The sequence below is a fragment of the Rhinolophus sinicus genome, linkage group LG02, assembly GCF_036562045.2.
Source record: "Rhinolophus sinicus isolate RSC01 linkage group LG02, ASM3656204v1, whole genome shotgun sequence".
NCBI lineage: Eukaryota > Metazoa > Chordata > Mammalia > Chiroptera > Rhinolophidae > Rhinolophus > Rhinolophus sinicus.
In genome coordinates, this window is record NC_133752.1 from 89,321,076 (window position 1) to 89,570,663 (window position 249,588).

The window sequence follows — 249,588 nt, forward strand, 5'->3', positions numbered from 1 at the left end:
GACACTGTAAAATGGTAGGGCACTTAGATGATTGTCACGATTCCTTGCAAAAGGTAAGACCTTTCATGTTTTCTGAATGACAGAGACAAGGGAAGAATAGGGAAGATACATGAAAAGTTGCTGTCATGGGAGTGGACAGAAAATTCTATGGAGGGCCACAGGAGAGAGGCCTGATGTCTATTTCTTGGTAGAAGGAGTGTGGGATGAAAGCAAGAAAAGTGTTTCCAAGGGAGTCAAGCCTGATGTGAATTCTGGAGGATAAGCAGGGTTTTCTGCACTTGTTGAAGAGTGAGGGGAAAGACACTCCAGGCAGAAGTAGCAGAGAAATAGCAGGGAACTAACAGTCCACTATATAATTGCTTTTCAACATTGATCTTCATGATTATGTTTATTTAGTTCAATCTGATAATTAATTATGTTAGCTTTGCACATGTAGCAGCTGAGCATGAGAGAATGAGGCCTTCAGACAGGATATGTGGTGAGGTAAGTCAGACTAAAGTTAAAGTATAACTTTAGATAGATATAGATAACATAGATAACACTGTGAAAGAACAACACACAGAGATAATTGAATGATGCTTGCATTGACATTTTAGTATAAAATCTCTATTAAGTACACCTTTGCAGAGATGATTTCTGTAATGTTCCTACATGATTGCCATATGTATATATATTTTTTTCATTTTGTTTGCCCTATAGATTGTTATATGTCTACTCTATTCATTTAGATGAGATGTTGCTGATACATTTGACTATTAAAATAAGTAATAAAGATAAGGAGTGTGGGGAAGTGTGTTCAGAACAGTCTGACAAAGTTTGATCCAATGAGGAATTATAGTCCAAGACACCTCGAAGTCATTGCAAAACCAGCCTGGCCTTAAGCAGGGGCTGAGAGTTAGGAAAAGGCTGTACTGCCATTGTCTTCCAGTAACTGCTTCTGCTCTATCTCTATTAGTCATCTGACTGCAGTTAAAATAACAATTATGGTTTTCTGCTTAACCCTCTAGAACAGACGACCAGGAAGCCATGAAGCAGAGACAATGGGTAACCTTAAAATCAGTGAGATGTCCTAACCAGCCTTCCCTTTCAACTTGCTGTAATTGAGTGCAGGCAGAGGAGATAGAGCATTAAGCTACTCCATCCTCACCCTGAATATGTGAGTGGAGTTGAAGCATAAGATAAGAAGTTAAGACTCTTAAAGTGTCTCTTGTGTAGAAAGGCTTAGGAGTGGTATAAGGAGAGACTGTTGTGGGTGCTGCTATTATAGTATATCCCACAGCCTGAAACTCCAGGGAATTTGGGGGTGGGGGCAGGGTTGGGGAAGGGCAGGATTAGGATAGTACCAGACATCCTTCTTCCCCAGGCAACATTTTGGGTTTTTTTCTTTAAGGAAGGGACCCTATCACACTTTGTCTCATTGCTTTTTCCTTAGTTACCAGCGATGTTGCTGACAAGGGGACCTCAGTGTGGATATTGGGGGGGCTCTGACTCGTAGACCAAGTACACTGCATCACACTCCATTTTTATTTTAATGTATAGTCTTCACGTTTAACCCCCAGTTGTTTTCTTCTTTGCAACATATATCGTAGTCTTCAAACACTCAGACACTGCCTTTTGAGTTGACAGATTACAGATCCTACTCTACATCTACCCCCTGCAAGGAGTATTTTGAGAAAATGAGTTACACGTGGTGTCCTGCTCACAGGATCTCAGCTGACTCCTGGTGGCAGGCTATCTGGGGGCCGCCCTCCCGGGAGATTTGGGTTAGATAGTTACCAAGTCTTCTAGACTGTGGTTTTGAAACATCTATCTCATCTTTTCTTTGGAATGTTTCTCTTCTCTTTACCTCTCTATGTTTCTATAACCACCACTTTTTAATCGAGACTCATTACCCATGCTTGGATTTTGGCACTGGACTTACTAGCTAGTTGTCCTGACTCCCTGCTTAGAAACCAAGAGGTTTATTATTTTCATATTAGGAAGTGCACATATCCCTGCCTTGCTCTAATGTCCTTGGAGGACCTCACACTTGTCCTCCAAGAATGTGTCATACCAGTGTTCCTGACCACAGACCCCCTGATCTGATTGGGCCAGAGTCCTCACTGTCCCCTAAACATTTCACCTAAAACCTTGTTTGCTGTATTTTACTATTTTATTTTCAATTTTACTTTATGGAATGTCATTTTCCATCTCTTCTGTCGATTCGCATCTTACTCAGGACCCCATCTTCTAGAAAGCCTCCATGGACCTTCCTGCTCTCACTCTCCTATGAATTCCTCTTGGGCTTCATGACTATCCAAAGAGCTCATTGCAGTTTCACACTGACTTGCATGGCATTGACTCCTATTACCCACTAATTGTTTTCAAATCTTGGTTTTCTGATTTAAAAAATGCTTTTTACTGATGATAATTCCATTACATACTACTTTAGTGTGTTTAAAGTGTCCCCAACAGTCCTGGGTCTGTAATACTTCTCAATAAATACTTTTAGCTTGATTAATTCTGCATTTTCCAGCACCGAAGTAGGCTGCAGTCAGTTCCACAAATGTAGCATTTGTCCCTTGTTCACATTCCCTCTGAGATACTTTTAACATCTTTAGGGAACTGTCCGCTTTGGCATAAAAGGGGCAGAATAAAGTTGCCTAAGCTATTCATCTGGAAATCCTTTTTCATAATGCAGTCACTCTTCTGAGCAGGGTTCTTTGGTTCCCTCTAAATGCCACTGAAATATTTTTCCTCATCCCATCTCCTGCCTTCTAGGAGTGCAAAGACCTCTCATATGAAAGAATTTCCACCCGAGGTATAGTGTTGCTTTCCCTCCATTGTTCCCCATTGCTATTTCAGTCAAAACATGTATACTGAGTTTTTAAAATATTTTCCTTAAATCATTGTTACTATGCATGGATTCAAGCAGACCATGTAAATGTACAAATATCATGAACTCTGAAACACAACTATAACATTTTGGTATCATACGGGGTATCGTCCCCACAGTGAGTGAGAATTTTGGTCCCAATATCCATCACACTGAATACAGTCCCAACTTCCATTTTTCTCAGTTCACTGGAATTCAGTTATTCTCTTTTATAGAACTGGAGGTGAAAATCACTCAATTTATAGAGAGTAGGAAAATTATATTTTCGTAGAAAGAACAGTTTCATTAATCCCCTAAAGAGCACTGGTCTTTGGTTTCGCTATTATTCTGAACAAACCCAGTCAGCTGTTTTTCACATCCTCCCAGGATTTTTAATCTGCTCCAGTCTCACCCATGCTTTCAGAGGTCTGCATTGTGGATATTTTTCTGTTGGAAATAGAATTTTCCTGGATTAAAACTTCACACCTCTTATTCTACTTTTTTTCTTTCTGTGTTTCCTTCTAATTTTGTTTACTTTCCTTACTTCACATCTTCCAGCTCATTAACTAAGATCTCTACGCTCAGCTCTCACACAACCCAACTGAGTTGCATCACCAATCCCACTTCTCCAGAAAATTACATGATTTCTTTGTTTACCCATCTTACATTTAATTTCAGTTGAGATTAGAAAAAGATCGAGTCATTGAAACAATAATTTCACACTAACTAATACCACTGGGCCATCTGATTTTATTGTATTGTCCAGGTTAAAGAATTTAGCTTAACATTAATTTCTCAGGGGTGGGTAATGCCTTTATTTCACCTGTGAAACAACAAATCATTTCTGAAATAGTCTCTGGAGATGTACATGCGCAAGGTAAATGTATCTGAAGAGAGTTCTTTTGGAGGGATCATTCATAACATAAGATGTATCCCAAATCCCCAAACTTCATTAGGAGTATCTTCTTTCTCCTTTATCATTCTTTTGTTAAATTCATGACATATTCAGAGTCCCAAAAGCCTTGGTCTGTTTCATAATCCTTTAAGTCACTAACTCTATCATTTCCCCTCGCCTGACACCCACCACTTGATTTCTTCCATTTTAGGAGATTTGCAATGGAGTTTAGATTTAGAAAGAATACTCTTGGAAGGAAGGGAATTACATCCATACCAGAGGGGATAAAATTCCTTACTTCTTAGTGAGGCTATTTGTAACCTGGGATTAAAGTTGATTAACAACAAACGCTGAAGTTTCAGTCTAAGTTTACTAAGAAAACCCCAAATCTTGTCTGAAGTGTGTATGAGGAATGTGGGTATTAGCAAGAGATTTATGTTTAGAAATCGAGTTCCTCTGTTGCAAAGTGGCCTCCTCTTAGAAGGGAGGAGAGAGGGAGTCTTGTGTATTGGTAATGCATTCACGGGTGACTGGAGAAACTCAACAGCGTTCATCAGGCTGAAGAGATGGGCTCATTGGTTCCCCAGGCAGGCATCCTGCCTGCTGCCTAAAACCAATAACCTCGTGTCCCTAAGCCTCTCTGTCCAAGAGCATGTTTTGGTTGTCTGGTTGTTTGTTTTGGAAATGTCACAATAAATCACTGAAGAAAGGATATTAGAGAAAGGCTACAAATTCTTTGGGGACATAAAGCCTCATGCATGTGGCCTCTGCAAAGAGGAAATTGCTATAGATAATATTTGCTTTTTCTATATTCCCTGAGGACAATAAAATAGAAATGGAAACAAGAGGTAGAAAAAAAATCTGTTATTTGTTCGCTGAGTAAAGCGTTCTATTTTAGTCATTTTGGTCAAACAAGGGAATGGGGACACTTGATCCTGAGCTGATTCAGTGTCCTGGGACCCAGGACTTAGATGGTTATATCCGGTGGGGTGAGACCCCTCCCACGTCTCCAAGATTGGCCCAGCTCTTTTTCTGGGGAATTTGGCAGGGCTCTTCTGCATCAACTATGTCTCCATCCATCTCATCTGATGCAACCTGAGGCTTTTTGGGATAGAGTGTTTGGAGACAGTTTTGTAGTCTTGGCTGAGGGAGAGAAAGGGCAAAGTCAAAGCACCTTTCCTTGCAGAGGCATGACCTTGTCTGTGCACGTGCGGAGGTGGGGGGGTTCTCTCCTTCCTCATCTCTTTGAGCATCGCTCTGTAAGGGTTTTGGCTCAGGCATAACAATCGCCACAAGAATCCGTGAACCAGAGCCAAATCTGACATCACCCACAAGATGAAACACTCCATGTGCAAGGCCCGCAGGCAGAATCCATTGCTCAGGGGACAGAAGGGGACGCTGGTTGCATCCTAGGTGGTGACCCTCCCCAGGACCCACTGCCCCTCACCCAGAGGAGGAAATGTCTGCCAAAGAGTCCCTGAATTACTCAGAGCTCATCAAAGACAGGACTCTACTTCCCCGGAGAGCTGCTTATTTTTCCTCTTAATTACCAAAGCATAGGGGTGTCTTTTCTGAAATGTTGATTTGGAGACTCTGAATTTAAATTTGTGAGACTGCCTCATTCAGCTTGCAAAAGAGATTCTAAACAGCACAGCAGGAAGACCTTTGAATTCTAGCACCCTCCACCTGGGAGAGGTTAGCAGAAGAGACAGGTCAACCGAACTGCTGACACTTTCAAAGGAGTTATTAAGATGGACAAAGACTGACAAACAACCATGAAAGGCCACTGTATTAAAAATAGAGGATTTTAGCAAGAAACGGTCCCTTAACCATCTACAGGGGTCACACTGGGATGAAAGTGATTAATTGTACTTTAAATCTCAGAGGAAGATTCCTCTAATGTTGTAGATGACAGAAATGAAGAATGAACTTTATTATCTGATGTGAAGTAGGGAGTCAGAAGTTGCTGAAGAGATACATATGGCTGATAGGAGGAAGAACCAAGAGCAAGTTTAAAATAAACCCAGGAAAAGCTTATTGAAAAAAAAAATTTTTTTCATGGTCTACAGCAATACTACTGGTCTACAGAATATTACTCTTTTTTGACTGTAATTGACATTTGTTTTTAAAAGGAAGAAAACAACAAGACAGGAAGTATAAACCAGGTACCCCGAGGAGCTGAACCACCTGGGCTGCCTTCTGTTCAGTCTTTGTATCCACAGGTGTGGTCTGTGGATCTATAATATGCTGGGTTAGTCTGGGTCCTCTGAGAAGTAGATGACAAGATGAGATGAATGTGCAAAGATTTCTATAGAGGTAATACCTGTGTGAGAAAATGCAGAGGGAGGCAGGAAAGGATGGAGAGCCAGCAGACCACAACACAAGTCTGACACTGAGTGAAGTTGAGTGGACGGAAGGTTGGGTGGAAATGTCCGAGATCACGATGCATTTCAGGAAAGGCTCAGCAAGGCCGTTGGGGGTCCTCGAGGCAAAGCCAGGTTCCGTGTCTAAGAGGAGTCACAGGTCTCTCAGATGTGTCCTGCCGTGCTCAGTCCCTGTGCAAAGTGGGACCTGGAGGAAAATGCGACCATAGATAGCAGAGCGTGCAGTTGGACCACTTGGTCAGTTACGCTTCCTGTAGTTGGAAGTTTGCATTACACATTCTCACAGTCTCCAGAGTTACTATGAGTTTTCATAATAGCAGTACTATTTTCTGTGGAATTGGAAGGAACTTTGAAGATCATTGTTCCAGCTTTCTCATATTGCGTGTGAACAGACATGGGCATGCGGTGCTGGATGACTTTCAGTCCTGGGCAACCCCGGGCAATGGAGCTGATTTTCTCCTTAAAACAGTCCAGTGTCCCAACTCTAGTGCTCTTCTCACTGAGCCACCAACACTCATAAAGTAGTGGGTGAGGTCACAGTTCTTAAAAAATAAAGTTTATATTTCTGATGGTAAAAATGTACACATTTCAGAAAATTCGGAATATAAAGAGAAGTACAAGAAGGAAAAATTTTACTCAGAACTTGGGTAACCAAACTCTCAAATTCTTAACTTTTTGGTGCATTTCTTTACAGTTTTTTTCTATACAGTTTTTTATATATCAAAGTTTATACTCTATAAAATTTTATTCTGTTTTTTGTTTCCCATGGCATCATAATCCACGCATCGCCCATGCTATTTTATAAACAACTTAAGTGACTACATAACACATTAATCTTGATTCAGTTATTATGAACTATGTAAGAAAACAAAGGAAAATTAAAATTCTTCATGATCTTCGAAAGAAATGTTTCTGAAACTTACTGTTTCAATGTGGGATATTCGACCATGTCTTCTTACTTTAACATTTTCTGCCCCATTGCTTTATGGAAATTCTGTATGGTTTCTGCGTGGACGGAAAGATTTGGGGGCTACAGGTTAGGGAGAGAATGGTTGGGAATGCAGGGGGAGGGAAAATTTATTATGACTCATTCCCCAAAGCAGAATCTGCATGTGTAAGGATGTTACAGACCCTGAATCTGAGTCCAGAGGATGAGTTGACTGACACTCCTTTCTTTAGTCAGGTCTAGGAGATATCTGTGTTTTCATAGGAAATTACATGTGAGCAGCTCATTGTTTTCCTTAACGCAGCTCTGTGTGACTTAGTGTAAATTACTCCCAAGTTCTGGCATTCAGCTATTATCTGTCGATGTTTCTCTCTCTCTCATCTCTCTCATCTGTCTCCCCCTCCTTCACCCCTCAGATTGGGAGTGGTTATAGCTTTGCTCTCATTGGTATTGTTGTTTAGCACAGTCATTGACCACAAGATATGCCATATATTTGCTGGGTTCTGGAGATACAAATATATAAAGATATACAGTCTCTGCCTGCAAGGAGATCAGAGTCTGATGGGAAAGGTGTATAAAAACAGATGATTACCACAGCAAACAGAAATATAGCATTAGATATATATACACAGGATATCATAGGAAGAACACCTGGGGAAGATCACCTGTCCCACCCATGTGTGTGCATGTGTGTGCAAGCGCGTGCGAGAACACACACGCAGCATGCATATGTGCGCACACACATTTAATCTTGTTTTAGTTCAGGTTTCCTCTGAAAGAGAATCTTCAGTAAAATATTCTATGCCAATGTTTTACTTGGAGTTTAATCCCAGGAAGGCAGGAGTGAAGCACAAGAAAATAAATCAGAAAAGAATTGAGAGCATCATCAGGGGTGCATTGCAGAGCTGGGTATGACTTTGTATTAAGCATAAAGAACTGCTTGATTTTGCAGGCCCACCTTCAGACAGGCCACATGAAGAATTACATGTCAGAGAGGAGAAGGGTTTATCTACCATTTTCCCTCCATCACAAGTTCTCCACACGGGGCAGTCTCCTCCACATCTGCGTTGTGCACATGTGGGCATTCAGGGAGTCCTGCGGAATCTCACACACCAGAACCAACTGGGAGGTCTCTTGTCAGGAGGTGAGAGGCCCCGGTACAGGTGTTGAGGGGAGATGATGTTGGTTTGTGCCCATGGGAATATGGTTGCCATGGCAGGAGATGTGCAAAGAGTGCCCATGGGTCCTTGGTCAGATGCCTCAGGGAGAATCTCAGGTGGTGCCTTTGCAGGTCAAGGTGTTGCCCATGCAACTGATGGAGCCGTGCTTAGGAGTTGTGTCTTCAAGAGTAAGAAGGTTATATCGTCATGCGTTGTTTAACAATGGGGTACGTTCTGAGAAATGCATTGTTAGTGATTTTGTGTGGGGACAGAGGCCCAGAGAGCAGTTTCCAGGCTCTCGGCCTCATGTGGGGGGGGTTGCTGGCTCGGGTAGTAGATGGCCATCGGCTGTGGCTGGTTGGCTGTCGGCTGTGACCATTGGGCCATTGGCCACTGGTATGACTGCTGCGGCTACGGAGGAGAGTTGAGGAGAGTAGAGGAGAGTCGGTCGGTTGGCAGCAAAGTGGACAGAAGGTCGCACGTCGTGTGAACCCAGCCTCCAGTGAGACCATAGTGGTATGACTCCCCTACCTATGGCTCCGTGGGTGTTCCTTTTTGGCCTCACCATATCCTGGGTTCTTATGTGGGGAGTGGGAGCAGAGACCCAGCAGGCCGCCCCGCACGACATTTTGTCATTGTGGGAACATCCTAGAGTGCACTTACATAAACCTGGATGGTCTGCCTACCACATACCCAGGCTCTATGGTACAGCCTGTTGCTCCTAGGCTACAAGTCTGTACAGCCTGTAACTGTGCTGAATACTGGAGGCCACTGCAACACAATGGTAAGTATTTGTGTATCTAAACATATGTAAACATAGAAAAGGTACAGTAAAAATATGGTATAAAAGGTAAAAAACGGTCCACCTGTATAGGGCACTTACCGTGAATGGAGCTCGCAGGACTGGACGTTGCTCAGGGTGAGTCAGGGAGTGAGTGTGGGGAATGAACGTGAAGGCCTGGGACGTGACTGTACACGGCTGTAGGTTTGATACACGCTGTACATCAGGCTACACTATATTTATAAATAAAAATCCTTTTGTTGATAATAAATTAAACTTACTTTCCTGTTAATTTTTTTACTTTTTAAAATTTTTTTTAAAAAGTTTTGATTCTGGCAAGAACACTTAGCTTAAACCACAAACACATCATACAGCTATACAAAAAATATTTCATTTTTATCTTTATTCTATGTTGATAGCTGTGAGTAATGCATTGTGCTATGATGTTGTGATGGCCATGTAAGACTTTAGGACACCTGCTATGACTTTAAGACGTTACCATGGCTATGGCTTTAGAATGGCTACAACTTTACGTCGGCTCCTTTACCACAGCTGTGACTTTAAGACGTTACCAAGGCTCTGATGTCAGGACCACCTAGAGGTTACTATGGCCACAACAGCACCAGGCAATAGGAATTTTTAGCTCCATTATAGTTGTGGGGACAGAGACAGGAGTGCAGTTTCTAGGCTCTCACCCTCACGTGGAAAGGTGCTTACTCAGGTAGTAAATGGCCATCAGCTGTAGCCAGTGAGCCATTGGCTACTTATATAACTGCCGTGGCTACGCTAGCAGCAAATGGAGGCTAGCAAGAAGATGGTGGCTGAGCAAGCAACAGCGGATTGCAGTTAGCAAGTGAGGTTGGTTGGCAGAGGAGCGGATGGCGGGTTGTGGATCGTGTGGTTCCTGCTTCCTGTGTCTCCAACATAGCCGCTAGCAAGATTATAGTGGTATGACCCCCTATCTATGGCTCTGTGGGTGTTCCTTTTTGGCCTCACCATATCCTGGGTTCTTATGTGGGGAGAGGGACCAGAGACTCAGCATGACACCCAGCATGACAATAATCATATGGGACCACCATCGTATATGCTGTCTGTTATGCGATACATGACTGTAAAGGAAACATCTGAGTGGGAAGGCTATTCCAGATGGAGGGAACTGTGTGAGCAAAGGCTCAGTGATAAAACACGGCCTGGAGCAGGTGTTGCCAAATCCCAGCAAACTTGTTTGTATAGCTAAGGTTTCACTGTGACACGTCCACGTTCATTCCTTTATATATTACCTGGGCTTCTGTCATGCTACAATGGCAGAGTGTGTAGTTGTGACAGAATCTGTAAGGCCTGCATAGTTTAAACTATTTTCTGTCTGGACCTTTACAGGTAACGTTAGCTGACCCGTGGCCCAGAATGTACAAGGAACTGCAAACAGTTCAGTTTCCAGAACAAGGAGTGAAGGGTTGTGAGCACAGGCTGAAGAGTGAGGCAGGGGCAGATGATCAAGGCCATGTTTTCCGCGTAAGGAACCTCTGGATGATTTTAATCAGCCTCCCCAGATAAGGAACCAGAGTATGAGGCCACTTTGGGGTCTACTTCATCACTTCTGTGGAATTTTCCAGCATTAAGTACAAACTAGACAATTCAGAGTCACTCGAATATGACTCACCTAGGGCATTGCTGTGGAACACATGATATCATCTTGGGGGTCGTGCGTTTTCTTCTCTGCAGCTCTTACTGGTTTCACCTGGGCCAGGTGAGGTGCCTGTCCCATACGCACATGGTCCCTGGGAGTACAGACCTGCGGCTTCCTTGATGAACTGAAAGATGTCAGCCTCCATGCACTCAGCGTAGGGAGATTTAGAGTGAGAAGGTGTACTGGCCATTTGTGGGGACAGAGTCCCAGAGAGCAGTTTCCAGGCTCTGAGCCTTACGTGAAAAGATGCTGGCTCGGGTAGTAGATGGCCGTCAGCTGTGGCTAGTTGGACATCAGCTGTAGCCAGTTAGCTATTGGCCACTGATACAACTGCCGTGGCTAAGTTAGCAAGTGAGGATTGTAGTTAGCAAAGGGTTGGTTGGCAGAGAAGTGGATGGCAGATTGCGGATCATGTGGCTCCTGCTTCCTGTGTCTCCAACCCAGTCACCAGCGAGAATATAGTGGTATGACTCCCCTGTCTATGGCTCCATGGGTGTTCCTTTTTGGCCTCACCATATCCGGTGCTCTTGTGCGGGGAGCAGGACCAGAAACACTGCATGACACCATTCTTCCTGTGATGAGAGCCCCTTACCCTTCAGGCATGAGAGGGGCCAGCTTTTGCAGCCATTTCTGAAGAGAGAAGGGCTAGTATTCAGAATTTGAGTAAAAATGTCTCTTAAGTCCTGAGGGGCTGTCAGTATCAGGAGAAGTTAAGGGGGGCAAAAGATGGAAAGTGAGACTCTCCTATACCTCTCAGAGAGTGTCTATCCCCCAATCCCATCCCCTCCTTTGCTTCTTCTTAAAAACCTTGTGATTCTGAGAGGTAACTGATCTGGAGGACCTTGGACCCTGGGACAGAAGAGCCAGTAGCTGACGCTGACAGGTCAGGAGCACGGTGTAGAAGGAGAACTAGGCCTTAGCGGACCCCGTATAGCAATCGAGGGTCTGGGCTCCCACCAATGCCTTCTGGTCCTTTTGGACTCTCTACAAGAATAAATAAAACATATTATATGTAATGACCTGTGTGAAGAGGCTGAGGAAAGGACAAGGCCCAGTGAAATTGAAGCTGAGGGATCCTTCCCTTCATACCGCAGCTGACCAGCAGATACTGGGGAACAGAGTCTTCTCGTTCAATGCACTATTTCTTGGAGCGAGTTCATAAAATGGTACCATGGGAGGGAGATGACGCTCCTGACTTAGCCAGGAGCAGGACCTCCACAGGAGTTTCTAACTGAGCCCGAGAAACACCAGGTATAAGATTTTGGCCATTGTGGGTAGCTATCCCACCACCACAGAAAGATGCCATAACCTCTCCATAGAGTGTTTGATGAATTGCAAATAGAATAAAAAAATATAGTGGGGTTTGGAGAATGCCTCCAGGAACTCTGAAGCACTGAGAACATTAATAGGAGGTGTTGACATGGTAGTTGAACTTATTACAAAAAATTACCTTACGGACAGTGAAGAAGTCCCAAGTCTTGATAATTATTAACTGTTTATTGCAAAATTCTAACTGAGAGAAGACTGATAAGCCATTCAGTGTCTTGAGAAATTCAATCAGAGTTAAAAATTAAGCCCACTTCCTGTTGAGGAACAGTTAGAGAAGTTGCCAAAGGCTTTGAGCAGCAAGGTAAATGGTGTCTCTAAATTGTATTTGCTATTGAGAATACTCCTTTGGGTTAAATGCCAATTAGGTTACTGCTGTAGTGATGCATAAATAAATTATCCAGACATAGCTTTAGTTTCTTGTCAAATCATAGAAAATCTATGAAGTGGTTCTTGCTTTAATAAAGTGGGAAGAAGATCAATGGATTACTGCTAAAGTTGCACCAATAACTTGCAATAGTGTTGATTCCCCTGCCAAAGTGTAGTATCAAATATCTTCTGTCTGTATCGTTTTCATTATTTAAAACTAAAATTAGAATAATTCACTTCTGAAAAGTAAGATCAGCTCTGAGAAAAACAAAACATCCCTAGCTGTTTAAGTCGTCCTCATGACTCCTTTAACCTCTTTGTGTTTTTCAAGTGTGGGAGGTAAAGCAAGTGAAATGTAAATTAAACGTGTTTGGTACAAAATGTGAAAAGATATTATAATGTATTGCATGACCTTAGATGTGCGTGTTCCCTTAGTTAAAAAAAGTATCATGCACCTATTATGTGCCAGCCATACAGCACAGGTGTTCACCGCCGTGTCGGGGATGCAGTAATTTCTGCCCTCTTGAAACTTACAGGTAATAACACAACAAAGAACTCATGTACTATTTTTTTTTAAATTTATTGGGGTGACAATTGTTAGTAAAATTACATAGATTTCAGGTGTACAATTCTGTATTACATCATCTATAAATCCCATTGTGTGTCCACCACCCAGTCAGTTCTCCTTCCATCTCATGTACTATTAAATCTCACCAAAGCCAGTAGGGGTTGGTGGAGACAGCCTTGGATGGGACATTAAGAAACATATGCTTGCAAAGTAGCTGTTACCACCATAACAGCTATGTGTCTTCAGGAAAGTCAGATACTTTAGTCCCAGGCTCTGTTCTGTAACCTGAAGGGCAGCGCCAGCATCAATTGTCCAAATCTCCTAAATCATCTAACCAATTCCTGGGTCTAATAGATGTTCCACAAATGTTTGCCGAATGAGCAGACCTCATATTCTCTTACATTTCTAGCACTCTATTCAAAGAGTATGGTATTACAGATTACTTTTGTCACCGAGAGTCAAGCTTGTGTCTCTCATGGGCCAGCTTTTAGACGAACCCCTTAAGAAAGGAGTGCAGGAGAGAGATGTCCCTTCTTCCCCCCTCCACACACATGCTGAAGAGGCCAAAGGATCTCTCACCATGGCCCAGACACTCCTTGACCAGGCACCCCCCCAGCTCTTCTATTAGTGCCTCCATCTAACATGACCTTGACTGGTCATCTAGCACCTCTTCTTGTTGTCCCACTGACTAGGGTCTAATCCCAGGAGCCCTGAGGCAGATGGCCCTGAAACAACCAGTGGGTCCACTGCAAAGGTGAAATCCCATGTTAGAAGTAAGTAGAAGAAATTATCATGGATGGCAGTACGATGAAAGAGGTAGCTGATCGGTATGCTTTGAGCCAATGAAGTGATTCCCATTAGGTGGTAGCTGTGTCCTCTCACATCTGACCCCTCCTGTACTGGCTGAGGTGACCCCCAAAGTACAGGGACAGCATCTATCTTGCACACCATTGATAATTTTCTTAACAGCGACAATAATATTGTGATTATGTGAGAAAATGTTTTTATTTTTAGGACATACATGACTATATATATGGGGTAAGATGTACAGTGTCATGATTGCTGTAATTTACTTTCAAACGACTTGCAGTATCTATTTATTATCGATTTGTCTACCAGTCTATCTCGATAAAACAAATATGGCAAAATATTAACAATTTTGGATTGCAGATGGAGGGTCTACGCGTGATCATCACGTTCTTTAGTATGTTTGACGATTTTCATCAAAAGCATTGGAAGTGATACAGCAGATGTTTATGATCTTGAGGTGAAATGTGACCCCACAGGGTCGTCTGTTTCAGGCTTGCCTCCCACCAGAATCGCATTTGAACCCTGAGTGTTGGAGAATAATCTTTCCTTCAATAAAGCATTCCTCTGCCTTCTTTGGCAGCCTATGCTGTATCTGTCTTTGCTGTTAAGAAGTTCTTTCTTATGTCTGTTTCAAATGGCAACTGAAATCATTGAGGCTTTTGGCTATTTTGGTATCTTCTGGTTTCTGAGCCTAATTGGAGCAGGTGCTAGATTTTTACTTTTTCTTCAGGATTCAAATTGCCATAGGTATTCTTGACGGGCTGGTGAGACAAGCTTCTCTCCAGTGTGGTCTGATATTTATTTATCTGGAAACTCTGAAGGGAAACAGAAAGCAGTGCTATGATGCTGAGCCAGCTGTGCACATGTCCCTGCCCCTCACTTATTCACTGCTCAGAAAGGAGGCCTTTCCTTCTCTGCTGCCCTATGTGAAAAAGGACCCCGTTCTTGTCTCCCTGTGTCCTCAATTTACAATGAAAAAACAAAACCGTTGGTCATTGCCTGCCATTGTTTGTTTGTTGGTTTGTTTGTTTTATTTATTGCCTATTTTCTCCACGAGAAAGACTGCTCTGTGAGGGTGGGGCCTTGGTCTATACCAGTGGTTCTGTAACTAGAATGAGCATCAGAATTTCCAGGAAGAAATTGTGAAGAAAACATTTCTGGGGCCCCACCCCCAGAGTTTGCAGTCTAGTAGATCTGAGGTGGAGCCCAATAATTTGCATTTCTAAAAAGTTCCGAGGTAATACTGACTGTTCCTGGTCCCAGAACCACATTTTGACAACCGTAGGTCTATTATTCGCCAATGTGTCCCAGCATGTGGCATAGAAAATGCTCCATAAGTACTGGCCGAGTGGATGAAGGAATGAATGAGTGAGTGAAAGCTGGCTTGCCGGTCTGATCACTGGACTCTGGAATGGGAGAACTTTTAAAACCAAATAATACTCATAAACAGCTCAGGAAACTAATGTGTTTCCCACGCTGGAGGCTTCTGACTTGGGGCCCGTGGGTAGGCAGGCTTTGCTAAGAAGAGGTGTGAGCGAACGAAATCCTTGTTTTAAGTCGTTCTTACCCACTATTGATGAGGAATTTACCATAGGGATGTTTAGGAACATTTTAAACTTTTCAGGATACTGTCATGGAAGATAAATTCTAATTCCCCTGGTGCCCTTATCAGAAGGAGAATGTAGTCAGTCTAATGAGTGGTCTTTATCAGAACAGTCCAGTGGTCTGAATTTGTAGGATTTTCTTCTTTTTTGGCTTTGGGGTCTTCCTAGGATGCTTTTCCTTCCTTAGAGGTATTTCCTTGTTGTCAATTCCTTTCTAAAGAATGTAGCATTGTAAAAGTGAGTTCTTTGGAGTTGCATACTTAGGGTACCTGGGTGGCCACCAAGGAGCCTTTTCCAATGGTATTTGATCTCTAGAATCTCAACCAGAATAGCTTTAGCTAAGTGCCCCAAATCCTTTTCCTGAAGCTACATTTGATTGTTTCCCATTGATATAAACAAAACACACTGTCAGCCACACAGACAACTGGGTGAGTGAACTGAGTGCTGGAGAATAAGAACAGAACAATCTTAGGTGTTATTATTAGCAATGTGTTATATTTGTGTAAAACGATAGTTTCCAAATGACACAAATGATCTCATCTTTCTTGGAATTATTCCGTAGTGGACAGTTTGGTGTTTAAGGAACTCTGGGTGAATGGAGCAATTTGTTTCCAGATGTACATTTGTTGGTCAAGATTGTGCATACATGCCCTGTGGTGAAGATAAGCTCTAGTCTGAAAATGCATGAGTGCACAACATGCGTACAAACACACACACACACACACACGCACGCACACACGCACACATGCACGCACGCTCCTACTTCAGTACATGAATTTCCACCCTGGAATCTAGGCTGAAAGAAGCGGTGCTGCCCTGGGTGTGCTTGGATGGTCGGGGGAGTGGGAGTCTGGTATGTTTTCCAGGTTCTGTTTGGGTGTCAGATTGAGTGGAGATAGAGTATCCATTAATTTAGCAGAGCATCTGGGATCTTTAAAGCCAGAAAGAGCCATACAATTTATCAATCTTAATTTGCTCATGCTGCAGTTAGACAGAGAAGATCTCTGGGAAACTCTGACAGAACCCAGATGTTCCCCATTCAGCTGCGATCACACACACCAGCAAAGCCGCACAGCTCCACCCCCGACTTCCTCAGCCCCCCATAAGCCTGGTCCCTTGCACTTTGGCAGGCTGTACTAGTGCCTGCACAGTATTTAGTAGCAGGAACACACTAAGTCACTTAGGTATCCTGTGGTGAGTAACCGTGCGTGCAACAGCAAGCTGCCCTATTGTCAGCTGTTGGTGCTAGGAGCCAGGGTGAAACTCAATCTAATAAATATTTGTGTTCTTAATTAGTGGATCAAGAGGGAATTGGCCAACCCACACAGTATTGGGGACACTCTCAGATCTCAGAATTGTTCTCCTGTGTCAGCTATGTCTTGATGGCCATTGGAAGAGTTAGAACCGATGATCACCCCATTATTTTAAGTTCCTTGAAGGTAGGAGCTGAATCTTATACGTCTTATATTTTCCTACAGTTTCTCCTATAATGCCTTATATAGCAAAGCTCCGTCAAATGCGCATGGCTGAATGGGACCTTTGGACTCTCACCAACTTACCCACTTTTTACATTCATCTTCTTTTAAATTTCTTCTTGAAAATGAGGTTATTAGTTCCATAGGAGTCAAAACAAACAAACAGATTTCTCTGTTCTTCACGTTATGGATTTCCTTCTAGGTACCCTAACCTGGACCAGATTCTGGACATGCAGAAGCAGATGAGACAGACAGAATTCTTGGCTCCACACACTTTAAATTCTGATGGTTGAGACAGAGAAGGAAGCTGCTGTTACATACAGAGTGATACATGCTACCGAGGCTGGGAAGGGGGATATACTGGATGTTAGGAAAGTGCGTAGTCTCCTCTCCGGGTCAGTGAGGAGGAAGCAGTATTTTGATTCTTGAAGCACGAGAAGGAGTGAACCAGGTAGAGATGAGGGGTGGAGCTTGGCACACAGTTTACAAAGGAGCATGATAGTTTGTTGTCACTGCAGTTGCTTTAATGGAAGGGAGGGAAGGAGTAATTTTCCTTCACTTTCCTGGTAGTTATCCTACACGTGGAAAGAGGAGGTGGCTTTGCTTCTGTGACATCTAGGCACAAGATTCTTGACATTTGCATTATTCCTTTGCTTTTAGCCTTTACATTTCAGCAGGCCTCAGTTAAAATGTGAATGATCCCAGGGAGAAAGAAAAAAAATATCATTACCCATTAGCAACTTGAAATGAATTAAATGATCTCTTTGTATGTTCTAGTTACCTGTCTGGGCTCTGAGGCAGTGAGCAGCAAGGATGTTGAATTTCCAAGGGATGAGGTGAGGCTTAGAAGAAGGAGGGAGAATCAGAGAGGATAAAGTCTTGAGGTTTCCCCAGTGGGGTTTGGAGAAACACTGTTTCAACACTCTATCAAAAGTAGGTCTTACTTTTACTCCCCTCAGAGGTCCCATGACCAAATAAGTTGGAAAAAAAACATAATGAAAGTAAAAGTTAATTGATAATAGGGCGTTTCAGAGCTTCTATGATGCCAAGATGCATTGTGATTCTCTGAGATGTTATAACATTAAACATTTCCTAAGTGTATTTGACAATGCCACCCCCTTGGCAGAAAAGTTTCTGGGATTAGTGTTCTAGGCAACACACTTTGAGAAATTCTGGCTTGGTTATATGGAGTGATTGGAAAGAAAGACAACTCCAGGAGGGACGCCTGTATCACTGCAATGGCCAAAATGTTATATGGTAAAAAGTGCTGGGTTGACTCACTTTTACCAAAGATCAGCCTTATTTCTTGCATGGATACCTGATTGTGCCTGATCTACTATAGAGTTTGGGATATTTCAGTTTTGTAAACAATCTTCCATACATATATTAGATTATAGTTGTGTACTGTGCTCTCTAAAATGAGGCAGACCCGTAGAGTGTCTGAACTCTCATGCACTTGCTTTCCAGCAAAATGCTCTAACTACGTCTGTAAATGTCTCATTCAATCCATCTTGTCCACTTGACCTCTTTTATGTTGCTTAGCTTATCTGTTCATCTTGGAAACACACACTTTCACCAAGCTGACCATGACTATTTATATACATTTGGAAGGCATTCCACTGGAAATTACTCTCAAAAAGTTCTGTTCAGCATAGCAAGGAAGTGGTAATAAGACTCTACTGTTTCATCACTTTGTTTTCCTTAAGATAGTTTCCTGCAGTGTTATCAGCCAGTTAAGGATTAAGAAAATCTCCTGCAGGCATTCTGAAACTTCCTTCCAACTCATTGGTTTCTTCTGGAGGAGGAAACGTTTAAGCTATTTTTTTGCTAAAAGCTGAGAAGGCAAAAATCTAAGAAAGGGAAGAGGGGGAGAACATTTTTTTAAAAAATTTAAATGATTTAAATGTTGGTCATGCACAAGAGGCTGTGCTATACGCTGCAAAAAACCGTGGAAAAGGGTATGAGGTGGTCCTTACCATCAGGAGGCTGACATGAGAGGAAAACAAGATCTCTGCATAATTGATGAACTATGGGGCGGATAAAAGCAAATAGAAGATAACAAAATGCTCCAATACTCACACTCTGGAGTGAAGGGAGAGTTTTCTGTGACAGCTTCATGAGAGAGGTGGCATTGGAGATAGCTTTGATGGAGGATGGGCTTTCACCTTGGAGACAGTTGGGGATGATGTTTCACAGGAAGGGAAGAATGAGAGCAAAGCTTGTGGACATAAGGTGTGTTCAAGAAGCAGTAGGCAAGCGTTTGGATCTTAACTCTTGCTCATCCTGTAATATCAGCTAGAAATCAGGAGTCACTTTGACTCCTCCTCTGCCTCCCACCACCTTTCACTCAACAATCCCCAAGCCAGTGAATTTTATCTCTTGAGCATCTTTCAAATCCCCCACTGCTCCATTCCCACTTTATCTTTCCGGGCCTTTCTTCTTGTGATAAACCTCCCAACTGGTTTCCCTCTTTCCTCTTTCTTGGGCCACCTCTACTCTATTCTCCACACTGCCGCCAGAGAAAATTTTTGGAAAGGTGAACCCTACGTGCCTTGCAAAGCAGCCCATGGCCATCAGGGTGGAGTCCAAATTTCTGGCTGTGACCTGAGCTCCACAGTCAGAGGGACCTCAGCTCGAATGCCAGCTCTGTCTTTACAAGTTATGTGACCAGCTCTATTAACCGGAGCTATGTAACCAGACTTCAGTTTCTTCACCCCAAAAGTGGTCTTTATTAGGAGCCATCATTCATATTCTTGGTCCTTGTTCCCTGCCAGGTTCCCACATGCATCCTGGCCCCAGGTTCAAGATGCAAGTCCCCAACTGTATGTCTCCCGGCCATACCTCTGTCCTGTGATCCTCTCCTGTTCCGCCTTCCACCTGTTTTTCCAGACTGTCCCTCCTCAGCCCCCACCCTGCATCCCCTCCTCCATTCTCACTTCATGGGAAATCTGGAATCCTCTTTTCTGTCCTCCCTGGTCCCCAGGACCTATTTTCTATATTCCCATCCTCACTCCCCAGTATATACAAGTACCTCACAATGTTATGTGCGTTTCTTTTCCCATACCTGTCTATTTCTCCAGGATAGATTCCCAGAAGTGGAATTGTTGGTCAAATGATGTGAGTATTTTGAATTTAGATACCCAGCTCCAGATTGTGTTCTCGAAATTGGTATCAATTTTCACTCCTATAAGCAGTGGATCAAAGGGCCTTATTTCCCTCTGCCTACCTAACCCTGAGCAGGATAACTCCTTTCAGTCTTTGCCAATCTGATATGTGAAATATGATATATCATTGTTGTTTAATAGGCCTTTCTTTGAACTCGAATAACATTTCATGCTATCTGTATTTTTACCTTTGTGAATTGCCTCTTTGTTTTTTTTTTTTTTTTTTTTTTTGCCCATTTTTTCTAGTGGAGAATTCCTCTTTTTCTTATTAACTTCTGAAATGCCTTTATGTACACAACTTGAAAATGATGCATTGCAAATATTTCCCTTAACTGTTTATTTATCTATAAATTTGTCTGTTTTTTTTTTTAACCATAGGGAAGTTTAAAATCCATCAATCTTTTCCTTTGCAATTTCTGAGTTTTTTTCATAGTTAGACATCCCTCATGGTAGGATTATAAAAAATATTCTATCCAGTTTTCTTGGAATATTTTTATGGGACTTTTAAAATATTTAAACCTTAAACTATTCAGAATTTATTTGGTGATACAATGTAAGATAACGATTGACCTTCATTCCTCACCACCCCCCAACTGGTAGTCCATTGTTTCGACAGTATTAGGTAACAGCATTTTCTCCATGAATCACCAATTAAAAACATTTGCATCATGTAATAAATTCTTGTGTGTGTGTGTGTGTGTGTGTGTGTGTGTTTGTGTTTGGACTCCGCATTCTTTTCTATTGGTCTATCTTTCTAGTAGAAAGTGAGTTCTACACTATTTTAGTTAATGTGGCATGATAGTATGATTGATAGCTGGCAAGTCAACCCTCAACAGCCTTACTTGTTGTAATTTTCCTATGGCCCTGACCTTGTCACGATGGAATGAAGAAAGAAATCATAACCATCTTCATCCCAGGAGATGGTTGGATGCTGGTGAACTGAGCAGATTTGAATGTCCTGAATTGGTGTGTTCTTTTAGAAATCCTCAAGATGGGAGGATGGCCTTAGCTATGAGGATGTTTGCAGAGCCTGGGGTCTCAGTGCTGGCCTGAACCCCTAGGAGTGCCTGTACATGTCTGGGCTATTCCTGTAACAGTAGAGGTTCTAGATATTAGGTATATCTGAAGTGTGAACAAAAATTACAGTGCATATTTAAGTTAAAAAAATGTATTCCAGTAAAAGACACATTGCTATTAATCCTCCTTAAAATACTCCCCTTCTCTTTGAACACACTCATCCCATCATTCTTGCCACTTTCTGAAGCAGTTCTGGACGTCCTCTTTTGAGAGTGCCTTTTGTTGTGCTATTGTGGCTGCCTTGATATCCTGAATCGATTCAAAATGTTTACCTTTCATGGTCATTTTGACTTTGGGGAAGAGCCAGAAGTCTCATAGTGCCAGATCTGGTGAATAAGGTGGATGAGAACATACTGTAATGTTTTTATATTTGATAGAAATTGCCACATAACAGAAGCGATGTGTGACACAGAGTATTGTTATGATGGAGGATGAATTACGGCACACTGTAAAACACATCTTCTCTCAATTGTAGAAGGCTGACTGCACTGAACAAGTTGAAACTTGTCACAAACTCTTACTGAGGTTCGATGCACTGCTTCCTGTATTGAAGATGCCTTTCCATTGGGTGGCACTCAGCAGCAGCATTCACCATATGTTTTGATCATACTGCGTACCTTCTAGAAATGGATGATAATGGAAAGCAAGGATAGCAGTGAGGGAGGGCCAGTAAAAGAATGGTATGATTTTGAACTCCGTAGTCATTGACTTATACTCAGTACCAAGGTGGTCCCTGCGAAAGGAAATGTCCACATTTATAAAATTGGGATAGCTAAGCTTATCTATTACTCTTAAAATAAGAATGTGGGAAATGATGGATTGCAAACATGAACATTGGTGACTAGAACATTGTGTGAAATATTCATCTACAGAAGGAATGAGGTATTGTTTATTCATACCATGAAATTTTCAATATTTTTAGAGCCAAGAGGAGAGGAATTTTACCCCAGTACCTTATATGGGCCTTGTTCCTACCCTTTATTGAAGTGAGAGCACTCGAATCCACCATGCCTTCATTCATACATTTGTGTGCCTAGCCACTGAAACTGTATAGCTATCTTAACTCAATCCAGTCCCACAAAATACCATTTGCCAGAAACGGATCAGGAAAGTAGCAAGAAAGGTTTAGATTAAGCCTGTGAAGAAACTCTGCTGTAGAACTGTTACGTGAGGAAGGGAAGTTGTTACACAGGTCAAATTCCTCTAAGCCAACACTTGGGTTAAATCTGTGGTCTGCACTTTCCTAGTGATCAGTGGTTTTCCTTTAAGTAGGTTATCCCCTTGGTGTGTGACGCTCTTCTATTATTGTGCATTCTTGTCGTCACTCAATGTAACCTATAAATAGAGATTGCATGAATATTTCTTCTGGGAATTAGGAGCAAATCAGCTCTAAACTCAACTTTCAGAGGTGACTTGTCAAATTATGGCTATACTGGGGGTGCCAAAAACATGTATACACATGACTGTATTCATCTTTTGTTATCGGTATATATTGAGCATTACAATTTTAATACAGGTTTTTTTTCCTTTTTAAAAATATGTGTACATTTTTTTGGCACCCTCTGTACTTTCTCCTTCATTAGAAAACGACACATTCTGAGTGGTGGTGTCATCTCATCAGGAAATGTGTGGTACATGGAATTTCTCAAAAATGCTGCTGGAGTATGAGGATGTCTTCAGGCACCTTATTTCTGTTCTGAATTTACAAAATGAAACCCAGGTTTTCCTGCTAGAAATGCAAACAGAACTACTCTCATGTAGAGGCATGGCCAGGCTGAGTGAAAATAAGTACTTCATTACATTCCGATTGTGTTTTATTATTTTCTATGTCCAAATTCTTGAATAAAATCAGTTCTCAGGAACGGGAAAAAAAAACACCAGACTTTGTTTAACTCTTCTAGTGTAAGAAAATATCTTGCATGACAATTAATAGTCAAAAAAACCCAGCCTTCCCAGATCAAAATGAGATTGATTATGCAATGAACACATCAATGTATATTTGGTGTTTGGTTGATTTTATTTTTTTTTTTGACTGGCAACTTGTCTTTGTTACACAATCCCTGGAAGTAATGAGTACCCCCTTAGTGGTGATCACAGGCATTTGTTGTGTCTAGACATATCAGACACAGAGATGAGCTCTGGTAGCCCAGAGGCAAAGGGAGGGTCCCTGACCTAAAGGCTGACAACTGAGTAGACGGAGAAATGGACATAGAATGACTGTCTATGGTACTGTGAGAAAACATAGGAGGGCCAACTGACCCAGATGAGAGATGGGGGTGAGGGTCACAAAAGGCTTTCAGGAGGTAGTGATGTCTCAACTGACTCAACAGAGAAGTGGAAGTAGGCCAAGGGAAGGATGGGGATGAGAAAGGTGCTCTGGACAGATCGAAGAGCATTGCAAAGTCGTGGAGGCATGATAAGGAAGCCAGTTTAGGGAGATAATGGGTGCTTGTGGGAAAGGGGCTATGTGAGAAGAAAATGGGCAACATTGGTGTCGTGAAGAACCTCAGTGGCCATCATCTTGACAGTGAGGCAGAGTCCCTGAGAAGTGGGCAAAGAAGTTGGGGTGGAGGGTAGGCAACACATGATCAGATTGGTACTTTGGAATGAGCAGTTTGGCAAAAGGGTGAGAAAAGGAGGATGGGAAGAGATTGGTGGTAGTGAAGGTGATTAGCCAGTCGTAGTAATGAATATGAAAAAGAAAGCAGGCATGGACCAGAACAGTGAAACAGAGATAGATAAATTGCTTCTGATTTAACAGATGCTTTTGATGGTGGGATGATAGAGAGGAGTCTAAAATGATTCCTCCGATGTCTGGGCAACTGAAAGCACAACTATTGACTGAGATAGAGAATGCAGGAGGAGCAGGGGAGAGTGGGTTCTGAAGAGGGGAGGATTCAAACTGGATGTGTGGTGTCTAAGTGTAAACAATGTTTGTGTATTCATGTCTATAGCTCAGGAATGAACTCTGGCCTAGAGATATTACTCCCTCCTTCTAGCTCCTGGTAACTACTATTTTACTTTCTATCTCTATGACTTTGACTACTCTAGAAATTTCATATTAGTGGGATCATACAATATTTTTCCTTTTATAATGTGGTAGCATGTATCAGAATGTCTTTCCTTTTTGAGGCAAAATAGTATTCCATTGTATGAATATACTACATTTTGTTTATCCATTCGTCTGTTGATGGACATTTGGTTTGTTTTCACCTTTTGGCTCTTGTGAATAATGTTAGTGTGCAATTATCTTCTTGATTCCCTGCTTCCAGTTTTTTTTTAGGCATATGGACTCCTGGGTCATGTGGAATTCTATGTTGATGCTTTTGTGGAACTACCATACTATTTTATACAGTGGCTTTTTACATGCCCACCAGCAATGCACAAAGTTTCCAATTTTCCCACATCCTCACCAGCACTTATTTTACATGTTTATTTTTTTGATAATAGCTTGGCATCTATTCTCTTAATTTTTTTCTTTTTGGAGCTTTTGACAGAGACTGCTCTGTGTTATCCAAACTCCATTTCCCCCGTTCTTGGGAGTACACAACCAGACTACATTTCCCAGCATCCTTTGTAGTTCAGCAGGGCCATGTGGCTGACTTCTGGCCAATAGAGTTTATCTGCTGCTCCCAAGCCTGGCCCATAGAAACTGGGAAAATGGAAAAGACTCCAGGCACCCAAGGAAGGGCAGAATCATAAGACGGAAGGAGCCTGGTACTGGGCACACACTGACCAAGAATTCCCATGGTAGACCGTTACGTGAACAAGAAATAAAATTCTATTGTGTTATAAGTCGCTGAAATTTGGGGATGTTTGTTATAACAGTTATCATATCCTAACACAGGATCACATGACCTCTCAATCTTTTTTTTTTCTTAGTACTGCTGCATCATTTCCTTAACTGATTAGCTTTCTTTGCTTCTGCATATGTGAGGCAGAAGATAGCCACCCCTAAGTCTGCATGTCTCTCCTAACCTTCTAGTTGTATTATTAGTAGAGATTACTAGCATTGCTGAATTCCCAGACCTCAGGATAGAGAACCCAACAGGCCCAACTGGAGGCAGATATCCTATCCTGTGCAAATCTGCTATGACCTGATGGCAGGGCCATTCTATACAAACTGGTGGCTGCTGTGGGATCCCCCTGTGGGAAGGAAGCTGTGGGTTTAATGGGCACCTCTAAGGGTATCTAGCACAATATTGCTTCTTGAAATGTGGTCTAAGGCTTCCCTGATTTAGTTTCAGCTAATGAATCAGAACCTCAGAGATGGATTCAGTGAAGAACCTCATAGGCCATCATCTTGAGGGTGACGCCTCTGAGAAATGGGCAAAGAATTTGGGGTGGTGGGAAAACAACACATGATTGGATTGGTACTTTGGCACCAGAAATTTGCATTTTTAACAAGCTCTCCAGGTGATGTTGATACTCACCGACCATGGGGAACCGCTGTGTTCTGGGACTGTCAATGGTCCCTTAATGCCTGGTCTCGATGAATGTTTATGCAAAAATAATCTGCGACAGTTAAAAATCATATGTTAAAAGTCACCAGAAATGGGCCTGCAAAGCTCCCTTTGGTTTAAAACTGTACAGTATTTCTTCACAATTAATAAAAGTCTCTTGAGGTGCTTTCAGTTCCTTTCTGGTTATGTACTAAGGGTGTAACTGGGCATTGCAAGCTCAAACGCTTTTAGGGGCTAGGCAGGAATCATAAATAAAAGCTGCAAAGGGAGTTAAGTCAAGTAGAAACGATGGGACCTATGAGAAAATGTAGTTTGTGAGCCCGGGTGAAAGCTTCCATATTCACAACCATGTTGAGTACCACGGTCAAGCGAAGCACACATCTCCAGGCTGTGCTGAACATGAAAGCCTGTACATTTGGGACCTGTGTTAAGTAATCTCTTCTTCCTTCCAAATCAAATGATTCCAAATCCTTCATCTTTATTCACATGACCTCTTTACCAGGAGTCATTTTCACTACTTGCTCTCAGACCCCCATGCCTCTTTTTTAAAAAGGTAGAAAAGGAAATTCTGCCAAGTTCATATGGTAATATGAAAGCCATCAGTGCTGAGAAAAGGTCTTTGTTTTCAAACGTCATCATTTCTATTACTATGTTATCAATGTGTTTGTTTAAAACCATGGTTGTTTAAATTTTGTTATTAAGGTAATAGATAAGCCTGAAGGAAAACTTGGAAAAGACAGAAAAAACAAGCAACATGATCTCATAAATTTTCCATCCAAAAGCAATCACTGAACATTTTTCATATTCTCCCAGTCTTTTTTCTATGTAATGTTAGAAAAATCATTTATTGTTTTAACTTCACTTTGTTCCAAAAAGGATTAAAGACAACTGTAAAAGTCACTTTTAAGTGGTTGCTTATGTTCATCCACATTTATGCAGATATATATATAAATTATATATATATAAAATTACAATCATATTGTCTGTGTGCATGAGGGCATGTGTATGCATTTTTTTAAGCCACGTGTCTTGGCGATCTTTCCATGTTGTTGCTTATGACAACAGGTACCATTTATTGAGCACTTTGTATGTGTCAGACGCTGTTGTGAGAACTCCACATGTACCACCTTATTGAATTCTCACCATGAGATGGGTGCTCTTGTTAAGTCTCACTTTCAGGTGAAGACCTCGACACAGAGAGGTCGGAGCTTGGTGTTCACGCGGATAGTAAGTGATGCGATTGGGACATGATATCCGCCTGCCTGACTCCAGAGTCTGGAAGCTTCACTACCACATAGTACTGCCTCTCAGGCTTCTTAACTGTGGGCAGGGTTTCATATACTGTACAACTTGTGTTTCATAGACTGAACGGCAGTTTTTTAAACTGTCAATATGAATTGACATTGAGGTACTTTCCAAAATTTTGCTGTTATAAATAATATTATAGTGCTCTCTTGGTACAGAGATGCACATACGTCTCTAAAATAGATGTTAAGATGTTAAGTGCTCAGTCATCAATTGATGGATACTTAGTATTTTATTATGTACTGCCACCAAAGCTCTACTAATTTGTATTCCAACCCAGCTTATGAGAATACTGTTGTCAATACATGATAACAATCTTTTAATTTTTGCTAATGTAATGGGTGAAAAAAAAAAAAGACATTAAAAATGTTGCATTTCTTTTATTGCCAGTGAAGTTTTGTATGTTTGCCAATCATTTTAATTTCTCTTCTCTGCATTGCCTATTAAGAGCCTTCGCCCATTTTTCTAGGAGGTTTTTTATTTTTCTTATTGATCTTGGGATTCCTTTATATATTTTAGACAAAAATTCCGTGATTATTTCAGGTAGCATTAAAAAGAACGAGCTAGGGCATGGGTTAAGAGCATGGCCCCTGCTTGGCTGTCTGGATTCAAATCTTGGATGTGCCACTTACTAGCTGTGTGATCTTGACCAAGTTCCTCAACCTCTCTATACCTCAGTTTATGTGTCTGAAAAATGGGAAGGCTAATAGTAGTACTATCTCACATTGTTGTAGGACTCAATGAATTAGGACACAGTAGAACAGTAGCATGTGGTACTCAACAATAAGGACCATAAGCCTGTATTGCCTGGGTTGCTACCCCCTGGCATCCATCTGAGGCTGCCCGATGACAGGTATTGGTGGGAGGTCAGAAGATGGGATGAAAGAGAGATCAGAGTATTTATTCCTTTTCCTTTTTCCCTGTCCAGTCACAGCTAAATAATTCTTCTTTTAATGCTCTTCAGTTCAATCCTTTGAATGTTCTAACAGTATCCTCCTGGATTTTGATTAATATACCTTAGCAATGGGAATGAAATGAATGAAAATGTAAAACAACAAAGTTTTACGTAGGAGGAAGGCATTTAAGGCTGACACATACGAAATAATTTGGTAGTAATCCAGCTCCAAATCTGTGGATTATAAGGAAACATAATGAATAAAGTCTATAGTTGATGGCCACTCTTACTTTGTTGCTCATTGTGGGTGAAAGTTAACTAGTTATTTCAGCAATATGAGCTGCTTAGTTGAGATATAAAGTTTGCGGTCACGTGTGGTAGCACAAAACTATCTTCCAGCGTGAATAGTTATGTTATTTCTATGGGCGGAGGAAAGTGAGCTGGGAAAGGAGGGAGTAGACAGTGCTGCTGTCAACACCTAATTAAAAGGATTTTTTCAAGGTCATGTTTTCAAGGAACCTATGATTCTTTTGAGATTACAAGGATAAAATGCAGCTTGAGCTACAGAAGCATTATAAGAATTTTTAGTGGTTGTATACAGAACCCTTTGACCTGTACTAAGACTTGCCCCCTGCTTTAAACTCCTTTAAAATGGACCTCATTATAGCTGTGTGAAGGATTGTCACATTTTTACCCATCTCCTATAAATAAGAACACTATGGCACAGACTTGGTCAAGATGGTATAGCAGAAAGATTGAATTGAAAACTTCAAGCTCCTTAGGTAGTGGCATATTAATTACAGACAAGTAATATTTAAACAGTGGAATCCTTTCTACAGAATCATGATTATCTCCTTATCTCTCATTCAAGTGACTCGTGGAAACCATCCCCTTTCTCCCCTTTAATTTATTTTGAGTAGTTTTTCACGTCCTACTAATTTACTCAAATGATATTAGATGTGAACTGATTAAAACGTAAATACCCTTGAACTGCTGCTCTGGCAGGAACGGGCAGCATGAGTTGGGTGGTGGTGTCATTTACAATGTTATATGGAGAGTCACGATCACCCTGTTTCTGTGCCATGGACATCTGTTTCAGCTGGGACTCTCAGTAGGATGTGGCATTTCCCATCCACCGTGTTTTAGCCAAGGCCATCCCCTCTGTTTATTGTCCTGACCACTTAGGGGGAGTGTAGTAGACACAGTCTCACTAGAAAAACAGAGAACAGTAGAATCTCCAAGATGCAGCCAGTATTTTTCAAACCAATTTGAAAAAGAAAGAAAGCCTCCATATAGATTGATTATAATTAAGTATTTAAATATTACTTATGGGTCATCTGATTTATGGTCCGTTCATCCATAGCTGTAGGATTCAGCATACAAAGTAGATGTCGATAAGCCTAACACTTTTTCAGGAGAAGGCTAGCAATTTGTTGAAGAATTTAAAGGTTACACACTGTCAAGTCCTGTGGATATAACTTTTGTCATAAGCCACGTGTATGTCCATTGGGTCAAGTGCTATTTGGGTAGAGAGGTGGCAAAAGTGTGAATATTGTAGCTACTAAGGAGCTTGCTGTAACACTTACGGATATCCTCAGTGAAGAGATTTATTTGCCTCAACTGACTCAATATTGAGGGAGCTGCTTTTCTTTTTTTGTGATAAAATATATGTAACATGCAATTTACCATTGTAACCATTTTTAAGTGTACAGTTCAGTACATTCACATTGTGGTGCAACCATAACCACTATCCACCTCCAAAACTTTTTCATCATCTCCAACCAAAACTCTGCTCCCATTTAACACTAACTCCCCACTTCCTCCTTCCCCAGCCCCTGGCAACCACCATTCTACTTTCTGTCTGTATGAATTTGACTAGGTACCTCATATAAGAGGAATTATTCAATATTTGTCCTTTTGAAACTAATTTTTTTTTACGAAAGGATTTATTCATTAAGTTAACAAATATTTGTCGAACCCTTAGTATGTGCTAAGCATTGATCTACGTGCTAAGGATACATACAGTGGTGAAAACAACAGACCCGGTCCTTGCTATTGGGGTGGGTGGCAGACAATAAAGGAATAAACATCAAACAAACAGCATAATTTCATAGTAGACTTTGAATACACTAAAGGTGAGATTCCTATTAGATGTCTCAGTGGAAATGTTGAGTGGGCCATTGGATGATGGAAGAGTCACCGGGCATGATTGAAGGTTAAGAATTGAAGCCATTGTCATAAAGGTGGTATCTAAGCCACCAGCTGGCAGAGGTAATCTAGAGAGAGTGTGAATACACCAAATTAGAGAGCCTAGGCTGGGGCACTATGAAACGCCAAGATTTAGAAGTTGAGCGGTGGAGAAGGAGAACACCCAAGAGACCGACCAGAGGAATGAACAGTGAGAAAGAGTATAGATGGATGGGGTGATTCAAGATCCAGAAGAAAAGAATATTTCCCAAAGGATGAAGTGGTCAGCTGAGCTGAGTACTGCTGAGAACTGGAGATGAAGGACAAAAGATGGCCAGTGAATTTGGCGTCAAGAAGATCAATGGAGGACCAGGCAGCTCCAGGAAAGTGAGGGAAATGGAGATGGCACCACTCTTTTGAGAGATTATGTCATGAAGGAAAGTCAGGGAATGAGAGATGGTTCTTGAGAGAGTACTTCTCAGTAAGTGAGAGAAGTTTATGCCCAGCTTCCAAGATTCAAAGAACCCATTCATTCTCTATTTTGGAGGAAATGCCTCAGGAATTGCCGCCTTTGAACTTATTAACAAATTCATGTATGAACCACCTCTTGGAACCTAACTTGTTTGTAAATAAAGAAGCTTTTCTAAACTGTTCTCTCTCATCAAGTCTAAAGAAGAGTTTAAAACATTTTGGCAGGTGTTTTTTTTTTTCTATAAACAAATGGGGGCAGCAATTGGCATAATAGGTCATGTTTTAGCATAGATAAAATACTGCTTTATACTCAGATGGAAACGTTTCCATTTCAAAATGATTTTATGTGCCAGAATTATTCTTTATTATTAATCAAATGGTGCTTGTAGACAGATGAGAGGAGAGGAGAAGGGATGACAAATTCTCCGATGATTCCAACAAAGGCATGATGCTTGAGGGGCATTTTTGCTGGCAACACCCAAGGCCATTAGACTCCGCTTGGATTATCAGGTTGCTAGTCTGGGAGTAAGTGAAGTAACAGCAGCACAGACATCAAAGAGGAACAGATAAATAAAGACCTGAAGTTTTTGAACTGTTTAAAAAAAGCACTCCACAAAATCTTACCAAAAGCTCTAATAGCGCTCAATAATGAACTGCTATGCAAGATTTAGAATTTCTCCAAGACCTCCCAATTTTAGTTAATGGTCTCATCCTGATCAATAAATTCAGGGCAAAATGTGGTTTCAGAGCACGGATACACTTAGATTTCCTCTCAGAATGCACACGGTATTGTTTCTCTCCAAATAAAACCACACCATTCGAAAACCCACACATTTTCAAGCTCAAGCAAAATGGCTACATGAGGGAAGCTGCCCCATTACATCGTCCCAGCTGCTTCTCCAGCCACGTACCTTAACTCTCTCCAGATGTAACCCTTAACTCCTTCTCCCTCTTCATAATTTTTGTCTTGAGTTCAACACGGCTAAAGGATTTTTTTTTTTTCTCATGTGAACTCAAAAGCTGGAGACACAGAATTGCAACTTCAGTGATAAATACTTGGTAGAGTGAGGTTTTTTTTTCTCCTGCCCCTTGGATAGACATGTAAGGGTATAGGATTGTGAGGAAAAAAGAATACTTAAAGTTGGGTCAAAAGGACTAGATTTTAAAAAAATATAACCATAAAAAATAAAATCTTGGTTCTCAACCAAAAAAGACAATTTACTTGTAACAACTATCACAGACAATAGTGTTAAGGATGGAGGTGTGTGTGTGTGTGTGTGTGTGTGTGTGTGTCTGTTGCAGGGGTGGGGGGAGAGAGTCCCTAGGTAAGTGGCTAAGGCAATTTAGGCAAGGGCTTGTTCGGGTCATGACAACAGGATGACTTCAAGAAACAAGTCTTGGGACATAACTGACTGGATGTGAGGGAAGAATCCACAATGACACAGAAGACTCAGACCCTAGTGAAACATAGAATGAGGTAGGAAATGATGGTGCGGTTATAAGTCCTTTTCCCTGATACTCAACGCCTTGATGACTATAATGGCTGTGACTACTGTGAGGGGACAAGATTGTGATGGGTAGTGTCCAGGGCGTGACTCAAGAGAAGTGCTTTGGTCACCACCGATGGGGATGTTGAATGAGACTGGACTTCTTAAAATTTCGTATTCACAAATTGCCAAGCACGAAAGGGACTCTAAGTTTTACAGTGGAAGCTATTCGTGGGCAGAATCCAAATAGCAGGAACTATCTTCCACTTCAGGGTGAGGAGTCCAACAGACTAACTGTGTGTGATCAGAGAAGTTTATTGTAATTAATCATCCTGTGCTTGTACTTAGCTGGAAAAGGTGAAAACACAAAATGTCAGGTGTCTGTGAGTCGTGTATTTCTTCTCAGTATATGTGTTTACTTGACTGGAGAAGGATCTGAAGTCCAAAGGAGGAATTTTTAACCATTCATTGAGCAATGTCAGCCTTGTATTAATACTGTCATTATAGTAACAGTTCTGAAAGAAGGCCTCTTTGAAGACGACAACACTTCACAGATGTGAAGGGTTCCTAATATACTAGTTCCCTTGTTTATAGCCCATCCATATATACCTATTATACTTTCCTATACAAATTTTTTAAATGCTCAGTGCACATATACTATGTATTCATATAATATGTATCTATTATCACAGATATAGTACTTCATTATACTTAAATCATGACATGGAGTCCAAGAGGTATTTTTCCCTTTTCTGCATGGGAACCCTCCTCTAGTGTATATTAAGGAGAATTATCCTGTGATTATCTCAAGACCTGGCATATGACCGAGTGGAGAGTAGATGGTCGGGGAGGAAGATCTTCCCTGCTCCCAGGTCACCATGGGCCCCTCTTACCACTGGGAATTTCTGGCCATGGCCTCCTCAGTGTGATGTTGCTCCTCCGATGCAAACTGTTAGTGGAGGTGAGATTTCAGGGCGTGTCACACTTCCCGTTATTTGCCTGCACCTTCAGCCTCCACGGTGAGTTAGAAGAAAGGAACTGCATAAAGTAGTGGTTGAGACTGGGCTCTGGATTCAGGCGCCTACAAGCTTGTCTTGCTCTCAGATAAGCTACTTATTACATGTATTATTTCTCTCTAGTCTACAGGTTGGTAGAAAGTAGCTAATCTACATTGGGTTTGGGTGGGGTGGTTCTGCTTCATTCTCCTCTTGGGCCAAAGAGGTTACCCCATCATGCCCTGCTATGGTAATGGAAGACTTAGTGGAGATTAAGCTTTATTAGGCATGTGTTTTTTCGAGCCTCTGTTAACATCCCACTGTTCACAGCAGGTCACATGGCCGAACTCAGAATCAAGGGTCGGGAAACATAGGTGGCCTTTTGATGGGAGGAACAGCAAAGTCATGTGGCAAAGGGCATGGATACAAGGAAGAGGGAAGAGCTGGGGCCATCAGTGCAGTCCAGCATTGAAGGGGAGATCAAATTCCACTGAAATGGGAGCACAGAAAGGCATTGCAATGTAGGAGGAAAAGAAGTTATAAACTTCACACTAGACAGTACTTTCCCGTTGTCAGTGGGATGAAGTTCCTTAGAGGGATTCCTGTTTCCTTCCTTGCACCCCTGTCCCCGATTCTGTCACTATACAAAGCTTCTCTCCTCATCTCCACTCACAAATCTCAGTCCGCCTCCAGAGAGGTCAGCGCCTTCCTTTTGTGGACAGTGTGCCTGGGGATCAAGGCCTACAGCCCAAAGAAAGGGACTTCCCTTTAGCTTCCCACTAACTCAGTGACCAACACTCTTCAGGTTCCAACAAGTGTGGTCCCTACTCTGTTATATCACAAACTCACATTTATTCATATTGTCCATGAGAATAAGAGGATTATTTCAAAGGAAAAGGCAAGTGGAGAATGAATGTGGGTGGTGGTGGTAGGAAATTTCAGAGCACAGCCAATGAGTAAATAGGAAGAATGCAATGGTCTTAATCTAATATGTGCAGGAAGGCAGTAAGTGAGGGAAAACAAATATTTATAAATCTGTCAAGTACTGGATAACACTAGTATGTTACCTGAGTGTGTAGAAATCAAGAGACTGATATAAAGATACTCTCTTTTAGATGCCCAGCTAGCTCAGTTGGTAGAGTAGGAGACTCTTAAAGATACTCTCTTTAAACTCTTAAGCCTGTTCCTAATTCATATGTGCGTTGTCATCTTTCCTGCACATGTCAAACTGTCCTGTATGATACATACGTAGGTACTTTTGAAGGAGGATATTGTGAGTTGAATTATGTCCTTTCAAAAAGGTATGTTGAAGTTGATACCTTCAAAAAGATATGTTGAACTATCTCAGAATGTGACTGTACTTGAGATAGGTTTACAACGGTAATCAAGCTAAAACAAGGTCACTAGAGTGAACTCTAATCCAGTATGCCTGGTATCCTTATAAAAAGGGGAAACGTGGACATACAAGCCCAGAGATGATAGACAATGTGAGCCATGCAGGGAGAATGCCATGTGAAGAGGGAGGATTGGAGTGGTACATTTACAAGCGAAGGAATGCCTGAGAGAACCAGAAGCTATGAGAGAGTCATGGAAACAATTCCTTCCATAGGGCCTTCAGAGGAAGCACATCCTGGCGACATCTTAATTTTGGACTTCTGGTCTTAAGAACTGTGTGGCAATACATTTCTGTTTTAAGCCACTCAATTTGTGGTACTTTGTCATGGCAGCCCCGGAAGGCTAATCCAGAGGAGAAATATAGAGCTTTAAAAAATTAAAAATTCTCATAGAAATAAAAATAGTTAAATATGCAGGCACCCTACAGTCAAGTAAGTTAACGGAAGTTGAAATCTGGAATTTTAAAGCCAGGGACGTCTACTGCTTACAAATAAATCCCACCTGAAGGTTGGCTAGCAGGGCAATTTGCTGATGACTTGGTTGTTTCTGCAACACAATACACAACCCAAACAAACACAGAAATTCTAAGAACATTCCTACTGTGTCATACCATGGTACCTAGAAGTGAAATTCAAGACTTTTTATTGTCAAGAGGTACTAGTATCAGACTACATTCCCATGTGGGTTTTGGCCAACAATCATAAATAACAGAGAACTTGCTCATAAACAATTCCAAAAGGCAGTGTGTCAGGCAGATGGTATTTTGGGAGTGAGGGTGGGGGAGAGTTTAACATGGGAAGCAGTGCTGTGCCTTATGCCCTCTGGCCATTCTGAAATCACCATTGACTGAAGCATCACTGGGATTTTACTCAGTTATGGTTTGACTCAGTTCTCAAGTGAGTCCAAAGTTTTAATCCCTTGAACTTCTCACGCTAAAGAAAGCAATCTTTGAACGTCATCAGAGTTCTGAAGGAGAAAATCTGCTGTATTTGAGGAAAAGAACTTTAGATCCCAGGTAGGTACTGTCTTAACATTCATGGATATCAACTGAAGCTTTTCATGTTTTAGCTCTTCCCGAGGGGGCCAGGATGATGGGTTCCATAGGGGTAATCTGTGAGTATGGTGAAACTTTCACAGAGGAAGTATGCAACTCATAAGGGAATCCTACTTTGTCACAGAATTCTGCAAGGGGTGACCCTGATCTCGTTTTACCCTCTCTAGGCACCCAAATCTCAACTCAATGTTTAGAAAGTATTGACACAGTTAAGTGTCTCCAGATGAAAAGGCTGGAAGTGACAAAGATATCAGCAAAATTTGTTGAGAAGACTGAGCTCTCATTGCACACATTCAACTACCAAGCATTTTACTACCATAAAAGGCAGAGTAAGCGTTTGTTTTTGTTTAGTTTTTTTCTCACCAGGAGCACATGCAGGCTTTAAGCCATGGGGCTGGCCCAGTATGGATCGTTCCATGTACTTCAGGGAAGTCTTGCTCCACTCAGACTAGTTTGTACGGGAAGGGTGCTTTGATCTTCAGCACCAATATTACTAAATCTTAGATTTGGTTTTGCATTTTTTCACCTGGGATACACAGGAACCCCTGGACCACCATAGCCTCTAGCTATGTCTAGGCTTTGAAGTGTTAGTGCTCTCTGACATGAAGTAAAGGAGTCATCCTACTGCGCGCTTTAGGCGAGAGGGAAAGCACAGACACTGGGTTCTTCTCACTGGGAGCCATGAATGCCGGCCACCAAAGGGGCAAGTATTAATAACTTAAGGAGTGTGACCAATAAGTTGGTCTACATTGAATGTCTCATAAATGTGAGAACTCAAAATGTGTACATTAAATGGAATGAATTCTAGTGAAATACAAATGAAAATAAAGGACTATTTGAAAACAATTATCTAAATATTTTAAAATACTGACAGAATTATGAAGGAAATGGTATATTTAGGTTAATGCAAATTGATCTAGCATCCTCAAGAAACAAATCGTATGTTATCAAGAACTACAAGAGTCTTTACATCCTTTAACCAAGGAGTCTCTCTCTTGTGAAGTTCATTCATTGAAATAACCAAAAAGAAACCCGATGTATGAAAGTATTCAACTTAATGTTACTCTTAATATATGAATCTGAGAACTATTCTCAGTAGAAGGGGATAATTAAACAAACAACGGTCTGCAACTTGAATAGGACATTGGGTACCTATTATAATATTGTAGGAACACTACAAATAGGAGAATGTAGAATGTGTTTACCCTGGGGCTTTGTAACGGAGGCAGGTTACAAAAGTTCATGATCCCCATGGTTATTACTGTGCACATATGTACATTCATTCATTCTAGAAACGTTTTTGAGCACCGACCATATACCAGATGTTGGTGTGAAGCATAGGAGACACAAAAGTGAAAAGATACGGTTCCTCTTCTCATCAAGGGTCATTTCAGCTGGAAGAGAGTCGTGCAAACAAATGGAAACGTGCAGTAATTCAGCAAATGCCATTGACAGACAGGAGGTGCCTTTGAGTTGCCCAAAGAAAGATGCAAGCAAAAGCTTCATAAACATTTATATGCAGACAAAATTTGAACGGCAATGAAGAGATAAGAAATCAGTCGTATAAGGATGGGGGAGGGGTATTAGAAATAAATTTAAAAATTTTAAACATTTTTATTGAAATTTAATTTGCATACCATAAAACGCATCTATTTAAAGCATACAATTCAATGTTTTTTAGTATATTTGCAGAGTTGTGCAAACATTACCACAATCTAAGTTGAAACATTTTCATCACCCCAAAGGAGTGTCGTATTTTCACTCTTTCAAATTTCTTCCCGTTAAATATTTTTATAATAAAGAATGAAGTTGTAAAGACAGAAATCCTTGATATCTGCCATTGTGGGAAAGCTTTACATTGCATGTGAAACAAACTACAAGTACATCATCATGTCTATAATTTTCAATTTTATTAGTGACAAGTAAGTAGGTACATGAAAATCTTCACAGATATCTACAAATGCATTTAAATAAAAGAAAAAAGAAAGAGTTGAATCAAAATAGTAGGGTTTTAGTGATGACAAGTCCATGTTGTATATTTACTGTATAAAACCGTCCAAGTTTATAAAACTTGATTTGCCCATTTCTTTCCACATCTTAAAAACCAGCTGCAAGAATTTGAACAGGGCTATCTAACATCGAGAAAGACTGTAAGGGAAGTACAGCATAGTTATGAGTTAAGGGGGTGATTGGCATTGCTACGTCAAGCAGCAGACACTCAGTGCATGGTTAGAGGACTCTCCGTGCAGAGGGGGTGCTCTGAGAACTGGAAGGTTCACCTGACATCAGTGTCCCCCTTCCTCCATTTGCTCCCACCTTCGAAGTGGCCGAGAGGACCACTGTGTGTGTCTGATGGCCCTCTGTGAAATGCCTGTAGCTAGTAATGCTTGTCCCTTTAGAAGGGACCACTCTTGGCTGAGACTGTGCGGAAGACAGACTTTGCCTTTGGAGTCCTCAGGTCTTGCTCTGTTCTGGGTCCTGAACTTCCTCTTGGCCCCTCTATTGACTCTAGTATCTGTACAACCCGTCTCACCGGGTCCTACATGAATCTAGCCTGAAGAACTTGCAAGTTCCTTCACCACTGTTAGCTTAAAAAGCAACGGGTGTGTTTTCTCATTGACCTTTTATGACCTAAAATCCTGAGTAGCTAATCTCTATTGGCCAAAAGTCAGGCACTATGACAAGAATTAGGGCATTATTTTGGGGCAGAGAGAACTGTCCAGGATCCCCCAAAGCACATACTCTAGATGGCCACCTCCCTATAAAAGCCTACTTAGACCACTAACACCTAAGACTGGAGGCTGGTGTGGGACTCTCAAGCTGTTTGAGGCAGGTGTGATTCTCTGAAATCTACAGGCATTTCACCGAGGGCCATCAGACACCCACTGTCAGCACACACACTGGGAGCCAGACCTCATTCTTGACGGACTTGAAACCGCTACCATGACAGGATTTAATTCACAAGCAGGAACAATATGAATTTCATCAGTGTATTCTCCTATGTACCTTTCATTTGGTCTCCAAAGAAGTTGTGCAGCTTTCGCCAAATGGCTTGTCTCCAAGTTAAGGCACAATAGAAAATTTAGCATCTGTGAGTTTGGCTCATCTTTCAAATAACGTGTAATGGTTGAAACTGGGATACACATTTTCCAATGGCTTTGTAAACTTAAGGATTTGGGTCTGTTGGTTCTATCACACTTTATATTCAGGATATGAATTTTAAAAATAACTAATGCCAGTGTAAACATGCTTTAGGTACATAGGTCTATAAAATATTGCACATAAATATAAAATCCGTTCAGCATTTCTTCATAGTAATTTTTCATTATTATAAAAAGGATACAAAATTGTGCAGACTATATGAATTTGGCTGGTCAATTTTACTTCAAAAATGATAATATTACATGTGATTATGGGTTATTTACAAGAGTTTTAAGCATCAAGTCTTTGTGACGGTTAAGTTCAAGGTGATGGGAAAATAGTTTCAATACAGATTATTTTCCAAAGTCACGTACTATAAAGATTAGCAGTAAAAAATGAGTAGTAAAGCTGGGATAGCAATCCTAACATCCTTAGGAATCCGTTTTCTAGGTTTACCTCACATCTGTATAACTCGATATTTCCTTCCGATTTACATTTAACATGTTTCCTCTGTGTACATAAGTTTGAGGTATAGCAAATAGGTATTTAATCTGAAGCTAGATATTGGTGTTGCTTCTTATGGCTATTAAAAACAATGTTTATCCATATTGTTAAATTCATTTTTTTAAATTAATGGACTCTAGAAATTTTACTATAACTTTTAAACACCACACAGGGTTGAGAGTACCTTGAAATTTGTGTATTGCTAATTAAGTCAACAAAATGATTATTTTTTTGCATAAGGAACGATAAATGCAACTTCTTGCAATGCTGAATTAAGCAGATGTGAGTTCCTGGAAAGTGTGAATAAAATTTCAGGTAGAAGGCAGCAATGTACTAAGTGAAACTATATTCTAATACCGATTTGCTTTTCCTTAACACTGTCTAAATCTTGAAGAAACTCTGTCAAACAATTTATCTGCACAACACGGTTATCTGAGAAGGAAATTTAGTGAGTGATTTCAAAAACCAGCTAACCAAATCTTAATTTCCAAATCCTCTAGATGACCAGAATATCAGCCTAGAGAAATGGAAAATAAATAAATAGTTATCCTCGCTTACAAGATTATCTTTGTCATTTCCAAAGTACTTTCACAGTACCAACACCATATGCGTGTCTCCCTGAGCCGTAAGGTCATTCGAAATGTTTCTTTTCCGTAGGGAGGTGTCAAATATTCCTTTGGATACAGTAGTAGTGGAAGGTTTGGTCCTAGTTCACCTTCTAAACTCTATTGTGATCAGACATTGTTCTCTCTGTGCCGTAAAGTTAGATTTACCTGGAAAGCAACCTCAGTTCTTGTACCCATTTCAAAGTGCCTGCCAAATACAGAACGACTCAAGCAGAGAAATCTGCCCCATGACTGATTGTTTCTATGCTTATGAAGGTGTTTCCTTTCCCAAAAGGGTCTCTGGGCTCCGTGGCAACTTCTCCAATGCGTGGCATAGTTGAAGTGATGTTTCCCGGGGCCCTTCCATTTCCTAGGACACTGGCAGGTACAGGAAAACCTTTCTTTAACCCTATGTTCCTTCTTTTCTATGAACAGGACCAGTGTTGGAGTTTTGTGGTCTTTGGTTTTCCTTTTCATGCACCAGGGGTTTTCTCATTAGTCAGTTGTTCCCTGTCATTCATATCATCTTGTGGGGGCCTTGCTCTGTCAAAGAATCCACACTACGGAAAAGAAAAACAGGCGATATGATCAAATCGTTCTGGGAGTTTGGGAAACCCATCATTCTAAGGAGTTTCACGTTATGTATTTTCTAAGGAACTTGGAGCTGTGTGATGACAATCTTCCGGGTTATCCAAGCTAGGAGGTGAAATCAGAGTGTTCTTTACTCGCAGAGGAATTCATTGTGTTGGACAGCGTGTTTGTGTCTCTCTCCTGCCATGTATTGATAATAGGAGACTGTCCCTGGTTTATACAAACCACATACGGACCTTGTATATTTTCCTGGGATGACAGCAACGTGGCTCAGGATTCCCTCTCTGCTTTTCTGCCTATTTTCTGGAGCCAGCGGCAGTGCTAACTGCTGGCCATGGAAGGGGGATTCTCTCCTAAAGGGCACGGTGGGCTTCAGGGGGATAGACGACAGGAGGAAGTGAGGGGGTGCTGGCATGTCCCTCTGCACTGGGTGGCACATATCATTTATAGAGGAAGATTAGATTGGTCATTTATTTCGATCCCGGAATGCCTCAGGGGCTTTGCAAAGCTTAGCCAGCAACCCAGGGAAGAGGTGATTCTAGAATGTTCATCCTCCTGAATTAGTATTTGGTTTAGGAGAACATATCTTTTCCTAGAAACCTGGAACCTCCACTCTTATTTATTGTTTCTTACGTTGGAAGCCCAATTCACTGGGTTTGCCTGTTAATTATTAAGTCATCTTTCTTTTGTAGGACTAGTGCAGTGTTCTGTCAATTGGCACATATCACTATAACACTTATGGAAATACAGTTACTGTAAATAATAGAATAAAACTAAAATCTATTTTCTAAATGCATGTAGTAGATTGTGTGCGCTCAAGATGGCACAAAACAGCTGATAATGGCCAGGAAAGCCAATATTTAACTTAAAAGGCAAGGTTTTCTCAGTTTATAGGTTTATTAAGCATGCTGCATATTGTTTTAGAATAAAAACGCACTACGATTTCTGGAGAACCACAACGATAGTGGTTAACTAAGATGTGACTGGATTAATTACTCTGATAGTCATGTAATTGTGACATTGTTTCTATTTTGGAATGGAAAACTCTGTGAAACTTGGCAGTCGTATCTGTTTTGGGGCCAGAATTAATTCCCATTGTAGATTTTCAGAACAAACTTCAGTAGAACACATGAGAGAGTAAGTTAAGACTTCCTAATGGAGACAAACTAATTGGCAAGATAAAAAGTCCAAGAATATTATAACATGCGTGATCTTTTTACCCTACTTGAAAGTCCAAGTATCAGTTAATTACTCTATTATTGCATCTGTGTAGTACTTATAGAGAAAAATCTCAAAGGGTGTCTGATAGGACAATGTCAATAAAAAGCTTAAGTTCTTGGTTAATTAAACAAGAAAAAAGTCTTCATAATAACATTATCACTCTAAACATTATAGAAAAAAGATCAGTTTTAGTTAATAAAATCTAATTTTCTTTATTTTTATTTATAGGAAATCTCAAGATAAAAGCAACATTAAACACCTTCTGTCTTCTTAACTGTCAGCTACCAAAGCATATTGTTTGCCAAAGCAAACAAGATGCAATGTTCCTTTTATAAAACCCCCAATTCACACCTCCATCACTGTTTTTTAAGATGCTAGGTATATCCTTCTAAACCCCTTTAGTGGCCTCTTTACTCAAAAAGGAAAAGACAGTAAATAAACTTACCTTCCATAAAGCTAAGGTCAAAATGGCCAGAACCAGTAATCCAAGAAGTATTGCTAGTATTATGACCCATAATGGGATTGAGAAGGAAACATTTGGGGTTGCCCAAATAACTGATGTCTTAATCTGAAATGGAAAATAAAGCAAATGAGCTTTAATTTAAAAATGGTTTGGTGAAATAAAGCAGTAGTAATTATCAATATACTATTAGGGTATCATCTTAAGGGAGATTGGAGGGGTTATAGCACTTGAACATGGAATCTTAAAAAAGCACATTTTCAGGTCTCCCAGGTTGGGTAAAAGTCTAATTACAGCCACTTTTTGGTGTTTGGCTTATAACAGCACAGAAACCCTAGAATAGAATTGAGGTGGACTAGGAACCAAGGAACCAACAAGGTGGAAAGGAAATGACCTTAAATTGGGCTGGACCTTTTACAGCAACAATGGCTAAAAGTAGACCCTACGAAAGGCCAAGTGTGTTCACTCAGTTTCTCTACCAAACTGAGCTAACTTCATGGAGAGGTGAGCCTGTGAACAACCACAGGTTGTTGAATGTGCAAGAAGGTTAGAAATCACCTCATTCAATCTCCCATTTTACAGATGAGGAAACTGAGTCCCACAGGGGCTAAGTGATTCACATAACTAATCCCAAGGTCCTGTACTCCATCAATAAAGGTGGCGGCTAGCCATCTTCCATTTTATGGAAGTAACTACAGGAAGTGAAGTGAACACTAACTGTCTTGATGCTTTGGAGACACCTTCAATCCTAAATCCAGTTTTCAGATGCGATTGGAACACGTATCATTCTCCACTATTGCAGGGGAACTTGGAGGAAAAGGAGACCTTCCCAGCAGGACCTCACACTCAGTGTCTGTGAACCCTTCCCCTTTCTTCCTCTACCCCCGACGTGGGCAGAAGCAGCTCTCCTGTTGCCCATGTGCTGTGGACCTCTGCCTCTGGAGACCCAGACAGCAAAGAAGCTGCAGACCCCCAAACAAAACCAAGGGAGACCCAGCCATGCTGCTGACACCTTTTGTCAAGGAAAAGAGAAATAAATATGTTATTGGATCCAAAATGTTCTTCACTGAGGCAGGCCTATCTGGTTATAGACAGAAGTAAGCCTTGCCTCAGCCAAACTGGTTGAAGTGACCCTTAGTTTGAACTGTGTTGTTTGGAAGGAACATGAGTCCAGTCTTGAAACACGCTCGAGGACTCTAGTCCATAGTTGTCTAACCCACCAGTCAGGGGAGGAAGAACTAATGATGACGGTTGGTGGTTGTGGAACTTTCCCCGGCTGGAAACATGAATGTTTTCGTAGTCTGCACTCTAGTATTGGGCCCTGACCCTGCTCATGTCTCTGCTTTTGCCTTCTTAACCAGATTTTAGCATCCTGTGTGTGCTCTTCTCAGCTTGTCGCGGTTTTATTGCTCCTTTCATCTTGGTGCACTTCCTCTATGCAGCGGACATTCTGATGACTTAATTCTTGCGAGTCTCCCGACCCAAATATTATTTATATTTAGACCAAACTACAGGATCAACAGTCATAAGACTGCTAGTCGTTCCACATGGACACCAGTGCCAAGAACTGGGTATACATGTGCTCCCTCAGGCAGAGCTTGGCCGTTTCCTACTCACTCTTCAACTTTCTTCCTGCGGTAGCTTGCCTTGCTGGTATTGTCCTTATTGCAGCCAACAGATCAGTAGGAAGTATAGCATTCCATGGCCCCAACGGCATTGCATTCACCCCACAAGCCACCGCTTTCGGACAGGACACATGGTACACTGGGGTCTGACAATTAAGTTTGTGAACTTGTGGCAACGAAGTTGCTAACCTTCTTTGCCATCAGAGGGATTATTCATTATGAATTTGCACCAATACACAACAGTTAACCAAGTTTACTATTTGAAAGTTCCGAAAAGGCTGCGTGAAAATGACGGAAACGACCTGAATTTTTCTCCAACAATTCATGGCTCTTGCATCACAACAAGGCACCAGCTCACACGGCACTGTCTGTGAGGGATTTTTTAGCCAGTAAACAAATAACTGTATTGGAACTCCCTCCCTACTCACCTGATCTGGCCCCCAATGACTTCTTTCTTCCCCCCAAAATAAAGGAAATATTGAAAGGAAGACATTTTGATGACATTCAGGACATCAAGGATAATATGCCAACAGCTCTGATGGCCATTCCAGAAAAAGAGTTCCAAAATTGCTTTGAAGGGTGGACTAGGTGCTGGCATCGGTGCGTAGCTTCCCAAGGGGAGGACTTCGAAGGTGACCATAGTGATATTCAGCAATGAGGTATGTAGCACTTTTCTAGGATGAGTTCGCGAACTTAATTGTCACACCTCATCTATTGAAGAAATGCAGTGCAAGGCCTCAAAGCAGTTACAGTGCCACCCGGATTCTGCAGCCTGAGGATTTATTTGAAAACGATCCTTCACGTATCCCACATGAGAAGTCATGGAGTAGATCACTTCTTAAGGCTCTTTATGTCTCTTTCCCTGACTGAATTCTACCTGATAACATACCCGAAACCAGTGTACAGTCCTAACATTTTAGGATGGTTGGATAAAAAGCACAAATTGGTATTTTAAAATGACCCTAATGTTACTCAAAGCAGACTGACACAGTTTTGGTCATGAGAATTTCAGGATTTTGGAACTGAAAGGCATGGTAAGGATCACGAACTCAGGCTAGTTACCATGCCCCAGGAGAGAAAATCTGGAGCTATGTAAAATTCTGAGGTTTCTTATGTTTTTTCCCCCCTAGTCTTTAAGTCCACTCAGGACACAACACAGTTTCAGTCTATATTTTGTGCATGTGTTTGAGATTGCCAAAATTAACTCATAGGTAATTTACAGTAATACAGGCAATGGTGCTTCTCAATTTTCCCTCTCCTGAGTCATCTAATTAATATCTTAGGAAACAGTCCTGTAAGTAAAAAATAGCTAATGGAGTTGAAATAAAAGTCATAGACTGTTCAGATTGTTAGTTTCATAAAAAGAAATAGAATGGAATGAGAGAATTGCCACTGAGTACTTTGCTGGGTTCCTTTGCCATCTGGCTCATGCAGGTTTTGATGTATTATCTTTAAAACTGGTCTATCTGTAGAAAGGAGCAGGGAGGTCACTGACAAAGAGCTAATACTATTTGAAAGTTTTTTTTTCTTTTTTTGTAGCAGTGATGGAAAAGTAGAAATAAAACATTACATTGAACAGGATATGCTTACTTGGGTCTCTTGAAGCAGAAAGCAGCTTTCTAGGTATCATTAGGAAATCGACTGGCTTTTTGTTTGCATTTGCTTCCAAAGACTGACAGCTGCATCTTAGGACAGTCTGGGAAGAGATGATCACCGGTGTCCTTTTCAGTTCCAAACTGAAAAGTTCTCATCACCACAACTGTTGTCAGTCTGCTTCCAGGCTGCTCTATGTTCATTTAAAAAATATCACTTCATACCCTTTCCCTGCATTCTGCAAATGTTAGGATTGTGCATGTTGTATATATTTCCTGTATGTCATCACATGTAATTAACTAAGAGGACAGGACATTAAGAGTTTTAGAAGTGCCAAACTCAGAGTGCCTCTGCTTGCCATGTCAGCTGCCTTCAGGACGCCATGGGGCACTGAGACTGCCCAGTCTTCTCCATCTAAGTGGGTGCAGCTTCAGAGAACTTCCTTGGCCCCAGCTGTTTTTCTAAACGCATCCAGGTTTTTCACTGCATCGTCAAGAAGTCACTACATGAAGGACAGTGGAAATACAGAAAACCAACAAGAGTGCCCCCGATCATTTTCCTCATATTTCCAACTCAGAGGGGCAAGCTGACAGCTGTTCGAAAGATGTGGATGAAAAGTCAGATGGAGGGCATCACTGGAAGAGTCAGATATATCTTGAGAAGAGAGGGCTTTCTGAGAACACACTGAATCATGTGACAGTCACGTCTGTAAACGGCAATTGGGCATTTCATCTGCAGGTGGAAACAGGTCAAGCAGAGCTTCTCCTGACACTCAACGCTCTGTATAAATAAACTAGACACGTGAACTGCAAGGCAAGCTTAAAAGGACAAGACTTAATTGATCAGTTCTATAGACCCAAATTTATTTAATTGGTATTGGTGCTGTGGAAATTACAAAAGGGCTTTGGGAATGCTTGGCCAAGACATAAAATGTTGGAAAATAACTAAAAATTCGTTGCTCCTCTAATATTTATGTTTTTTCTTGCCGCTCATTTGGACAAGCCTGCAAGAAGCTTACATTACCCATTGGACAAATGAGAAAAATAGGTCTTAATTTTTAGTTTCTAATGCCTAACCACTGATTTATAGTAAGAATTTTTCATTCATTTCAAATAAGTTTTATTAAACAGCCCATGTTCTCTGAAACGCTGTAAGTATCCTCATCACCTCTAAGCTGGAAGCTTCTATAACCCTGCTCTAGATCAGGGCTGTCCAATAGAAATATAATGCAAGCCACATGTGTAATTAAAAATTTTCTAGTAGCCATATTAAAAGAAAGGAAAAAGAAAGATGGGGTGTTAATTTTAATGATATATTTTATTCAACCCTAAATGTCAAAGCTATCATTTCAACATGTAATTAATATAAAAAGATTCTTGATATTTTACAATTATTTTTGTTTGTTTTATTTTTAACTCAGTCTTCAAAATCCAGTGTATATTTTCCACTTGCAGCATGTAACAATTGCTAAAATTTCAAGGTTAAAGTAAAATGTAGTCTTATCAAAACAATAAAGCTGTGTTTAATGGAAAAAAAAAATATTTCCACAGCTACAGTTTAAGTTTACATTTAAATTAGTTAAAATGAAATAAAACTATTTCAGGTCTTCAGTCACACTAGCCACATTTCAGGTACTCACGATCCACACGTGGCTAGTAGCTACATGCTGGACTACCCAGCTCTAGAACATTCTGTATAATCTCACACAATGGAGTGATTAACTGAATTACCCAAGTCCCTCTTTATAAGATTCTTTAACCAAGAAGATGGTTCCAAGGCAGAAGATGGGATGCATTTAGGACTAAAGGTTTACCTTACGAACATGGGCTTGTGATTATATATTGCAACTGCTTTAAGAAAGATGGGTAATATTGAGTGACTGAAGCACTTAAAATTTAGGGAGAAAAATTCAATTGCATGCCAACTAATCAACAAACCATTTACATTCACGCTTATGTATCAAGAACCTATAGCTATTTAAGGAAATAGTATAAAGTTTTAACAATTCACTTATTCTAATTATCTGCAATTTGAGGAAGCGGGATCCATAAATGGTAAGTAGTTTAGATTTTCTTGAAGTGATGCTGAGAAAGGAACATTTAATCTTACCATCATCATGTCGTAAATCTTGTTGTTCTTTATTATGGTTGAAAGACCATAATAAATCTTTAATATGCCTACGTTTTCTCCTTGACATTTATGATATGTTTTTGTATATTTTGACAAAATACCAAGGTAGAAGGAAAAAGCTCCCTTGAATTTGCAACTGTAATTAATGTTGACATCTGTATTTATATATCACAAAATCTTGTATAAACATACTTCAGTGGGGTCACAGGGATGTTTTAAATAAATGTACCACGACACACCTACCTACAGTGCCATTTAGAACAAAATAATAACATAAGGTAGACCAGCTGGAAGAACATTTAACAACGTTTAAGGAGCCTTATTAGACAAGTAGTGCCTGTCATAAGTTTGAACCCCAAATAATTGTTTAATACAAGAATTCCATTTTAAGCTGCTAGAGAGTTTTGTTGACAAGTTTGAAAATCAAATATGGTCACAGTTTATGGATGAGTTTTTAAATAAGAATTTTCATGACATATTTTATAATAGCCACCTTTGGAGTTAATACCAGACAATAATACTCTCTTCTAGATGTAAATTATGGAATTCAGCTTCAGTTCCGTGGCGCACAAATGTCAAAGTTCATTGGCAAGCAAAAAATAGTAATAACAAAAACAATGTATTTTTTTCTGCTACGCTGTAGTGATTCAGCATTCAGTCATATCCCTCTGCCTCTGCTTCATGCAACCTTTCCCTCATCTCCAAACATGACAAGTGTCACATCACATAAGGAGTTCATTTTTTACCAACACAGACACTAGGCAAGAAACAGATGGGGATTGCTATTTTTTTCAATACATAAAGCTTTAGAGGCCTCAAGAAATGCTTGAATTATGACTATGTTGAAAGGGAACATAAATGAACTAATCATCCCACACAAGGACCTAGGAAAACAAGCAAATATTCTTTAGCCTCATAACAGAAGAAGGAACTTAGAGATTCCCCAGTGCTAGAGTATGGATTGGAGCTCTGATAATTTTCAAACTACTGATTCTAATGAATTCTATCAAAGTAAAGGAATTTTCTTCCTCAGGGCTCTTTTCAAGATAAGAATGACAAGACTTTTGAGACCGCACTGTAAGAAATGCCTGCCAGCTCCAAGCACAGTTCTGTCCAACTAAGCCACAGAAAAACCATTTCTCTGTAGTGCAAAGCTAACTCCGTACACAAGATCTTCTCCAGTCAGGTATCTGAAAGCACCTCTATTCCTGAATGTGTTTTCCAATTACAGCAAGACCTCACTTAATGTCATGGACAGGTTCTGCGACTTGAAGCAAACTGATGTATAATGAAACCAACATCAGCATGGGCTAACTGACATCAATAAGACGTAGGTTTTTGTGGCATCTCATCAATGTCATAACGAAATGACGCTGAACAAAGCAATATTATTCAAGGACCTGGTGGTACCATTACATACATGGTGTGGTAAGGCCGCTCCATCAGATAACAAGACTGTTTTCCAAAAATGCAGTAAAAAGGGTGATGGGGGTGGGGGAAGCATGTATCTGATCATTTTGTGGATTTTCTGAGATGAGTTGAGAACAGCAGGCTGTCACCTGTGGCCAACAGTATGGAAAGATGCAATACAGTTGATAGAATCAACTGTAACATATGTTTCTGTTAATGAACATGTGCTCAGAGACAACAAAAGGGCCAAGATTTATCTCCCTTAGAGCTATAAGCCTTTGAACCTCTCTGGATGAACATTCTATATTAAAAACCCAAAGCCTCTACTTTCTAGGTTGAACATAAATCCAAAGTATAGCAGACATCTCATGAGAGAAAGAGAGGTGAGCTAAATGGAGAAAGATGTGGTAGAGCTTGCTTTCAAATGCCACCAAAGTTTACTGAAATAGTCTGACTGTGCACTTCTGTTGATATTTCTGATTTGGGCTTACTTGACTTAGGCAGAGAAGGTCAGACATTTTGGGGAGGGTTACTGTTATTGAGACTTGCGACTTACCCTGTTCCAGGCGCAACGCTAAGCCTTTATATACATAATTGCATGAATTATCTCAACAGTTCTTTCAAGTGAACATGGCCAAAAGCCTGAGCAAAGCAAAATGATTTCTGGAAGCATTCCTAAATAGAGTGGGGTGAAGCCAGGATAAAGCCAGAGAATCTATTCTGAAACTGTGGATTTCCTCTCTGCTGCCTGCCTGTGCTAGAGGTTCTCAGTCCTAGTTTCACTTCAGAATTGTCACCTGTAGATCTTTTAAAGCAGTGGCAAAGCCCCACCTCAGATGTACTCAATCCTGATGTTTGGAGTGAAGACTTAGCATGCATGTATTTTTAAAGTTGCACGAGTGATGACTCTTTTGCATACCTAGGGTTGAGAAATCACTAATCGACGGATTAGTTTAAACTACTAAAAGTAGGTTAGGCTAGAAAGATTAAATATTACAACTACATCTGAAGACCTGGGCTGATAAGAAATTATGGTAGTATCAATGGATGTACCATCCAAAGCAGTGCTTCTCAGATTTTACTGTGAACATGGCGTCCTGAAGCTTTGGACAAAATGCAGGACTGGAGTGAGGCCTGAATGTCTAACAATCTCCTAGGTGGTGTTGACGCAGCTGGTCTGCAAATTTCACCTTGAGTCACAAGGACCTGGGGACCAGAGTGCACGTGGTATTGTGAATATCTATGGAATGACCAAGCGACAAAGGCTGAAATCTTAATATTGTTTCCCAGAGCCCTGATTGTGATCACTTTCGCTGTAAAGGCAGAGTTTTGGTGACTGGAACTGCTCAGCCCCTCTCATCCAGTCTCCCCTCCTTTCTGCATGGCCTTATCTGGGTGCTGAGGATATTAGCAGTTGTGCTGTGACAGAGATTTGGGTGTCAGTAACGCTTAACAGTTTCAATTTTAGAAAAATAACATTTCATTCAAATGAAGCTCACACTATACATTTTCCCCTCAGGTAAAAATTATGGTTCTTTACATAGAAAGGAAAGATTACTGTCTAATATCATGCAGCTGGTCCCTGGCAACTGGCTTTCGGGAAGAGAGACTTCCCTCCCACTCACTCACATTAAAATTACACAATTGGTATGATTTCATCATAATGCTACCTGGAATTCTTTGAAACAAAATGGCTGGATTAAAAAATGATATTAGTTCTGCTCTGTGATTCTTTTTGAGGGGTAAAAATTTACATCGAAAGTTTAAAAATTTGATCAAATGACACTAAGGAATTTGCAGACTGGAGTAAGAAAATAGTGATCTGAAGAGGGAAACTTTTCTCAAGGCAATGTAATAAGCACTTAAACCTAGCCCAAGCTGAACAGTGCTTTAAAAAAAAAATTATTTCAAGGAAATTATTTGTATCTTTTTATTTTTAAGATACTCACTGCTATGCTTCCTTCTGGGAGTTTTTCTGGCTGATCTTTATAAGGCATCTTCTTAACTTCAAAGGACACCAAGGATGCAAGAGAATAGGGATCATTTTTTCTCTGAAATTAAAAATATTCATTTAAATATATTCCATATAAAGCCTTTAAAAGTTATACTGGTAGCCACCCAGTTGTTTTCAATGTTTTCCATTTCCAAAGCAAACTTTCCTCCTTCTTATTTTTTGTCTTTTACTTTTCCCCCAAACAGCCATCTGTTTGGAAATGGAGAACATTGTCCATCCATCTATCCATCATCCATCCAGAACATCCATCTGTCATCATCCATCATCCAGCCATCATCCATCCATCATCTATCCAGACATCTATCCAACTGTCCACCCATCATCCATCCATCATTCATTCATCATCCATCCAGACGTCCGTCCAACCATCCATCCAACCAACCATTCATCCTCTTCCTATTTCTAAGGAGAATTTGTCTTATTAACAAACACCTTGGTACAATAAAATTAAAATAAAAAACAGACAGGGTCCTAAACGGGAGTAAGCAGAAGAATTAATCTAGTTGCTGTTAGTGAAGAACAAAGGGGAGACAAAGTGGGCCACAAAATTCTTGTTATTTTATAGAGGGAAATATTTTAGGGAAGAGACTGGTACTAAAGGATAAAGAAATTGATCACATTTCATCTTATATAGAAGACCCAGAGCAAGGTCTCTCAGTCTTAGTACTGTTTAGATTTTGGGTTAGATGGGCTACGAACCTGTGCAATGTAAGATGGCTGGCAGCATCCCTGGCCTGTACCTGCTAGAGGCCACTAGCACCCCTCCCCCAGTTGTAACAACCAAAAATGTCTCTAATTATTGCCAATGTCCCCTTGGGGAGCAGAATCCCCCTATTTAGAACCACAGGCCCAGAGCCATACAATGTTTCTGACAGAACTTTGTAGCAAGAGTTCTTTTTATTGGTTCTCATATTAACTGTTGATTAAAGTCAAAGGAAAATATTTAAGAGTAAGTCAAGAAAAGCCATTTCAAGAATGGTTTTCCTGTGGTTTTCCTCCGTTTACTTGAGACAATGATTAGATCTATCCAGTGGTGGGCTGAAGCTGGCTCATAATGGCTCTTGAGAGATCGTTAAAGTTTCAGGAATTCTAAGTACCAGTTGTTAAATAGAGCCATTACTAAAATTTAAATTACATGGATGTAAACTTTAGTAAATTATTTTTTAAAAGGCAATAAAAACTCAAAAGTCAATCTTTACTAATTATTTTATTGCATTTTACTATTATCTGTGCTCTTGATATTACTGTGTTTCCCCGAAAATAAGACCTAACTAGAAAATAAGCCCTAGCATGATTTTTCAGGACGACATCCCCCTGAACATAAGCCCTAATGCGTCTTTTAGAGCAAACCTTAATATAAGACCCAGTCTTACTTTCGAGCAAACACAGTATTTATGTCTATTGAATCTGTAAGCGGAAATACTACATGATGGTGAGCTGCGGAATCTCTTCCCAACTCCATGTTCAGTGACATCATGTTGGCAGCTTGAAATTGGCCATGGCGGGGGGGGGGGGGCAATATTTGCACCATGGGAGTCAGCAAATGTTATATATCGGAGCTTTTCTCCTCCCAGAGAGCAGTTTATTAAACATTTACCAGCACTTGACCATCTATAATCCAATGCTGGGTTTCTTGAGACCAGTCCAACAGGTTGGATTGTAATAATTTTGTTAAAATTTTTTTTTTTTTACAAAGTTTACTTTTTTCCCCTGTGGCTGATATTTTTCTCCCTTCAATGAACCCCATTTCCTCTACATGATAAGGGCAGGCCAGAGTATGCAAAACTTTTATATACTTAAAGGCACTATATCTTTGGCTTTTTCTTTCTTTCTAACCCTACATTCCAGGATAAGCAACTCTATTCATTTGGAAAAATTCTTTTGGTTGTTATTCTTCTGATGTTCTTTTATTTCCTGGCATTTCCATTTTAACTAAAAGCTGGATTTTTGTTGTTGTTGTTTGAGTGAGAAGTGTTTTTTAAAATGTAGAAATCTTTGTTCATAAAATCTTGTGTGTACTTGGTGATTTAAATCTACTCTCCTTACCACACTGGCTGGAAGACACAGAAGAAACATGACTTTCTGGTAATGAGGTTCTGTGCCTGAGGATAATAATTACACGCTCAAATATGTGTCCATGCTCTCAAACTTCCAATGAACATGTGTTCTTTAGTCTCCAAGTTCAATTAAAAAAAGTGAGAGAAAATAATTTTCTTGCTCTAGAAGTCATGTCTTTGGGAAACAAATCATGGGAGAACTCCATCTCTGTGTGGATACTAGATGGAAAGTTTTTGCCCTATGTGATTCTGCATTTATGAGTATGAAAATTTCTTAACGAATAAGAGATGAGATTTGAACTGTAGACTGTGGAGAACCATGTTTCTCTGGGGAGACTTTCTTTCACCTTCTTCCTTTACCCACCCTGCTCTTGGCCACCATTTGATTCCTCCTCACACTTTCCACTCATCACCCATCTTTATGGTCATTTCCGGGGGTTCGCAAACCACCGTGTTATGCTGAGCTTCAGAAACACCCAGGATCATGCTCAGAGATTCTGCTTCCATACTCTGGGATGAGACAATATTTGTCTTACAGTGTTTGGCATTTTCACATTGTCATTTAGCTTTTTCTCTGTTACTTTTCTCCCAACAAGACTGTACCAAAATGGAAGGCACACACCGTGGACTGTCAGGGTTATACATTCCACAGCACCTAGGATAGCATGCACATCAGGGCGTCAGCAGTCCTGCTGGACTGACCACACCGATGGGCAGTGAGTGACCGCCATCAGATGGTTCGATTCTACGAAGACCCTCCCACTCCACATAACACTGTTCCGATAGCACCTGATAAAAGGTTTAGTTCTTTCAGTTATTAAATTGGACACCCTCCCCCATCGGTTACATTAGGAAGTTCAGGATGTTGCAGGGGAAGGTAATGTTATTAAATGACAGCTGCAGTCATACTAAGGGGCTACTGCCATGCTCTCACCTCTGCTGCGTATGTCAGCCATGCACAGTCTGAGGCCTGAACAAATCAGGGGGTAGGCAAATGGCCTGTAAACAATACAATGCACAGATTGATCTGTTCTTTATTTTAAAGTATTTTCCCAAACCGAGGGGCCTTCTACCCTTTTCAGTAAGAAAATGAATTTTTTTTTTTTTTCATTTTTCTAAGATGCTCTGGAGCTCCAAGGAATGAAAAATGTGAGCTATTAGGCTATGGTCGGCTGGGTCGGCATCAAAGATAAACTAATCCTGTGGCTGTAGGTCAAAGGCATGGCACAGGTAAGTATTTAATTCATGAGAAACAATTATGAGCAGGGTCATATTATTGATTCCATGTTTCAAGTTGAATGCTTTCAGCCATGCTCTTTACATAGCAACTATATTATTCTTCTGTTAAAAAAATCTCCTCTTCCATGGAGCAATCTCCTCATGGAATAGCAATCACTGCCATATTGTCGGCAATTTAGGATTGAAAAAGCAGCTGCAGTTAATATCCCTCGACAATATCTTGGACCTTCAATCAGTCCCAACTAGTTATTAATCCTCAGAAAATGCCCTAGTCTTCTGTCATTGGCGCGTCATTGAAACTGTGGTTTGCAGCCCACGGGCTGCCTCTAGTATGCACTTTTGCACAACGATGAGCATGGCCCTCATTCAGGTTACAGAGTTGGTAACACATCAAGTGGAGAGGGATGCTTTTGAATTGATTAAATACTTAGTGTGGCTGGTAACCATACGAGCTCTCCCACTCCCACCTTCCTGCCAATTCCTTCTCAGGAATGATTTTGAAACACATATCCATTTTATGTAGTCCATGTTTCAAGACTCAACATTTCACAGAAACATTTAACTGGGGAGATGACCAAACCTAAACAATTGCAGGTAAAACTTCAAGCTGAAGGGAGGCTGCTGTTTCAAGCAACAATCACAGACTAGGGGAGCATCTAAGAGTAACCTAAATAAAATCTTTTCCTCGCCAATTTGCATATTCACCGTGTGGACAGAAACAAACACAGCGCAGCAAATCATGTCACGCAAGAATTGTAAACTTCCTATCCGGGGTTAGGAGGGCAGTAAATGTTTACCTCCTTCTGGGTTGCATGATGAAACAATCAAAAACCTCCCAGACAGAAAGAGAGAGAGACTTTGCTCTGGTAGGACTTCAGAATGCCCCTTCAGGTTGTTCTGATCTGACTCTACTTGTGCTAAGTATTTGTTGTTTGGAAAGTCCCTCCATTGCTATTGATTTCTTCCAGACTCACTAGGTCTTTTTTAACAGGAAAATGAAGATGCAATTTTCCCTCTCTAGACTTCCTACTGAAGTAGAATGTTTTGGATGGAACTGATGTATGCTGTCTAAAATCATTTTTTTTTCCTTTGACAGTAGTGTTGCGATGACTTTACTCAGGCTTCATTGAAAAGTTGTTCTCCCTTGTTTCAGTGGGATGTGATCCCCAAAGTGATAGAAGGAATGTACGCGTCTGGTTATCATGTAGACTGTGTGGGCTTGGGTATGCAGTCAGACTCCTCTCCCCAACTCTTAAACAGGAAGTAACAGCAGAGTGACCATGAATAAATTGATTGAATGCAAGTGGTACCTGAAGCAGTACCTGGTGCAATAGCTGATGCTCCATAAATATTTGTTGAGTGAATGAATAAACAATGGTTTAACTTTTAAAAAAATGTAAATTGTGTACTGCACTTCTCCTTTGGTCAGTCGTTAAAATGGGGGTAATTTTGCCCCCAGGGGACATCAGCGATGTCTGAAGACATGTTTTTGGTTGTCACAAATGGGTTGAGAGTTGCTACTGGCATCTAGTGGGTAGAGGCCAGGGTTACTGCTAAACATCCTATAACGTACAGGACAGCCCCACAACAAAGAATTATCCAATCCCAAATATTGATAGTGTTAAAGTTGGAAAAACCCTGCCTTAAGTTAAAAAAGGAAGCTACACAACCTTTTAAAAAAATAACTTAAATTTTCCTCCTGCTTATTTTAGAAACAAAATTAAATAAGAGTTTTGAGACTATAGAGGTATTTTGAATTAGAAAACATGAAAATCTAGAGCTGCAAAATTCTATATTTATTAGCTGGACTCAAAAGGATTTTACAATTTGATTATTTATGGCACAATGAACTAAATACTTTTTAGGAGCTAAAATACGGGCAAGAATGCACAGACTTGGTAGGAGTTTCATTTAGCTTCCCCCTCTGCCCCCCATATCCTTTCTAAACTAGAAGGTCACAAAAGAGTAGTATCATTTAAATAAATAAGAAAAATGTATCTGCTTAGTATAAAAGAGATTTAAAACTTTTCAAATGCACATAATCAATGGAGATTTCTGTGGCAGTGTGGGAAACCACACTATAGCCAAGCCAAAGCTTCAAGGAATCTACATATCACACGTCCCTGGAACTTGACTGAGATGCCGTCCTGGCTGGAGCCCAGGCTGTGGGGTCACTAGACAAGATGGACTTTCTAGACCAACCTCTCTTTTCCCTTCTAAATTGATTTCTATTTTCACTTTTCTGGGCATATGGCTTGAGTTATGTTTTTGTACTCACCATCATTTCCATTAACTAATATTTACTGAGGAACTGCTATGTTACTATGTGCCAGGCACTGAGTATATTGTAGTGCGCTAAATAGACTTGTTTGAATGTAAGTTGCTACCTGAAGGTCTTAGGGAGGCAAGTTATTTAAATTGTCTTCACCTAAAATATGGGATATATATATATATATATATATATATATATATATATATATATAAATATTCCATATACATGTAATGGAATATTATTCATCCACAAAGAGAAGGAAATCCATTCTTTTGTGACAACATGGATGGACCTTGAAGGCATTATGTTAAGTAAAATAAGTCAGACAGAGAAAGACAAATACTGTATGATCTCACTTGTATGTGGAATCTAAAACCAAAGTGAGAGAGAGAGAGTAGAATGGTGTTGGCCAGGGGCTCAGAGATAGGAGAAATGGGAGATTGGTCAAGGGTACAAACTTCTACCTATACAATGAGTAAATTCTGGGGATCTAACGTACAGCATGATGATTATAGTTAACAATACTGTATTATATACCTGAAAGTTGTTAAAAGAATAGATCTTTAAAGTTATTACCACACCCACACAAAAAAGATAACATGTGAGAGGATAGAAGTGTTAGCTGCCCTTATGGTTGTAATCATGTTGCAGTATGTGCATGTATCAAATCACCATGTCATATACCTTACACAGATATGTTATATGTCAACAATATTTCAGTCATGCTGAAAAAATATTCATCTGATGGGAAAGATGACCAGCTGATTTTGGCTCAAATCTGCCACAGAAATTTCTTTTAAAAATTAAAGAAAAGTTAAACATAATGTTTAATTTAAAATATTTTTTCATATTATCCCACATATGAATGAAATCATATGGTTCTCGATTTTTTCTGTCTGACTTTTTTCACTTAGCATGATAATCTCAAGATCCAACCATGTTGTTGCAAATGGCAGTATTCCATCTTTCCTTGTGGCTGAGTAATGTTCCATTGTGTATATATACCACATCCTCTTTATCCAATCATCTATTTAAGAATACTTCAGTTGTGTCAATGTCTTGGCTACCATATGATTTCACTCGTATGTGGGATATAAAGTGAAAGCAACAAATGAACAAGACAAACATATATGTAAAAACTCATAGACACGGATAATAGTTTAGCAGTTACCAGAGGGTAGAAGGGGAGGGGGGGGTGATAGAAGAGAGAAAAGGGGGCCAAATATTATGGTAATGGACTTTGGGTGGTGAGCACACAATGCAATACATAGATGATGTATTATAGAATTGTACACTTGAAACCTATATAATTTTGCTAACTAATGTCACTCCAATAAGTTTAATAAAAAATATTTTTAAACACGAAAAAAGTAAATCTAAAAAAATTTTAAAATAAAAACTAGAAAATTTTTAAAAATTTAAAAATTGTTAAAAAGAAAAGCTTCCTACTGAGCTTTTGAGAAAAGTTTCCCTGTGAGTGGCATGTATGTACTTCTGTGTTTTTTATTACCTGGAGAAATGTCTTGGCCCATAATCGTGATCTGACTTTCAGGACTGCACTTTCTCCTCCTTCTAGTCGTCCCACTGCACAGGAGATATGTAAACACTCGATATTTGTACAATTCTGCAAAAAACAACAACCGTGGTGGCAAATCAGTGTTTTAGACTGTGGTTCAGAATCAACATTTAAGTCCATTTATTTATATCTTATGTCCTCAGAAGCCATCACCTAATCCATAAATTAATAATTTAAATGAAGAACAAGTACATTAAAACAACCAAGGAAAAAACAGCTTGGTAGCAATGATGCATCAACTTCAGTGGTGATACAGAGATAAAATGGAACATAAATACAACACAAAATTTAAGCTCTTTTCTAAGGACTTAAAACAAGCTTCCTGCAGCAGCGATTGAATTGTTATTTCATTTTCTCAGAAGTCAGGAAGACGTTTCTTGTAGGCATTCACAACAGCTGACCCTGGAGGAAGCAAAGTTCTGGAAGGCTTTCAAGGGAGGTCCCTGAGTGTATATTATCTCAATGATCCAAAGTTATTAACCCACTGACAAGCGTCTCTTCCATAACATTCTTCTCTTCATCTAAAGTACTTCCTGGTTACAAAGCAGGATCGTCTGAGAGTTCCATCCATGAAGTTGTTTTTAAACTAGTTTCTAGGATTACCCAAGTTATAACAGGTAAACTTTAATATATGAAATGCATGTTCCTGGAAAGTATTCATTATAATGACATTCTACCTATCAAATCGTATTTTCTGATTGCATCCCAGTATGGAAATAAAGGGAAACTTCACATCCATTTTCCATGTGCTCATGTATAGGATGGTACTTCTCGAATTGCACTCCCTCACTGATATGAATTTACTGTGTGGACTACTGTTTATTTTTCATGTCTCAAGCACTGGGCACTGACCAATAGATGCGCAATAAAAACCAGCTTCTTGGATTTATGTGAAGTCGTTTACTGAGACATTTCAGTTTAGTGAAATTGATAAACCACAGAGTAGTAATCTGAGGAATATACTGCCATGAGAACTTTTTTTGAGAACCTCAGAACTGTCTGAAAATCAAACGATCAGTAATGTGTGTCTGATAAATGGCAGTCAGGTTAGATTTTTTTCATGATGTTTCCAAACACAGGTGGCCCGGCTGCTCTTGTTCTACTGGAGTTGGGCACTGAGGTGCTTAGGGTCTTGTGCCTCCAGCAGGAGCAGGAATTCTCAAAGTTCTGCAGTTCACGCCACCCGTGAGGACGCCCATGTTTACCTATGTTCCATATTTGACATGCTGTGTATGGCCAATCCCACCCTCTGGAAGTGAAAGAGGCTGAGAGTCAGAGGAGGTAATTCTTGTAAACTCTCTGAAGATGGTGGATACTGGCATTACTGAGATTGAGAATTCTAGCTAGGTCTGTTGAGAGATTTTGGAGAAGGTGATGCTTAGAACAAATCTTGAAGGGTGAGACAGAGTTACCTGGACATAGAGGATGATGAGGACGTGGTTCTCTCGTATAAGACCAGTGCATGTTCAGGAAAGAGGAGAAAAGGACATTTGGGGGTGGGGTGGACAGATGGCAATGAGATAGGGGAGAGAGAAAGTGTAGGTGGTAAAGAGTCTTCCTATTTGTGCTAAGCACTTTAGATTTTATTCAGAAGGCACCGGGGAGCCCATGAAGCATTTTAAGCAAGGGATATGATCATGTTTGTATTTCAGGGGTCAGGTGGTATGTGAGGAAAGTATGGAGAGAGGATAGTGGGAGGCAAGGAGGATGGTAAGTGCTTATTGCAAGAGTCCAAGTGAGAAATGATGAGGCCCTGAATGAGGCAGTGGGAATGGGAAGAGGACGATGCATTTTGGAGAAGTTTCGGAAGTAGAATAGATCCATGGTGATTAACTGGAGGTTGGGATGAAGGACAAGGAAGGGAGGAGGGAGCTGTCTTGGCGTGGGGAGCTGGGTCGATGGGTAGTGGCATTACTGAGATTGCGAATTCTAGAGAAGAAGCACATGGAGACAGAGTTTTGGACATGTGGGGCCTGGAGTGTCTGTCACACATCCAGATGAACATATATAGCGAGCCCTCCAAGTCTCCAACGCAGTGAGGGAGGCACCTAGGAATGCAAGAAATTTCCTGGAAAGAGCAAAGTCAATGGGAGAAAAGAGGAGGGGCGGAGGATGGAATCCTGAGCTCTGGGCGCACGTAAGGATGGGCGGGAGAGAAGTCCATGAAATAGTCAAAGTGGGAACGCAAAAGGGAGGAAGACAACTAGGAGAGAATGTTCTGGGAGAAGCCAAGGGAGCTGATGGTTTCAGGAAGTGGTCAAGAGTACCAAGTGCTGAAGAGGGTTAAGAAAGATAAGGTTTCTGTAAACCGAGTTAGAGAAAGGAGAAGGAAGCTGGGAGAGGAGATGGGGGTGATTAACTGCAAAAGCAGCAGGGGCCCAAGATGAGAAAGGCAAGGACATTCTTGGGCAGGGAGACATTACATTGCAGTGTTACAGATACAGATTTTTCCTATGCAAATTGGAAATTATGATCCCAGCACAGGATGTTGGCATTTTGCACTTTCAAATTCCTAATCAGAAACGTGATCCAGTAAGTTGTTTGTAACTAAACAAAAACGGTGGGAGGTCTTATTTAGCTTTTGATTTTAGAATAAACTTTGCATAATCACTTTCTATCCAGAATTATTTTGACTTGAGGACATGGGGAGGCATATGATTTGCAATTTTTTCAACCAATCAGAGAGAAAGGGAATAAAGCACGAGTTAACAAAATCAGACATGGAAATCAAGGATTGCCTTGCTCTCATCTGCAAGTAATAAGTTTCTATGATAGTCAGAGGTTAGAAATCATCTTGCATTAAAAATCTTTAATGGGAACAAAATAGAAGGAAAAATCTTATCCTATAACAGATCACATATTTTACAAAAGAATTTTGGTTATTGATCTCCACTGTCTTTTGTATTCATGAGACACACACTGAAGTGGAAATTGAAAAAACATAGTTGAATCTTGATTTTCCGAATTGTTGGTCCCCATAGGTTTGGACATTGGTTTTCCAGAGGGCTTTCCCATTGCTACTGCATATTAGAATTCTATAGATGTCAATAATTTTCTTTTTAAAAAATATTTAAAACTTTTTAATGAGGTATAAATGATAGAGTCAGATGTATAACACAATGATTTGATATTTGTATATATTGCAAAATGATCACCACAGTAAGTCTAGTTAACATCTGTTACCACACATAGTTGCATATTTTTTTTCTTGTGATGAGAACTTTTAAGATTTACTTGCTTAGCAACTTTTAAATACACAGTACGGTGTTATTAACTATAGTCACCATGCTGTACATTACATCTCCAGGACTTAAATTATTGTTTTCTGTTCTATTATTCCTCCTGGAAGCTTTTTAAAAATAGTAATATGCATAATTTTATAAATGTAGTCTAAACTCAATAGCATATTGATTCCCTGTGCTTACGTTTTTAAAAATGTTACAGTATCATCGAATCACAGTCTGCCAACTTCCATAGATTTTGCCATGTAATTTCAGGTAGTTCTATTATAACACACGCTCCTCTCTTGACTTACATTTAACTCATTAAGTCAGACTTGCTTGTTGTACTTTTCTATCCATTTCCACGTTTGAAACTTTTTATATTGTCAATATGAAATAAATAAATGTCAGAGCATGTTCAAGACACATATTTTTTTAAAAACCCATTCTAACCCTTTTACGTGGATAGTTCAGTGACATTAACATTCAAATTTCAACAAGTGAAAGAACTGGATTGAGAATGCTGACTCAGGCATGCTGGCCCCAGTTTTGCAAAGTGCTGACTAAGCTCAGGCTAGATCTGCCACAGACTCCAGTGCTAAGACTCTGCGGGAGTTTTGGCCAGGAAACCGGAAAACGCCCTTCTCATCTCTTGCGGACAAGCAGAGGACGCTGACAGGTGTAAGAGTCCAAAAACCCAGGCATGGCACGGGCAGCCCTTCTTCAGCCTCACTTCAAACTCTCATCACTGCAGTGTCTGGGGACAGGCTAACAGTCGAATCGTTACGTTCTTGAAATACATTAACAGTCACATTTTATGTTTTTATCATTACTTCTCCAGTGTGGCCTCCGCGGCAGGTTGAGAGGGTGGAAACGTTACATTGCAAATACTCATTAGTCCCCATAGAAAAATCACTTTCATTTCTCACAATATGTACCGCCAGAAAAATGTCAGGCGTGTCTGAGCATTGGAGGAGAGTGAACAACAATACTTGAAGTTAAAACCATCTGCATGTGGGAGTTCTGTGCAATCCGATCGTTTCCTCGGTTCTGTACACGCGATGACTCACCAGGATTTTTGCGGGGTTCTGTCTGTGGAGCTCCAGCACAGGCACATCTCTTTTCCTGACAAGATGAGGGATGGTTGAGTTTCGCAGAAAGGCGCTCAGCTCGGGGTTGTCCTCTGGGGCGTTAGCTGGCTGTAAATGGAAGGAAGAGATATCACGTACACATGAACACTTGTTACCTTTTCATTAGTCTTGAACTCTAGGCAATTGTTTTCTCAACTCAGTATGATTCACGTGAAAATTCAGACATGTTCTGACTTACCAGCAGCATGTTCCACAGCAAAAGGAACCATACCGAAAAGGAACAACCTTTCCATTCTCCAAGTATAGGCACTCATGAGGCTTGGGGAATGAACCTGGAAAGTTTATCTTGTGATCATGAGATTTTACGCAGACGTGATTTCCCCAGAAGGATAGGCAACATGGAGTGACTTTCCAGCCTGAGTTATTGTTCTCTCATTACTTTCCTCTCATTATGTATTGGCGTAGGTTAAACGGAGGAAATTTCTGTGTGAGGAATGGATCCTGAGGTGGCAGCAATGTGAGGCGCTGACCATGGGGACACAGCCTGACGTGAGCAAGGACCAGACTTCAGCATGTCTGAGCCCCACACTCCTGTACTTCTGAGAAGTGCTGCCTCAGGAGAGAACCACATGCTAATGAAAATGACTTTTCCAAAGCATGCCCCACGAACACTGTGCCATAATGGAGCTTGTTTTCAGGCCTGAGTTGGTTTTGCTAATATTCTAGAATTTAGGATTTTATTTCAGGCTCCAGGCAGGGTCCATCTGATGATTGAATACATATTTTGAGAGTTCTAATACATCACACATAACATCCCGTGAACAGTCTTTGTTTGAGACTAACTGAATACAGAAGCCTAATTTTCTGCTCTTCCTGCCCCATCTCCCAGAAGCACATCTTTTTCATACAGTTGTTCCTTGTCGTCGCAGGAGCTGTAATTGTATGCTCATCTCTGTGGGATGAAAAAAGACAGTCCCACTTTGCAGATGCAGGATGAACCACAAAAGATGAAATGACAGGGTTCAGGATATCCTAGGAACCTAGAAAAACCTAGTGGACAAACACAGAGTCCAGAGTTCCCGGTCTGTCACGCACAGCCGTGTAAGCACTGGCCTCGGTCTGCTTTCCAGCCTCATTTCTCACAAGAGCCCCCTGCAGCCTGACCCCTGGCATGTAGAACTGTTCCCCACTGTCCCCGCTGCTCACCTGCCCCAGGTGGACCTCAGCCCCTATTTGATGTGCCCCCTGATGGCTGTTCCCCATCAGCACTGATCAAGGTATACCTAAGTGCCCGCTGACTGGTCTAAGTTGCTCAGAGAGAAAATGGAAAACGAGAAGCAGGAAGTCACACAGGAGAGCCCAGGAAATATCAGAAAACAGGGAGAGGAAGGAGATACAGTGAGGAAAAAGAAGATGGGAGACAGCAGACATAGGAGTATGAATCGATGGAAGCCTAAGGACATGAAAGTTGCAAAAAGATGGGGGTAACCAAGAATGCCAGATCCTGCAGAGAAGTAAAGAAGCGTTAGGACTAAATGTATTCATTGAATTTGTCACTTGAGAAATTATGGACATCTGATCCAGCAATTCCACTTCTTCGGGTATTTATCTGAAGAAAATGAAAATGCTAATTTGAAAAGATATCTGTATCCCCATGTGCACTGCAGTATTTATAATTGCCAAGACATGGAAGCAACCTAAGTGTTCGTGGATGGATAAATAGATAAAGATGTGGTATCTCTTTATCTATCTATCTATCTATCTATCTATCTATCTATCTATCTATCTATCATCTATCTACCTACCTCTGATGGAATATTATTTAGCCGTAAAAAGGAAATTTTGCTATTTGTGACATGGATGACCTTGAGGGCATTATGTTAATGAAGTAAGTCAGACAAAGAAAGACAAATAGTGTATGATCTCACTTATATGTGGAATCTAAAATCAAACAAACAAACAAATAAAAATGGAGCTCATTAGATACAAGGAAGAGATGGATGGTTGCCAGATTGGTGGCAGGCAGGTGAAATGAGCGGAGGGGGTCAAAGGCACAAACTTACAGTTATAAATAAGTCCTGGGATGTCATGTACAGCATGGTGACTATAGTTAACAATACTGTGTTGTATATTTGAACATTACTAAGAGAGTAGATCTTAAAAGTTCTCCTCACAAGAAAAGAAATTATAACTGTGGAGTGATGGAAGCTAACTAGACTTAGTGTGGTGATCATTTGCAGTGTGTGCATACACCGAATTACGCTGTGCACCTGAAACTAATACAATGTTATATGTCAATTATATCTCAACTTAAAAAAAAAAAAAAGGAAAAAAACACAAAGAATTTACGGATGACCTTTCTTGAACAGGGAATTAGTATGGGTGAAAATTGAACTACAGAAGCTAAAGAGTGAATGGGTTTGAACAAATGGATAATCTTTTTGAAAAAGTATGAAATTAAATCTTTTTCTTATTCTCCTATTGAAGCAATTCCCAGTGGCTCAGAGATGAGATGCAGCCTTATTTCCCAAATAAGAAAGCACCAAAACAAAACCTGGATGTTCTTAGCAGCGATTTATAACGGAGACAAAAGATAATACTATAAAACTTAATGGGCTTATATAGGTTACTGGTTAAATAAATTATGACATTAATAAAAGGCTACTGGATGGTTTTTAAAATGGTGATGTAGAGCTACATAGTAATTTAGAAAGACGCACAATCTTAGTAAGGGAAAAAGGCAGGTTACAAAATAGCATATATAATAAGATTGTGTATTTTAATAGAAAATGAATGTATACTTATCTTGTATATCTATAAATAGAAAAAAATCTGGAAGAATAGTCATTTAAGTATTATCAGTGGTAGAGATTTGATTATATTAAGCAGGCATTGCTAATTTATTTTTAAGTATGATAATGATATTATCGATTTTTAAAGAGTATACTTAATTATTGGTGAATTGGAAATTTCCATTTCCAGTGAAATGGAAAATTAAAGTAATGCATAAATAAATAGGAAATGTAATAGTAAATGAGTGGTGACATTATCAGAAATTAAAAATTTTTTCTTTATGTTTTTCCACATTGCCTGATATATTCTTATGATGGACATTTAGTATTGTTTAATATGAAAACAACAACAATCACAACAAAAACCAACCTCATTTTACAATTACAATAAGAATAAAAGAGAAATAAGAAAATAGGGACAGGAAGTACAGCTTGGCTAAAAATGGAAGGAAAAAGGGGCTCCTTCTGGAAGAGGGTGCAGAGCTAAGTTATATGCTTACTGTTTGTTTTGAAGATGGAGGAAATTTAAGTAAGTTCATAGGATCTGAGGAAGGAACTACTAGAGAGGAAGAGGTTGGGGATGCAGGAAACAGGGGATACTTAATGTAGCAAAGTTAAATCTGAAACTGGATTTTGGAGAACTCTCCTTCCTCTGCAAGTGTTAGAAAGGAGCTGGGGATGAGGAAGAAACAATTAGAAGGTGTGTGTGTGTGTGTGTGTGTGTGTGTGTGTGTGTGTTGGGGGTAGGAGAATTAGAGATGGGGAAATGGGCCATTTGAAGATTCTCTTGCTTTAAGGTCACCTGCTAACAGTAATGCTAGAGAGAGGCTGGATAGGAGATATAAGTAATGAAGGTGTGGAGAAGCCAACAAAGACAGTGGGAAGGAGAGACCATCAGAATGGCAGGGGGGATTCCTCCAGATGCTGGCCGCCCAGTGAGCACTTCCCATCATCAGCCTAAAGGGTAGAGAAGCCAAACTACTAGGCCATGCATGATGGAGATTTTCAGGGCAGGGACTTGGAGGGATGGAGAAGGGAGGCTAAGTAAGGGAGCTTGTAAAAGAATGTTTCAACCAACTCATCGTGGATTCCAGGGTTGGCAGGAAAGAAAGTATGGCCAAGGGCAGTCTTGAGAATGGGGTGGGTTAACTAACTCAGAGAAAGTTTTCATATCAAGGAGGAAAAGTTCTCGTGGAGAGAAGCGAGAAAATTATAAAAACTGGAGATTGATCTGGAGGCTTGGATGTTGAATTGAATATTTCAGAGGTGGTGTCCTTCCAAGTGATAGTCCAAGGACTGGGATGATGAAGGCATGCAAGTGAAGAGTCGGCCCCACGCATGCGGACTGGAGAGAAGCGAGTATTCTAGACAATGGTAGGGCCTGGCTCAGTGAGAAGGAGGGAAAGCCAGGCGTTGCTCAAGGAGAGTCTGATAGGAAAGCCTTAAGAGCATCAGGTTATAATCTGAGTTTAGATAGAAAATCTCTAAGATCCCCTCATATTTTCTATCATATAATCTCTCTTTCTCTCTCTCTCTCTCTCTCTCTCTCTCTCTCTCTCTCTCTCTCTGATCAAACTACAGAGAAGAGGTACTGGAAGGAACTAGGGAATGTTTCTTTATTCCCAAGTTACAGCCTATTATTACTATTATTTTATTATTACTACTACTACTATTATTATTATTATTATTAGTAGTAGTAGTAAAATAACAGAAGAAAACTCTTCAACTTCCTGTGTGATGCAGTTTGTGTATAGATAAAGAACCTCCTATAGTGGTGGCCCCTGGTGTATCGTCATTCACAAATATTTACAAGTGGTCTTTCAGTAAAACATAGGACTTACTTCCAGCTACAGAATGAATATATCACACAGCTGAGGTTGATAAAACATGTTTCTTTTTTCAGTAACATTGTTTTGCAGATAGAGGAATGCTACCCTTAAACATTATAGTCAGAAAGTCTTCAAATGGCTTGCAAACCAGTTTTCTCAAATGGTATTCCAGAAATTATTTCAAAACACAAAACAAAACCTCCAAACACACACACACACACACACACACACACACACACACACACACACACACACACGGAAAAAGTACTCCAAGAAATGTAAACAACAGTTAAAGCCTATTTTCCAGATGAACTTTTGGAGCCTGTTTCACAATTGATCGTGAACCCACAGGTCATGTTTTTCCTTAATCTGAAATCCTCAGAGGTGAGGGAAGCTGGCCTCTTAGCACCCATGTTAGGCAGACACTCAAATTCAGAGTAACATTTGCCAAGTGCTATGAGAAGCTGGTGGTAAACACTCAAGTATCTTCTTCAGAACAAATATGAGAATTGCTCCTTTTTGCAATAAGGAAACAATTGTTAGTAAATATGGTTCTTTCCCCAGCTGTTACTCAGATTTTGACCCCAACAGGAGTTTTCTATTTTCATAACTCTTCACCAAACTCTTCACGCTGGTATAGGTTTAAATTTATGGGCTAAAGGGATACTGTGTAGCTGGAATGTGCAGTACAGTTGGAAATGCAGCTTTTAAAGGAGAGTTGGATGAAATAAAATTAAGGGCTCTGTGAACCCAAACAAACGCAACACATACTATCTTTTTTGTTGTTTGTAATTTGTCTTTGGATTTCAGGTATTCCTAGTATTCAAGAGATGGTGGACTTCTCTCATGTAACTCTTCACCTATAATTAAATTGAAGTAGAGACAAGCCCAGGGGGTCAGTCTACCATGTAATTTTCTTTAAGACATAAACCTTAAGGATTTGTTGGGAGAGAAACCCACTTTTTTTTTTTTTTTAACATCCTGAAAAGTTCATGCAAAGCATAACTAAAAGAATTAATTCATTCCATTGGTAATTTTGAAGCTTTTCTTAGTTGTTGGACATGTGTTTTACATTTTAAAATATACATGAGAACCTGAAGACCATCTTACAGAGAAGATAAGGTAAAGACAAATTGGCCCCAGGGAGTATATTCTTGTCAGTAGCCAAACAATTGGATCTGTAGGCACTGTTAAAAAGTAAAGGGTGAATGAAATTCTTCTTTCAGAGGGAGGGAGGGAGGGAGGGAGGGAGAGAGAGAGAGAGAGAGAGAGAGGAGAGAAGGAGAAAAGAGTGAGTATCCCTGCATTCTGAATTAATAAGAGGCAATAAATAAGTGGAGGCAGTTATGAAGGAAGAAAATTCTCTTAAGGATAAGACAAAACTATGCAAATTTGCCAAGCCAAGCCACTGTCTGTGGGATCACTGATGTAACAAATAAAAAAACTATTTGCAAGGCTATAATCTTGATGAACGGTTTCTGTGTTTCTGCTTTCCATGTTTGTACTATTTGATTGTAATTTGGACTTCCTGTGGGAATGGTCTTGTTCAAGAGATGATTTCTTAGTCAGGACCTCCTGCTTTCCAGGCTCCAAAGACAGTTCCTTATACAACACTGGCGTTCTCTCTTGTGACTGTTGTCCCAGTGTAGTCTCTGTCGGAGCATTTCTACCTTGGGATTCTTCCTTGAACTTGGGCCCAGAGTGTTGTATTATGATCTTAACACAAATTGAATTTGAGTATCTCGTTTGTTTCCCTCTTCTGAGAGCAGTCTTACATTCTATAGCCCCTTCTCCGCATCTCACACTTGGCTGTTCATTACAAAATTTTGCCAATTAAAAAAAATCCTTTATTTTTTATGCACTTCGGATACTTAATAGTGTATAGTTTTTCAATGTCATCTTATCTAGAAATCATATAGCCCGTTTGAAGGGCTCTCCAAACCTCAGGATAGACTCCACCAAAATAAGAAAATTGGTATTTTGAAACCATTATTTTACTGCCTTTAGAATAGTTGAGAAATACTTAACTCTAAAATTTTATTCCAAGAAGGATCTGGAATGAATTAGATTTAATGGATTGGTCTGAATGCTGCAGACAGTTGAATGTTTCAAAATGTTGTAGAAGGGAGAATGCGGAGAAATTGCCCCATGAAAGTCCTCTACCTCTTGACATGGACCATGAAGCAGGGATGCAGGACCTTCCTGGCCACCTGCTTATGCCACAAAGTTTACAGAAGACAGAGAAATGACCTTGATGAAGTGACACCATCATGGGAGGAACAAACAACCGAAGACAGCAACTTTCTCCCTGACAGGCACAAGGGAAAGCAGTAGTGAGTGTGCCCAAGGCACGGCCACACCTTCACGCCCGCTTGAACTGGCTACCATGAGGGGCTAGGCAGGCCCCTCCGCTTTTCCTGAACCCCATCCTCCGCTCATGATGCCACTGACCCTCACACTTGCATGTTCGAACAGTGTTGACAAAGCAGGCTAAGCGAATCCCCATGACACCTGGTATGAGGCAAGTAGTTAAATAAAAGAACTCACCGACTTCTTGTGGCATGTGTGTGTCCTTGCTGACGGCCCCCAACCCTAATTCAGTTGTTGGTGCTCTGTATTTGGGCACCAAGTGCGGTGGATGTGGGTGAGATCTCCTGGGCACCGTCTTCTTGAACAGCCACAGGGGACAGAATGACCATGGTAGTGAGCGGCTTTCAAAGGCAGCCAGTGTGTGCTTTTCAAAACTTGCAGGTATAACCAAATCGTATCAGTTATTGTTGTGAAAACTGAACCCTGTTCAGGCCTTTTCGGACTTGAGGCTTATGTGAGGAGAGTCACAGTTGGAATATATAGTCAATTAATAGACGGGTTGTATTTCAGGAGGTTTTAGGCTAGACGTTTGGCACTCAGCATATATTTATGTTTAGAAATGATGTTATAAATGGTGGTCCAGTTCTCAAGCCAGCTCACACACACACAAAATCTATTTTATCCACAGTATGTCTTTGATGCAGAAAACTATATATTTGTAATAAAAGAGTAAAGCCAGGACAGTCGCTATATGAGTAATTTTAAAAGTAGAGAAAAACATCGTGTTAAGTACATTGTGTTAAACGCTGATACATTTAATTAGAAGGAAATGTTGAGGGCATGCTGCAGAGGCTACTGGGGAATTGTAAAGGTTTTCGAGTTGGTGGCACTGATTCCTTGGATTGGGTAGCCTAGAAAATGTTTCTGAGGAAATCTGACGGTTTCTTCTTCATAAGCAAATCTTAGAAACTTGTGAGCCCTGGAAAGAGACAGTGAAGGTAGAAGCTGCTTTCAATGGCAAGTGGGCAAAAATATAAATACAGGAGGGAGAAAGTGACTAAAAAAGTGCATGTGAACAAGAGAGAAAGGGATTTTACTGAAAGGAAATCAACTGAGTGGTGGAAGAGGAAAACATGGTGGAGGACTCTGAAAATCTTCCAGAGGAAGCGTCAGAAAATTGGGGTGGTAGTTCCCCCTCTGACAGATCCACAGTTGGGATATTTTGGTGGCTAGTCCAGTGGGGACTGGAGCATGCTCAGAAAGGATTTGTTGAAAATTGACTGCTCACAGAGACAGATGTTTTAAGAGGCACTCCCCATTTATAAAGAAATTCAGACAGAAAAAGTCGAGAACCATATGATTTCATTGATATGTGGTATATAAAACTGAACACAACAAAGGAACAAGACAAACAAATGAAGAAACAAAAACTCATAGACATAGACAATAGTTTAATGGTTACCAGAGGGTGGTGGGGAGGGGGGTGGTACAGGAGGATAAAGGGGGTCAAATATATGGTGATGAAAAGAGAACTGACTCCTTCCATTGGTGAACACACAATGTGATATATAGATGATGTAATACAGAATTGTACACCTGAAACCTATGTAACTTTACTAACAATTGTCACCCCAATAAACTTCAATTAAAAAAAAAAAGAAATTCGATAACCAAATAGTAAGGAATTTTACCATAGTCCACTCCTCAGTGGGTAAGATTTAATACTGGAATTTCATTCTTGCCTATGCAAATATATTTCTGCTTTCCTGATCCTTTTACTAAACCTACTCTCTCTCTACTACTTAAGGAAACATGTTAAAAAAAATAACTACAGATAGTTAAAAATAAAACCATCTATAGTTGAATTAAAAAACAAACAAACGGCAATTAGCTTTGATGTAAGAATCTGAAATTGATATTAATTTAAAAATTCCCCAGGCCTATTCTTTTGAAGATAACAAGATATAATAAATAATTTGTTCCTGACTAATTTCCAATTCATATTTAAGACAGAAAATAGACTTTGGCTTTGTTTGAGTTATGTAGGAAGAAATAAATTGCTAAGTAAATTACTAATGACTTCACCAAGAAATTATTTAATATCTTAAAAGGAAAATAATCTTCAAATACTCTCAATTGTTTATAGTTACTGATATAAACTGACTATAAATTTTTAAAATGTATTTATTGGTAAAAGCTCTTTTAGACTCTCTGGGTCATGCTTATTGAATACAGGTAACAGTACTTTGAGAACCTGAAAGTAATAACATTTCAAGTGTCCCACGTATTCAGAATTTCAAGAATTCATGAATTTGTTATAATTAGTTATTTTAGGGAGCTGTTACTTGATATTGTAATCAAATCTTACGTTGATTTTCCACAGATTGAGAATTTTATAGAAGGGTCATAATTAAGTTGCTTTTTAAAAATTACTAACCTCTGACAGTTTTTTAATTAAAGTCTACACTTAAAGAATAACTGGGTAGCAGGGAATGTAGGCGCTTACTATTTACTACCACTCAGTTTGCATGAATCTGTCAACATTTAAGGCAAGTTATCTATTTGTTCTGTGCCAGTCACTGTAAATGATTGTTAAATTGCAACAGAGAAAAAAAATACAACCAACATGGTGCACATTAAACAAGTTACATAATATATACAAACATATATAAATAGTGTCAGATATAAACTAAACATTACACTCAAAGAGCGTTAGAGACCTTCTGCATACTCACGTGCTCCAAGCATCTATGATGGAAATAGAGTGTATGTTAAGTGCAGAACGGGATGTGTTTTAATGATTTCAGTGTTACACAGTAACAGTCGAAGATGTTATTGTATAATAAGCTACTGTCTATGAAGATGATTTTGTGAAAATCATTTCAATGCAAAGCAAAGAGAGAGGAAATGGAAAAAGAATTCCAGGGAGGGAGTATTTTAAATAATTTCGTGGAATACAAGTGGTCTTCTTTATTATTTCCCCATAAAGAAGGAAGCTGGTTGCCCCGTAAATCTTTTAATACTGAACCCCCTTTTAGTTTTCCTCTCTCTGAACAGAAGGCATGTTGAGCTGAGAAAAGAAAGCCTTTCATAACGGGCAAGTTCCCAGTGTCTCTGGTTGAAAGTAGAGGGAGACCTGTGTCCCGGACTGTTGAGTGAGTGTTTCATGAAGCTGCCCTCTGTATCATTTCTCATGGAGATACTATGTCCCTGCAGCCACTAGGGGATGTTCATTCTTCAATGGAGTTCTCTTGTGAGGACATCTGATTAACAAGGTTTTTTGTTTTTTTCCTTCATTCAAATGTGACATTTTCAAGGGCTTATACTAATTAATTTCTTTCCTTTCCAGAAGGAACCTAAAGCCAAATTTGGACCTTAATCTGGATGGGATCAGCTCTCTGGATGCTTCAGCTCCTCGTTAGCTGAAGTGTGACCAAACCAGCCTCGTGGATATCAGGTGGGCGTGTGCCAAGAGACAGCCCCTCGGGGCCCCACCCCGGACGCTGCATCCCAGAGTCCCAGGTGATTCGGATACACTTGAGAGTTTGACAGGCAGTGCTCTTGGCTTCTCTATAAGCGTCACTAAAGAATGGGGTCCTGAAAATTCCAGTCTGGGGGTTCTCAGGGCACTGATATGGCCTTTGGCAAATTATCGCATTTCATCACTCGCTATTGGCAACAGCTGGAAAAGCTGTTTTGGCAAAGATCCGCATGACTTTTGGCAATATACCAAAAAGACTTTAAAAATAGCATTTTGTACAAATTCTGCAAAACATGACATGTCAATGATTTTAGTTTGGTTATGCTGCTAGTCAAACCATATATAACAAGTACATATTGAAATAGGCTAAATAAATAACAAGTCACCATGAGCAATAACACTAAGAGAAATTTAAGTTTTCTAGGAATGATATTTTAAGTTGGGTCTGACATTTTAACTACAAAACTGAAAGAAAAGGTCTGGACAATTATCATGGAAATAGCTTTTAATTACTTTGCTTTCTTTTACAAGCCACTGTTTTTTTGTGTGTGTGTTTTGTATTTTTGTTTTTTTTTCTTGTTTTGTTTTTTGTTTTTACCTTACCATAAAAAAAATAAACAAAGCTGCTGGTTATACCAGACTCCTACCTTTATATCCTGTGGGTTGATGTCAGGATTTGTTTGACATTGTAGAGGTCCCAGAGTTTGAATATGAAAAATATAAAGGAGAAATTCATCCCGGGCAGAGAATGGCCAGCCCACCTCCAGAAGTGTGTCACTGATGGCACTTGGTCCAATATTGTGCAGCTACGAGCAAGGGACACAACATGTCACGGTACAACTCAGGCAGCAGGAGGAAATCAAATTCTACATACTCTTTACCCATTTATAAAGCCTGTAATTTTAGTTTTAAGTCATCTGGACTATGTGGAAAATAGTAAATAGAGTCTCTGTAAGCAAGAGGGGGCTCTGAAAGCAAGATGTGTGGTGCTCAGGGAAGACTCTTCAATCTGTGAGGCTCTAAGAGCAGATTTCCTCCCCAAAGACCACATTAACCGTGTCTGATCAATGTGACGCTTACCTTAAATTTATATTAATTTACTCACAGTGCTAGAAATGCAATTTGAATTATATGCTTTCAAGACCTAGTTATTCTTTCTTTACACTGAAATCACCTCTTTCCTGACTACTGACTTGTCAATTGCAACCATATGCGATGCACTCTCTTTCACCCTCTGGAAAAATGGCTATCCATCAAACGCCAAAGACCCAGGCTCACCACAATTCACTTCAAGTGTGCATTTCAAAGCTGAGCTCCTTCTGTTTTAATCAGCGAGTCACAGGGAAAGAAAGACTGCCTCTCATAAAGAGATGAACATTTTTAAACACATGAATCCTGTACTTGCAGGACACAAAACAGCTTGCAAAAAACACTAAGAATATTTAAATTATTGTGGTTGTAAAAACATTCAAAGTTAGCAGGGAACTTTTGTCTTTTTTCCTCACAGTTCCGACAATTATCATGGTCAATAAAACAATTTATAATTAGTTTTCCTTATTAGGTGGCCCATTTACTTCACATGATCAAAGCAACATGGCATCTACTGATGACAGTATATTTTTGAGACATGAGATTAGCATGTAAGAAGCATTCGATGATTGCTTTTGGCTCTATTGATTATTACCCTAAAATTTTTTGATCCATTTAGCTAAGATTAGAAACAGGGTAGCCCTGAGAATGATTGAATTTGAATATGGTTTCAAACTTGAATGTTTAGGCATTCTTAAGTAGAAACTGGTGCACACGAGGTTTAATAAATTATTTGACAGCCTTTTTTTCCAGTGACGTTCTTAATCCAAGTGGCCTTGGGGACTGTGTTATCCTTTTACTATCAAAAGAGAGCTTAAGGCAAAGCTTTGATCCAGCTTTGGACAGGGCTTCTGACTGAACCACAGGTTGGGAGGATGACAGAGGTTTTCATGATGACACTGCACAGGAGTTGATGCTTCTTTCCTATACATGTAAACAGTTCATCAGTTTTGAGATGGCTTTATTGTTAACTGTAGAGAATGCAGTTTAAGATGAAAGTCCTAGCCAGAATTATTAGGTTAGGGGTATGAGTTACATAGGAAATGGACAGAGGACATCAATCAGGACGGAATCCCAAATGGAAAATGGCTTGGAACATCGTTCTTATCAAAATTCCATCCCTGGTCTCTTGAAAATGAACAGGAAGAATAACTATCCTCCACCGAGAGCACTGACTTTATTTTAGAAAATAAAAAGAACGACTACTAAATGAACCCTTTACTGTATCTTGGTTTCTAACTGTACATGATTTAAATGTTTCACATGATGTATCAACAAAACTCTTCCCTAGTCACGATTTAACATTTGAAGGAGTAAAAGATCAGCAGGGTTTTATTCATGAGACACGGCTTTGCTGCTGGAAAATAGTGTACTAACCTACGGACTATTTCAAATCTCATGAATAGGCATGAGTCAGTTATTCATGTCCAATTTGGGTTATTTGAATGAACAGTAAAATTATTCTTATCTATCTACCATCTACCCATCATATATATTCCATATGCATTTTTTTTGTGTGCAATAGTGAATAATCCATAAAATTTTCTGTCTGGTCCCTTCTGGTTGGTGACTTTCAGTTTTCAAGGTGGGTGGATTTTAAGGATATCTGAAATTGTAGGAAGAAGTGAAATAAAGTCGAGGGAGGTAGTCACTTGTATGATTAGACCATCATCCAAGAATTAAAAAGAGAGGAAGTAAAGAACATTTAAAAAAGAACAACAGTAACAAGATAAAATGTTTCTCGCTATATAATGGCTCTCACCACTAAAAAGTAAGGGACCATATAGTGATTACTTAACAGGACACCCCACCAGTCCCCATTGCAATGTGATAGCATAACAGCAAGAATCCAGGCAGAAAGCTCAGCAAGAAAGCTCAGATTTTATATTGGTGTCTTTTAAAATGCTATCAAGAACTCATTAGTAAAGAGCATAAGAATAACCCCAAACACAGCTTCAACAGAAACAGCATCTACCTCATAAATATGTTCCACCAATGGTCCAACTCCCTCCTCTTTGCGGGGCTCCTCTTCCGGTTCCCAGTCAGGAATGGGCAGAACAATCTGCGGAGGGTGGGAGACTCTGAAACATGGAATCATACATTAACTGCTGATGAGGGCACATGTAAAGAATGCTTCGCTGGAGTGCAGCAAAAAGTGGCTCTCAATTTATTTGAATAGATATTGCCTATAAGGAAGAGTAAGGAAAGTGATGTTCAGTAAAATAGCTAAAGGAAGAGTGAAGGGTCTGAGACATCCACCGTCTGGCTCAGAGAGGGACTGTTTTACAGCATCTCATCTCTTGGGCACTAGCGGGCAGAGCAGAGAGCGTTCCTGAGTTGAGATGGATAATTTAACATACACATATATAAACACAGAGGGTGCCAAAAAAATGTATACACATTTTAAGAAAGGAAAAAAAACTATTAAAATTATGCTGATGGTAACCACTTTGAGTACCTCTTGTAATTGCAGAAGTCACATGTGACTTACATTCACCTTTTGTTATCCGTGTATGTTGAGTATTACAATTTTAATAGGTTTTTTCCTTTCTTAAAATGTGTATACATATTTTTGACACCCTCTGTATATACATTTATCTATAGATCCTATGTGTGTGTGTATGTGTGTGTGTGTGTGTGTGTGTGTGTGTGTGTGTATACAGTGTATATAATTCCTGCTTTAAGCCATATTAAGAAATGGGAATTTCTTTGTGAGTAAAAATCTAGAATTCTGTGTGGTGTGTTAAATGTCCAGTTGTGAAGAAATACAGTTTCCAGTGAAATACTTCATAGTAGAAAAATGACCACTTGTGTATTCTTTCTTAGATTTGTTTGGCTTCCCATTAATTCAGCCATACCGTTCACAAGGTCAGGCCTAGAACCAAAACAAAATAAAGCCTGTTTGTGTTCTAGAGTTGTCGTATAGATAACTCAAGGATGACAGAAAGACTTCAATGGTGTAATCATGTAAGTAGGAGTTTAATTTGACGTATAGGTATGTTTGCCTGTAACTTACAACTAGAGAGTAAACACTGGATGAATGAAATACAGTACATAGCACTATTCCATATTAAAAGCTGACCACAAACCAAATTATTATTTTCACACAATATTAAAAAGGATAATTCTCAAAAAAAACCCACAATGATTTCTAGAAATTTTTAACTAAAAGATAGCATTAAAAGAATCCCTAGACTTTCAGCTAAAAGTAACTTCAACAAAAACACCTCTTTTGGCAATCAGGTATCTTAAATGACCTTTTCAGGATATCCAGTAATTAACACAGCCTATATCAACTTCAAAATTTATCTTTTTTTCCCTCCCTGTGGTAATCTCTTTCTACAGGAGAAAGAAAACTTGATTGGGTTAAAGTCTGACCCAAGGACAAATAATTTAATGTTTGCGTGTCTCTATTTCCCTATCTGGGAAATTATGATAAATGTTTTGGGTTGTATACCACAAATAATCGGAAAGCATCTCAAATGCTTTTGGTCAAAGTCAATTTGGCTGCATGTCTTCTAGGAGTGAATAGGAGAAGTACATTTTAAAAACTGAAAACTCTTAATGTTACTAAATTGTAAAGTCCTTTACATTCATCCTCAATCTGTAACTACTGAATAAAAAGTTCAGGGCACAACATTCTCTACCCTTAGAGTGATTTGTTGTGATGCACCCCTTTCCTACTGATTCGATTAAATCATGTTTAGATCAAACACAGAGGACTTGATGAGGAGAAGAGTTCGGAACATGGCAGATCGTTTTCACCAGAGGAAAGCCCAGAAAGCTTGGGCTTCCCTTCCCACGGGGTCTTGATGACCTCACCACCCAAAGCTTTATTATGCTCTTATCTCCTTAGCTAAGAGAGTTGATTCCATGCCTACCTCCATGGTGAGGCTCTAGAAAAAACTTTCGTTTTTGTTGTTGTTGTTCTGATGGTCATAAATCCTGTAGAACTAGTCATAAATCCTCTAGCACCACAGAATCATAAATTTAGACCGTGGGCTGATACTGTGGAGATATTGTGTTCAAAATCCCTCATTTTATAAATGAAAGGAAAACTGACATCCAGAGAAGTAGGGGGTTATTTAAAGGTGAAGACTATCACTCTGCTTTACTTAGTACCATCCCCTCTATTTTTAATATACAGAGTATCACAGGGGCCACAAAGCTGCAGTGATTTTAGTAAACACAATTTGAAATCTCCTGTCCCACTTCTGTAACAAAATCAAGTAAAAATCTATAAAGAAACTTATCACAGGGCATTGCAAAATCATTCAAAAAGCATGACTCACAAAATTCACTTATCTACCCTCTGAAGACGTTGTCAACTCTGGGGAAACCATGGCAAAGAATGGCTTTCTAAAGATCCCAATTAAGTAAGTGAAGCATTGTTCACTGTTTTCAGTTATTGTTTTTAGAAAGAAAGAAGGGAAAAAGAAAGAATATTATTAACTAATTAACCTAGGATGATCACAGCCAGTTTAGTGCTCTAACAACCTTTACCGAATAGCCCTTATATTCTAAGATGGAGGATAGCACATTATTTCACGAAGACTCTTGAGTAATAAGAAGATTGGAGGTATTCATTGCTAACACTGGACATTAGGAAGGGTTTTGAGGGAAAGCAGTGAATTAGGTTTTTGATAAGTTAAAGTCTATCTGCTCTCAGGAAGTTGAAATCTGATGAGGTGGTAGTAAGGTGTGAACCCTATGTTCACAACCCTGTTCTCAAGCCTTATTAGTCCAAAATGGCAGACTTCCATTTATTGTATGGACCAATGTTGGTTCTACCTGCTGTAGATAGAATCTATTCATAAAATAGTTAGTCACGATTGTAGGCTTTCTTAATACAAACCCATTCAATTCTGATTATTTTATAAAATATAACATTAGTCCTTGAGATCTCAATACATGTAGTGCTGTTTCTTGTGGCCAAGTTTGCTTCCTACAGACCTATGCTAAATGAATCCTTTGTACCAACAAGTGACATGCCAATCTGCTTAAAGACAGTGTTGACATTACCTGGCTTGGAAACAAATGAGACCATTCTCAATATTTTTTTTACCATTCAAAGAAATAAATCCATTTGAGTTGATTTTTAAAATTATAAAAACAATGGTAAATTTGAAAAAAAAAACAAAAAAACAATACTGTTAGAGATAGTGCATAATACCATATATTGGAATAAACATCATTGGCTAAAAAGAAAATTAGATTTTCTTCCTGAAGACTGAACATGGAAGATTTTCTACACAGTAGCTATTTGTTAAGAATTAAACATCGGAACTAATATTTTTGCTGAACATTTGGAGGAAAGAGTTTACTTTGTGGAATGACTAAAAATAACTTTAACATTCTCTTAGAGGAAAAACTACGGTCAATTGTTAAACATTAATCTAGCAATTAAAATAATTGCACTCCCATTAGAAACACAGTTTTAATTACAAGTTTTGATTATTAGCAAAATGAATAGAAAAATTCCTACTTTTTAAACTTAGAAACATTGGTACCATAAGCGATGACAGAAATACATTTGAAAATATTAATCTCATAAAGATGAATATGTGAGAATAAATACAGTTACATTAATCCCTTAGTTACCTTGGACTGAATTATGTTTTATGGAATAAAAACAGTTCCTAATTTAAAATCAAACAGTTTCAATTTATTTTTGGTTAGCAAAACAAAGATTGGTCAAGTTTAAAGGAGATAAAAATTTTAGATATACTAATTGTGATTTTTTTGAGATATGAAAATAAGATAGTAAAAAAATAATGCTTGATAATGACTGTGTTTTCTCTTCTGATTTTTAAAATAGTGTTTTGCTCATCAAGAGAGGGATTGGGAATTAAATTAGAAATGCACAAAAATAAAACATCTAGATTAGCTCCACATATCTGTAAATCAAACAGGTCACTTCCCATGAGTTCAATCATGAGTTAAAGAAGAAATCTCAAAGGAAATTAGAAAATATTTCAAACTGAGTTACAATGAAAACCTAACATATCAACATTTTGGCGTGCTATTAAAGTAGTTGTTAGAAATTTACAGCTCCAAATGCTTATGTAAGAAAAAAAGAGAGCTCTCCAGTCAATGATCTAATTTCTACATAGAAGAATGAGAAAAAGAATAGTAAAACCAACCCAAAGTGAGCAGAAGGAAGGAAATAAGAACAAAAGCAAAAACCAATGGAATAGAAACAAAAGAAAACAAAATAATAGAAAACAAAAGCAAAAACATAATAAAAAGATTTTAAAAAAGAAAAATCAATGAACCAAAAAAACTGGTTATTTGAAAAGATCACTAAACTCTAGACAGACTGATCGGGGCGGGGGGGAAAAGGCAGGTAGAAGATACAACTTGCGAATATAGGGAATAATGAGGGGAACGCATTAGAAGTCCTACAGACATTACAAGGAAATTGGAGAATATTAGGAACAATTTTTGAAACATGTAACAACTTACATGAAATATACAAATTCCTTGAAAGAAAAACTACCAAAGCTCACTCACGTAGAAATAGAGAATATGAATAGTTTTCTATCAAAAAACAAAATTGAATTGTTAAAACCCTTCCTACAAAAACAAAAGCCTAAAACCACAAACAGAAAAAATCCCCCCAAAACTCCAGGCTCAGATGGCTTCACTGGTGAATTTTGCCAAATATTTAAGGAAGAAATAATAGCAATTCTACACAAACTCTTTCAGAAAATAGAGCAGATAGAGAAATATTTTTAACTCATTTTATGGAGCTAGCATCCCCCTGTTTCCAAAATCAGAAAAAGATATTGTAAGAAAAGAAAACTACAGATCAGTATTTCTCATGAAAATATATGCAAAAGTCACTAACAAAATTTTAGCAAGTTGAATAAAAAGAAGAGTCATCATGACGAAGTATGCTTCTTCTCTGGAATGAAAGTTTGGCTTAAAAGTCAACACACACACACACACACACACACACACACACAGAGTCTAAAATATGATGTCAATAATATATATAAATATGGGGAGGTGAGTAAAAAAATGTAGTGCTTTTGGAATGTATTTGAACTTAAGTGACTATCAACTTAAAATAGACTGCTATAAACATAGGTTGTTATATCTGAATCTCATGGGAACCACAAACCAAAAACCGATAATGGATACACACAGAAAAAAGAAAGGAATTCAAACATATCACCAAAGAAAGTCATTAATGCACAAGGGAAGAGAGCGAGAGAAGAAGAAAGGAACATATAAGAACAACAAAAACAACCAGAAGATAACTAATAAAGTGACAATAAGTACATACCTATCAACGATTACTTTAAATGTAAATGTATTAAATGATCCAATCTAAAGACATAGGGTGGCTGAATTGATAAAGAAACATGACCTGTGCTTATGCTGGCTACAAAAGACTCACTTTGGATCGAAAGACTGAAAGTGAAGGGATAAAAAAAGATATTTTATGCAAATGGGAACACAAAGAAACCTGGGGTAGCAATACTTATCTGAGACAAAATAGACTTTAAGACGAAGACTGTAACAAGACAATGAAGGGCATTACATAACGATAAAGGGATCAATACAATAAGAGGAACAAACTCTTATTAACATCTACACACCATAGGAGCACCCAAATACATAAAGCAAATATTAACAGACATCAAAGGAGAGTTTGACAGTTTACACAATTATAGTAGGGGACTTTAACACCCCATTGACATCAATGAATAGATCACTCAGAAAACCAAGGAAACATTGGCCTTAACTGACATATTGGATCAAATGGATTTAATAGATATTTATAGAACATTCTACTCAAAACAGCAGAATACAAATTCTTTTCAAGTGTTCATGGAACACTTTCCAGGATAGACCACATGTTAGGCCACAAAACCAGTCTCAGTAAATTTAAAAAGATTGAAATAATACCAAGTATCTTTTCTGACCACAATGATATGAAACTAGAAAATTTAAAATAGAACTATCATATGACCCAGCAATTCCACTCTGGGTATTTATCTGAAGAAAACAAAGACACTAATTTGAAAAGATATATGTACCCCTATGTTCACTGCAGCATTATTTACAATAGCCAAGATATGAAAGCAACCTAGGTGTCTATTGATAAATGAATGGATAAGGAAGATGTGGTATATATATACAATGGAATATTACTCAGCTATAAAAAATAATGAAATCTTGCCATTTGTGACAACATGGATGGACCTAGAGGCATTATGCTAAGTGAAATAAATGAGACAGAGAAAAACAAATATGGTATGATTTTCTTAGATAAGGAATCTAAAGAACAAAATTAACGAACAAACAAAACAGAAACAAACTCACAGATGCAGAGAACAAACTGATGGTTGCCAGATGGAAAGGAGTAGGGTGGATGGGAGATAAGGTGAAAGGGATTAAAAAGTACAAATTTCCAGTTATAAAAATAGTCATGGGGATGTAAACTACAGCACAGAGGATATATAGTCAATAATATTGAAATAACTATGTATGGTGACAGATGAATGCTAGACTTACTGGGCTGATTACTTCATAAGGTACCTGTATATAAATGTCTAATCACTAGGTTGTATACCTGACAGTAACATAATATTGTATGTCAACGATTACTGAAAAATAAATTTAAAAAATAATCTAAGAAATTTTTAAAAATTCAAAAACAAAAATTAATCAAGTTATCACTTTAATGGACAAATAAGGGAAAACCATTTAATCATCTTCTTAGACACAGAAAATAACACTTGACAAAAACGAACACACATTCACGTTAGAAATTCTCAAGAATACTAGAGAAAAAGGGAACATCCTCAACGTGAAAAAGGCATCTACAAACACCCTGAGGGATAACAGCCGACTTAATGGTAAAAGACTGAATGTTTTCCTCTTAAGGTCAAGGCTGGATCTAAGAACCAGGGAAGGATGTGTCCTTTTACCATGTCTGTTCGGTCTTGTACTGGAAGTCCTAGTCTATGCAGTAAGAGAAGAAAAAGAAATAAAGGCATAACTACATAATAAACAATTTAACCTTGTCCCCAAAGAGGTCAGGCCTTTGCCCTCAGCTTCTAAGAGGAAACTTCTAAGCTCTCAACATTTTATGCCGAAGATGAAGGAGTATCTTTGTTTGCCAGGGGGGCTTGGGCCACACTAGATATTCTAACAATATGATTTAGGGTAGGGTTTGCCCACACCAAAAAGACCAACAGTATGATTCAGGATGGGAGGTTTGGTCAAATCATGGAAGTCAACCTGGAGACTAAGATCAATTAAGTGGTCAATCAATCAGTCATGCCTATGTAATGGAGCCCCCCCAAACAACAACAACAACAACAACAACAACAACAACAAAGTGAACACTGAGGCTCAGGTGAGCTTTCCTGGTTGATGATACACCATGCATATACTATTATCCATCAATATCAAGAAAGTAGTACTTCCTGACTCTACAGAAGAGAACAACAGAAGTGCTCTGCTTGATATTTCCTCGGACTCTATCTTATGCACTTCTGCCCTTGACTGATTTTCATATGTATCTTCCCTATAACAAGTTGTACCACAAGTATAATAGCTTTCAATGACTTCTGTGAGTCCTTCTAAGTGAATTATTGAAACTGAGGGTAGATTTGGATGGGTGTCAGAAGCTAGGGTGATCTCTTGCAGGGACTGTTCCCTGTAACTTTGTAGTTGGCTAAACTTTTTCACATACAGATTAGAAAGGAAGAAATAAAATGGTCTATATTATTCACAGATAACATGATCATGCTATAGAAAATCCTAGGCAATCAACAAAGAAGAAACTATTAGAATTTGTGAGTTTACCAAGATCTCAGAATACTACTGCATTTCAAGACTTGTTATACATGTGCATCAGGGGAACAGAATAAGAGGTCCAGAAATAGACTCTCACAGAGGGACAACTGACGTTCAACAAAGGTGTCAAGTAATTCAGTGAGGAAAAGATGGTGTTTTCAACCAAGGGGACAGCAACCATTGGATATTCACATGCAAGAAAGTAAACCTTGTCCCAGCTCACACCAGATACAAAAATTAACTTAAAATTAATCATAGACCAACATGTAAATCTATAAAACTTATGGGGAAAACATAGGAAAAAGTCTTGTGATGGATAAGGCAAAGATTTTTTTTTTAAATGATAGGTCACAAAGCGCACATATTATAAAATATTTAAAAGTTAGATTTCATCAAAATTAAAAATGTCTGCTCTTTCAACATCACTGTTAAGAAAAGAACAAGCCAAACCATAAGCTGGGAGATAATCTTTGCAGGACCCTAATCGATCTGGTACATGATTTTTGTATTCACAATATATAAGGAACTTTTACAACTCAATAATAAGACAAATGACCCAATAATAGACGGGCAAACATTTTAAGACACGGTTCACCAAAAAAACAGATACTGATGGCCAAAGGGCAGTGAAAAGCTGTTCAGGACCACTGGCCCTTAGAAAATGCTAATTAAAAACCTTAGTGAGCTACTTCTATAGATTTACTAGAATGGCTAAAAACAAAGAAAGAAACAAGCCTCAAGCACATGTGGGCAAGAATACAGCACAATTGGAATTCATACTTTGTCGGTGGGAATGCAAACTGGAAATGGTACAGTCACTTTGGAAAACAGTTCAGTGGTATTTTATCAAGTTAAACATACCCTTGCCTTACAACTCAGTGTCTCCATTTGTCAAAACAAATGTCCCAACAAACACCTGTATGGAAATACCTATTGCAGGTTTATTATTAATAATTGTCCCAAACTGGAAATAATTAAAAACCCAAATATTCACCAACTAACTCGTGAATGGTTGAACAATTCCTGGGACATCCATGCAGAGGAATACTTCTCTGACACATGCAAGAACATATATGTTTTTCAAATGCATTATGCTAAGTGAAAGAAGCCAGACTTAAAAGGTTACATTCTGTATGGAGATATTTATATGATTTTCTGGAAAAGACAAAACTATCGCCACAGCAAGTAGGTCTTGGTTGCCAGGGCCTGAAGCTGGAGAAGGGTTGATTACAAAAGCACATGAAGGAACTATCTGGGGTAATGGAACTGTTTTATATATGGTGACATAATCCTTCAAACTGGACACCTAAAAAAGGGTGAGTTTTACTTTAAGTAAATCACACCTCAAGAAACCTGACTTAAAAAAAACCCATACCTCACAAACTGAAAAGATAGTTGAAATATCTGTAACTGATAAAGAATTAATGTCTAAACTCTGGGATATAAAAGGAACTCACAGGAAAAAGTTAAGCCTCTCAGTAGAAATATGTGCAAAAATGTGAACAGAAATTTCCCTGAATAGGAAGATTAGTCAAAAAACAAAACAAAACACCAAAAACACATAAAAACATTGCTCAAGCTTATTTAGAAATCAGAGAACTGCTAATGAAACCTTCAGTTACATACTATTTCTTATCTGTAAGGTTGACCCAAAATTAAAAACTGGACCATTTTGCGAGTTAGTTAATAATGTGGAGCAATGGAAACTTTCATCCCTTTTTGTGGGACTGTAATTTGGTGTAAGTATTTTAAAAACAGTTTGGTATTATTTAGTAAAGTTAAATAGTGTATACACTCGGATCCTGAAATTTTCTAAGCATATACCGTTCTGACATCCTTCTACATGTGTTCCAGGAGATATATACAAGAAAGCTTGTAAAAAAAGAAAGAAAGAAAGAAAGAAAGAAGAAGAGGAAGGAAGAAAAGAAGGCAGGAAGGAAGGAAAGAAAGAAGGGAGGGAGGAGAAGAAAGAAGGAGAGAGAGAGAAAGGAAGAAAAGGAAGGAAACCCCTAAATGTTCATCAAGAATAGAATGGAGAAGCAAGATATGGTATAGTTTTACAGTGTTATACTCTTCTGCAATTAAAATCATTGAACTATAGGCACATGCACTAAAGTGGTGAATGTCAACAACATTCATTTGAACAAGGAAAAAAATCACAGCAGCATACATAAAATAAGATTTGGTGTAGATAAGGTTCAAAACACTATCTCATAGGCTGCATAGCATGATCATTTATAAACATGCACCTGGAGACAGGCTGCCTGTATTTCTCTTCTAGCCTCCCACTTCCTAGCGGTGTAGCCTTCAACAGCTCGTGCCAAAATTCCCTCACTTGTACAACGAGGATACTAGTACATACGTGTATTAAGATGTACTAACATGTTGGGGCAGCACATGAAAGTATCAGTAGATGTTAGGCATTATTATTATTCTCGAATTCACTAGGTGGAGATTCAGTGGTGCCAGGATAACAGGTAGAGGCCCCCGCTCTCCCTCCACGGAAAGTAGCAGGGTGCAGCAGTAAGAAATGCATGGTGACAATGGCTCTGAGCGCAGAAATCTACTGTTGTCCCCCCAAAGGAGTGTAAACCACTCAGGACCTATGGAATAAGAAAAGGGAACTTGGATTTCTGGAGCCCCAGAGACATTTGAGCCCAAAAGACCAGTTGACATTTTTAGCCAACCTTGATTGTTGTGAAGAGACAAGAATTAAAATTAGTGAAGTCTACGCTATACAAGATAAAAACTACATGCAATCCATTTCTAAGTTCTTCCCCCGCACCCCCAGGCACCACTTTCCCAGATGGTAGTTATTCCTAAGCCTTTTACTTGAGCACTTTCCTCCTGTCTCTCGATTAATTGCTTATTGGGACCTTCTTCAAAGAATAGGACGGAAGGAAAAAGACACAAAATGTAGATCCCATCAACCCTCACATTTAAGAGTTAGCCATTTCTTCAACTCAAGATGTGGTATGGCGAGGCTGAATTTTCATTCTGCCAAAATAATTATTGGAGAAGTGAGACTTTCAGACAGTCACATGGTTGTCTATTTTATCTGGCTTCTTATCACTAGCTTTTATAGTTTGATTACTGACCTGTCAGTTTGGGGAATAAAGTGAGCTCTTGTTTTGATATCCTTAGAGTTAATGATCATACAGGGTTTACTCTGCTTTCCAAAGGGAGGCTAATGATGGGTAGAAAAGAATGAGACTTTATAACCAAAGTGAACTGTGATCGCGAATGCATTAGGAAAACGCCACATAGTTTTTACTAGTATTTTATCATTACTCTCACGCACAGAAAGCTATTATTACAGTAAAACTACTACAATGCTTTGCTTATTACTTACCCTCTTATTTCCACTTGAGCTACAGCGGTGATGTTGATTTGTAGGCTCACAAAATTGCTGTCTGGGTTATCTTTGTTGGAACTAGAATACAAGGACATATGATTTAAATATATTTCCTCAGATGTGTTGTTATAATACATGGTCATAAAATACATTCTGTATAACACACATGATCAGTACGATCATTTAGAAAACAATGGCATATACATTCTACAAAAACATAACCATGTGTAGAGGGAAATGCTAAGATCCACCACGATCTAAAGTAATATAGTAACTTTCCATGAAGAGACACCTTTTCTGCAACCACAGTAGGTATCTAGAGACGCTAACATTTTTTTTGTTTCAATGGCTGAACCAGCGCTGAGTTCATTTTCCAGCGTCTGCCCTGAACACATTCCTTAACTTCTCTGAGCATCATGTTTATTGCCCATCAAATAGGAAAGGACAGCATATTCAACTCCTGATTTTCCATGCTCATACAGCGTAAGACTGTGAAGAACGATCCAAGAGCAGCACACAATGGAAAAAGAATTTGCATTTGGCTCTGGAATGCATCATACCATACATTTTTTTTTTCATAGCAAATTTATCTCCTTATGATTTATTAGATAATATTAAAATAAGTGTACATTCACTGCCTGCTCACTGATTGACTAGGGTGGTGTGTGGGGGTGGTGGTGAACAGAAGCATGGCTAAGGGCGAGAAAAAGTGAGATCAAGGAGAGCTGGGCAGTCCATGCAGAGGTATGAAGAAGATGACATGATGTTTTGCAAGTGGTTTCAGAATCTCAAGATGGAAGGTGCATGCTTAAGAACATTTCTTTGAACAGTGGCAAAATGATTTTCAAGTTTGTTGTGTCTTTTTCTCAAGCAAACAGAATTAGATATGAAATTTAACTTTTAAAAAATGCACGTGTTAAGCTGCCAGCTCTGCAAGGAAAAGGAAACGTGTCTCACGAGAGGCTTAACCAGTAGCTGTGCTTTGGATGCAATCCCACTTGCATTTATTGTCCTACTGTGCTTGCATTGAAGTCACCCTAATATCCCAAAGGATCCTGCTTTTAACAAAAGGAGATGTGGCCGCACCACCACTAATAGGTCATGTTTATATTCAGCTCTCATTAGGAAGAGGAAGCCTCCTGTTTTTCTCCTCATCGAACCTCACACAGATTCAATGGACAGGCTCGAACACTGCGATAATGGTAATGGGGTATGTTCTGATTAGCTTGTGAAGCTTTCCAAATGTGGGAGCTGGAAAAGACAGGATAAGAGTCTGCTTTCAAAGGAGGAGCAGACAGAATTGTTCCCACATTGCTTTTGAAAATTCCTGTTCGATTGTATATACTGATAAGGCAACTTAAACTGCAAACACACATAAAAGACATAAACAGGCAAATGTTACGCTCATTTCCTGTAATGGGGTATCCCTGCTAAGCTTGTGATGAGCCTAAAGGGACTTGTTCACCAAAGTTTGAACCCCAGTTTCCAGGCCACTTTATTATTATCACATCTGGGTAGGATCAGTCGACTAAAAAGTTTTTATTTTTATTTTTTGTACGACAGGATTCTGAATTACCACTGAGAAGTCATTAAGTAATTCCACTTGTTGCAGACATTGTGGTTCCAAATCCATTACAGGAAACTCTTTAGTTTTGGAAATTTAAGTCTAATTGTTCCACAGATTACCCTGACTTTGTTCTATTTTCTAGTTCACTACTGCTTTGCGGCAGTGCAAATTAGAATGATGGAGGAAAAAAAAGTGTCATTTAAGTTATTCCATAATTCTATTGCATTTTGTTTTCAAGTGGTTCACATAACATGATTTTCATTACTCACAACATCCTGAAAATGTAAATGCATGTTAAGCGTTGAAATCATCTTGGGACAGGAGTCCAATATGAGGCTTACAGAGACTTTTCTGAAATGTAATGAAAGCAATGGCAGACTTGGAGGCTAGACCTGGTTGGAGAATCAAAATCATCCTGTGTCACACCAGCGTGCCATGACACTTGGTACAGCAACCAGTGGTGTCCAAAAATCTCCTGGTAAGAAAGCCAGGGGGCTTGATATATAACTTAGATGCCTCTTTGACGTCTTTCCTGGAAGGAAACCTCCATCACTGATATCACTGCTGCATTCAAACAAGCCATTCATCATGGCTGTGGATGCTGAGCTATTTATGTCAGGGCTAGTTCTACGCCAGGCATGAGAATTTCCTCTCCACGACTACACCCTATGTCATGCCCCAAGGATAAACATGTTTTTCACTTCCTACTCCGACACGACTTTCTTTTTCTTTCCTGTTTCCTGCTTGCTATTTTCTAGCCCTCCCTGTATGTGTTCTGCCGTTTCTGGAATGTCAGCAAAGACAATACAATGTTCACTTCACCAGCATTGAGGAAGCAACTGCAACAAATAATCACAAAGTCATGTTTGTCTGTGGGAATTGCTATTTGAGACCCGCTTCACAGAGGGAGGAAAATGTTTATATGTCACACAGAGCCAGGCCACGGAGACACCATTTAATGCAAATATTTGGCAACATGCAATATTTTAAGTTTATTAATTTATAAAGCCCGTTTTTCTTTTGGGTTCTATTTGTGGAAAAGGGCATTAAATGTACGTAAGGTGGTCAATATGGTCAAAAGCTTTCAACTTGAGAGCATTTGCTTTGGTTTATTTTTGGTTTAAACACATTTGAACTGGATGCAAAACATCCATTAAATACTTATTTACATCTTGGGAGTCTGACAGCAAAGCATGAAGATAAATGCTCACTTCTCAAGTACTTTAGTATTCGAGTACTAAAAGTATTCTCAAACACTGTTATCTCTGTAATGTATGTTTTTGGAATTTGATGCTTTATGCTTGTTGCAGTAGCCTCTCCAGTTCTTTTTGCACTTCTCCATTTTTATGTTTTTCAGGAAAATGCTAAAATAGTCATGCATTTTTACAGCACGTAAGGATGGAACATCATCATGGCCCATTCTTTCAGATGAAGGGGGATATTAAAAATGTGACCATTCTTATTTTCCATCAAATTCAGCACTTCATTGCCAAATTCATTATCTAAACGATGGTCTTCAGGATGGATTTGGGGAAGGTATTTAGAACATTTAGTGTTCTCTGTTCATTGAGTGAACTACAAATTGCATCTATTCCAATTATCCATAACTGTAATCAAGTGTAAGGAGGTAACCTCAAGGAATTTGCTTTGCTCCTTTGTAACAGACTTTCTTTCTAAATAAAGGCTGTATATTTTATAAGAGGTGTATCTTTCCCCAAGTGACACGAAGCTTCATGCCACTGTAGGTAGAATCAATGTCACCAACCATGATGGTGAGAAACGGAAACTGCAGCCTATTGTCTGGGGGTTGGGGGTCCTTCTCTATCAAGTGCTTTTTCTTTTTTTCTGAAAACGTACAACTATTAACAGATTTCCCACATGAAAATATTTAGGACTACCTGAGCCTTCTGGGAAATATACATTTTGTAGATCAAAGAAGTGATTTAATAAGCTTTGGGTACAGGGAAGGGATATTACTGAAGAATTCCTTCCATCTGCATCCCATCATTAATTTGAGTAAAATAAAATAATCTCCTTAAGATTCAGCAGAAAATATTTAACTTACATTCAAAAAAGACATAATAAAGGTCAGGAAAGGATACCCAAAGTAAGTTAGGAAACCTCTCTCCCTAGCAATGTAGGACAAAGTTCGGGGGCTATGGTTTGTACACAGGTTGCACATTTTAAAAATCTCCTAGATTCTTACAGAGTCTATATATTTTTTAAAAATCCTAAACTTCTAGTGAAGTAGCTATTAAAAATAATCCACTGGGCAACATCGTTTTTCTAAAAGCCATGACACTTTTTGACACCTTCTTCTTGCAGGACAGAGGTACATTTAGAGATTAGCCACACTACGCGGGAGTATTTGAGAACCAACTCGTATATACTGACTTCAGAGTCGTTTTTATGTTAGAACACGCTGGGCGAGTTATAAACAACTATGGAAGGTCTGCCTGTGCTGTCTACATCAGTGTTTTTCAAACTTTTAAAATTGCAGACCACAAAAACAATATATCCATCAAACGGGGTATCTTACTATATATATTTATGTTTATCTGAAAGGAATGTCTCATGAAGAGGACTCTGAGATATTCTATTTTATTTAATGTCCTTTTCTTTTAATGTGAGTTGAGAGCCATTGTATGGATTCCATTACTGGCTCACGGGTAGCAGCCTACGGTTGGCACTCCCTGACTCTCATGCACAATGCTCTCTGTGGGTCTTCCCACTCATGAAATATTATTTTCGGCCGTGAAGGAGCAAACAGAATAGATGGTGAAAGGGTAAAATCATACCTGAATCCTTGAACAGGGTCAGTCTTGGTGAAAGGGGGCAGCTACTTACATGGCTCAGCTTAAAGTTGCCAGAGATGGCTCTGCCATCTTACCTGCATCCTGCTCACATTAAATCATCAGAGACTCATTCATTCTTGAAAAGTTAGAAGATTTCAAGATTTCAAAGGTAGAATCTATGCCTTTTTTTGCAGAAATGTTGCTTTTAGGGATTAGCTGTCTCCCAGCTGAGAGAATGGCAGGTATGGGTGAGGGCGGGAGAACGCATGTGCATCAGAATAAGGAAAAATGGAGGGGGGGCGGGGGATGGGGGGGGGATGGGTGGGGGGGGGGACAAAATTTTACTCTCATGAATTGGCTCACAGAAAGCAATCTCTTATTCAGAGCCAAAAACATTGAAACACACACACACACACACACACACACACACACACACACACAAAACAAATAACTGAGAAAAACAAATGAAAAATGGGCTGTGAAATCCTGGGTTCTAATTTCAGGTGGACTTCTAACATGAAGGAGCTTGACAAGTAGCATTCATTTGACTGGATCTCTTTAATATTGCGTGTTAGGCATTTTAAGGACTAACCTTCTGATTTGAAGATCGAAGTTAATGCTCACGTTTGTTTTCTCAAGACGTGGAACTGCAAATCGGAGGCCCAGAGAATACTAAATAAAATTTTAAAAAATCACACAAGACATTACGTTATTACATGGGAGGAACTTTATACACAGCATAAAAGTCTTTTAAAGTCATCCTGTAAAACTCCACTCCAAATTGCTGTTTCTTTTTCTGCTTCCACCCTGGATGGCTGAGAGCTGAGAGAAAGTTATACAATTGTAGGGCCGAGACCATCCAGTCCCTATACATTTTGGTTCCCTCTCTTCATTTAGCCCCTTATCAACTCTTCTGACACCTTCCTCATATGCTAAATTAAAAAGCTAAATATACAAGAGGTGATTGATTTGGAAAACTGTGATGCTTCTATTTAATGGACATTTATGTAGACATTGAAATTATGGCTGTGAAGCTTATGCAACAAGGTGGAAAAGTCATCTGATACAATCATGATCAACAAAGAAAAAAAGGTTAAAAAGTTGCACGTGCAGTGTGTTTCAGCTATGGTTTTAAAAGTGTTTCAATGGAAAAAATTACTGTACATGACTAATGATATATTGTAAAACAATATGTACCAGAGTATATATTATAGTTATGTTACTATCAGTGTATGCGTATGTATGGATTATTTTTCCACCTTTACTTTCCGAAGTTTTAAAACTGCTCATACTGTTTTTATAATTTGAAAACAGATTTTAAAAACGTGGAGAAAAACAAATCCAATAATGTAAGTAACAAAGTAAAAATAGTAGTTAAGGTATGCAACGATACCACTTACTGTCCCGTGTACTGTGCTAAGCCTCACATGCATTGTCTCACGTAAGCGTGACCGCTACCCTGGGCAGTAGGTACTGTGATTCATCACATTTTACAATCGAGCAGCAGTCTGAGGACTTGCTCCAGGTACAGAGCAAACACACTGCCGAGTTGGAATTGAAATCCCTCCAAGCTGACTCCAGAACCTGTATTCATGGCCACTAGACTATGAGACAAACCGGTGATTAAAAACTCATGTTAATATGAATGAGTAATCATCTGAATTCATAATGAATTATCATTTTAAATTTAATTAATCATAAATCTTCATCATTTCACTACTGAATGTGCTACAAGCCAGGTACTGCCCTAGTATATATAAAGCCACTAGTGCTTTATAGCACATCATTGCATAGCCCCAAATATTCCTGCAAATAGGAATTCTCCCATTTCAGTCTGACTTGCCCAAAGCATCACAGTTGATAAACGGCAAGGCTGGGATTTAAACCCAGGTATGCCTAATTATTAAGCCTATGCATCCTTCTGCCCCAGTCATGATGAATACTTTCATGATTCCAAATGTGCAAGTTTCCCCCAGAACTCTGGGCCTTTGCACATGCTCTTCTTTCTTCTTCGGAAACCTCATAAGCCTTTCCCTGCTTTTTCTGTGTGGAGAACTCCTGCTCATGCTTCCAAGTTCAGGACAAGAAATACTTCCTGCAACACATTCTCTGATCCCAGGCCAGGTCAGGCAGACATTTTCTCTTTATTCTCTCTCCTTCTTTGCTACTCTCTTATCACTCAACCTATGATAGTACTAATTTTGAGTTTCTTATGGAATGGAGATCGTATATTTTCATCTTGATATTGTCAGACTCTAGTTTTGCACCAGGCACAGAGAAGGGGTGGCAATAAAAATGGTTATTTCTCATTAAAAAACAATGAGGAGAAAGAGCGTGCCATGGTTTGTATACTTCCAGTGATGGGGATTGTACTATATTGTGATGAAACCTGTCTGCAACACATTGTTGGTCTTCAATATAAAACAATTCAGCATGGGGGGAAGATACACAGAAGGTGTGACAACTTCATACAAGTGAGAGAGATGCATGTGTTCTTAACTAGAATCATACACCAGATCTCTGGGCATTGATTCTAAAGAGCCTTTGTTGAACGACTATTTTCTTGTTTTCCTGCTTGGGAGATTTTGCAAGTTGTTATGAATCTTTATGGCAGCTAAATATTTTATATTGCTATAGCTATTGTATGAAAATGACATTACTACTTACAAATCATGTGTAACACTTCTGAATACTGCTGTAAATGTTTTGTTAAATTAAAACATAAAGTCACTTGAAGGCTATTTTTTTAAATATTGAGACTAGAATAAATATTCCTGGCAATTTATGATGCTTTTTAATACTCAGGACTAGTTTTACATTTGGAATTTTACTGTAATCCACTGAGTGTTCTTTTTAAAATACAAAATGCAGAAGTAAATAAATCAAAGTGTTTTAGAACACAACAGAATGCAATAAAATTTGATGTGTTTAAGGGCTTTAAAGAGTGAGATAAGAAAGCTATTAGGTTTCTTCCACTGTAGACCTCAGAGATAAACGAATACAAACAATTTACTTCCTTGACTTCTAAAGATTATTTGCTGGTAAAACGGATTGACATCGCCTCACATAAACACATTTGTGGTTAAGACCACACTGCCATTTTTATCCTCCACTTTGAATGACACTGGTGCGCAGTTTTTGTTCCAAGATTATTCTTAGTTATTGACGATCTTAGATGATCTCTGGTCTAGATTTCACACTTTTGATATTGAAAAAAGAATAAGTGCCTGGCCATCAATAGATGCTAACACTGCTGCTACCATGTCATCTCATGTCTCTGTGGCCTTAGGGAGACCTCTTCATATCAAATTAGGTGGTTGGATTTTTGATGAAAATTAGCAAAAGGATTTATCAGCTTCTAGATAAAAGGATTATAACGGAAAATGTTCTAATACCTCAGCTTAGACATTCCATTCGATCTTTCATTGCCTCATTTAAATATCTCATCTGTTATCCATTAGTTTTCATCCAAGGACTTACCACAGTTTTGCAGATAGGATAGGACACAGGCTTTGTGTTCAGGCCTGGTTCGTATCTTGGGTCTGTCCTTCATTACCTGGGTGACCTTGGGCCATTCATTTGACTTCTCTTAGTCTCATTTTTCTCACCCATAACATAGAAGAAATACCTGACTCATAGGGTTGGTGGTTGTGGAAATGAAATAACATTAAAAAAGCACCCAGTGATGGGTTGATAACACAGAAGGTCATCAATACATGTTAGCTAATAAAAATCTGTCATAAAAGTTTATCTTTCATTTAAATATTTACTTTTTTTGAACCAAGAAGTGAGTTCACTAGACTACAGCTTGGCACATTTTTAATCCATCCAGGGTCAATGGAATAGAGTTTATTTTAGTGTAAAAAAGCAAAAACATTATTCTAGCACAGTATCCTGAAGTATAAACTGGGAATAGGTATTTCTAGATGGAAAGTTTCAAATGCTCAAATGAATGTGTGAAACACTGGGCTACCAGGTTTATTTACTGCAGGACTTCTCAGAGCCTTTAAAAATTTTATAGTGTCCAGAGGATATAATCAGCAGTGACCACAGAATTCCCCTTTAAATAAAGGCTTATCTCAAGGGATTAGCAGTTTTAGGGATATAATTTGGGAAGTTCTGATACAAATCAATGCAATTTTAAGTTTTCAGGAATTTTTTTTTCAAACAGTCCATTTCATTGATACATAAACATCTAATTTAAACTAGAGGAATATGTATGTTCAGTTTATATAACTTTTAATTATGTAATATTTGCAGATTTCAGGGGTTTCTTTTCCCCCTGATTTATGACTTATAAAGTAACTATTTCTGCTGTGATATGTATTACAAGAAGTTCCTAGGTGAATACTTAAACTGCAATTGCATAAAATAAATTTATTGTCTATGTAATCCTGATGGGAAGTTCCTAAATGTGGAAACAAAGAAAATAAAAGAAGAGGAGGAGGAGATGGTGGAGGGAGGAGAGGAAAAAACCCAAGTCCTTATTCTTTCATAAGCATGTTACAGATCAGTATTAACCCTTTCTTTTTCTTGCTATACTTCAAGTAAGATGTGTAATTCTTCAAGTAAGACACCAGGTTTTCAAGTAAGACCTGGGAAAACGGATTCAAAAGCTGAATTATGGAAATATTGTTATATGGAAAAATACTGTGAATGATATTCATATGCGAGGTATACTGGAAATAAAAATTTAATCGTCTTTCCTAAAATTTTTAATTAGGTTATTTCTTAAATCCTTTACTTACATTGCTTTGAATTCTAAGAAACAAGTTGTAGTGGAATTCAAAGAAAAAATATTCAAAGAAAGAAATTTGTAGTAAAAAAAAAATAGTCTTCATAGATTTGTCGTGACTAAAAGACATGTAAGAGTAACATCCAAAGAGAAAGCATTTAAAATTATTTGTCTCTTTGTGTTTTTAACCTTAGATTATCTACTCTGTGTTGGTTATAATGCTAAATCCCCCTACCCTGGTAATTTCCTGCCTAATTTGTTTTAATGGCTATGTGCTAAATTGCTGAGTGCTAATTGGGGAGTTTTCCATTAGTTCTCTTTATAATTCAATGAGACAGAAATCAGAAAGTGCTTCTGGTTTTCTCTTACATTTGTTCCAGCCACCATAGGGTTCCCAAGGTCACACACTACCATTCTGGTGACATTTTCCATCTTGTACTCACAGCTCAGTGGTCGGAATCCCTACAACAGGAAAGAACACCAGCGTGAAGTTCAGGGGGCAGAATAAATCACATCCTGTCAGGAAAGCAATGCTGTGGGCGGGAAGCTCCTCTTGATTTCAAACACCTGTGTGGGCAACTGTGCCCAAGAACTAATTGTGACCATCAGCTCAGAAAAGAAACTTGAGAGAAAAGATTGAAGTTTAATTTTAGAAAGAAACGTCTTAGATTGGTAACACATTTATTGTATTTCCTTCAAGAAGAAAATGCTTAAGATACCATATATATGTGTGTGTGTGTGTGTGTGTGTGTATTCATATATATGTGTGTATATATATGAATATGTATATATATAAGAACATATATATATGAACATTTTAGAAATTATTTTCACTATTGTTAGTGTTAAATTTGAGCCATGAAGATATTCAACATGACTAAACAAATTTATTCTTGCAAAAAGTGGAATGACAGTAGCATCTATGGATTATCATACGACTCAATGACCTTTTGCAGAATTGCTTTGAACACACATTTCTACACATCACGGTCCCATTTAGAGATGATACAATCAATCTTAGTTCAATCCTCTAAATCCTGAAGGCAGAAAGAGAACAGTTTTATGTCTACCCAGTGCTTCCTGTTTCCTTCTTCCCCCTCTGTCCTAGTCTGATTAGAATGTACAAAAACTCAAGTTTGAAGAGGTGCTTAGAACTATGTGTTGGAGTAGGAAGGCCTCAAGGTTATACTAGACGAGGGGAGAAGAGAAAGAGGTTTATCTTTGAACTCCTGCCCTCTGCTCACAGCTCCACCTAATGTCCTCACATTACTCCCAGGTACCTAGAAATCTACACCTTGTTCTCTACTCGGAGCCCCTTCCCTATTTCAAAGCCTAATGTCCCCAGGGCCCCACTCTGCCTTTGGTGATAGCTACTTAGTTCACCCATTATTCCACTCAAACCTGTTAAGTGCTACTAACACATCCCCTGTCACCCTCATTCCCAAAGAGAAGTTTGGAGTATGAGGACTTCCACAGAGGAGCAGCCTCTTGGGAACTTCTGCCCCGTGAGAGGTCCACGGAAGAGGGTTCAGAACATGAGGACCTTTTATCTATCTGTCAGCTTTATTAAAATGTCATTTAAGGAAGTCATGTGAATTTCCCAGTAAAAGTTTCAGAAACCACCCTCTATTCCATTCTTTCCACTTTATTGAGAAAAACCCAGATTCAACCCTGAAACAAAGAAAAGCAAAACAAACCCAGGTATCTAGGTAAAGAATTCTGTAGGTAGATCATATGCTCCAATAAAATAAACTTTAGAGGGCAGGGGTTTTGTTCTATTTCCAATGCGTAGAACAGTGTTTGGCACAGAGGCGTAGGTGGTGTTGGGAGCCATAGAGCAGGTGTAGTTCACACTCTTTCCTAAAGAAGAGCTTACAATGAAATATGAGGTCTGACAATTAAGTTCACGAACTTGTTGCACTGATGTTGCTAACCTTTTTTTGATATCAGAGGGACTATTCATTATGAATTTGTACCAACTGGACAACCAGTTAACCAAGTTTACTATTTGGAAGTGCTGAAAAGGCTGCGTGAAAAAGTTAGACAATCTGAGCTTTTCGTCAACAATTCATGGCTCTTGCATCACGACAATGCACCAGCTCACACGGCACTGTCTGTGAGGGAGCTTTGAGCCAGTAAACAAATAATTGTATTGGAACACCCTCCCTACTCACCTGATCTGGCCCCCAGTGACTTCTTTCTTTACCTGAAGATAAAGGAAATACTTAAAGGAAGATATTTTGATGACATTCAGGAAATCGAGAATAATACGATGACAGCTCTGATGGCCATTCCAGATAAAGAGTTCCGAAATTTCTTTGAAGGGTGGACTAGGCACTGGTGTCGGTGCACAGCTTCCCAAGAGGAGTACTTCAAAGGTAATTGTAGTGATATCCAGCAATGAGGTTTGTAGAACTTTTTCTAGGACAAGTTTGCGAACTTAATTGTCAGACCTCAAATTTTTTTTTAAGCCTGGTAATATTCTCTCTTCTCAAAAATAGCTTACACATGTATTCAGGTTCTTAAAGATTCATAACTAACTCTAATCATACAGAAATGTTTTTTGTTGAGATTATTAACTCAATCCTGAAAACAGGAAGAAAAAAAAAAAAGCCCAGCAAAACCTTTTAAAAAATGCCCATGTGTCCTCTGAATATAATTCAAGGATTTGGCTTCTATAGTAAATATTTTTATCTTATCTAAAGGTTAAAAGTTATATATACATTTTTTCAGCTTTCTAGAAATAGCTTTTCCACATCAATCAAAGAGCTTTTCTCTACCCAGATCCCCCACCCTTTTTCTTTTTTTAACCTTTATTTCCTCTCTGAGTGAGAAAAACAATAATTGTTTTTCTAGGTATTTCTAGGTTATTTTCCTCAGCTGTTCCAGGAACACTCTGGTTCTAATCCATTTATAGCTCGTGGAGTATCATTCATTCATTTATTCATTCACTGAAAATATCTACTATGTTCTTGCTATTTACCTAGCACTGATAAAAAAGACACCTTGTTCTCATTGAATTTCCAATTATTATAACAGTTGTAATAAGTGATCACAAGCAACTGTTAACATGCGGTGGAAACACACAGTTAGTACATTTTGTTAAGTTTTATGGTAGGAGGGATTCATAGTGAGAGAGGAGGGCATGCACGGAGATTTAAGCAATCAGAGAAGGCATCCTAAAGGAAGTGACACATAAGCTGATGGGGGGCAGTGCAGAGCAGTGGCTAAGAATAGGGGCCTGCACCTAATAGCTGAGGTTTCCATCTCGGTTCTGCTACCTAATAACTACCGTGTTTCCCCGAAAATAAAACCTAGCTGGACCATCAGCTCTAATGCATTTTTTGGAGCAAAAATTAATATAAGACCCAGTCTTATTTTACTATAAGACCGGGTCTATAATATAATATAATATAATATAATATAATATAATACCGGGTACTATATCAATTTTTGCTCTAAAAGACGCATTAGAGCTGATGGTCCGGCTAGGTCTTATTTTCGGGGAAACACGGTATGTAACTTTGGGCACGTTATTAAATGTCTCCTTATCTAAAATATGGAGATAATGATAGCCTTGTCTTTTCTCTATATGGCTGCTATGAGGATTAAGTAAATTAAATATATGCAAGAGCTCAGAGCAGTGCCAGCCCATAGCAATTGCAAAATCAATGTTAGCAGTCTCAGTCATTATTAAATTGAGGCCTAATGAATGAGTGGAAAGAAATAAACTGGATAAAGGAGATGAGGGAGTAGAGTTAGTGTGTCAGTGAGAAGGAACTGCAGGTACAGTCTCTCTGTGGTGAGAGCGTACATGGCTATTTGCAGAAACTGAAAAGAATTTCCGCCCTGTTCAAATTTAGGGTGTGGGGTACAGGTACGAGTCAATGATGGTGATGAGTCTGAAGAGGTAAGCAGGGGAGATATATGAGGTGTGATCAAACAATATGGTGAACGTATAAATAAATAAAAAACTGTTACAGTAAAAGACTCACTGCCATTAATCCCCCTCAAAATACTCCCTGTTGCTTCAGACACACTTATCCCATCGTTCTTGCCACTTTCTGAAGCAGTTCTGGAAGTCCTCTTTTGTGAGTGTCTTTAGTTGCGCTATCATGGCTGCCTTGATGTCCTGAATCGTTTTGACTTTGGGGAAGAGCCAGAAGTTGCACGGTGCCAGATCCAGTGAATAAAGTGGATGAGTACACACCATAATGTTTTTATTTGACAGAAATTGCCATATACCAGGAGTGATGTGTGACACGGAGCATTGTCATGATGGAGGATGATTTACGGCACACTTCAAAACTTTAAAACACATCTTCTCGCAACCATAGCTCACACCTGACTGCACTGAACAAGTTGAAACTTGTCACACACTGTTACTAAGGTTCGATGCACTGCTTCCTGTGTTAAAGATCCTTGTCTTTCCATTGGATGGCACTCGGCAGCAGCATTCACGGTATTTTGTGATCACAATGGAAAGGCTCCGTGTCACACATTGCCTCTGGTACAGCAATTTCTGTCAAATAAAAACATTATGGTGTGTCCTCATTCACCTTATTCACCAGATCTTGCACCGTGCATCTTCTGGCTCTTCCCCAAAGTAAAAATGATTCAGGACATCAAAGCAGCCAAGACAGCATCATTAAAGAAGATGCTCACAAAAGAGGATGTCCAGAACTGCTTCAGAAAATGGTAAAAATGATGGGATAAGTGTGTTCGAAGTGAAGGGGAGTATTTTCAGGGGGGTTAATGGCAATGTGTCTTGCTGTAATACATTTTTTTAAAATTTAAATATTCACTGTAGTTTTTTATCACACCTCATAATTTAGGGCTTTGTTAGTCATCTCAGGGATTTGGACTTTATCCTAAAAGCAATGGGGAGCTAGTGAGGGTTTTAAGCAGGAGAGTGACGTGGTCAGATGTGCATTTTAGAAAGACAACTTCCCCTCCAGGAAAGGGATTGGAGGCAGGGAGACAGGGAGGTGAATTAGGAGACTGTCGAGGTAATCTCAGAAAAAGTGTCACTGCCAACTTGGATGAAGGCAGTGACGGTGGCAGTGAGATGGAAAGAGGCTACGGACTGGAGAGACTTAGGACTAACTCAGGCTTCAGAAGCTATGTGGATGCTGGGGCCATTCTCTAAGACAGGATATGTAGAGGATGAGGCAGAACGTGAGTGTGAGAAGATGAAAAGTATAGTTCTGGACACATGGAATGTGAGGAGGGTGTGAGACACAGGAATGGAGTGGAGTATACAAGGTCCTTAGAATAGCCGATTGTGGGGATAGAGTCCCAGAGAGCAGCTTCCAGGCTCTGGGCCTTGCGTGGGGAGATGCTGGCTCAGGTAGTGAATGACCATCAACTGTGATTGGTTGGCCATTGGCTGTAACTGGTTAGCCAATTGGCTGCTGATGTAACTGCGGGGCTGCGTTGATTGGTTGGTTGGTTGGCAGGCAGAGAAGTGAATGGCGGACTGCGGATGGTGTGGCTACTACTGCGTGTGTCTCACCCGGCTGCCAGAGAGAATATAGTGGTATGACTCCCCCATCTATGGCTCCGTGGTGTTCCTTTTTGGCCTCACCACATCCTGCGTTCTTATGTGGGGAGTGGGAGCTGAGACCCCGCAGGCCGCCATGCATGCCACCAATTCATAGACATAGAAAGTTGAATGGTGGTTACCAGGGTCTGAGGAAAGGGGAAGTAGGGGATTAGTATTTGATGGGTACAGAGTTTCAGTTTTGCAAGATGAAAAGAATTCTGTGGATGGATGGTGGTGATGGATACACACAGCAAGGTGAATAATTTTAATGCCACTGAACTGTACACTTAAAATTGGTAAATTTCATGTTACATATATTTTACTATGATGATGATGATGATGATAATAATAATAATAAAAAGCATATAGGCCTTTATTCCTAGAAAAATGTAGAAGAAAGGTCACAGAAGTGAAGTATAAAAGCTGGCTCAGTTAGGGTTTCCAGAGAGACAGATGACCAGCATTTACATTTTTGAAAAGATGAATGTTTTCAACAAAAGAATAACAACACTTACGATCAGATAATCCTAACATGTTTCCCCTCGAGAAAAAATTGTTTTCTTTTTTTTTTTTTTTTTTAAACTTGAACTGAGTTTAAATAAGAAGATACAGAAACCTCAAACTGCTTGAAAACAAAGAAGTCAGAATGTGGCTTAGTCATGTCAAATTCAAAGACCAGCTAAGTCTCTGCCCCAGGGAAACTGATAGGAAGGGTAGTTAAGGACTCATTTAAGATTGTGGATAATGTCTGCCTAACGTTTCCAGCCAAAGATAGAAACGATAAATACTCTCCCATGTTTTCCACGCAGCAACAAAGTGAACAGTAAACTGGATGTTTTGCTAAAAGAAGACCATTGTAGAATAGATGCTTTGTTTAACAAAGTCCGAGTGGCATGAAGGGAACTGAAATAAAAATATGAGTGAGTAGAGCCCTGGAACATTTAAAAAACTAACATACTTAAGTTCATTTCTTTGGTGTGCTTATATATTACCTACATGGAAGTATTTAGAGGTGATATTTTTCTATAAATGTCTTCAAGAGAAACTCGTAATGATTTTATGACTGTCAAAGATACATGATTGTTACTCACCTGGATTTATTTTTTTTAATAAGAAGATAATTTAAAAAAAAAACATAAGCCATGAAACTAGAGGCGTTAATAGAGAATTATATATTCTTGATGTTTTTAAATGCCTGTAAAATACCAATATCACAACAAGTTGTTAACATCTCTTTAGAAGAATTAATTTTTCGTTAAATTATTTAATCATTAGAATGTTAGAACTCTTCAGAACATGCAGCATTTGGAAACTAGAAGACATTTAATAAATTGTAATTAAATGAACAAATCCATCAGTAAGTCATGAAGAAGCACCCATTGTGCCTACCTCTTTGTGAAGTGTGGTGATGCTTATGAAAGCATGTTAAACTTGGTCTCTGCCCTTAATTGTGAGTCCGCAGGTTTCTGAAAACAAGGGACTTTCTCCATTATCCTATTAGGCTGGTGCAAAAGTAACTGCAGTTTAAAAGGTTAAAAATAATTGCAAAAACTGCAATTACTTTTGCACTAACCTAATACAATGTGTTTGTAACGGTTTTTTAGATCCACCGATTATAAATACAGCAGACCCTGAGAATACTCTGAGTGGGAAGATTCATGTTCTGATAAGGAAGGAAAGGCGATAGAGAACATTGGTGTCTGTCTAATAAGTAGTGGCATTGCAGGACTGGCAAATGACGGTGACCTGGCTTATGTTGGTCCCAGTCCCGAAAAGGTAGACCGAGAAGAAAGAAAACGGAATGTGTGGCATTGCCAGTGCCTGTCCAGGCTGTTATCAGTGCTCAGCTGGGATTGGTTGGACCTCCCTCCATAAGCAGTAATGAGAACCAGACCTCCTGGGACCTGACTGAAACTTAAAGGAACTCAAGACAAAGACCTGAAAACAGCCCGCGAGGGTGGGTGGGAGCTGGCTTAGGAATTTAGCTGATAAATCCAGCAATGGGTAAGCTGCTGCTTGCAGCCAGTTGTATCCTCTTCCTTGCTTCAGCATTCACGCTTTGGCCGATTTATCTTTGCATTATGGCCAAGAAAGAGAATAATACTGCTTCCGACCATCCCCCTTCCCGGCTCGTGATTCACAGTGTAAGGTGCCATTTTGGTCTCTTTTATTTAGGAAGGAACTCACAGCTAAGATGGCTCTACCTAACGTTGATCTGACTTCAAAAACATACTTAGTTCTTTACTACTTCAAATGATCTGCAGGCATTACCTTGCTGCTGCGTTCAATCCCGACATAGTCTGCCTCCTCCGGTATTGTCACCAAGAGTTCTGCTTCATAGGCTCCTTCTCCTTCGTTTCGTGCACTGATTATGAGCATAAGGTGATTTTCATCCCCAATGATGACCTGATGCTTATCTCTAGAAATGCAGTTTAAAAGCAATCATTAGATCCTATACTTCTCTGGATTCCTGGATATTTTTCTTAAGGATTTATCTGAGAGGAAAAGAAGGGAGATGTGGAAATGTAAGACTGGGACAAAAAGAAGGTGGATTGTCATGAAGGGGTGGTGAGAAGAATTAAGAGAACCATGTCTGGATGGCAAGGGCAGGAAAACATCCGGTGATGGTAAATGTTTAGAAACCAGTTCTTAAAAAGAAAAAAAAAAAGTACTGATTTGTAGCATTTGTCGATTCTAGTGACCTCTTCCACTGTGGTCAATTTCAAGTTGCTGACATACTTAACAACCTGCCAGCACAAATTCTAGAAAATTGAACAACTGGCTCACATGCCAGAATGAGGCAGCTCCAGTGTACCCTCGGAAACATCCAACAGGAAGAAGATGTACAGTGAGAAAAAAAGGGAGAGAGACGGGTTAGACACTCAGAGGGCAGGTGTGTACTGCAAAGTGAACAGAGGGGACGAAAGAGGCAGAGAAAAGGAGGCCGCAGATAGCTGACTGGGGTATTTTGAGGCAATTTAATTCACTCCAAACTTCAAATTGAACCAACATTTGGAAATGCCTGTTCACTTTTGACCCTTAATCAAAACTATTGCTTTGGACGCTGGGTTAATTGCAAAATTTGGAGAAAGTCTCCTGGAGAGAGTAGCAAGCAGATTTCAAACGCTGGCAGAGAGACAGGTCCAGGAGGGGTGGGGGTGAAGAAGCATGAATCTGCTTTTTCCACCTTAGGATGTCTTACATCTTAGTCCCATTTCTTTCCATAACACAACGCAATGCAATGAACAGTGCTGGACTGGTGACTTTCCATTACAGGCAACTGGGAAACCCTTTGATTCTGTGACAGCTCTGCTTTACTCCATAGAGCGCCAGGACATTTTTTCCCCAGCAAATTAAAGTTGATTTTGTTTTGACAATTTTAAGGATGCCTTTGAGTCATGGGTTACTTCCAAAACCAGTTCGGCAAAGGTGTTGATAGGACCAGCCTGTCTGAGTCCTTTGCCCACAGAACTGAGACAAGTAAATACAACCTGAACCACCCCATAGATGAGTTGACTTTGAACAAAAACATTTTTCTTTTCACTTCTGCTGAAAGATGAAACAGCCCAGGCGAAACCTTAGGGTGTGTCACTTGACACCAATGACAAAGAACTGACCCAAACCACAGGCTCACTCAGAGTGTAGCCAAGCTCAAGAATTTCATGCAGCACACTGTTTTTTGGTAGTAGTTGGAAGTGTATACTTTCTCCAGAGGACCTTTAAGTAAACACCTGTATTCTATTAGATAAAATGTACAAGTTTATTTATTTAAACTTACGGTCTAGCTGACAGCTTCAAGTCTGGAATGCACATATTGTCTTCTCCACAGTCCACCAGGATATGAGCCTGTGTTGTGCAAACATACATCAGGAATAATCTTGGAAACCCTGAATCACATCCTTTTTTCTTGAAAATAATGAACGATTCCACAAATTAAACCCAAGCTTTTATTTCACCAGGCATAATTCTACCCAGCTAGAAACCCTATGTGAGGTAGGGGCCTCCTGATATAGGCTAGTTTTCATAATAGTCCAATTCCAATTCATCCCGAAATGTCTATAAGGAATGCTACTCTGGCAATGTTTTGAGGATTACAGGCCATATTGCTTCCATGACAGCTGCTTTTTGAACAAATTGAATCTTGGTGGCACCAAGGGAAGGGCTTCCGAAAACACAATGATGCAGTGTTTCAGGAAACATGTTAGGAAAATCTTCCAACTGTTACATGTTTGTGCACCGGAACGAAAACAAAAGGGACTGGATTCCGTCTTAAGGTCACAGGAGCAAGGCCTGACAGAGAATAATACACCATCATAGAGCGTCAGGGACCTACCTGTTCAGTAACAACATGCTCTCTGTAGTGGTTCAATATTGGTTTCACTTCCAGGCCTTCCTTAAAGGTGGATTCATCCAAACTATAATTCAAACTAATGTTGATTGGAGACAATTTATCTCGAAATTCTGTTTCATCCTAGGGAAAATAATCACCAACTGGAGAATGGCTCTGTGAAATAGCTGCAAGATGTTAGCCTGGGAAAGGCATTTGACTTTGGTCAATGAAAGTGAATGATGAAGTAATTATCACCACAGCAGGCTTAAGCACACAGTGGCCGTAGCCAGCTTAATGAATATATGTTCAGAGATGAATCACTTAGAGCTGTGGCTTCACTGAAATATATGCTGCTAACGGTAACCTTTAGGTTCTCCCGATTTTCGAAACTCACCCTGATGGGTCCAATTGCAAAGGAAAAAAATCACACTTATACAGGCAATACACGTCATTGGAGGTTTCATGAATTGGGATTTTTATTTGCATGAAGTGGGCAGAATGTATGAGTCCTCTTGGACTCAGAGGAAGAAAATATCTTGATTCTCTTTCTCTCTTACCATGTCTTCAAGCCCTCCATTGGCATGAACTTCAAAATACCTTCAGCGTATTTGGAGTTCCCTCAGGAAAAGGAACACAACTCCTGTGAGGTGAGTGAGTGGCACCAGTAGCAAGCCCTGAGCACAGAGGAAACAACACCCTGCACCCTGTGGTGACATGCCACCCTTCAGCTGTGGGCCAGTCACCGTAGGAAGGGGACTCAAAGCTCAGGAGCCCAGCTTTTCATTCTAGAGCGTGTTTGTAAACCTTGCCTTCACCAGAGTTCCCCTCACTAAGTCTGTGAGAGGAGGAGACAGAATGCAAGTGAGAACAGCCTCACAACTGCTAAGAAGATGGAATAATTGTATCATAAATATTTTAGCTTTTTAAATTTCACAGTAGGTTTTGGAGTCATTGTAAAAATCCATTCCTTTAAAAATATAATTATAAATGACTTTTAATAAAGGCTTTGAATGCCTACACAGTTTCCTGAGTTGGCTCTGAAATGCACATTGATAAAATCTGGCCAACCATACTCACATAGGAGAAAAATTCAAATAAATTGTGTTTAACGTTTATGCTTTTTTGCAGGGGAGGTGGTTAGAAATGAAAACCACCTGAGTTAGTGCTATTATCAAGATTGTGTGCAAAACAAAAAGAAGCCATGGGAATTAATAGCAACACATCACTGGGTGAGCTGAAGTGAGACTGGAAAGGGAAGTGTGAGTCTTTATAATAAACTTTCCTTCTATAATATGAAAATAGATGTGGACAAGTGTGATGCTGAAATGGAGAAAAATAGTTGGAATTTGCCTTTGAATGTGAGAGGCCAGAAAGGTGATTCTGGGACACTTACTCGCAGATAAACCGTAAAGTCCTGGCATTGGTGGGATTTCTGCTGCTTTATCAGGAGAGGGAAGATGAGCTGTGACTGATGGTTCTCAAGGAACAGTGTGCGTTTAACGGCTCCTTTTTGTTTCAAGGAATCTAATTGCACCTCGGCAGTCAGGCCTGAAGGACAGAAATAAAGTAAATATAATCAGGAAAAGAAAAGTATGCAGTGAATGCGGTGCTTTATCAGAGGTATGAGTTCCTATTTCAACTTGCTTACTCAGGAAACTATTTTTTTTTTCGTAGCTGGGATCAAAAACAATACAAGAGCTGAGGAAAATTTTATAAACTACTCCCCAAACTAAAAGAAAAAAACTTGTGTAATAATTTAATACAAATCGTCATTTCCCCCAATTCTATGTTTTTATAGATAATATTAACAGCAATTATTCAAATAATATTTATGTAGAAGTTTCCACATATACACACTAGAAATCTTGGTATTAATAAAGAGCTCGTTAAAAGTTCTATGTGGTCTGTGCAGAGAAATGCTTACAGTTGATTTTTCTTAATATATTATAGGAGTATAACAAAGAAAACATGCTCACCTATTGTGTTTGGAATGCTCTGGCCTGTTACAGACGCACATACTCTTAAGGAAAAGCTACGGAAAATAATAGTCAACAATTTATTGATTAATAAAGTTTTGAATCTGAAGTAGAACTCTTCCTTTACCTCACCCCAGATAAAATGAATACATGATTTTCCTCTATACCTCTATTATATACTCACAACTAAAAAAATTAATATGTATATATTTATCAGTATATATACATATATAGGCGTGTGTGTGTGTGTGTGTGTGTGTATCTACCAGATGGCCACAACACTAATACAATTAAGACAGGTGACGTTATTACATAGGAATGTAATACTTGAAAATATTACTAGAGGTCAGCTGATTTAATTAATGGCTTGATTAATCAATTACTTGCTGTCTTTATTCGACAAATGAGTATCTTCCACGCACCAGGAAGTGAAGAACTGGGCAGTAAGGCAGGGGAACAGCTAGTGGTAGAGCCGGGAGATGAGCAAGAACATGACCCCATTTGAGGAACCTGAAGAAATTCGCTGTGGCTGGTGAGTTAGAACAAGATGGGGAAGATAAGCAGGAGCCAGAGCTCTCTCTGAAAGTCATGTTCAAGAACTTGAGTTTACTCCTCAGAGGCCTGGGCCACTGTGGTGTGTGGTTAACCCACAGCCCCACTCTGCTTGGACGGAGACGCGAACTGGGTGGGAAATGCTAGGGGTGGGGTACAATTTGAGGCAGAAACACTGAAAGAGGGAAGGGAGAGAGAAAGAACATAAGGGGCATTGAGTGGCTGTCTCAAGCAAGGTAGGCACAGCGACATGGCGTATGACAACAAAAAGAGGGTCGATGTGCACAAGAGGTACTTTACAGTTTTGCCTTGAACGTGACCTACACTCAATTCAGAGAGAGGTCTGCCATGGCTTATCAGATGACCCACACTTGGGCCTGTTCTGTGACTGTGGAGGGAATAAGACATGACCGGTTGACTTTGACTTGGCTGGATGTGCTCGCCTCCCTCCTGAAAATGTTCAAGTCCTAACAGCCGGCATTTGAAATGGGGCTTTTTCATATTTCTAAAATAGTGAAAACATAAGGAAGTACCTAAGGATGACTTAATGACAGTTTTAGCATTTTTACTAGTAAAATACTAGAGAATGATTAGAATATTTCTACAGAATCCAAAAGGAGTAAATAATCCCCAATCATACTTTAATTATGTGTCAGCTTCCTGTGTCAAACATAATGAAAATGTGTCACATCTGGGATTCATCTATCTACCGTGACCTCAGTCAATCTTTCCCTTCAGGGTAAATAATTTGCCACATGCCATTAAGCCAAAAGTTTCCTGAGATGTCTCTGCTATTACAGCGTTTTTACCACTTCCCCAGAGAAATCACAAATTCCAGCCCACTTCTACTTCCATTAAAGTATTTCAAGAAAGATGAATAGGTAATCACATCTTTAAATTTTTTAGCAGGTCTGGCTTTCAAAATTGGAATTTTTTTCTGTGTCCAATTTTTTTTTTGGAAGTACTTGGTTGTCCGAGAAAGCTGTGAGTTATTAATAATAATTAATCGAGTTAAAATTTCAAGCTAGAATTTAGGGTCGTATTCAACGTGGTGCATTATGGTTTGAATAGGACTGATTAGAACACAACCATTAAATCAACTCAGCTCCCTCGTCACATAAATTCTACATGAAACTCATTGTCTGCAGCGCTTGTGATGTGTCAGAGGCAGGACAATCCACTACAAATCCTCTAACACGAGTCCTAAACCAATCAATAAAGGTTGGAACAATGATTCTGTGACGTATCAGTGCTCATATCCATACATGAGTGAGCAAGAATGAGATAAATGCGAAACAGGATTGAAAAGTAGAAAGCAATTCATTTTTCAATCTAACCGGGTCAATCCTATTTCATTGATAGCAAAGATCAGATTTTACATAAAGTTAGGCATAGCTGAAATTGTTTTTCAGATTTGAAAAGTGGATAGTTATGGGGTTTTACATTTATAAAATGGAAATAGTTACTAAGTAGTTTTTATTTTTCTGATGGGTTAATAACAATTATATTAAGATTTATTGAGCTGGCTTTATGTTTTTATTTCTAATTTAGAACTTCTAGTAGCAGATACTTTATAAAACTACACAGCTGTTTGAAAGACTCAGAAATTCCTATCAATGGAAGTGAAGAACTATTTCCCAGTTAGAGTTTACTTAATAGTTTTCAGATGTACAATACCAAGTTATATCAAATACAGACCAAAATTACAGAAAAGAAAATCAACAAATGCCTTTCAATCATTTTGGAAAAACTGAGCTAAATTTCCAGAACAAATTAGAATGGTATCAGAGAAACACATTCTAGACTGAACCAGCTGTTAACTTTCCATCTTTTAAAGCTCTGAGCCACTATTCAAAATTTTTGAACGTGAAAATGAAACATCTTTCAGAAAATGTATGCAATAGAATCAAATAAATAATAAAGACATACATTATACATCTGTCAACATAAATGGCATTTTATCTTAATAATATGATTTAATGCAACAAAGAAAATGGGTCATGAAGAGAAACATTTTCTTGTTACAAAGTAAGTCTTTCCATAAAAACAAATATATCACATAGTCTATTAAAATATTGAAATTAAAAAAAATACTAAAATCCTTAGAAAAAATGATCTAGTTTGAAACAATATCACTATACCAGAGCGTGCCACACACACATATGCTTAAAAGAATTCAGCCTAGAGTCCGTTCAGCTGTGAATATGTAAACATAGGACTATTTGGGGAAATACTGAATTTTTAATACTCATGCCCAAGTAACTCTCACAGCTCATTTCAAGTTCATGCAATCATGCCAGAATAAGGATAGATGCTAGCTCTTTCACATATTTTCTCAGATCAGGTTTTCATTATAATATTTTATGGTTTTAAACCATTTAAAAAAGTGCTCGGGGCAGTTCCCAGCTACTTCCCAAAACTGGTTAAGGAGAGGACAGGCCTCCAAAAATGAGGAGCTCCCCACAAAGGATATTTTTTCAAAAAAATTCTTCAGGGTGCTCCTCATTCCCCACCCTTCCCCTTCAAAGGCTTTGACTGTGGTACGGTACTGCCATCAACAACACGTTGAAACTGTCTGGAAATACTGCAGCTTCTTTGGGTCAAGACTGGTTTGTTCTACATTCTGACATTCTCAGGAACCAAACATATTGCCTGAGTTAGACCATAGCTTCTGGAAAATGAGGGCAAATCTCAAACACTTCAAGTATTTGTTGATTTTGCAGAGGACATATCCTGCTAGCATTACCCAGTAGGCCAGACTTCTGATCCTCGGGGACCTAATATTGACACAAAGGGGCTGTGTTCCAATCAAGTGCCATCTCCTAGTTCCTTTGGAGGACTGGAATGATTCAAAAGGAACACTTTCTGAAGCTGTATATGTCATGCTCTCTTATGGCCCAGGCAAAGGAACCATTACCTCTCCTGTGATTCCTGATGATGAATTCACGGCCACAAAAATATAGTTTAGGATACAAAAATCTCTGTTTTCATAATGTTTACTTTCTGTCTAACTGTCCATGCGAAGTTAGAAAACTGACATCCGTTTTCAGCACAGGAAATCAGGTAATGTAACACAAGCTTGACTATTTACAAAAAGGGTATTATATATATCTGAAAAGTGGTATCCCTAGCATATGCAAATGCAAAAGTCAAGGTATTTGATTGTGTTTTCTGATTGGTCAATGTTTCTTTTAATATGCCAAGAATCTAAAAGAGATCTCCAACATTTGCTTCACTGCGAATTTTCCCAAATGGTTTTATATAATTGACCCTTCAATAAGGTGGGGCTTAGGGTCGCTGAACCCCTCGCGGTTGAAAATCCACATGCAACTTTTGACTCTACAGTTGGCCCCCCTTTTTTTTTATTTATTGGGGTGACAATTGTTAGTAAAATTACATAGATTTCAGGTGTACAATTCTGTATTACATCATCTATAAATCCCATTGTGTGTTCACCACCCAGAGTCAGTTCTCCTTCCATCACCATATATTTGATCCCCCTTACAGTTGGCCCCTTGCATTGGCGGATTCAACCAATCACTAATGGAAACAGTATTTTACGTTCGTGGTTGGGAATCTGCGGCTGGGAACGCAAAAATACTGTTTTTGATCAGTGGTCATTTGAATCTGGGGATGTGAAACCAGCAGACACAAAAGGCCGACTGCATTTATTGAAAAAAAAATGCATATAAGTGGACCCGCATAGTTCAAACCTGTGCCATTCAAGAGTCACCTGTACCTCTCACCTCACTTGGAACCTGTAGACTAGAGAAGTAGCCTTCATGTGATAAGTTACAGCGAAAGATCATCATGTCATAGATCCCGGCATTTGTTTGTTTGTTTGTTTGTTCGTTGGAAAGACTAACTCCTCGCTACTCAAACTTGGTGCACAGCCTGCAGCATAGCATCCCCTGGGAGCTCTGTTCTTTGGAAGTGCAGAATCTCAGGCCCCAATCCAGCCCTACTGACCCAGAGCTGCGTCTCCACAGGATCCCAGGTGATTCGAATGGACTGACTCACCAGGCCACAGAGGTTGTGGACTCTGGAATCTGGCAGGTTTTATTCTCCAGGTTGATAATCATCGGGTGTAGCAGAAGCTGGGCACCCACGGTCACCACTGGCCTCGCTCTGCAGGGAGAAAACGCAGGGTTTAAATGAGCCACAGGAGCCACAGGCAGAACCCCACTCCACTTCTAGGGATCCCTGCCAACGTTCCCGACTTTTGTGCCAAGAATTTGCGGGAACAGGTGGGCACCAGACTCAACTAATTACATCTGGTAGCGTGCGAATACAAATAAAGGATGTCATAGGCCGGTCAAGAAAAGCCGCATTCACACACCTGCTTTGTTCATGGAGTGCACTCATGGTATTTGGTGATTTTGCTGTGAAATACCTCTCTGGGATCTGCGACTATATCTCTATTCATATTTGAGGAACTACATCCTCCGGTCACTCGTGTCTGTAAGTACTTGAGTTTTGCAAATTTTCTTGCCTTGTCGGTGGATGATTTTTTAGTTGGGTTGACAACGTTCTAGCCAAGCTTTGCAGATTTGGCTAAACACATGAGGGTGGGTTGACAGATTCATGCTGTACTTCACGCAGGGCTGTGGTTCTCAATCTTAACTGCACAATATAAGCATTCACGGAGTTTTAAAACAGGTCATACACCCAGGCCCCACCACAGGCGAATTGAATCAGAACCTGTGGGGGTCAGGGCCAGGCACTGGAATGTTAGACAAACCTTCCAGGTGATTCTAATGTGCAGCCAATAGAGTAAACTCAATTCCCACCACCCAGGTAAGCAAAACCAGATGGGAATGTAAATCCTAGAGAAAGGAGATGGGGCGATTTTTAAAGCCCAGTTAGTTCCAAGATATGATAGCTGCAAGCCCAGTCTCCAGATGACAACATGAAACGATACTGGGTTGCATATGTTTTCCTCTGACAGGTGGGAGGGCTGTGCCTTGAGACAGTGTTGCTTAGGACAGGACTTGAAACAAATTCACCGTAACCACAATGGGCCCACTGGGGATTTTCCTAAAATCCTTTATGCTATTTATCTGTACTCTGTTACCTAGTTTTGTTTTCAATATTGTGTTAGCTCCAGTTCTCGGAAAAGCAGCCCATAAGGCAGGATTCGACATGCAAGACATTTAGTGGGGCCAACACCTAGGAGGGATAAAGGGGCGGGAGTGGAATAAAGGGGGTGCAGTAAGGAAGCCCCAGCCAGAGCACGGGGCGGGGGGGAGTCCTTGAGCCAAAGTTGCCCATTAGAGCAGCTCCACGGCTCACAGGAATGGGCCTGTATTTATATCCCTGTGGTGCCCAGTAATTGGCTGGGAACCAGCCAATGGAATATATGACGTTGGCACAAATGTGGTGATGGATTCACAGCCAGTAGCTAGACCGAGAGTCAGTTTTACTCCTCAGCTCTAAGGGGCGCATCCTCAAGATCACCTCAAACACTGCCTCATCCTTCTGCTACCTTAGAAAGCAAATATTGTTATCCCCATTTTATAGATGAAAAACCAGAGGCTCAAAAAATTATAGGAACTTGGCCAAGATTACAAATTAGTGAGTTTGTGGAATGACCAGGTTTTTGAAATCACACCAGTCACATCTGAACTGTTGTTCAGTGTTTGCTATTGGAGGCTATGAATCCCGGGTATGTTCTATTCCTGAACTTAGTGTCCACACGTGATTACAGAGGCCAGGGTACATCGTAACATTCTCCCACCCATTATTCCTTCTATAAGCACATTTTAATGCATTTCCAATGCAAAAGAAAACATTGAAATATAGTAACATCGAAAAAGTGTGTCAGTTGATAAGTTCTGCTAAGATTTATCTTATTTCACAATATGTTAGAAGGGGGTGGAATTGTGGTCATAAGGTGTGAGAATAAAAAGACAGAGGGATGAAAGAAAGGAAAGAAAATGATGATAAAATTCCTCCAAACTTTAAAAAGAGCATCTAAATGTTCTCCAAAATAAATGGTTGGTGTATCTTTTTAAAGGCAAAACTAGCAACAAAAAGGAAATGCATTTGAAACAATTAGAACAACATGTTCATTGATCGATGAATGAATAAAGGAAATGTGGTGTACATATGAGTGTACAATAGAATATCATTCAGCCATAAAAAAGACATCTTGCTATTTCGACAACATGTAAGGACCTTGAGGTCATCATGCTAAATGAAAAAATTCAGACAAAGACAAATACCGTATGAACTCATATGTGGAATCTAAAAACAAAACAAAACAACAACAACAACAAAAAACAAACACATAGATATAGAGAACAGATTGGTGGTTGCCAGCGCGGGGGGTAGAGGATGGCATGGGGTGGCATGGGGCATGGGTGAAATGGGTGAAGGTGGTAAAAAGGTACAAACTTCCAGCTATAAAGTAGATAAGTCCTGGGATGTAATGTACAGCATGGTGACTATAGTTAATAATACTGTATTGTATATTTGAAAGTTGCTGAGAGAGTCGATCTTAGAAGTTCTCATCATAGCAAAAAAAATTTGTGACTATGTATGGTGATTGATGGTAACTAGACTAATTGTGGTGACCATTTCACAATATATACAAATGTTGAATCATTGTGCTGTATGCCTGAAACTAATATGATGTTATATGTCAATTATACTTCAGTAAAAAAACATTTGCGTATCACCAACCACATACCTGTAAACAGCAACTTTTCCTGCTCCAAATGCACCCACAATTAAATCTAAAAAAGACAAAAACACATGCCCAAATTTTATAGAAACAATCTAAGCTCATGATCATACCTAACACATAGAGCATCCTGAAATGCTGACTGCAGAGTGAGAATTATACAAATAAGAATAGCAAATCACACCTTTCTTAAGACATTTTTGAAAGGATGTTGGAACTTCACTGTAATTGCTCAAAATGACACACAAACCAGTAGATCTCAAACCCTTCTGGACTTAGGAAGGCCAACTTTCTAGAAATGCTTAAGAAATTCATCATAACACCATTTCTCCCATCCTCTAGACTCAAGGCACGTATCTTAAGGAAAGCAAAAGGGAAAAAGCATGTGCTTAGTACCTACTGTGTACCAGGCTCTTTATAAACATATTGTTTTACTATTGCTCTACCAGCAACAACCCTATGAGGCAAGCAGTACTGTGTTTTCCCGAAAATAAGACCTAGCCGGACCATCAGCTCTAATGCGTCTTTTGGAGTAAAAATTAAAAGAAGACCCGGTCTTATTTTACTATATTTAAGACTGCATTTTTAATATAATATTATTAGCACAGTTTTGCAAAGGAGTAAATTGAGGTTTAAGGAGGCTACTCTATAAGTTCAGTAAAGTTCACACAACTAGGAAGAGGTGGAGCCGTCCTGGGCAATAGAGCAATCTTAGGCTATTTGAGGGGTAATGCTTGCAGTGATCTCAGTGACTGGCTAATATACAGGCAGAACTCTGATTTTCTTAATCGAATTTATAGGGTTATTGTTGGTGAATGCAATCAAGCAAAAAATAAAAATGACAATGGCTAAATCTGCAGTGTCAAGTTTAGATGTAGAGATGAGAAAACCAGCTTGGTAGAAATTATGTCCACAGAAGAAAACTTACGATGGTCGAAACTATAATTGGTTCATTCTAGTAGAACAGAAGTGAAAATGGAAAAAAAAGAAGGGTGGGGGGATATATTTGACTGCTCCATATGGAAAAGCGATCAAGGAATTAAGTTGGTTTAATGGAATTTGCACAAGAAAATGATTTATAGCCACAACCCTCAGAATTCACCTTTCCAGAACATAGGAACGGTGTCAGGCCGCAAGCAACTATGATTCTTCTCTGGAAAGCTTCTCTTGGCTGGGTGAAGGCAGGCCAGAAGTGCCCTCGCCATAGCCTTCAGCCAATGAGGGACAGGAATTGGACGATAACTAGGGACAGGAGCTGTCACAGCTTCTTTACCCCATCAAGTGGGACAACTCTGAGGCACATACTTCCCCATCTCCCAGATTTCCCCAGCAAGACAGAGCCCCTGATTGCCCACTGTGTCAGCCCTTGATGTTAATCTTTTTATTATATCCTTCATTTCCACATATGTCTTCCCTTCTCCCTTAGCAATGTTTTCTTTGGATTATTTCTCAAATAAATTGCTTGTTTTCTAATCATCTTAATGTCCATGCTGGAAGAAGCCAACCTAAGACACAATAATTCTTGTTAAAAATGTTTGTCTTTAAAAAAATGGACTCAAACACCCTCAGGGTTAAAACCATAGTCAGACTGTCTCTTGCTTTATCGATATAGAATCCGATCTAGATTATAGCCCAGGATTGGACTCCAAAGCTCCATATTTTAAAAGCTGTGTATGATGACGTTCAAATAAGTCAACTAAAGGTCATCGAAGGAGCTCTGTATTCCTGAGATTAAAAAACACAGTAAGAAAAGGGCTATAACTTGGCCAACTATGGTTCATGGAATAAAATATTCCTTTCCAAGGGTTCAAATCTTTGATGACAGAAGTCCAAGTTTCTGAGTCGCCCACTTAAAAAAATTGTATCAGCATTTTAACTTTTTCAACTATTTTCACATTTATTTTTTGTTATTTTCATCTTTTCTAGTATATCAGTGCCTTGTGGCTATGCCAGTGGACAAACTACTGATTTGATGAAACATGAACTCTGTTCTTCCTGTGTAATCATGGGCTCCGATATTTAGACAAGTGTAACACAGCTGGCCCTTGCCCTGATCCATATCTGTTGACATGACACCATACCAGGAGCATTCCATTATGAAAACTGATTTGGCTCCAAATATTTATAAACCAAGATTAGACATCTTATATATTTAAGAACTGACTCTGCAAATGGCAAAGAAAACAGGACTGTAAGCTCTTCCAGGGCAGGAATCTTTCTTCAGGTTTACATACGTGTATCACAAATACTGTATGGAACGGGATGGGTTGAAATAAATGAAGAAATAAAGAATCCTTGTACCTATATGACCAGACAGCCTGCCAGACTCAGGGATTTATAAATGCCTGTGAAATTGGGGGATAAGTAATAACAATATAATATCCTAAAGATGACAGAGAGGAAGGAAATGAGACAGTTATTGAGATCGACTAATAGCAACTACAGTTAAATTCTGCTGGATTTTTGCATGTGCACTTGAAGACATTCATAGATACACACACAGACACACACACACACACACACACACACACACACCACACATGCTCCAGATTCTAGAAAATTCTAGAAAGTAATATAGAGGCTGCATCCTGATTACATGTCATTATAGATGAGAAGCTGAGAGACACCCTCCTAATGGTCACAAGCAGAAGGCCTTTTCTTTTAGGGACGTTAATTCCTGTGCCTTATGGTGGGAATTTTCCTACTCTGAAAAAATAAAATAACTGGCAAAATAGGCCACAATTTTCTTCCTGAGAATGTGGCCACAGTTATTTAGAGGCCAAGGAAACAGTTATCTACCCCAAAAGTATGTTTGTCTTTTGAGACACCACCTTGGTGTTGCGCCTGCTGGAAAAGGCTGGAAGCATTTTATGCTCAGGACCTTAAAAGTCTCAGATCTCCCTAGGGGAGGAGAAGTAATCTGCTGATTTGTGTTCCTAACCAATTTTTCCTTCCAAAATATGCCATTTGTTTTGATAAGTACTACATAATGTTTTTTATGTATGTTCCATGTACATACATACATATAGAATTATGTTTGTGTATATATGTATATACACTTATGTGTACATATGCACATAAACATGTATGTATAGGGACACACACATCCTGGGGATGCCAAAATAATGTATACCCGTGGACACTTTGGTCAATGTTGCTCAAGCAGTAGTTCGCCATCATTAGAAGTGTCTGGACACTGAGGGTAACCACTTTGAGCACCTCTTGTAATTGCAGAAGTCAAACATGACTTGTATTCATTCATCTTTTGTTATCGGTATGTATTGAGTATTACAATTTTAATACAGTTTTCCTTTCTTAAGATGTGTATACATTTTTTTGGCACCCTCTGTATATTCAAATTAATGGTTATATTTCCATCTTTAACACCAGCAAAGGAGTCCAAAACAGACTGCCTGACATACATGGATATAGTTTAAATAAAACAAAGAGACTTGAACTATGTACTTTGAAAGAGGGAAATGGATTTTTTTTCATATCAACCTTTTCTTATTTTGTGCTTTTTGAATAGCACCAACTAAACATACAGTTTTTCTCCAATTTAATTCAGTATGAAGTAATACAACTTTTATGATCAACCATTTGTCTTTAAGCATAGACACACACACACACATACACACACACACACCTCTACACACACAATTTTTTAAAATCTTGAATAATTCCATCATGTTTGGGAATAGAAATGATAATCAGAAGACAAAAAAAATTTGGTTCTGATACTCAGATTCATCTCTGCAAACTTTTCCTCTCACTTTGAGACAAGAAGATTTATCATTATTTAATGATAATTTTCCTTAGCTAATGTCTCCTTTCTTCTAGAAATTTCTTAAAGGCAGATTCTGAAAACAAATAAACAAAACACTGTGGCTTTCTTTATACAAAGACACTTAGCCAGTTTTTTTTTTTTTTCTTGAAGGAAAAACTGGCAACTAAAATTGATTCTTCCCTCTTAATCAAAACTGTTCTCCAAACGCTAAGTCCTTTGTTAGCACCTCACATTGACTGAGAAACACAGTTTATTTTCCTTTTGGCTTTTGATGGAATAACTGAGTCCTTTTAAGGATCCAAAAAAGGGACATTAGCATGAATGCAGGATCAGTTGGAAAGAAAAAATAACCCTAAAAATGTGAGGTCATAGGAGATGCATTACACCTCCGTTTTGTATTTCATTTCTCCAAACTGTTATTTTTAAATGTGGAAGAAGAAAGGAGCTGAGCTTTTAAAGTGATATTTGGACCATAGAGTCGGATTTCATTAATCTGTAGAGAAAGTTTTGGACTTGGAAGAAGTTCTATTTGAAAATATCAGCTTTGTTTTGAGTGTGGATTTGATGTCTGGGTTTAGGTGGGCAGGGAGCAGGGAGGAGAGAGTGGAAACTTCCCAGGAGAAGGGGTGGGAGGCAGATGAAGGGGAAGACAACAGGAAGAGCAGTGACAGGTTCAGATTAAAGAATCACCCAGCGTTTTTTTTAAAATCACCATGGCCACCCAAGCACTGACATCTCAGAAACTGTGAGCCGTTTTATCTGCTACTGTCTTACTTCTCACTTCTTACTCTCTCATCTCGTTGAGAAATAACGTTAATGCTGAAGCCCGTTGCTAAAAATGCAATCAGGCGCCAGCAGTTTTATTTTGGAATTAAAAATCGATTAGTATTTTAGAATAATTTTGGACAATGAGAATGCCACAAAGCACCTCCAAATAAATGAGAACATGGGAATGTAAATCTAACAGTTGTAGAAAATGATTACAATTACTCAAAAGGGAAAGCTTCCATAAACATGAGGAAATATAGAGGTCACAAAGGAATTTTAAAATTTAAACTTCTTTAGCAAAAAATCTGAGCAAGGTCGAAGGGGTGGTGAAAGAAACAGGGGAAAATGTTTACAATGTATATGCCTAATCAAATGTGAATATTTTTCAGTGATTACTTGAATATCTGGCACCTAGTAAAAAATAAATGTTAACGATTATTATTAATCCTAATTCATAATAAAAAGTCATATACATTAATAACAAAATTGTAAACATTCGAATACAAGATTATAAATAGGCAATTCACATAAAATAAATAGCAGTGACCAATAAGTATGTGAAAAGACGGTCTACCTCATTAGTCATCAAAAGAATACAAAGGAAAGGAACAAGGAGATACTGTGTTTGACCTTTCAAATTGGAAAAGATATAAAGATTAGTACTAGGCTGTGTTAAGTAGAGAGCCAAGAAGCAAGAACTCATATACTCTGTTTGTGGAACTATAAGTTAGCACAATTTTTAAAAAATTTAACTTTATTGGGGTAACATTGGTTAATAACATTATATAAGTTTCAGGTATACAGTTCTATAACACATCATCTGTATATTCCATTGTGTGCTCACCACCCAAAGTCTAGTCTCCTTTCGTCACCATATATTTGATCCCCTTTAACTTCTTCCTCCTCCCCACCCCCTATCCCTTCTGGTAATCACCGTACTGTTATCTGTGTCTATGAGTTTGTTCATTTTTTTTCACTTTGTGTTTTATACCCCACCTATGAGTGAAATCATATGGTTCTTGTCCTTTTCCATCTGACTTATTTCACTTAGTATGATACTCTCAAGATCCATCCACGTTGTCACAAATAACAACATTTCGTCTTCTTTTTTATGCCTGAGTGGTATTCCATTGTATATATATTTATATGTATATTCCATTTTCTTTCTGCAGTCATCTGTCACAGGACACTTGACTAATATGAATAATACTGCAATGAACATCATGGTACCTACATCTTTATAAATAAGAATTTAAAAATTTTTCCGAAGAAAGATTGATGGGTCCTATGGGAGCTCTATGCTTAATTTATTGAGGAACCTCCATACCGTTTTCCATGGAGGCTGCACCAATTGAGTGCATTCCCACCAGCAGTGCATGAGGGTTTCTTTGTCTCCACATCCGCTCTAACACTTGTCATTACTTGTCTTGTTGACAGCAGCCATCCTAACAGGAGCGAGGTGGTATCACATTGGGGTATTTATTTATTTATTTATTATTAGTTTCAGGTGCACAAGACAAAGCAAAACTTAGACGTTTATCATTTATATCCCTCACACTGTGTGAACCCCCCTCCCCCCATCCACTATCCCTCTGTACGTTCCCCAAATTAATTTTCAAAACCCCATGACCATCTTGTGGTTACCGACTATTTTCTAAACCTCTCACCTTCCCCTTATCCCCACCCCCCCGCCCCTCTAGCAACCCTCAGTTTTTCCTCCACATTGGGGTTTTGATTTGCTTTTCCCTCATAGCTAGTGAGGCTGATCATCTTTTCATATGCCTATTGGCCATCTGTATGTCTGCTTGGGAGAAGTGGTACAATTTTCTGGGAAGGTAGTTTGGTGATATGGATGACATCATATCAAACCTTTGACTGGCATTTACACTTCTAGGAATTTATCTTGAGGATATACTGGGCAATTGTGCAAAGATGTATCAAACAAAACCTAACTTTCTAAACATGTACGACATATATATATATTAGTTCCATTGTTACCACAATTCTATGAGGCAAAGACTTGAACTACCCCCATTTTTAAATAAGGAAAATGAAATACAGAGAAGCTAAATATAATAGATAGCAAGGCCAAGTTTTAAACCCAGGCCTTCTTAACTATTTTACCACACTGTCTCTCAGGAGCATATCTACAGGCTATTTTTCTCTATTTAAAATTGAAAAAAATTCAGGTATATTTTACATAGAGTAAATTTCATCCTTTTTAGTCCCCAGCTCTAAGAGCTTCGAAAAATACATCTGGTCACATAGCCATCACAATCCAGATATAGAACAGTTCCATCATCTAACAATGTCCATTGCGGCTTTGTGGTCAAGGCCACCCCCACCCGCACCCCTATCCTCTGCATCTACTAATCTGTTTTCCAGAATGTTACATAAATGGAGGCGTACAGTCTATAGCCTCTTGGGTCTGGCTTCTTTCACTCAGCTTAGTGCATCTGCGATTCACCTGTGATACTGCATGCGTCCGAGTTCATTCCTTTTTATTATCGTGTAGTATTCCACTGTGTCGATGGACCACAGTTTGTTTATCCATCTCTGGCTAAGGGATATGAGTTGTTTTCAGTTGTTGGAAAGTCATTATAAACATTTGTGTGCAGTACTTTGTGTACCTACAGGAAAATTTTGATTTGTAAATTATCTCTCATTGAATCTCTCTAATATCTTTGAAGCCCTCTTTCAAACGCAGTGTTTTAGCTCAAGTGGAAAATCACCAAATGGAGGGTAAAAAAGCAGGAATTCTAAATTCTAGTTCACTTTGCCATTGGCTTCTGAATGACTCTGGACAAGTCGCTATTTCTTGCCAAATCTCTGGTGAAGTCCTCAAAGTTCTCCAGATGAGAAAGTTAAGAGTTCAGTAGAATTGGATGGGGTCCCACGACTGCACCTCTCTGCTCTGATTTACAATCCAGGGCTCTCTTTTGCCTCCTGAGTCAGCTTTGCTCCTGCAGGGTTTGGATCTTCTCTTGTCTCCGTGGTGGGACAGCCACTTTCTGGCTCTCTCTGGCATAACCAGACCTGGACATCAGCTCCACGCACCTCCATGCTTCAGCTACCTGAGCTCATTGTCCAGAGACTTTCGGCTCCTGTCTTGGCACTGCTGATGCTCACGGCTCAGAGCATCTTCTCCAGGCGCGTCTCACACCATCCAGGCTCCATCTCTGCTGAGCCTGCTTCCCACATAACACGATGTTTTATAGACAAATGAGAGTAGTCAGGTATAGTTGTTTACCTGGACCCACCCAGGGTCTGCTCACTTTTGTACAACGAGGATATTAAGAGAAATGATGGGATTAAAGCCAACGTGTAAAATGATGGGGTTAAAGATGGTGTGTGAATATGGCGATGTTGACTTGCAAGTGGGTTATGAAATTGGCTTAAGTGTTTGGCCCTGGAAAAAGAGTTCATGTCTGTGGGAAGCAGGCATTTAGCTGAGTCTCCTGAGTTTGGCCAACGCATTAATCTAAAAATAGACAGAGGCAGCCTCTCTTCCTTGCGTTTTTCTTGCAACATGCAAAATATTACTGAGAGGAGGGTTATGAATTGAAGGAGAAATATTTGAAAAAAAAAAGTGTGATTTTATCCCAAAAAGTAATAATCCTAACAATCTGTCTGAAATGCTTCCAAATGAACTCTGAAGAAAAACATTTATGAGTTGGAACATGGTATTAGGTTGCAACATTCTAATTTACTGAGGGCTTATTTTCCTTAAAAAAAAAAAAAATCCCACAATCCCACAAAAAATAAGAGTGAAACATCAAACAATGAGTCTGCCTTAAGGAAATAGTTTTCTATACATTATTAGTAACCTGTGGCTGCAAGAATCACCTTTTCCTCTCCTATTGTTGGATGCTTCACTGTAACAAAGGCATTTCCCTTTATCATTGTGGTGGCCACACTTACAATATGTGTGCTATCCAATCAGTTGCTCCAAATCCTGGAGAAAAGTTTGTTTCTTTAGGACCAGTCCCATTGAAGGAGGCTGCCTACTGGGAATGATTACAGTCTTCAGAAGAGCCTGGTATTCCACAAGACACTTCGCCCACATCCAGCCCCATAGACAAAATCCTATGATTAAAACCTTGTGGGACTTTATAAGTTTAAGTGTTATGGACTGAACTGTGTCCCCCTAAAGATTGTATATTGAAGTCCTAACCGCCAGTCCCTCAGAATGTGACTCTATTTGGAGATAAGGTCTTTACAAGGTCATTAGGGTGGGCCCTAATCTAATCTGACCGGCACCCTATAAGAAGAAGAGATTAGGACATAGACACACACAGAAGGAAGACCATGGGGAGACTCGGGGAGAAGATGGCAGCTCCAAGCCAAGGAGCAAGGCCTTAGGAGAGACCAGCCCTGCCCACACCTTGATCTTGGATTTACAGCCTCTAGAACTGTGAGAAAATAAATTTCTGTTGTGTGTGATGCTTAGTTAGGGCAGCCCTAGCAAACTAATACACAAAGATACAAATTTATAGACTTGCAAGGGGGGTAGGAAAGGAAAGGAAGGCATGGCATTTATGCAGTGGTCCCTTATACTGGGCATCCTCATTCAACAACTTGTTGAACACCCACAACGAGCCAAATCCTGTCCGAGCTGGTGAGAACTCAGCAGTGAGCAAACAGACAGGTTTCCTGCCCTTGAGACACTGGTCACTCAGCTTTTCGAGGGGCTGGTTAAAAATGCAGGCCAGCACCAATGAATTGGAGTCCCTGGGTGTCACCTACTTCCCCTGGGTAACTATTATCCTGATGAAAATAAAATTATTACATCCTTCCCTACTGCACGCTTGAGAAAAAGAAATAAATAGTGTAAGTCTCTGCAGCTGGTGTGGAGGGACCGCAAGAAAAGGAAGCCAGCGATGAGAGGGGCTGAGCAGCCCCTGAATGACCACTTCCCGATTTAGCCTGAGGGCTGCTCTGATCCCAGGCTTTCCGTTGTACACTCACAAGCTCATGAATTTCTGCTAGGGTTGGTACTTTTCAGGAAACCAGCTATTTGTAATGTCATCACAGGAAAAAGTCAATAAGAAAACATAAAATGATGGCCATATAGGAAGAAGAGCATGACACGAACAATGTTTGCAAATAGGAAGAAATGAAGAGGATTTTTGCTGGTGTGTTAGTTATTTTGAAAATCTCTCCTCCCTCGTCTCATAGGAGGCTTTAGGCAAAAGTTACCTGAGTCATCGCCTTGAATGCATGCCTAGATCTGGCACAGAGAGCCTGGATCTCAGTGTTAGAGGTTGTTTCTGGTCCTTCCCACCTCCTGTTGGTGGGTGGTGTTCAAAAATGACAACAGTTGACTGTATAGAGTTCTTTACAGTTTGCAAATCACCTTCCCAGCAATCCTGAGGGGTGGGGGATTGGTCTGATGGCGTTTTTATGGCTGGAAACACTATGGTTCAGAGACGTAAGTGGCATGTCCTGATAAATGATGGGTGAAGAAATGAAAATATGGGCCCTCCAACTCCCAGTTTGTTGCTGTTTCCATTGTGCTGACTACCTGTTCTCCTGGTCTAACAGTTCGAACAGCAATTGGCCTTTAAGCGCCCAGTGAATACAGAGCTAGGGTCCAGGGTTCTGCTTCTCAAGAATAAATGCACCACCTTGAGTGGAGCCTCCCGTGGTCTCCGGAGAAAATGCCAAAGTTCATTTTTAAAGGGCATCTTCATCTCCACTTACATTTCCATTCATATTCTGCACAAAAATAAAATGGTATACTAGATTTAAGCAGAGTTGCAAGATAGTGGCTAGGTGGAGAGAGAGGAGAGCAATGGTTTATATGCAAGGTGTATGGCTGTGAGGAAATCGATTCATTCGTTCATCCATTCATTTATCTATTCTCATTCATTCATTCAACAAATATTTACTAGGTACCTTTAGTGTCAGCAACTACTTTGAGCACTGGGGATCCCACAGTGAGCAAAACCAAAGCCAATGCTTGCCCTCCACTAATAGTGTCCAGTCTAATGGTGCAAAAGAGACATTTATCAAATAATAACACACATGTATAATTTCAATTTGGAGAACAGCCAGGGGAAGCTTCCTGAGGAAGTGACATTTGAACTGAGTTTCTAAATGGGGAGTGAACTCCAGGGACATGTCCAGGGTGTGCAAAGAAGGAAGGGATGCTTCAAGTGAATTGCATTAAAATATGGTTTTTAAATTGTGTGTCAATAAATTAAAATGACTTACAGAAAGAACATGCAGTGGGAGGTCAGAAATAATGTGGAGGTTCTAATATAGGAGAATTTACTCCAATTCCTCCACATCCCCCCCTAACTCCCACCATGGCAAGGCAGCAAGATTTTATTAACCATCTTTACAAGCAAGATCAGGTAAATGGTATCCTGTCACATTTACTAGTGCCTTGGGTTTCAGAAAGAAGCCAGCTTGTATGATCAAGTGTTTGGAATGTAGTGACTTTACTTAAACTGACAGACTTCCCTGTTTCTGGTCCAGCATGTAAGAAGCTTGGAAATCATTCACTGCTTGTGGGAATGCAAATGGTGCAGCCACTTTGGAAGACAGTTTGGTGATTTCTTACAATACGAAACATACTCTTGCCATACGACCCAGCAATCTCATTCCTTGGCATTAACCCAAAGGATTAAAAAAATGTATGTCCACTCAAAAACCTGCCCATGGATATTCATAGCTGCCTTATTCACAATTGCCAAAACTTGGAAGCAATTGAGATGTCCCTCAGCAGGTGAATGGATAAACAAACTATGGTCCATCCAGACAATGGAATATTACTCAGCACTGAAAATAAATGAGCTGTCAAGCCATGAAAAAACATGGAGGAACTTTACATGTATATTCCTAAGTGACAGAAGCCAGTCTGGAAAGGTATGTACTGTATGATTCCAACTATGTGACATTCTGGAAAAGGAAAAACTATGAGACAGTAAAAAGATCAGTGGTTGTTAGTTAGGGTTTTGGGGGCAGGGAGGGATGAATACTGTATTTCCTTAAAAACAAGATTGGGTCTTATATTAATTTTTGCTCCAAAAGACGCATCAGGGCTTATGTTCAGGGGATGTCATCCTGAAAAATCATGCTAGGGCTTATTTTCTGGGTAGGTCTTATTTTCGGGGAAACACGGTAGGTGGAGCACACTTTATATGATACTATAATGATGGCTACAGGTTACTATACATTTATTTGTCCAAACCTATGGAGTGTACAACACCAACAATGAGCCCTAATGTAAGCTATAGACTTTGGGTGATAATGATGATAATGATAATCAGTGTAGGTTTGTCAATTGTAATACATGTCCCATTCTGGTAGGAAATGTTGAGGACGGGGGAGGCTTTGCAAGTGTGGGCACTGGGGATATATGGGAACTCTCTGTACTTTTTGCTTAATTTTGTTTTGAAACTAAAACTGCTCTAAAAAATAAAGTATATTAAAAAAATAACCGTAAACTGACAAATGATATGTACCATATAAATGTAACAGCCCTATGGTTAGATTTCTTTTATCTGGTGACTTATACTTACTACTTACAAGTGGGATATGATTTGAATCTGTTGAGGACAGAATCTGGGGTTAAATATTTATGGATTTAATCTTATTTGTGAAAGGTTGTATCTTAGAAGCTGGTTCAGGTGTGTGGAGGGAGGCAGTTCAGGTGAGTAAGGGAGTTCTAACCTAATTTTTAGAATCATTCATAACCAGCTTTGGATATAAGACATGATTTTTCAATGTTGACTGCCTCTTCAAAGGTGAGCCAGAAATGAAGCAGATAAAGGTTCTCACAGATCTTTACACCAGAATAAACAAAATAGAAATATCTATTTTAAAGACATGACAGTCTCCCACCTTTGATGTGTTCATTTAAGTTAGGAAAGATAAAGTCCGCATATTAAGTAATTGGACTTGAAAATGACTATTGCTAATCTTTGTTTTGTACTTTCATAAATGCAGTTCTGAGTATAGACAACAGTCATTCTCAGCCTGGATATGTGATTTTCTATTTTAATTCAGATCTGTGAATTTCTGAATTGAAACAGAAAATCACACATCCTGATTCCCCCTGGGAATGCTATCACAAACATAGAAGGTCAGTGTGTTTACGCATGGCTGGGCAGGTACAAAGGGGTGTGCCAGGTTCACCTCATCTGTACATAGAGCAATTGTATAACTCTTATGCTATAAGAATCGCTGTAGCTTGAAATCAACCATAGTGGGACTATTTATACTATGGAAATTGGTAAATGAGACCGATTTGGGCTTTCCTGCACTGCAGATCTGCTTAGCAAACATTTACCACCACACCTCTGAATATAAAGGTACATTTCAAGGTTGAAGGCACAGACAATGTGGTTTCTTGAGACGTGTGCTGAAAGGCTCCCAAACTATCTGCCTGGTTAGTTATCCACCAGATCTCAACCCTCAGCAGGAGTTGAAGGTGGCCCTGAGGCTCTTTATCCCCAGCACCTTCACACGGCAGTGGCATGACTGCTGCACTCACCTGGTTCAGTGCACTACTTTCACCTGGGCTACTTTGATGGTTTTTGACCTCAGGCTTCTTTTTCATTATGACTCATTCTGCTCATTGCTAAAGACTAACGTTCTTGAAGTGTCATTTTGAAATATAAAACATATTCTCTTATTCCATTATTTTCCTAGCAAAGCACCAATTGTTTGACATGCTATTCAAGGTCCTTTATTATCTGTCTTAAGATTTCATTGACTCTCTTCTCATCAGTTTGAACCAAATCACTTCCAAAATTGCCTTTTCGTATCTCTGAATCTTTGCCCATGCTGTGTTCCTTTTCTGGAACACCTTCTCCATAAAAATCACTTTATAATCATACCTACATCTTAAGACCCTGCATAACTTCCTCCATGAAGCCCTCTTTGAACGTCTTTGCTAGAAGAACTTTCTCTTTGCATTTTCATTCATTATTTTTTAACCTTCTTAAAACTCTTCTCATATGCTGTCTTGTATTACAATCAATGGTTGGATCCTTTATGTCCACGATTGCATTATTTCTTAAGGGCATGGATTATGTCAAATTGTATGAATATGTCATTTATAACTGCTATTTAATGATTGCTACTAGGTGTTATTCACAGTGTCCAATGCTTTACACTTATTATCTAATTTAACATCTACAACACCCCTTTAAAGGGGAAATGTTATTAGTCACAGCTACACCCATTTTACCGATGAGGACTGAGGCTTGAGGAGGTTGAGTAACTTATCAAAGTTATACAGTCAGCCATTGTTACAGCTAGAATTTGAACTCAGGCCCCTGAGGGCAGGATCTTTGTTTAATTCAGAGCTGTATCCTAAAAACCTAGAAGAGTGCCAGGCACATGAAAGGCAATACAACAAATACAATAAGTATTTGTTGAATAAATTAACAAATTGTATTCCCATAGCACATTCTCTTGAGTATTATATAATCAGTAAATATTTTGCTATCATCACCATCATATTCATCATCTTTAAAAATGAAAACAAATTGATTGGCTGGTCTCAATATTAGCTGAATATTATTAATGTTGCCCAAATACCTGTTGTTGACAACTAAAATGCAAAAATGCTGACTTACACAATATAGGTTGAGTAATAAAAACGCAATGTGTTGATTTCAAGTATTATGAATGATTTGAAATGTAGCTGTACTATATGGGGAACATGGCAATCTATAGAATTCAGTGCATTACAAGTCTCACCTTGACACCCAGATCTTGGTTTCTAAACACCATTCTTCAATTAGAAGAACTACAGCTCTTTGAAGAATGGTTGATTCCAGGGCGGGGGCAGGGAATATACAAGGTGAGCCTGAAGTATCTCATCGTGTCAGAAAGTAAGGAAATGCTCATGAAAGGATGGGAATGTTAAAAGAACACAGGAACCAGCTGGAAGGAGTTCCCACTGGCCAAATACAGGACAATTTAAACAACATAAATAAATACATACAGAAATGGATTATAGCCCATAAAATAAAATAAATATCCATGAGTCCATACAAATATAACATATTGAATCAATAAATGGGTAGAAGAGACATCTTTCTCTTACATTAAAATTGCAATTAATAAATGTAGAAGAAATGATGGAAATAGAAAATTGCAATTAGGCAGTAATAATTGGTACAGGCAAGAATCATCAATGGAGCTAAGATTAGTGGGCAAAGGTCTGATGAGAAACAGGATGTTTGCATAGTCTCGTAGTATCTCTCCAAAGATACTTATTTCAAAAGAAAAAGTAATAACTTTACCGTGGGAAACCTGGCTGATATCATTGCAAGCAAGTGACCAAGGTGCAAAAAGACAGTAGACATAATGTACTTCTGGCTGTGATGCGCTGAGAACAGCATAGCATTAATTGTGTGGTATTCTTGCCCAAAATACATGACCCCAAAGTAATCATGAGCAAACGTCAGACAAATCTAACTTCAAGGACATTCTTCAAAATGTCTAGCCAAACTCTTTGAAAGTGTCAAAGTCATGACAGCAAAGAAAAATCAAGGGATTGTCACAGATTGGAGGGGACATGACAACCAAATGCAATGGATTGGATTCTGGACTAGAAAAAGAACACTAGTGGGACAAATGGTGAAATTCTATTATGAGAATTTCTAATAGGTCTATAGATTAATTAGGAGCTAATTTTACTATGGTTATATAAAATGTTAATATTAGGGGAAGTCGGGAGAGGGTTTATGGTACTCTGTACTATATTTGCAACTTTTTTTGTCAGTTTAAAATTATTTTCAAGAAAAAAAGTTTTGTCTAGTTTAATAAAATCTTTTTTTTTCTTTTTTCTTTTTTTTTTTTTTTTAAGATAGAGCCTTAATAACCTACCCAATATTACAGAGAAATCTAGGGAGGCAATAAGTCTAGATCTTGGATTACAGAACCAGAGAAGTTTAGAATTTTAAAAAGACCCTTGGAGAAGCACTTACAGGTGAGGAAAGTGAGGCCCAGAGAAGTTGAGTTACTAACCTCACACTGTCTTGGGAGAACAGGTTTTAGAACTGGTTCTTCAATCGCTCCATCCATTTTTACTTCTCTTTATGGCACTGCTGATTCAAATCCAAGAACTCTTTCAGTTGACTTAATCACAATTTCTTCTTATAAGAAATGTAATATTCCAATTTCTAATGTGTTTATAATGAAATTATAAAAATCTTGCTCAAGAAGAATGTAATGTTTTGCTTTTCATAAAAACTTGAGTAGCAGTTTGAGAAGTAGATATAGACTTAACTATGATTTAAACTTAGTTCAACTAAACTTCATATTAATTCAAGGAGCTCAAGGTTTGATTACAATACATTATTCTCTTTGGTAAAAGCCATCCTTTTATTTCTTCTCATGTGTAGCTTCTCTTGCTTGGTTTGCACGCAGATGCACACACACACACACACACACACACACACACACACACCACTTATTAAAACAGAAAATGGGTCATTTTATTTCATTTGGCGTAATTGTCTGCAATGGCTTCATGATATAATCGTAGTATAATTAGGGGCCTGAACAAGACAATGATAGTCTTGGCATTCAGTTCATGTTTTCCTCCTGTTTTTATTGCCTGTACGATTTCTGCTCCTCAACAAAACCAGTACTTCCCCTCCTCCACCCTCCAATGTCTGGACTATGCACTTAGCAGATGGCCTAGTTATACAATCATGTCTAACAGGATTAGACTAGATCATTGAATTTTAGGGATTCCTGACTATGACAGCTGTTTCTTCTCTGAAATGCTTTCACTCAATTAATGTGTACAAGATACTCTTCTGGCCAATCCTAGTTTTCCAATGAGCACCAGAGTAGAAACCTGAACACATCTATTTTTTGAATCGGAAAAAGAATTTCGGTGCCAGCAATGAAAATACTTATGACTCCTATTCATGTATGTATGCTGATGACAATATTTACCGTAAGAAGCCTAAAAAAATATGGAGTGGTTAAGCTAAATGTTAGAAAAATTATTCCAAATATTGTTTCTATAATAGAATCTATATATTTCTATAAATAAATCTCCCATGTCTGTCCCATTATTACCATACTTTTCTTGGGTACGCGGATCAAAATTCCAGAGTCATCTTTAACGTCCCCTTTTCCTTACTCACACCCCCTCCTCTACCTTCCATCACAGCCATTCATTACCAAGTCTTGTCTATTTTTCATTTACACGAGTTTGTCAGTTTCTTCCTTTCAATTGTCATTGGCATCACCCTAATTCAGGCCATATTTATGTGAAATGAAATATCTTTAAATAGCTAAGGGGTTGAGAGGAAAGAGTATTTTCCATTCCTGGTACCCAGTAAATCACCATAGTGAGAAATGGGAGAAATGTCATTAGTTATTATAAATCAAATCAGGCTCAGTAGATAAAGTTATTGACTAGTAAATGGCCTCAAGTGACCTCTTTCTGATTGCTAAGAAGGGATAAAAAAGACATAATAAGTGACCGAAAAAATAAAGTAAGTGACTGATTACTAACATCACTGGTACACATATGCCTCATCTCCCACTTAGGATGGCTGAGTGCTAGAATTATGTCATAGTAGGGCAGCAACCTCATATTAGGGGAAGCTTCTAGTGAGGGTCCAGTGACAGGAATTTTATGAATGGTTCTCAATCCAGCAGGGTCTCCATAGCTACCGTGTTTCCCCGCAAATAAGACCTACCCTGAAAATAAGCCCCAGTTAAGATCACAGTCAGACGGATGCATTTAGTGCGTTATGACGATGTTCCAGAAGAAGATGACATGACTGTATTTGAATAAATGTAGATTGTTGTAAACAAAAAAACAAACAACCCAATTGAAAAATGGGCAGAGGACTTGAAGAGACATTTCTCCAAAGAGGACATACAAATGGCAAATAGACATATGAAAAAATGCTCAACATCACTAATCATCAGAGAAATGCAAATCAAAACCACAATGAGATATCACCTCACCCCAGTCAGAATGGCTATCATCAACAAGACAAATAGTAACAAGTGTTGGAGAGACTGTGGAGAAAAAGGAACCCTCATACACTGTTAGTGGGAATGCAGACTGGTGCAGCCGTTATGGAAGGCAGTGTGGAGGTTCCTCAAAAAATTACGAATAGAATTGCCATATGACCCAGCAATCCCTCTCCTGGGTATCTACCCAAAAAATCTGAAAACATTTATACATAAAGACACATGTGCTCCAATGTTCATTGCAGCTTTGTTTACGGTGGCCAAGACATGGAAACAACCAAAATGTCCTTCGGTAGATGAATGGATAAAGAAGTTGTGGTATATATACACAATGGAATACTATTCGGTGGTAAGAAAAGATGATATAGGAACATTTGTGACAACATGGATGGATCTTGAGAGTGTAATGCTGAGCGAAATAAGTCAGACAGAAAAAGCAGAGAACCATGTGATTTCACTGATATGTGGTATATAAACCAAAAACAACAAAAGAACAAGACAAACAAATGAGAAACAGAAACTCATAGACACAGATAATAGTTTAGTGGTTATCAGAGGGTAAGGGGGGTGGGGGGTGGGAGATGAGGGTAAGGGGGATCAAATATATGGTGATGGAAGGAGAACTGACTCTGGGTGGTGAACACACAATGGGATTTATAGATGATGTAATACAGAATTCTACACCTGAAATCTATGTAATTTTACTAACAATTGTCACCCCAATAAATTAAAAAAAACACACGAAGATTGTTGTACATGAAAAATTAAGACATCCCCTGAAAATAAGCCCTAATGGAGCAAAAATCAATATAAGACCCGGTCTTATTTTCAGGGAAACACGGTATGTTTTACTTTCATAGTCCTATGTGTCTGGGGCAAGGGAAGCAAATCGCATCTATCAATTAAGCTTGAGGACCATGGAAATTGAATAAGCAAAAGAAAATAATATCAACGAGTGTGCTTAAGAAAAGGAATACCTCCAAAATATAGTCTTGTCTTACAGCTTGACTGAAGAGCCACCATTCATTAAACTATGTTCTGTATAATCTCATTTTAACCTAAACACATCATCTCATTTCATATTATATAAATAATCTCATTTCATCTTTATACCAACATGTTATAATCTAATTTTACAGATAAGGGAATGGAAATTCAGAGAGGTTAAGAAATCGTTTCACTCGTATGCAGCTAGAAAACAGTGGAGTCCACGCTTGTGCTGTCCAGGTGCGGCATCCTGGAACGCAGGTTTTCAAATTCCTAGGTGGCCCAATATGTCTGTGCCGTTAAGTAGCTTTGATTCTGCTCATGTTCATCAGCTTGGCAGCCTTTCCTATTCTAAGCCATTTCACAACGTTTCGTAAACATTCTTTCCCAACGTTTCGTAAACATTCTTTCCCATCCTAGAAAGTTCAAGCACACACAGCCCAGTCAAGTAGGTATCATTGGCCCATGATACCACATAAAGAAATGGAAGCGCAAAGAAATCGAATAACTTGTCCGCTGCCACACAGCTCATCAGTGACTAATGGGGGACTCTGCACCCAGATGGTCTGAGTTCCCTTTCCCTGCTCACAGCCACTCTGTACATCAGATTAAGTCCGAATCTAGAAGTGACGGCAGGATTAAGGTTTTCTGTCGTGGTGGAAATGGAGGCTGGACAGCTAAATGGAATTCATGGACACAAAAATGAGGGGCGTTGCATGTCTAATTCCTGAATGATGCCTGCAGATTTCAAGTCGACTCTACAAGTTAACAGAATCTACTTGCCTGCCTCTAAGACAGTTTTCCTCTCAATAGGCTGCTGGGAACTTGGTGTCAACATAAAAAGGCTTTGAGTGGCATTCTTTTCTGCAAGAAGATGAGGATGAGGAAAAATGTTATAGGGTCACCAATCACGAGACATCTATAGTCCCATTGAAGAGGCAGAACTGGGACCAGAACCAGGTCTACGAAGATGAACCCTGACAGCCTCAAGACTCTCTTGAGGGATAAGAATTCAAGGATGGGGCATTAATGGTCCTGTCTTAATGAAGAACATTTACTTGACAGACAGATGGCTATAGACTTCATTAACGTCATTAGTCACGATACATCGACTCAGGCTCAGAAGATAAAGTTATTGACTAGTAAATGGCTTCAAAGGACATTTTACTGATTGTTAAGAAGGGATGAAAAAGATATAATAAGTGACCAATTAGTACTATTGTGCTTACTTTAGTTTCTCTGTTCCCTGTCCTACTCCTACCTGAAGGGAATATTCTTTGACAGAAAAGTTGTTTTCTATTTCTCTCCTTCCTGGCCCTTATTTAGGCGACTTCAAAGGAAGTCGATGGACTGGCTATGTGACCCATACATCCTTTATCTCCTTTCCCTTGTGGAGGCAGGGCCACTCTGTCTGTCAAGTTCCCTGGCACTAAGGAAAGACAACGACAACCGTCATGAAGAGCAGTAACTTTCTAAATTAACTGTCTAAAATTGCAACCCAGGAACTGCATATTTTGGGGGAAATAATCATATAAGGAACCTAATTTGGGGATAATTTAAAATAGAATATATTATGTGTGAGATTCCTCCCCACAAAAACACTAACGGTTACTAATTAGACTAGTATAAGGTAACCAAAGAAAATAAATTTAACTAAATACTCTTGAAATTGCCGGAGGCAGGATGCATTTGTGTGCAATATAGTGGCAACATGCTTGGAGCGCATTACAATGTCTGTGTTAGAGCCATAAGAGATTTCTGGCAGATTTATAAGAATCTGTTGTGGTATTCTTTTTCCTGATCCCAGAGGGGAAGAGAAAGCTGAAGGACTGAAATTAGTGATGTATATTTAGGCAGTAAGTTGATTGGAACCCTGCCCCAAACCAGAAAAAGCTCTACATATGGAAAATACTCAATTAGGGGAGGGGTGGTGGAAAGAGACAAGGTTTTAATAAATAGTTGAAGCTGTCAGTTAACTATTAATGATTTCTAAGTATTTATTGAAACCATCTTAACATAACCAACATAAAAGTGAAAAGTGAACCATAAAACCAAGAAGTCTAATGTTCTCTGTTAAAAACCCTGATTACTGAAACAATTCTTCAAGACCAATCCATATTTTCAAACAGCATGCACAAAAGATGAATTATGCTTCTCTGCGTTATGGATTTCCGTGAGTTTTCAATATGAATTAGGTCATCAAGGATGGTTTATGATTTCTATCATGAACCAGTTCTTTTCGCTCCCCTTAAAAATATTCAGTCTGTCTTTGTAAAACCCCAAAGTATGGCTGGAAAATATTTATGCTCTAAAAACGTGAGCTTTAGAATGGAAACGTTGAGGTTCATCAGTTAATTAGTAGGACCTATGAGCTCAAAAGGGAATTATGGGGTTAAAATAAATTGCTCTGGAAAGGTATCCATTCAGTGCAAGCTGTCTTTGTCAATGGAGACCAAATTATGGAGGGGTTTCAAGTAAAAACTTTTGTTGCAAAGTTGACAAATTTTATGTCCAATGCCTTTTTTAAAAAGCCATCTTGCTTTTCTTGACAGGAAAGGGAGTGTTTGTTTTGTCTGCCTTCAAATTCTCATGAAAGTCACTCTGGAATTGTACACAAAAACCTGTGCCGTGGGCAAGCCTGGCCTCTGCCTGTCTGAGAGCTGCTTACACATGATACATTTCCCAGAGAATGTGGGCTCTTTCTAGGAAGTGGCCCCTCTCATGGGGAAAGAAAGAAAACCTTACCTGGGTAATCATTCTTGTCTATGTCTGAATCTCCTCTTAAAGTAAAGCCGAACCCGGAAGGGACGGCCTGTGAGGCCCACACTCCTTGCAGAATTTGGGAAGCCTCGGTGTTTAAGCCATGCTGGTTCCCGTTGTAAATGAGTACTCTCCCTCTCTGATCCTGGCCTGCAAAGGGTGCACCGATGGCGACGTCTGCAAACAGAGACACGTGGACATTTCTTTAAATAAAGAAGAACATTTTAGAAAGAGAATTAAGTACAATTGAAGAGCAGTACCATCCAGTCCGAAGAGCTCAGTAAGTTTCCCATGCACATATGTAGGACCGCAGCAAAAGTAAGTTATTTGTTGTCTTTTATCCATCCAATGGATATTTATTGAGGGGCTACTATGTGTTGGATACAGTGGGTACAACTGTGAACCAGACACTGCCTGTAGAAAGTTTATATTCTGGTGCAGGTACTAGACAATTTGAATAGAGAAATAATCAAGAAGAGAACAAAAGTGACAAATGCTGTGCAGAGACTTAAAAGAACTGATGTGATGGAGAACGATTGGATGGCTATTTAAGAGTAGGTGGCCACACGGGTGTCTCTAAGGCTGATGTTGAAACTGAAATCTAGGGATCAGAAGGAATGAGCCATATGGAATCAGAGGGATGATCATTCCAGGCAGAAGAGGCTGCTGTGCAGAGGCTCAAAGGTGGTAAGAGCTTGGTCCATTTGGGGAATAGCCAGCGATGGTCACATGGGGACGCAGTGAGTGACAGAGAGGCCTGGATCAGACCACGGGGCTGGCTGGACCAGGTCAGGCACCTTTGCTGGGTACTTGAGAGGTTTTTATTAAGACAATAAACCACCTCTTTCATAAACAATCTTTCACTTAGTGATTACATCATCCTGCGAGGTAGGCAAGACCCATTTTATAGTTGAGGACTCTGGGAAACCTAGAGAGAGCCCTATTGACTGACTCCCACTTAAATACGGCATTGAATGAAAATCATCTTCTACACCTGGGCTCATCAAGATTGTTCTAAACGATCAACATAAATACTTAGGTTTATGTGAAAAAGAGTTCCAAACCCCCATGACATAATTGTCTACCACAGATGACAGTATGTGTCCTCATGTTGTTATTCATTCATTTCTCTTTATCCCTAGGTAAGTCTGATAAGACTGAATAAATTGTGAATCGATTTTGATTACATAATGAGGATTATAAATGCACTTTCATTTAACAGGTAAAGGTAAATGATCTGAAAACTCAGATTGTTGTAGGAAATAGCGATATTGTCATATGGCAGGTAGAAAGGAGCACTAAGCTTACTTCTTCTAAAATCAGTGACTTTGTATCTGTCCCCTTGATTAATCCCAGTAAGTTGGGCATTATTTACCCACTTTATACTCAAAGTCACCACGGCTTAGAGAAGGAGAACCCCTTCTATGTCGTGAAAAATGCTTCTCTTAGCTTTTAAAAATATCGCGAACGATTTGAGAGAAAAGACACAAAAGAAACTATGACGACAAAGATGACTCAGTTGATAATTTAGCATTCTTTTTTTCACTTAGATGCTCAGGAATATGGCAGTTTTTTAAAACAGCAAATCAGTTAAACATGAACTTGTCTTTTTTTTTTTTTAACTTCCTGGAACCATGAGCTTTTAATATGCATTTATGTTTTATGACACTTTAAAAATTACTAACCATGCATTGCTGAGATATTTATTTCAAAGAAATCATAAAAGTACAATACCAAATACTAAAGACCAATATCTGCCAAAGGTCCTGATGACCCGCCAAAGGTCCACTGATCTGATGCGAATACTAGAGCAAATCCTACTACTTCCTCAAACTTCAAACAAGAAAGCTACAAAATGTTGGTTCTTCACCTAAAGGCCCTGAAAACACATGCAGAATTTTGTGTGAGCTTGCATGGTTTTCTGAGGAAAGGGTACTTATAAGACATTCATAAATTCCCAACTTAAAGAACCACAACCTTAAATTAAGAATTGAATACTACTTTACTGCAAACACTGAAGCTGACTTTCAGCTAAAGTTTATAAACCAAGTAAAATTCAGCATCACCTATCCATAACCCATACAGGTTAATCAGAGGGCAATATATTTGCTAATATAGCAACATGTATTTATTTGTCTTGACTCTATACATATAGAAGATTCTCTAGTTCTCGAGTCACTAAATCCAAATATAAATTTTAAAAATAATTGCTGCCTGTATTTAGAGCTGTTATATGATGCCCTAAATCAATGTGAGAAAATTTCTATGTAACATCTATATTATTCAAAACAAATATTTCGGTTTTTTTAAACTTTAAAATTTGTCAGTTGTAGTTGATATTCAATATTATTTCATATCAGTTTCAGGTGTACAGCATAGTGGTTAGACATTTATATAATTTATGAAGTGATCCCTCCGATTAGTACCCACCTGGCACTATACATACTTATGACTATATTACTGACTGTATTCCCTATGCTGTATTTTACATCCCCATGACTGTTTTGTAACTGCCAATTTGTACTTCTTAATCCCTTCACCATTTTCACCCAGCCTCCCAACTTCCCTCCCATCTAGCAACTGTCAGTTTGTTCTCTGTATCTATGGGTCTGTTTCTGTTTTGTTTGTTTACTTTGTTCTTTAGATTCCACAGATAAGTGAAACCATAAGGTATTTGTCTTTCTCAATTTGACTTACTTCACTTAGCATAATACTCTCTAGGTCCATGCATATTGTCGCAATGGTAAGATTTCATTTTTTATGGCTGAGTAATATTCCATTGTATATATGTACCACCTCTTCTTTATTCAATTGTCTATTGATGGACATCTAGTTTGTTTCTATATCTTGGCTATTGTAAATAGTAAATAGTGCTGCAGTGAACATAGGGATGCATATATCTTTTTGAATTAGTAAAACATATATATTTTAAGTTGCCATGAGATTGTTTATACTTTAGTGAAAACCAATAATAGCAACTGTGCCAAACACGACACTGTGAATACTTCAAAAGGTCCACTGTTTCCTTCATGACACAGTAACGTTAGATGATGACACGTAAATGATGTCCACACATTGGTGTAAATTACCATTGTATCCATCTTGGTTCAGGTCTCCCAAATGGGCCACAGCACTGCCGAATCTTCCAAAAACCTCCGTGCCTGCGAGGACCTGTGGGTCTCCGAAGACGAGAGCACTCACTTGCATATACAGGTAAACCTGCCCTACTTCTCTAGGGTTACTCTCAAATTCGCGTTCCATAAAGAGAGGTGCCCCAATCAATATGTCATCCATTCTGTAGGGACAAAAGAGAGAGGTCATTGCACTGGCGAACGTGGGATTCTTTTTGGTACATTTAAAATCAACCAGATCAGTACATTTTCAATGATAGTCTTCCTTTTGCAAGGGACATTTTACAATCATCCTCTTTCTTTCATCATTTTGTTATGTCTACAGAATAGTATGTGGTAAGACAATCAGAGTTGTGAAATGATCGCACTGAACTTTTTATGTTAAAAGTGACTGCTTTAAGAAAACCACAGATATTTCTCCCTTTTCAGCTTTTGAGTGCATTTCCAGAAACTAGTTACACAAGTGAAATATATCAAAAGACCTAAATAGATTTTGCTAAAAGTGGATTAGAGGTTGTCCTGAATTTATATGACTATATGTTTAAATTATGTTTCTTTACAGTAATAGTGTTTAAAATAAATGTTGTTCTCCTCGCTCCTGTTGTTACCTTCATTTAAATAAAACAGAGCCCAGAGAGGGTTACAGTACAGGCTAGAAAGATAAAAAGTAAAATTTTCGTTCTTAAAGAGAATTTATAGTTATTTTTTGTAAATGTAGATATTATTATAATAGAAAACTAATAGATAATTTTTAAGGTTGAAAAAAAAATTCAAGGAACAGACACTTAACCAAATTGTTTAGCGATGAAGACATAACCAACAAGAGAATAAAAACCAAAAATCGTTAGAAGTGTTTCCTTCACAGAGCTAGATGGCACAAAGAGGAATAAAACAGAGCCTTCTAAGTTATTGTTTTTTTAAAAAAAACATACAGATATATTATTGTTATTTAAACAATTTTAAACAAAGTCACATCAACTGAAATTCATGATTTGATCTGTACTAATGACCTCGACAAAAATTTGCCCAAAGGACACGCCCATCTGGGAGATGGAATAATCTGAAGAATGACGTCAGACAGAAATACAAATCTGCATTTGACTTTCATGCCTAGGCTGATTAGGTAATATGCAGAAGTTTGCCAAGGAAACTAATTACTAAAATATTATCATTAAGCTAAAAGGCAGGAGTGAAGTGGGAACAGTTACCGAGTAAGACACCTCCTTTATAGGATCTGCAAGACATTGCAACATCACTCTGACCCACCCCTCTCTCCAACTTCTTGACTTCCTTGTGGTGGTCATGTACTGTCTATTTCTCTGTATAATTCAATATCCGTCCTGCGTACTGACTATATTTAAGGTACTGTGGTAAGTGATTAAAGAATGCAATGACTATTAGGTCAACTTGGTTCCTAATTAATTTACAAGTGAGGTCAAATTGCTACTCATACAACTATAAACAAGGCAGAGGGGGAAAAAGAATGAGAAATCCAAGTTAAATGCTGAGGATTCTGGAAACGGAGAGAGCTGGTACTTGGAAGGCATCAAGGAAGGTTCAGGGAGGAGATGGCATTGGACCTGGGTGGGATTCTGACTGCTAAATCTAGAGGCAGGCTTTCTAGGTGGTGGTGCTGAGAACCAAAGTGAGGGTCTCTGCGTGGAGTCAGGCAACAGTGAGTGTGGTCCATGCAAGTGGGCTCTGTGCTAGAGTGATGCTAATGACTTTAATTGGAAAAGTGAAATATAGACAGAAGTTTTAAAATTCAATAATACAAAATAGAAATAATTATGTATAACAATAACATACAATATAATATTGTTATTATGTATTCTATAACACCATATATTATTGTTATATATAATTAATATTATATAAATATTGTATATACTATAAACAACAAGAAAACAACCCATTAAAAATTGGGTGAAAGATCTGAATAGACACCTCATCAAAGATGATCTACAGATGACAAATAAGCATACGAAAAGATGCTCAATATCATATGTCATTAAAGAACTGGAAATTAAAAAAACAATTCCGCACCACCACACACCTATCAGAATGGCCAACATCCAAAACACCGACAACACCAAACGCTGGCAGGGATTTGGAGCAACAGGAACTCTCATTCATTATTGGAGGGAAAACAAAATGGTGCAGCCACTTTGGTGGTTTCTTACAGAACTAAATATACTCTTACCACATGGTCCAGCAATTGGACTCCTTAACATTTACCCAAGCGAGTTGAAAACTTATGTCTACGTAGAAACCTGCACATGAATGTTTATAGTAGTTTTATTCAGAATTGCGAAAACTTGGAAGTAGCCAAGAGATCTTTCAGTAGGTGAATGAATAAACAAATTGCAGCACATCCAGACAAACAAACACTGACAGCACCAAATGCTGGCAAGGATGTGGAGCAACGAGAACTCTCACTCATTGCTGGTGGGAATGCAAAATGGTTCAGCCACTTTGGAAGACAGTTTGGCAGTTTCTTACAAAGTTAAACATATGTTTTCCGTGTGATCCCACAATCATTCTCCTAGGTCAGGGGTGTCCAAACTTTTTTCAACGGTTTTCACCAAGGGCCATATGCGGTAAAATACACAAACAGCCGGGCCACTCACTCAAGGTGAAGTACGTATTGCCTCACCTGGTTTATTTAAGTAAACTAAATATATTTTTGGAATTTGATGCGGGCCAATTAACAATGGATCACGGGCCGCAGTTTGGACACCCCTGTCTTAGGTAGTTACCCAAAGAAGTTGAAACCTTATGTTCACACAAAAACCTGCAATTGCCAAACATTAGAAGCAACCAAGATAACCTTCAACAGGTGAATGGATAAACAAACCCTGTCACTTCATACAATGGAGCATTGTTTGGCGATAAAAAGAAATGAACTATCAAGCCCCAAAACAACATGGAGGAATTTTAAATGTTAATTGCTAAGTGTAAGAAGCCAGTCTGAAAAGACTACATACTCTGTGATTCCAAGTTTATTGCATTTTGGAAAAGGCAAACTATAGAGAGAGCAAAAAGATCAGTAGTTGGCAGGGGTTGGGTGAGCAGAAGGATGAACGGCTAAAGCACAGGACATGTTTAGGACATGAAACCATTCTATATGGTACTACAAGTGGGTACACAACATGATGTATTTGGTAAAACCCGACAAACCGTGCAACACAAAGAGTGAACCCTAATGTACACTATGCACTTTAGTTAGTAACGTGTCAGTGTGGGTTCATCAGCGGTAACAAATGTACCACACCAATGCAAGATGTTAACGATAGGGAAACTGAGGGCAGAGAGGATGGGGAGTTTGTATGAACTCTCTGTACTTCCTGCCCAATTTTGTTGTAAACCCAAATCTGCCCCCCAAAAATAAAGTTTATTAATTAAACAAACAAACAAGCAAAAAAAGAAAAGATAATTGGAAAAATAAGTTGAGCACAGATGACATGAGAATAGCATGAGTTTTACATCCTACTGATCTAGATTTAAAATCTGGCTTTCAGTAACTAGCTGTGTCCTATTGAACACACTACATTAGCTCTAAAATGTGGATAAGATAGAAATAGGCTACTTCGTTAGCTATATCACTTAAGATTTCTCTCTGTCTGTCTCTGCCTCCAGATGTGCACACATATACACAGGTTATACAATAGTATTTAATAAATGATAGTTATCATGAAGGCATTGGGCTACCCATTGATGGGAATACACAATAGTTTACATTATAACAGTGCAAACAGAAAGAGTTCCTGTTGAAAAGGCAAAATGCATTCCCTTTTCCCCTTCCTGCCTTGCAGGAACCTGGTTGCCTTGCTTTCTGATATTATTATTGCTTGTATGAAGAGGCATTTGTTAAACACTTGATTGTGTATGTTGCTGCCTTGTAGCTGAACGATGTCTAAAATCCCTAGTTGTGTATTGCAGAGATTGAGCAGGGCCATTTTCTCATTCTATATAGGAAGGACAATGTCATATAATTGGTCTCTGAACAATGACATGGGACTGACACAATTGGTTCACTACATTTCTCACTGCCAACAGCGAGTCCTAGAAATGGAAAATTAGTTGACCTATCATTGTGGAACACTAGCAAATCCAAGGAGTCTTTGGATTCTGAAAGTATTTTATAACAGCACTGATTTATTTTTTTTAGAAATACATGTCCTTAGATATTGAAGTGTAAGTCTTCTAAAATATTCTACATGCAAAAAAAAAAAAAAAAAAAAAAAAGAGAGAGAGAGAAAGACATTTGTTCTTAATTTATAATTGTATTCTCATAAGGTTGAGAGACAATAACTGTCTTGGATGCAATTGGTACAATGTGTCTTGTAGAACTCTGCACTTAGTGTCAATATTTTTTACATTAGCAATACCATTTAAGAGGCACAATGTATATTATTGTTTGGGCTGGTGTTTTTAAATCTCGGTTTGCAGCTCATTAGTGGATTGTGAAATAAATTTAATGGGTCTTGACAAGCAATTTTAAGAAATGAAATAGAATACAATAGAAAATATCAGAGTGAATGCATTACACATAATAAGGTTCCAAGAAAATATTGTTCCATGAAACTTTTGTTTCAGTTTTGTGTATGTGTATTAAGTTGCAATGTCAAATGTATTCCTTAAGGACCGGGAGGCAAAGAAATCATTGAAAAACCACTGCAGTAGGCTATGTGTACTACTAGGTTATTTCAAAATTTGTCAAATCCTTCCCTTTCTTGAGGATGTCCAATTCAAGTTTAAAGTTTTTAAATATTTATTAGTAAAAATTATTTTCACTGACCTTCTGATAGAAGAGTTGTGGAATAGGCTGGGTGCCATCCTACGAGACTCTTTACATAGTAATAGATTGGCTGAGATATAGATTGATATAGATATATCCATATATCTATATATTTGTCTATCTATCTATCTATCTATCTATCTATCTATCTATCTATCTATCTAACTAAAGAACATTGATGAAGAAATTATAATGATCAGGTTTTCACCAAAAATCATCTATGTTTGGGTCATGTTGGTGGTTTGGATGAGATTAAGTTATTATTTAAAGGGATTTCATAAAAATAGAATATATATACTAAATTTCATTTTATCTAAAATGTCTACATTAAATCTCTGTGTAGCTTTCACACAGGTTTTATTCATGTCTCTTTTGTATATCTAAATCTACTCTAATAATACCATGCAAGACTCAATTTCTCATCTTTCACATGTCATTTGATATAGAAACATTATAAATATGTTCCTGAAAAGCAGAGCATAAATATAATGAAATAGAGAGGGTGAGAGATACCACCTATGAGAATATTCAATATGAAGAATCTGAATTCAAGTTTTCTGTAGCCAAATAGTGTTAATGTGTTGATTTAACATATAAACTTTTCTATGTTTCTTTTTCCCCAATAGTACATATTGCGTGTTAATGCTCTTGACTAATTTTCAGAATGTAGTTATTTATTGAAACAATATAGATTAGAAAACTGTGTACTAGAGTTGATATCTAATTAACTTAATTACTTATGATAGTCAAGAAATAATATAGCCTATCAATTATAATATAGAAATCAATTAAATTTAGTTTCTTTATGTTTTAGTGTTCTAGAGTTCCTACTTATTCAGTCATAATGCTCTCTCCTGTTTGAGAGAAAATTCTTGGACTAAATCTAGTGCTAAAACATAGTCACCCAAAAGCTGCTTCCTTTCAAATCACTTTTTTCAAAAGTGCTCTCAAGTTAACTAACTGCTAAAAATCTCTTTAATGTTAGCTCTTTTTGGCCCTCCAGAGGCTAGAAACAGTCCAATGGATTAAATTGTAATTCTGTGAATTTCGGAAATCGTATAAATACTATAACTTTCAAAAGCCATTAGAAAAAAATCAGATGTGCTTGTTTAGGCTCAAGATGAAAAACACCATCTCCATTTGTTGTTAAGTTTGTCCAAAAATTCCTAACAGAGTTTACACTGACAGAGTTTGTAGCTCTGGCTATCTTAAGATAACTAAACTGACGTGAATTTCACCAGCTTTGTTTACATTTTCAAAACAGGCACAGGCTTGACAATACCAACCACCAACCAGCATGCATGCAACTGTTTGGTCTAAACTTTTGGGATATACTCATAATATCTGAAGACCTTTTTTAAAATAAAAAAACGTGAGGTGAACATTCCCACAAATTTACTTATTTGGTTGCATTACTTAATGGCACTATCTTTTTCTCTGTTTTCCCCTGATCTTGAAATTTCGGAGCATTTGTAGGGAGCTTGCTTTTGTCATTTAATGGATAGAGAAGATGACATATGCTGTCAAAGAATGTTCCCTAGGTAGCCTCATGGACAATAGCACTTAATTATCTCTTGGCGGGAGAAAGGAAAGTCTGGTTCAATCCCACAAAACGTGGGGAGTCCTAACTTCTGAACCGTAAACACTCAGCTAGCCAAGCGATGTACTTAATCCTATTTTGAGTCGCTGCACAACATCCACTCAGGTCCAGGGTTTAAAAGAAAAGATTCAGGCTACTAAAAAAAAAAGCTATTGGAAATTAGGAATTTGGGGGTGAAAATGGGAATTAAATCTCAATTCTAGTACTGAACTCTGCTGGATAAAATTGATGTTCACTGATAATTCCTTAATCACTGATAAATGTGGGAAACCTAGAAAATGTTTTGGAAATTTTTTTTTTAAAATGTAGCAGTTCCACAAATATTTGGTGATGGAAGGAGATCTGACTCTGGGTGAACACACAATGTGATCTATAGATGATGTAATACAGAATTGTACACCTGAAATCTAGGTATTAGGTTGGTGCAAAAGTAATTGTGGTTTAAAATGTTTTAAAAATAATTGCAAAAACCGCAATTACTTTTGCACCAACCTACTAACTTCACTAACCATTGTCACCCCAATAAACTTTAATTTAAAAAAAAATGTAGCAGTTACAGACTCTGTAAAATTATTTATGAATTATAACTAGTGACTCAGTAAAATGCAGCAGACAAGTGTGGATTTTTTTTAAATTTAGTTTTTTATATTGGTTTCAGGTGTACAGAATAATGATTAGTTCTAGTGTGGCTATTTTAATATAATCAAACAAACTGATTTTTCTTATATGCCATGACACTAAAAACTGTAACTGAAAATTATTTTAATAGTCAGTTCTTTTTAGCATCATTAAAGACAATCTTAATGTTCTTTGGGTGAAATAACTTTGACATTATGATTTTATATTTTTAAAAGGTGGAAGTAAGACCTTGCTTATAAAAGTAATGGAAATTGATAAAATTCACACTTAATAAATAGGAATGTAGATTCTTACGAACAGCCAAAATACAGTAAAACACTTGGAACACATGAAACACGCATATACTCATGTTATTCTTCTACTATAACCCTTAGTTAAGGTTATTGGAATCTCTGTGTATTGTACATGTATATGTTATGTATATACATATATAGACTACATGTTTTACATATGTGTATATATAGATGTAGCTAGACAACACCTATCTATATCTATTATCTATCTATCATCTATCTATCTATCTATCTCTGTGATGTATTTATCTCTGTAAATCCATAATAGCAGAGAACAGCACGGTGGTTACCAGGGGCGGGGAGGTGGGGGAAAGGTGAGATGTGGGGGAAGGGTGCTCAGGTGCAGTTATATCGGATGAATAGGTCTAGAGATCTAGTGTATGGCATGGTGACTATAGTCAATACTGTATTGTATACTGGAGATTTGCTAAGAGAGTAGATCTCGGAAGCTGTCACCATGTGTGCACACACACACGCACACACACACACACACACACACTCCAAAGGTAGCTATGTGAGCGATGGATATAGATGGATTACACAGATGGATATAGTCATTAGCTTGCACGTAGTTCATTTCACTACGTATGTCAAGCAACATGTTGTACACCTTAAATATAAACAGTTTTTATTTTAAAAAATAAAAATGAAAAATAAAAAAGGTTACTGGATTTCTTCAGTTCCAAATATACTATGTAGTTTACCCCATTTCCCAACTTTTAAAAGTAAGTGAGAGGCATGCCGGTTATTTTACTCATTAGATTGAAAATTCCTAGCAGTTACAGATGATAAACCCTTGAAGACTGAAATTATATATTTTATAGAGCTTAGTAAAGAATTCTCTGTATATAGAGAAAAATAGAAAAAACAAAATGTGTTGGTTAAATCAGCAGAAGGTCCAGGAACTAATCAAGACCTTCCCCTAGTTAATGTGTGATCTTGGGCAATTCATTGACTTCTGTGCCTCAGTTTCCTTATAGGTGAATTTTAGACAGTTTCACGGGATTGTAGTATGACTCGTCATATGTTATGAGACATCTTTTGCATGAAGACACTTTAAAAGGAAAAAAATTGTCTGCTAATCATACATGATAAAATTGTGTTACTTAATAGCCATATTAAGTTCAACAATAGTTTCATTGGAGAATAGAGATATCTGCATTTGAAACTGCTAACTGGGGAGACCAAATATATATATCCAGGAAAACTTTGACATAAGGATTCATGTTTGCTGCAAATCCCATGTAACCTTAGGCTCTCTGCTGCAAACCTGGTCAGAAATTGAGAATGACAAAAGCCCATGTTCTCAGAACAAGGCCACATGTGTCTGACATGGAGTCATCCTGGAGTTTAGGAAAAGTCACTGCCACACACCTGATCTACTGCAATTCTTTTCTTGTTCTGCTGAGATTTTTGAGGGACTGAAGGTTTACGTCTCTTCCCAGATGGGTTGTTTTGTACTTTCCCTGAGGATGAGAACCCATCCAGGGCAGTGAGGACACTGGCTGTCACTGTTACTAGTCGTTTTCCAGCCCCCATCCTGGGATCAAGTATAATCCCAGAAACACAAGCGGCTATGTTTTCCCCATTTGTGTCTATTTGAAAGCCAACAATATCAAGTGATTGTTCTAGAAACACAAGTGCTACAAAGACAATGGCAGATTATATCTTCATTATCGTAATCTCAGTCTTCACATGAGTTGTCTATATTTATTTGGGATGAAAGATTCTCAGTGGCTTCATAGCACACTCTCTTCTACTAGGACCTTAATGGAGCATCTAAGTAATTTAAAACAGCAAATTACATACAGGCTGAGAATCTGTGGGCACTTTATTTTTAAAAATAGCAATATTAAGATAATGAATGTATTTTTCAATGCAGTCTAAAGAATTCAGAATATACTGACTAATAAGAAAGAAATAACGTGCATAGCAATTTTTAAGAACATCAAAAAAGACCAAATTATCACTGGAAAATTCCTGTGTTTGTTACTACCATGTTGTTTTGATCGGCAGGAAACCAATGAGGTTCTTTTCTCACAAGTTTTCTTTTTCTTCTTAACATGGCAAAAAAAAAGTACTATAAACATTGTCACAAAACTTTGCTATAGACTAAAATGCATGTGTTTTCAGGAAGGAGACAGTGCCCTGCAGGGCGTATTGTGAAACTGGGGGAAAGTTGAAAGGATTCAAAACTGAGTGAACCATGGAAGGGAACATACTGAGTTAATCTATGTCCTAGAAAATGTTCTGTGGCTTCCAGGGAAAAGCCCTTGGCCTTGTCGTGTCACCATCTGTTGAGAAAAATATGTCTGCGCATATTCCAGAGGCCACTGTGGGACTTTTTGTTTTCCCTAAAGAATGGGCTTCTTAAATCTGGACAACATGCCAAGTTTAGGACTCAAGTTCCTCTTGAGCAATTTTCTTCCTAAATTACTAAAAGACTCTGATGACAAATACAGTTCATCCAGGTTGGAAATGGTGAGTGGTGGTCCTAATGGTTACTTTCTTTTCACAACCCAGGCAGCTGAAGATGAAAGCAATTTGATTTCAAATTATCTGCTTCTAGGATAAGGTTGGCATTCAAATATACCTTTGAAATCTCTCCAGAGCATGGCTACTTCTACTTCCTGTCACTGCTATGGCTGTGGTCCAAGCCTCTGTCCTGCCTCACCTGGCTTATGGCAACGGGCTCCCGGAAGGCCTCCGGCCGTCGAGACCCTGCACACACAGCATACCTGCTAAAACCAAAGGTGGAGCAAGCCACTGCCTCACTCAGAATTGTCCAGGGGCTCATGAGATGAGGTGTCCTTCTTGGAAACAGATTCATCTATCTAGGGTGGAGTCTGGGTGGCACTGGATAAACCCGTTTAGAGGGAAAGCAGTGCTCATAAACCTTCATGAACCCGCTGCCCACTGCGACCTCTCCTTATGTCTTTGATGTTTCTGGATCATGCCAGCAGCTTCCACCTCCAGGAATTTGAACACTCTTCCACATATATCATCGTGACTTGCCTCCTCACCTTCTTCGTGTCTTTCCTCAGTTGTAAGCTTAACATCCAGGCCTTCCTTACCCACCTGATTTAAAATCATATACCTCCCCATGGTCCCTATGCCCCTTCTGTTCTTGTTCTTGCAAGTTTAGTTAATAGACTTTATTTTTCAGAGCAGTTTTAGGTTCAAAGCAAACTGGAGCAGCCAGTACTGAGAGGTCCCATGTGCTCCCTCTCTAGCATCCATGCACAGCCTCCTCCGTTACCAACATCCCCACCAGACGGCGACATTTGTTACAACGGATGAACCTACACTGACCCATCATAATCACCCAAGTCCATAGGTTACATTAGGGTTCACGCTTGGTGATGTACCTTCTATGGCTCTTGACAAATGCATGACATGTACCCACCATTATAGTGTCATACAGGACAGTTTCACTGCCCTAAAAACCCTCTGGGCTCCGTCTGTGTATCTCTCTCTCCCCCACAGCCCCTGGCAACCACTGATCCTTTTCCTGTCTCCATAGTTTTGCCTTTTCCAGAATGTCCTATAGTTGGAATCATACAGTATGTAGCCTTTTCAGATTAGCTGCTTTCACTTAGTAATATGTATTTTAGGTTCCTCCATGTCTTTTCATGGTTTGAAAACTCCTTTCTTTTTAGCACTGAATAAATATTACATTGCCAGCACGTACCACAGTTCATTAATCTGTTTACCTGTCGAAGGACAGTTTGGTTGTTTTCAGCCTCTTTCTTTTCCTACATGGTGCTCATCACCACCTAACACGCTCTCGACTTGACTTGTTCATTTTTTGTCTGTAGCGTCCATACCTCCCCAACTCTAATACAACCTTTATGAGGGTGGGGTTTTCTATTTTGTTCTCTGCTGTATCCCAGCATGTAGAACTGTACTAGTGTATAGTAGATACTTGGGAAATATACATTCAATGAAAGAATATCAAAAAGTTATTTTCCAAAAGGTACAAAAGTTACTAAATGTATCTCTAATCATATGCCACCGTGTGACGTATAAAGTGCATTTCTAGCTTTACGCAGGTCACAGCTAATGTCAATAATGAACCTCAAGTACTTAGCCTGTATCTTGGAACACAGTCAGGGTTCCTCAGGTATTTGCTTTTTACAAAAATGTGAGCTCTGTGAGAGGAGAAAACTGTCCTGCCTTACTCACCACTATATCCTGGCCGCCAAGAACAATGCCTGGTACCTAGTAAGTGCTCCAACAATATTAATTGGATGGATAATCAGTTCATCTCAATTTATTAGTTTTCTTATTTGGTCATTTGTTTTATCTGTCAGTTAGGTGCTTTTAGTGAATCAAAGAGATATTTAATAATAATTTATTGTTGAAGTAATGACTCAAACACAACCATAACTTATCATCTTGTTTGGTCCAAGCTCAATTGTCATTTACTGATATAGTCTTTAAAAAATAGCATTATTATTTCATCCCTTCTATGGGTGTTTACTAGTCTGTTGGTTAAAGCAATGTCAGGAGAAAAAAATACTTATTTATGTGCAAATGTTTAATGAATGTATCATGTGCTAGGGGGTGAAGAGAGACAGATGAGCAGATTCTTCAACAGCTGTGGATTTTGTATGGTTAAGGACTATTCAATTCATAAAATTGAAGACAACATGAAGTAAAATAGTCCTTTTCTAGAAGTAGAAAACTGCTGGAAAATCTCAGTAAAGACATAAACTAGGATGACAGAGGATTCTTTAGTAGATGTATCCTGTTGCTCTGAAAGAAAAAAACGTTAAAACAAGAGAGCCTCTATCTTGTTGAGGAAGTATAGAAGGATGTATTTCATCAAGGAAGAAATATAACATTTTTATGGATGAGTATAATACATGGTAAGTGAGGAAGCTCTCACTAACTTACCCATCATTGTTAACATCAGATACAGCAACTGTATATCCAAAATAAGATGCCATCTGCAAAGGAAAACCATAAGAGGACATACTTTGTGTTAAAAATATCACTTTTATACTCATGTCTCAATTTTTCCTGAAAGATTAATCTCATTGCAGCACATTTGTGCATTTAAATTCACAGACTCTTGGATGTGGACAGAGTCTTGGAGTCATTTAGGCTAACCCTTGACCCAATGCATAATTTTCCCCTCGATACCCCTGACGTCTGCTTGGACACCCTTTCAAGATGTTCAACAATCAGCCCATTCAATTTGTGGTCTCAGTTATTAGAATTTTCTTTGCTAAACACTGATCTGTCTATAACTATGTGTCCTTAATTCTGCCTACTTCTGCAATCTTGAACCTCACAGAATAAATCGAATTCCACTGCCACACGAAATCTCATATGGAAATATTTTCAGCTGGTTCACCATCCTGGGCCCCTCCTTCTTAGAGATACCAAAGAAAACATCCGAACCTATGAGTACACTGAGAGTAACTAATCAGAGTGCCATCATCTTTCCCATATTCTAGCTCTTAAATTTTTGTTTTTCAACCTATGCTTTCAAGATTTGTAATCTTTTCTGATTTGGCCCATAGTTTCAGCTTGTCAAGATTTTTTGTCTCCATATTCTGCCATCCAATGCTTTAGTGACTTAGTGCCCAATCAGCCACAATCCGCTAGAAAGAGTTCTCCACAGAAGGCAGAGACTTTGGTCTGTGTTGTTCACCCTTCCGTCGGCCCTGCATGACCAAGGCCTTGCTTAAAGCAGCTGCCAGTACTCTCTGCAGAGAACGAATACATGAGTTAACAAGTGTTGCACAATAATTCAATTCCCCCACCTCTTTTCTCTATTCCAAACATACATTGTGTGAAATTCTTACTCCTGGTGTAGTGTTGTATGGCCTTTACTCAGAGGAATTTCATCTATGATGTATTAAGTTCTGAGGTTCAAGATGGCAGAACTAGGTGGCATTGAGGATGAGAAATTATAGAAAGGCCAAATTATTTAACAGTGTTAAAAAGCTTATAATGATTAAAAAATGTAAAGTGAATCTGAGCAAAGAAGTCTTGCCAAATGGTTTAATGAATTAAACCATTAATTATCACTACTTGGGAATAATGTTCAAAGTTCATAAATCCATCCAATTTCACTATCATCCCAGCCTTATTTCTCCATATTTACCACAAAAGTATCATGAGAGACATCGTTAAATGTTTTGTTGAAACTGCAGAATAATGGATAAACTAAAGCCCCAATTTTGGGGGCAAGAGGAGGAATGTAAAAAATGTTCAGTGTTCATTGAAAAACTCTATTAATCAAAATTGCTTGACAAATGTGTTATTCCAAATTTATGTCTCTCGCTAACAGTTGAGCATTTTTCAGTATCTCATACCATAATCCAGAAGGCCAAGATGTAACTTGGCCAGATTAAAATGTGAGACTTGCTAGAAGCTCCGTAACCTGGGTTGGTAGCTAAGAGAGAAAATTGGTTGCCCAAAGAAACTAATTCAACTCACGATTGGCTCCCTTAGATGGCAGTACCACATTCATTGGTTAAAGAAATGTGGTGAATTTCCACAGGTCACAATACCCAGGGAAATGCAGGGTAGTTGATGAATGTGACCCCAGGCCATGTTACATCAGGAGAGTGACAGAAGCCTGTTTTCAGAAAGTTGGCCCATTCTTAATAAGACCTCAGCCAGTGACTGAGTATGGAGCACTTCCTCACTGGGAGGCAGGGAGCAGAACCAGGTAGCTTGTCAACCTCGTTTAATGTTAGGATCAAGGGAGGGCTCCAGTCACAGTGAGGAAGGGAGGCAGTGCCCAGGCCCATTGATTCAACCACTAGTGGGACCTACGAGAAGCCTGTGTCTTCTCAGAGGAAGGCGGGAATCCAGAACTCACCAGTACGTACACTACATACAGGACTGCAATATAACAGGCTCCTTCTCCGATATCAGCAATATAACAGGGTCCTTCTCAGATCCCAGCAATATAACGGGGTCCCTCTCAGATCCTAGCAGTTAGTGGTATTTTGGCTTTTAAGAATCATATTCTCTATTTATGACTTACCACTACCTGAAATTATCATGGGCACTTATTTGTTTGTTTATTGTCTTCTCCCCAATTCCCTTTCCCAGCGGCATGAAAGTTGGGATCTTGGTTTTATTCCCAGTGCCTAGAACAGCTTCCAGAACATAGTAGGTGCACAGTAAATATTTTATTTTATGAACGAATAAATGATATAAGTATTACTATGTGCTATTAGTACCTAGTGGTAGTAATTATTTGATATTAAAATGTCTTTACCTGTTCACCAGTGAAATTCTGAATAAAGGTCATGTCTGTAGAGTTAATGATTGAAACCTGAAATTACAGAAATTAGATAGGTTACATTATTTGCTATAGCATTGGAGAAAAAATAATAATAACTTAAATCATTTTTAAATTTTGCAGAAGATTGATAAATGGTTAGCTATATATAAAATAAAAATGTAAGGCCATGAGAATGATCTTTAAAGGAATCCAGTTGAACTTTTTGTTTAGGGTTAAGTCTGGGATCCTTTCAGACAAAATGCATGCTTACTACTCTGAAGTGGAGAAATAATATTTGAATTCAAGAATACTGAGAGCAGTTAATCTGATGGTCAGTTAATTGATCTAATCAGGATTTTTGTGCACATGCTACTGTGAGAGATTGGAGATTATGGCTCTTTGCAAAAAATGCAATTTTAATGTTATTCACATAGCACAATTATTCCTTTAAATTCTATTTTGTCAGCCCCAACTCTGTACATATTACCAGGTTAGTAGAATTAAAAAAGAAAAGAAAATATTTAAAATATTTTTATTTCAAAAGTTTTTCTTTCTATAAACCTATTTATCTTCTTTTCCTATTTGTGTGGTAACTAGTTATAGTGGGTTTGAATACTCCATGTTTCTATTTGGAAGTAGGGTCTTTTCAATTGAAATAAGTTAAGGATCTCGAGATAAAATCATCCTGGGTTTAGGGTGGGCCGCATATCTAATGACTGGTGTCCTTGTAAGAAAAGGGAGGATACAGATGGACAAACGCCATATGAAAACCAAGCCACTAATGGAGTTTAAGCTGCCGGATGCCAAGGAAAGGCAGGGCTGTGTGAAGTGGGAAGAGGCAAGGAGGGTTCTCCCCTAGATGCACTGGAAGGAATGTGACCTTGCAGACACCTTGCTTTCAGACTTCAGGCCTCTTGAGAAAATAAATTTGTGTATTTTGAGCCACCCAGTATGTGGTAATTTGTGATGGCAGCCCTAGGAAAACTCCTGCCCTAGGGCAATAACACTTGATTTTATCATTTCTACCATAGAAGACATATTAACGTGTTGATCCCATCAACAATGGGATCCTCTGCAATTATTCCTAGATTATATACAAAGGTAGGCTGGCTTCATGGGTGTGTGACCTGTGCAGTCACACGGGCCCCAGGCTCAGATGAACCCTGCCCTTGGTTTAATGTCCAGCTATCACTGACCTGAAATTCTTAATAATTTTGAACAAGGTGCCCTGCATTTTCATTAGACACCGGGTCTTACTGATTATGTAGCTGATCTCGCACTTAGATCAGAAAAACAAAAAAATCGGGCCTCTTTTTGGAAGGAGATAGGCATGGATCCATTAGGGTTTGCTATTAAAGGGCATTTAAAAAGATTTGAAAGTTGTATGAAACAAAACATTTCTTTGCATACATAAGAAAATATCCAGTAGTGCATTCTTCATACTCACATATCCAAAATTCTGTGCTCCTCTTGGAACTCCAGCAACCAATTCTGGTGAGAAAAATTGTTATTTAGAAGGTGAATTACACATATACTTTAAAGCTATACAACAAACCAGTTAAAGATAGTGCTTTTTAAATGAGTACATCATGTAGGAAGCTGGAAGTTTGAAGTCATGGTTTTGCCTGCATGGGATTTTGCTTCTGCTATAGACAATAGAAAACAGAAGACCAAAAGTCAAACTCTGAGATTTACCAGTCTCCATCACCAGTCTCCATGTGTTTCTGCCTCCAGAACATACGCCTGGCTTCTCAGGTCTGTGTGTGATTTGTAGGTTAAACCTCTAACCTTGATTACTCCAGTTTTTATCGTGATGACATCTTCAGTACTAGTGTAAATACTAACAGCTCCTGTCACACTACCATGTTAAAACAGCTTCGATTGTGTAAGGAAAAGCCACATAGCCTAGGTGATACAAGTCTGGCCCCTGGAACTGTTTGTTGGCAGCAGAATTAGGACACAACCTGGCAGCCAAGGTGACCCCCAGAAGGAAGCATCAATTAATCAACTATAGACACACAGGAAACAACTCTGGTGGAAAGCGGCAGCGTCTCCCAAGGCACAGAGATCTGGCTCCAGATTCAGAAAGCAATGGTTTTGATCCTTGGCTCTGCTGTATACTTGAGATAAGTCACTGAACCTAATTTTTTTCAGGCACCTTCAACAGGTAGGAGCTGGAATTGCTGTTTATCAAAGATCATTCCAGCTCTTGTTTCTGTAAACCTAAATTATTCTTTGATTCATTGGGGTTAAAATTTTAATTTAAAGAAGAAGGGCCTGGAAGAGAGCCCCCTTTGATTCAATTCCTCTTCCTCCAATCCTGCCCCTGAGGAGAGAGCACAAATTCCATCAGGAACTCTCCCCGGTGTGCCGAACTCCAGCAGAGCTGGGTGCTCCTGAGGTTACCATTAATAATCAGAGGGGACGCCTTTGGGGTTAGATGTTGGACTTGTCCATAGTAAATTAACTCATTTAAACCACAAATATTTACAGGCAGACAGGATATGCAGTGAACAAAACAGACAAAACTGCCTGCTGTCATGGAGCCAATCCTCTAGTTGGAAGAAGCAGTTAAGCCGATAAGGTTGGTGGAGAAAACTAAGCAGTACCATGGTACAGCGATTGCTGGAGTTGGGATGAAGAAGGACTTGTGATTTATTAGGGTGGTCATGGAAGGACTTAGAGAAGGTGACTCTTGAGCAAAGACTGAAGAAAGTGAGGAAGTAAATATTATGGAGATTGCGGAGAAATATGTTCTAGTCAGAGGAAATGAGTCAAAGGTCCTGAGGTACACGTGTGTCTGGCGTATTCAAAGGCTAGTAAGGAGACCATGGTGGCTGGAGTAGAGGGACTGAGAGGTAGAGGAGTAGGAGTCAAGGTCAAAGTAGTTAGTAGCTTAATGATTAGAGTCTTTAGGTCATTGTGAAGACTTGGATTTTAGACTGAATGCGTTGGGACATCATTGGGAGCAAAGAAATGACAGGATCTGCTGTCTGATTCTAAAGGGCCACTCTCGCTGCTGGGTTTAGGGTAGAACACAGGAGGGCAAGGAGGAGCACACACACGCCAATTAGGAAGTTATTGCAATAATGCCCATGGGGACTTGGATCCGTAGGTGCCGTGGAGGAGATGAGACAGGGTCAGAGTCTGGTCTTATTTTGAGAGTTTAGTTAGCAGGCTTTGCTCATGGGTAAGATATAGATGGGGTATGAGAGAAAGAGCACAGTTCAAGGCTGACTTCAAGGTGTTTGGCTTGAGTAACTGGGAGGTTGGCATTGCCACTTACTGAAACGGAGATGACGGAGGGTAGGGCATGTGTCAGTGGGAAGACCTAAGCTCGGTTACGAGCTCATTAAGTTTAGGATAGCTATTCAGATAGAGATGTTGAGTGGAGAACTGGATACATGAACTTGGAATTCAGTGTAAGCTGGAGAAGTAAGTGAGACTGGATGAGATTATCCAAAGAGAATTCAAAGAGTAAAAAAGAGTCCAGATATTTAACCCTGGAACACGTGAATGAGGTGAGGGAAACTAGAGAGGAACCAGTAAAACAGAGGGAGACGGAGCTGCCAGTGTCTGGGAAGGCAAGGGAAGAAATGAAGAGGGATGGATTAACTCTGGCAAATGCTCCTGTTTGTCTCGGAAGATGAACTGCATGGAGACCTCTGGTTTGCTTGACAGGAGCAGTTTCACTAGAGGGATAGTGGTCTGTTCTAATAGGAGTGACGTTAAGAGAAGGGAAGCTGCAGAACTAGCAGACAGAGATACAGGCAGAGAACAGTGAGGGCTGTTTTGAAGCAGAGAAATACAGGCGGTAGCTGGAAAGGAAAGTGGGATAAGAGATTTTTTAATATGGGAGAAATAAGAGTGTGCTTGTATGTTGGTGGAAGTGATCCCATAAGAAGGGAAAAAACTGATGATGTGAGACAGAGAATCAAGAATTGCTAGAGTCGCATCTCTGAGTCACAAAAGGGGTGGGATCTGGTGCAAAGTGGAATGATTAGCTTTAAATAGGAGCATGGACAGTTCAACTGTAGCAACAGGAGGAAAGGGGAAGTGAGTCCTTAAACAATGAAACGGGGTTCAGAAAAACTAAGCTATCTGGATAGGTGGTCAGGAAAGCTGTTAGAATTGGTAGCACACTGCTTGGTTTTCAGTAATCTGTTTTTTAGGAATTAAGTAATGGAGTTGCTTGATTTCAACCAGGAAAGATTTCAACCAGTTTGTCAACCAGGAAAGATTAAGAGAAATTATGCCATTTGATATACATGGCAACTACTACATCTCACATCCCACAAACACTGATGTTTTCTTTGAAACACATCAACCATCATCATACTCAGGAACTTTGGAGTCTGTAATTTAATATGGCCACGACACTAAGACGTTATTAAATGTAATATTGATTAAAAGTGTTCATAACTGTTTAAAAATGATCGAGCCAGTAAATTGATTGGAATCTGAAGCAAGTTAGGAGAACTGTCACTCATCTGCCTAAATATTCAGTGGGAAGGAAAAATAGGAGACTGTTCTTAGAACCATTTCAATAACTCGTGGCAAAACCTTTAGAGGTCTCTTAATATCATAAGTATGTGCAGGAAAGTTTTAGATCTCTGGCCTCAAAATACATGATGTGGACATCAACCCCCCTGGTGAGACTCAGAACGGAAGCCAGGGTTTATTGAATGTCTTCTACCCACTGGACAATGTGCCATGTTTTTTTATAATATTTCCCTCACTGAACCTCTCAAAAGTTGTCCCTTTTTGGCAGGTTGGGAAATCGAGGCTTAGAAAGGTTCAGTCACCATACATAGTTAGTGAGCAGTAGAACTCAAGAGCTGGCAGCAAAATCAATATTTTTTTCCCATCATATTAAATGAATTTCCTAGGATTCATTAGGGAAAGATCAATTTCTTGGGCCTTAGCTCACCACACCTCATTTTAAAATGAGAATGGAGGACCTTTTTTGAGCACATTTGAAAATTAGATGAAAGTGATGCATCTTCTCACCAGAAAAATTCACGCATATATAAAATTTTGCATATAATTACTAGGGGTTCAAATGCCATGAAGTCCCCCCAAGAGTTATAAGGATCCAGTATTACGAATCTCTCATCTTTGAACATCAAGTTGCTCACTGTTTTTCATAGAATTCCGATTCCTTCTTGTCTAAGTAAGTAAATAGTGAATATGGGCATCCTTGGACTTGGAGTGTTCTGATGAACAGATCATGAACTCTGCTAGTGCCTTTACTTTAAGAGACCTGCAAATCACTTAAAATTTGTATCTATTTTCTAGATATTCTGAGATCCGATGGAAAATTCTAATTTTCTACCATCTTTCCACATGATGAGTTGTCATGTATCATCATTAATTTCCCTGGGTGAGAACTGTGTGCTCTTCTGGAAAGCTTTCCAACAAGAGCCTAGCTCCATGTTTAAAACTTACTTGGCACATTTTGCACTTTCCTTTGCTAAATTATTGATTTTAAGATCTGACTTTATAAAGGTGATAGCTATTCAATTCTGTCTATGATGGTCCCTAACCCAAAGGTCCTTATTATGGCCAATATTTAAATAGTGCTTTTATGTGTCAGGTATTGCACCGTCTTATGAATATATAGGATTAACTCATTTAATCCTCACAAGAATCTTTTTTTATACATAAATTTTATTGGGGAATATTGGGGAGCAGTGTGTTTCTCCAAGGCCCATCAGCTCCAAGTCGTTGTCCTTCAACCTAGTTGTGGAGGACGCAGCTCACTGGCCCATATGGGAATTGAACTGGCAACCCTGTTGTTCAGAGCTCGTGCTCTAACCAACTGAGCCACCTGGCTGCCCCCAAGAATCTTTTGATAGATGATACAATCATCACCATCATCATCCTTCTATAGGAATAAAGAAATGGAGGCACTGGAATGTTAGGCAACTAGGTCATAGACCTAGTAAGTGGCAAAGTCATGGTCTATAGTTTTAACTACGACAATAAATTGTCTTTTAGTATCTTGAAGAAGAAAATTATGGAAAGAGAGGGCCTTTACGAATTAGCTTGTATTTAAAAGAAAAATGCTCTTTAAAAAAAAACAACTGTTTTCAACATCCATGTAACAGCAATTTTTTTTTTTTTTTTTTTTTTTTTTTTATGAATTTCTGCTTTGTATGTGTTAACCTAAACAGAAAAGACCAAAGTGAAAGGCAACACATTTATTTGGAATCCAAAAGAATAGCTATTGGGGAAGCACTGATTCAGGCAAAAACACAAATACTGTTCTGATTAGGAGGTGAAAGGATTTATGAGAAAGGGAAGGGAAACAATTACATCAACAGAAGGAAAGAATTTCTATAGGTGCAGATAAGGTAAAATTGTGATGCTAATTCTAAAGAATGTTTTTAATTTTCAGTCCATTAGCCATCAGTCAGGTAGTCGTAATATCTGATTTCTGGTTATCTTTGCAAACAGTTGTTTAGGACACAATGTTGCTTTAGACCCAGTCAAAAGGTTATTTTGCTCTGTTTTAACATTCCATAGGTTTGAGGCATAAGATGTGCAAGACAGTTCCTCTGGGATGGCAGCTCCAACTCCATTTTAAAGTGGCTCCATTTATTATTATTTTTACAAATGTCTTGTCCACATGAAACCACTAAAAGAGCTGTGATGATTCCTAAAGATGGCCATATTTCATTTACTCTTAATTATTTGTGAATTAGTTAAAACACATTAGTGAAAAACAGTTATGTTCATATGAAACAAGATAGAAAATTGCAAATATTGATTGCTGGTTGAGTATTAAATATCAGTATTTAAATAAATAAATAAATATTTAAATATCAGTAGTAAAGTCAAAGCTACCATTTATTGTCTAGTATATGAAAGGTATTGCTATGGATTGAATGTCTGTGTCCCGTGAAATTCATATGCTGAATCCCAACCCCCAGTATGATGATATGAGGAAGTGGGGACCTCTGGGAGGTGATTAGATCATGGACGTAGAGTTCTCATGAATGGGATTAGTTCTGTGTTTAGAACTTTACCCTAGCACTTACTACAGTGTTTTCATCAGATAATTTGTGCTCATTGTTTAATGTCTGTCAGCCCCATTAGACTGTAAACTCTGAGATTAAGGACCATTTATTCGCCTCTGTGTCTTCAACACTTCACACATAGCCTGGTATGTAGCAGGTGCTCAAAAAATATTTAATGAATGAATGAATGGTAAATGCCTTAAAAAAGGAAAAATGAGATGATATAGGAGTTTAAAGAGGGAAACTAAGGAAGGATTTCTGGAGGAAATGACATTTGAAATGGACCTAACCCCCCCCCCCAAAAAAAACAAAACAAAACAAAAAAAAAAACAAAAAAAAAAACAAGCAGTATTTGACCACTGGAAAGTGAGGATGGATACAGAATCAGAGGTGGGGAAACAAAAAGTGAGGGGCATATATGAGAATATGGATTAGTTTGTTCTGTTATTTTAGGTTTGGGCATCTCCAAAGGGAAAAAGGAAATAGTGTGGAGATGTTGGGCTGTTGTTGGATAGAGAGTTTAATTTGAACATGTCTGATATGAGATTCCAGAAACTAAAATGAAGGATCTTGATTCCTCACATTTGATGTGTCACTAACAGCATGGCTTTTGTCTAAGTCACTTAATCATCTGTATTTTTTTCATTCCTAACTTGGGACTACTGGACTAATTTTTATTGCTTAACTAGATTTGTAAAGATTGGTATTCAGTCTTCTGAAATCCTTTGAGACTTAAAAATCTGTGCCAAAGTGTACTTTTTTCCTACAAAATATTATCATATACATCCTGGGATTCTATTTATATACATTTTGTGTAGCAAACAAAATTACACCTGTAAAAGGTCTTTTTAGATCATTTTACCTTATCCCCATGTTTTATAAAGGACTTACATTGAACAATGTCTCTCACCTTGCTGAGAATCTCCTGTAAATTCCCCAGCAGCAACTGAATATCCTGTTTTAAAGAAAAGAGACAAACTAATTACAAGTTTATGAGGCTTTACCAATGAGCTCTATATCTAGAAAACTGAAAGAACTACCATAGTACTGCTTTGTATAGAAATCTCAACAAATGCTATAACATAAAAGTTTAGGGTTCTATAAAGGGAAACATTAATTGAACCAATATGAACACTTTTGTACTAAATCCTCTAGGCTCAATAGACCCCCTACTTCTGAGTGTGGCCACACAGTCAGACTCTGAAGTCACTTTTTAAAGCAGGAATGCTTCATACCCCATCTTAAATTGTAAATGGCGGCCACTGGATTTTAAGGTCACTGATTCACGGTGATCAGACATGATACTTTTAAAGGTATCCTTTGTGCAGAGGTTTTGCTATGTCTGATCACCAACGAGGCCTACTTCCTAATTCATTTAATGACGGTCTTCCACAAATTTCATTTAGCTCTAAAGTGAGGTGAGGTGACAAGACCTAAGGTGACAAGACCTAGCTATAACTTTTAGAAATTCATTGAGCAATCAAAATGCCAATAGGATACCAAAGGTAAGAAACAGTAGTGATGAAATGATATTGTACATAATGAATTTTGAGGTCATTCTACCAACTGGAATGTCTCTTGCGGTTGCTCTAGAAACCAGAAAGGCCGCTATCATATTGCCTGTGTAGTACCAGGCAGCCCCACTAATCCACACTACTCACTACCGGCAAAATATCTTATATGCAAGAGACTGTTTAGAGAGCCTATAAAATAGCTTTCATATCATGTAGGTTATGTGTCATGACTGAATCAAAAGAAAAGAAAAGAGTCCACTCTGAGGTAATAAGAAAAGAAAACGTGCATAAAATACCAAATAATAACAGGTAACTGAGGGATAAATTTTGTCTCTATATTTAATGTTTGTCTATTGAGAAACCACAAATATTTTGAGCAATGGATCTCACCAAGGTAACTATCATCGTAGGAAGCTGGAGCCACTTCTGTCTGTTTTTCTCGAGCCAATTTCCTTAGAATATCCTTGAATGAGTAATTTGCAATGATGTCGGCAATACTAGCAGTGATCACCTGACCTGCATTCAAACGAATTAAATACATCAATTGAATGAATGCAAGAGGCAGGCCCTCCCTCAACAGACACAGAATGTCTGAACAACACATACTTCCTTAAAAATGGTCATGGAATTGTATGTATTTCCAAGATAAATTTTCTTGCCTGTCACTAGAACTCCAGTGTGAAATTGGTTATAGCTGGGTAGGGCTTTCCATTCTGATAGAAGAACCAAAGATGAACTACATATTTTATTTGTCTTCCTGCTGCCTTCACCATACATACTCCCTCTACCTCCAAAAGATAAAAATATCTAAGAGTGAAAATGCCTGCAAGCAAAATTTATGTGATTAAATTTTTATTCTAGAACATTCTAGCTAGAAGAAATGTCATCTAGCTTTGAGACCATCTAGCCAAATTATAACTTGTTACAGGTGAGGAAACAGGCCCTAAGAGCTCAAGTATGTTTTCCAAGGTCACGTGGCTTTGCTATTAGGGTATCTGGCATTACAACAAAGGTCTCCTTTGGCATTCTAATAAGACTTTTTGTGTTCTCACAAAATATGTATTAAATCTAAATCATGTGATTAGGAGATTGTAAAACAATACCAGCTATGTTAAAGGAAGGAATTAGCAAATCTTTGAGCCATTTACTTTTTATGCTAAACTGTAACATTATGACAGGCAGCGAGGTCCAGTGAGATTCAGAATTTTAGCAAACAAAGGAATCCATAGCCACCAATATTGATAGGATAAGAACTTTGGTTAATCACTCCCACATAAAGTCACTATCAGACATCTTGAAATATGATTGTATTAAGATGGCCAGTAATTTCCCACTACAATTTCTAGCGTTCCTATGTCTATTATGGACACCTAAGGAAGATGTGATCTCATGCTCTTTGGAGGAAAAATGGAGGAATGCTTTCAAGAGACTAACATTTAATATTAATTTTAAAGCCAAATTATTCTTTGAAAATTCACACATAATTCCCACAGTCTTATTTGAAGTCCGAAAAGAATAAAACTGCCAAGCGAGGCCATAAATATTTCCAAGTGACTGTGCCTGAAATAACTGTTCTTATATTAAGACAATGGTATTTACACATGAATTTCGGAACAATATCTGTAGAATTTGCCAATTTTCTCTAGGGTAAAGCTAAATACCCCCTTTCTTCCTCTTATATACATATTGCCTTTGCTTGTTTCCTTTTAGCTGCTTCTGTAAACATTATAATCTTAAGACTGAATAAAATTTTAAATTATCTATCTCAGACAAATGCTTCTATATACCCTTGATATGGCTAATTTTCAGCAAATCATCTGTAGCAGACATTTTTCTATTTAAGGAAAAGACAGAATTGTGTGAAATTAATCAAATGAATTAGAAGACAATCTTTCAAACACATAATTTTATTTTATAGTGATCCACTGCATAAAATATATTATTTTTCAGTTTGCAAAACAATTTTAAAGACTGAAATGTTAATTATTTGACGTTCATAGATGTCTATGTATGAATTAAGCTTCACAGTAATTTCATATAAAATTTTATCATAAATCCGTCTCTCCTATATCTTTCCCATTGGCTTTTAAAAATGATCATGGCCCCTTCCATGAAAAACAAAACAACATCAGTCAGCTCTCTCTCTCTCAGACTCTGTCTTTGTCCTAATACAGCCATAATTCAGTCTGTATTCTCTGTAATCTCTCTTTAGGCAGCCTGTCCACACCATGATTTCAGTTATCACCAATACACAAGTAATTTTTCTTTTTTAAGCCTAGATATCTCCTCTGAGCTTAAACCCACACATCTAAATACTTAGGTGAAAAAGTGTTTTTATAAACATGAGGTTCTACTATAGTGGCCTGAGGCAGAGGAGAGGAAGAAATGTTACTGTGTTTTGTATAAAATAAGTACATCCATTTGTTTAATAAAATAGATCTATTATTGCAAAATACATACATACATACATACATACATACATACATACATACTTAGGTGAAAATTCTTGATACCTCAAATATTTTCATACTCAACATAACCAAAGGAAACTCATATTCTTTCCTCTCCAACACACTCCAAACCTATGCTCTTCCAGTGTTCTCCATCTCAGTGTGTTGGGTCCACCTATAACCATTCCATAAGTCAGAAATATACTCTTGACATTCTCCCTTCCCTCACCCCTATACGTCCAAACTATTATCTAGGCCGTTTATTTTGCCTCCAAAGCATCTCTCAAATTTCTCCTGTTTTTAAATGTTACCGTCACCACTCTAAGAAGCAAACATCTTCATCTGAACCTTATAACTAGTTTACCTTACACACTTAGAACCAGCCTATAACCTGTTAACTAGTTTGCTGATATTTCACTTTGGCCAGCCGCCTATCCACTTTCCGTATTGTAGCCAGAGCGATCTTTTCAAAACACAGACGTGGTTCTAGTGTCCTGAGCTTAAAATTCTCCAGTGGTTTCGTCACCCTGATTTCCCTCCGTTCTCACCTCCCTGAACTCCTTTATGTCATGGAACATTTTCAATTAGTGGACATTTGGTCCTGCCCAAAGGTCCAGGCTTAGAAAAGGTCCCTGGGTTCAAATAGCCCATAATGTTTATTTACACTTTGGGGTTACAGGATTAAAGCATAAAAATACTGTTACATTTTATTGGTCCAATAATTATGTTGTGGCTATACTGGCAGTAATAACCCTTCCTGCCTCAGCAGCCTAGCTGGTCATGGCGCGTGGGTTAGGTAGATGGGTTGACATGGACCAAAAGTCTCCATGGACGTTTTGGACCAAATGTTCTGCAAAGGACATTTTCACACAGTCCCTCCTCTCTTTGCCTCGTTATTTCCTACTTGAGGTTCAGATCTCAGTTCAGGGTTGCCTGCTTCCAAATGAGTAGACTGCCGGGCTGCTGTTGGCCTATGTAACACCTTTATAAGAATTAGAGGGAATCACTCCCTCTGGGCAGATGTCATCCTGCCCAGGATTCAGGGCTTCCGCAGCAGAGCACAGGTGGCACTTCAGCTACCTGTCAGCCAGAGGACATTTGCATGCAGCCACCCGGGAAAAGCCTCCTATCATTTCATGGTCCATCTTGACACACCTTTCCTTCATAGGTAGTATCATGCCTGGGATTTCTCAGGTACTTGAATGAGTATTCAATGAATGCCTGGTCTTTCCGCAGATAGTAACCTCTGTGAGGGCAGGAACGATGTCTATCTTTGTGCATTATTATGTCCCCAGCAGCTGGCACAAAGCCTGGCATAGCTGCAGCAAACAGGTGGTGAATAAATGAATTATGTTGCCACTGTACTTTAAAACATCATTTATATAACAAAGTACAAACTGAAATGATGCTTGATACATTTGAGAAATGATAAATTTGGATATAAAATTCACATAATAAAAAGTCAATATTTAACATTTCTCTGCTTCATCTCCTTGTTAGTAACAACAAACGGGCATTTCTTCTCTGCTAACACAACATACCTTGCCAATAAAAACTTCCAGGTCCTCCTACGATAAGGTCTCCATTCTATAAAACAGAAACAACAATTGGAAAAGAAAGATGGTGATTTTCTTAAAGGGTGATAAGTTATTGTTAATAAGGATTGCTCTAACAATGTGTGATACATAAAAAAGCAATTTTTAAAAGAGGCCCTTATAGTTGAATCACACAGGTCATTTCCTTTCCTTTCTTGCTTTCAATTATTTAATGTTATATTAAATACTTTTAATTGGATGCAGTTAGTTGAGTTGAATTCTCTCCCCTGAGAATATATAAGTTCAGGGTTTTTTTTTTGGCACTGCTGCAATGAAGCAAAATATCTACATGTTTAGTGCTTTGCAATTAGCAGACCTGGTCTTTTGAGCCTTGGCAATAAAATTGAAAATTTGGTTCCTATTTATCTCAAGGCCACAGTGATGCCTATTTTTTTTCCTTATATATATCTGCAAACCCACCCTTCCCAGGAGAGAGCAAGAAGTCCAGACTAGCAAATATAAATTTTCTCTCTTATATAATAACCCCACCTTCTATACTCTGCATCTTTAATTTTCAGTGGGGGAAGAAAAGACAGAGAGTAAAACGTCAGATGTTGATGAAATTTATATCTTTAAAACCATGGAGTCTTTGCCTTCTGTATTCTTATTACACAGCTCTGTGTTTAATTTTGGGAAAGGATATGTGAATTTTAACACACGTTGAATCTAATAGGTCAATTACAGCAAAGAGATAAAACAATTTACAGATGCTTGTGATCTCTTCAAAAGCACATTTCTTTACTGAGTTTTTGAGATTATTTTCATTTAAAAATGATTACCACAAGGGGTGGGAAGAAAGACGGTTGTTTTTATCATCTGTATTTCTGTACTATTTTAGTAGGTTATCATATGCATAGATTAGTGGAAATAAAGAGTAAACAGAAAACTTTAAAGGAGTTGCCAAAAGAGGCTAGATATATACCAAACGGTTCTTTTGTTGTTGCTGGTTACTGAGGGATGAGGGTGGAAGCGAGAGGCAGAAGGTAAAAAAAAAAAAAATCAGGTAAGATCAATATTTAGAAGGTACAAGGAAAAAGGAATTCACCTTATAAAAATCCAGACTGAATCCTGCTTGGCAGTAACCCTGTCCTTCAGGATCAGCATTACCTAGAATGATCAAAATATATATGATGTTATAATGTCATCATTCCCAAGACGTATTTTAATAACCAATTCAGGATATTCTCTTGTTTTCTCTCTAGACTTCTACATTTAAAATGATCAATATGTGTTTTATATTTACTTTTAAATTTATTCCAAGTCATTTATTAAACCTATTTCCATCATTTTCTTGTCCCAAATATCACTGTGATTCTAGAGTAAGATCCATAGGAATGATGTCCCTTGGAGTTATTATACTGCGTTTTACAACTCACATTTGAAGAAATGAAATCTCCACCTCCCAGATAGGCTTCAGTTCTCTAAGTGGCAGTAATGTGTTCCTGCATTGACTGTGTGTTCTGAATGAAGCCAGATCATTCCCAAAAGCAATGTCTTGAGGAAGGGAGGGCTAAACGTACTGGTCACCACGGTGAGGGCACCAACAAATATGCCAATTTTTATGATCTCTAATAGGAAATTAACTTTACATTATTCTATTGCCATTAGTTAGGTCAGTTTGGAAATTGCATTTCTGGTCACAGTGAATCTTGAACATTGCAATATTAGTGTTCGCAAGAGAGCAAACTCTAGTAATGGCTTATTTTGTACTCTGTCCAATCCAGGTCACTAACGAAATGCACCAGTTTTTGAAACCATAGACTGGCCCGACATGTGAATTCCCATGATACTATCATTAAAAAGTCTCTAGGACAGTAGGATCAGGAATTTACTACTTGTCACTTTTACTTTGAAAGAGTTTCTACAACTTCTAAAGTGCTTAAATTAAACCGAAAATGTAATTCAGTAGAGGGGAATCTCAGTCGTTACACAGTTAGATATGAACATGTAAATAATTGCTCCTTTCTTATCAAGGATATACCTGAATGGAAACTAGAAGAAGATGGCAGGAGAGGAAATGCACATCATCACAGAAAAAAATTCATAGACTGGGTATGTGCCTGTTCCAGAAGCTTCTTGAAATAGGTTTGACCTTTCCAGCTTTCCCTAGAATGTTTTCTGGTGTGTTTTTTTTTCCCCCCATTGGCTATTACTCAGCTAATTTTAGCATTGTCATCACCTACTCTTTCCAGATGCTCCTTTCATATTTTTAAAATACTTTTCTACCTCATACACTGTGGATTTTGGATTGCTTTTTCTTCTTGTTGCGGGGTTAGGAGGGGGGCAATGATGAGATCTGTTTTTAATTCAAATGTCAATTAATGCTTTGTGCATTTTTAAGCTAAGTTCTTTTCTTACAGCTTTATTAAGGTAAACTTAACATACAAAAACATTGCATGTTTTAATGTATACATTTTGGTGAGTTTGGACATATGCATACACCTGTGATACCATCACCACAATCAAGGAAATAAACATATTCATCACTTCTAAAATATTTCTAGTGTCCCTTGCTTTTCGTGGTTTGCTTTTTGTGATAAAAACACTTAACATGAGATCTACCCTCTTAACAAATTTTTAAGTGCATGATACCTTACAATGTATTTTAACAAAATTTGTTCCTTATTTGATAACAATATTTTGTAGTTTATAGTTATGAATGCTATAAAATAGTTCCCTAAAAGTTCATCTCTATAACCTCAAATGCCTATGTACCATTTTTCTGGCTCACATGTGTAAATATTTGTATGCATCTAGAAATATATATGAATACAAATATATATGAAAAATATATGAATACATGATATATAATGTAAACATACATATGTAATCTTGAGTATATTTAAGACATACTTTTTTAATGCACAAACGTTTCTAAAAATCCTTTTGAAAATCAACTGATTTTTGTATTTTTAACATTGTAAATTATTCAAAAGAGAAGTATGACTGTTGTTTGCAATTATTTTGCTTCAAAAATGAAAAATTAAGAGAAAATAGTAATTTTTCATAAAATTAATTGAGAAAATAATAACCAACCTCAAATGTTTAAGTGGTGACTATAATGAAATGTGAGGTTCTTTCTTTTGCAAAGCAATTTTTTCTCTTAGAATTATAGTTCATGAGAGCTGAAGGAATTTTTCTTCCTGGAATTTCAGAGCACTTAATAAACTTTACAATTATGTCCCAGAGTAAACTTAGGAATCCAGGGAATCATGCTGAGCCCTCGCTACTCTTTGTTGGCTTCCAAAATACAATGAGGGTGTGTGTAAACCATCCCCACCTGATTTATGAATGACCGTAAGAGCTATAGGCTCACCATTAATATGAATGAACAGATTAGCACCCATATTGCTCCAAGTTATCAGGGGCGGGGGTTTGTGGTGTGGATGAACATGAGTGCGTTCTTTAAATTCTCTTCCGAAAATAATATTGCTGATGTTCCTGTTCTCTGAGATGGACCATATGCTCATGAACAAGCTAGCTTTGTGTTAATGAACTGTGAACTCCTGAGGAAGACAGGAAGTATGCTCCTTGGCTGGACTGGAGAAGGAAGAATCGTTAGAGACCAGGAGGACGTGAAAACCATGGATGTGTACTATAATTGAAAGAATTCTTGGCAACTTATTTAGCTATTCTGCAACTCAACATAAACTCCACTTCTTTAATTAAACTTATTGGGGTGGCATTGGTTAGTAAAATTATATAGATTTCAACTGTACAATTCTGTAATACATCATCTATATATTGCATGTGTGTTCACCACCCAGAGTCAGTTCACCTTCCGTCACCATATATTTGACCCCCTTTACCCTCTTCTACCACCCCCTCCTCTTCCCTTATCCTCTGGTAACCACTAAACTGTTGTCTGTGCATATGAGTTTTTGTTTGTTTGTCTTATTTGTTTGTTGTTTTCAGTTTTATATGCCACATATGAATGAAGTCATATGGTTCTCGACTTTTCTGTTGTACTTATTTCACTTAGCATAATAATCTCAAGATCCATCCATGTTGTCACAAATGGCAATATTTCACCTTTTCTTATGGCTTAATAATATTCCAGTATATAGGAGTATATGTACCACATCTTCTTTATCTAGTCATCTATTGAAGGAGACTTGGTTGTTTTCATGACTTGGCCACTGTGAATAATGCTGCAGTGAACATCAGAGCACATATATCTTTGCAGAAAAATATTTTCAGATTTTGGGGTAGATACCCAGAAGAGGGATTGCTGAGTCATATGGTAATTCTATTCTTAATTTTTTGAGGAACCTCCATACTGTTTTCCATAGTGGCTGCACCAATTTACATTCCCCCTCAGCAGTGTAGGAGGGTTCCTTTTGCTCCACAGCCTCTTCAACACTTGTTATTATTTGTCTTGTTGATAATGGCCATTCTAACAGGTGTGAGGTGGTATTTCATTGTGGTTTTGATGTGCATTTCCCTAATAGCTAGTGAAGGTGAGCATATTTTTATGTATCTGTTGGCCATTGTATGTCTTCTTGGGAGAAGTGTCTGCTCCAGCCTTTGCCCATTTTTTAATTGGATTTTTTGTTTTTTGTTGATGAACTGTATGAGTTCTTGATGTATTTTGGATATTAGCCCCTTATTGGAGGTGTTGTTTGCCAATATCTTCTCCCATTCAGCTGGCTTCCTCTTTGTTTTGTTGATGGTTTCTTTTGCTGTGCAGAAGCTTTGTAGTTGGATATAGTCCCATTCATTTATTTTTGCTTTTACTTCCCTTGCCTTTGAGGTCAAATCCATAAAATCGTCTCTAAAACCTAGGTCCGTAAATTTAGTACCTATGCTTTCTTCTATGCAGTTTATTGTTTGAGGTCTTCTGTTTAGGTCTTTGATCCATTTTGGGTTAATTTTGGTACATATTGACAGCAGTCTATAAACTCCACTTTTAACTTTGTCAAGCTATTCCTTTAGTTAGGAAAATAAACAGTAAGAAATTGGCATTATAATGTGCTGTGTAACTCAAGATGCAAGCCTCCTATAATTTATATCTTTAGACAATGGTTCAAACTCACACTGCAACTCTTACCCCACCAGTCTAGATGCCACGTGCTGTATTTTAATCTGAGCTCTCCCATCACATAGGCAGTCAGTCAAAAAGGCAGAACAAGAAGCAGCGACAAGTGTTTTAAACGATTATCCTAGATGTTAGTGGGAAGAAGGATATATCACGACGGCAAGAGGCACGTGAAGGATGGGTGCGTCATTTTAGCTGCAATTGTTTACTATTATGGGTTAGCATCTGTAGCAAATCATGAGAACTGTGATGCACATCGGTATAAAAACTGATGAAACAAGTTCCGTATTGAATCTCAGCTCTACAATTAATTCTGAGAAGATTCGGGATTTAACTTATCTCTCTACGTGATTTTTATCTTTAGCATAATAATGATTTCTTACTGAACACAGGAGCACAGCCCCTTCAGTGGAACATGACACAAAATATGGCTCTTATTGCTGTAACCCGTGCCTGGAAAGCTCCCCACTTCCCTACTTCAACAGTCATTTGCGAAGAGATGCCCTTCTCATCTTCCTGTGGAAAAGCTCCTCTCTCTGTGCAGGCCATGTCGCTCCCTTCTCACCTGCTTTGTTATATTTTTCTTTGTAGCACTTTCATTACCTAACATTATATTAGGACTTTATTTACTCTTTCAATTTTTATTTTATTTTAAGATTTTATTGGGAAAGGGGAACAGGACTTTATTGGGGAACAGTGTGTGTCCTTCCAGGACTTTTTCCAAGTCAAGTTGTTGTCCTTTCATTTTTAGTTGTGGAGGACGCAGCTCAGCTCCAGGTCCAGTTGCCGTTGCCAGTTGCAGGGGGCGCAGCCCCACCATCCCCTGTGGGAGTCGAACCAGCAAACTTGTGGTTGAGAGGACACCAACCAACTGAGCCATCTGGGAGCTCAGCGGCAGCTCAACTCAAGGTGCCGTGTTCAATCTAAGTTGCAGGGGGCAGAGCCCACCATCCCTTGCGGGACTCGAGGAGTTGAACTGGCAACCTTGTGGTTGAGAGCCCACTGGCCCATGTGGGAATCCAACCGGCAGCCTTCAGAGTTAGGAGCACGGAGCTCCAACTGCCTAAGCCACCGGGCTGGCCCCTACTCTTTCAAAAATTTTTATGGAGATGTAATTGACATGTAACATTGTATTAGTCAAAAGTGTACAACCTAATTTGATATATATACATATTGTGAAATGATCACCACAATAAGTTTAATTAATATCCATCAGCACACATAGTTACAAGTTTTTCCTTTTTTTCTTGTGATGAGAGCTTTTAAGAATCTACTCTCTTAGTAACTTTCAAATATAAAATATAGTATTATTAACTATAGTCACCATGCTGCACATTGCATCCCCAGGATTTATAACTTGAAGTTTGTTCCTTTTCACCACCTTCACCCATTTGGTTCCTCACCACGACCACTATTGGCAACCACCAATCTGTTTTCTGTATCCAGGAGTTTGTATCTTGTTTTTTTTTGTTTTTTAGATTCCACATATAAGTGAGATCATACAGATATGTAAAGACATATTTGTCTTTCTCTGTCTGACTTATTTCACTTAGCATAATGCCCTCAAGGCTCTTTCATGTTGTTGCAAATGGCAGGATTTCATTCTTTTTATGGCTGAATAATATTCCATTGTATATATACCTCATTTTCTTTATCCATTTATCTATCAATGGACACTTAAGTTGTTTCCAAGTCTTGGCTCTTGAAAATCATGCTGCGATGAACATGACGATGCAGATGTCTTTTCAAGACAGTGATTTCATTTCCTTCAGATACATATCCAGAAGTGGAATTGCTGAATCTCAACTTATTTATTTACATGTTTGTTGTCTGTCTCCCCCATTAAAATGTAAGTCTCTTGCAGACAGGGATTTGTTTCTCTTGTTCTGAGCGTTAGTCTCTAAACGTAGAATTAGTGCTCAGTGTGTTTAATAAACATGATGAATACATAACTAAGTCTCGTTATCTACAAGAAACCCCTGTTTTAAAACCATTTAAAGTAAAATCCTAATTTCAGCTGACATTTGTCATGATGTAAGGAAGTGGCTGATTTATGTTAGTATTTTTAAACAGGAAGTCAATTTTCTTTGTGCCAAAATCCTCACCCCAAACCATCAAAGTTAGTTGTTCCACTCTGAGTCCTTTAGATTTCTAAATCTCAGCTGTCTCTTTATTAACCCTCTATTATCACTGACCCATTCTTTTTTTTTAAACTGTAACACAATTTCATTTAAGTGCTTTATTATTTAAATTTTTAAAAAATTTTCAATTACAATTGACATTCAATATTATTTTATATTAGTTTCAGGTGTGCAGCATTGTAATTAGACATTTATATAAGTTATGAAATGATCCCCCAGTAAGTCTAGTACCCACCGAGCACCATACATAGTTCTTACAGTATTATTGACTATATTCCCTATGCTGTACTTTACATCCCAGTAACTATTTTGTAACTGCTCATTTGTACTTCTTAATCCCTTCACCTTTTTCACCCAGCTCTCCAACTCCCCTCCCATCTGGCAAACATCATAACTGATCCATTCTTAATTTTATTGATTTATTTCTTATACTTGTTCATTATTTTGCCTAAAGTAATCTTGAATTTTAAAAAGTTACTAAAATGGGGAAAATTTACTTGCAGTTTTGAGAATCCAATTCAGGATTGAGTTTTTAAAAATCAATATCTGGAAATCAGTCACTAGAATGTTCTTTCTAATGCCATTTTCCTCACTGTGGTCTTGTGAATTGTCAACAAAAAGAATAAAAATCCATTGGTTGCTTCCTGATAAATTCCAGTGACCTACATGATACACAGAAAAATGGGAGAGTTCACAATAGGACTCAGTGCATCAATCACTAATAATGTCCCAAAGTCCTTGGGTATGCCACCAAGACGAAGTGATTAAACAGCAGTGCCCCAAAGATGGCACTCACAGGTTCACTCTAAAGGATGCTTCACTGAAAGATTCCTAGAACCGCCAGATGAGAGGAGGCCTCTACGTGTACCGAGTCTTTTTGAAAAATGGGGATTAAACACCTAAAGGAGAAAGTCGTATCACGCAGATAACCCAAGTACACAGCTGCCAAAGAACGCAGCAGCCATTGAGAGCACAGGCTGACTAGAGAGCTCATATGCAATGTGTCCCCAGGTCCAAGCATGCTAATCTTAACCGAAAAATACAAAGCCTTTCACAGTGAGAGGCAACAAGCATTTATTTAAGATTAAAAAAAAAATAGTTATTCGGGCATCACTGATTCAGGCCAAAAAAAACAAATAGTGTTCTGATCAGGAGACAAAGGCAAAAGACATTTATGAGAAAGGGAAGGGGAGCAATTACATGAATAGAAGGAAGGCATTTCAATTGGTACAGAAAATCTAACACAGTGACGCTAATTCTAAATAATGTTTGTAATTTTCAGTCAGGTAGCCATATGTCATAATATCTGCTTTCTTGTTATTTTTGCAAACAGTTTTTTTTGGGACACAGTGTTGCTTTAGGCCCAACCCTAAGGTTATTTGGCCTTGTTTTAACATTCCAAAGGTTTGAGGCAGAAGAGGGGCAAGGCAGTTCCTCAGGGATGGCAGCTCTAGCTCCATTTTAAAGTGACTCTGTTTCTATTACTATTATTTTCTTACAATAACTAACAGCATCCTTGCGATTGATGAGTCAAGTGGGTGGTCAGCATTCTTCAGATCATAGCGCGAATTTTGAATCCCAACAGCGAGTTTAAGACCTCCAATAAGGACCCAATCAATTCTACTGCAAAATATCTCACAACCAGAAATTCTCTAACACAAGGACGAAGATAGCAGAATTCTGTGTCTCGGTCTTCATGCCACAGCAAGACATCCTGGAAAATGGTCAGTAATCTTTACCCCCATTTCATTTTCCTTACCAATGGGCTGCTGACATTACCTGTACGGTCTTGAGCTAAATTTCAGTCTCAACAAATCAAAATAACTTACTGTTCCGACAAGGAGAGTACTCTGCATACGCGCTGAAATTCTGAATTGCTACGTAGCAAGTGCCGACTGGGTCCTTTTCTGGTGCGGATTTAAGAGTTCTCCAGTGATATAACGGTGCACAAGCCTGGGAAACATCAAAGGCAATAAATATTTTTTTTTGACGTAGGTTCCTCATACTATGATTTAATTTGACTTGTTGATTAATGTACCTAAATTTGTGACAAACAATATTAAATGATTAGGTGAATTAATTGGCCTCCAGCATGCTAATGAGTACCTTGGTAGTCAGAGTTAATTAAACTTCCAAAGCCAATTTGTTAACATTAATGCACCGTAGAATTGGAACCAATTAAATGTATACAAAGGAATGCGTTTTCCCCCAGAGGATTTAACATTAAATAAAAGTAACTTGGCAAAAGTAAATATTTCCTCAACGCAAAAAAAATCACAGTTTTGTTTTTTTTAATTGGACCTACATAAAAGCAAATGGTCATTTAAACAGTGAATGAATCAGTGTGACGTCTTAAAATAAGAACTAGTTCCTTTTTTGTCTAATTGTTGCTTTAAAAAAACACACAAAAGAACATTTACTTTCTAATCAAAGGATGCAGACAAGTTTAAAAACCTGTTTTGTGGATTCCCCTAGTTGATCACTGAAGGTATATCTTATGACTTTTTAAACAATCACTTTCTTTGGACACATGACACCCTTATCATCGTGTTCTTGGCTTTATTTTTCACTTAATGGTTTTTATTTGCATAAAAACAAAAATAATTTACAGTAATTAGAACATCATTCTTGAATGAAATATTCTGGTCGCTTCTTCAAAAGCTTAGACTCTTAACAAGAGGATGATATTTGAAAGGATACCAAATATAAAAAAAGATATAAGAAATCCTCTTTAAGTAAATTAAATCACATTAATTTTGCTAGGAATGAGAGACAATAAAAATAAATGCGGAGAAAACAAAGGCACCTTTTGACTTGTTTTGCTAGCTCGAATCCTCCATTAAGTGCTTTATCTGATTATTCCAGCGGTCATTTCCAATGACACAGAATTACAAATTCCTGGCATATGGAACCACTAGCTTATCTCCTAATTTAATGACATCACACTTAAAAGAATGCCAGAAAAGTGAAGGCAGTTCCCAATTTTCAAGTCCTTTCATGATTCCAGAGGTATCTTTAGTAATCAGTCCAAAGTATAATTACTTTTAGTAAAGATAACTTACATTCTCAATTTAAAAAATGTGCTTCTACAGCTTAAGCTGTTTTGGTTTTGCAACTCTATATATTGGGAGGTCTCTGCCAATATTTAAAAATTCTAATTCATTTCAGTTCCCTTGTCTTAAGGTACTCTTAGTGAACTGACAAGTTATGTGGTTAATACATTTAACATAAGGTGCAGATGGGGAAAAGTAGGAGGGGTTTGGGCAGTGAAAGCATTCACTTGTGTGGCTGGCTATGACAGCTGGCCTCACCTTCCCTGTCACCATAAGACATTTAAATGCCATGAAAATTCTTTCCAGTGCTTGCCTGCTGTCAGCTCTAAATATTATCCTTTTTATATCTGCTCAGTTTTACAGTGATGTGAAATCACGATGTGATGTATTTAGTCTTTGACCCAAACTTAACATGTACACACCTGACACCTAGATCTTCAAAATGATACTTCTGTTTGCAGCATTTTGCAGTTGTAATAATTGTCATGTAAGATAGAATTTAATTCTTGATTCTGTTAAGTTTCAGTGGTCATTTCAGTGGTACTTGAAATGTACTCTGTATTATCCTATTTCCTTCGCATTTCCTTGAAAATGCAAGCATGCCCCCAGATTAACCATTATGAACTTGGGGCATTGTTTTATTTTCAATGATTTTAAAGTCTTCTATAAATATTGAATAAACACACAACAATTATGTTACAGAAACATTTTTAAGACTTAAAAAGAAATTAGTACAGCACCTGAAACATTTTTGAATCCTAAATAGTCATTACACGACTATTTCAATAGTAATTCATGTAAGTCATACATCACTAAAGGATAAAAAAAGTTTTTACCAATTCTGGATTGTGAAAACAGTATTAATGCAAATACAGTTCTACAGAGAGCATATTGTAAATGCTGGGTTTGTAACTGGGGAGGACTAACTGTATTTTATACATTACCTGTTTTATGTAAAAATCTTTTGGGATGGTTAACCACACACCAAATAAAGTAAGGCATTTTCTTTAGAAACTTATTAAATCATAATTCAAGCACCTTTAAAGAAATCCTAAAAGCCAAATTGTTGCTTTGTTGTTATAAGGAAATTAAAGCCTACAGTTTAAAAAATTCCCCCAACAAAAAAATGTCTATATTAGCTTAATGCTGTCATTTATTTCTCAATAACTTAGACATGTATCATCACTCAAAATAATAAGAGAATAGAATCACAAAGTTATATCATTTTAAAGCTGAAATATATCTATTTGGGAGTGAGAGTTTTTAAAGTTAAAAAGTATTAATGTACTCAGAGAACCAGATAGTTAATACTTATATTTTTAAATAAAGGTTTTCTTTAGTTCTAAAAAAGAGGAATGACATCACAGTCAATTCACTTTTAATGAATCCTAACCATAGTAGTCCTATTTCTCCGGTCAATTTTTAATCAGTCCTCTAAATCCATCTTAAGCAATAAACTATTTGCCTCTTTAAGATAGAGCTTTTATTTTTCTATCTTCCTTAGTTATTTTGAAATATTTGAAAATATCTCATTGATCTGGAAAACAAGCTTTATTTCCTATAGCTTTAAACACAGTCTTTAATTTTAAGCACTCAATTTCTGTTTTAGAATGCTGATAAGCTTACTTTGAAAGTCTGACATAGTCTTAGATGAAAGGATTTTTGTAAATATGAGCTCTAAAGCATTTCAGTGTACATTTTATTCCACGGCAATCCATGAGCACACAATTCATACTCACCACCACTTTTCCTCTGTGAGCTCTCACAGTCGCTCCAAACCATTGATTTGATTTAAACTCTATGGGTTCCTTGGTTCCATTAACTCTGATCTTTCTGTTGTCTGAGAAGGAGGACATGAATTGTTAATAATAACTTGTAAAACGTGGTAGCCAATTAAAATATGTGATAATGAACTCATCCATTAAAAATACTTGAAAAACAATTTTCATAGAGAGGGGGATTTTCTTTGAGTAAGTAAGTCTAAGCTAGACTTTTCATTTAGAACAATACCAATCGAATTAAAAGATGTATTTGAACATTTCACCACTTAAAGGAAACATTTTGTTTTACGACTTACATTTTCAGAGCTAATGGTACAGTAAATCTGACGTGGACTCTGAGAGTCTCAATTCTATACTTTTGTCATTGATTTGTGTTTGATAAAAGACCAAACGTATATAACTTCTCTAAAGAATTCTGAGTCTTTTCCAACAGTGAAACGCATAGACCATAGGCATCTCTCTGGTTGGGAGGCACAGGCTTTCTCAACGTGGGTTAGCAGGAATCAGCATGGAGGACTCCCAAGGCCTCGGTTTTTAACTGAGTAACATGTGTCCACACAGCCACAGAAAATAACACCTCAACACAGTTTTACATACACTTGGCAGATGTCAGCATGAGGGGGGCCGTCTGGGTAGAAACTCAATCCAATTATAGCACACTGCAGGTCTTAATAAAAAGCAGATATCTTTTCTTTCACTCTTGATTCCCGGTCAAAGTATTTCCCACATGGCTCTAACCACATGGTTCTAACTGGAGCTTCCTCAGTAATAACTAATGAATTTCGAGAGACATTTGTACTAGGGTATCTTATTTGTTTGTGTTTCCTTTGGTATGCATTTAATTTTTCCTCTTTGACACTATAATAAACGCATTACAACATGAACTTTTAACTCCTATTGAATGAGGCCAAAATATACATGTAATTAACCTTCAATTGAGTTTACATATGATTACAGACTATTTAAAAAGGAATAAATTATATATACTCAATCTTAACCTAAAATTTACATTTTGACATATTAGTAGAAAATCATGAATTTCCTTTTTACAAATGGTATGCCTTTGATGTTTCTGGGCTTTAAAAAAAAAAATGTTCTGGAAATCCTTACCTCAATTGCACACAACTGGCAAAGAATTAGAGCATCTTACAAGATTACAATATAAAATTGAAACTATAAACATTTCTATTTGCTTCTAGACACCTTGGAAGATTATAGAACTCAAAGGATCTTGTCACCATTAACTGGGTGATCTTGGGCAATTGATTTAATCTTTCGGAGTTTTGATTTCTTCTGTAAAATGAGGCTGAGAACACCTTCCCCCTTTCCTTTTTCACAAGTGATCAGAATCATAAAGATCACATAAAATAAAGGAATTTTTAAATATTTTAATTTTATTTATTTATTTATTTATTTTTAATTAAAGTTTATTGGGATGACAATGGTTAGTAAAGTTACATAGGTTTTCAAGTGTACAATTCTGTAATACATCATTTATATATAAAAAATACATAAAGGAATGTGAAAGTGCTTTATAAGCTGAGAAGTTGTATGTATAATTAGAAACTTATAAACTCACTCCAAGTCCAGAATTGGAGAGGACCTCACAGACACACATGTATAATGTGTTATTATTAGTGATTTGTGGTACTCAGCAATTAAATTAGTGACACCTCACAGAATGCCAACGTGGCTTTCATTAAAGCCCAGGGAGAAAGTGCTACAGTGGCTCTGAGATTTGGAAACCAGTAAAAGCCATGCAAAGAAGACCAGCACCTCAAAAATACAAATACTTACAGGAGATCCCAAAAGGATTTAAGAAAAGCAGGCTGCTGCGAGGAAGAAAATGGATTATGGGGAAAGAGAAGCCACTTCCAAACTCTGACTTGTTTTGCTAGAGAAAATGATATGACTCTTCTTTTGTGATTCCTGAGGTGTCTTTTCTGCTATTATAAGGTTAAACTATATAATAACTTGGTTTAAAGTGTAACTCATGGGTTATTTTTCAGCCACAAATTTCTTCTGGACCAAGAATACAAAGGAATGGACATGAACAGGCATTGTAGGAAAAAGAGAAATCACATAGCCTGTAATTTCATGGAGAGATCCTAAGTCTCAAATTAAAACAATAATGATTTAACACTTGTCATCTACCAGTTTGGCAAAGAAGGATATTCACATTGTTTTCAAGATAAAAACTTGATGCAGCATTTTGGAAGGGCCATTTGGCAACATATATCAAAATTTTAAATGTAAATTTACTTATTTATTTTTTTGACCAAGGAATTCTGCTTCTAGGATTTTGTTCAAAGGAAATAATTATGGAAATGCTTTAAGATCCAATATGAAGGTATTTGCTGTACTGTTTGTGATAGCAAACCCTGGAACAACTTAAATCTTCATAAGGACGGGATTCAAAAATAAATTTCTGTCATCTATAAAACAGACTACTATTCAACTGTTAGAACATATACAATAGGTTTGTATGCACAGATACAGAATAATATCTACAAAATATATTCTTCTTTTTAGCTTTTCCGAGGCTTTAACAAACTACAAAAAGTACAAAAAATACAAGGACTTAAGATAATAAACACTTGTGTTCCCAACAGGCAGAATCAACCATTTTTAAGTTTTTTAACCTTTACCCCTTGACCTCCATCTCCAGTTCCATTCTCCTCTCCTCCTCCTCCAGAAGTATGAACTTGATGTGTATACTTCTGGTCATTTAAAAAATAATGTCCACAAATAATACAGAACAGGGTCTGCAAATGTTCCCGTAAAGGACTGGGAATCAATGTTTTAGGCTTCGCAGTCTCTGTGGTCTTTGTCACAACTGCTCATTGCTGCCCTTGTAGCCGAAATAGCCTGTGGACAATATGTAAGAGCATAGGTGTGGCTGTTTTCCAATAAAACTTTATTTACAGACACAGAAGTTTGAGTTTCATGTAATTTTCATGTGTCATTAAATATTATTCATTAAAAAGTGTTTTCCAAACATTTAAAAATGTAAAAACTACTCTTAGCTTATAGGCCATAAAACAAAACAAAGCAACAACAAAAAAATAGGTGGTGGGTCAGATTTAGTTGTAGTTTGCCAGCAATTGATTATTATTCAGTATCCTTTGGTGTGTTCCTTTAACTAGAAAAGATGGTATTGTGCTATCTGTATGTGGCAGTCTTGGCTTGACACTGAATTTTACGTTTGTTGAGATATATCCATGTTTATATAGATAGATAGAGGATAGATAGATAGATAGGTAAATATAGATAGCTCATTCTTTTTTACCCCTGTATAGTATTGTATCTCACTGAATAGGCATCTACATTGTATTTATCCATTACATTGACATATGAACATTTAGGTTTTTCAGTTTTTCCACTCCAATAAACAGGCGCCCTGAGAATCCTTATGTTCATTTCTATCTGCATAAATACAGAAGTTTCTTTCAGGCACTAGACTAGAAATGACAGTGTTGGGTCATGGAGAATTATCCTATCCATTTTATCATCTATGCCAACTGATCTGCAAAGTAGCTACAATTTCCATGCATACTAGCAGCTCATGAGAGAGGGACCACCAACTCTCATTACTGTAGGCCTCTTAAGTTTTTGCCAACCGAGATGACTATGAAATGGTACCTCATTTTGTTCTGTTTTCATCTGCCTGTCCCTGAGTATTAGTGAGGTGGATCATCTTTTTATGCTCATGGACTGTATAAGTGTTTCCTCTGTGAATTGCTAGTTCAGATCCTTTGCTCGTTTTCTTGTTTGGTTATTAGTTTTATCAATTAGTAAGAATGCAACATGTATTCCGAGTATTGATTCTTTTTCCTCATGTATATGTTGCAAATATCTTCTCCCGATTTTTGCTAGTCGTTTAACTTTGTTTATGGGCATTGTTGTCCATCTGGAATTTGGTTTTGTATATGATGTGGTATAGATGTCTTACTTATTTTCAGCATGAAAGGCCAGCTGTCCCAACACTATTATCGAACAATCCATCTTTTTTTCTCGGAGAGTGGTTATTCCACCTCTGCAGTAATAACTCCTGACACAGCCAAAGGGGGGCAATATAATGTGGCCCCTGCCTATCTCTCGCACCTTATCTCCTCCCACTTTTTCACTCTCGTTAAGCTGCAGACATACTACCTCTCTTGAACATGCCTAGCTTTTCTTTCTCCTTATTGCGTTTATTATTCCTGCTGCCTAAAATACTCTTCCCACGGTTTTCTGGCATGCCTGCCTCCTCATTACTCATGTTTTAGCTCAAATGCCACTTCCGCCAAGACACCTTCCCTGAGCAGCCAGTTCTCTACCCGTTGTCATTCATCTCCCATTGCCCTTTATACTTTTCTTCATAGCACTTTCCCATCTGAGATGATCTTATTTCTTAGTCTGAATGCTTATTGACTGTCTCTCCCCTTGAGAAATCCATAAATCTCACGGACAAAATGCTATCTGCTTCACCTCTGCATTTCCCATTTCTAGAACAGTGTTTGGTACACAAGAGGCCCTCATAAGTGTTTGTTGAATGACCAAGCTCTTATCTATTCATTCAGAAGTTTGTCTAGGACATTGCTCAGTGTAAAGGACACTTTTCTTTAAAAATCAAACGTTCTGTGTATGGATATATGTAAGTATATAGACACCAAACTGTTAATGTTGTTTATCTTGAAGACAGGCAGTGTCCATGTTTCAATGGCTTTTTATATTTTAGCCTCAGAGATTTCTGTATTGTTTGAGTTTTGATGCAACAGAGAACATTATTGCATCTATGATGAAAGAAAGAAAGAAAGAAAGAAAGAAAGAAAGAAAGAAAGAAAGAAAGAAAGAAAGAAAGAAAGAAAGAAAGAAAGAAAACCTAAAGATAAAATAAAAAGAATTGTAGGCCAATGCGAGAAATTGAGATGGGTGGTAGCAATAAATTGGATTTGGCTTGTCTGACATTTCTGGGCTTGAAGGCACCTCTCTGAAATTGGCAGCACTGGTCTCTGGGCAACCGAATCCCAACGTGTGGCGAGCCTACTCACTGTTGGTTCCTTTTTCATGGAAACATTCATTTCAGAGCAGAGTGAGGGGATGTAGAATATGGTGCACATATGGTCTACAAGCACCTTTTTCTAATCTTTTAGTTTAGTAAAATGGGAGGAATTACAAGAAGTGAAGATAGATCACCATGGGAGAGAGAAGAGAAAAGCTGAAACTGACACAGGTGTGACTAAACGTTTTGGCAGATGGACGATTTTTGAAAACTATTTATAAAGTCCTCGACCTCATACTGGAAAACAACAAGTTTCTCTAGAACCTCAAGTCATCACTTTAAGTGCATCGCCTTAGGAATTTTCTCAAAGCCATTGCAGGAGCTGTCCAGACATTTCTAACCAGGAAAAAGGGAAAAGAAATCTTTAAACGTTTGTTTATAATCTTTCCCATAGTCAATGTATGCTGTAAAAGTTTCATTGAAATTGAAACTCTGTATCTGAGAACAGGAAATACTCATATGGAAAATTCAAAATAAAATAGCTGTGGCCGGAGAACTCCTTGTCTAAAAGAAACAAATCCAAGAAAAGAACCTGGATTGATTTTTTGTGTCCCAGAAAATTAAATTTCCAAATGTATGAGTTCAACTACCCTAAAACGATTACTAAAAACTGTTAAATAATACATCTGTACCCTTGATTCTCTTGATTATCTTATGGTGAATTTTCAAGTATTTAAGAAAATACCACACTAGTTCAGTTTTCCATGTAATGCTCAAGAAATGAGTTTTTTTCAGTTTTATTGAGATATAACTGACATACAGCGCTATATAAGTTTAAGGTATACAGCATAATGATTTGACTTACATGTATATCATGAAATGATTACCACAATAAGTTTAGTTAACATCCATTATCTCATATTGATATAAAAAAAGAACAAATTTTCCTGATGATGAAAACTCTTAGGATCTACTCTCTTAACAACTTTCATATACACCAAAGAGCCATGTTAATTGCAGTCATCATGCTGTACGATACATCCCCAGGACTTATTTATCTTATAACTGGAACTTTGTGCCTTTTGATCACCTTCATTCAATTCTCCCACTCCCCACATCCCATTTCTGGTACCTACAAAGCTCAATTCTTTTTCTCTGAATTTGGGGTTGTTTTTTGTTGTGGTGGTTTGTAAATTCCACATACTATTGAGATCATACAGTATTTGTCTTTCTCTGTCTGATTTATTTCACTTAGCATAATGTTCTTAAGGTTCATCTATGTCGTTGCACATGCAGAGGTTCCTCTTTTTTAATGGCTGAATAATATTCCTGTGTGTGTGTGTGTGTGTGTGTGTGTCTGTGTATGTGTGTGTGTTTAACATCTTCTTTATCCATGAATCCATCAATGGACAAAAGTGTGTTATTCTGATAAGTGAATATTCCACGTAACTGAGATTTATTATTTATACAATATATGAGGTCTGACAGGTAAGTTTGTGAACTTGTTGCAACGATGTTGCTAACATTTTTTGATATCAGAGGGATTATTCATTATGAATTTGTACTAACTGGACAAACAGTTAACCAAGTTTACTATTTGGAAGTGCTGAAATGGTTATGTGAAAAAATTAGACGACCTGAACTTTTCGCCAACAATTCATGGCTCTTGCATCATGACAACGCACCAGCTCACACGGCACTGTCTGTGAGGGAGTTTTAGCCAGTAAACAAATAACTGTATTGGATCACCCTCCCTACTCACCTGATCTGGTCCCCAATGACTTCTTTCTTTCCCCAAAGATAAAGGAAGTATTGAAAGGAAGACATTTTAATGACATTCAGGACATCAAGGGTAAAACGACAACAGCTCTGATGGCCATTCCAGAAGAATTCCAAAATTGCCTTGAAGGGTGGACTAGGCCCTGGCATCGGTGCATAGCTTCCCAAGGGGAGTACTTCAAAGGTGACCGTAGTGATATTCAGCAATGAGGTATGTAGCACTTTTTCTAGGATGAGTTCTCGAACTTAATTGTTGGACCTCATATGTATACTACATACAAATATGTGTGTATGTACACACACACACACACACACACACACACACACACACACACACAAGGTTTTCCTGTCTTACCTAGTAGATCAAATCTAAATACCCTGTCCTCCACAATGTAGGTCCCAGACCCCATACCTGATTTCCCGATATGGTGTTTCCTTCCATTCAGGTAACTTCCTCTATGTCACCTACTAAGTCTCACTCCGAAACTTCATATGTGATATTACTCTTGCAAAATTCCATTCCTTTGGAATTCTAAAGTTCCATTAGTAGTTTGCCAACTAATCCAAATCACTTCCTTAAACACCCGTTTTAAAATGTAGGGCCAAAGACTCTTTTTGAATTGAAATTTTTTCAGATTATCATTTTTAAAAATTTAAACAATATTAAATAACAAAACTGATATAGAAAATTATATGAGGTAGTAGGAATCCTACTCCCTGGACACAGAAGCTGTTACGTTTGGTAAACCCATCCAGCATTCAGTGTTCAAGAGGCTTCTAGCTCATCCCTCTAGTTTAAGACATTTCTTTTCTGGAAATCATGAAACTTTTATTTTAAATAATTGTTTCATATCATTATCTAAATGTTTTGTTTCATACATAACCAAATAACTACCGGGTTTCCCCAAAAACAAGACCTAGCCAGACCATCAGCTCTAATGCGTCTTTTGAAGCAAAAATTAATATAGACCCAGTCTTATTTTAATATAAGACTGGGTATAATATAATATAATATAATATAATATAATATAATATAATACCAGGTCTTATTTTGATTTTTGCTCCAAAAGACGCATTAGAGCTGATGGTCCGGCTAGATCTTATTTTTGGGGAAACATGGTAATAAAGCTGAGTTGAATGTATGCTTTTAGAGTTCTAATAATAATGTTTATAAATATGGGTTTGAGATAGCGTACTCAATAATGTATTACAAACTTCCTATTACATAGTTTTTTTTATCTAAATGAGAATATAAAATTTTTGCCCCAATTATTTTCATGTCTATCTTATCTTCCCAAGACTAGAGATCATGTTCCCAAATTTCTGTTTTTAATAAGCAATAGTGCCTAGCCAGTGTTCTTCAGGCCGTTGCTTAGTAATAAATATGAATGAGTTTTCTACATCATATACGATCCTTTGAAATGTTTTTCACATGTAAGTTGACTCAGGTTGTATGTAAGGTTTGTTCTGGAAATACATATGGACTTTTGTTGGTTCAATGCAAGTGATTTTTGGGTGGGTGTTCTGCTAATTTATATGATGCAGCTAGAGGAGCAAATGTTAAATGAAAGAATTACCTCTCCAAAGGGCAAAAATAAGCCATCTACAACAGATCAGATTCAAAACAAAAACTCCTCTGTATGACACGAAAATCTGAAAGGCAGAGCTGGTTACAGTTTGGTTGTATAGATTGAGATGTCAACTTAGACCTCATCTGCTATGACACACTCCACCTCATCTACACTGGCTAGAATGGTTTTCTCTCTCATCTCACCCACCCCCAAGACAGACACACTGAGAGACCCACATACATGAGCACACATGCACACACACATCACCCTTCAGCTGTCTGACCCTTTAATGATGCTCCCTCCGAAAAGCTTTCCCTGATACACAGAAAGATCCCTGCCCCATTTTCAGTCAGGGACAGGAGCCCTACTTTTGAACACCTAAAACGCTCTTCATTGCCTGCTGTTATAGCACTTACACCCTGATTACACTGCCAGCCACTAATCTTCTCATCCATTGGATGTCAGAGAGTATTGCAAGGTCAGAGAATATGTCTGTGAACAAACATCCATCTTGGTCACTATTTATAGCTAGTATAATGAGAGTCTTTTTTAAAAAACAAAACTTTTATTTATTTGTGTTTTTCCAGGACCCTTCAGCTCCAAGTCAAGTAGTTGTTTTCAATCTAGTTGTGGCGGGCGCAGCTCACACTGGCCCATGTGGGGATTGAACTGGCAGCCTTGTTGTTAAGAGCACCGCGCTCTAACCAACTCAGCTAACCAGCTGCCCCAATATAATGGCAGCCTTAACAACCAAGCCAGTTTCCTGGAACACATCCTTGACAATTACCCGTTCTGCACTCCCAAATTCTATTCAGTCATAAATTCTTGTTGATTCTTCTTTCTAAATCTCTCTTAAGTCCATCTACTTCTATCTCTAGTGCCACTTCCATGGTCATGACCACCATTTCTTCAGCCTCAGTTTCTGCAGTGACCGCCTAGCTGGTTTCCCTTCCTCCAGGCTTGTCACTTTCAAAGGCATTCTCTGTCCTGAAGCCAGAGTTCTTTCTAAAATGCAAAAATCCCTAAAACTAGGCTTATATCACCTTGGCCTTGCCAGTATCATCTCTTGTCATTCCCAACCTAGTGATTTTCTTTCAGCTCCTTGAATTTTTCATACATTCTCTCATCTCTAGGTTTTCTCGCACTTGGAATAATGACCTGGGGATCAAATGTCTTGGTTATATATACAGCTGGGGAAATGAGAAATCTCAATATGGCTTATATGTCACCTTCCGATTGGCAGGAGCACAGCATGCTTCTGTTCAGTGCCCAATAATTTATTTGCTTCAAGAAGTAATGAAAACCTCTCAGCATGGGAATCTCAGGAAGCAGACTAAATGACATAAATCTCTTCAATATGACCTCAAAGCAATGCTTTTAAATACAGGATATGATTGGGTTTCAGGATGAAGGTTGTATAAACCTGCCTCCCAATAGCACTTGAAATGTATTTACACTACTCCTGTTGTATGCTTGCATTTTCCTCAGGATCTCATCCCTGTTGCCAGAGGATGTTATAGTAAAAAGGATCCCAACCAGCATCTAACAGAATGGTTCATTCTGTGAAAAAAAACAAAACAAAAAACAAAAAAAAAACAACAACCGCCAGTCCCAATGTTCCACAAAATGGGCACTTCAGAATTCGAACCTTCTGTGTCTGCATTGCATCTTTATGAAAGATTAACACCCAAGATGGAATTGGAATTGTCCCCTGGGAGGGCTTAAATTCCACCCCAATCAGGCAGGACCACATTGTAGGGTGAGCAGAGGCAAAAATGTATTCTTTTCACAAATAAATTCATATTTATAATTCACACGGTCCCAGTGCACTGCCTGGTAATACTATTACTTCACTACTCAATTCATTCTGCCGTTCTGCTGTTACGATTCACATTTTCTCCTTCTCCCAACCTTCTCTATCTACCTCCTCACTCCCAGCTGATAATCTTGCTTCTTATTTCAAGAAATGAAGGAAAAATCAGTTTCTTCCTCCTATCACCAAACCCACCAACCTCCTCTGAGGTGTCCCCTCACTCCACCCTCTTTTGTCAGTAAGGATGAAAGGCCTTTGTGCCCCTCTAAGGTCAGCACTCCATCTGCATAAGAATCCCACCCATCCTTTTTCATCTTCTCAGGAATTTGTTCCTGCATACACCCCCTCTCTTTCAATCATCATTGTTTACCTCTTAACAGAATAATTCCTATTAGACTATAAACATGCTATAATATCTTCTTGATTGCTACATTTCTGTTGTCCTATTTATAGCAAAACTCATTGAGGGAAAAAATGGCTATATAGACTTGTCTCCTGTTGGTCTTCTCCCATTCCCTTGACACACTCCACGGTGCAACTGCTTCTTTCAGTCATCCAGAACTTTCCATTGCCAAATCAAATGTTCAAATTTCAGTCCTTATTTCACTCTACCTCCCAAGATGTTCTTCATTGGCTTCATGACTTCTTTTACCTAACTGGCCACTTCTTCTTGGTGTCTGTCTTTCATACATCCTCAATTGTCCAGAATTTCTCTAAATGTCAGGGTGCTCCAAGACGCAGTCTCAACCTTAATCTGTCCTCTTCCTTTCCCTTCTCTTTTGTCTTTGCCTCTCTTCTTCCCTCCTCTCCTCTCCTCTCCTCCCCTCCCCTCTCCTCTCCTCTCTTCATTCACACTCACTCTGTAAGTCATGGTCTTAAATATCATGTACATACTTATGACTTCCAAATTTAAATCTCCAAACCTCTTGCCTGAACTCTGGGTTTCTTTATCCACCTGCCCCTTTGATATCACTTGGATGTCTAATAAGCATCTCAAATTTCACATATCTGGGCTCAACTCTTGATGTCTTCTCCAAGACTTGCTCCTTCCCCACTGTTTCCTGTCTGAGTCCCATTCCTCCATTTATTCAGGTCAAAATTTTCTCTTTCTTCTGTACCCTTCATCTGATCTAAAATGAAATCCTACCAACTGCACTTTCAAATGAATCCCAAATCTAACCATTTCTGAATCCTAACTGCTGTCTCTCATCCCAAACCATACTTCTTTATCACTGGATGAGGGAATGTCTCCCAACTAGTCTCCTTGCTCCTGCTCTTGCTTGCCTACAGTGTATTAAATGTTTAAAAACATAATTCAAAGTATGTGACTTGCCTATTCAAAAGCGCCATTGGCTGCCATCACTCTTAGAATAAAATCCAAAATCCTTACCCTGGCCTTTAAGGAACTGTGTAATCTTGCCTATACCTGTCTCTTTACTCTCACTTTAGGGGAGATTATCCTGGATTATCTGGGTGAGCCCGAAGATAATTTAAAGTGAAAGAAGGAGGCAGAAAAGGAGAACCAGAGACGGCACTGTGAGACATTGCTGGCTTTGAAAATGGAAGAGAGCCACGAACCAAGGAATGTGGGCAGCCTCTAGAAGCTGAAAAATGCAAGGAAACAGATGCTCCCTGAGAGCCTCTAGAAAGGAAGACAGCCCTGCCAATACCTTGATTTTAGCCCAGTGAGACCTGTTTTAGAATTTGGCCTGCAGAAATGTAAGATAATCAAATTGTGGTGTTTAAAGCTACTAAATGTGTGGTAATTTGTTACAATGGCAACAGGAAGCTAATACCCCACTTAATCTAAAATAATCACGCACGGACACACACACACACACACACACACACACACACACACACACACTCACCACTCTGTCTCCTTAACCTTACCTTTTCCTCAGCTTGTCACTGGTTAGTCACTGTAAACCCCACCAGGGTAAGGCCCTGGACTTTGTTAACAGCCATACTTCAAGTGTCTAGACCTGCATTTGCTTGTACAAAGTCACTAGCACTTCTAGTCACTGAAATGTAATTTTACTATTTGCTAACACTAAGCTTTATTTTCAACTTCACTGTTCCCTTTAGATAACATTTTTATAATTAAAAAAATAAAAAATTGGTTTAAAATTAACCAAAGGGTACTCTGAGGGGGAAAAGACATTACGACTTAATAGCAAGTCACTCAGGGAGCCTGACTGAAAGAATGAAGGGTATTCCATCTTCCCAAACAATATTCGTGGTAGAGAATGGAGACTCCCTGGAACATGTCGAGGACTGATTATTGGTATAAAAGTCTCTCTTATCCTCACATCTGTTGAAACACCTTCATTTCCTTGCCATGTATCTGCTCTTTACCATAAATGTGGGAATTGGAACTGTAGCCCTAAATAACTATGCTACGATTACCGTGTCCCCCACGATATGTCCTGCAACACATGCCCATTAGAAATAGAAGAAAAGTCTGTTTGAATTGCATTTCCAAAGACAACCTCTTTTATCGCACTTGCTTCCTAGTATTCTTTTAAAGGTTGTGGATACAATTTGATAGTTATGGATAAAGAAAGGGTTAGATACTCAAATAAGTTGGCATGGCCAACCTCCTAGGCATGCTTTGGTCTACCCAACGTGAGGAAAAGGAATACATGTCAAGCTTTAACAGACAGTGTGCATTTTACCACATCCCCTTTCCAGTTAGAGTGATCTTGAAAGTATATGTCAATAAGGAACTTCCGTTTGCCTGACCTGTGGGAGGCTTGGATCAGCAGAGGCTCTCTACCAACTCATATTAAACATAGAGTGTGAGCGAGCAATGCATCTTGGTTGTTTTAAGCCAGACATTTGGGGCCATTGTTACTACAGCAATGCCTAGGCATGCTTTGGCCTAAGAAATGTGAGGAAAAATAGTGACTGTCAATGACTATTCTATCCTGAGACTCTAATGGGTTTCTTTAGCTCATGAATTCTCAGTGCCTCTTCTAAGAGAATCTGCATGTGAGTCTCATAGAGGGTGTGATGATCAACGTTCTGTGTCAACTTGACTGGATCATGGATGGCGGGATATTTGACGAAACATTATTTCCGGGTATGTCTGTGCGGGTGTTTCCAGATGAAATTAGTATTTGAATTGGTGGGCTCAGGAAGGCGGTTTGCCCTCCCCAAATGGGTGGGCCTCATCCAGTTTGTTGAGGGCCTGAACGGAACAAAAAGGAAGAGGAGAAAAGAATTTGGCCCTTCCCGCCACCCCACTGCCTGAGCTGGGACACTGACCTTCTCTTTACCTCAATGCTCCTGGTTCTTTGACCTTTGGACACAGACTCACTCATATCACGGGCTTTCCTGGGTGCCCAGGTGACAAATGGCAGCCCGTGGCACTTCTCAGCCTCTATAATTGTATGATTGTGTGAGCCAAGTCCTTAGACTAAATCTCTTCCTTTATGTGTATATCCTGACTAATACAGACGGGGAGTGAATGCAGCCATTTCCAGATATATTTGACATGGAGACTCTTTTTGCATGCTCACTATAAAAGAGATCTTGAGGAATGCTGCTGCAGCCTCATTTTACCAGTCTCCTCAGATCCCCCAGCAACTTTCACTCTTTTCTGCTCATCCGGTACTGTTGACAAGCACACGGGCATACTCTTAACTTACGTAAACGGATACATCTTAGCTCTGCGGAATATTTACAAACCTTACTTGAGAATGAGTAGAACGGTGTGCCTCAGAAGGAGGAATACTCCAGATAGATGTAACTTGTCCCTGGGCCATATGTTTTAAAGAAAAAAATATCTGATTTGTTGCACATAACAGATAAAAAACGAAGCACCGATTCATGTAGTGAAATGTCATACTGCTTCATGAGTTTACCTGGATTTTTTGACTCAACTGAATGCCTTCCATGTTCTAAGGTGCAGAGAATTATCCGGACCTGTGGTCATTCTGATTTTTGCCAAAGGTGTCTTATAACAAGTTCTGTGCATTGACTGTGGTATAAGAAGATTGTGAATTAATTTCTTTTGACCTGCCCAGCTTTCCCAGGTACACTCAAAAGCAGTTAAACTCACAAACATCTATCTTATTCTAAAAGACTCTAGAAACAGCTGTGTCAGATGTGAAGTCCATATTTCTATTGATTTGAAGATAATCTAGAAGGAAGGCAGGGGATAGATACACTGCATCTTCTTATTTTTATACATATAATTGTTACTGAAAATATCCTCAGTTTTTCATATTTTGAAACATAAGCACCTATAAGTGTATTTCTAAAGTACTATCTATACTCAACACAAAAGAAGTAGCAAGTAAGATTGCCATCAGCCAGTACTGAACCTTAATTGTGGTCTTTTATTGTTAATCTTCATAACACTTCAGTGACCATAATAATTTCATTCAGAAATTTTTGCAAGTGTATTTTTATCATTATTTTTCCTGGTCATAAATGAATGCTTGTTCAATGGTTTTAAAAATAAGGGGAAAAAAATGCATTAGAAAAAGAAAAAAATGGTTTTAATCATATTCCCCAAAGACAGCCTCTCATGGCATGTCCCCTTCTTGTACCCCTTTACAGGTTGTAGAAACAATTGTGAATTTTATGTTTTTCACTTAACATTAAAACAAAAGCATCTTCCCTTATTAACAATGTTCTTGGTAGACTCCATCTTTTATGGTTACATAACGTTTACTTGTGTGATTTATGCCATAATTTACTTGACTCTTCATACTGAGGATATTCGAAAACATTATTTTTTAGTGTTATGCGCCCTTTCTTCCAAAAAAAGATTTGCAGCAACTTTCGAATTAATTTCTGAAACATATGTCCTGTTCAGAATTGTAGGAAGAGAGAAGGCAGAAGTTCCAGAAGTCATTACTGGAAGAGAAGATATTCTGGGTAGGTAAGAAAGAAGTACCAGAACGTGGACCCAGAGTGAGTGGGGACACGTGGACTATGCAATACATGTTTGACAGATAAGCTGGGCTGTGGATGTACTGTGCTATAGAGAAAAGTTGTATAAGCAGTGTGGCAAGAGGGATGTGGCGTAGTTGGAGACATCCGGGAAAATCATAGGGGAGGCTGAGACAAATCTGAAATGGAGCCATAACCTGTCGGGGGGAGTTGACTTGTCACCTAGAGTGAGATGCTGTGTGTAACGTGGGCTGTGCAGGGTCCTCGCACAAACCTTTCCCTGTAGCAATGGTGTGTGCCCTTCTCTCTCATCTCTGCATGCCCAGGAAATCAGGGCAGATTGGTACAATCTGCCCTTTTGCAATGTCATTTACAAATCTATGTCCATATGTTAAATATCAGAACTAAAGAATAAAGTTGAGGTAATGTTAATAAGCAAATGTCCTGCAGTACGATGATACTAATTTTAATAACTACAGTAATGTGTTTGAAGCAAGTTCTCCTTGCTTTAATGACTGTCAATGAGGGATGTCATGCCTGAATTTCAGTAAGGAAGGATACGAGAATTACACAAGTATGACGGTTCATTGCAAAATTCATTCTGACTTAACATGTTTTCATTCACAGTTCTCTTTTAAATACATTCTTAATGCATTATCCTTTGTTTAAAGAATTATAAAGAAGGTCCTCCATGATGATATAATTTTTCGCCCTTATTTAGAGGCAGTAGTCTAAGCTCTTCAGGGATCATAAGTCCTAGTACTTCCAGTTATTATTACATCCAGTTATTATTACATTACAAAGGTCCATTATTATTATGGACCTTTCCATAGTCTAAGAGCTAACAGCCCACCTGCTCAGAGCGATGGCCACAAAACCAAACTGAATCATCATATTGGATACATAACATTCTCCGTAATGTCTTCTTTTCTCATTCTTTTTCATTTCCATCCAGTAAAATTCACTCTTGGTGATGTACAGTTCAACGGGTTTTGACAAATATATATAATAGTGTATCCACCACTACATTCAAGACACAGAGAGTTCCATCACCTCCCCAAACTCCCTTGTTCTGCCCCTTTGAGGACAACCCCTCTTTCCCACTCTAAATGCCTGGCAACCATTTCTCTAAAGACTTATTTTTGTAATCTATGCCTTAATTTTAATAAAACAATTGAAAGGGTAAATGATCACTTTCACCAATGCTTATGGTTGCAGAAGAATTTCTCAATTTGGCAGAACTTTGGGCCAATCCCCTAAATATCAGAGATACGTTGGCTTTTCTACAGGGTTGGGGTTCAGCTCTATTCCTTCCAACTGGTCTGAGAGTTCCTGGCTGAAGTCCGTACACAATAACACGAGTGTATCAAGTAGAATGTTTTCAGTATAAATTGCTTATTGGTGAATCATGATTTGCTTATCTACCTTAAATCTCCATATAACATAACCCAGAATTAAAATTATTTTTAATCTGTTTTAGGATTTCATTGTATAGGTACACCTTGCTTGGTGCACCAAATATGGTTTTATAAAGATGTATTTACACTGAATTTGGAAAATTAAATTTTTAAGTGAGTGATTCTAATGAGATCAATAATTTGTCTTTTATCCCTCTTCCTCAAAAATCCATGTTTGCGTTTCTGGGAGGTGTCAGTCAGGGTGCACCTGAGCTGAGCTTTTCAGAAGTGTTGGCAAACTCTCTTCATGCACAGTGACAGCTACAGGACTCTTTATACACAACAGGTAAAGTTTGAATGAGCACATCTCAGCCGGCAAGCTTAAATGTCAAAGTGTGTTTTCCTGCTTTCAGAAGAATTTCAAGCCCATTTCCTACATTTCTCCAGAATGCTGCAGCTGCTGCACGGACCATTCCTGCCAAGAGCCTGGAAGCCTGTTCCATCACACAGACTTCCAACTTCTTGAAAGAATTTTGCAGATTAAGCAACAGGCGCCTAACGCTCATACGACTCAGCAAGCCGTAGTGCAGATCTGTTTCCCATTTCTTGTTGGAGTTTCAAGGACTTCCTTTTTCTAATTGCTTCCTCAGTTGCTATGTGATGTAGGGACCACTGCCTCCTCCCTTCTCATATCAGGACTCCGCTGCATTCTGTCGCACAAAAATCTGAGCCAACTGGGAGAAGTTTAGGGATGTTGGTTGCATCTGTCAGGCCAGCAAATCAGACATGGTCACCATCACGAATTGCTTCTAGAATAAGTAAGCCATCCAGCTAAACCACCCTTAATGACACAGTGGGATCAGTACTTAGCAGAGTAAGCTGTCTGCCCTAATACATGGATGGCATTATTCTTTCTTAAAAGGGCAGGTTATCTTTAGGCTGCCTTCTCCCTTTTTTCACTTTCAGTTGAACTTTCTAGAGCCCAGATTTCTGCTCTCGGTGAGTTCTGTCACATTTGTGTTATTTCCTCTGTCATTTACTTGAATAGCTCTGACCTACATTTTTCTTTTCTTTGTTCCTGAACAAAAACTGATTTCTTTCTGAGGAAGTTGGAAAAGTAAGACTTATGCGACCAATATGTTTCCCAACCCTCACATGAGAAAAAGGGCACACCCAAGACTATCAAAAAACAATCCTGTACCAGTCACAGCACCAGATGCTTTAAGCTGCTTCTTACTGTGGGCTCACTCAATACAAAATAAAACAGACACCCCCCGAAACAAAGGCTTCCGGTCTCCCCGCTAAAACACAATTCCAACAGAAATCTTACCATTCCAGAGTTTTGAATATCCTAACCAAATGACCTACCATTTTAAGGTGTTTCTTTTTTGTTGTTGTTGTTGTTGTTATTGTTTTTTTTTTGGGGGGTGTTTGTTTGTTTGTTTTTTACGCAAAGGTACTAAATTAAGGCACCGCAAATTCAAGTAGTCTTTCCCACATGACGTTCAAATCTCAGTGGCACTTCCCACCTCTTCCTGTTCACTCCTTCTGTGGGTCCCTAATTGCGAGTGGTTCCCAGGTACATTGCCAAGCCATTATTGTTAGTACTATGATGATTATCATCATTAATGAGCACATGCTATTATCTTTCTCCTCAAAATGTTTCACTGGAGCATTTAAAACAACCAAATATTTGTGTACTAGCCATTGTTATTATGGTTGCAATTTGCCCTTGACTCATTCTAAAGATAGGTGTCTGTTTCATTCTGTTTCACTCAATCCCCTTTTAGCCCAAGGGCTGTAATCTAGCAGTTCTTATTTAATCCATACATGGGTTTGGAAAATGTAGGAAAAAGAAGAAATGAACATTGAAGGAGATTTAGTAATGAGAGGCATGAATTTGGCAGATGTGATGTTTTAAGTGAAGACATGGGGCATAGTTTAGTGTTCCTAAAAGGAGGCAAAAGTGAAAGAAATCAATTTGGTGATGGGGGAATTGTATTCTAGTGAAGTAAGAGGGAAAGAAAGAAGGGAGATGAGAGAAGTGCTTTTTGGGAACCACTTGATTTTGTGCAGAGCAGGAAAATTATCTACTCTTTGCACTTCGCACCTCCCCCACCGCCATATGCTTCCCTAAAGTTTCCTTTTGCCATACTTGAAAGGACCACAGATTTTAATAGTATTCATGCATTTGAAGTGCTAGGCTATTCCCAGCTTCCTCTGTTGTTGCATTTATGATGAGAAGTAATAAAAAAAAATCCAAGTTATATGATAATGTAAGAAAAAAAAGATTTAATGAAAAGAATTTCAAACTAAAAGGCAAGTTTAAAAAAAAAAAAAAGTCAGTTGACCTTAAATAAACTGAGGTTCAAGATCACAACCAGATTCAGGGACTGAATTATAGGCCAGTCTCCTTCAGTGTCTAGGTTACCACAACGAACACAAAATTGTAGACACCCCAGGGGCCTGAATGAGTTGAAACAATGTCATCAAAAGGTCAAATTTATTTAGAATGCCTTGAATTCAGATGTCATAGTAAAAGCAGACCGGGTAAAGACAGGGAATGTCATGACTATCTTTACGGAGGAATATTTGCAATATATCTTCATGCCTGAAACATTCCACTATTACGTGAATGTCAGTTTGTGAGTGTCCAGCTCTCAGAACCACTACTCTGTCAAGCAGAGAGCTTTTCTTCCTCTTTCTCAGGAAACTGTTGCTGCCAAAGGGCAGACAGCAAGAAAAGAGGCAGCTGATGAGGACACAGAGAAGGGCATGCAGTGGGGAGCTGTGGCAAACCCGGGGGCATATGCAACCTATTATTCCCACCAAGACAAAGCCTCTTTCTAGGTCCTCTGGTTTCCATAACCCTCTACCCAAACTGCTTTTCCCTTTCAGATCTTTTCTGTAGGATCATTTAAATTGGTATTTGGGAAGTTAACATTGGGGTGGGAGAATTGAGGAGGGGAAGGAAAGGTGAGCAGTGTCTCAGCTCCATACCATCTGCCCTTACCTTGCCCTCCATTAGAACCGGTCCTCGCCCCATTTCTGAAAGGCCAGCTTTGGAGCAGACAGACCTCTTTCCCAACCCTGCATTTACTTCTTACCATTGTGTGGTCTTGGATGTATCAAAACACCTTTGATGTCAGTGTCCTTATTCATAAAATGAGTTTGAGATGGTTGCTTTGTTTATGGATTAAAAAGAATATGTGGAAGTGACTGGTACCGAGAAGGTGATCAATAAATGTAATGCCTCTGGTAACATCGACGGCAAGATCCCGAGTCAGCAATGCCTTTGTTTCTGCCTTTCATGGTTGGTTCCAAGATCACACTCTACCCACAGAACAGATGCTCAACCTGGAAATAGCTCTGCTGGCTCCTGCTGTCCCTTCCTGTCTTTCCCAGCTTCGCAGCAAATGGCAGCCATGGGCAGTGCCATCGTCTTGGGGGCGCATGGATAAAGTAACTGGCGCATGGAAAAGATTGGTAGTGTGTTGGCAGCCACTCAGTAGCAAACACCTGAGTGTCCTCCTTTCATTTCTTTCCCCCCACCCGTTCTCAGGCCATTCCCAGCAGCAACCAAGTTCCTGGGCCCACAGCACCCCCTGATGGCTAACATGAGGAATTTTCTTTTCTCAGCGATTCTTTTCTCTCTCTGTGAAACTCCCCCAGGCTTTGTTCATTCCATCATGGACCGTTCATTTCTCACAAATATTCCGTGGACTCCTCTGTATGGCTTTTTTAAAATTTTCATTTCTTGCTCAATTACTTCAGATATGTGTACCTCCCTTCCTGTTTCTTTCCCGTTTTTGTTTCCATTTATGAATCCTCAAATTACTGTGGTTATGGTTGCTAAGAATAACAGTAAGATGACTGCATCTGCCTATCAAGAATAAAACCTCATATATTTAAAAGGAAAATAAGACATCATGTAGAACCAGCAGAAATAATCTGTAAAGTCCTGTGAGATATTCAGATGTCTTTTTCAGAACCTGAACAGATGATGCCATCTACCCCCTGTTCTCGTCTCCAAGTAACACTGATCTTTTCTCAACTCAGATTATGTTCCTATTTATTTAATTGCCACAGTGGTACTAGTTTGTCCCCTACTGTTTCACTGCAAATATAATTCATCTACAATAAGGGTCAAATGCATTCCTGTGGGCTATTCTGGAAATGGATGCACAATCTTTCACAATTAGTTCTCTATGGGAAAGCGAATTCAAAGCTCCAGTTGCTTTAGAACAAACTTTTGGAAAATGTTACCTACTGTAATTTGACATTGGAAATTTTTGGTTGGGAGTGGTCAGTTTATAAAATTCATATTGATGTCTGTATCCTCTGGTTTTCATTTATTAAACCATGACATCTCCTGGGGTTAGTACTTAGAAAGGCATTCAGGTATGACTTATCTGGGCAGACACTGTTTCTTCCTTTATCAAAGGAAAAATATGCTAACCAGATCCTGAGGTGATATGTTATGGGAATGGTCTAGGAGGTTATTGAAATCATGTCCATGACTATAGGTTGCTTCTTGATAAAAATACATCAAACATGTCTCAAAACATAAATGCTTATTTCTCTTAACGTAAATTCAAATAATACCAATGACTTATGTCTTTATTTATAAAGGCTTAAGTTTAAAATACTTTTTAAAATACAAATGATTTTGACATGAATTATTAAAATGCCATTAATTTTTTGCTTAATTCTTCCGATTTAGGAAATTTATTCTCAGGCTAGAGCTTAGTAACTAGAAGGTATCTAAAGTCCTGATTAAATGAATTGAAAGATTTCTTTTGCGAATTAACATCAAGTGGCTTATTTTTTCCAGTTTCTAATAGTTAAACTTAAAAGTAAAAGCTTATAATAGTTGACATGAAATAACTAATTTATTTAATAAAATGGTAAATGACCTATTGTAACCATATATAGATACATATGAAAAACATAATTTAAAAATCATTTTATATAATATTTTCCTAATTTGGTCATAATTCAAAGTAATGCTTATATAGTATTTCTTTCATGTGAAATGATTTCCATATTCATAGAATTGCAATTATTTTTTCCTTTAAAATAAAAAATGCAAATCAGTTCAAGTAATCGGTAATACCACCCATCCAATTTCATCAAAATTCTGTGAAAATGGATTTTCTACATAAATTCTAAATGCACACTAATGTAAAAATAATGAAGAATGATATCATAAAATAGTTGTGTGGGGCAAAAGGTATTTTAAATGATTGTTCATCAAAGAACATTATTTGAGTTGACATAGTCAGATTTTTCTGAAAAGAGATATTTGCTTTCTGATAATGTATATCTTTTGCATTCATGAAGTTTTGGAGGTACAAATTAAAACATTCAGTGTCAATGTTTTTGAAAGCATTACGTTTAAATTATTTTCTCAGGACCCAAAGAGAAAACACCAGAGGAAACATAACCAGCCTGAATTGTTTAAAATGTATTTTCCCTTTAATTAAATAGGAAACATCTGTCTAGGGATTTTGGAAATGAATGTAATCCATCCACACTCTGCCTGTACTAGTTTGCATCCAATGTCCAATATTTTGAAAGAAAATTCTTTCTTTCTGTAAAGAATTAAATAGCAACATGGAGCGATGTCTGGGTCTGTAGCTGCTGAGGCTTGCCTCCAGAGTTTGGGCACTGGAAATGCTAAGGATTTGTCTTTTCCCAGCTCTGTCTTTGGGAAGCAACCAAATTCTCTCCATAATCAAGGTTAGGGTGTAACATGTGTATTTCTCCAAAGCATCTGCTCACCCCAAAAATGCTCATCTCAGGACAGTAAGGAAACAGAAGTTACTAGGATGCTTGCAAATACTCCAGGTCAAAATACTGTTCCCTCTCTGGCGTTCACTCAGCATGTTCCTCCCACTCAGGCTTGAAAAAAGCTGATTTCCCTAGGGACCTGCACAGCCCACAACACAGACCCATCAGATAGGCCAAATGAGTACAAAGAAAGTGGGGAGTTGACTCGAGCAGGATGGCTTTGGTTCTTTGAAACCAGGGCCCACAGTTGAGAATGACAAATATCACTTACTGGTGTTGTCAAACGGTATCTGCTTGCACTGCGCTGACCCTTCGGCCGGCCAAGGGCAGTAATAGACGGCGCCCCCTTCCACGATGTCTGGCTGGCTGGTGTTGGCTTTGGGTGCCCCCACCAAGACACTCGGTCTGCGAAAGGGTTGGAGAAAATCAGTCGGTGGGAATCATGAAAGTGCGAGCACGCGATGCAGTCTGTAGCCGCATGCCCACTGAGACTAGGGTGGTGGGGGTCTTAGGCAGAAGTGTATTTATGAGGGAGATCCACTGTCAAACTTGATTTCCTTTTGGAAACCTATGGGCATTTGAAACCTGGTTTGGAAGAGGGTGCAAGTAGTCCTAATTCTTTAAGTGGAGCTGTGTATACAGTGGAGAGAGAGAGGGGGAGAAAGAGAGAGAGAGAGAGAGAGAGAGAGAGAGAGAGAGAGAGAGAGAGAGAGAGAGAAGTAAAGCATAGGACAGAGCCCAGCTGCTTGAAGCAGACAGCACTTGCGCCCAGACAGTTAATTGTTACAGGCTATGTATAAACAGACCGTGTTGTGGTCGTTGTTTTAACTGGCTTGTCTGCTTGGTCCCGCTTTCCCCTTTGTATGATGCTCGAGTCTTTGTACTGGGAAGTCCCCAGGACTTGTGTATTCTATGCAAGTGGCAGATCTCTAGATAAAAGTGCACAAGGCACATCTAGTCTAGAAAGGGAAAAAAGAGGCTAGTGGCCGGGAGCCGGACCGGACCCCAAATAGGCAGCGGGAGGAAGCCTCAGGAACCGCCTTCCATCAGGCCGTGGGACAGACGTGGCTCCTCCTGCAGAAAGGCAGGGACCCAGCCTGTAGCCGGCTTCGCCCACGCGCGCGAACTCCCCGCGCGGGCGACTTACGTGCGAGCGGCAGGTATATGGAAGTCCACCGCGTAGCCGAAGTAGCTGCCCTCGGGGCCGCTGTACACCGTGAGCTTGTCCACGTCCAAGTTGAAAGCCTGCGAGGCGGGGGACCACAGCATCCCCAGCGCGGCCGAGAAGCAGCAGAGGGGCGCGAGCAGCTGCGCCCGGCTGCCCCGGGGACGGCGGCGGGCCCCGGCAGACATCGCCCTCCGTCCAGGCAGCTGCGCCCCGGGGAGTTGGATCCCCGGCGGAAAAGTGCGGGGGTGGCGGCTGGCGGTCCCCAGATGCCCGCGTCCCGGTGTGCACGGCGCGTCCGCGGTGACAGCCCCGGGCGCTCAGCCGCGCGTCCCCTGCGGTCTGCTCCCCGCCAGTTCCCGGCCGGCTCAGGGGCTGGCGGAGGAGATCCGAGCCCTCCTCTGGAAGCGGGCGGGGGCCGGGCGCGCTGGCGGCGCCTCCTAGCGGCGGGTCGGCTGACCGCGGGCGGGAGCCGGCGACTCCGCCGCAGCCCTCGCCCCTGCTGGCGGCCGGCGCCAGTTTCGTCCGCCTGGTTTTCTATTGCAGTCGCATCTCAAGGAGGATCTGAGTCTCGCACACGTCAATTCAAGCCATTGCTTTTGGAAGCAATGCCCCCGCGTGGGGCGAGAGTTTGCTCCAGTTTCTCCCAAATGGAAGAATGTGAAAGCGTACCCCACCGCGAGATGAGATAAAGCGCCCTTTGCCTCACCTCTGCAGTCCTACGAGCCCCTGAGAGTCAATGCGTTTGTTCATCTGTACCTAGGAATTATAGTTTAAATCCTAACGATCTTCTCCTTCCCCAGCTCCACCCCACGTCATTGTCGAGAAAACTAATGAACAAAGAAAGCCACCAGGTGTTTAGGTCTTTCTCAAAGGCACGTGGAACACTTTAGATGTCTTGGTACTACATCTTGTTGACCCTGTGTAATTGCGATGAAGACTGGCAGTTAGGAATGTTGGAATTTACAGTCTGCCCTCAGCAGAGGTAGAAGGTGTAGGCTGGAACCGACAGGAGTTCTCTTACTGATCTCTTTCTTGCCCTGCGTTTGGGGGCGGAAATGAAGAATGAGTATGTAGGTGGAGAACCGGGACGAGAAACCTAGTGCAGATGCCCTCACGTAACATAGGGTCTTCCAGGGAAACAGGACTGATGCTAAACCAGAGTAGTTAAGTACTAAACTGGTGGGGCTAGGGTAAACAAACAAACAAACAAACAAAAAAGTTTAGAGACAGGAGAGGGAAGTAGTTTCCAAAGTGTTTTGGGGAGATTTGGTGGCAGATGCACATCTGGGCGGGACTTGAATAGAAAGCTTGGATTGGAGCATCGTGGGAGGAGAAGTTGAGGGTGAGTATTAAAGATATTAAAGACGCAAAGGCTAGGATGAAACAAACGGTTGTGCAAGGGATTGGAATAAAAGAGTGCGTTAGAGAGTGGTAGGAAATGGGGATGGATCTCCTGAGACAGAAGATCTTAACAATGTGAACATTATCTAGGCTGAGGGCGGCAGCTCTAGAACAGAGGTGTGACACGTCCACAGGGCTTCAAAAAGTTCAGTGGTGAGGATGCGTGTGGAGGAAAGGGAGCCGTTGTTGGAAGGAACTGTTGCCCAAATGCAGCGGGTGTTGAGGACCTCAATGTGATTCACAGAAGGGAAGAGGAAGGAAGGGGTGGGAAGGGAAGCCCACAGTGTTAATGAGAAGGAAAGGGGTCATAAGACGGATGGCAAAATGAAAGTGAAAGAGTCCAAGGTGAGTCTGAAGGTATCTACATAGGAGAGAAGAATAACAAACAGTGATGATTGGGCAAGGAGAGCAGGATGGGAGGTAAACGGTGAGTTAAAAACTGGACTTGTTGAATCTGAGTTCCTACCGTGGGAGCCCCAGAGATGCTGGAAGCATAAACTGCACTTCAGAGACGTGGTTAGTCTGACGGTGCAGACTCGGGAGTCTATCCACAGAAAATTTCTGAACTGAAAAGCTGGACATTCTCATCTCTCTTACATCAAAACCCACGTGGTAGACAGATTTGAATTTTGTGTCTTTATCTTTGCTTGTCTTGTCCCTATAAAAATAGTAGAAAATAATAAGCTATAAGATGACCTGGCAAATCACCAGGCTGGATAATTTTCTAACTGGATAGTCCTTTCCCTGACAAGGGCTTAGGAGTAGATAGTAGAAGACGTTTTTCTTATTCCAAAGTCCTTCTATGTGAGACAGAGTCTGTTTCTGTGGTCAAGTTACTATTGTTAATAAAAGCCATGTTCCCTGTAGTAAATGTCAATGAGTAATTCACATGCAACATACACATGGGCTGTTCAGAACCATGGAGGACATTGAGGCTGGGGAATAAACTCAACTCCATCATTCCCTGACACTGGCATGCTGGAATTTATAAATTCGTCTATTGTAGGCAAGCTGGAGGTTGAAATGGAACACTTAAATAGGTAGAAAGTAATAGCATAATCCTAGATGTGCCCTTGGGCCATGTACCAATCTACTGGGCAGAAGCAGCTCTATATTATAAAATGCTTTGATTCGTGTAGGGTGTCCCCTTTTGTTACGCCCTTGCTTTGTGGTATTTCTGGTATATTCCGTATCTTTTTATTTAAGCTAGGGTAGGTAGGAAAAAAGAGTCTACTATCGCCCCGTAATTGGCTACATCTACTTGTTCCTTTCTTTTAAAACACACTTGTTCTTGACTTACACAACAAGCCTGTATTCTTAATAATGCCACTTTCCACTTAACAGATGAAAGCACTAGGGTTTAGGGAGGTGCAATAATACGCACGTTCACAGAGCAAGTAAGTGGTACGAGTTGAAACTGGGACTGTCAGGTGCCAAAACCAGTTCCTCATGCTATTCGATCTATCTTTTTAAGCTACAATAAGAAGTCATTTTAGAATTCATAAACTATTCTGGGGTGACCCTTCGAGCATGCCTGTGAATAATGATTAAGAAGTAGGATAAAATAGCTGTGTACTCTTCCACGAGGTCTTGGAAAAGGGTTTGATGGTGCCACTGAAACCACTTCCCGTGGTTTCAGTCCAACTGTGATCCCAGAATATTAAATGGAAAATTCCAGAAATAATTCATCAGTTTTAAATTGCGCGTCATTCTGAGTCTCTTGATGAAATCTCATGCTATCCTGCTCTGTCCCGCCCTTTGTCCAGAGTCTCCACACTGTAGATGCTCCGTGCCAGTTAGCCCTTTAGTAGCTACCTTGGCTATCAGATCGACTGTCACCATATCGCAGGGGTCAAGTGACCCTTATTTTACTTACAAATGTCCCCAGAGCCTAAGAGTAGTGATGCTGGCAATTCACATATGCCAAAGAGAAACCAAAACGTGCTTCCTTTAAGTGAAAATATATTTCCTATATATCTACGTATAGGAAAAAAAAAACCTAGTACCTACAGGGTTCAGTGCAATCTGCACTCTCAGGCATCCACTGCGGGTTGTAGAACACATTTCCTGTGAATAAGGGAGGGGACTACTGTACCTCTGTATTCAAAGAGTGGAGGAAAAGCAAACTAACTGTAAGCTCTTTGACCTCCCCAGGAGGCCAAAAGCCTGGGATAGTAGTACCTCTCCCAAGAAGCCAGGGGGAAAAAACTGCAGTAATTGCAGGGATGGGATAGGTCTAAATAGGTGTCTGACACATGGGAAGCATGCCAATCAGTGAGGTCTGGGGTGCCGTCAAAGAAACACATGGGCCGTGACAGGTCTCATGCTGAATGAGAAGTTTGACATTTTAAAGATCTCCTAGCGCCGATTTATTTGTCAGAAAAGCAAGTCTGGGAATTGTTTACCATGCATGTGAGTACGTGTGTATGTTTAATACTGGGAAAGGTATACATAGTTGTTTTTCTAAAAAGAAAAGAAAAGAACCCAAAGGTCAAAGATGGAACAGATTTGGCCAAAACTTTCCAAAAATAAATAAGTAAGGAGCACCACAGGAAAAAAAAAATGATTGCTGGGTTGTAGCCATGCACAAAGTACTTAAAAATAGAGATGTTGTAACATTTAACCATTAGTGAATACTTTTTAACAGAAGACCAAATACATTCGTAATTTAACCAACTGTTATTTCTGACTCCATTTAAATCTATTTCTTTGTATAACAAAATGTGATCCTGCCTTCAAATCAAGGGGTATGAGTCCCAACATAGTTATCTCATTAACACAACCACATTTTCAATATGTTAATGAAACCATTTACAAAATAAGTCAATGTAAAAACAGTGTGTTCTTGGATGTTCCATCAGCTTTAAAAACGGACCCGAAATGGAAGGTAGTTTTTCAGTCTCTTGTATTTTCTGGAATCGAGGTGATCTCAGGTTTTTCTTTTGGCCGACTATACTTAGTTTTTCTGCAATGTTAGAAACAACTGGTTAGTAGAACCTGGCTAGTTAAACCAATTGAAGGGAAAGAATTTTTAAATCCATCAAGTGTCTCTGTTAACTTAAGCTTATGTCTGCAAATGTTCTATTCTGGTCCCTGGAAGGTGACTCTCATCATAGTAAAATCATATATATTTTTTCTTTCTGATAATTTTGTTTGTAATGCTCTTTTATGATTTTCCTTCATGACTTTATTAGTCACTTTTAAGTTAAAAGCACTGCCCAGTGGCCCCAGCATTGGCCAAAGTTCAAGCACAGCCAAGAGTTGGTTCAGCTGAAGGAAAATTCCCACTAGTCGAAACCAGACTCTGATTTGATCTCTTTTTAGAAGGAGCCTTTTAAATACAGCTCTGCTTTCAACAAAAATAAAAGTAAATAAAACAATTCTTCCTCTAAAGGGAAAGTAACTGAGGAAATCGATGCTCTTCCAAAGCCTTGACATTTTGGGATAAATCTTCTTGAGAGGCTAAGCCCCAGGGACACCTGAGCTTATATTCAGGAACATGAATGATTTACAGATTTCAATTAGGGCCAGTACACTCCAGAATCCTGAAAAACCTCTCATGTCCAATGCATTGGCGGGATGGACCTTTTAGGTAACTGTTGGCCAAAGTGACTAAAGCAAACATCCAGGGAAAAACAATTCACAACATCTTGTTATAAATTTGGAGTCTGGCAGTTAGGGAGACCAGCTCCCCAAAAGCTCATGTTTGAGTCCAGTGCAATATCATTGAGAGACTTTTTATTATTATTAAATTCCAACAAGGTGTTAGGGCTTAGGGCAGCAGAGCTCTGGTCTCTGGGAAAGAGGCTCACTTAAAACGGGGAGCCAGGCACTGTCCCCACCCATGCATGTGCCAGGTGTCTTAGCCCATTCAGGATTCCATAACAAAATACCATAGACTAGGTGGCTTATAAAAAACAATATAAATTTGTTTCTCACAGTCCTGGAGGCTAGAAATCCAAGGTCAGGGTGGCAGCATGGTTGGATCCTCTTCTAGGTTGAGAGTGCTGCCTGCTCGTCATGTTCTCACGTGGCCCCATGGCCACATGGAAATGGGGTGAAGAGCTCTCTGGGGTCCCTTTTATAAGGGCACTAATCTCATTAATGAAGATTCTACCCTCATAACCTAATTATTTCCCCAAAGCCCCACTTCCTAACACCATCACATTGGAGCTTAGGATTTCAATATATGATTTGGGGGATCGAGGGGGACACACAAACATTCAGGCCATTGCACCAGGACTTGAAAGCAGAGGCTTCTGTGAACATAGTGTTACAGGTACCTCTTGGACCCAGGACAGGACAGTGGCTGTGGGTTCCTGGGAGAGACAGCAGCCATGGCCTACGGAAGCAGCCAGACATTCCTTCATTCAGCTCTTGGGGGAGACTGGAGGACTCCGGTGAGACACCGCAGGTCTCCTACAAACAGGTGCGGAGGTCATGGAAGAGGTTCTTCAATTGTGGGAAGAAGTGGAGGCTGTAACATCTGATTTGTTGATTTGAGTGTGTTTTAAACACCAGGCTAGATTGCTGTGTTTATTGGGCCTGGGGAAGACACCACAGGGTGTTTGGACTGCCCTCTAGTGTCTGTGATCCTGTTACAGTTTGTGATATTTTCTTAGGAAAAATGACTTAGTTTCACAGCAATTTAGATGACCGATTTTTCATTAAAAAGTTTCCAAATAGTGAGTTGCTTTGTCCCACATTTATCATCATCTCATTTTCTTATTCTAACTTTGAAAATCATTAGGCAAAAACCAAAAAAAGAAAAAGCAAAAAGAAAAGAACAAGCAATCCCTCTTCTGGGTATCTACCAAAAAAATCTGAAAACATTTATCCATAAAAAAATATATGTGTTCCAATGTTCATTGCAGCTTTATTTATGGTGGCCAAGACATGGAAACAACCAAAGTGTCCTTTGATAGATGATTGGATAAAGAAGTTGTGGTATATATACACAATGGAAGAGTATTCAGCTATAAGAAAAGATGAACTAGTACCATTGGCGACGACATGGATAGATCTTGAGATTATGATGCTGAGCGAAATAAGTCAGACAGAAAAAGTAGAGAACCATGTGATTTCACTGATATGTGGGATATAAAACTGAACACAACAAAGGAACAAGACAAACAAATGAAGAAACAAAAAGTCATAGACACAGACAATAGTTTAGTAGTTACCAGAGGGTAAGGGAGAGGTGGGTGGTGGGAGATGAAGGTAAAGGGGATCCAATACGTATATGGTGATGGAAGGAGAACTGACTCTGGTGGTGAACACACATGTGATATATAGATGATGTATTACATAATTGTACACCTGAAATCTATGTAACTTTCTGACAATTGTCACCCCAATAAACTTTCAATTAAAAAAAAGAGAGAGAGACAAAGAGGATGGAAGAAGGAATTTGCCTATGAAAACAATATTTCATATTTTCCCAACCACCTGAAAAACCACATCAGATTTCCATGTCATCCCTGCAAGGACTGTCTCCTACTCAACCTCACTTGCCCACCTGATTTTGTGCTTTGTTTATTCATCCTTTTTAACCATTCAACAAATGTGAGCACCAGGTATGTCTTAGGTACTGTGCCAGTGCTGGAGATATACTTGTGAGCCAAAGAGATACAGTTTTTCCCTATCTAAGATTTAGTGAGGAGATAGGTGGCAAATAAGCTAGCAGCCTAATAAGAGTACAATTAAATTGATACACACCAAGAGCAAAACTAACAAGGTAGGGGGTTAGGGAGTAATGGGGGTAATGGTAAGGTGGTGTGTTTGTGAGATATTTTTCCTCAAAGAAGAATATAGCCAAGTGACAAGCCAAACAACGTAATGGACTATCTATGACATAACTTTTCAAAAATTATGTGGTTGTAACTCAAACCTGGAAAACAAAGGACCTGGAGGCCTGTCTGGGGCCATTGACTTAGAAAAGGTCAATCTGAGCAGAATTCATCTATGCACAAAGAATCAAGACATTTAATGCCCCTATAAAACGCTATATGCTTCCTATGGAATCTTTGTGTTTTGTCATCTGTGTGACTTACACGAATGCCTCCCACTTACCACAGCATTTAGGTACCCATATCGATGGCCTTCACCACTTTAATTCTCTCTGTGCAGGCCATGGGCTTGCCTCTTTCCAGGGTTAGCAGTCTTTGAGAGAACAATTGGAAGGTTGGAAGTGAATTTCTTGTCTTCTACTTAGATTGCTTAAAACATGACTAATTGACATAACTTGACCTTTCTGGTTTTTATTGTTGTGACTTATTAAAAAATGTGTCCTTTTTCCCAAAGGCCTCTGGGCACAGGCACAAAAAATAGAAATATTTCAAATTAAATTAAAACCAGAAGATGAAAATTAAAATACTCTCATAAAAGAAACAGAAAGATGCCAAGTAGCATTACTGGAAGGAGAAAACTAAACCAAATGAATAAAAGTTCAGTCGATTTTTCATCTGTTTACAAGGAGGACTTATTCAAAGTAGATGTTAGGGTAAGTTCGTATAAAACCCCTGAAAAACTTTTGCCAGTACTTATTACCATGGTTCCCCGAAAATAAGACCTAGCCGGACAATCAGCTCTCGTGCGTCTTTTGGAGCAAAAATTAATATAAGACCCAGTATTATATTGTATTATATTATATTATATTATATTATATTATATTATATTATATTATATTAAGACCCAGTCTTATTTTAGAGTAAAATAAAACTGGGTCTTATATTAATTTTTGCTCCAAAAGACGCATTAGAGCTGATTGTCCGGCTAGGTCTTATTTTCGGGGAAACAGGGTATCATACCAAATCAGGGAACTAGGGCAATCTCAGGTAGAAATGGGATCTAAATTATAATTCTTTTCATAGTAATGTTGGGATGTTGCATAGCCCTTGGACTGTGGGATCTCACTCATTTGCATGTCATTCTTGGGAGGTGAGAGATTAGCGCTAAGCATCATTTACATTTCTCTCTGGCATTCTAACTCCTGCTGTCAGCTCAGCGTAGTATGATTCTGCTTGGAAAGCAGTGCTGCTCACCTGTGGAGAGGAGGTAGAATGAGACGTTGAGAACGTGGATTCTGGAGCTAGATATCTGGGTGTCTAGCTCAGCTTTGCCACTTACCTGTATGATCCTGGGCAAGTTACTTACCAGCTGTGTGCCTCAGTTTCCCCATCAGCAAAATGTAGATATGAACAACAGTATGTCCCATGGACTTGTGAGGACTAAATGAGTTAAAATATACAAACCTATAGGAGAATCCGTATGAAAAGCGTTATAAATGTTAGTCATTATTATTACTTGCACTTCTGATTGATTAAAAACTACTAACAGAATGATGTGATCTCTTCCTTTCAGCTATCCACATGGGCCTGCCCTTCCCCAGGAACCTTGGGTATTCACTATTTACCAGAGATTGTAACACTCGTGAGCAATGTGCCTCACTGTCTTGGTTGAGTCTTCTTAATGAATACTCCTTTGGGCAATAGCTGGTTGTACAGAGGTTACCAAATTATTTTGAGTATTTTCTGGGTTACAAATGATGCGTTAGGAAGACTAATCTGACAGTTCCGTAAATGAGGAAGAAATAGAGACTAGTGAGTACATAGTTATATTAGTCTTCATGTGGAAAAATAAAGGTTAGAATTAGGATGGTGCAATGAAGTAGCGATAGGCATTTAAAAGTTTTGTTTTAAGTGCTTTTAATCTGATGTGTGTCGTTGTGATTTTCTTTTTATTTATACTTCTTGAGGTATATAACTTCTAAGATCTGTGTTAATTATTTCTTTCCCATGTCTCTCTCATCTCCTTTTGAGACTTCAATTAGTATGGTGACCTTCTTATAGGATAGCCTATATTGTAATTTTGTTTTTACATTTTCCACCTGTTTCGTTCTACTTGTTTTATCTTAATATTTTCCTTCTGATTTATCTTCCGGTTCATGGATGATTTCCATAATTGTGACTAATCTGCTGCTAAATCAGTCCATCAAGTTCTAAATTTTGGTTAGTGTATCCTTAAGTTATAGAATAGCCATAGGTTATTTTATTTTTATTGTTTCCAGTTCTCTGCTAAAGTTATCAATCTTATTATTTTTTTTATTTCATTCAACATTTCCAGAGTGACTTTAAAGTTTGTATCTATTAACTCCATTATATGAGTTATAGGGGAGAGGTCTGTTCATATTGTGTATTGTTTCTCTTTTGTTTTGATCATATTATCTTGTTCCTTATGTGCCCCTCACCTAAAGACATTTATAAAAAATTAAATACCAGATATCACATATGAAATAGTACACAAGTAATTTGGTGCCTAATGTGATGTTATTTTCATTCACACAGAGTTTACACTTATTTCTGGCAGGCTTCTATGAGAAATAATATATTCACTCACTTTAATCAATTTTCAGGGATTGAATTCACTCAAAACTGGGCTTCAGTCCCTGGAAGGTCTAGTCTATTTCTAATTCATGCTTAGTCTTAGAGTCCTGGGGTCTCAACCCTAAGTGTGGGGTGTTTACAATTGAACAACTTCCTCGTAAGACCATAGATCGCAATTTTGGTTCCCTGAGCTCCACCAGCCTATCCCACCCCCACTTCTCGGTATTCCTGTTTATTAGAAGAACAGAAGATTCTTCTAAGGAAAAATAGCTCCATACAAGGTATGATTAAAAAAATACAGTGAATGCTTAAATTTTAAAAAAATTATTACAGTAAAAGACACATTGCCATTAACCCCCCTCAAAATATGCCCCCTTGCTTTCAACACACTGATCCCATCATTCTTGCCACTTTCTGAAGCAGTTTTGGAAATCTTCTTTAATTGTGCTGTTGTGGCTGCCTCAATATCCTGAATTATTTTGACTTTGGGGAAGAGCCAGAAGTTGCGCGGTGCCAGATCCAGTGAATAAGGTGGATGAGGATACACTGTAACATTTTTATTTGCCAGAAATTGCAGTATACCAGAAGCGATGTGTGACACGAGCGCTGTCATGATGGAGGATGATCTATAGCACACTTTAAAACACACCTCTCTCAACCATAGCTCCCACCTGGCTGACTGCATTGAACAAGTTGAAATTTGTCACACATGGTTACTAAGGTTCGATGCACCGCTTCCCGTATTGAAGATCCCTGCCTTTCTGTTGGATGGCACTTGGCAGCAGCATTCACTATATTTTATGATCATACCTTGTATATTGGCTGCCAACTATGATTATCCTTTTTCTTTCAGATATTGGCCCTACATTTCCTTAGTGCCTTGTAAATGCGGTAATGCCTTTAAGACTATTGAAAAAAAATACTTTGTTATTATTTTGAAATTGTACTTAACAGGAGGTTTAGTGTGAAATAGCTAGTCTGGCACTATCAGTTTGAATCTAGATAATTTGGGTGAATTATGGTGTTCCTGTTAGAAACATGAAATTCTAATGTGGGACTTGGTTTTGGGAAAAGACTTCAGCACCCTATTTTGAATTTATCCGTACACTCATGTAGAGTTATCCAACAGTTGGTTTGAAATACAGGACAGAATCTTGATAAATATATCAACTGATTCTTGCACTAGGTACTGCCCATGGAGAAAAATGTTGACCAAAGCAATTATCTCTTGCTCAAAAGCTCCAAAATTCAGAAAGACTGGGTGACCCCTTTATACTGATATTGATAGGTCATGAGTTTGGTGCTTTGCTTTATCTGTTATATATATAAGCTCTTTTAATATGTTTTTAAATATTCCATTTTAAAAATGAGGAAACCTAAACTTTCTGGTTAAGTCACTTGCAAGAGGTTATGTCTGGAAAGTGGTGAAATCTGAGGCTAAATCTCGGAAGGTCTATCTGATTCCCAAGAACTTGCTTTTTATATTACTCTATTTCTGCTTTCTAGGTTTGGGACAAGACACTATCATCAAACTCTTTGAAAAGTCCAAATAAGGAGCACTAAACAAGTGTCATGGAAAGGGCTGAGGGGCAAAAACACCCAGTAGCAACAAGCACATCCAGGAACCAGATCTTGGTTTCTAATGCCATTCTCCAATGAAAGGAACCAGGACTCCTTGGAGAAATGGCTGATTCTAGGGCTGGGGCCAGGAATATACAAGGTAAGACTGAAGCATCTTGTGGTACAGAAAATAAGGGAGTGCTTAGAAAACAAACCGATGGAGGTATGTCAAGGGAACACAAGAGTCAATGGAAGAGCTCCCAATGGCTACTTAAACAACAAAATAAATAATATGTAGTGTTATTTTATAACCCAAAGCATACAATAAATAATCAGGAGTCCTGTTATGGACTGATTTGTGTCCCCCACCCCAAATTCTTATGTTGAAGCCTTCACACCTGATATGAATGTATTTGGAGATTGGGCCTTTAAGGAGGTAATTAAGGCTAAATGAGGTCATAGGACTAGTGTCTTAATAAGAAGAGAAAGAGAAACACCAGATCTCTCTCTCTCCCTCCCCCACTCTCCTCCTCCCTCCCTTTCCACATGTAACAGAGGAAAGGCCAAGTGAGGCTATAGTGAGAAGGCAGCCAAACAAAGGGGAGAGTCCTCACCAGAAACCAACCCCACTATTACTTTGATCTTAGCTTCCAGCCTCCAGAACTGTGAGAAAATAAACGTCTATTGTTGAAGTCACCCAGTCTGTGGTGTTTTATTATGGCAGCCCTAGCAGACTAAGACAACTTCATACTGATATAAATAAATGTTTGAAAAAATTATTCAATTTAGGGGGAGAAAAGACAAATTCCATACAGAAGAATTTTTTTTTTAATTATTTTATGTGGACACTGCCCCTTAAAGAAGGTGGAACATAACCCGCTACCTTTAAATGTGTACAGTACAGTGACCTTCTTCCAAAGAGCATGGTATGGATAGGGGGTATAAATGTATGGAAGATTAAGCTCATCAGTGGTAAATCATATTGATAATGTACCCTTGATATGATGTGATGAGAATGGCACTTTACAATTCTGGTCTTCCTCCCAAAAACCATAGTCCCAGTCGAATGAACAGAAAAACATCTGACAAACCCAAATTGAGGGGGACTCCGCAAAATACGTAATCAGTATTCCTCAAAATGTCTAGGTCATCCAAGAGAAGCAAAGTCTGAAAAACTGTCACAGTTTAGAGGATCCTAAGGAGACATGAAGACTAAATGTGATGTGGTGTCCTGGATGGGATCCTGGGACAAAAGACTAGGTAAACACTAAAGTCATTTAAATATGGTATGAGCTTTGATTAATAATAATGTATGCATATGGACTCACTCATGGTAACCAATGTACCATACTGATGGAAGATCTTAATGACAGGGGACACTGGGCATAGGACATACATGGAAACTATCTGTACTATTTTTGGTGCAAGTTTTCTGTAAATCTAAAACTCTTCTAAGTTTAAATGTCTCTATAAAATAAAAATGCAGGATTGTGCATTGGCTGTATATTCCATATGACTTCTCTTCTGTATCCTTCCTCTGAATGAATATTCCACAGTGAATATTCATTAGCTTTATTGTGGGAAGACAGTTTAGTCCAGCTTTGTTTCTTCTCATGGTGTTTGCAGTCAGTGTCCTGCCACCCCTTGGCAGAAGCCCAGGAGATCAGGAAGGCTCGGGGGTGGGGAGCGCCACCTCAAAAAGGAGCACGTTTATCTGTCTGGATGAGAATTCCTGTAGGTATACTTTAAAGAAGCATGTGCAGTCCTATATTTGAAACATCGCCACAGTTTTATCCTTCCCTGCTTTAATCGTCAATTTCTTTCTCCCTTTGTTGAGAGTTTCTGAAAATCCCTGAAGACAATATTTGCTTTTAGATGTTTTGGACTAAATCCTCTATTGTCTTTTTCCTTTGAATCCTCTTATTCTCCCTTTTCCCACAGAACCTCCCAGCTTTTTCATTTTATTTTAAGATTATGTTACTGAACCAGATGATCCAGCTTCGTCCTTTGCTTCTCAGGCTCAAAAAGGAAAAAATGCCCGTGCTGTGGGATTTAACAAACACTTCCACCTCTTCTCTTCCAGCCCCTGTCAGCTGCTCTGTTCCAACAGCACTCAGCGTAGATCTACAACTCTGAACCCCATTCCTCCTGGATTTTAGTGCTGGCCTGCCACCAAGAACTTGCTCCAGCTGTACTGGCCTCTGAGTTCCTTAACTCTTTCCTCTTCTTTACTCTAGTTTTGGGAATTAGAGATGGAGGAAAGGCGATTCATTTGTTCTTCCCACAAGTGTTTATCAACCCTCTATTCTATGCCAGCCACTGAGGTGACAGCGATGAAGAAGGCAGGTAGAGTCCTCGCCCACACAGACGTCACATTCTGATGGGTGGGCACCAACTACCGGACACTCATTACTGCTGCAAGATTTATTTGCATGTGTGATTTCATTTAGTGCTGATGGGGGAGGCGCTATTGTTAGCCTCAGTTACTGAGACACAGGTGCTAACTGACTTACGCAAGGTCATGCAGCTGGTTAAGTGATGGAGATATAATTGAAAACCAAGGACTCAGATTCCAGAGTTCTTGGATTCCTAATCAGCATAATATTGGTAAAAGTGTTATTTGGGTAGATAAATACTGTCCTATTTCTATCTTTCTCCTTCTGCTCTAAAAAAAAAAATTGTATGCTACTTTTAAACAATATCTGTGACATCTCCTTATTACAATTCTAAAAAGAAAAAGCAGTTCTTTTTTAAGGAAAATAGTGCAGTTGGCATTCAATAATTGCTTATGTAGCTAGCTAGCATCCACCATCCCTCTTTCCCGTTTCTATGGTGAGCCTCCCTTCCCCCTGTTCTTCCCTCCCCCGATTGCAGAGTATCCAGGTAGTTCAGGTGGGATGGACCCACCACCGACTTTATGGGTAGGCTCTGATTGGCATGAACAAAGCAGCCTGTGCCATCTGGCCACATGATTGGTAGGGATCAGGTTAGTGCCCCAGGCATAAACCAATCAGTGATTGGCATTCTAAAGCCACCGTTATTGGTTGAGGTTTATATAAGATGAGCGATGAGGCTTAGGAAAAAGGAGGTCCACAACCTTAACTTCTGCTGGCAGCCAGAGCAGGACTCAGAAAAGCACAGATAACTGGAGCTGCGCTTCTGACTGAACCACCCTGCCGTCTGCCTGGCTTCTCAACTTCTCAGTAATGTGAGTCAGAAATACTCTTGATTGTTTAAGTCTATTAGAGTTTAATTTTACCCCAAACTATGACATTTGATACAAATAACTTTTTTAAGTATACAAACCCTAAATATTTAAGTAGATTAAAAAAAAAAATTTTCATAAGAAACTAAAACAAAGAAAAAACCTAAATTATCTAGAGGACTTCAAACATCTAGAGGTCATTTGCAAACTCTGACTTATATGACAAAAGTAAGATAAAGTAAAATAAAATAAAATTCACCTAGCCCGGGCGATGCCTTTGTTTCACACATGAAGATAATCTAGAGTGTGATTGAACAGTTTGGGGCCAGATGTAACAGATGCTCAGTTAATTGGCCCAGGATACGCTGGTTTCAGATTGTAGAGTCTTGGATTTTGTTGCTAAAAACACTCCTGTTTTTGCCAAACAACACTGTTTGGGCGGTTTGCCACCACAAACATAGAGAGCTTGCTGTGATAAAGATTTGTGCTTTTAGTGGGACCGTGAGACACCACTAGATTATAATAACGTGAGAGGCAAGACATCAGTCTGCTCGTGTTTAATTAATCACACATTGCGCACCAGATTTAAAAACACAGTTTCGTTCTTAATAACTAGTAATGAAGAATGAAGATAATAATCAGGTGATTAGGATTTCAAAATGCAGGGGAAGTTACATTCTACCCAAGAGTGTGGACGCTTCAAAGGACATTCCCTCCATGTCCAATTGAATGTTACATGGAGATCGCAGGCTCTTGAGAGCACTAAGCCAAGGCTAATTAAGAATCAGTTGAGATGCTGACCAAATTGGGACGCTCAATCTGGAGAGAAGTTCGCTCTCTAACCTGAGACATCCTGTTATGTTTCAGCTTCCCTGTCAGTTTCTTGTCCCAGGATGACTCTGTAGAATAACACAGTGAAGATGACAACTTTCTACTCTGCTCTTAGAACAAAATAGTAAGAAACTAGAGGCCTGCCTGGCAGTGGTAAAAAGAGACGTGGTTAGAAGCTTTTATCTTCCACTTTTATTTCTTTTAACATTCACTACTATATCTGACAGCTGAGACATGGATAGGCATAAAGCCTACATTCCCACAGGAAGAAAATACATCTGGATTGCGGCTCTGTTAAAACTAATGAGGGAGAAACTTGTGGCTAGTGCAAGTAGAACATCATATGCAAGCAGCGCCTAGCCTCCGAGCAGACTGTGCCCCAGAAACCAGTTTTTATGGGGTGTATGGAACTTGGAACATATTTTTTGATAGGAACAAATGTGATTGTTGAAAGGCCAGCCCACCTGGCTTGCTTGTAATGGCCTCATGATGGAGCAGTTACCATAAAGCCCAGCCATGATGGTAGTGGTGCTTCTGAGTAACAGTGTTCAGACCCCACTTGGGTTGCCCTCCTATTTCCTGGCTGTAGTGGATTGGGGTCCCCTCCCTTGGCTGTTCCATAGGGACGTGGCACAGTGAGCAGAAGGTTGTTGATGGGTTGGGAGTAGGCAAGAACTCACATCTGGAAGGGAACAGGATGAGGGGCGGTGAGAGGCGATGAGAGCATGATAGCCAGGGGATGAGAAAGTCAGCGGCTCCTCACAGCCTACGTCTTAAGGTCTCTGCTCGTACTGTTTTCCTTTTTAAAAAGTCTTTGAGGACGACATCAAAGATGCAGAATTTGCCTAAGGTCACTTCGTAGACAAAGGACACGATGGGGGCATTAATTCAATTCCAAGAATTAGGGGAGGTATTCCAGGGAATCTTGACACAAGCCTGGGCTCTTCTGATACAGTGAACTCTAATTTTATTGGAAATCTCAGCGTTTTGCGTATTGGAATCTCCAGCAGTTACGGCTATCAGCAAGAAAGGTCAAATTTGAATAGATATCAACATTACTTTGAGATGAACATCACTGTAAAAAAGGCCTCGTTCTAATTTTATCCTTTCATCCAAGGCAAACAAAATTCAAATTCTCATTGAAATGTGAGCAAAGTTAAAATTTTCTTTTTATTATTTGTAAATTTTCATTTAGTTTTTTTGTCAACAATTATTATTTATTATTTATTTATTTATTTATTAGTTTCAGGTGCACAAGACAAAGTAATACTTAGACGTTTATCATTTATATCCCTCACACTGTGTGATCCCCCCTCCCCATCCACTATCCCTCTGACATGGCACAGAGCCATTACATTTCCACATTTCCACTGTCTCTATTCCTAATGCTGTACTCTGCTTCTTGTAAGTATATACATACATATATATATATATATATATATATATATATATATATATATATACACACACACACATACATATATATGTATATATATAAAATTATAGTTGGCATTCATTATTCTTCATCTTCAGCTTCAGGTGTACAGTGCAGTGATCAGGAATTTTCATTTAGTTTTATTTCAAAGTACACATTAATTTTTCCATGAAAAACATAACTACACATCTTTTATATAATTTATGTGAACCCGAACCATGTACAATGAAATTATATAATGGTCAAGATTCACTGCTCTACAGGAATGAAAGTTCAGGCATTAATTATGGGTCCACTTAGAATGTGATGGATGGCTTTCGAAAAGAGCTGGAGATTTTCAGCAGCATCCAAAATGATGACTTTAGGATGTATTTCATTTGAAAGTACTAAATGCCTCAGTTTTAAGATGACAAATACAAAATTTACATATATTTGTGGGGTTTTAATCTATGACTTAGCAGTTTATTAAAGAGAAATGTAGTTGTAAATATATAATTTACAGAAACACGTGTTTATATATTATAATATTTATATTATAGGCATTATTTAAAGGGAAATATATGTAAATTACCCAAGCTGATAATATTCCCTGGTAATTAATTATTATTTCTTGCTATGACATTTGGTCCTGATAGCTGTTAATGAAAAAAATATAATGTGTAAGCTCTTTAAGATTGAAAACTCTATTTTTCATGTTCACTGAATCTCTCTAGAGACTCAATCTTTTGCTCTCCATCTTTCTATATATGTCATAATCTATTCTGCATCCTGACAGGGTCGGTGTTCCCTGGGAGTCTAGTTACCTTTCTTCCTTTTTGTCCTCTTACTACTTCCACCTACTCAATATTCTACAACTCGATAGTCGTTCTCCTCAGGCGTTATTCTCTTTATCCTCTGCTACTCTTCTGACTTCTTTCTCCCATTCCAGTGTAATAATCTTTGCCCACTTTACCAGATTTCTGTTTATCACGGCCTTCCTGAAATTCCTTCATGCTCCAATCCCCTTTCTCGGCAAGAAAGAACCAACGACATCATCCTGGGGTACGCATTGCCTGAGCACCTTCTGTGGAGGTTAGGCATTATGCTAGTTGCTGGGGATTAGCTATGCAGCCTCTGACTGCAAGGAATGAAAATCCAGGCTTATTAAGCAGCCTGGTAAGATCATCCAGGACCTGTCCCTCCACCAGGAAGAGACAGAGCTGTTGTGACCGAGTAGTTTGGGAGTTACCCACTCTGCCACCTTTACCTATCAGATATGTCCGTGAGCGTTGTATGGGGGCTAAGGAAAGGTGCCATTCCCCAGTCTCCTTTTACAGAGAAGCAAGCAGATGTGCGTAGATGGTGGCTATTACAATATAAATACATTCCTTTAAAAAATTAATCACTCTGAGCACATTCCAATTTTTCTGGCCAAAAAAAGTCCCGTTCCTTTTTGTCTACTATGTGTGAGCACTTGGAGGAAGATTACTTTGGACTTGGTTTCATCAGCCCATCTTAACGAGTGTTCACTGAGCCCAGGTTGAGAGGTGCCAGATTCTGGGGACAAAACAGAACAAGACAAAGACTCTGCCCTCAGGCATTCGCAATCTACTGGACAGAGAGCAGATGGGGGATCCTTTACGCTGTCCCTTCCCTCATTCCTCTCAGGCCTGGTCTGTTTTCCTGCTGAAGTCAAACAAGTCCTGTAGCTGGTTCGGTTTGCTGAGTGGACTCAGATTTGAAACTCCTCAAAACCTCCAGGGTGGGATGAGGTCCCTTGCAGTGGCTCACTCAGCGGCAATCACAATAGCATCTCTGCTACTGGGATGCATTTTATGGGCTATGTGTGGACTGCTTTTCAATCCAGAGATGGTGGTAAAGCTGACTACCCTGAACTGAGTCACAGCATATTGTTTGGCCAAATTCTTCTACAGGACAGACTGTCTCGTTTGTGTGTACTCCTGTGAAACCCATAAAGGTGGACGTGATCCATAATATCAATAAGAGTTTTTCCAGAGATATTTTAATTAGATTTCTGGGAAAGCAAATGGTAAGCAAAAGCCTAGCCTACAGCCTTCAAAGCATTTAAAAGGGAATATCCCAGTAGAGTGGGTTTGAGCTGTGTAAGCTTCCATGCCTCCCCTCACCCCTAATGCAGCCTGTCCTTTGCTCCAGTGGATTAAGAATGTGACACACGTCCCTCTATCCTCATTCAGGACCCTGTGTAACATGCACTGGAAACAAGGATATTCTTCAAATGCCCCTATTGGGCTTCTCATTTTTTCCAACACTGTGATTTCCAGAAGGAATGACTATCATCCTGGCCAGATTGGTATCTTATTGGTTTGGGGGTTTATCCCTACCTAGTTGTTTTAGCTACCCCTCTACAACCTGGGAAAAGGAGGACACCCCGTTATGGACTGCCTATACCTGCTACTCTCTGGTGCTTGAAGAGGTGGATTAGGGTGCCCACTCGTCACTGTGATGGTTAATTTTACGTGGTCTACTTAGCTGGGCTTTGGTCCCCGGTTATTTGGTGAAACATTATTCTGGGTGTGTCTTGGAGGGTGTGTTTTTTGTTTGTTCTTTTGTGTTTTGTTTTTTTTTGCCACGATATTTTTTTTCAATTATAGTCGACATACAATATTAGTTTCAGGTGTACAACAGTGACTAGGCATTTATATAACTTACAAAGTGATCACCCCAATAAGTCTAGTACTGTACCTGACACCATACAGTTATTACAGTATTATTGACCATATTCCCTATGCTGTACTTTACATCATCGTGACGATTTTGTAGCTGCTAATTTGTACTTAATCCCTTCTCCTTTGTCATCCAGCCCTCCCAAGCCCCCACCCATCTGGTAACCATTAGTTTGTTCTCTGTATCTATGGGTTTGTTTCTGTTTTGTTTGTTTTGTTTTTTGAGTCCACATATAAGTGAAATCATATGGTATTTGTCTTTCTCTGTCTGACTTATTTCACTTAGCAGACTATGTGAGGGTGTTTTTGGATGAGATCAGCATTTAAAGTGGTGGAGTCTGAGTAAAGCAGATCTCTCCCCATTATGTGGGTGGGCCTCATCTAATCAGTTGAAGGCCTCAATAGAAGAAAAGACAAACTTGCCCCAAGCAAGAGGGAAGTCTGCCAGCAGACACCCTTTGGACTTGTACTGCAACAATGACTCTTCCTTAGGTCTCCACGCTGCTTGCCCACCCTGCAGATTTTGGTCTTGCCAGTCTCTATAATTGTGCAAGCCAATTCCTTAAAATACATCTATCTATTGATCTATCTATGGCACACACACACACACACACACACACACCCCTACACCTACACACCTACCTTATAGTTTCTGTTCTCTGGAGAACTCTGGCTAATATACTTGGTCAGCAGATATACTTGGTGGGCTACTAAGGTCCTTTCACAGGGAATCCTTAGGCCCCCAAACTTTGGTGATGCTGTAGCTCTAACAGTGGTAGCTTACATATAATGACCCATCCCTGACATGAAAAGGCAATCATGGAAGTTGGAGGGTGCGGAAGAGAGAATATGGAGAAAGGGTGGTTCTTTGTAGCAATGAAGGGAGGTTGACCCCATGTACTTTGTGCCATGACAACACCCCAGCTGGCCACTGGGTCCATTAAAGCATTAAATGTGACCCAACACGATTTTTAGTGGCCTTACATACGCCATGACATTATATGATGTTGTCAACGAGTGGATATGTCCGTGGATGGACTGATGTAGTTAGAAGAATTTGGACATTTGGAACCCATTCTCCTCTTGATTAAACTGAAAACACCAGGGACTTTAAGATGAAATGAGACCTACCTATCAAAGAAAGAAGGGGTGGCAACAATAAAATATCTACCCGCTACTCTACCCACACTCCCAAGGAGGACATTTTCAAGGGTGGGTGGCAAAGGAGATGTTACTAATCTCCTTGTACCCCGGTCGGACGGCTGCTGGAACATAATTTTTTCCTTGCTTTCCCTATGGGAATATCCTCCAGAAGATGTTGACTATCTTAATTGACATGTTTCCAGCAGTGGTCTCATTTTTTAAAGGGCTCTCTCTGCTTTCTTCTAGGGTCTACCACTCCTGCTTCTGTCCCTGCCCTCCCGCTGTTATCAGAGTTGAGCTTTAAGCCATTGGTCTATTTACTCGGGTCTGGTCAGAAGAGTGGTGACTCAAATCCTATTGGTGTCACCTTATTTAACTTAGCAAATGAAATACTTAGGAATAAGAGAGATATCTGACTAGGTCAAGCTGACCAGAAGAAGGCTTCTCTCTGATTGATTATATATTTTTAAACATTTAAAATGTAATATCCAACTTTAAACATGTCCTCTATGACTTTCACTTATCTTCTAAGAAAGATAATCAAAATAGTATCCTTTGGGAAATGCTTGAGCACAGACTAAAATTTATTCTTTTCTCTTGTACTTCCTAAAGTGAAATAATCCAAAACACATTTTGAAGTAATTGTTAATTAGCTGCATAGTGAGGGCGCATTTATCTTCCACTAATTACTAAATCAGCTGCCACCTTGTTCGTTAAGAAGGTCTTCTGCCTTCTCAGGTCGCCTAAGCATAGAACATCTCCACAGATTACGAGCTGGTCCCTTGTATCTTCACAGTTTAACTGACCACATAATATCAAAATTCAGTCCTCGTTTTGTATCCCAATTTTCTTGAGGATTGTTCTAGAACAGTAGTTCGCCACCTTGACTAGGCCTCAGAATCACTTGTGGAGTTTTAAAAATGTTCGTGTGCCCAAGTTCCGCCCCTGAATTTCCTGATGTGGTAGATCTAGGATGAGGCCCAATGGTCTATCGTCTTCACAGGTGATTCTGTTGTCAGACCCAATAGCCAACTATTCCAGACCTTCCCAGTCTGGTTCCCACAGCCCACTGCATATAGATTCTCAGCCACATGGATTGTATCAATTGATACTAAATGAGAACTCCAGAATAACACCTCTTACTAAGAACGACATATGCTCTGTGTACTCACAACAGAATTCAGTTGTAATGACTCACCATCGTTCACTGGCCAGAACACTCCCTTTAATATCAGTCATTGTTCCGCTCCTGCTGGTCCCCTGCCATCCCTGGCACCACTGTTACCCTAACAGCTGGTCACGATTAAGGAAGCTGTCACCATATACATATAAAGATTTCTGTAACTAGTGCTGGGCCCTGTGGGAGGGAGTTGGAGATTTGTGAGTTTAGGCTCACCTCCAGACACAAGGTACATTCTGCCCAAGGCAGCTGCTGGAACCACAACTTCTGACCCTCCAAGGTACCAAGAGATGCTATTCTCAAGGTCTTCACACCCCAGGCATTCTATTAACACTTATCCAGCTCATCAAGACTCACGAGTTCCTTCTCTGCCTCAGATCCCTAAGTGTGTGTTCTGGGCAACCTATGGCATTAACAATCAGCTACTGGGAAGTGTATGGGTCAGAGAGGTCGGTGAGGGAACCCTTCTCCCACCTCAGAAATCTTCTAGGGAATATTAGAGTCTGCCCTGTGTAATCCTTCCCAGGAAAGTAACATCTCTCCCCTCCTGGTAGGAAAGAGTTTGGCCTGGGGGAAGGTGGTATCTAAGTTTAGTGAGCCCCTTTTGTGACGCATCCCACTAAAACCCAAGGGTAGAGTTTTTTAAAATAAAAGATACTGCAACTATTTTCTTAGACTTGGGCAATGTTCCCAGACTCAGGTTCAAATCTTTTCACTTACCTCACCTTCCTTAGCATCCAGCTGATGGTCACCATCGCATCTGTATTTTCTCTCCACCTCTTTTCTCTTTCTCCAATCCTAGCCTCTTTGGATTGCATTTCTGATTGGATGGTCTTCAGGGTTCTGATTTCAATTCCTCTCAAAGATATTGCTTCTTGAGTCTTTCGTGGTCAAGCGACCTTTCCCCCAGCACCTTTCCTGGGTTTCTGGGATGAAAACATTACAACTCATGCCCAGCACCCAAACTACCATTTTTGGGGGGTAGGTGCAGGGGCTAGACCGAAAGCATCCAGCAAGACTCCGTAAGATAAACCACTTCCGGCATGTAGGAAGAAGCTACAGAAGAATACCTAGCCCCAGTGGGCTTCCTCCCTCTGCCCCCCTAGAGCTGTTACCGCTAGTGCTGAGCTATCTCTTAATTGCTTTGTCATTATTTATAATAATTCATGACTTCCTGTCTGGTTTCTTTCATCGTACTAATTGTTAGCTCTTTGAGAACAAGAATAATGTGCTATGTCTTCTGTGTGTCCCCACAATATCTGGTATGGCTTTTTACATGGAAGAAGGTGCCAAATAAACAGTAATACATTTAAACACTAAGCAATAGACAGATATACGTAACTAGTGCTATCTCTATATACAAGGATAGAAATAAACGAGATGGGTTCAGAGGCATTTCTGTGATCTGAAATGAAATGTACTAGTTGAATAGTTGGAGGCCTCTAGAAAGGGTCATTGACAAATAGGAAGAGTCAAGGAGGTGGGCAGGTGTCTCACAAATCCAACAGAAGGATTCATTGAGAATGGCTGAACTCATACGCTGAAATGAAAGCTCTGTGCAATTACAATTGACTATAGATTTTTCAAGGTCTCTTCCCCCAAAGCTATAAGGAACATGTAGTGGGTTGTGATAAGAGTCTTCAGTTCTTCCCCTTTCATGAACCTGTGATTGCATTAAGCAGGGTGGGCTGGAGACTTGTCTGGAATCTTCTTTTTCCAGGCTCCTTCGTTCTGCTGCACCACCTGCTCTATGACATCTTTTCTTCTTTTCCTTCAAAGTTTCTATAACTAAGTACAGAAAATAACTAGCCTTTGCTCATGTCGTTGCTCCCCGAACAGTCTGTAAGTGATGAATCTTTATGAATTGATTAGGGAAGATTTTGTTTCTCCCAGTGTATTCTGCAAATGCTGGCTAGACTCTTTAAACTGTTGCATTCCTCGTTTTCTCTCTACCTAGACTAAACTGCATGTAGATTCTCTTTGCAGGCTTCGACTTGGAGAATGTTCCCAGGCTTTATTCTCTTTGGGCAATGAGGATCTTTGTGCAGGAACTGACTCTTTGCAGTTGTTTCAAACAGCTTTGGCGGGTGCATCTTGGCGTCTGAGCTGAAAACGGGCTTTCCTCTGTGCTGCCGTGACACTCCTGTGTCTCAGAATCATACAGCTTCGCAGTGTTGTCACCACTTACCTTGGGTTTCGTGGCCTGCGGGAGCTGTGGTTCACAGGATGGTGGTGGGGGTGGGTTTAGGAGGCGCTGCTGTTTGCAGTTGGAGATGAAGGTGGTTTGATGATGGGAGAGAAGAGGACCTAGTAAAGATCCCTGTAATCCAGGATCGGTTTCATTGGATCCAAACAATACATCTGATTCAATCAATTTTAGAGCCAGTGATAGGTTCTAGTGATGAGGGAAGCATAACAAAAAACAGACCAAGGGAATATTTTTGTTTCTCGGTGGGAGATAAAATAAGAGGAGGCAGAGGCGAGGGGGTTGGTGGTGACATCATTCCAGAAGAATGTGGAAGTGGGCTCTGTGTGAGTTAATGAGCTGCCCTTGTGACAGTCCTTCCCACAACAGGTCAATGGCCCAAACTCACTGGTTCATTCCATCTTGGGTCCTGGAGTTAGCGTGAACCCCAGCACCTCATTTCCGGTACAGGTGTTACAGGCTGGTTGCTCCCCAGGTCGGCATATTTCCCTCTCGACTTTCTACCACCAGTTTCTAGAACTCTGCTTGCTGCCAGCCTATATGTCTCTTCAAGGACTCGTGTGAGTTTCTCTGTGCTGCAGTACAATCAAAATAATGCTGCGTCTTCCCTAGGGGGCCATTCTATATACATCTAGGACAGCTCCTCTAAAATTTATAATAGTGGACAGAAAACAAGTTTTTCATGACTTCTTAAAAAAAAAATCTACCTGGTTGCTTTCTTTTTCAGTTTGCATATGGAGGGGCCTGGGGATTGGTGAGGCAGTGACAAAGGAGGGACCACTTGGAGATGCAGGGGTTTGGTGACATAGGAGGAGTATATTCTGGTGCAGTCTGGCTTTTGTTTTTGTTTTTTGACAGCAGTAAAGCCCAAAGCACAGTCTGCTTTTTAGCTATAATTGATGGGAAAAAAAGACCTTTTGTCTTGGGCAAGCCAGAGAGGAGTTTATATAGCAGTAATGTAATCCCAGATACTTGATTTGGGCTCTGTAAGTAAGGCCGAGTGATAAGCACAAATTCTCTATAGAGGGGGCTGAGGCAATACATTGAGAAGGCTGGAAACTGTGCTCGATTCAAAAGACGGGATTTTGAACGCCCCTGGAATTGCGGCCAAATTGGCCGTCATGTAGGTGAGCCATTGAAATCAGGGCATGAGTTGCTGGAAAGGGCCGAGTTACAGGGTTATGTCTCTGTTTTCATGAGGTCCTGGCCCTCAGCTGTGTCTGCTGTGTGTGTGTGTCTGTGTGTCTGTCTGTGTGTCTGCGTTTTGAGTTTAGCCCTAAGAAGCCGACTTAGGGAATGTGAAGCTATCTTGTGTGCTTCCAGTTTCAAAGAAAATTGTTTTTTCTCTGAACAACTCAGACATTCTAAATCTCACGTGGTAGTATTCGAAAGTACAGTACCTGGAAAGACTGTAATAAAGCCATTAACAGCTTGCTGGCACTAAACAGGGAAATGCAAGACGACCCCACTGGTGCTGAAGAACCTTTGCGTGGATTGCTCAGCTTTTCAGTCACATTGAGAGGCTGCCCCACGGTTTGGTCTTCACAGATACGTGTTTGCCCTGCTGCTTGCAGCTCCTTGGGTACTTAAAGAATAATGAAAATATCTTTTTTTTTTTTTTTTTTTTTTTGGGCTCTTTAAAGTTCTTGGATTCTCTCCTACTCAGCGAAAAAATACTTCAAAGTATGTATTTAAGTTAGGAACACTTTGAATGTTAAGGACATTAAATAAACAAGAATAAAAACCCCTCGATTTAAGTAGAAATCACAACATCTATGTTTATGCTATCACGTTCATGACATAATCACATAATCCTAGATGGACATGGTTTTAACACAAAAGTCATACTTAGTCTTTGAGATGATGACCTCACAAATGTCATTGTATTACATGGAGCAGAAATATGGAAAATCTCCACTTTTTACTGAGCACTAAAAACATTGCATACTAATACAACTGCATAACTTGCCTTTTATTAAACCACTTATGTTGTCTTTTTCATGCTAATTGTCAAGGCATTATAGTGCTTGGGGAACATTGCTGTAGCGCTGGTAAATTGATCCCATATCATGTTTGGGGCCAGAAGAATTTCTCATATTTTAAGAACTGCTAATATTTGACTCAGCCTATAGTTTGGAAATTATATTCCACAGCTATTAATAGTTCTGGAGGCTGTATTCAAGGTTTTAAAAAATGTCAAATTGGAATAAATGTGTGTTTTTTTCTTCTAAAACCAACACATACATTTATGGAAAAAGAGTACACAACTAAGCGTAGCAAAGAAAATAAAAGGAATCTATAACAATTCCTTCCCAGAATTAAGTCCTGTTAAAACCTTGGTGCCCCTTCTTTCAGGTCCCTTGCTGTATGTAGGTATGTAATAGGGTGACCAGCCACTCCAGTTTGCTGGCTGAGAAGTTTCCTGGGATGGCTGGGCAAACTGGTGGAGTGGGTTTGTGTAGACCAGGAGTGTCCAAACTTTTTTCAATGTTTTTCACCAAGGGCCATATGCGGTAAAATACACAAACAGCCGGGCCACTCACTCGAGGTGAAATACGTATTGCCTCACCTGGTTTATTTAAGTAAACTAAATATATTTTTGGAATTTGCTGTGGGCCAATAAACAATGGATTGCGGGCGTAGTCGGCCTGCGGGCCGCAGTTTGGACACCCCCAGTGTAGATGCACTTGTGCATGAGCACACATGCACAGTAATAAATAAAACCATTTTTATTAAAAACTTCAAGTGCAGGGACAACACAAAGCTCTTTACATGCGTTATCTTTATGCTCAATTTTCAAGAAGTAAACTACAGCTTAGAGAGGCATTTTTTTCATTAGTGTCCTTTAATATCCTAAGTCAGTTTTTCCATTGAGGCAGGGTAGTGATGTAAGCTCTTTGTCAGCCCCCTAGCATCATGTGCCATATACCGACATTTTGGTCAAGATGGAGCAAATACATGACGACAGTGGTCCCATAAGATTACAGTGCAGCTAAAAAATTCCTGTTACCCAGTGACATCGTAACCATGGTAACATCATAGTGCAACACATTACTCACGTGTTTGTGGTGACACTGGTGTACACAAACTTGCACTGCCACTCACATAAAAGTATAGCAGATACAATTATGTACGGTACATAGTACTTGATAATAATTGACTCTGTTACTTGTTTGTGTATTTAGTGTACTATACTTTTTATTGTTATTTTAGAGTCTGCTCTTTCTGCCTATAAAAAAGTTTGCGGTAATTCAGTATGCCATGTTACGCTGGCAGCAGCCTCATACTTCTATTTACCATGTCTTTCGAGTACAACATTTTCTCTTTTGCTGGAGTGCTGGAGTTAGTTTCATGCTGTTTTGTACAGTAACATGCTGTATAGGCCTGCAGCCTCCGTGCTCTTGGCTGTACCACAGAGCTTGGGTGTGTGGTGGGCTAGACCATCCAAGGTTATATAAGTGCTCTGTGATGTCAACCCAGCTACCAAATCCCCTAATAGTGCATTTCTCAGAACGTATCCCCATACATGACTGGGTACGTATTTTTCTAGTATATATTTTTTTAAATTTTACTTACAATTTTCTATATACAGAAATTATAATTTTTGTGTCAGTGCTATTGTCTTCCCACTTGATGTGAAGCTTAAAAAGTCTTTTTTTCATACCAAGGCCATATAAAGTCACTTAGAAATTTTACTAGTACTCTTTAAATTTTTCTTATTTTTCCAGTTTTATTGAGATATAATTAATATTTAACATTGTATTAGTCCAAGGTGCACAACATAATGATTTGATATGTGTATATATTGTGAAATGATTACCACAAATTTAGTTAACATGCTTCACACCACCTGGTAATAGTTGTGGTTTTTTTTTTTAATGTAATGAGAAATTTTAAGATCAACTCTCTCAGCAACTTTCAACTACAGTAAGTCCTCACTTAACATTATTAATAGATTCTTCCACTTTAAGCAAAATGACATACAATGCAACCAGTTTTACCATCGGCTGATTGAAACAAGAGTTAAGTTCCCAGGGCATCTCATCAACATTATAATGAAATGACACTGGATGAAATGGCATTATTTGAGGACCTGCTGTATGCAATACAATATTGTTAACTATAGTCTCCATGCTGTTTATTACATCCCTAGGACTTGTTTATCTTATAATTGGAAGTCTGCATGTTTTGACCACATGCATCCATTTTGCATCCCTGCCCCATGGAAACACAAATCTGATCTCTGTATCTATGAGTCTGTTTCTGTTTTGTTTGTTCATTTATCTTGTTCTTTAGATTCCACATATAAGTGAGATAATACAGTATTTGTCTTTCTCTGTCTGACTTATTTCACAGAGCATCATGCCCTCAAGGTCCACCCATATTGTTGCAAAAGGCAGGATTTCCTTCTTTTTATGGCTGAACAATATTCCATTATGTGTACACACACACACACACACACACACACACACACACACACACACACAAACACGTGTGTACCAGGGGTGCCAAAAAACTGTATACAAGTAAGAGCAATAGTTTGCCATAATCAGCAATGTCTAGATGCTGATGGTAACCACTCTGAGCCCCTCTCATAATTGCAGAAGTCAAACGTGACTTGTATTCTTCTTTTGTATTGGTATATATTGAGTATTACAATTTTAATAGATTTTTCCTTTCTTAAAATGTGTATACACTTTTTGGCACCCTCTGTACACATATCTGAAGAAAGGAAAACTATTAAAATTGTAATACTCAATATATACCGATAACAAAAGATGAATACAGGTCACATTTGACTTCTGCAATTACAAGAGGTGCTCAAAGTGGTTACCATCAGCGTCCAGACACTTCTGATGATGGCGAACTACTGCTTTTACTTGTATACAGTTTTTTGGTACCCCTGGTACACACGTTTGTGTGTGTGTGTGTGAGAGAGAGAGAGAGAGAGAGAGAGAGAGAGAGAGAGAGAGAGAGAGAGAGAGAGATCACATTTTATTTATCCATTCATTCATCAGGCGACCACTTACGTTGTTCCCTTGTCTTGACTATTGTGCATAATGCTGCAATGACCATGGGAGCACAGATACCTTTTTGAGATAGTGGGTTGGTTTCCTTAGGATGACTATCCAGAAGTGGAATTGCTGGATCATATATGGTAGTTCTATTTTTAATGTTTTGAGGAAACTCCATAGTGTTTTCCATAGTGGCTACAATTTACATTCCCACTAACAGAGCACAACGGTTTCCTTTTCTCCACATCCTTGCCAGCACTTGTTACCTCTTGTGATTTTAATAATAGTCAATGTAATAGGTATGAGGTGATAATCTTATTGTGGTGTTTTTACATTTTTTACATCTTTTTACATCTATTGGCCATCTATGTCTTCTTTGGGAAAATACCTATTCAGATCCTCTGCCCATAGTTTAATCAGATTGGGGTGGGCGTTTTTGTTGTTGTTGTAGCTATTGAGTTCTGTGTGTGTGTGTGTGTGTGTGTGTGTGTGTATATATATATATATATATATATATATATATATATATATAGTATTAGCCACTTATCAAATATGTGATTTGCAAATATTTTCTTCCATTCCATAGGTTTCCTTTTGTTGATTTATGTTGTTGTACAGAAGCTTTATTAGTTTGATGTAGTTCCATTTGTTTATTTTGCTTTTGCATTTTTGCTTTTGGTGTCAAAACCAAAAAATATACTATTGCCAAGACCTATGTCAAGGAACTTACTCCCTATGTTTTCTTCTAGGAGTTTAATGGTTTCTGGTCTTATGTTCAATTCTTTAATCCACTTAAGTTGATTTTTTGTGTATGGTATAAGATAGTAATCCAGTTTCATCTTTTGCATGTAGCTGTCCAGTTTTCCCGACACCATTAATTGAAAATACTGTTCTTCCCCCTTGTATATTCTTGGATCCTTTGTTGAAAATTAGTGGTCATATAGGCATGGATTTATTTCTGGGCTCTGTATTCTGTTCTGTTGATCTATGTCTCTGGTTTTATGCCCCAAACAATACTGTTTAATAAATTTGATTACTCTAACTTTTTAATATAATTTGAAATTTGTTTATTACGTCTAACAGTTTTTTTGGAAGAGTTTGAGAAGGATTGGTGTTAATTCTCTTTATCTGCTTGGTAGAATTTACTGGTGAAACTGTCTGATTGTGGACTTCTGTTTGTTGTGAGAGTTTTGTTTATTAATTTAGTCTTGTTACTATTAATTGTCCTGTTCAGATTTTCTGTTTATTCATGCTTTAGTCTTGGTAGGTATATGTCTAAGAATTTTTCCATTTCTTTCAGGTTGTCCAATTTTTTGTAGTATAATGTTCATAGTAGTCTTTTATGAATCTTTGTATTTCTATGATATCAGTTGTAATGTCTCCTCTTTTATTTCTTATTTTATTTGAGTCCTCTCTTTTTTTCCTAGGTGTCTAGCTAAAGGTTTGTCTATTTTGCTTATCTTTTCAAAAAATAAGCTCTTCTATTCATCTCTTCTATTGTCTTTTTTAGTCTCTACTTCTTTATTTCTGCTCTGGTCTTTATTATTTTCTTTCTATTACTAACTTTGAGCTTAGTTTGTTCTTTTTTCTATTTCCTTGAGATGCAAGGTGAGATTGTTTATTTGAGATCTTTCTTGTTTTTTAAATTATTTTTCAGTTGTTGACATTCAATATTATTTTATGTTAGTTTCAGCTGAACAACATGGTGGTTAGGCATTTATATAATTTATGAAGTGATCCTCTGATTAGTCTAGTAGTACCCACCTGGTACATATACATAGTTATTACAATATTATTGACTATATTCCCTATGTTGTACTTTATATCACTGTGCCTATTTTGTAACTACCAACTTATACCTCATACCTTCACAATTTTCACCCAGCCTTCTCAACCGCCACCACCCCCATCTGGCAAACATATATCTGTTTTGTTTGTTCATTTGTTTTTTTCTTTAGATTCCATATGTAAGTGAAGTCATATAGTATTTGTCTTTCTCTGACTTATTTCACTTAGCATAGTGCCCTCTAAGTCCATTCATGTTGTCACAAATGGTAAGATGTCATTCTTTTTTATGGGCAAGTAATATTCCACTGTATATAAGTACCAGTTGTTCTTTATCCAGTCATCTATTGATGGGCACTTGCTTCCATATCTTCCATAGGGGCGCATATAGCTTTTCAAATTTGTGTTTTGTGGGGTTTTTTGTTTGTTTGTTTATTTGTTGATTTTTGATCAATACCCAGAAGTGGAATTGCTGGATCATGAGGTAGTTGCATTTTTAATTTTTTAAGGAATCTCCAAACTGTTTTCCGTAGAGGCTGCACCAATTCTCAATCTCACCAACAGCACACAAGCATTCCCCTTTCTCCACATCCTCGCCAACACTTGCTGTTTGTTGACTTATTGATAATATAGCGATTCTGACAGGTATGAGGCGATATCTCATTGTGGTTTTAATTTGCATTTCTTTGATAACTAGTCTTTCTTTTTTCTAATATTAGCATTTATTACTATAAGTGTCCCTCTTAGAACTGCTATTGCTGTATTCTATAACTTTTGGTATGCTGTATATCAATTTTCATTTGTTTCAATGAGTTTTTTTTCTTTTGATTTCTTCTTTGACCCATTGATTATTCAGTAGCATGTTGTTAATCTCCACATATTTGTGAATTTTCTATTTTCATTCTGTAAATAAAATATTCTGTAAATGTCATGTAAGTGCATCTAGTCTAACATGTAGTTTCAGTTCAATGTTTTCTGGTTAACTTTTCGTCTGGATGATCCAGTCATTGTTGAAATGGAGTATTGAAGTCCTCTATTATTGTATTTCTGTCCATTTCTCTTTTCAGGTTTGTTAATATTGGCTTTATATATTTATAGGCTCCTGTATTGGGTGCATAAATATTTATAAATATTATATCTTGTTGGGTTGATCTTTTTGTCATTATGTCATGACTTTGTCTCTTATTATAGTCATTGTCTGAAAGTCTATTTTGTCTACATATAACTTTCTTTTGGTTTTCATACGTATGGAAGACCTCTTCCCACCCTTTACTACCAGTCTGTGTGTCCTTAAAACTGAAGTGAGTCTTTGTAGGCAGCATATAGTTGGATTTTTGGGTTTTATCCATTCAGGCACTCTGCCTTTTGATTGGAGAACTTTGCCCACTTGCATTTAAAGTAATTATTGATATATATGGGCTTACTGTTGCCATTTTTTAATTGTTTTCCATTTTATAATTCCTTTGTTTCTTCTTCACCTGCTTGTTTCCTTTGTAATTTGATGATTTTTCTGTAGTGGTATGCTGAGATTCCTTTCCTTTTATCTTTTGTGTATCTATTAATAGGTTTTTGCTTTGTGGTTGCCATGAAGTTTATATAAAACACCTTATTTTACAGCAGTCTATTTTTAAGCTGATAACTTAATTTAGAATGTATACTAATGCTCTCCATTTTAAACCTCCCCCCACATGTATGTTTTGATATCACAATTTACATCTTTTTATCTTTTTTTATCCCAGCCCTATCTCTTGGTTGTATCTCTAAACTTTGTGATTGTCCAAGCCACCTCCTTTGTTCTTAGTGGCTACCAGTAGTTGATGGTGTATCAAAGCCGTTCAGTGTCTCAAAATGGAGGGTCTTAGCACCTCGATGCGATGCAGGCTGATTGAAAGTTGGACCCTACACAGCAGTTTTTAAAATATGCAAATAGACTTCTTTCCGGGCTGAACTGGGAGACGGGCATATCTCTCTGTTCCTCCTGCACTGAATTTTGAGGGTATAGCCAGTCAAAAACTGTGTCTTTGTTTGTTATAGTCCTGTGGGACTGGTGAAAGTAACCTCTGCTGAAAGTAACCCTGGGTGGCAGCTGTAAAAGCTCCTTTCATGGAGACTTGGCGACTTGGAATAGGGCCAAAAGAAAGAGCGCATGCAAAGATGGCACCCAGATTTGTGTTATATTAGGAGCCTCACAGGCTGAGGATTTTAAGATAGCAAGGAGGACTCTTTCATGGAAAGACTGGGAGATGTGTGTTTCAGTCTGCTGCTTCTATGCTGAGCCTCAGGACAATAGCCACTGAATCCTTGCAAGCCCCTTTGTTTGCTTTGTGGGTCTCATGGACCCAAGCACTATTGGCTTTCAGAGTTAGGTGTTTTGGGGACCCACCCATCGGGTGGAAGTCTTAAAAGTTGGGGTGCTAGATATTGGGTCTAACCCTTCACTCCTCAGGGAGAAGTTGGGAGTTGTGACTTCCTTCCCAGTTGTATGTCGCTGTGCCAGGGGTGGGGTTTACGGCAAGCTTGTGTCTTATCCTCTCCTACTTGTTTCCATGTTGTTTTTTCTTGTTTGCCCAATGTGTAGGAGTCACTCAGCTAGTGTCTGGATTTCTCTCATATTGTTTCATATATAGCTGTAGATACATTGTGTCTGTGGGAGGAGGTGAGTTCTGCAGCCTCTAATGTCACCATCTGGAACCGGACTATATTTTATTACAGGGTTTTGAGGTAGGGGTCTAATTTTTTCTTGAAATAGATAAAAGTTGACACACAAATAATCCATCCTTTCCCCTTTGATTTGAAATACTACATATTATATACACACACACACACACGTGCACACACACACGTGTATGTGTGTGCATGCACATGGGCTCATTTCTGCATCTTCTGTTCTGCTCCATTCATCTCTCTGTCTGTTCCTGGGTCTATATCACACTACAATTATTGTAGTTCTGTTATTGTAGTTTTATTTTGAGGACAGATGGGCCAAGAAATGTAATTAATTCTAACTCTGAATTTAGGAACTATAAGAGTAATGTGGACCTGTACGTAACGATTTAGCCATGAAAAATTTCTCCCAACTCAACTGTGGTTTGTTGTGTTCAGTGCAAAGAACGCTGTATGTTTCCGTCATGTGTTGATGTTTTGCAGTTCCCATAGAGACAGGCTGTGGAGACCTACAATGAGGTCTTACCTTGTAAAGTCCTTAACAGCAGTGGCAGACAACTTTTAACCTCATGTCTGTTTTATTGCTACATAGCACAACACAGGGTCTGAACTTTTAGTGTTTTCTCATGCTGAGTACTGAGATACTCTTTTACTAGTTGGTTCCATGCATTTTCAGGCTAAACAAGGAAGTTTGAAGGGATGATGGAGGCAGGACAGCAATAACAAAACTGTAGAAAAGAAATAGCTGCAAATCTAAGGGGTTCACAAAATGTGGAATTTTGGTCCATTCTCAAGTGGCTCAGTGGGGTAGTCTAAGTTTTCCTTTTTATCCTTGACTATAATATTTAAATAATTAAAGATAAAAATGAAAATATCAGTGGCACTAAGCAATTTCAGCAATAAATGGTTTTCCTTGCTGGGTGGTACCATCAAATGCCTTAAGATGGTTTTATCTGTTTGCTCAGTAAGTGTAATTTAAGCTATTTTACAGTTGTTTAAAGCACTGAGAAAAAAGACAAGTGATTTTTCATTTTGCTGTAATTTCTCAGCGGCAGCAAACTGACATATTACCAAAAACATGCTTGACCTATTTGTAATTTGCTTGGCTATAAACTAATGATAAATGTAGTTTGAAAACCTTATCAGGTTTTAATAAAAACATGACAATTGTTTTGTGGTCATGTCCTTGAGAGTGTGTCGACTCGTTTGTTTTTCTCTTCAGTTGCAGTGCTGCAGTGTTCAAGCAAAGGCGTCCAAAAATAGCAAACTGAAAGACAAAGACCTTCTACTATTCAGACCTTGTTGGAGTTTATAATCAACTCCATGCATCCGAAGAACTTAGTTCGTAAAGACTGCATTAAGCATATGAGCTTGAAAAGACAAATATAAGTGAAAGATATAAACCAAATCAGGTTGGTCAGTCAGTGGAGACTAATTAAAGGGGCAAAACTCCCATAATCAATAGAATAGTGCAATGTGTTCTAAAATTATGTAGCAAAACTCTACTAGGAGACTGCTATAGACTGATTGTTTGTGTGCCCCTGAAATTCATATGTTGAAGTGTAATCCCCAAAGTAATGGTATTTGGGAGGTGATTAAGTTCTGAGCCCTCCAGAGAGCTCTCCTGCCCCTTCCACCATGGGAGAAAAAAGGCTGTCTATGAGCCAGGAAGTGGACTCTCTGAATCTACCAGCCTCTTCATCTTGGACTTCCCGGCCTCCAGAACTGTGAGAGGTAGATTTCTGTTGTTTATAAGCCACACAGTCTATGGTACTTTGTTCTAGGAGGGCAAACAGACCAAGACAGGGACATTCCAACAGCGTCAGTTTCTCTCACTTTTCCATTTCTTTTTAACCTGCACCTTTAAAATTCTAGAAATTTCTGCTATTGGCTAATTCATTAGTTCATCCAACAAATCTTCAAATTCCTGAGGTGTGCCAGGCATTCAGTGGACAAAGCAGGAGCAGATAAAAGTTTCTACCCTTATGAGCCTTACATTCTAGAAAGGAAAGACAAACAGTAAAATAATAAACCAATAAAGACATAGTATACCAGATAGTAAAAGGTGCTATGGAGAAAAAGAACATAGGGTAAGGGAGAAAGCATGGTTCCTGGACAGTGGTTGGTGAGGGGTTCTATTTTTTTTTCAGAGTGGGCAGGGAGGGCTCACCAATGAGATAACGTTGTGTAGACATCCGGAGGAAATGAGGGAGGGAGCATTGGGGAAAAGCCTTGCAAGAAGTGCACAGGTAAAGCCTTCTTTTACGTAATGAATTCTGGAGCACAGGGAGGCTCCAGATGGATGGAGTTCAGGGGAAGAAGGCTAGAAGGTGAGGTGAGACTGATAGGGAGGGGATGAGAGAGGGTACATAACATGGGGTCTTTTATGCTGGGTAAGGATGTTGGTTTCACTTGGAGTGAGTTGCGAAGTCTTTGGGGGATTTTGAGTGGAGGCCTGACTCTTGTCTCCGGTTTTACTAGGATCCCTCAGCTCCTGTATTGAGAACAGAGCTTAAGGAGTCAAGGCGGGGGATGCAGAAGTCTAATTAGGAGGCTGTTGCAATAATCTAGAAAGAAGATCACGAAGATGGGGAGAAGTGATTAGCTTCTGGACATACAGAGGGTGCTATATATATATATATTTTAAGGAAGGAAAAAACTGTATTAAAATTGTAATACAATGAATGACGCTAGCATTCATTTGATTAACACCATCTTTTGAGTGAACGTCGTACTACATACACATTGCTACGTAATTCAACTTTGAAAAGTAACACATAGATAACATCTCTTAAAATGTGTGTACATTTTCTGGCACCTCCCAGTGTTGTGAAGGTACAACCAACAGTATGTGCTTATGGATCGGATGAGAGACGTGGGAGGAGGAGAGTAACGATGACAGCAGTGTGGTTTTTGGCCTGGGCAACTGGAAGCATGGAGTTTAGCTGGCAAATAGCTCCCACTATGCTTATGTCACTGCTCTGGCCGTGGTTCTGGGTCCCCTTTCTTTTACTTCAGGCCACTCCACTCGAATGATTTCATTTTTTAAAATTAATAAACTAAAAAGAGTCATTTTAGGTTAACAGGAAGATTGAGCAGAAAGTACAGAGATTTCCCATATACCTTCTGATGTCCCCTCCCCCATGCACAACCTTCCCCATTATCACCAGACGGTACATTGTTACAACTGATGAACCTACATTGACACACCATAACCACTGAAAGCCCATAGGTTACATTAAGGTTCACTCTTGGTATTGTACATGCTATAGGTCTTGACAAATAAATGTATGACATGTACCTGTCGTGATAGCGTCATACAGAGCAGCTTCATTGGCCCTAAAACCCCTCTGTGCTCTGCCTGTTCATCCCTCTCTCCCCCCATCCCCTGGCAACCACTCATCTTTTTATTGTCTCCATAGTTTTGCCTGATCCAGAATGTCACATAGTTGGGATCCTACTATATTTAGCCTTTTCAGATTAGCTTCTTAGTAATGTACATTTAAGTTTCCTCCATGTCTTTTTGTGGCTTGACAGCTCTTTTTTTTTATTACTGCGTAATACTCCATTGTCTGGATGGATCAGTTTATTTATCCATTCACCTGCTGAGGGACAGCTGAGGTGCTTCCAAGTATTCGCAGTTATGAATAAGACTGTTGCGAATATCTGTGTGCAAGTTTTTGTGTGGGTATAACTTTTCAACTCCTTTGGGTTAATGCCAATGAGTGAGGTTGCTGGATTGTATGGCAGGAATGTGTTTAGTTTTGTAAGAAACTGCCAAACTGTTTTCTAAAGTGGCGGCACCATTTGCATTTCGCACCAACAGTGAGTGAGAGTTCCTGTGGCTCTACATCCTTGTCAGCATTTGGTGTTGTCAGGGTTTGGGCTTTTGGCCATTCTAGTAGGTGTGTAGTGGTATCTCATTGTTGTTTTAACTGATTCATTTTCAACAGTTGCCAAGAGTTCCTTTTTAAAAATAAATTGGCCTTTTCTGAACCCTCATCCTCCTGGAACACTGAGGCCTTTGGAATTTCCTCTCAGTTTTCAGAACTGAGATTAGACAAAACAAAAACCATACCCTGTATTGGGCATTGCTAATAGACAGTCATCTGAGACCTAGATTCTCTCTTTATGCAGAGAGAGAATCCTTGGTTCTCTCCTTAACTCTGGTTGCCTCCCTAACTCTGTCATTTGTCTCTGTGAATGGTTCTGTGACTTGCCTTCATCTTGCCAGTTTCTAAATAAGAATGTTCCCTTTGGCATGACTTGCTGTTTCTAAACACTTGTTTTCAAATTTTATGTCCCAGTAAGGAACATTCCTTTTAGGAACTGGAAGCAAATATAGAACTATCACTCTGTACAATCGGTACTAAGAGAAGCATCAAGAAGTGAATGCGGTTAACTATTAGACTAACGCGTCGACTGTGAGGTAGCATGTCTGTATTTTGTTGTTGAAACCTGTATCCTTGAGTTTCATCAGAAACCACCCATTTAAATGTAACCACCCGTTTAAATGTAACCTAGTAGAAGTTTAATGTTTAAATGTTTCATCAGAAACCACCCGTTTAAATGTAAACTAGTAGAAGATGTGTCCTTGGAAGCCTGGTGATATTTAATTTTGAAGTAATAATTGCATAGGTCCATAGTAAGTCCTTAAGAAGAATTTTAGGGACTGGGGTCCGGCTTCTCTGCCTAGCATTGTCCACGAGGCTCGTGACTCCAATGACCAGTTTAAGTGACTAAGATGAACTATTCTTCGCCGTGGAGAATGACAACACATGAGGTGTTGTTAGCTTCCTGTGAGCGTTTCTTTGGACAGGACAGAGTTTCCTTTTTACTGCTTCTTGGCTCTCCAAGTGACCTGCCATTGGGTCTCCTGTTGATCCTCGCCTCTATGAGGACCTACTGCCCGCACGTGTGTGGTACCAAGTTTTCATACAGGCAGACTTCCCGTGAAAAATAAAGTAGGTCACACGATCATTTATAAATCAGGCTCTTGCAAAGTTGCTTTGTGTGACGCAATCTCCCAAATTCGTTCACACTTGGATAAAGAGATACATTTGCGATGCTGGATGTTCAATCTATATTTAGTCCAGGCAGGTCCCAAGGTGGCTGTGACAGGCTCTTTCTTCAGGTACCCAGGGGACCCTTACTCCATGATGCTGACGTCCTGGTGGAGTGGCCTCCATCATTGCCTCTGAGCTTAGCCACTTGCCTAACCTTGGCCAATGGAACATCAGCAAACAAAACACGAGTGGCAGCGTGCTTGGCACTTACACTTTGGAACTTGTTCCGTGGAACACTACCTTTTAGAATCGAGCTTCTGTGCTGTGCAGAAGCCTGAGCAGTTATGTGGAGAGGTCCACGTGGGAAAGAACAGAGGACTCTGAATACGACCCCAGCTGAACTCCCAGTCATCAGCTGGCACCAACGCTCAGTCACAAGAGCAGAGCAATTTGGAATTTCCCGCCATCCCAGTGCCTGGCCCTGAAACAAAGTTTTCCCTTGTTGAAATACCTTTGGCATTTATACTCTAATTTTGGTTATGTATTCTCCTTGACATACAAATAGCAATAATAGGCTTGGTAGCAGACCTTTACGCAGCATTTGCTATGTACCAAGCATACATATCACTGGTTTATTAAAACCAGTGATCAAAATGCTGTGGTTGTACATATCAAAAGGTTTTATTTTTTTCCCCCAGTCACTGGCTTAAACCATAATTCGTTAAGTCTCCCTTTCCCATCCTTTGACAAATTCTTGGCTAGCTTAAGTCATTCAGCAAATGCTTACTGAGTTCCCACGGTGTATTCATCACTCGTGATACAGTGGTGACAAAACAAGCCAGAATTCCTGCTCTCATTGAGCCTATATTTGAGTGGAAAATATAGATAACAAACGAAATAAATAAATGTATTAGGTAGCTGAGTTGTATGGTGGTAACAACCTAAAAAAGCAATGACAAAGTTTACATTATAGGACCTTTGTAGGTTGGCTCCTGCTGTGCTCCATGTCTCCTTCAAGGTCAAGGAGAGATCGTTCCCTAGGGCACGCTGGCCTCCTGACAGAGGGGAGAGATGGTGAAGCCGTGTAATGACTCTGACAGCTGCTGTCAGATGTAGCATACATCACTCCTCTCACATGTTATTGGCCAAAGCAAGTGGCATGAACAATCCTGACTGATCAGAAAAGCAAAAAAAAAAAAAAAAAAAAAAAAAGGGGGAGTGACAGGTAACAGTAATATACTCTTGAAAAAGAAAGAAAGGAGGGGGTGTGCTGGTGACTTAGAGGAGTAGTTAAATTTTAAATGGCATTTCCAGGGTTGGGACTTATTTAGAAGGTGACATTTGAGCAAAGACCTGAAGGGAATAGGGGATGAGACTTGGGATATCTGGGTAAAGAGAGTTTCAGGAAAAGGGAAAGCAAGTGCAAAGGCCCTGAGACAGGAACATGCCTAGTGATTTGAAAAAACAGTGAAGAGGTTGGCCGGTTGTGGCTGGAAAATAGAAGTGTCTTTATGGGGTAGTCATAAGAAATAAAATTAGAGGGAAAATGGGGGAGGGTGGGTACAGATCATATATATATGACAATATTCGCCAGTGTAAAGACTTCAGTTTTGATTCTGAATGAGATGGGCAACCATTGGAAGGTTTTGAGCAGGAGACTGACATGATCTGAATTGCATTTCAATAGGGTCATTCTGTCTGCTGTGTTCAAAGAAGGCTGTAGTAGTGCAAGGTTGGGAGGCAGGACACATGTGGGAGGGTTCTTGCAGTCGTGCAGGCTTGTATCAGAGAATGGTGGCTTCTACCAGAATGGAAGCAGTGTGGTGGTGAGAAGTGGTTGGCTTGGGGATATGTTCTGAAGCTAGCACTGATGGGCTCCTTTGATGGTTTGATTGTGGGATAGAGAGAAAGAGAGGGAACCAAGACTGACTTTAAGGTGCCTTAACTTTCAGCTCACTTATAGTTATTAAATCAATCTAGTGTGAAGCTTCCATTTCAAACGCATCGTCAGTTTCAGCTCCCTCCATTCGATTAATACCTTTGTCCTCACTCCATGGAGCAAAGGAGTGAGGAACTAGGATTCTGACGACTTGGATTGGGGGTGAGGAAAGTGCTTGGAATGATGCTCCAATGTGCCGGGCAAGGATAGAGGGGAGGGAAAAGGATGTAACTGGAAAGTCTTACAGTCCTTCCCTGACTGGCTGTCACTTGTTTCCTGGCTGACACTAACCCGCCATCGATCCTCTTCGTTTAGTGGGTCCCCAAGTGCTGTTCTCATAGGATGTATGTACATGGATGAGTTCTTCAGAATGTGCCCAGGGGCTCCTTTCTTCCCAGTTTCCTGATGTGGGAAATACCAGGTACTGGTGGGCAGCCCTCCTAGCTGGGCCACCTGGAGCTGACGCACGCACAGCCACATCCCTTGGCGCCCCCAACAAGTAGAAATGCAGGCTGCTCCCTGTCACACCTTCTGCAGTTCTCTTCCTTCTCATTCAGGACGGCGTCTTGACTTAGCCCATATCTGCTGTCTGAGGAGGGTCCCTCATTCTTGCAAGTGCCCACAGACTCCAAACGTGTTCTCTTGATGACTCTTATTTGTTTTCAGGGAGGCGAGACCCTCTACCCTCTCAAACTGGCGTGAGAAGGGAATGCTCTCTGAATATTACGCTCCTACAAAGATTGGCAACCCGAGAGAAATTCCTCTGTCCCCGCTCACTTTCTTACACAAAGAAACAGGGAGGGGAAGTGGCTGGCGAACCAGTGCAGCAGAAATGAAGTAGAAGCACCAGCATTGGATGATGTGACGTCCAGGTGGCCAGGAAGTGCTTGCAGGAGGAGGGGGAATAGTGACCTTGGCTCCTTGTCCCTAGAGACCATGGACTTGCCAGTCTAGCCTTACCTTAAACACGGGGCCAGGTAGGTCCTGCTCAAAGACTTGTCTTTGGGTCCCTGCTCTGCCACTTTAACAGTGTGTGACCTTGGACCTTAACCTCTGGGCTTTACTTTCTCATCTGTATAGTGAGGATGTGACATGAAACCTACCAAGGACCCTCTACCTGTGTTTCTGGACAGCCCCTCCTGTCTGCTGTTTGAGAGTGTCCCTATACTGAGTTCCAGCCCTTTGGGAACATCTGGTTCTGGCTGCCAGATCTCCATGTCCTGGTTATGACACCTTTTCCTCTTGAAAATACTAAACCAGGTGTTTGCATCTGACCTTCTCTTACCTCCCTTTCTCCCAACCCTCACCAATTTCCCACAGCTTTCCTCCTAGACACCTAGGCACAAGACCTCAATCCTCAGTGCAGGAATCTACCCCAGGCCCCACCTCCTCCTGCTTCAAAATGATAAAACTCCTATGCAGCGAAACCAAAGCTAGCATCCCCTCAAGGTTTGGCTCCGTATTGGGAGAAAGACAGAATCCTTCATACCTAAAGCAGTGTTTTCTATCTCAATGCCTAAGGCTTTTTTTTTTTTTTTTATATATATATTATAGTTAACATTCTTTTTTTTTTTTTTTTTAATGCCTAAGGTTTTTTAATCTAATCTTGTAACCAACGCTTCTTCGAATTTCACCAGTCAAGATTCATTTGGGTCACCCAGTATCCTCATTGTTTTGACGTATGGGAGCTCTAGTCAGTTGAATCGTAATATGTTATTTTATTCCATATCCATCTCTTATCGTAGTTGATATTACATTTACTGAGGACAACTGGAGGAAAACTTAAAAACCCAGCAGTTTAAGAGAAAAATCAGTTCATGAAATTCCTACTCAAATGGGTGAAGATTATAATGGATTACAAATAGGTATTATATCGAATAACAGTTCAACACACCAGTCTTAAGCCCCATATTTTTCTGTAAACGGTTCGAACTCCATAAGTGATTAAGACCTGGCTGCTGCCTTTGAAAAGCTTAAAACTCATTGCAGTGATTTTTAACGTTGTAAGCGAGTCACAAACCTTCTTCTGGGAATCTGCTAAAAACAGTCACCCATTCCATAAAAAGGGGGATTGTTTGGAAGCTTGAAGATTTTAAATGTAGTTATATCTTTCTGTCTTTTCTCAGCAGAGTCGTGCACCATCTCCTTTAGAAAGGTAGTAGTTTTGACTGGTCAGGATACAGCGTCATTGGTTGGCAAGTGACTTAGCTGAGAATAATGATTATAATCCCCACCCCTTATAGAGGACTGACTTTGAAGCAGAAAATTCGTGCAGAATATTGAGGATTCTCACAATAACCCATTTTTAAGGGGAAGAGAAAAAGATTGAAACCAAGCAGGTTATTCAAGAAAGGTAGCGAACGCTAGGACCCATGTCAGGGGTCCACTGAGCCCCCAGAAACGTCCACTGTGTTAACTTTCAGCTCCTTCCTTTTGCAAGGAAATACTGTGTATTTCAATTAGGATTTGGGAACTCTGCCACATGGGGAAAGACAGTACTGATTTTCTTGGAATGTGAAAAATGAATAGAGAAGAATTGTGACAGTAAATAAAACTACATAGTAAATGTAGTAAATAAAAAGGAAGACCGTTTTTTTGCTTGCTTGTTTGTTCAGAGCAATGTGATTTTGACATGGCTGATTTCCCTTATTAAATTGTAACATAATCATATGTGTGTGCATAGACAAAATGTTTTAATTTAGATCTATAAGATAGTTGGAAATTGTTTGCATTTGCTTTTTCACTCAAAACAATTGTTTAGAATTAGTCAATTGATTTAATATGTAAAACGTATTTGTACTCTCGGTCTTAAATTCAGATCAAAATACCTCCATGAATTTCTTTCATGCTTAGGAAATTGTTGTAAGTTACATACCCTAATAGGATAAAATGTGTGACAGTGAGTAATACATATTTTTCTTCAATTGAATTGATCCTTATTTTTACAAACTCTGGGCTGGTATAAATTTGCAGTGTGGTGCAGTTGTCTCCCAGGTACACATGGCAGGTCTGTGATTTCCATATTCCGTCATCTTCATGAGGAAGAGGTGGGCAGATAAGAACAAACATTCATTGATCATTTAGTCTGTGTGGAATGCTTTATATTTAATCTTATTTTGTACGTATAGCAGTGCTCACTAAGATCTTGTGAATGAAGGTGTGTCTCTTTTCAACCCCACTGTATAAAATACACATGTTTAGAGATAAAGTTACTGCCTATAACTTTTAAGAAAATTGCCCAAATCCATACTGGGAGCAAATATTCAGAGGTGACACCAGGCCACTTTGTACCTCAGAGTACTGAGCTGGGCAAAGTCGTCCTATCTTTGAAGGTGTGAGTGACATGCACTGTTCTGTAGGCTTAGGGCCACTGGGTTCACCGCTGTTCAGGGGCTGGTACCGGAAACGGTCAGGCTAATCTGTCCCCCAGTCCCGCCATGTTGTGGTTTGTGATTACAGGCAGTAACTTTCTCTCTAAACTTCAGATATTGAACCTGTGCTATGAGGAAACTGTACCAGTGTTGCTGAAAGGGCTTAAGCCCAGTGACTGATTCAGAGACACTGTAAACACTGTATCTATCATTATCATGGAGACTTTGAGAAAGTAATACTTGACACACTGAACCTTAGTTACCGTGTGACTACTTCTTTTCTAATTGCCCTCCTTTTTTTACTGATCATAGTCAAGAATCTTTTATTCTGAAGAATTAAGGAAGAGAAAATGTTTTCCATCAACTATTATTAAATATAAATGAGAGTCAAGAACAGTCAGAGTTTATCTCATGTAACTCGCATAAGAACCTGGTAATAGAGGTATAATTATTTTCATTTTTTATCAGAGGATCTAGAATTGCCTGGTACGTGGCAGATTGTCAATAAACGCTTGCTGAATAAGTTAACTAAGTAAAATAAGTGATAGATTCCGGGAATAAAGCCAGTCAAGCACTCTTTCTGCTTTATGGTTCGTCTTCCTGGAAGGGACTTGGGTAAGCTGAAAAGATCAGTGGTATTCTGTGCTATTTATTCAACAACTAATGTTTGATTTTGAAAGAAGAGTAATACATTGGTTTCATTAGGCTTTATCTGCCTCTTTTGCTTCGGTAACCTATAATCATCTATACATCCCTATCCTTAATGACCATTTTTATTGAGATATAATTGATGTATAGCACTGTTTTAGTTTTAGGGGTACACCATAATGATACAAATATACGAGACCTGACAATTAAGTTTGCGAATTCATCTTAGAAAAAGTTCTACATACCTTATTGCTGAGTATCACTACTGTCACTTTTGAAGTACTCCCCTTGAGAAGCTATGCACCGACGCCAGTGCCTAGTCTACCCTTCAAAGCAATTTTGGAACTCTTTTTCTGGAATGGCCATCAGAGCTGTCATCGTATTACCCTTGATTTCTTGAATGTCATTAAAATGTCTTTTTTTCAATATTTCTTTTCTCTTTGGGGAAAGAAAGAAGTCATTGTGGGCCAGATCAAATGAGTAGGGAGGGTGTTCCAATACAATTATTTGTTTACTGGCTAAAAACTCCCTCACAGACAGTGCCGTGTGAGTTGGTGAGTTGTCGTGATGCAAGAGCCATGAATTGTTGGCGAAAGTTCAGGTCATCTAACTTTTTCATGCAGCCTTTCAGCACTTCCAAATAGTAAACTTGGTTAACTGTTTGTCCAGTTGGTACAAATTCATAATGAATAATCCCTCTAACATCAAAAAAGGTTAGCAACATTGTTGCAACAAGTTCACGATCTTAATTGTCAGACTTTGTAGATCTGCTACATCTCCTGGTCTTGACAGACTGGCCTTATATAGTAGGTAACCTGTAGGTTCCAGTGGCATAGTCTCACCCTGGTCACCTGATGTATGTTCTCCAGGGGTGTCCTTTGTGTGGGTTGTGAGTGCCCTCCTGTTGTAGTTGAGCCTTGACTCTTGGCATGTAAGTGGGTGGGCTAGATCCTCAAGCTGACTGGCCAAGACAGCTAGCTGTGACTACAGCAGATGAGCGGCTGTGCAAGGGATGACCCCACAGAGCAGAAGTTACTTTAGTGACCTTCTTGTGACTGCCAAATTTGTCCTTTGGGTCTGTCATTTGGGGAGCTGGTTGTATGTTTTCTCTGCTGTGGTTTGAAGCTGGCCACCAAGTGTGTTGTTTTTGGAGCCTCTTAGAAGGGGCTCCAGTGCAAGTGAAGGTCAGCCACCACTTGTGCCTACCTTGGAGCTATCTGGTAGGAGCTACAAAGTGATCTGAGGTTGGTTTCCACTTGTTCTGGGCTTGGAAGCACTTGGGAGAGGCCATATTGTGAACCAAGGCCCACTGCCACTAATGTTGGGCTTTGGACACTTTGGTAGACACAATATAAGCTGAGGTCAGTTGCCACTTGTGCTGGGTTTGTGACTGTACAGTTGAGGCTACATTCCAAGCCAAGCCTGGCTATTGTTAATGCCAGGCTTGGGGCTACTTGATGGGACTTACAATGCAAGTTGAGAGGGGTTGCTGCTTGTGTAGGCTTGGGGTATCTTAGCAAGAGGTACAGGGCACACTGAGGCCAGCTGCTGCTTGTTTGGGGTTTGTGGACCTGTGAGAGATTTTAGGAAAGTCCATAATGCAAGCTGAGGCAGTCTGTTTGTATGGAGTAGATGTTGGAAGTCGCTCCGCACAGTGCATGAGGTGGGTGGGGCAGGGTCTCAGGGAATCACCAGAGAGGTTCTAATGGCTTTACCCAACCTCTCTTTAATGGAGAGCTCAGAATTGGGACCTGTGCCAGGTGGGCTGGTTGTGGGGAGGGTTCTACAAAGGAACAATGGTGCCTGCCTTCACTTCTGTCCCTGGAGATTTGTCTCTACCTGTGCCCCTCCAGCCCTCTCACTGAAACCAGTCAATTTATTTCCTCCTCATATGTCCCTGGCACTTTTTGAACTGCTTCCTCTGCCCTGGAGCCTACAGAGTGAGTTTGTGAGTGAGCAAGTCTGTGTGCAGGCCATTTAAGACTGGCAGCATCTAGGTTTCCAGCAGCCCTTCTTTCATTCAGAAGCAATCCCTGCTGGTTTTCACAGCCAGATGTTATGGGTACTTCTCTTCCTGGAAGTGAGGCCCTGGGCTGGGACCCCTCGCTCCTCAGGTAGGACCTCTGCAGCCCAAATATTCTTAATTGCCACAGTGTAGGTGTGGGGCCTGCCCATTCCATGTCTCTGCCACTCCTACCAGTCTCATTGTGGCTTCTTTATATCCTTAGTTATAGGGCTTTGTTCAGCTAGACTTCAGGTGGTTCTCCATGATGGCTGTTCTATAGTTTTGTTGTAATTTTGATGTGGTCATGACAGGAGGCGAGCACATCTTGACTTTTAGTCCTGAAACTATAGTTTTCCATACCTTCATTCTCAGCCTATGTATGTATTTAAGGCTAAAGTGAGTCTCTTGTGAACAGCATATTGTTGAATATTGTTTTTTAATCCATTCAGCCATTCTATGCCTTTTTATTGGAGAATTTAATCCATTTACATTGAAAGTAATTATTGGTAATGAGGACTTACTATTGCCTTTTTAAAAATTGTTTTCTGGCTGTTTTGTAGATCCACCACTGTTTTTCATCCTGCTCGGTTGTTTTGTGTTTATTTTTGTTTTGATATCTTTTGGTATTGGTATGCTTTGACTCCTTTATAATGTTCTTTGGTATAATTACTACAGATTTTTCTTTTGTGGTTATTATGAGGCTTACATAAAATATCTTAAAATTATAAATCCCTATTTTAAACTAATAACTAAACTTTGATATAAATAGCAATCCTAAACTTTATACTCTTACTTACCTTCCCCTCCACATTTTAGGTTTTTGATGTTACAGTTTATGTATTTTTTATATTGTGCATCCAATAAGATTATTGTAGTTACAGTCTTTATTGTTTTTTAAAATTTTAAACTAGAGTTGTAATTACACAGCACCATTACCATATTACAGAATCCAACTTTGACTCTATATTTATCATTATGTGATTTTTTTTGCCACCTTCTTATGTATTTATGATGTTAATTAGCATCCTCTTCCACTTAAAGAACTTCCTTTAGCATTTCTTATAAGGCAGGTCTATTAGTTTTTGCTTGTATTTCATTAAAAAATTAAATAAAAATTTAAATTACACTTTTTTAAAAATTTATTTTTATTGGGGAATATTGGGGAAATTTTTTTTT

At 39.0% G+C, this 249,588-nt stretch overlaps 1 protein-coding gene across 2 annotated transcripts; it reads right to left on the reverse strand.

Moving 5' to 3' along the window:
* Window positions 1–37,243: 37,243 nt before the first annotated feature.
* Window positions 37,244–202,458, reverse strand: ITGA8 (integrin subunit alpha 8). 2 transcript variants are annotated; one of them, XM_074324799.1, is made up of 31 exons: window positions 201,930–202,271; window positions 201,054–201,187; window positions 178,499–178,599; window positions 175,536–175,659; window positions 174,204–174,368; window positions 167,573–167,634; window positions 166,474–166,519; window positions 162,873–162,998; window positions 161,879–161,923; window positions 155,394–155,437; window positions 153,941–153,997; window positions 151,594–151,646; window positions 139,320–139,525; window positions 136,216–136,407; window positions 114,966–115,011; window positions 112,295–112,402; window positions 107,723–107,778; window positions 107,140–107,294; window positions 105,750–105,887; window positions 105,195–105,262; window positions 103,688–103,835; window positions 96,241–96,333; window positions 91,729–91,808; window positions 86,772–86,852; window positions 75,579–75,684; window positions 73,162–73,320; window positions 62,082–62,210; window positions 57,725–57,838; window positions 50,582–50,683; window positions 41,860–41,982; window positions 37,244–40,162 (listed from the first exon to the last, which is right to left on the reverse strand). In XM_074324799.1, the coding sequence occupies exons 1-31, from the start codon at window positions 202,133–202,135 to the stop codon at window positions 40,076–40,078; spliced, it is 3,354 nt and encodes a 1,117-aa protein (XP_074180900.1). In that variant the 5' UTR covers window positions 202,136–202,271; the 3' UTR covers window positions 37,244–40,075. The 2 variants fall into 2 exon arrangements, with proteins under 2 accessions (XP_074180900.1, XP_074180901.1); XM_074324800.1 differs by lacking the exon at window positions 174,204–174,368 and having other exon boundaries at window positions 201,930–202,458.
* Between the last annotated feature and the right edge of the window lie 47,130 nt (window positions 202,459–249,588).

Excerpts from the sequence above, each read along its gene's own strand:
- ITGA8 (XM_074324799.1), bottom strand. The coding sequence starts at position 202,135 with ATGTCTGCCGGGGCCCGCCGCCGTCCCCGGGGCAGCCGGGCGCAGCTG. Across the intron at positions 175,660-178,498 it reads CTCACAGAGGAAAAGTGGTG|GCTTGTGCACCGTTATATCA; the intron begins GTGAGTATGAAT and ends GATGTTTCCCAG. Across the intron at positions 162,999-166,473 it reads TGGAAGTTTTTATTGGCAAG|GTCAGGTGATCACTGCTAGT; the intron begins GTATGTTGTGTT and ends GTTTGAATGCAG.